The sequence below is a fragment of the Diprion similis genome, chromosome 8 (genome assembly GCF_021155765.1).
Source record: "Diprion similis isolate iyDipSimi1 chromosome 8, iyDipSimi1.1, whole genome shotgun sequence".
Classification (NCBI taxonomy): domain Eukaryota; kingdom Metazoa; phylum Arthropoda; class Insecta; order Hymenoptera; family Diprionidae; genus Diprion; species Diprion similis.
Genome location: NC_060112.1, coordinates 3,994,906 through 4,283,263, shown reverse-complemented (window position 1 = coordinate 4,283,263; position 288,358 = coordinate 3,994,906). Strand labels below are relative to the sequence as shown.

The 288,358-nt window shown below is 37.1% G+C and overlaps 17 protein-coding genes across 27 annotated transcripts; 9 read left to right on the top strand and 8 right to left on the bottom strand.

The window, feature by feature from the left end:
* The first annotated feature begins 1,344 nt into the window (after positions 1-1,344).
* On the top strand, positions 1,345-14,224 carry LOC124408727 (trypsin-like). Of its 2 annotated transcripts, XM_046885867.1 has the most exons (7): positions 1,345-2,017; positions 6,963-7,057; positions 7,161-7,320; positions 7,431-7,544; positions 8,542-8,691; positions 9,121-9,402; positions 14,096-14,224. In XM_046885867.1, the coding sequence occupies exons 1-6, from the start codon at positions 1,685-1,687 to the stop codon at positions 9,394-9,396; spliced, it is 1,128 nt and encodes a 375-aa protein (XP_046741823.1). In that variant the 5' UTR covers positions 1,345-1,684; the 3' UTR covers positions 9,397-9,402; positions 14,096-14,224. The 2 variants fall into 2 exon arrangements, with proteins under 2 accessions (XP_046741823.1, XP_046741822.1); XM_046885866.1 differs by lacking the exon at positions 14,096-14,224 and having other exon boundaries at positions 9,121-9,752.
* On the bottom strand, positions 13,050-18,889 carry LOC124408726 (sperm-associated antigen 1-like). The gene is made up of 10 exons (XM_046885864.1): positions 18,332-18,889; positions 17,768-18,047; positions 17,327-17,540; positions 16,836-16,997; positions 16,422-16,549; positions 16,194-16,297; positions 14,870-15,551; positions 14,355-14,478; positions 14,101-14,274; positions 13,050-13,307 (listed from the first exon to the last, which is right to left on the bottom strand). The coding sequence occupies exons 1-10, from the start codon at positions 18,487-18,489 to the stop codon at positions 13,225-13,227; spliced, it is 2,109 nt and encodes a 702-aa protein (XP_046741820.1). The 5' UTR covers positions 18,490-18,889; the 3' UTR covers positions 13,050-13,224.
* A 428-nt stretch (positions 18,890-19,317) lies between these two features.
* Positions 19,318-22,783, bottom strand: LOC124408723 (E3 ubiquitin-protein ligase RAD18-like). Of its 3 annotated transcripts, none has more exons than XM_046885862.1 (7): positions 22,653-22,777; positions 22,338-22,413; positions 21,722-22,226; positions 21,263-21,527; positions 20,997-21,057; positions 20,147-20,920; positions 19,318-20,017 (listed from the first exon to the last, which is right to left on the bottom strand). In XM_046885862.1, exons 1-7 carry the CDS (start codon positions 22,701-22,703, stop codon positions 19,641-19,643), a joined length of 2,109 nt encoding a protein of 702 aa, XP_046741818.1. In that variant the 5' UTR covers positions 22,704-22,777; the 3' UTR covers positions 19,318-19,640. The 3 variants fall into 3 exon arrangements, with proteins under 3 accessions (XP_046741818.1, XP_046741817.1, XP_046741819.1); XM_046885861.1 differs by having other exon boundaries at positions 19,319-20,017; positions 22,338-22,416; positions 22,653-22,783; XM_046885863.1 differs by having other exon boundaries at positions 19,829-19,991; positions 20,146-20,920; positions 22,338-22,416; positions 22,653-22,783.
* A 34,675-nt stretch (positions 22,784-57,458) lies between these two features.
* LOC124409987 (39S ribosomal protein L39, mitochondrial) lies at positions 57,459-58,814 on the bottom strand. The gene has a single exon (XM_046888042.1). The coding sequence runs from the start codon at positions 58,498-58,500 to the stop codon at positions 57,514-57,516; it is 987 nt and encodes a 328-aa protein (XP_046743998.1). The 5' UTR covers positions 58,501-58,814; the 3' UTR covers positions 57,459-57,513.
* A 349-nt stretch (positions 58,815-59,163) lies between these two features.
* On the top strand, positions 59,164-61,970 carry LOC124409986 (solute carrier family 25 member 46-like). Its single transcript, XM_046888041.1, has 5 exons — positions 59,164-59,548; positions 59,679-59,961; positions 60,040-60,096; positions 60,198-60,474; positions 60,558-61,970. Exons 1-5 carry the CDS (start codon positions 59,383-59,385, stop codon positions 60,966-60,968), a joined length of 1,194 nt encoding a protein of 397 aa, XP_046743997.1. The 5' UTR covers positions 59,164-59,382; the 3' UTR covers positions 60,969-61,970.
* A 747-nt stretch (positions 61,971-62,717) lies between these two features.
* On the bottom strand, positions 62,718-67,784 carry LOC124409985 (ATP-dependent Clp protease ATP-binding subunit clpX-like, mitochondrial). Of its 8 annotated transcripts, none has more exons than XM_046888035.1 (7): positions 67,672-67,784; positions 66,959-67,098; positions 66,515-66,742; positions 66,244-66,392; positions 65,735-65,924; positions 64,288-65,192; positions 62,718-64,115 (listed from the first exon to the last, which is right to left on the bottom strand). In XM_046888035.1, the coding sequence occupies exons 2-7, from the start codon at positions 67,026-67,028 to the stop codon at positions 63,861-63,863; spliced, it is 1,797 nt and encodes a 598-aa protein (XP_046743991.1). In that variant the 5' UTR covers positions 67,029-67,098; positions 67,672-67,784; the 3' UTR covers positions 62,718-63,860. The 8 variants fall into 8 exon arrangements, with proteins under 8 accessions (XP_046743991.1, XP_046743994.1, XP_046743995.1 ...); XM_046888038.1 differs by having other exon boundaries at positions 66,959-67,095; positions 67,672-67,780; XM_046888039.1 differs by having other exon boundaries at positions 66,959-67,083; positions 67,618-67,773.
* A 474-nt stretch (positions 67,785-68,258) lies between these two features.
* LOC124409344 (serum response factor-binding protein 1) lies at positions 68,259-70,035 on the top strand. Its single transcript, XM_046886903.1, has 2 exons — positions 68,259-68,413; positions 68,676-70,035. The coding sequence occupies exons 1-2, from the start codon at positions 68,387-68,389 to the stop codon at positions 69,933-69,935; spliced, it is 1,287 nt and encodes a 428-aa protein (XP_046742859.1). The 5' UTR covers positions 68,259-68,386; the 3' UTR covers positions 69,936-70,035.
* Positions 70,036-71,096: 1,061 nt separating this feature from the next.
* LOC124410093 (elongation factor-like GTPase 1) lies at positions 71,097-158,968 on the bottom strand. The gene is made up of 5 exons (XM_046888239.1): positions 155,826-158,968; positions 154,844-154,966; positions 154,322-154,470; positions 80,610-80,797; positions 71,097-72,146 (listed from the first exon to the last, which is right to left on the bottom strand). Exons 1-5 carry the CDS (start codon positions 158,312-158,314, stop codon positions 71,958-71,960), a joined length of 3,138 nt encoding a protein of 1,045 aa, XP_046744195.1. The 5' UTR covers positions 158,315-158,968; the 3' UTR covers positions 71,097-71,957.
* On the top strand, positions 88,453-102,328 carry LOC124410096 (protein giant-lens). Its single transcript, XM_046888243.1, has 4 exons — positions 88,453-89,327; positions 100,804-101,024; positions 101,411-101,582; positions 102,031-102,328. The coding sequence occupies exons 1-4, from the start codon at positions 89,043-89,045 to the stop codon at positions 102,271-102,273; spliced, it is 921 nt and encodes a 306-aa protein (XP_046744199.1). The 5' UTR covers positions 88,453-89,042; the 3' UTR covers positions 102,274-102,328.
* Positions 123,872-151,114, top strand: LOC124410095. The gene is made up of 5 exons (XM_046888242.1): positions 123,872-124,362; positions 141,693-141,950; positions 149,454-149,604; positions 149,782-149,904; positions 150,921-151,114. Exons 1-5 carry the CDS (start codon positions 123,919-123,921, stop codon positions 151,010-151,012), a joined length of 1,068 nt encoding a protein of 355 aa, XP_046744198.1. The 5' UTR covers positions 123,872-123,918; the 3' UTR covers positions 151,013-151,114.
* A 3,851-nt stretch (positions 158,969-162,819) lies between the features above and the next one.
* LOC124410098 lies at positions 162,820-165,646 on the top strand. The gene is made up of 3 exons (XM_046888245.1): positions 162,820-163,113; positions 164,118-164,174; positions 165,338-165,646. The coding sequence occupies exons 1-3, from the start codon at positions 163,072-163,074 to the stop codon at positions 165,518-165,520; spliced, it is 282 nt and encodes a 93-aa protein (XP_046744201.1). The 5' UTR covers positions 162,820-163,071; the 3' UTR covers positions 165,521-165,646.
* On the top strand, positions 165,496-179,012 carry LOC124410094 (lysosomal alpha-glucosidase-like). The gene is made up of 11 exons (XM_046888241.1): positions 165,496-165,520; positions 169,540-169,609; positions 170,597-170,908; positions 172,002-172,286; positions 172,621-172,943; positions 173,734-174,135; positions 174,207-174,491; positions 174,551-174,852; positions 175,792-176,060; positions 176,325-176,506; positions 178,518-179,012. Exons 2-11 carry the CDS (start codon positions 169,543-169,545, stop codon positions 178,845-178,847), a joined length of 2,757 nt encoding a protein of 918 aa, XP_046744197.1. The 5' UTR covers positions 165,496-165,520; positions 169,540-169,542; the 3' UTR covers positions 178,848-179,012.
* Positions 179,013-187,736: 8,724 nt separating this feature from the next.
* LOC124410097 (adipokinetic hormone/corazonin-related peptide receptor variant I-like) lies at positions 187,737-200,336 on the top strand. Its single transcript, XM_046888244.1, has 6 exons — positions 187,737-187,949; positions 195,536-195,657; positions 196,466-196,571; positions 198,841-199,048; positions 199,473-199,665; positions 200,075-200,336. Exons 1-6 carry the CDS (start codon positions 187,890-187,892, stop codon positions 200,289-200,291), a joined length of 906 nt encoding a protein of 301 aa, XP_046744200.1. The 5' UTR covers positions 187,737-187,889; the 3' UTR covers positions 200,292-200,336.
* Positions 200,337-249,178: 48,842 nt separating this feature from the next.
* On the bottom strand, positions 249,179-255,220 carry LOC124409173 (very-long-chain 3-oxoacyl-CoA reductase-like). The gene is made up of 4 exons (XM_046886597.1): positions 254,811-255,220; positions 251,834-252,376; positions 250,008-250,351; positions 249,179-249,597 (listed from the first exon to the last, which is right to left on the bottom strand). Exons 2-4 carry the CDS (start codon positions 252,206-252,208, stop codon positions 249,327-249,329), a joined length of 990 nt encoding a protein of 329 aa, XP_046742553.1. The 5' UTR covers positions 252,209-252,376; positions 254,811-255,220; the 3' UTR covers positions 249,179-249,326.
* A 5,589-nt stretch (positions 255,221-260,809) lies between these two features.
* On the bottom strand, positions 260,810-264,914 carry LOC124408851 (trichohyalin-like). Its single transcript, XM_046886100.1, has 4 exons — positions 264,556-264,914; positions 264,317-264,489; positions 263,110-263,307; positions 260,810-262,706 (listed from the first exon to the last, which is right to left on the bottom strand). Exons 1-4 carry the CDS (start codon positions 264,727-264,729, stop codon positions 260,975-260,977), a joined length of 2,277 nt encoding a protein of 758 aa, XP_046742056.1. The 5' UTR covers positions 264,730-264,914; the 3' UTR covers positions 260,810-260,974.
* Positions 264,915-265,125: 211 nt separating this feature from the next.
* LOC124408852 (migration and invasion enhancer 1) lies at positions 265,126-267,187 on the top strand. Its single transcript, XM_046886101.1, has 3 exons — positions 265,126-265,269; positions 265,897-265,994; positions 266,085-267,187. The coding sequence occupies exons 1-3, from the start codon at positions 265,238-265,240 to the stop codon at positions 266,246-266,248; spliced, it is 294 nt and encodes a 97-aa protein (XP_046742057.1). The 5' UTR covers positions 265,126-265,237; the 3' UTR covers positions 266,249-267,187.
* LOC124408850 (molybdenum cofactor sulfurase 2) lies at positions 266,338-273,167 on the bottom strand. Its single transcript, XM_046886099.1, has 7 exons — positions 272,739-273,167; positions 271,053-271,209; positions 270,021-270,686; positions 267,479-268,473; positions 266,995-267,186; positions 266,700-266,917; positions 266,338-266,624 (listed from the first exon to the last, which is right to left on the bottom strand). The coding sequence occupies exons 1-7, from the start codon at positions 272,827-272,829 to the stop codon at positions 266,424-266,426; spliced, it is 2,520 nt and encodes an 839-aa protein (XP_046742055.1). The 5' UTR covers positions 272,830-273,167; the 3' UTR covers positions 266,338-266,423.
* Positions 273,168-288,358: the final 15,191 nt, after the last annotated feature.

Below are 288,358 nucleotides of genomic sequence, written 5' to 3'. Positions count from 1 at the left end.
CGTATAGATCTATATATATGTACGAATGTGGCGTGTAATACGTATGGAATGGACATTATCTGCGATCAGGAGCTCGGCCGGTAGGTTTTGACGTGTGTGCTAGGCTTAGGTGAGGTCGGTATATCCCGTAGACATTATCTACAAAAGAGCTAGTGATTCGCCGGCCGCAGCCGGGGGAACCTGTGCAGCACGCGACGCGACGACGACGATCTCTTTCGATCACCTCCGTCTGCGCAGGTTTTTAAAAAAAAAAACCATATCAAAGTTCGTCGTCTTTCATTCCGATAGTAGTTACTTATTTATTTATTTATTTTTTTTATTCTCTGTCACTGAAAAACGTGTAAAATTATACAAATTGGAAATCGTAGGAAAGGTTGGAAAAGCAGCAATATAGGGGAAATAAAAGAAAATATAACTACGAATCACAAGTGACATTTTTTTCTTTCTAATAACAAAGATAATAATAATTAGTAAGAGTAATTACTAGTTGAACAAAACTTATGAAGATAAGAAAATTGTCGAGGTTTTTCCTTTTTTTCTAATGCATCTAATAAACTTTTTCGCGCTGCCTTCGTAATATAAGCTTTTACAATATTAATGATTCACCGTGTGTTCTACTGATATTTTCAGTATAAGGAAAATCAAACGGCGTGCGGTCTTCGTCGATGTGAAAGAACTTGACCGATTTTTTACGGTTCATTTTGTTTAAACTCCCACGGAAGCTGTATCAATTCGTATAGAACTACTGTGGGACGAAGAAGGTGATATTTTCCGTAGCTTTGACTCGCCGGACAACAAGCTCACACCCTTTTCACAGGACACGCATATTTGACATAAAAAAATCCCATTCCAGCAGAAAGCTCCAACCAACCCCTATACAACGGTGCAACAAGCATACATATGTACAGATCGACTCGCGGTGAGCGAATTCGAATGCGAATGGTTTTGAAGGAAGTTGGTTTAATACTGATGCAGCTTGGTAATTACACGCGTGTGCAAAGGTGACGTGACGTGATTATGAAGGAGAAATAGATTTCAAGGTGAAATTCTCCGTGCAACAAGTGTGGCGTCGAGATTATATGAATGCAGTGCAGCAATTGCAAATAAATTCCACAGTATTGTGAAAAGGAAACGCCAAGGAAGGAAAAAAGAATATAAGAATCAGTGGTGAACAGAAACAGGAAAATAAATAGAATATACATTAACATAACCTGCGTTAATAATTAGCCGCGTTGCATGATGGTTTGGATATTTTGAGGAACACTAAGTGACAACTGGTTCCAGCCCTTGAATAGCAAACGAACAGGCGTGTTGAGGAAGGGGAAAAAGGAAAGTGGAAATTGAGTGTGACCGAAGAATGAAGGAAGAGTTCGATATCGAGTAACGTCAAAGAAAAGGGAGCAACAGAAGACCAGGACGAGGAGCTGAGCGATAATTCATTCACATCCCGGTTAATGGTATAGCCTCGAGAAATTACAAGCCCAATTACACCGTCACGACAGACGAAGAAGCGATTTCAAGGCAATCGCGTGCCACATGTGTCGAAAGAAAAACACAAGATTCTCCGATAAGGCGTTGAAAAGATCGGAAAAAGTGCGATCGCGGTGACGATATCGGCTTCGGTTAGGTCCAAGGTAGAAATTGGACGGAAAAACAGCACCAGCAGCAGGAACGAGACGGGGTCATGAACAGCAACTTGAACAACAGTAACGAACACAGCTACTTTTGCCTCGTGGCGATTTACGCGATACACGTGGTCGTGCTCCACCTGTATTCGCCCACCGATCTGCCCATGGACAAACACAGCCCTCCGGCTCGGCTCCAACCCATGGCAAGGTGGAGGGCGCGAACCACCCTCGGCGAGAGTCGGCGGAACTTCACTGGATCCGTTATCCACGAATCGGAACTTCCGCTCGCCGATCATAATTCGGATGCTAACGAGACTTTTCAGGGTCGAATTCCAACCCATCGGGTCATCGACGGGGTTCGGGCCACCGTTGGACAATTTCCACATCAGGTAAGATAATGGACGAGTAATTCAGCCTCGTAAACCGAGAAATAATTTCATTACGAGTATGGGAGTAAACGCTTCTCGAGTCAGGCATACACTGTAAAAAAACCTGTAAAATCGCTTAAGGTCACGAGGTCATGTAGTTACTTGAAGGCTTGGAAGTCACTCGAAATAGTAGAGTTAGGTGTACACTTTAAAAGACATTCTGTAAAGTCAGTTGAAGTCACCTAAAGTAATGAAGTCATGTGGTCACTTGAAGGCATGCGAAGTCACGTGAAGTCACTAATTGAAGTCACCCGCAGTCTTGAGGTCAGGTGTTGTACACCTAACTTCAGGAATGGTTTACTCCTGGATTACGAGATAGTCAGACGTTGGGTATTTGTGGAAATCCATTATCCGTGCAATACGTTTTTTCTTATGCCTAATTTAGTCGATTTGTGAAAGAAAACTTCAATCCAAGTACGCCAAAAGAGGTTACCAAAGAAGAAGTTGACATTTATTGATCGGAAAAATCAATTTAACTATATGGCAAATTAACAGGAATTAATTAAGAAAAAATGGTGAAAGCATTCTCGAAATAAATTATAAACACGAAAAAACCGTCTGAGAATGATTGTGAATAAGAATAAAATAACGTTTCTAATATTTAATAAAAATTAATCTTATTATATATAATTTTAACCTGCAATTTTCTTTTCTAAATTCCCATCAAAGCGGTCTGAATATTCTTCCAGTATAAAAGTCAATTCAATCAATTTCAGTTTCACTTTCCAAACTGTGACCTTAACTTTTTATTGCTTGATTACTTCTTTCACTGAACCGTTACGTTCTTAATATCGTTACAAATACGTGCGTAAATATCGATCAATGAAATTGCAAGAAAATGTGATAAAAATAATAACTCAGTATATAGGTGATTATAAGTATCCATACCCTGTATCACAATTATTCGGTAACTACAGCCTTGAGTTACCTGTCAAGCTTAACTGTGTGTTCGTCCAGTTGAATAAAACCTTGGCATTGCTTTAGCGTTGAACCAAATTCTAATTATGATAGCAATACAGTGAGAAAAAGGTTTGATACATATACGAAAAAAATTAATCGAACATCCCTAGCGGGTACAGTTACTCACGACATTTAATTTCAATATCGAACCCGGAATAGAATTATTGTTTAAACTACACTTAAAATTGCTCATCGGTTTCATTGTGGTGCGAAATGAAAAAAAAAGATTTTTATCGCCTTTGGTTTCTTGCACGTTTTCTGGTCGGGTTAGGTTTACAGATCAGCTGTGTCATTCGGTAATAAGTGTTATTACGCAAACATTTATATAGTTCCGACTGGTGTGTATGACTGAGGTTTGGTCCGATTATTCCGTTGCATCTCCTCGGCACGTTGAGCAAGCACGATTGTTCGATTCAGTTATTTTTAGATACAACGGTTGCAAGGTGAATTAGTTGCATACGATGCATAGTTTTGCCGTTGTGAATGAAAACAGTCGCTTGAAACTTTTTTAACTTTCGAATGAACACTTTCGTACTTTGACTTTCTTAACTTTAACTTTCGTACTGAATTGTTGGGGAGAATTTTACGTCGAAAGGTTTTAAAACTGATAATGAGTGTGTCATTAATAATCTGAACTGAGTAGATTTTACTTAAAAAAGCACTCACATTAACTCACAGAAAAGATGACATCATTGCATTACACATACATGGTAATAAAATTGACGTATTGCGGAAATTTTTTTCTAACAAAACCTGTACAAAATTGAGAGAAATCATTTTGCAACGACTTTAATGTTACCACAAATTAATATTGTGATTGAATGATTTGCAGTAACGACCTTGGTTTTGTATTTCTTATGGCTTGTCGCTAATTGTGAAGATTTCATACGTTTATGACAGTTTTTGTTTCTGATTACACGCATTCTACGATTTTTAACATATCATTTATGAGCTAAACGTAAAAATATACTTTAAATAAACAAAAAAGTAAAGTGATATAAACGTGAATACACGCGAATCAAATTGAAATCGTAATATAAAATGATAGTGTTTTCCCTAGATTTTACTTTACTTGAATTCTATTTATTCGACTTTGCAATTTTTTATATTTTTCCCCGTTAGAGAGTAATTGGTTTAATGGCGTTTTCAACTTTTTTGCTGGAGGGGTCTTTCACATTTTTCATTCTTACCATTTGTTTCCACGATTGCTGCACTTTATACAAACTCCAGTTTACTTGTGCAGCAGCACAATCAGCGTAACTTGACGTTCGAAGCAATCGAACCGGTGCCTTCCCCTCGATAAGATTTTGGTTTCATTCAATTTTCGCACTTCTACCGCGGTTATCGCAACAACCTAAACATTTCGAATACATTGTTTTTCGTCATTGTAATTTATACAAGGTGAGTGATATCGTACTTTTGTTCGACGTTTCACAAGCCTATGAGGCATGTTATCATTGTCAGGAGATTGGGATTATTCGTGTAAGCTGCCGCAGGTCAACCGCTCGTACACAATAATCTCTCGAATGAATGATTCAATCGAGCCGTTACAATGAGAAACATTGAATTTGTTATATTTGATGGAAAATCATAGTCAAATAGGTATCTTTACAATAACGGTTTGTGTATTGTTAAAGCAACACGAAAATCTGATACAAGCAACTATGTAACTCGATTATAGTTATCAACATTAAATTTCCTAATTATTCTAACATTAAATATGTTTCTTCAGTTGACTACATTTTTCAACCAAATAAGGCAAAAATTTATTTATTACTCCGCCGATAACAAATTACTGTATACTGTATTTTGTTGGTTGCAGCAGGAAAACTAATTCTCCATTTTGCACCTTGAACTATATTTTTCGATTAATGTTTATGCTGAAAAATGATTATAGCTCAAGATTGACGTAGTAAGCACAGCTAGAAAATCCGTTCCCTTCAGCAATCTGAGGATGACGTGATATATGTGCACTAATTGCAAATGTTTGCAGAACGATATGTAAGTGAATCATCAGGTACTTCCTTCGCAAATGAGTTTCCATATAAGATAGACTTCTATTTGAGGAAATCAATAACAACTATCAGCCTTGATCTACTTTTTCATTCTTGTGTTATTTCAATCAATCAGATTTTTATGGTTCATCCATTCTGTATTCCATGAAGTTTTTTTGTGAATCTGACACAGGTCCACATTTATCTAGAATTATTTAGGCACGTTTTCAGGAACGCCAAAAACGTGGTTACGTAATTCCACGATTTATGTCCATGCGTGTCACAATATGCATGTGTGGCACGAGACATTACGCTATAGTTTACACTTGCATTTGAATGACCAAGAATTTCGTGTATGATTCAACTGTGATATAGACAAGAACGTATATTATGAAAAAAATTCTAGTCTGACGGAGAATGTTATGAGTACATTCATATTACATACAAGGCTTAAAATCGTTTGTTCGTATTAGTATTTGCGCATACGAATATACGCAATTTAATTCGTACGCCTCATTGTTAGTATCAATGAAGTGGATTAAATGGGGAGAAAAGAAAGAAGAAAGGAAGCCAAATCGGTGACTAGAAAAATAAATTTTCCATCCTATAACCGATATAAATTGTACGTGCAGGGTTGAATCGTTTATCGACGTGGTTTGTGCGCTCTGTTATCGTTCGATGATAAGCAAAGATATATATCAACCTGATAAGCGAAAGTCTAACGAACAGAATTGCGTAAGTACGGAATCTGCAGTTCGATACTACGGGGGAAATTGCGTCATGGGATATTCTAGTTAATGTTTTTCCCTCGCCTATAGATATCATTGTATGCAGTGTAAGCCGCGATCAACGCTGGCCGATATTCGAAATCGTTTCGATATAAACGTGCACTTAAAATATACTTACATTTCCATCAAATACTTTGATTTCTTTTCATGTTTCAGACGTCGGAATGTCCGAGATATTTCTAATTTTATAATATACAGCTGCTTGTCATATATTTAATCGTTATTAAACTCAGCTCAAAACTCTCTGGCCAATTTTTACAAAATTATCGTCCACAATCATGCGTGTTCTACACCTCAAAAATATTAACGAATAAATTTCAAACTTCCTTCGATGATTCTTCGAAGGCTTAACAAAAGAGTTTCAAAAAGCATAGAATATACATATGCGTGTCAAAAAATTTATCAAATACCTTTCTGGCTCAATGTATTCAAAATCTTCTTGAGTGGTTTCTCAGAGAGACTGAAATTTATCTAAGCTTCCATCAAGATTATGTTATAATCACACGAATTTTCAGTAGATTTGAAAAATGTGACAAACAAATTTGTCATTGCGATATTCTGAAGCCTTGAGAAGGTAAAAAATTACTTAAATTTGAAAGAAATCTCAGAATTACGAGGTATTTCAAAAAGTGCTGTTACTTCTGGGGGCAAATAGTTGGCACGTGAATTGGAACATTTGTAAAACAGCAACTGGGATGTTGTTTCAGTAAGTTCCTATGCCAAATCCATCCCAAGTACCTACTTGTCATTTTTTTTCAAACAAACACATTTCTGTTTAGTATTAAATTTAGCAAGAAGTTATATATATTATTCTGAATTCATTCATAGCAACATTTCTTCCAATAATTGCACTGCCACCAAAAACAGTTAGATAATTTTCCGGGTTATATTAAATCCGAATCCTCAATGATGAAAACTTAAAAAAGTCTGGTGAACCTGAAATCGCATGCTTTATTTTTCAAGCACATGACGTAGGGAGAGAAACGAGATTGCGGATGTAGTGAATATATTTTTCTCCGAGTTACTCGTTCTTTAAGACAGTCAAGACTGCAATGTGTTCACGGCGAGCGTGTGGACTAGTATAAAACCATCCTGAACTAGATTATCTAAATCCGTGCTGTATTAATAACTTGGATCCACATATATACGTGTGCATATTTCTAGGTCTCTCTCAGGCGGTCGAAAACTGGAGTCCACTTTTGCGGTGGCAGCATCATCGATGAAGAATGGATCGTCACTGCCGCCCACTGTCTGTACAGGTTGGTAATTTTTCCAGCTAATCATGCCGCTTACCAAAAGGAAGTTCATCGTTTCCACATTGATCCTCGAAGCCACTGTACCGACCATTACCTCTTATTCCAGCAACAGGAAACTCATAGCGGCTTCCACCATCAAGGTTTTCGCCGGTGACCTGTTGCTCAACGAGCCGTCTTCCACATCCCAGACGAGAACTGTCAGGAAAATTGTAGTGCACCAGGATTTCGATGTCAATACGCTCAGGAACGACATTGCGCTGCTAAAGGTACTGTCCTGGCGTTGATTCAAGCGGATACCAGCCGCAAGACCTTCTGCTTTCCATGCTGTAAGTGTAGGGCCCATATTGATAACTGATCCAGGCTTTCTTACATGCAGCTCCGGTCTAAGCTGACCCTGGACGATGAAGCTGTTGCTGCAAAGGCGCTTAGGAATGAAACCGTCGCTGATGGAACACCCTGCCAAGTTTCTGGATGGGGCGTTGCTAAATACGTAAGTAATTTGAGGTCTGGTTGGATTTTTTTATCCCCAAGGTGACCACTGTCATTTGTCGGCTTTGAAACGGTCACTCACCTTGTATCATTTTTACTAATGATCATAGTGTCATTATATTACAACGATCACAAAACCAGTGAATCAAGTATTACAAACTCGTCTGATCTGTTAGATCCTTAAAAATTGACGATAGTTGGACAGAATGACGATATGACCGTATGCCAAAACATCTGATCTCTCGGTCTACATGACATATTCCCATATTTTAGAAGCTGATCTAATTCATATTACCAGTATCTTCACTCATTGGGATGTAAGTCACTGTACTATATGTCGTATGAATGGAGGAACTAATTGTGACGAATGTTTCAGTGATTGTGTTGAAATCTAAGGAACTTAACCGGTAAATTTTTCATTAAAATTTTCTTCGTTCATACGATGAGGATTTTTATTTAAAGACTTAAACGACCCAGCGGTTGACATCATTCCAGTTCAGCTTCGCAAGTTGGAACCTCATTGAACTGACTTACTATTGTGCGCGTTGTCAACGCGTCATTAAATGACTATGAGGTGTTTATAGCGATCAGTGATCATGAGCTAAGAAGTTTAGGAGATAAATCTTTTCTCTTACACCCAGCTTCGTCCAGAATTTGTTGTAATATATGTATATTCAGTATTTAATTTAGACAAGTAGATGCTTTCGTAACAAAAAAAAAACGTTTCGAATTGTTTGTTGCTGGGTAACTACTCTGTACGGTCGCGTGACTTCTTGCTGCGCGTACGTAGAATGTATGATAGTCGTCAAATTGATCTGACCCTTGAAACTAGAACGAGTTGTCACTCTGGGCGTTTCAATATAGTCATATATTTTTGTCACCGAACAATAGCTGATGTCACTCACCGTGTGCAACAAATGACGACTGCAGAGAGTGCAATAGGATCGAGAAATAAAGTGACTAACAATGAATTTATCACTTTTCATCTCATGTTGCAGAAAAATGCCGCACTCAGTAACGAGCTACTCTACGTAGACATACCCGTCGTCGATAGAACACTGTGCAGAGAACTGATGGTCAACTTTTCCGACATTCCTCAAGTGATGATCTGCGCCGGATACATCGAAGGCGGGTTTGACAGCTGTCAGGTAATTCGACGAATCATTATAGATCCATGCGATCTAGTCCCAATTGATGCAATCACTTGGAATTCGTCAAGACTTTATTGATTTACCATTTATTCTGGCAAAGTTTCTTCCTTTTTAATCATCCTTTATGATGATTCAGATTCTTAGCCGTATCGAGACAATGTTAAATCATCAGTTTATTGTTTCGTAAAAATTTTATCACAGAAGAAACGTTCAAATTGATCTTCGGATGTTCAAAATCTCTCATATGCAAGTACTTTTGCACTCTATTGTCCCTTAGTAGATTAACGCACTGAGAGAAGTTGATGCAATTTCATTCGATCTCTGTGCGATTGTAATCAAAACAGGTTTGCAACTTGCCAAGGGGCAACTTGACATTAGCCCCTTGGTAAATTATAAGTAAAATTCAAGAGATACAAAATATTCCAGGGTGACTCGGGTGGCGGAATGATATGCGACGACATGTTGACGGGGGTCGTGTCATGGGGAAAGGAGTGTGGACTCGCCAATTTCCCGGGAATCTACACGAACGTCTACGTCTTCAGCGACTGGATCGTTGAGACCATAGTGACCAGCACCTCCTCTCCAACCTCGGCTAACAATAAGGGCTGGAGTCCAGCAGCTTGGGGTGTCTTTCTCGGGTGCCTGGTGTTCCTCTTTACCTACACGGACCGTGAGAGAGTCGAGAGTGAACCGCCGTCCTAGGAACGGATAGGACAACGGGCGATCCATGGAACAGTCACGGCAAGAACGTTGATTTACTTGTCCGACGAGAGCCGTTCACAACTTGACTTGAATGTACAATTTACTTTATGTAAGATGATATACTTGTAAGGCATCGTTCAAGAATCTGCAAGTACAATCAGCCTGCATTACCGACAGCGCAAAGAACGTTCAATTGTCTATAAATAGCTGCCAACGGTTTTGGGCAGTCAATCGTTCGAGCACATTTTGGGATCAATGAAATTGACCGTATGCCATACAGTCTGCGGATATTCCAACCGCGCAACGTGCACTTAACCAAATTTACTTGTATATACCTAAGCCAAAAGATTCGAATTTATGCTATAGAAAGAGCACGAGAGTGAAGATTTCGAAAATTCCTCCTTGTACGAACAGCCCTCCTTTCATTGACCTCTTTCAACCACAAACGTGTCTTTCATTATGTCAATATTTGGGATCCGATGTAGAATGGAAGTGAACTCGTGTTGAGTTAGGTTAGGTCAGGGTTTCATGTTATTTACGCCGAAACGAAGGGGCGTAAGCCTCGTGCAAGCTAGTAAGCCTTTATTTCGTCATTTCGCATCGAGTCGGCGCGTAAAACGCAACAAGCGTCAAGCTTTATTTTTAAATACGAACATCCAGAATTTCGTATACCCTACCAGCAGATCGCGTTCTCCAATATACATTGGTTCCCATCATACTGCTCTAGTCTCTTATGTAATACGATAACGAATGATCACACGGTGAAAAAATAATCGTAGTGTTTTTTTACCCGTAAAGCACAATCCGATCTCATCATTACGGATATGTAATAGCATTGCCAATTCAATATACTTATTGTTAGTGTGATAATCATGCGCGTTTGATCGAAAAACGAGGAAACGTAAAGAAACATAACTTACTAGCTACAATTTGTTAAAACACATTTATATGCATACGCATATGTATGTTGTTGTTGTTGATGTTGTTGTTGTTGTTATTATTAATATTATCATTGTTATATTATCATCATTTTTCATTTATAATATGTGAAATGTTTTATTTTTATACAGATCAAAATTAAAATACTGTACAAAAGTTAATTGTAAACACGTTTATTGTAAATATATTGCACAAAAACACATATACACAATAATTATTCATTTATTAAGAATATTTTACTATACATATTAGGTATCATTGTACGGAAACAAACAATTATATTATAATATGTTATTTGTACTTGATTCAGCTTTAAAGTTATCGTATTTTTTCATTTTGCTTCGTTTCCTTTTGTTACTCGCGGAAAGAATCATAATTTTATTTGGAGACAGGTTTTGTCGGCAGTATATTATCCCTTTATTTAATGTATTTTTATCGCCGATACATAAAATCTTATTTAAGGCGCCGCTGACCTGACTTGAAAATATCAAATCGTGACGTCATAAATGCGTGCAGCGCCTCTGAACGTTGAACGGTGAACTAAGGCCGCTGATTTCATTGGCTTGTTCTGTTAGATCCAACCAATGATGTCAATTACAGATCGAGACATACTTCTTGTGGACCATGAACGTGCTGCTGTCACATGAAAAACGCCGTTACGAATCGTGCCATATTTACAATAAAATAACTGACAGTATAAGTTTTCCCGAATAAAGTGAGTGCTTTTGTACGTGGCTAACTGTCTGGCGAGAGTGAAAGAAATTGTGAAACAGTGCAATCAGTGAATATTCAACATGCGGTAGCTCCGATCGGCCATGTTTGCTTTGGCGTGATTTTATTCACTTCATTATTCTTTATTATAAACATTATCAGCGATTTGCATGACCAGTGACTGAGTTAGCCACGTACACTTTTATTCAAGCTTCAATTTAAAAATTTCCCGAGTAAGATTCGTGCTTCCGTTCTCGCAGGATTCGTAATGGCGTTTTCCCCGCTTCTGACGTCACGAAATATATATATGACATGCCAGATCAGCGGGGCCTTAAAAGGAGGGAAAAAAAGTATAGTTGGACAAAAATGTCGAGCCAGTACGGCTTGATTTCATAAAGTATAATTAGTATTATCCGATGTAGGTGACGTTATTAACTAATTTTTCTTCTGTGTCACAAAACTAAAATTATTCTCAGTATTCTCAGTATTCTCACAAGTCTCAGGTTGCAATCAGAATGTCAAACCCATCGTAATGCGATGACAAATCGACGAAGGTCGTATGCATATTTTATACTTTTATGAATCGCGTGTGCAGACTGAAAATAAACGATATCGACGCCTGTGCACTAAGCAAAATTATCATTGGGTTTATCAATGTGTGAGTGATGGATCAGCCGGAGTCACGTTAACAGGATAATTGTCAATCCTTACGCGTGATTTTTATGCATTAGGGTGGTCCTTGTTTCGGGTGTTGACGAATCTTTGCTGCCCCACCCCCCAAATCAACTTCAAATAATTCGAAAACAATTGCCTAATTTTTTCAGATTTCTACCTCAACTCTAGGATAGTTCGCTTTGTGATCGAAATTTATTATGTAAATAACATAGGAAAAAATTGTTTCTTTGGTATATATTTTCTTGCAAGAGTAATAATATTTTAAAAAATCTGTAACTGCGAGTTTTTACTGGGCATTAGTGCTACTATCTGTAAAAAAATTTACATCATGATACTAGCAAATTTAGACGAATTGCATTTCCTTTAAATAAAAAGAAGTTCAGATTTCGATGGAGTGCAATTCGTCGAGATTGCGTGGTACGATTATGTGAATTTTTTACCAAACAGTAGCACTAATGCCAACTAAAACCTCACAGTCAAAAATTTTTTCAACATCATTACTTTTACAATAAAATATATACTGAGAAATAGAGTTTTTCTCATGTTGTTTCCACAAGAAACTTCCACCACAAAACGGAATACCTTAGAGTTGAGGTAAAGATCTGAAAAAAATAGGTAATTGTTTTTTAATTATTTGAAGTTGATTTGGGGGATGGGGTGGCAAAAATTTGTCAACACTTTTGCTGGAAACCCTGTTTAAATCGTTTATTGGAGAATTTAATTGAATCTACGTTATAACTGTTTTTCATAATAATATTTTATTGATCATAAGTACAGAAAGTCAATTATTGAAATATATGTATACATTAAATGCTATGAATACAACAGTAACTCAATTTCGTCTTCAGTGTATGGTGCGTTCCGAGCCAACTCGAGTGGCGACTAACCTTGATCCACTCGGATTTGATTCTTTTTTTAAACCATTCTGCTAATTCGAAAACACGTACACTTTTCTCAACACTTTCAGTTTTTAGACCGAAGAGAAAAAAATACCTTCTTGGTACATAACGACTACAATATATAGAGGCTTTTCGAAGTGAAATTATTTTTTTCACTATACGTTAAGCCAATTTTCAGTTTAATTCAGAGAGCCCCAGGAATTTTCAAAATCTGAAGTGTTCGAAAGCTTGTACCGATAAAAGTGTTTAGCAAAATGATTAATTTCATCATTCAAAATATTGAAAAAAAAAACATTATTTACTAACTATTTATTTGTATAAAAAAATCGTAGTTTCCAAGAGTATCTACTAATTTTATTGCATCTTGAGGATTTTTTTTCATTCTTAATTACTAGGAATTATGAATAGTAATAACAATTTGAGAAGAAAAAACTAAAAGGAAATGCGAGCGCCTTCAGAGTTGGAATAATGACAAAAATAAATTAAAAAATCGGGGATCAGACCCAAGATGGTCAGGGTTGGAACGTCGACGAGTTGGCTCGAAAGTACTACACGATCTACACGTGGGCACACCTACCTATTTGTATTTATATACTTGGGCAATTCATACGTTATAGGCGTGACGCAATTCTGCGGCAGCCGAAGGCGAGTTATGTTCCTCGACGAAGTCGAACATCTTGAGGAGAACTGTAAAATTGATGAAACATAAAATCTCCATAGTTCAGAAAAAAAATATGTCGCAAATAACTTCCGATACATCTACAGGGTTATCTAATCAATTAGTCAACCGCTATAACGGTAAAATATTGCAGTCGTGCAACGAAAACTTTGATATAGATATAGAATTTTATCAGGTAATTGGGAAATCGTAGTACCCGGAAAATCACCGGCTATTCGTAGGTATTTTGCCCTGGAGGAACAAAAAAATTAAAAAATTCTAATCTCAGTCCGGAGTTTATTATTTCCCAAGAAGATTTACAATCTAATCAAACAAGTATAGTATCAGACTAAACACAAGAATGATAAAAGAAAAAAGAAATCGCATACAAGGTATAGTTGCTTTAGTTTGACTTGACCGATAAAGTTTAATGGGTTTAAAATAAAATTTCAAGTCGATAAATTTTGAGTACAACGCCCAATTGTTCAGGTAAGTTGGTTAACCAAAAAACGTACGTGATGGTATTGTTGCATTTAGAAAATTCGTTCGTCAAGACAATCGACCTCCATTATCCACATTGAGAAAAAAATAGCTAAGACGTGAATCTAATCTTTGAAAATTTGGTCAACAAGTGAGCGTTCCTGATTTGAATCTACGGTATTATATTTTCCGCGCGCTGATGATAGATTATTTTTATAAAGTGTGTCCTTAATCATTGTACCTTTTTTTCTTTCCGCTTTTTTACTGAACTGTACACCCGATGCTGTATCCTTAATTTAATCAATTTATTTATACATATTTTTTCATTTTCTGTCAGGGTACCTTTTTTGTCGACCGAGTCCATGAAGGATTGTACAATGGAAAACCGGCTCAGCTTAGTTAAGGCGTTTAGATACCGGCAAACCAAGAGAACGTCCTTACGATCCTTGCAGAAATGTCTCTCAAGGCATCGCAACAAAATGGTGAACATACCTCCGTCTAGTTTATTTCCGATGACTGGGGAAAACGGTAGGAGAATGCTGATTGGTTGTTGAAAAATCAATGATAATTCGAATTACAAACTATTTTTGACTCACCGGCATTAAAGTCCTCCGGCGCTAAGGATCGCAAAAGTTTCGCGTGGAGCGACAAGTCAACATCGGTTTTCAGCGATTGCCATACACGGAGAAATTCGTACGGCGATTCGATCGAGTCGAGGTCCTGGAATTGATAACAATATTCGGTTGAAGAACTATTCAAGAAAAAAACCTCGGTTGCGGAAACTGAGGAAATTCGTGTATCGTTTTATGCAATGGGTAAAAGCTTGGTTGTCAACAGTTCACTGAAATCACATCATTCTACCAAATTTTGATAGCTGAATGCATAAAATTTTTCCAATTTTTACGAATTATGATTCATATTATTCGATAATTCTGATTCCGCGGGAAACTGGAAAAACAGTGTTATATGACAATTTGACAAATACTTAATGTACGACTATGTCATGATAAAATTAATTAAAAGCATTAATTTTTGGTTAGCCAACTTAAAAATTAATTTGAAAAATCAAGTTCCTATAAAACTAATTATAACAATGCGATCTCTAACCAACCTTCATCGCAACTTTCTGCTCCTTGGAAATGGGTTTCTCGTATTTACTAGCAACCTCGACTTTCTTGTGAGTCATGGTGTCAGGGGACAGAATTTTTACCCTCGGTTTTTGGATTTCCTGTAGTTTTTTATCTGTGAGCTTATCTCTGTTCTTCTGCGTTTGTAACTTCTTCACTTTTTCATCCCCATCTTTCGTCACTGTTTTTTCACCGTTTTCCTTACTTTCCTTACTTTCCTTCTTAGTCAGCTTAGAGATCGCTGGTGGCCGGCTGTACGTCGATTCGTACTCGTTATGACCGGACACTTCCTCGATCATCAACTTCGACGATTCTGCATCTGCACAGCCCGTTTTTACCCCGGAAAAATCAACCTTCCGATTTTCCCAAACGGATCTAGCGGCCATTGGCCGCGAAGCCGGCGTTCTGCGAGGCGGCGGCAAACAATAGCTGCTTTTGTAGTGCGGGGGCGGTTTTGGACTCTGCGAAAAACCCGGTGCTCTGTCGCAGAAACAAATCTCAGACTGTACGGCGTTCGAACTCGGATAGGAATCCTTTTTTTCTTGGGCTAAATCGTCAGCGTCTTTTACCGTCGATCGCTCCTTAATGACGTTATTCAATTCGTCTGTTTTAACTGCTTCCGTCTCAGAAATGACTGCCGGAATAATTTCTTCTTCGATTTTCATTCTATCGCAGATTCAGAATTGAATAAAATTTGATACAGGATTTACTTGTGGAATGAGAATATGATATATCCAAGAATTTAATTTTTTGTTTGAACAGTTTTCGATAAGTAATTTACCGTTGAAACTCCGCTGTCCCTTTTTGATTTTATTTTGCATGCAACTAACGCTACTAGGTCACTGGAGGTGAATTTCACTCCAAACATTTCTCAAACTCCTCGTAGCGTCTCTCAGTCGTGGAAACGGGCCTCTTGGCCCCATTCTTCATACGAAATGAAGGCCTTTTTTCACATTTTTGGCACTTTCTTTGACTTTGGCAACACTTTACGATGTTAAAACAGTCAATTTTGATTATGAAAACTGAGAGAGCTCTTTCTGCAATCCTTAAGCAAAACCTAGATATATTTTTGGGAATTTTTAGAACTCCTTTTCGAAGCAAAATATCACGTTTGGGATGAATTCCACCCCGTCTGACCGTTATGCAATTTTAACAAGATGTGACCTGTTAGGGTTAAATTTATTTTATATGCATTTCAAGTCCCACGTGGGATAGTAGTGAGTATTTTCAAACTAGAAATATCTACCAAGTCGCAACTATTCAAATAAATATGCATTTTGGATTTGCTTTTTTTTTACTTAGTATTACCTTACTTTCTTGGAATCGGATGGTTTCCTCAATCTGTTAACAGCTGCTATGGCTAGTTTGTTGTTTGGTTCGAGTTGTAAGATCGTCTGATAATCCATGAGCGCCTGATTTTTTATGTGAGACAAAATTGCTGTGTGAGAGAATTGCACTTTTCCTATTGTTCATTGTTTTCTTCTACATATCAGTCATGAATTAATTAACTGTACGTAATAGCCTGATTGTGCTCACCTGTGAATTTTTTTCCAGATGTTCCAGAGCCAGTGCTCGCCTCATCAAAGCCGTTACGTTGTGGTACTCCATGCTCGACACGATGTTGCAATCGTTAACAGCCTCCTGATATCGACCCAGCTTGATATCTGCACAAAAGAAGGTCTACAAGTGTAAAATTTGATTTAAAAGTTTATCATACAAATTTCGTTGGCGAAATTCCCTAAGTCGTCACACATTTTATGGTTTTTATCCCACTCGAAATGTACCCTCCAAATCGTCCGAATTATTATATTTTTTCAAGTTTTATCAATTTTTTATTAATTTTTATTGCTTAAAAATTTCTTGGATCGAGTCAATCGTTCAAAAATATTTTTATTCAAATTCTCAATTCTTGAAGGAACAATCATTCTTGTTATTGAAAAAATCGCCTACTTGTTATTGCCCGGTTGTTGTACGCGTTCACACTCGGGTTGATGGTGATGCTAGAATTGTAACGTATCAAAGCCTCCTCGTAATCGCCAACCCTGTATGCCTCGTTTCCCATATTCTTCTCGTGCTCAGCCAGCACGCCCAGTTCCGTCGCCGTCAACGATACTGGAAAATAAATAGGTTCTATGCTAATTAGTTTCCAAATGAACATGACTGAAGCAACATGGCGTTGCACTTGGTTAACAGCTGCCCGTTTTGGCTGGCCGTGTATTTTGTAAGAACATTAATGCACAAAATGGTTCGCGCAAGCTGTCAGACTTCCAATTTGTCACGGTCAGTAAATATAGAATAATTTCTGCGATAAAAAATGACTTTCATAACTAAATACGACCCGGTTTGAATACCGCTCTTCCTGGGATAAAATGGCGTTAATAAGCTGGTTCTCGATAATTCTACGACACTTGAACTCAGTTTGAATATTGATAATATCTCACATTTATTCACTATCGATTCCTTTGAAAATTTCTTGGCCTCCTCATGTTTTTCCCTCTGTCTCTGTTGCGCGTTTTTTGCCTCTACCTGCATCCTTTCATCCTGTAAGTCGATGCGGTCAATTTCGGCATCGGCGTCGAATTTGTCCCACCCTGCGTAATCGCAAGAGGCAATCGACTTCGGTTTACCCCGTTTCGCTCCGCTCTGCGAGTTTCTCTGGAAGACACATAATCGCAAAATTTACATGGTGATATTGATACTTTTTCGCAAAGAGGGTCATCATGGTGAAAATATTCTCTGCAAATCATCACAACTTTTACAAAGCATCAAACTTATCCGATATTTTCTTTCATTTTTCAAGTCCTTATTTTTGCATAGAATTAGATACTTTACGGATTCATGCTCGGAAATTTGCAGAAAAGATTTTCGACAGGGTGTCGTACTTTCGCTGATCCCGTTTCCGGCACCTGCCGGATTTCCGGCTGTGGGAGCAGCGGTGTCGCCGTAAACGCTTTTCCCTCATCAAGGTCCTTTTCTCTGCCCTGCATCTCGCTCATCCATCTCGCCATGTCGTCGTCGATCAGTCTGCGGTCCTCGGGATCCAACATCGCCCGAGTTACGACCGGTTCTTCGACCCGAAGCACGCGGCTTTTGGGGCTGATCTTAGCCAGACATTCTTCGGCGCGGTTTATTAAGTCCGGAAATATTCCCTCCTCGCCAGATCTTCGGGGTCACGATTAACGACAGAATGATTATCTGTTTTTGGCATGTAGGCTCGGATTCAACTGTTTTGACGAAAAAAAATAATTCGCCGGACCAACAAATTTTAGTGTTACTATCCCTACAATTCGAGACAACACGAGAAATTTTTTATAAATACTAGAATTTGACAAGTTTAACTATTGAGGATCCCACTTGGCAATACTTGCAAAATTTATGCTCTATAACACTAAAATTCATTGGTCCAGCGATTGTTTTTTCTTCTCTGTCTATATTGAAATTTGTACCTCAGGATCAAAACAATTCGTTCGAGCTCCTTGACGTTTGAGCAGCCGGTTACGTACTCGTAAGATAGATGCTCTACCGGGATGTCATACTTCTGTAACAGCGATCTCTTCTCCTCGGGTTTGACCACAGTCACGAGGTCCACCTCTTCTTTTCCCATTATTTCAACACCGTCGTTTTCTGCGCTAAACTGCGCCAAGATTTCCGCGTTTACTCGATTTCTACCGCTTTTGATTACCCCGCGTTTCTATGACTACCCCGAACTTGTTTATCGCTCGTGCACGATGTTCGGACACGTTTGTTCGATAGCCAGCAGCAATTCCCGGGAAGAAATGAGTATATCTAGTTATATCCAAATTTTATCTCTATCTAGTCTCATCTATATAACTACCTGTATGGATGGATACTTGAACCTTGCCACTCAGCGCCAGCAAATAGGCAACCGAAATCGCATCTGCATCCCAACATATTTAAAATACAGTTCCGGTTGCCTATCTGCAAGCGCTGAGCGATCAGATTCATAGAACCCTTCAGATATATATATTCAATAAAGTAATTAATTCCAGTATAATTATACCAACTCCAAAGGTAATTTTTTCAGACAATTTTTAAATCTCTGAATTTTTAATAATATGACTAATAGATTCAATTAAGATCTACAAATTACACCAATCATTTCGAGTACGCGTATCATAGGACATTGTGCATATATACCTGCTTGCATTCCGATATTTCCGTCTTCCTTATTGTCGGTCGACTTTTTTTCGAGCTGTAACTTATACACAGGCCTATGTTAAAGGTCCTGTGACGCGCATACTCGAAATTACCAAAATTTGGATCCAATTAGATCTATTGACTTTTTTCTGAATTCACATATCGCAGTGATTCGGAAGAGGAATTGGATTTAACTAGGACGCTTGGAATTCGGAATAGTTTATTTCATTTAATAACGCCATATATAGCTGGTCACAAAATCTGAGTGGTGATCGGATTTAACTATAAAATAAAGTCTTTATCATGTAATATATTTTACGTTATATCGACTTCATACGACGAAATAAGAAATTAGCGAAATACCATGTTGCTCTAGTTCGCGGCCACATTTTTTAGGAAATTGTAACCAGTTAGCATATATGTAAGTAAATCTTTCAGAAAGAATGAATAGGTCAGTCGAATATCGAAGTAACCAATTTAATTCCGTTATTTTACAGTCCTTTTACTTATTTACTTGAATTTGAATACCTTATCTTGATTATAAATATATTACTATAAACACACGTCACACAAACTAGACATCCTATCTTTTAAACTTCACCGGTTAGTTCGTTTTCGCAGCGATCTTTTTGGAGCAATTGCCAACTGATCGACCGTGTTCTCAGTTTTAGAATCTGCACTCGTTGGAATGGGAACATCCAACGTGTCACTAACGTCATCAACAACGTTGGATCGTTGTTCATCAAGCACTTTCTTTCGTTTGCCTTTCTTCTCGAGTATCTTAGGAACTTTTGAAACAGTAGCATACGAAATCTGGCTTCTTTTTCTAGATGACCGTCGAACGACTTCGACCTCAGTTTTTTCCGAATTTTCTTTGTCCATCTTTGAGCTACTCAGATTTCCGCCGTCGTAGCTCGGCTCGCCGACATCCAGAATCACGTCTCGCGTTTTTGTAATATCGCTATCAAAGCTTCCTGCGAAACAGATTCTCAATAAATTTTACCAGGATACAAAAATGGGATTGAAAGTTGAAGAAGTGCGAGAATTCAAGACGTCATTTTTTTAGATCATTTAACCGTGTAAATTTTCTCCTGCCTACGCACCGTTATCAGTTTCTGGCGATACTCCCTTCTGAATTTTTGCAGAAGACCTTTGTCTCGTGGTCTCCACATCGGTTTCAGAATCCGTTTCAGATTGGCCTCCGATACCAGTCTTTGTTCTCTTCCACTGTTTGTGCGATTTTCGAATAAACTTCTTCGATCTGATCATTGCACTTCTGTGTTCATCATTGCAATTGTCGCTGAGGTTGTCCTCGGTGCTAGCATCAAAAATGTCGCTTTTCGACCCACCGCCTTCTTTGATTATCGTCGTTGGTATCAAGTTGTTCTCGTTGCGGCTCGACTGAAATACTGGTGAGCCACTGATCCAGGACGGATTTGACGAGACAATAGCACATGAATTTTCAGACGCTGAATGTCTCTTCCAGTCCGGATCTACCGGGGTTTGGAGTTTCCTTTCTGGCAACAATGAGCTTTCGACTTTAACAGGAGAATTCTGACTGTCCGACGATACTTCCAACGCTAAGAACCGCATCGGATCATCCCGTGAATAATGCTGTAACGGGTACGATATGTTCGAGTCTGAATCAGACCGAAGATATTGACTCAAATCTATGCTCGACGAGTTTGGCTCGTATTTTTCGTTGCTTTCACTAAACAGACTCTGGCTAGTAGTCGTCAACGGAGTCGATGACGTCGTCGCCATACTCTCCTCGTCTAACTGCCGACTGAATAACGACCTTCCCTTTTTCTTTTGCGACTTTTCACGTCTGTTTATAGACTGTATCAGTTTTTGATAGTCATCCTTGTTTTTATTCACTGAAATTTAGTATGCAGTTAGATGTAAAAACCAATAAGAAAATAAAAATAAAACCCAGGATCAAATTAAACGTACGATATTGCTTCTGCGCTTCTTCAATTGAGCTTGGGTCTGACTTCCGATCGATGTTCAGCAACTGCAAGGTCCAAAAAATTTCAATTAGATACTAAAAGTAGACCATCAAATAGCTGAACAAGGTTATTTCTTTTGTTGCTCAAAATTGAGATAAAAAAATAACTTGAATTGTTCTTTTACACAGAAAAATATTGGCACATAGATTATATTTCACAAAATCTTCATGCTCCATGGAAAATTGATATAATAAACTTAGATTCAAGTACAGATCCAGAAGAGTTCATCCGCTGCACACTTTTTTCAGCGTCTTCTTCTTCCTCACATTGTCTGACGATCTCGGGAAGAGATTTAGGAACAATTTTGTCTCTCTCTGCATTGTAGAGTGTGGAAAATTTCTGCAATCTCTTCTCTAGCACTTTACGCACTCCCGAAGTTGATAAACCATATTCCTTCAACAGCTTGCGGAGTTGAGTATCCTTCAGTATATTCATAACATATTTTGGCATTGGCTCTAAGGTGTTCTGACGAGATCTAGAACAACGTGCTAAATAATGAAAATCCAGAACCATGCATAAGGATATCAGTACTTGACATTGAAAACAAGAAAAAATACAATAATGGTCAGTTGACTTTCAATGAGAAAAATATTTCAATGATTTATGTTCACTTTCTGGGATCCCAGGCTAAATGGTCAGTCTTAATTAATCAACGGAGATGCTACGTACTGTCTCGGGGGAGACATGGATCCTTGCCTCTTCAAACAGTCGTCCAAATGCCTATTGATTTTTGTTGCCAATATATCTATGCTGCAGATAGGGCAAAGCACCCTCTCAGCGCTTGTTTCGGCTTTACTTTTGTCCGCACTTTTTGGTACGAAGAGAGAAGATATCTTTGGCGTATTTTCGCTCGTGCTTGTAGCGATATTTTTTTTGGGTGTCTCCATGAGCTGAGCCTCATCCCTTACTCTTATAGAAAACAACTTTTTTGGAGTTTCAACCGGCTTGTTAGTAGCAACTGGTTTCCCACAGGGTAACGAAGGTGGATGTGTTTGATTTATGTTGATCTTAACCCCATCGATACAGCTGATGAGCTTTACTTTCAGAGATGAATAGCACTCCATGAATTCATCTAATATCCTATTTGGGTGCAAATCTTTTTCGTACACATTCTCGAAACATACCGGACATTGAGTTTTGTAATGCAAGAATTTTCTTATGCATATCGAACAATCTGAAAGATGAACAGAATTGTAAAAACAGACAGTCAAAATAATAGGACAGACTAAAAAGCAAATCAGCAACAAAAATCATAGGCAAAATCAATTGCTAGAAAATATCTTACAATTGTGAGAGCATGGGGTAACAACCGAAGTCTCGATGTACTCGTAGCAAATCCTACAGTGCAGGAGCTCGTCGATCCTCTGCGAAGATTATGAAAATGTAAATTTTTCATTAGATCGAATAGCATAGGTTATTATTAACTTAGAATCGAGTCACTTTATTTATTTCAGCTTGAAGCTTGATTCAATTTTCTGAATTTTGTTTACAGATTTCTAAGACCCACCTCAGGTTGAGTTAGATGTATAGCCAAGCAGATTAGTAAGCCATAACAAAAGACGAATACATCGTACAAATTTGAAAATTGTGTATAACGTACCGTTAGTTCTATATACTCCGATGGCCAAGCAACATCCGGAGATTGTCCCATGGCAAATATGTAGATATAATGCACATGTAACAAGATATATAATTTGAGGTTATATGGAGACTGCAGTGTTTACTCTGATTTAAAAAGCGACAATAGCTTGGAGCGCGGTTTCAGTATTTACCGTTCTCCATGCGCCTGGTACGTTGCATCTGCAATACGACTGGGCTTGCCTGCGCCTGATTAGAGGCAATTTACGGTACACGACTGACATGGAAATTGCCTGCAACATGCGATGAGCGATATATGTTAACCTCAGACATAGTGGTAATGCAATTTATTCATTCACGCTAAAATGATTCATAAAGTGTGGTGCTGGCTATACCCCGTTGGGATGGGTCCCACTTGTGTAAACTTGTTCTTGTAAACGGCTTTATTTGGTTTTATCGTTTATTATTATTTCTTGTACTACACATTTTTAATTCCTCTTATACTAGGGTGTACACGTGTATACTTGTAAATAGCAATACTTGTGTAATTGTGTATACACGCACATACTCGAATCACCCAAAAACATCTCAGCTGGTACAAAAATCTTGCGCCAAGTACGTTGATGTGGAAACCAACTAATGTTAGTTTGCAACTTATAAACTATCAAAATGACACTATAAATTCAAATAACTACGAGCAGCGATGCCCGTACTTCTTGGAAGTTTTCAAACAAGAATCCGTACTGCCAAGTATGAAACTTCTTTGCAAAAATGAAAAATCAACACGAAAATTAAAGAATTAAGGTCCGAATGAAAAATTAGTAGTTAGTTGGACTAAACAAGCCTTTGCGTAAAAATACATTCAGAAATGAATCAAATTATATCGTTTCTGTTTCACGTATGTAGCAATATGTAGCATGTCTTAATGAGCTTTACTTATAGAATGTTTTTGTACAATTGAAGGTATGTACGAGTACCTGTTCGTATGTTCTGATTATTTCATCAACTGTTGATTCGACGATGTTCTACGTTTTTTTTTTTTTTGCTTTTTCAAGATCCAATTGGTCATCGAAAGGCTCTGCGGATCAATTATGCCTTGCAAGAACTCGACAACCATGATAGTGATTACGGAATTGAATTAAATTGCAATACTTAACATCAGAGTACTATGTAGAGATACTACGTCCGAAAAAATATTTGTTATTGAAATGTCTGCAGAGTCAGAATAAACATGTGAATGACTATGAATTCAGATACTCATCAGTTTCCGGTCCCTTCCGCATGCGTACCTAAATTTCCGAAAAATTCTGAATTAGTAATGGAGTAATGAAAGCGTGGATGATATAAGCCATTACTGATCATTTTGGAGACGCCCAACCCCTACTCGCAAAAACTATCAAAGTTCCTGATCTTGAACAACCAGCTCAACATTGACCACTTAAATCTTTCTGCAAGGCGTGCGTTTGGACAATCCTTCTATTATGATTTCGATACATTTCATCGGCACGACAAATAATCAGTAGAAAATTGTTTTTGTGTTACTTTGACTACTCAGATGTTTCCGTAATACCAGAAGTAGTTTGACTCTGGAATTTGTCTGCTATTTCAACTATGACTGAGAGTAGCATGTTAGAGGGCGATCGTATGCTTGCTCAAGCAAGCAAACGTGCACGCACGCACACGCCATCAAAATGAAATTAATCGATTACTGAATCTCTGTCTTTAAGCTACCTTTTTGGCTCGAATGAGTTCCTGATAACAGAAGTCAGTTCATCGCTGAAATTTATGTAAAATAGCTGATATCAACGATGCAGAATTAGAATTGCACGCGACCAATTTCTTCGTCATAGTTACGTTGACATAGTAGGAGATTGTTTGATTCCAGCAATAATCAACATTGTCGGAATTTTCGTCAAATATCCAAAGGGGAGAGCATAACTTCTTTTTGTAGGTCTCAATTCTTTCGTCTGATGTGACCCGCGAAAACTCGAAAGAAAACATCAAAAATGGCGGAGGACCTACAGCAGAAAAATGACGACGCAAGGATCAGCAGTAGAAGAGTGAAGAGATTGCGTCTTTCGTTTTTTGGCTGCAACTTTTGATCCGTAGCCCGCAGCGCAATCGGACTGCGGTCAATCGATTTCTGTCGCAATATGACGTCAAAATAGTGCCCTGAAGAATTAATTGCAGCACTTTTCAAAGTCGTTAGAATTTTCGCCAAAAATCCGAAGGGGTTAGCCTTACTTTTTTTTGCGATTTTTGGAGCCGAAAACTTCTGGTCGCCGGATTGATTTGTATCACCGTTTCTTGGCTAATTGGAACCCCAGGAACTCAACAAACACGTTGAAGAAAGCGTAGGACCAACAGCAGAGAAATGACGATGAAAATCTGCAGTTTTTTGGCTGTAACTTTTGATCCGTTACTCGCAGCGTATTGGGACTGCGATCAATCGATTTCTCTTGCAAAATTACGTCGGAATAGTGCCCTAAAGAATTAATTGCAGCACTTTTCAAAGTGGTCAAAATTTTCGCCAAAAATCCGAAGGGGTTAGCCTTACTTTTTTTGCGATTTTTGAAGCCGAAAATTTCTGGACTCCGAATTGATTTGTTTGACTGTTTCTCGGCTAATTGGAACCCCTGGAACTCAACAAACACATTGGAAAAAGGGTAGGACCAACTGCAGAGAAATGACGATGAAAATCTGCAGTTTTTTGGCTGTAACTTTTGATCCGTTACTCGCAGCGTATTGGGACTGCGATCAATCGATTTCTCTTGCAAAATTACGTCGGAATAGTGCCTTAAAGAATTAATTGCAGCACTTTCCAAAGTCGTCGAAATTTTCGCCAAAAATCCAAAGGGGTTAGCCTTACTTTTTTTGCGATTTTTGGAGCCGAAAAATTCTGGACTCCGAATTGATTTGTATGACCGTTTCTTGGCTAATTGGAACCCCAGGAACTCAACAAACACATTGAAAAAAGGGTAGGACCAACTGCAGAGAAATGACGATGAAAATCTGCAGTTTTCTGGCTGTAACTTTTGACTCGTTACTCGCAGCGTATTGGGACTGCGATCAATCGATTTCTCTCGCAAAATTACGTCGGAATAGTGCCCTAAAGAATTAATTGCAGCACTTTCCAAAGTAGTCGAAATTTTCGCCAATAATCCAAAGGGGTTAGCCTTACTTTTTTTGCGATTTTTGGAGCCGAAAATTTCTGGACTCCGAATTGATTTGTATGACCGTTTCTTGGCTAATTGGAACCCCAGGAACTCAACAAACACATTAAAAAAAGGGTAGGACCAACTGCAGAGAAATGACGATGAAAATCTGCAGTTTTTTGGCTGTAACTTTTGACTCGTTACTCGCAGCGTATTGGGACTGCGATCAATCGATTTCTCGTGCAAAATTACGTCGGAATAGTGCCCTAAAGAATTAATTGCAGCACTTTTCAAAGTAGTCGAAATTTTCTCCAAAAATCCAAAGGGGTTAGCCTTACTTTTTTTGCGATTTTTGGAGCCGAAAATTTCTGGACTCCGAATTGATTTGTATGACCGTTTCTTGGCTAATTGGAACCCCAGGAACTCAACAAACACATTAAAAAAAGGGTAGGACCAACTGCAGAGAAATGACGATGAAAATCTGCAGTTTTTTGGCTGTAACTTTTGATCCGTTACTCGCAGCGTATTGGGACTGCGATCATTCGATTTCTCTTGCAAAATTACGTCGGAATAGTGCCCTGAAGAAATAATTGCAGCACTTTTCAAAGTAGTCGAAATTTTCGCTAAAAATCTAAAGGGGTTAGCCTTACTTTTTTTTGCGATTTTTGGAGCCGAAAATTTCTGGACTCCGAATTGATTTGTATGACTGTTTCTCGGCTAATTGGAACCCCTGAAACTCAACAAACACATTGAAAAAAGGGTAGGACCAACTGCAGAGAAATGACGATGAAAATCTGCAGTTTTTTGGCTGTAACTTTCGATCCGTTACTCGCAGCGTATTGAGACTGCGATCAATCGATTTCTCTTGCAAAATTACGTCGGAATGGTGCCCTGAAGAAATAATTGCAGCACTTTTCAAAGTGGTCGAAATATTCGCCAAAAATCCAAAGGGGTTAGCCTTACTTTTTTTTGCGATTTTTGGAGCCGAAAATGTCTGGACTCCGAATTGATTTGTATGACTGTTTCTCGGCTAATTGGAACCCCTGGAACTCAACAAACACATTGAAAAAAGGGGAGGACCAACTGCAGAGAAATGACGATGAAAATCTGCAGTTTTTTGGCTGTAACTTTCGATCCGTTACTCGCAGCGTATTGGGACTGCGATCAATCGATTTCTCTTGCAAAATTACGTCGGAATAGTGCCTTAAAGAATTAATTGCAGCACTTTTCAAAGTAGTCGAAATTTTCGCCAAAAATCCAAAGGGCCTTACTTTTTTTGCGATTTTTGGAGCCGAAAATTTCTGGACTCCGAATTGATTTGTATGACCGTTTCTCGGCTAATTGGAACCCCTGGAACTCAACAAACACATTGAAAAAAGGGTAGGACCAACTGCAGAGAAATGACGATGAAAATCTGCAGTTTTTTGGCTGTAACTTTTGACTCGTTACTCGCAGCGTATTGGGACTGCGATCGATCGATTTCTCTTGCAAAATTACGTCGGAATAGTGCCCTAAAGAATTAATTGCAGCACTTTTCAAAGTAGTCGAAATTTTCGCCAAAAATCCAAAGGGGTTAGCCTTACTTTTTTTGCGATTTTTGGAGTCGAAAATTTCTGGACTCCGAATTGATTTGTATGACCGTTTCTTGGCTAATTGGAACCCCAGGAACTCAACAAACACATTAAAAAAAGGGTAGGACGAACTGCAGAGAAATGACGATGAAAATCTGCAGTTTTTTGGCTGTAACTTTTGACTCGTTACTCGCAGCGTATTGGGACTGCGATCAATCGATTTCTCTTGCGAAATTACGTCGGAATGGTGCCCTAAAAAATCAATTGCAGCACTTTATAAAGTAGTCGAAATTTTTGCCAAAAATCCAAAGGGGTTAGCCTTACTTTTTTTGCGATTTTTGGAGCCGAAAATTTCTGGACTCCGAATCGATTTGTATGACCGTTTCTCGGCTAATTGGAACCCCAGGAACTCAACAAACACATTTAAAAAAGGGTAGGACCAAGTGCAGAGAAATGACGATGAAAATCTGCAGTTTTTTGGCTGTAACTTTTGACTCGTTACTCGCAGCGTATTCGGACTGCGATCAATCGATTTCTCTTGCAAAATTACGTCGGAATAGTGCCCCAAAGAATTAATTGCAGCACTTTTCAAAGTAGTCGAAATTTTCGCCAAAAATCCAAAGGGGTTAGCCTTACTTTTTTTGCGATTTTTGGAGCCGAAAATTTCTCGACTCCGAATTGATTTGTATGACCGTTTCTCGGCTAATTGGAACCCCTGGAACTCAACAAACACATTGAAAAAAGGGTAGGACCAACTGCAGAGAAATGACGATGAAAATCTGCAGTTTTTTGGCTGTAACTTTTGACTCGTTACTCGCAGCGTATTGGGACTGCGATCAATCGATTTCTCTTGCAAAATTACACCGGAATGGTGCCCTAAAGAATTAATTGCAGCACTTTTCAAAGTAGTCGAAATTTTCGCCAAAAATCCAAAGGGGTTAGCCTTACTTTTTTTGCGATTTTTGGAGCCGAAAATTTCTCGACTCCGAATTGATTTGTATGACCGTTTCTCGGCTAATTGGAACCCCTGGAACTCAACAAACACATTGAAAAAAGGGTAGGACCAACTGCAGAGAAATGACGATGAAAATCTGCAGTTTTTTGGCTGTTACTTTTGATCCGTTACTCGCAGCGTATTGGGACTGCGATCAATCGATTTCTCTTGCAAAATTACGTCGGAATAGTGCCTTAAAGAATTAATTGCAGCACTTTCCAAAGTCGTCGAAATTTTCGCCAAAAATCCAAAGGGGTTAGCCTTACTTTTTTTGCGATTTTTGGAGCCGAAAATTTCTGGACTCCGAATTGATTTGTATGACCGTTTCTTGGCTAATTGGAACCCCAGGAACTCAACAAACACATTGAAAAAAGGGTAGGACCAACTGCAGAGAAATGACGATGAAAATCTGCAGTTTTTTGGCTGTAACTTTCGATCCGTTACTCGCAGCGTATTGGGACTGCGATCAATCGATTTCTCTTGCAAAATTACGTCGGAATAGTGCCCTGAAGAAATAATTGCAGCACTTTTCAAAGTGGTCAGAATTTTCGCCTAAAATCCAAAGGGGTTAGCCTTACTTTTTTTGCGATTTTTGGAGCCGAAAATTTCTGGACTCCGAATTGATTTGTATGACCGTTTCTCGGCTAATTGGAACCTCTGGAACTCAACAAACACATTGAAAAAAGGGTAGGACCAACCGCAGAGAGATGACGATGAAAATCTGCAGTTTTTTGGCTGTAACTTTTGACTCGTTACTCGCAGCGTATTGGGACTGCGATCAATCGATTTCTCTTGCAAAATTACGTCGGAATAGTGCCTAAAAGAATTAATTGCAGCACTTTTCAAAGTAGTCGAAATTTTCGCCAAAAATCCAAAGGGGTTAGCCTTACTTTTTTTGCGATTTTTGGAGCCGAAAATTTCTGGACTCCGAATTGATTTGTATGACCGTTTCTTGGCTAATTGGAACCCCAGGAACTCAACAAACACATTAAGAAAAGGGTAGGACCAACTGCAGAGAAATGACGATGAAAATCTGCCGTTTTTTGGCTGTAACTTTTGATCCGTTACTCGCAGCGTATTGGGACTGCGATCAATCGATTTCTCTTGCAAAATTACGTCGGAATAGTGCCCTAAAGGAATAATTGCAGCACTTTTCAAAGTGGTCAAAATTTTCGCCAAAAATCCAAAGGGGTTAGCCTTACTTTTTTTGCGATTTTTGGAGCCGAAAATTTCTGGACTCCGAATTGATTTGTATGACTGTTTCTCGGCTAATTGGAACCCCTGGAACTCAACAAACACATTGAAAAAAGGGTAGGACCAACTGCAGAGAAATGACGATGAAAATCTGCAGTTTTTTGGCTGTAACTTTTGATCCGTTACTCGCAGCGTATTGGGACTGCGATCAATCGATTTCTCTTGCAAAATTACGTCGGAATAGTGCCCTAAAGAATTAATTGCAGCACTTTTCAAAGTAGTCGAAATTTTCGCCAAAAATCCAAAGGGGTGAGCCTTACTTTTTTTGCGATTTTTGGAGCCGAAAATTTCTGGACTCCGAATTGATTTGTATGACCGTTTCTTGGCTAATTGGAACCCAAGGAACTCAACAAACACATTAAAAAAAGGGTAGGACCAACTGCAGAGAAATGACGATGAAAATCTGCAGTTTTTTGGCTGTAACTTTTGATCCGTTACTCGCAGCGTATTGGGACTGCGATCAATCGATTTCTCTTGCAAAATTACGTCGGAATAGTGCCCTGAAGAAATAATTGCAGCACTTTTCAAAGTGGTCAGAATTTTCGCCTAAAATCCAAAGGGGTTAGCCTTACTTTTTTTGCGATTTTTGGAGCCGAAAATTTCTGGACTCCGAATTGATTTGTATGACCGTTTCTTGGCTAATTGGAACCCCAGGAACTCAACAAACACATTAAAAAAAGGGTAGGACCAACTACAGAGAAATGACGATGAAAATCTGCAGTTTTTTGGCTGTAACTTTTGACTCGTTACTCGCAGCGTATTGGGACTGCGATCAATCGATTTCTCTTGCAAAATTACACCGGAATGGTGCCCTAAAGAATTAATTGCAGCACGTTTCAAAGTAGTCGAAATTTTCGCCAAAAATCCAAAGGGGTTAGCCTTACTTTTTTTGCGATTTTTGGAGCCGAAAATTTCTCGTCTCCGAATTGATTTGTATGACCGTTTCTCGGCTAATTGGAACCCCTGGAACTCAACAAACACATTGAAAAAAGGGTAGGACCAACTGCAGAGAAATGACGATGAAAATCTGCAGTTTTTTGGCTGTTACTTTTGATCCGTTACTCGCAGCGTATTGGGACTGCGATCAATCGTTTTCTCTTGCAAAATTACGTCGGAATAGTGCCTTAAAGAATTAATTGCAGCACTTTCCAAAGTCGTCGAAATTTTCGCCAAAAATCCAAAGGGGTTAGCCTTACTTTTTTTGCGATTTTTAGAGCCGAAAATTTCTGGACTCCGAATTGATTTGTATGACCGTTTCTTGGCTAATTGGAACCCCAGGAACTCAACAAACACATTAAAAAAAGGGTAGGACCAACTGCAGAGAAATGACGATAAAAATCTGCAGTTTTTTGGCTGTAACTTTTGACTCGTTACTCGCAGCGTATTGGGACTGCGATCAATCGATTTCTCTTGCAAAATTACGTCGGAATAGTGCCCTAAAGAATTAATTGCAGCACTTTTCAAAGTAGTCGAAATTTCTGCCAAAAATCCAAAGGGGTTAGCCTTACTTTTTTTGCGATTTTTGGAGCCGAAAATTTCTGGACTCCGAATTGATTTGTATGACCGTTTCTTGGCTAATTGGAACCCCAGGAACTCAACAAACACATTAAAAAAAGGGTAGGACCAACTGCAGAGAAATGACGATGAAAATCTGCAGTTTTTTGGCTGTAACTTTTGATCCGTTACTCGCAGCGTATTGGGACTGCGATCAATCGATTTCTCTTGCAAAATTACGTCGGAATAGTGCCCTGAAGAAATAATTGCAGCACTTTTCAAAGTGGTCAAAATTTTCGCCTGAAATCCAAAGGGAATAGCCTTACTTTTTTTGCGATTTTTAAAGCCGAAAATTTCTGGACTCCGAATTTATTTGTATGACCCTTTCTTGGCTAATTGGAACCCCAGGAACTCAACAAACACATTAAAAAAAGGGTAGGACCAACTACAGAGAAATGACGATGAAAATCTGCAGTTTTTTGGCTGTAACTTTTGACTCGTTACTCGCAGCGTATTGGGACTGCGATCAATCGATTTCTCTTGCAAAATTACACCGGAATGGTGCCCTAAAGAATTAATTGCAGCACTTTTCAAAGTAGTCGAAATTTTCGCCAAAAATCCAAAGGGGTTAGCCTTACTTTTTTTGCGATTTTTGGAGCCGAAAATTTCTCGACTCCGAATTGATTTGTATGACCGTTTCTCGGCTAATTGGAACCCCTGGAACTCAACAAACACATTGAAAAAAGGGTAGGACCAACTGCAGAGAAATGACGATGAAAATCTGCAGTTTTTTGGCTGTAACTTTTGATCCGTTACTCGCGGCGTATTGGGACTGCGATCAATCGATTTCTCTTGCAAAATTACGTCGGAATAGTGCCCTGAAGAAATAATTGCAGCACTTTTCAACGTGGTCAAAATTTCCGCCAAAAATCCAAAGGGGTTAGCCTTACTTTTTTTGCGATTTTGGAGCCGAAAATTTCTGGACTCCGCATTGATTTGTATGACCGTTTCTTGGCTTATTGGAACCCCAGGAACATAACAAACACATTAAAATAAGCGTAGGACCAACTGCAGAGAAATGACGATGAAAATCTGCAGTTCTTTGGCTGTAACTTTTGACTCGTTACTCGCAGCGTATTGGGACTGCGATCAATCGATTTCTCTTGCAAAATTACGTCGGAATAGTGCCCTCAAGAATTAATTGCAGCACTTTCTAAAGTAGTCGAAATTTTCGCCAATAATCCAAAGGGGTTAGCCTTACTTTTTTTGCGATTTTTGGAGCCGAAAATTTCTGGACTCCGAATTGATTTGTATGACCGTTTCTTGGCTAATTGGAACCCCAGGAACTCAACAAACACATTAAGAAAAGGGTAGGACCAACTGCAGAGAAATGACGATGAAAATCTGCAGTTTTTTGGCTGTAACTTTTGATCCGTTACTCGCAGCGTATTGGGACTGCGATCAATCGATTTCTCTTGCAAAATTACGTCGGAATAGTGCCCTGAAGGAATAATTGCAGCACTTTTCAAAGTGGTCAAAATTTTCGCCAAAAATCCAAAGGGGTTAGCCTCACTTTTTTTGCGATTTTTGGAGCCGAAAATTTCTGGACTCCGAATTGATTTGTATGACTGTTTCTCGGCTAATTGGAACCCCTGGAACTCAACAAACACATTGAAAAAAGGGTAGGACCAACTGCAGAGAAATGACGATGAAAATCTGCAGTTTTTTGGCTGTAACTTTTGACTCGTTACTCGCAGCGTATTGGGACTGCGATCAATCGATTTCTCTTGCGAAATTACACCGGAATGGTGCCCTAAAGAATTATTTGCAGCACTTTTCAAAGTAGTCGAAATTTTCGCCAAAAATCCAAAGGGGTTAGCCTTACTTTTTTTGCGATTTTTGGAGCCGAAAATTTCTCGACTCCGAATTGATTTGTATGACCGTTTCTCGGCTAATTGGAACCCCTGGAACTCAACAAACACATTGAAAAAAGGGTAGGACCAACTGCAGAGAAATGACGATGAAAATCTGCAGTTTTTTGGCTGTAACTTTTGATCCGTTACTCGCAGCGTATTGGGACTGCGATCAATCGATTTCTCTTGCAAAATTACGTCGGGAAAGTGCCCTGAAGAAATAATTGCAGCACTTTTCAAAGTGGTCAAAATTTTCGCCAAAAATCCAGAGGGGTTAGCCTTACTTTTTTGCGATTTTTGGAGCCGAAAATTTCTGGACTCCGAATTGATTTGTATGACCGTTTCTTGGCTAATTGGAACCCCAGGAACTCAACATACACATTAAAAAAAGCGTAGGACCAACTGCAGAGAAATGACGATGAAAATCTGCAGTTTTTTGGCTGTAACTTTTGACTTGTTACTCGCAGCGTATTGGGACTGCGATTAATCGATTTCTCTCGCAAAATTACGTCGGAATAGTGCCCTAAAGAATTAATTGCAGCACTTTCCAAAGTAGTCGAAATTTTCGCCAAAAATCCAAAGGGGTTAGCCTTACTTTTTTTGCGATTTTTGGAGCCGAAAATTTCTGGACTCCGCATTGATTTGTATGACCGTTTCTTGGCTTATTGGAACCCCAGGAACTCAACAAACACATTAAAAAAAGCGCAGGACCAACTGCAGAGAAATGACGATGAAAATCTGCAGTTTTTTGGCTGTAACTTTTGATCCGTTACTCGCAGCGTATTGGGACTGCGATCAATCGATTTCTCTTGCAAAATTACGTCGGAATGGTGCCTTAAAGAATTAATTGCAGCACTTTCCAGAGTCGTCGAGATTTTCACCAAAAATCCAAAGGGGTTAGCCTTACTTTTTTTGCGATTTTTGGAGCCGAAAATTTCTGGACTCCGAATTGATTTGTATGACCGTTTCTTGGCTAATTGGAACCCCAGGAACTCAACAAACACATTAAAAAAAGGGTAGGACCAACTGCAGAGAAATGACGATGAAAATCTGCAGTTTTTTGGCTGTAACTTTTGATCCGTTACTCGCAGCGTATTGGGACTGCGATCAATCGATTTCTCTTGCAAAATTACGTCGGAATAGTGCCCTGAAGAAATAATTGCAGCACTTTTCAAAGTGGTCAAAATTTTCGCCAAAAATCCAAAGGGGTTAGCCTTACTTTTTTGCGATTTTTGGAGCCGAAAATTTCTGGACTTCGAATTGATTTGTATGACTGTTTCTCGGCTAATTGGAACCCCTGGAACTCAACAAACACATTGAAAAAAGGGTAGGACCAACTGCAGAGAAATGACGATGAAAATCTGCAGTTTTTTGGCTGTAACTTTTGATCCGTTACTCGCAGCGTATTGGGACTGCGATCAATTGATTTCTCTTGCAAAATTACGTCGGAATAGTGCCCTGAAGAAATAATTGCAGCACTTTACAAAGTGGTCCAAATTTTCGCCAAAAATCCAAAGGGGTTAGCCTTACTTTTTTGCGATTTTTGGAGCCGAAAATTTCTGGACTCCGAATTGATTTGTATGACCGTTTCTTAGCTAATTGGAACCCCAGGAACTCAACATACACATTAAAAAAAGCGTAGGACCAACTGCAGAGAAATGACGATGAAAATCTGCAGTTTTTTGGCTGTAACTTTTGACTCGTTACTCGCAGCGTATTGGGACTGCGATCAATCGATTTCTCTCGCAAAATTACGTCGGAATAGTGCCCTAAAGAATTAATTGCAGCACTTTCCGAAGTAGTCGAAATTTTCGCCAAAAATCCAAAGGGGTTAGCCTCACTTTTTTTGCGATTTTTGGAGCCGAAAATTTCTGGACTCCGAATTGATTTGTATGACCGTTTCTTGGCTAATTGGAACCCCAGGAACTCAACAAACACATTAAAAAAAGCGTAGGACCAACTGCAGAGAAATGACGATGAAAATCTGCAGTTTTTTGGCTGTAACTTTTGACTCGTTACTCGCAGCGTATTGGGACTGCGATCAATCGATTTCTCTCGCAAAATTACTTCGGAATAGTGCCCTCAAGAAATAATTGCAGCATTTTCTAAAGTAGTCGAAATTTTCGCCAATAATCCAAAGGGGTTAGCCTTACTTTTTTTGCGATTTTTGGAGCCGAAAATTTCTGGACTCCGAATTGATTTGTATGACCGTTTCTTGGCTAATTGGAACCCCAGGAACTCAACAAACACATTAAAAAAAGGGTAGGACCAACTGCAGAGAAATGACGATGAAAATCTGCAGTTTTTTGGCTGTAACTTTTGATCCGTTACTCGCAGCGTATTGGGACTGCGATCAATCGATTTCTCTTGCAAAATTACGTCGGAATAGTGCCTCAAAGAATTAATTGCAGCACTTTTCAGAGTCGTCGAAATTTTTGCCAAAAATCCAAAGGGGTTAGCCTTACTTTTTTTGCGATTTTTGGAGCCGAAAATTTCTGGACTCCGAATTGATTTGTATGACCGTTTCTTGGCTAATTGGAACCCCAGGAACTCAACAAACACATTAAAAAAACGGTAGGACCAACTGCAGAGAAATGACGATGAAAATCTGCAGTTTTTTGGCTGTAACTTTTGATCCGTTACTCGCAGCGTATTGGGACTGCGATCAATCGATTTCTCTTGCAAAATTACGTCGGAATAGTGCCCTGAAGAAATAATTGCAGCACTTTTCAAAGTGGTCAAAATTTTCGCCAAAAATTCAAAGGGGTTAGCCTTACTTTTTTTGCGATTTTTGGAGCCGAAAATTTCTGGACGCCGAATTGATTTGTATGACCGTTTCTTGGCTAATTGGAACCCCAGGAACTCAACAAACACATTAAAAAAAGGGTAGGACCAACTGCAGAGAAATGACGATGAAAATCTGCAGTTTTTTGGCTGTAACTTTTGATCCGTTACTCGCAGCGTATTGGGACTGCGATCAATCGATTTCTCTTGCAAAATTACGTCGGAATAGTGCCCTGAAGAAATAATTGCAGCACTTTTCAAAGTAGTCGAAATTTTTGCCAAAAATCCAAAGGGGTTAGCCTTACTTTTTTTGCGATTTTTGGAGCCGAAAATTTCTGGACTCCGAATTGATTTGTATGACCGTTTCTTGGCTAATTGGAACCCCAGGAACTCAACAAACACATTAAAAAAAGCGTAGGACCAACTGCAGAGAAATGACGATGAAAATCTGCAGTTTTTTGGCTGTAACTTTTGACTCGTTACTCGCAGCGTATTGGGACTGCGATCAATCGATTTCTCTCGCAAAATTACGTCGGAATAGTGCCCTCAAGAAATAATTGCAGCACTTTCTGAAGTAGTCGAAATTTTCGCCAATAATCCAAAGGGGTAAGCCTTACTTTTTTTGCGATTTTTGGAGCCGAAAATTTCTGGACGCCGAATTGATTTGTATGACCGTTTCTTGGCTAATTGGAACCCCAGGAACTCAACATACACATTAAAAAAAGCGTAGGACCAACTGCAGAGAAATGACGATGAAAATCTGCAGTTTTTTGGCTGTAACTTTTGACTCGTTACTCGCAGCGTATTGGGACTGCGATTAATCGATTTCTCTCGCAAAATTACGTCGGAATAGTGCCCTAAAGAATTAATTGCAGCACTTTCCAAAGTAGTCGAAATTTTCGCCAAAAATCCAAAGGGGTTAGCCTTACTTTTTTTGCGATTTTTGGAGCCGAAAATTTCTGGACTCCGCATTGATTTGTATGACCGTTTCTTGGCTTATTGGAACCCCAGGAACTCAACAAACACATTAAAAAAAGCGCAGGACCAACTGCAGAGAAATGACGATGAAAATCTGCAGTTTTTTGCTGTAACTTTTGATCCGTTACTCGCAGCGTATTGGGACTGCGATCAATCGATTTCTCTTGCAAAATTACGTCGGAATGGTGCCTTAAAGAATTAATTGCAGCACTTTCCAGAGTCGTCGAGATTTTCGCCAAAAATCCAAAGGGGTTAGCCTTACTTTTTTTGCGATATTTGGAGCCGAAAATTTCTGGACTCCGAATTGATTTGTATGACCGTTTCTTGGCTAATTGGAACCCCAGGAACTCAACAAACACATTAAAAAAAGGGTAGGACCAACTGCAGAGAAATGACGATGAAAATCTGCAGTTTTTTGGCTGTAACTTTTGATCCGTTACTCGCAGCGTATTGGGACTGCGATCAATCGATTTCTCTTGCAAAATTACGTCGGAATAGTGCCCTGAAGAAATAATTGCAGCACTTTTCAAAGTGGTCAAAATTTTCGCCAAAAATCCAAAGGGGTTAGCCTTACTTTTTTTGCGATTTTTGGAGCCGAAAATTTCTGGACGCCGAATTGATTTGTATGACCGTTTCTTGGCTAATTGGAACCCCAGGAACTCAACAAACACATTAAAAAAAGGGTAGGACCAACTGCAGAGAAATGACGATGAAAATCTGCAGTTTTTTGGCTGTAACTTTTGATCCGTTACTCGCAGCGTATTGGGACTGCGATCAATCGATTTCTCTTGCAAAATTACGTCGGAATAGTGCCCTGAAGAAAAAATTGCAGCACTTTTCAAAGTAGTCGAAATTTTTGCCAAAAATCCAAAGGGGTTAGCCTTACTTTTTTTGCGATTTTTGGAGCCGAAAATTTCTGGACTCCGAATTGATTTGTATGACCGTTTCTTGGCTAATTGGAACCCCAGGAACTCAACAAACACATTAAAAAAAGGGTAGGACCAACTGCAGAGAAATGACGATGAAAATCTGCAGTTTTTTGGCTGTAACTTTTGATCCGTTACTCGCAGCGTATTGGGACTGCGATCAATCGATTTCTCTTGCAAAATTACGTCGGAATAGTGCCTTAAAGAATTAATTGCAGCACTTTCCAAAGTCGTCGAAATTTTCGCCAAAAATCCAAAGGGGTTAGCCTTACTTTTTTTGCGATTTTCGGAGCCGAAAATTTCTGGACTCCGAATTGATTTGTATGACCGTTTCTTGGCTAATTGGAACCCCAGGAACTCAACAAACACATTAAAAAAAGGGTAGGACCAACTGCAGAGAAATGACGATGAAAATCTGCAGTTTTTTGGCTGTAACTTTTGATCCGTTACTCGCAGCGTATTGGAACTGCGATCAATCGATTTCTCTTGCAAAATGACGTCGGAATAGTGCCCTGAAGAAATAATTGCAGCACTTTTCAAAGTGGTCGAAATTTTCGCTAACAATCCAAAGGGGTTAGCCTTACTTTTTTTGCGATTTTTGGAGCCGAAAATTTCTGGACTTCAAATTGATTTGTATGACTGTTTCTCGGCTAATTGGAACCCCTGGAACTCAACAAACACATTGAAAAAAGGGTAGGACCAACTGCAGAGAAATGACGATGAAAATCTGCAGTTTTTTGGCTGTAACTTTTGATCCGTTACTCGCAGCGTATTGGGACTGCGATCAATTGATTTCTCTTGCAAAATTACGTCGGAATAGTGCCCTGAAGAAATAATTGCAGCACTTTTCAAAGTGGTCAAAATTTTCGCCAAAAATCCAAAGGGTTTAGCCTTACTTTTTTGCGATTTTTGGAGCCGAAAATTTCTGGACTCCGAATTGATTTGTATGACCGTTTCTTGGCTAATTGGAACCCCAGGAACTCAACAAACACATGAAAAAAAGCGTAGGACTAACTGCAGAGAAATGACGATGAAAATCTGCAGTATTTTGGCTGTAACTTTTGACTCGTTACTCGCAGCGTATTGGGACTGCGATCAATCGATTTCTCTCGCAAAATTACGTCGGAATAGTGCCCTGATGAATTAATTGCAGCACTTTCCAAAGTAGTCGAAATTTTCGCCAAAAATCCAAAGGGGTTAGCCTTACTTTTTTTGCGATTTTTGGAGCCGAAAATTTCTAGACTCCGAATTGATTTGTATGACCGTTTCTTGGCTAATTGGAACCCCAGGAACTCAACAAACACATTAAAAAAAGCGTAGGACCAACTGCAGAGAAATGACGATGAAAATCTGCAGTTTTTTGGCTGTAACTTTTGATCCGTTACTCGCAGCGTATTGGGACTGCGATCAATCGATTTCTCTTGCAAAATTACGTCGTAATAGTGCCCTGAAGAAATAATTGCAGCACTTTTTAAAGTGGTCAAAATTTTCGCCAAAAATCCAAAGGGGTTAGCCTTACTTTTTTTGCGATTTTTGGAGCCGAAAATTTCTGGACGCCGAATTGATTTGTATGACCGTTTCTTGGCTAATTGGAACCCCAGGAACTCAACAAACACATTAAAAAAAGGGTAGGACCAACTGCAGAGAAATGACGATGAAAATCTGCAGTTTTTTGGCTGTAACTTTTGATCCGTTACTCGCAGCGTATTGGGACTGCGATCAATCGATTTCTCTTGCAAAATTACGTCGGAATAGTGCCCTGAAGAAATAATTGCAGCACTTTTCAAAGTAGTCGAAATTTTTGCCAAAAATCCAAAGGGGTTAGCCTTACTTTTTTTTCGATTTTTGGAGCCGAAAATTTCTGGACTCCGAATTGATTTGTATGACCGTTTCTTGGCTAATTGGAACCCCAGGAACTCAACAAACACATTAAAAAAAGGGAAGGACCAACTGCAGAGAAATGACGATGAAAATCTGCACTTTTTTGGCTGTAACTTTTGATCCGTTACTCGCAGCGTATTGGGACTGCGATCAATCGATTTCTCTTGCAAAATTACGTCGGAATAGTGCCTTAAAGAATTAATTGCAGCACTTTCCAAAGTCGTCGAAATTTTCGCCAAAAATCCAAAGGGGTTAGCCTTACTTTTTTTGCGATTTTTGGAGCCGAAAATTTCTGGACTCCGAATTGATTTGTATGACCGTTTCTTGGCTAATTGGAACCCCAGGAACTCAACAAACACATTAAAAAAAGGGTAGGACCAACTGCAGAGAAATGACGATGAAAATCTGCAGTTTTTTGGCTGTAACTTTTGATCCGTTACTCGCAGCGTATTGGGACTGCGATCAATCGATTTCTCTTGCAAAATTACGTCGGAATAGTGCCCTGAAGAAATAATTGCAGCACTTTTCAAAGTGGTCAAAATTTTCGCCAAAAATCCAAAGGGGTTAGCCTTACTTTTTTTGCGATTTTTGGAGCCGAAAATTTCTGGACTCCGAATTGATTTGTATGACTGTTTCTCGGCTAATTGGAACCCCTAGAACTCAACAAACACATTGAAAAAAGGGTAGGACCAACTGCAGAGAAATGACGATGAAAATCTGCAGTTTTTTGGCTGTAACTTTTGATCCGTTACTCGCAGCGTATTGGGACTGCGATCAATCGATTTCTCTTGCAAAATTACGTCGGAATAGTGCCCTGAAGAAATAATTGCAGCACTTTTCAAAGTGGTCAAAATTTTCGCCAAAAATCCAAAGGGTTTAGCCTTACTTTTTTGCGATTTTTGGAGCCGAAAATTTCTGGACTCCGAATTGATTTGTATGACCGTTTCTTGGCTAATTGGAACCCCAGGAACTCAACAAACACATGAAAAAAAGCGTAGGACTAACTGCAGAGAAATGACGATGAAAATCTGCAGTATTTTGGCTGTAACTTTTGACTCGTTACTCGCAGCGTATTGGGACTGCGATCAATCGATTTCTCTCGCAAAATTACGTCGGAATAGTGCCCTAATGAATTAATTGCAGCACTTTCCAAAGTAGTCGAAATTTTCGCCAAAAATCCAAAGGGGTTAGCCTTACTTTTTTTGCGATTTTTGGAGCCGAAAATTTCTAGACTCCGAATTGATTTGTATGACCGTTTCTTGGCTAATTGGAACCCCAGGAACTCAACAAACACATTAAAAAAAGCGTAGGACCAACTGCAGAGAAATGACGATGAAAATCTGCAGTTTTTTGGCTGTAACTTTTGACTCGTTACTCGCAGCGTATTGGGACTGCGATCGATCGATTTCTCTTGCAAAATTACGTCGGAATAGTGCCCTAAAGAATTAATTGCAGCACTTTTCAAAGTAGTCGAAATTTTTGCCAAAAATCCAAAGGGGTTAGCCTTACTTTTTTTGCGATTTTTGAAGCCGAAAATTTCTGGACTCCGAATTGATTTGTATGACCGTTTCTTGGCTAATTGGAACCCCAGGAACTCAACAAACACATTAAAAAAAGGGTAGGACCAACTGCAGAGAAATGACGATGAAAATCTGCAGTTTTTTGGCTGTAACTTTTGACTCGTTACTCGCAGCGTATTGGGACTGCGATCAATCGATTTCTCTTGCAAAATTACGTCGAAATAGTGCCCTGAAGAATCAATTGCAGCACTTTTCAAAGTAGTCGAAATTTTTGCCAAAAATCCAAAGGGGTTAGCCTTACTTTTTTTGCGATTTTTGGAGCCGAAAATTTCTGGACTCCGAATTGATTTGTATGACCGTTTCTTGGCTAATTGGAACCCCTGGAACTCAACAAACACATTGAAAAAAGGGTAGGACCAACTGCAGAGAAATGACGATGAAAATCTGCAGTTTTTTGGCTGTAACTTTTGATCCGTTACTCGCGGCGTATTGGGACTGCGATCAATCGATTTCCCTTGCAAAATTACGTCGGAATAGTGCCCTGGAGAAATAATTGCAGCACTTTTCAAAGTGGTCAAAATTTCCGCCAAAAATCCAGAGGGGTTAGCCTTACTTTTTTTGCGATTTTTGGAGCCGAAAATTTCTGGACTCCGAATTGATTTGTATGACTGTTTCTCGGCTAATTGGAACCCCTGGAACTCAACAAACACATTGAAAAAAGGGTAGGACCAACTGCAGAGAAATGACGATGAAAATCTGCAGTTTTTTTGGCTGTAACTTTTGATCCGTTACTCGCAGCGTATTGGGACTGCGATCAATCGATTTCTCTTGCAAAATTACGTCGGAATGGTGCCTAAAAGAATTAATTGCAGCACTTTTCAAAGTCGTCGAAATTTTCGCCAAAAATCCAAAGGGGTTAGCCTTACTTTTTTTGCGATTTTTGGAGCCGAAAATTTCTAGACTCCGAATTGATTTGTATGACCGTTTCTTGGCTAATTGGAACCCCAGGAACTCAACAAACACATTAAAAAAAGCGTAGGACCAACTGCAGAGAAATGACGATGAAAATCTGCAGTTTTTTGGCTGTAACTTTTGACTCGTTACTCGCAGCGTATTGGGACTGCGATCGATCGATTTCTCTTGCAAAATTACGTCGGAATAGTGCCCTAAAGAATTAATTGCAGCACTTTTCAAAGTAGTCGAAATTTTTGCCAAAAATCCAAAGGGGTTAGCCTTACTTTTTTTGCGATTTTTGGAGCCGAAAATTTCTGGACTCCGAATTGATTTGTATGACCGTTTCTTGGCTAATTGGAACCCCAGGAACTCAACAAACACATTAAAAAAAGGGTAGGACCAACTGCAGAGAAATGACGATGAAAATCTGCAGTTTTTTGGCTGTAACTTTTGACTCGTTACTCGCAGCGTATTGGGACTGCGATCAATCGATTTCTCTTGCAAAATTACGTCGAAATAGTGCCCTGAAGAATCAATTGCAGCACTTTTCAAAGTAGTCGAAATTTTTGCCAAAAATCCAAAGGGGTTAGCCTTACTTTTTTTGCGATTTTTGGAGCCGAAAATTTCTGGACTCCGAATTGATTTGTATGACCGTTTCTTGGCTAATTGGAACCCCTGGAACTCAACAAACACATTGAAAAAAGGGTAGGACCAACTGCAGAGAAATGACGATGAAAATCTGCAGTTTTTTGGCTGTAACTTTTGATCCGTTACTCGCGGCGTATTGGGACTGCGATCAATCGATTTCCCTTGCAAAATTACGTCGGAATAGTGCCCTGGAGAAATAATTGCAGCACTTTTCAAAGTGGTCAAAATTTCCGCCAAAAATCCAGAGGGGTTAGCCTTACTTTTTTTGCGATTTTTGGAGCCGAAAATTTCTGGACTCCGAATTGATTTGTATGACTGTTTCTCGGCTAATTGGAACCCCTGGAACTCAACAAACACATTGAAAAAAGGGTAGGACCAACTGCAGAGAAATGACGATGAAAATCTGCAGTTTTTTTGGCTGTAACTTTTGATCCGTTACTCGCAGCGTATTGGGACTGCGATCAATCGATTTCTCTTGCAAAATTACGTCGGAATGGTGCCTAAAGGAATTAATTGCAGCACTTTTCAAAGTCGTCGAAATTTTCGCCAAAAATCCAAAGGGGTTAGCCTTACTTTTTTTGCGATTTTTGGAGCCGAAAATTTCTGGACTCCGAATTGATTTGTATGACCGTTTCTTGGCTAATTGGAACCCCAGGAACTCAACAACCACATTAAAAAAAGGGTAGGACCAACTGCAGAGAAATGACGATGAAAATCTGCAGTTTTTTGGCTGTAACTTTTGACTCGTTACTCGCAGCGTATTGGGACTGCGATCAATCGATTTCTCTTGCAAAATTACGTCGGAATAGTGCCCTAAAGAATTGATTGCAGCACTTTTCAAAGTAGTCGAAATTTTCGCCAAAAATCCAAAGGGGTTAGCCTTACTTTTTTTGCGATTTTTGTAGCCGAAAATTTCTGGACTCCGAATTGATTTGTATGACCGTTTCTCGGCTAATTGGAACCCCAGGAACTCAACAAACACATTAAAAAAAGGGTAGGACCAACTGCAGAGGAATGACGATGAAAATCTGCAGTTTTTTGGCTGTAACTTTTGACTCGTTACTCGCAGCGTATTGGGACTGCGATCAATCGATTTCTCTTGCAAAATTACGTCGAAATAGTGCCCTAAAGAATTGATTGCAGCACTTTTCAAAGTAGTCGAAATTTTTGCCAAAAATCCAAAGGGGTTAGCCTTACTTTTTTTGCGATTTTTGGAGCCGAAAATTTCTGGACTCCGAATTGATTTGTATGACCGTTTCTTGGCTAATTGGAACCCCAGGAACTCAACAAACACATCAAAAAAAGGGTAGGACCAACTGCAGAGAAATGACGATGAAAATCTGCAGTTTTTTGGCTGTAACTTTTGATCCGTTACTCGCAGCGTATTGGGACTGCGATCAATCGATTTCTCTTGCAAAATTACGTCGGAATAGTGCCCTGAAGAAATAATTGCAGCACTTTTCAAAGTGGTCAAAATTTTCGCCAAAAATCCAAAGGGGTTAGCCTTACTTTTTTTGCGATTTTTGGAGCCGAAAATTTCTGGACTCCGAATTGATTTGTATGACCGTTTCTTGGCTGATTGGAACCCCAGGAACTCAACAAACACATTAAAAAAAGGGTAGGACCAACTGCAGAGAAATGACGATGAAAATCTGCAGTTTTTTGGCTGTAACTTTTGATCCGTTACTCGCAGCGTATTGGGACTGCGATCAATCGATTTCTCTTGCAAAATGACGTCGGAATAGTGCCTCAAAGAATTATTTGCAGCACTTTCCAAAGTCGTCGAAATTTTCGCCAAAAATCCAAAGGGGTTAGCCTTACTTTTTTTGCGATTCTTGGAGCCGAAAATTTCTGGACTTCGAATTGATTTGTATGACCGTTTCTTGGCTAATTGGAACCCCAGGAACTCAACAAACACATTAAAAAAAGGGTAGGACCAATTGCAGAGAAATGACGATGAAAATCTGCAGTTTTTTGGCTGTAACTTTTGATCCGTTACTCGCAGCGTATTGGGACTGCGATCAATCGATTTCTCTTGCAAAATTACGTCGGAATAGTGCCCTAAAGAATTAATTGCAGCACTTTTCAGAGTAGTCGAAATTTTTGCCAAAAATCCAAAGGGGTTAGCCTTCCTTTTTTTGCGATTTTTGGAGCCGAAAATTTCTGGACTCCGAATTGATTTGTATGACCGTTTCTTGGCTAATTGGAACCCCAGGAACTCAACAAACACATTAAAAAAAGGGTAGGACCAACTGCAGAGAAATGACGATGAAAATCTGCAGTTTTTTGGCTGTAACTTTTGATCCGTTACTCGCAGCGTATTGGGACTGCGATCAATCGATTTCTCTTGCAAAATTACGTCGGAATAGTGCCCTGAAGAAATAATTGCAGCACTTTTCAAAGTGGTCAAAATTTTCGCTAAAAATCCAAAGGGGTTAGCCTTACTTTTTTTGCGATATTTGGAGCCGAAAATTTCTGGACTCCGAATTGATTTGTATGACTGTTTCTCGGCTAATTGGAACCCCTGGAACTCAACAAACACATTGAAAAAAGGGTAGGACCAACTGCAGAGAAATGACGATGAAAATCTGCAGTTTTTTGGCTGTAACTTTTGACTCGTTACTAGCAGCGTATTGGGACTGCGATCAATCGATTTCTCTTGCAAAATTACGTCGGAATAGTGCCCTAAAGAATTAATTGCAGCACTTTTCAAAGTAGTCGAAATTTTTGCCAAAAATCCAAAGGGGTTAGCCTTACTTTTTTTGCGATTTTTGGAGCCGAAAATTTTTGGACGCCGAATTGATTTGTATGACCGTTTCTTGGCTAATTGGAACCCCAGGAACTCAACAAACACATTAAAAAAAGGGTAGGACCAACTGCAGAGAAATGACGATGAAAATCTGCAGTTTTTTGGCTGTAACTTTTGATCCGTTACTCGCAGCGTATTGGGACTGCGATCAATCGATTTCTCTTGCAAAATTACGTCGGAATAGTGCCCTGAAGAAATAATTGCAGCACTTTTCAAAGTGGTCAAAATTTTCGCTAAAAATCCAAAGGGGTTAGCCTTACTTGTTTTGCGATTTCTGGAGCCGAAAATTTCTGGACTCCGAATTGATTTGTATGACCGTTTCTTGGCTAATTGGAACCCCAGGAACTCAACAAACACATCAAAAAAAGGGTAGGACCAACTGCAGAGAAATGACGATGAAAATCTGCAGTTTTTTGGCTGTAACTTTTGATCCGTTACTCGCAGCGTATTGGGACTGCGATCAATTGATTTCTCTTGCAAAATTACGTCGGAATAGTGCCCTGAAGAAATAAATGCAGCACTTTTCAAAGTGGTCAAAATTTTCGCCAAAAATCCAAAGGGGTTAGCCTTACTTTTTTGCGATTTTTGGAGCCGAAAATTTCTGGACTCCGAATTGATTTGTATGACCGTTTCTTGGCTAATTGGAACCCCAGGAACTCAACAAACACATTAAAAAAAGCGTAGGACCAACTGCAGAGAAATGACGATGAAAATCTGCAGTTTTTTGGCTGTAACTTTTGACTCGTTACTCGCAGCGTATTGGGACTGCGATCAATCGATTTCTTTCGCAAAATTACGTCGGAATGGTGCCCTAAAGAATTAATTGCAGCACTTTTCGAAGTAGTCGAAATTTTCGCCAAAAATCCAAAGGGGTTAGCCTTACTTTTTTTGCGATTTTTGGAGCCGAAAATTTCTGGACTCCGAATTGATTTGTATGACCGTTTCTTGGCTAATTGGAACCCCAGGAACTCAACAAACACATTAAAAAAAGCGTAGGACCAACTGCAGAGAAATGACGATGAAAATCTGCAGTTTTTTGGCTGTAACTTTTGACTCGTTACTCGCAGCGTATTGGGACTGCGATCAATCGATTTCTCTCGCAAAATTACGTCGAAATAGTGCCCTCAAGAAATAATTGCAGCACTTTCTAAAGTAGTCGAAATTTTCGCCAATAATCCAAAGGGGTTAGCCTTACTTTTTTTGCGATTTTTGGAGCCGAAAATTTCTGGACTCCGAATTGATTTGTATGACCGTTTCTTGGCTAATTGGAACCCCAGGAACTCAACAAACACATTAAAAAAACGGTAGGACCAACTGCAGAGAAATGACGATGAAAATCTGCAGTTTTTTGGCTGTAACTTTTGATCCGTTACTCGCAGCGTATTGGGACTGCGATCAATCGATTTCTCTTGCAAAATTACGTCGGAATAGTGCCCTGAAGAAATAATTGCAGCACTTTTCAAAGTGGTCAAAATTTTCGCCAAAAATCCAAAGGGGTTAGCCTTACTTTTTTTGCGATTTTTGGAGCCGAAAATTTCTGGACGCCGAATTGATTTGTATGACCGTTTCTTGGCTAATTGGAACCCCTGGAACTCAACAAACACATTGAAAAAAGGGTAGGACCAACTGCAGAGAAATGACGATGAAAATCTGCAGTTTTTTTGGCTGTAACTTTTGATCCGTTACTCGCAGCGTATTGGGACTGCGATCAATCGATTTCTCTTGCAAAATTACGTCGGAATGGTGCCTAAAAGAATTAATTGCAGCACTTTTCAAAGTCGTCGAAATTTTCGCCAAAAATCCAAAGGGGTTAGCCTTACTTTTTTTGCGATTTTTGGAGCCGAAAATTTCTGGACTCCGAATTGATTTGTATGACCGTTTCTTGGCTAATTGGAACCCCAGGAACTCAACAAACACATTAAAAAAAGCGTAGGACCAACTGCAGAGAAATGACGATGAAAATCTGCAGTTTTTTGGCTGTAACTTTTGATCCGTTACTCGCAGCGTATTGGGACTGCGATCAATCGATTTCTCTTGCAAAATTACGTCGTAATAGTGCCCTGAAGAAATAATTGCAGCACTTTTTAAAGTGGTCAAAATTTTCGCCAAAAATCCAAAGGGGTTAGCCTTACTTTTTTTGCGATTTTTGGAGCCGAAAATTTCTGGACGCCGAATTGATTTGTATGACCGTTTCTTGGCTAATTGGAACCCCAGGAACTCAACAAACACATTAAAAAAAGGGTAGGACCAGCTGCAGAGAAATGACGATGAAAATCTGCAGTTTTTTGGCTGTAACTTTTGATCCGTTACTCGCAGCGTATTGGGACTGCGATCAATCGATTTCTCTTGCAAAATTACGTCGGAATAGTGCCCTGAAGAAATAATTGCAGCACTTTTCAAAGTAGTCGAAATTTTTGCCAAAAATCCAAAGGGGTTAGCCTTACTTTTTTTTCGATTTTTGGAGCCGAAAATTTCTGGACTCCGAATTGATTTGTATGACCGTTTCTTGGCTAATTGGAACCCCAGGAACTCAACAAACACATTAAAAAAAGGGAAGGACCAACTGCAGAGAAATGACGATGAAAATCTGCACTTTTTTGGCTGTAACTTTTGATCCGTTACTCGCAGCGTATTGGGACTGCGATCAATCGATTTCTCTTGCAAAATTACGTCGGAATAGTGCCTTAAAGAATTAATTGCAGCACTTTCCAAAGTCGTCGAAATTTTCGCCAAAAATCCAAAGGGGTTAGCCTTACTTTTTTTGCGATTTTTGGAGCCGAAAATTTCTGGACTCCGAATTGATTTGTATGACCGTTTCTTGGCTAATTGGAACCCCAGGAACTCAACAAACACATTAAAAAAAGGGTAGGACCAACTGCAGAGAAATGACGATGAAAATCTGCAGTTTTTTGGCTGTAACTTTTGATCCGTTACTCGCAGCGTATTGGGACTGCGATCAATCGATTTCTCTTGCAAAATTACGTCGGAATAGTGCCCTAAAGAATTAATTGCAGCACTTTTCAAAGTAGTCGAAATTTTTGCCAAAAATCCAAAGGGGTTAGCCTTACTTTTTTTGCGATTTTTGGAGCCGAAAATTTTTGGACGCCGAATTGATTTGTATGACCGTTTCTTGGCTAATTGGAACCCCAGGAACTCAACAAACACATTAAAAAAAGGGTAGGACCAACTGCAGAGAAATGACGATGAAAATCTGCAGTTTTTTGGCTGTAACTTTTGATCCGTTACTCGCAGCGTATTGGGACTGCGATCAATCGATTTCTCTTGCAAAATTACGTCGGAATAGTGCCCTGAAGAAATAATTGCAGCACTTTTCAAAGTGGTCAAAATTTTCGCTAAAAATCCAAAGGGGTTAGCCTTACTTTTTTTGCGATTATTGGAGCCGAAAATTTCTGGACTCCGAATTGATTTGTATGACCGTTTCTTGGCTAATTGGAACCCCAGGAACTCAACAAACACATCAAAAAAAGGGTAGGACCAACTGCAGAGAAATGACGATGAAAATCTGCAGTTTTTTGGCTGTAACTTTTGATCCGTTACTCGCAGCGTATTGGGACTGCGATCAATTGATTTCTCTTGCAAAATTACGTCGGAATAGTGCCCTGAAGAAATAAATGCAGCACTTTTCAAAGTGGTCAAAATTTTCGCCAAAAATCCAAAGGGGTTAGCCTTACTTTTTTGCGATTTTTGGAGCCGAAAATTTCTGGACTCCGAATTGATTTGTATGACCGTTTCTTGGCTAATTGGAACCCCAGGAACTCAACAAACACATTAAAAAAAGCGTAGGACCAACTGCAGAGAAATGACGATGAAAATCTGCAGTTTTTTGGCTGTAACTTTTGACTCGTTACTCGCAGCGTATTGGGACTGCGATCAATCGATTTCTTTCGCAAAATTACGTCGGAATGGTGCCCTAAAGAATTAATTGCAGCACTTTTCGAAGTAGTCGAAATTTTCGCCAAAAATCCAAAGGGGTTAGCCTTACTTTTTTTGCGATTTTTGGAGCCGAAAATTTCTGGACTCCGAATTGATTTGTATGACCGTTTCTTGGCTAATTGGAACCCCAGGAACTCAACAAACACATTAAAAAAAGCGTAGGACCAACTGCAGAGAAATGACGATGAAAATCTGCAGTTTTTTGGCTGTAACTTTTGACTCGTTACTCGCAGCGTATTGGGACTGCGATCAATCGATTTCTCTCGCAAAATTACGTCGAAATAGTGCCCTCAAGAAATAATTGCAGCACTTTCTAAAGTAGTCGAAATTTTCGCCAATAATCCAAAGGGGTTAGCCTTACTTTTTTTGCGATTTTTGGAGCCGAAAATTTCTGGACTCCGAATTGATTTGTATGACCGTTTCTTGGCTAATTGGAACCCCAGGAACTCAACAAACACATTAAAAAAACGGTAGGACCAACTGCAGAGAAATGACGATGAAAATCTGCAGTTTTTTGGCTGTAACTTTTGATCCGTTACTCGCAGCGTATTGGGACTGCGATCAATCGATTTCTCTTGCAAAATTACGTCGGAATAGTGCCCTGAAGAAATAATTGCAGCACTTTTCAAAGTGGTCAAAATTTTCGCCAAAAATCCAAAGGGGTTAGCCTTACTTTTTTTGCGATTTTTGGAGCCGAAAATTTCTGGACGCCGAATTGATTTGTATGACCGTTTCTTGGCTAATTGGAACCCCTGGAACTCAACAAACACATTGAAAAAAGGGTAGGACCAACTGCAGAGAAATGACGATGAAAATCTGCAGTTTTTTTGGCTGTAACTTTTGATCCGTTACTCGCAGCGTATTGGGACTGCGATCAATCGATTTCTCTTGCAAAATTACGTCGGAATGGTGCCTAAAAGAATTAATTGCAGCACTTTTCAAAGTCGTCGAAATTTTCGCCAAAAATCCAAAGGGGTTAGCCTTACTTTTTTTGCGATTTTTGGAGCCGAAAATTTCTGGACTCCGAATTGATTTGTATGACCGTTTCTTGGCTAATTGGAACCCCAGGAACTCAACAAACACATTAAAAAAAGCGTAGGACCAACTGCAGAGAAATGACGATGAAAATCTGCAGTTTTTTGGCTGTAACTTTTGATCCGTTACTCGCAGCGTATTGGGACTGCGATCAATCGATTTCTCTTGCAAAATTACGTCGTAATAGTGCCCTGAAGAAATAATTGCAGCACTTTTTAAAGTGGTCAAAATTTTCGCCAAAAATCCAAAGGGGTTAGCCTTACTTTTTTTGCGATTTTTGGAGCCGAAAATTTCTGGACGCCGAATTGATTTGTATGACCGTTTCTTGGCTAATTGGAACCCCAGGAACTCAACAAACACATTAAAAAAAGGGTAGGACCAGCTGCAGAGAAATGACGATGAAAATCTGCAGTTTTTTGGCTGTAACTTTTGATCCGTTACTCGCAGCGTATTGGGACTGCGATCAATCGATTTCTCTTGCAAAATTACGTCGGAATAGTGCCCTGAAGAAATAATTGCAGCACTTTTCAAAGTAGTCGAAATTTTTGCCAAAAATCCAAAGGGGTTAGCCTTACTTTTTTTTCGATTTTTGGAGCCGAAAATTTCTGGACTCCGAATTGATTTGTATGACCGTTTCTTGGCTAATTGGAACCCCAGGAACTCAACAAACACATTAAAAAAAGGGAAGGACCAACTGCAGAGAAATGACGATGAAAATCTGCACTTTTTTGGCTGTAACTTTTGATCCGTTACTCGCAGCGTATTGGGACTGCGATCAATCGATTTCTCTTGCAAAATTACGTCGGAATAGTGCCTTAAAGAATTAATTGCAGCACTTTCCAAAGTCGTCGAAATTTTCGCCAAAAATCCAAAGGGGTTAGCCTTACTTTTTTTGCGATTTTTGGAGCCGAAAATTTCTGGACTCCGAATTGATTTGTATGACCGTTTCTTGGCTAATTGGAACCCCAGGAACTCAACAAACACATTAAAAAAAGGGTAGGACCAACTGCAGAGAAATGACGATGAAAATCTGCAGTTTTTTGGCTGTAACTTTTGATCCGTTACTCGCAGCGTATTGGGACTGCGATCAATCGATTTCTCTTGCAAAATTACGTCGGAATAGTGCCCTGAAGAAATAATTGCAGCACTTTTCAAAGTGGTCAAAATTTTCGCCAAAAATCCAAAGGGGTTAGCCTTACTTTTTTTGCGATTTTTGGAGCCGAAAATTTCTGGACTCCGAATTGATTTGTATGACTGTTTCTCGGCTAATTGGAACCCCTGGAACTCAACAAACACATTGAAAAAAGGGTAGGACCAACTGCAGAGAAATGACGATGAAAATCTGCAGTTTTTTGGCTGTAACTTTTGACTCGTTACTAGCAGCGTATTGGGACTGCGATCAATCGATTTCTCTTGCAAAATTACGTCGGAATAGTGCCCTAAAGAATTAATTGCAGCACTTTTCAAAGTAGTCGAAATTTTTGCCAAAAATCCAAAGGGGTTAGCCTTACTTTTTTTGCGATTTTTGGAGCCGAAAATTTTTGGACGCCGAATTGATTTGTATGACCGTTTCTTGGCTAATTGGAACCCCAGGAACTCAACAAACACATTAAAAAAAGGGTAGGACCAACTGCAGAGAAATGACGATGAAAATCTGCAGTTTTTTGGCTGTAACTTTTGATCCGTTACTCGCAGCGTATTGGGACTGCGATCAATCGATTTCTCTTGCAAAATTACGTCGGAATAGTGCCCTGAAGAAATAATTGCAGCACTTTTCAAAGTGGTCAAAATTTTCGCTAAAAATCCAAAGGGGTTAGCCTTACTTTTTTTGCGATTTTTGGAGCCGAAAATTTCTGGACTCCGAATTGATTTGTATGACCGTTTCTTGGCTAATTGGAACCCCAGGAACTCAACAAACACATCAAAAAAAGGGTAGGACCAACTGCAGAGAAATGACGATGAAAATCTGCAGTTTTTTGGCTGTAACTTTTGATCCGTTACTCGCAGCGTATTGGGACTGCGATCAATTGATTTCTCTTGCAAAATTACGTCGGAATAGTGCCCTGAAGAAATAAATGCAGCACTTTTCAAAGTGGTCAAAATTTTCGCCAAAAATCCAAAGGGGTTAGCCTTACTTTTTTGCGATTTTTGGAGCCGAAAATTTCTGGACTCCGAATTGATTTGTATGACCGTTTCTTGGCTAATTGGAACCCCAGGAACTCAACATACACATTAAAAAAAGCGTAGGACCAACTGCAGAGAAATGACGATGAAAATCTGCAGTTTTTTGGCTGTAACTTTTGACTCGTTACTCGCAGCGAATTGGGACTGCGATCAATCGATTTCTCTCGCAAAATTACGTCGGAATAGTGCCCTAAAGAATTAATTGCAGCACTTTCCGAAGTAGTCGAAATTTTCGCCAAAAATCCAAAGGGGTTAGCCTTACTTTTTTTGCGATTTTTAGAGCCGAAAATTTCTGGACTCCGAATTGATTTGTATGACCGTTTCTCGGCTAATTGGAACCCCATGAACTCAACAAACACATTAAAAAAAGGGTAGGACTAACTGCAGAGGAATGACGATGAAAATCTGCAGTTTTTTGGCTGTAACTTTTGACTCGTTACTCGCAGCGTATTGGGACTGCGATCAATCGATTTCTCTTGCAAAATTACGTCGGAATAGTGCCCTAAAGAATTGATTGCAGCACTTTTCAAAGTAGTCGAAATTTTTGCCAAAAATCCAAAGGGGTTAGCCTTACTTTTTTTGCGATTTTTGGAGCCGAAAATTTCTGGACTCCGAATTGATTTGTATGACCGTTTCTTGGCTAATTGGAACCCCAGGAACTCAACAAACACATCAAAAAAAGGGTAGGACCAACTGCAGAGAAATGACGATGAAAATCTGCAGTTTTTTGGCTGTAACTTTTGATCCGATACTCGCAGCGTATTGGGACTGCGATCAATCGATTTCTCTTGCAAAATTACGTCGGAATAGTGCCCTGAAGAAATAATTGCAGCACTTTTCAAAGTGGTCAAAATTTTCGCCAAAAATCCAAAGGGGTTAGCCTTACTTTTTTTGCGATTTTTGGAGCCGAAAATTTCTGGACTCCGAATTGATTTGTATGACTGTTTCTCGGCTAATTGGAACCCCTGGAACACAACAAACACATTGAAAAAAGGGTAGGACCAACTGCAGAGAAATGACGATGAAAATCTGCAGTTTTTTGGCTGTTACTTTTGATCCGTTACTCGCAGCGTATTGGGACTGCGATCAATCGATTTCTCTTGCAAAATTACGTCGGAATAGTGCCCTGAAGAAATAATTGCAGCACTTTTTAAAGTGGTCAAAATTTTCGCCAAAAATCCAAAGGGGTTAGCCTTACTTTTTTTTGCGATTTTTGGAGCCGAAAATTTCTGGACTCCGAATTGATTTGTATGACCGTTTCTTGGCTGATTGGAACCCCAGGAACTCAACAAACACATTAAAAAAAGGGTAGGACCAACTGCAGAGAAATGACGATGAAAATCTGCAGTTTTTTGGCTGTAACTTTTGATCCGTTACTCGCAGCGTATTGGGACTGCGATCAATCGATTTCTCTTGCAAAATGACGTCGGAATAGTGCCTCAAAGAATTAATTGCAGCACTTTCCAAAGTCGTCGAAATTTTCGCCAAAAATCCAAAGGGGTTAGCCTTACTTTTTTTGCGATTCTTGGAGCCGAAAATTTCTGGACTTCGAATTGATTTGTATGACCGTTTCTTGGCTAATTGGAACCCCAGGAACTCAACAAACACATTAAAAAAAGGGTAGGACCAACTGCAGAGAAATGACGATGAAAATCTGCAGTTTTTTGGCTGTAACTTTTGATCCGTTACTCGCAGCGTATTGGGACTGCGATCAATCGATTTCTCTTGCAAAATTACTTCGGAATAGTGCCCTAAAGAATTAATTGCAGCACTTTTCAAAGTAGTCGAAATTTTTGCCAAAAATCCAAAGGGGTTAGCCTTCCTTTTTTTGCGATTTTTGGAGCCGAAAATTTCTGGACTCCGAATTGATTTGTATGACCGTTCTTCGGCTAATTGGAACCCCAGGAACTCAACAAACACATTAAAAAAAGGGTAGGACCAACTGCAGAGAAATGACGATGAAAATCTGCAGTTTTTTGGCTGTAACTTTTGATCCGTTACTCGCAGCGTGTTGGGACTGCGATCAATCGATTTCTCTTGCAAAATTACGTCGGAATAGTGCCCTGAAGAAATAATTGCAGCACTTTTCAAAGTGGTCAAAATTTTCGCTAAAAATCCAAAGGGGTTAGCCTTACTTTTTTTGCGATTTTTGGAGCCGAAAATTTCTGGACTCCGAATTGATTTGTATGACTGTTTCTCGGCTAATTGGAACCCCTGGAACTCAACAAACACATTGAAAAAAGGGTAGGACCAACTGCAGAGAAATGACGATGAAAATCTGCAGTTTTTTGGCTGTAACTTTTGATCCGTTACTCGCAGCGTATTGGGACTGCGATCAATCGATTTCTCTTGCAAAATTACGTCGGAATAGTGCCTTAAAGATCTAATTGCAGCACTTTTCAAAGTCGTCGAAATTTTCGCCAAAAATTCAAAGGGGTTAGCCTTACTTTTTTTGCGATTTTTGGAGCCGAAAATTTCTCGACTCCGAATTGATTTGTATGACCGTTTCTCGGCTAATTGGAACCCCTGGAACTCAACAAACACATTGAAAAAAGGGTAGGACCAACCGCAGAGAAATGACGATGAAAATCTGCAGTTTTTTGGCTGTAACTTTTGATCCGTTACTCGCAGCGTATTGGGACTGCGATCAATCGATTTCACTTGCAAAATTACGTCGGAATAGTGCCCTAAAGAATCAATTGCAGCACTTTTCAAAGTCGTCGAAATTTTCGCAAAAAATCCAAAGGAGTTATCCTTACTTTTTTTGCAGTTTTTGGAGCCTAAAATTTCTGGTCTCTGAATTGATTTGTATGACCGTTTTTAGGCTGAATGGAACCCCAGGAACTCAAAAAACACATTAAAAAAAGCGTATGACCAACAGCAGAGAAGTGACCATGAAAATCTGCAGTTTTTTGCTGTAACTTTTGATCAGTTGCTCGCAGCGTATTGGGACTGCGCCCAATCGATTTCTCTTGCAAAATTACGTCCGAATAGTGCCCGAAAGAATTTATTGCAACACTTTTCAGAGTCGTCGAAATCTTTGCAGAAAATCCAAAGGGGTTAGCCTCATTTTTCTGGTCATTTTTGCAGCTGAGAATTTTTCGTCTCGGAATCGATTTTGTGACCCTTTCCTGATTTATTGGACGCTCAGGAACTCAGAAAACACAACAAAAAAAGCATTGGACCAGCAGCAGAAAAATTGAGAAAATGCGCCCATTCATTTTTGGCTGTGACTTCTGATTTGTTACTCGCACTGTATTGGGTCTGCGCTTGATCGATTTCTTTCGCATAATTACGTGGTAATAGTGCCTCAACGAATCAATCGCAGCACTCCCCATAGTCGTCGAAATTTTCGCCAAAAACCCAAAGGGGTTAGCCCTGGAATTTTTTCCGGCCGAAAAATCTTCCGTCTCGGAAACGATTCATGTGACGCTTTTTCCAATAATTAGACGCTCAGTAACTCAGAAGACACATCAAAAGTGCGTTGCGTCTCGCATGATCAGTTATAAGTGGCACGATATACTTAGCTCGTTCGATTTTTGCCAGCTAACTACTTCCGATACACGGAATAATCAATGCTACTTACCATGCTTCATGTACATAAAGTTTCGATCTTCGATCTATTCAAATACTTATCATGGAATCTCGGTATCACCACAGAATTACCTTTTCGACCGAAGTTTATTGATCGGAATCCCAGGTAAATCTCGCTTCTACTTGAGGGCTGAGGTACTTCGAAACAAAGGATTTCGATGACAAACGTCGCGTTGCACAAGTTCCGATGGTAGAAAGCTACACAACATTAATTGCAAGAGATTTACCATCTTTCGAACTCTTACTTCGAAGTGACCAATATTCATTTGCAGTGGCATTGGTATTATACTATAATATTGCAGAAAGACTAGATTTCAAATCCTGAAAAAGTACAAACTTCAAATCTTACTAAAGCGAAAATATAAAACTACTTTCGATGCACTATAAAGTTGCACAAAAAATTCTGTGGTCAGATTCTACAATGATGTTCAAAAGGGCCACGCACTGCGAAATCACTAGCGATTCCCATGTGATTTCCGATTATCAAAGATAGGTTGAACGCGACTAATCTCCCAGTGATTCCTAAACGTTCAAAGCTTTTTGACATCTTACTGATTTCCACATAATTTTCAGTGTTGAAATGTAGCTTGAATTCCAGTGATTTTCAATGATTTTCAATCAATACCTCAACTGAATGGACCCTAGAGAATGTTTCTTGATCCTGCAACTGGTCATCCATAATTTAAGAAACTATAGCTAAACTATTCTACCATGAGATCCTTGTTACGCTAATGAATTTCATTTTGGATTCATTATTTCTATACATATATGTACTCCGTTAAGGCTGCTAGCAATTCATTTGACATGAAAATAGATTACATAAAACAGATCACTTATATACATCTCACACATATATTGTTTCGTATTACTCATGCATTATTGAACTTTAACCAGAATTTTCTATATTCATCTCTGAAATTGGTTTCTCTTTACTTCTGTATATTAGAAAATCTCAGAATTTCCTTTCCGTTTTTATCTTCTGTTTTGTTGCAAATTTATCATTCTGTAACCACATCGTTGAGGTACAAGCATATTAGTATTGATGATAAAACATAGAATGATTGTTATATACAAACTGGAGTAAATGGGTAATCTAATTTAAGTAGGAGAATGGGCAAATTCAATGAGTTTGATTCTGAAAGAATTGATAGCGGAACCTTCATACCAGAAACAACATTTCGAGAAATCGGTTCTTTCTTTATTTACATTCTTTAAATTACATGACATCTATGGAACTAATTAACAGCAGCAGCAATTTGTTCCTCCGAATCTTCGATAATTTTGGTAGGAACCCAAACGGAATTGTTCAACTTTCTGGCACGTTCCTCCAAAATTCCATATGCAAAATGATTCAGAAGAATTCCAGCGGGAAGTGCGATTCCCTGGAATCTGTACAAGGTTCCGTACTCGTCGGTGGACATTTTGTGGACAGAAGCGACGGTGCACCTACCCACGATCCCAGTGTTGCCGATCATAGGTCCTTTGCTAATGTCAATGTGATCGCCAATGCGATAGAGAGTGATGCTGTCCTCACTGTGCCTTGCAATATTTGGTATCTGTTCACTCTTGTAGGGATTATCCTGGAACATTTCGAGCGCTATACTTTCCCCGACGACCAGACGCTCAAATGGTAATTTCTTCTGACTAAGTTTTATATACAGAGCGGACAAGGACTGCAGCTCTGCGACTGTTGGCTTCCAGTCTTCGAAGCCGAGGGAAATGTCGTGCACAAAACTACCCGACCTGATGTTTGGTATCGGGAAACTATGAAGGTGGACGCTGATACTGTCCTTGAATGCAGTTTCAGCTACGGCACCCATCATCAGTGAACAGGACCGCCAGAAGGCTTTGTTCACAACATGCGTTTCCGGTGACGACATCGTAATGAACTTCAACTCGCACTCGGAGTTGATTGGCCTGTGCATGTCCCAGGGGGTCCCGTTGACTTCGGCGAGGGCGGCGACCTTCGTCATGCCCTCCGAAATGTGCCTAGCGCAATCGAAGGGTGTGGATAAATCCTTGTTCATTATGAGCGTGATGTCGTCTGACGGTCCAGAGTACTTAACCTCTATTTTCTCGACGCGACCCACCGCGGCCCTCTGACGCTTCGCCTCGCTGTCGAATAACTCGTTTCGCTTTTTCTTCGCCTCCGATTTGGTCAGCGTGCTCAGGCACCGTCTCATTATCGGTACCTGCAGTCGTAAACTGGTCCAATTTATCATCTTGTGGCTTGTAGTAGATTTTCGATTTTGAGGTTAGCACGAGCCAGACAATTGCTATCAGCTTTTACCGCTGGCCACCGGTGCTTCGATTATAAAGCTACCGTTTTTTATCAATGAAACCGCACATTAACGACACGGTCTGGAATCCTCTGGACGAACGACGCTGTCTGATGCTTGGCTCTCAGACACTTGTTTTTTTTCAATACCACAGTTCTTTCTCTTCACTGCAAGCTTTTCGTTTGTTAATTCGTTTCAATAATTCGTATCACTATTCTTCGTGCGCACATGCAACTTGCATCACGGCATTCTTCAGTCAACAATCACGGATAGAGCGCACTGACACAACTTTACGCTCTCACGCGCATGATTTGTCGAGCCTGAAGCAGTGCTGCCAAGTGCCACCTAAAATGTAAAGCTTCATATCACGAAATACAATGCTCCAACAATGTTTAACAGACCATTCTACATTAGTTTGAACTCTCGCCAACCGCTTAAATCAAAGAGACAAACTGTACTGCATTAAAAAAAAATTCAACTTCATTTTTAATTCTCTTGTCAAAAACTGTAATATCTGCAGTTACCAACAATTGGTAATGTCGCGAGGAATACACCCTCGATAAGGGGGGTAGTTCTTCTTTCGTGATGTTAATTTAAGCAGGTGGCAAAACTGACGATTACAGCTGATCGAGAGAGGTTCTACGATTGGCAAACGCAACACAAGCGCAAGAGAAAGCGAGAGATGAGCTCACCATTTGTATGTATGTAGTGTGAGACAGAAAGGTAAAACTTCGAATGCTCGTCACCGGGGCAGAAGAAGGGTTGTATCGTATTTCGGAGATAGCTGTCGATTTCGGTGGCTGAGGGTGATAGCTGGTGGACAGAATGGCGGGACTCGAGGGGTACGAAAGACATTACGGAACTCGTCAGATCGAGCCGTGGGAGGTCGGTGCTGCGTTCCCGAGCAAATATCACGGGCGGGAGGTTATACGTCCCCTAGACGTCCCCGTGGTTCACCCCCTCGCAGAAGACAGTCCGCCCCCAGAAGACGGTGAGACACCTCTTTCGCTCACATCGCACTTTTTTCGCGAGTGGTAATGTCGCACGATATCGCTCGCTTGCACTCTTCAGTCTTTGAGTCGAGTGTAAAAATCGTTTCGTTCACATAAATGTCATTTCAGATCTGACCGTAAAAAGATACGTCGGATTGGGCTGCGGTCTTGCAAGCCTGATTACAGAGAATCTACTGATACACCCCTTCATTGTACTTCGAAGACAGTGCCAAGTGAACCCTAGCGCTATCAAGTACCATTTAGTTCCGATAACTTTGGTGCCTGTCATCATACGGCTCCATCAAACCCAGGGCTTGAACACTCTCTGGAAAGGAATTGGCTCCGCACTTCTTGTTAGGGGTTTGACTCTCGCTGTCGAAGACCTCGTGTCTAAAATCACACCCTGGCCCAAGTGAGTTTACTGTAAACAAGTTCCTTTATTTGATGTTGAATCTTTCTAAATTGTAGCGTTATACTTTTCATATTACAGGGAGATTACTTGCAATAGTTCTTTGAGGTCTTTTGGACAGCATTTACTCCTCAAGTGGTAATTACATAATTAGATATTGTTTTTGTTGTGTGATTCTGTGATGAAAGTCACCAGTGTCATTGTATCTTCTTCGTTTCATTGATTGATGACTCTTGTAGTGTGTCGATTGGGATAGTAACACCGTTCTACTCTGCGTCATTAGTAGAAACAGTTCAATCAGAAATTGCTTCCGAACGTCCAGGAATCTTGGATGTATTCAGAGACGGAGCTATCAGGCTACTTGAAGTAGGAAATAAAGGAAGATTGATTCCAATTTATGCTCTTTTACCACCAACGATTGCCTATGGAGTGACGAAGTACCTTTTCACTCTAATTGTGAGAGGAGTCACCAGCCGAATAATGCACGTTAGACACAAGCATAGTCAACAACTGAGGGTTTGCATTTTGTACATTTCTTTTACTAAAACAGGTTCAACGAAAATTCTAATAAATTAAAAATATTCAAAATTCATTTTCAGGGTGCTTACAGCAGAGATTTGGTCTCTGAATCAGTGGTTCAAGACATAGAACTTCACTCTATACTCGTATCTATGTGTGCAGCTGACATAATTTTTTACCCTCTGGAGACGGTGATTCACCGATTACACTTGCAGGGCACAAGAACTATAATAGATAACCTTGATACGGGACGAAGCGTTACACCGTTGCTGACAGGATATAGTGGAGCCATTGACTGTTATCGAACGATTATATCTACAGAGGGTCCTTTCGGATTGTACAAAGGGTTCGGTGCACTGATCCTGCAATTCGCAGCTCATGTATTAGTTATACGAGCAACTAAATGGATACTCACCGAATTGACTGGGGTAATGAGGCCAAAAGTAAAACCCATAAAACCACCACCACTCAATTACTACAACGATATGTGAGCCGGATATTTTTCTTTGAGATTTTGAACAAGTTTATAGTAATATAACTTTGTATGAAACATTTTACTAGTAAGAATTTTTCTCCCGTTGTTATTTATTTATTTTATTTTACTTTGCAACGACTAAAATTGTTAGCAAGGATCATATTACGTTTGTAATCGTTCATAAGTTGTCGGTTGAATTAATTATCAACGATTACCAACGAGTATACCGTATACCACGTACTAACAAATAAGTTAGTTCCTTCGAGTCAAGTGATAATGACGTAAACATATTATGTGCATGTAGATATACATTGACATGTGAGTGTGGCGCGTGGTTATCAATTATTCAAAAATCCTATTTATTAAAAACCCTACGACATATAATTGTATACAATGATCGATTTGATAAATAACTATGAATTTTTCATCGAATGTATGAAACGTGATTTATTTTGAAATTTAATCAGAGGTTCATTTTTTTTATCACTGGATAACCAGCCGGGAAGAAATCATTCTATCGCAGTTTTCTGTAAAAATTAGTTGAACGCTTGCGCTAGAACTACAACTCCAGACATCGAAGTGACTCAAATCGTGTCTATTCAGTAAATCGTAGGCTGTATTTTAAAGTTTGTAGTGGACACACAAGTAAATTATTCTGGCAACTTTGTCTCTTACATATCTATTAAAATACTCTTGGCCAAGGTTAATAGATTATGTAGATTCTTTGAAATAGGAAAGTGTTTAGGCTAGTAATATATTGAAACCGCGGAAATATTCTGTTAATAATTAAATCGTCCATAAATCGATAGATTGCTGGTTGTAGGGACTTGAATATTTTACAACGGTTTTGTAAATATTTCGAAATAACGTGTATAGAATTTTATCGTAGCTAGGTCGTGATTACGCGTAGAGCAACATTTAGTCGTCGTGATTACAAAGTAGAAAGTGCATATGCGGAATAATTATAGCATAATTAAAAATCTATCACATAAAATAAAACGTTGATGATAAATACTTATTTAATTCTTGGTTTATTATAAATATACCCTTGTACAATATAAATTGGCTTTAATGTAATATGCTATCTCTTCCAACATGTTCATTCTGAGTGCCATATGGTCCTGACCATGTTACTTGTTCGACTAAGAGAATTCGAAATCTACATAAATTCTTATGTAACATTTATCATTTATCATCATAAGCGAAATAAATTGCGAGGGTTGAATATTTAGATTAAGCCACGCGATTCTTCTTTGCCAACAGCTTCAACGTAGAACAAGGTTTTGTTCTTTGATGAGCTTTTACCCCAACTTCAATTTTTAAGTATTACCTCAATAGTCATTGATTCTGAATCCCTGAATCCTATGGCTTTCAATGAGGGACATGTGGTGCAGCTTCTCAATGTATCCTAGACGAATATATTTCATTTATTTACACGAACAATGCGTGACCCTCTGTATATAAAGAAGAACCGTTTGATTAATTTGAGTCAATGTGTAGCCAATAAATTTGAATGCCACTAAACTGTACACAGAGTTTTTATCACTACTCTTTTCTTTCTTTTTTTCCGTTCCTCTCTCTTTTTCGTTTGAACTAAGGATAAGCTATCACTATGTACAATATATTACAAAAAATCTTTATCATCACATCTCTATGAACGGTCATTATGACAGTAGTTGAACTCGTAGATTGAAATTGAATTTCTATCCGTAAAGGTACACAGATGTTTGCGATCCACAGTTTTGTAACTGTGTAGAGAAAATTCTTTTTTTTACCATAAGTAACTTATATTTTAATAATCTGTTAAAAACACTGAACTTTATACGTGCATTACAATTCTGGTATTAGTTCTTTTTTGATTTGATCACATAGGCGAATATGTAGTATGAAAATCAATCGCACCTGATACGCAGTATTTGGTTGTCAAAAAAAAAAAAAACACGTAAAAACCGAAATGAGAACTTTACTTCGTAAATAAACGGAGTTTGTACTCGTACTAAGTTTCAAAGCTTTTAATTATTTCTACCGTCCTCCATCTCCGAGAACCTCCGTCACGAGAATACAGTGCGTACGCTTACATCATAGCGAATTTTGAATGTGCTCACGGTGGTCGACAGTTATAATACGAGGTGGCCCAGGACTGTCGTCCCATAAGCTACTAATATCTTTCTTGAAAAATCTGCGCTTGAAACATTTTTCACTCTCGATAGGAAATTTGTCGTTTGCGAATTACAACCGTTCGAAATTGCCGAATCAGATTGCATCTGATGGCTTAGGGCAGCTGTCGAGTGCATGACGATCGGCTAGCCCTGTTCTCGTTATGTTTTGAGCCGTCAGATGCTACTAGATTGGCCAATTTGAAACGACTGTAATTCGAGACTGAAGAATTTCGTATGAGTTTTAAAAAGGTTTCACTCGTAGATTTGTACGAGGAATACATTGGTAGTCTACGGGGCGATAGTCCTGGGACACCCTGTATATTATATACTATGTAGATGATATTGACTGTGTAGATGAAAAAAAAATACGTTTAACAATAGTATCGCTTTATTTCCGTTAATGTCATACGCATTCCTGCATAAATTTAATTAACTAAAATTTTTTAATTTGTTTACCTATTAGATTAAAATTCTGATACCTTTCTCGAAACAAAAGAAAAAAGTATTGTACTTTTGACAATTCATCAATCTACCCGCCGCGATTCTCAATCTAAACGAATTTAATATAAACAAAAATTATAAATTATTCACGGTTTATATTTAGATTCCCGCACCAGTATCCTTACATGGATAAAACATACGTACGCACTAATGAAAAATTCACGTGCAATATTTTCTGATCGTGTTTGTATCCGTATTACAGAAACTCGTACGTGAGAATCCTAGGTAAACTGTGTTTTACTCTTGGGTTAATTCTGAACGTGCTGTGCTTGTGGTAGTTCATCTTCATTAGTTTCACCACGACGCATGTATTGCGGTTTATCATCACCGCGAACACAGGCATCCGTAACGTGGACAGACAGTACGTCGCTTCCCGGAACTTCAAACATTGGTTCCAACAACAAGGATTCCATTATCGCCCTCAAACCTCGAGCCCCCGTTTTCCTTTCCATAGCAAGGTCCGCGATAGAAGCCAGTGCATCAGGCGAAAAAGTGAGATCCACCTGATAAATTACAACATTACATACCGTAATACGTGATTAAGTCCATTTAACGTACTAATTTCTTCTCGTTGCGGTAATGATCTATTCATTATGCAATGTTATATCGATTGACTTAATATTAAATAGGTAATAATATTAGCAAAGTTATTGTCAAGTATATTTATGCGTTTACCTTGTCCATAGAGAAAAGCATTTGGTACTGAGGTACCATCGCGTTCTTTGGTTCGGTGAGGATTCTTACAAGCATATCTCTGTTGAGGGTATGGAAAGGAACAAGAACTGGAAAGCGTCCAACAAACTCTGGTATCATACCAAAGTCGATAAGATCTCTAGCTTCAACTTGTCTGAGCAGAACGTCTTTCTCTTTATTGTCATCTTCGGTCGAAGGAGACATATTTGCAACGTCGGCAAGACTCGCTGCTCTGCGTCCTGGACTTTCGGACGACGGTGTAGCACCAAAGCCCAAGTATTTTTCGTTTTTCCGACGCGATACGAGCCTGTCAAGTCCGTTGTACGCCCCCGATGCGACAAATAATATATTTGTCGTATCCACCTGAAGAGTATCTCCTCTCAGTTTTCTAGAGCTGTTTTTCTCCGGAACATTGACAATCGTTCCCTCCAACATCTTCAGCATGCCCTGCTGCACACCTTCCCCTCCGACATCTCTGAGTTGATGAATACCAGGAACAGCTCCGATCTTGTCGACTTCGTCGAGGAAAACAATGCCCATTTGTGCTCGATCGACAACATAGTTTGCATCCTGAAGAAGCTTTGCAATAACGCTTTCTATGTCTTCTCCAACGTAACCGGCTTGGGTTAGCGTGGTGCAGTCACAGATGGCGAAGGGAACGTCAAGGCATTGAGCAATTGTCTGGGCTAACAGGGTCTTTCCTGAACCAGTTGGTCCCAGCAGGAGTATATTACTTTTCTCCAATTTCAATTGATGCTGTTTGCTGTCTAGGATGTCCGACCCAGTATTCGACTGGCTGCCGGATGATTTTTGCTGATCGGCACCTGGAGCAACGTGCTGGAATCCTACCCCAAGTGAGTTTCCTATACTCGATATATGAAGAAGGTCTGCAAAACAAAAATATGCAACTTCATAAAGTTCATGTTCATTTCTCTTATGCAGTCAGCGCCAGTGGCAGAACATTTCTCTCAGATCAGTGAGAAGAGCTGTTTGGTGGTTTCACAATATGCACTCTGTTGCAAATGCTCAGCAATTTTAGAATAGCAAGTATCGAGGTGACTTGATTGACCATTTTGTGAAAAAATTAAATGAACCTTAGAAAAATTACTTGATCAATGCTGAACCATCATCTTTTAATAATATGAACCCGGGGACTTCACGTTGACTTATAACTTACACCTCAGTGTATTTGAATATTCTTATTTGCTCAAAGAAGCGATTTCATTCCATAATGCCTAAGGCATTCAACTTGGAATCAAAATTCCACCTCAAATTAGATGAAAGAATACCACTGTTAGATTGAAACGTGAATCTTGACGTATGCACAGACGATTTATTGGAAAGTTTTTACTATTTTCGGAAAGGAAAAAACACAAAACTAACACTAAGATACACCTACTTAAAGGGTTACTTTGCAATTAATAATTACGTGGTTTGAGACCTCTATGTGTAAACGGGTGATTGGATTCTTGCGTCGCTGCCTGGGTAGTACTGACTGGGGTTGCATTCTGCATCGGCAGATTGTTATGTATCCGTTTATAGTGGTTGTACACAGCAACACTGAGAACCTTTTTTGCATATTCTTGACCAATGACATGCTTGTTCAAGTACTCGAATATCTAGAATAAATAAAACGCCTATAACAGTTCATGAATGTTTGATAAAGAGTATAATTAAGATTTAAATCTACTCGACCAACTAGCAAATTTTGTGTCGTCATCCCTATAAAGCATTATTATAAGTTTATACATCAAGGTAGCTTGCCACTTGGCTAAGATTCAATAAGTTATTCCTAGACTGTACGTAGAGCTACTATAATGACATCTCAATAACAACATAAACATTCCGAAACAAACGAGATTTATAAATAGCTGCATATAAACACTGGTTGATAATCGAATTAAATAAAACATCCAAAGATATCAAACAAATGCAAACCTTCTTGGGTGGTGGTGGTGGTTTCCTATAAAATCCTTGCTTTGGCTCTTCAGGCCTCAATGCCTCTTTCAGAGTTCTTTTGGAGTCAATTTCAGACAGAACAACAAAGAAATGATGACACTTTTCACATTTTACAAACCTCGTTGATGCTGAAAGGAGCAATTACCTCATTACTCATAACACGTCATTCCTTTTAAAAATATTACGCTGTGCAGCTGCTCTGCCAAGCCTTGAATAAGCAGGTAATACACAAATAAATGTCCGTACTTACAGACAAATGTTTCAACATGAGTACAAGGATCTCCGCACTTTGGGCAGGTGAGAGTATTCTTTTTTCCTCCGCCAGTTCCGCTAGTCCCGTTGTTTGCCGATGTTCCCGAGGGAGGATTGCTACTTTCAGTATCTTTACTCGGCGGCGGTGGACTATCACTTGGTGATTTGGCAAGAGGACTAGTCGTGACTATCGACCTGATAGTGACGACTCTAACAATTTTGTGTACTGTGGAAAGTATCAACTAAGAATCAACGATGTATTTATGGTACTCAGGAACTTTGAGACATGGTGAACACTTTATTGGATGTTAGTCACTGCTCTTGCTTACCAGATTGACAAATGTCAAACGGCAAGCAATGATGTGTCATTACCAAAAGGATATCAAAGGAAACAGTACAATAGATGTTTTAGGATAATTAGATTTAGGAAGCGATAACTTACGATGATTGGTCATGTGGTTGGAAGAAGCTAAGCGACCAGCACTGACCAAACAACATCGAACGCAGCTCATCCTGGTGGTAACCTCTTCTTGGAGGGAGGCGTTTTAACAGGGAGATGGATTCTTGCTAAGATTTCAGCCGCTGTAAAATCGATTTCTTAGAATTTCAAGATTTGATAAATTTTGAAGACGGACGATGCGAGTTAGTAATTGATGAACGCGAGTTCAAGGATGAATTGCATGTTTGACTCTTATTTGCATTCTTTCATCTGTATTTTAATTTGTGTTATTAATTTTTATTTCGGGAGGTTTGATCAAGCAAAGATTATGACTGATAACGGAAGTTCAATGAAAGAAAAAAAAGGAAGAAATACGAAAGAAAACAAAAACACGACGATAGGTTGGCAGAGTTTCTGACGCGAGTGTTGCAACATTTGGCATAAGATAAGAGTGAAGCAAAAATGTGAATTTATAACCCAAGGTACTGCCACTGACAGAGGGAAACATACGTATAAATGCACCGCAGACAAGTAGCGAAATAAGAAAAACAATCGCAATTTTGCAGTGACGGAAAAAAATGAGTCAAGGTCAGCGTGTAGCCAGGTGGCAAAATATTATTGACGCGTCAATTATTGGTTAAAATTTGTTCACTAGAACTTACTAACTGTCAACAACGAGTCACTTTCAGTACGGAGTAAATAGAAATACAATTCACCTTGCGGATCGTAACATGCAATGCAAGATGTGGAAATCTCAAAAGGCCTCCAACTACGTGACACATAGAGAAACTACCGCGACATCTTTCGGAAAAACTGGGATACCGACTGACTTGTTATCACCTCTATGGTTCAACCACAACATACTCAACTCCCGCCAAATCACGAAGCATCAAACGCATCTAGATTGTCATCGGATAGCTGATTCCAACCCAATTGGAATTCCAAATAACTGAATTTCATTCAAGAAAATCGTATGTTACAAAAATTGAGTTTCAACTTACCGACACCAACGATTAGAGCAAACCAATACGCGATCTGATTGGCAATACGGCTGACTGACATACCGACAATGATGTTTGCCATTTTATATTTCATGGTTTCAGAAAGAGACGGTGAATCTTTGTTATCGACGGGATACCACAGCAACGTCTTCGCTTTGCTAGTAGAAAGAGATAGCACTTCACTCCGAGCTCTCTCTCGCCAGAACACCACTTTCGTAGTGAGCGTTCCAGTATTACTATATTTTGAGTTGGTAATACTTTGCCGATCGATTCTCGTACCAAATGTTAAATAGAAACGAGACAATTGCAGATCGAGATTCGATTCAGGGATCTTCGCATCGGATGTTTAATAAACACGTGGTCAAGTGTCAGATTCTATGTTTATGCTCAAATTTCATCGAGATTCCATTTGCTAACCTTTATCTTTGTAATGTCGAAAATTGAAATAAATAACGAGGTAAGTTATGTTTATGTCAGCATACATTGAATTTCTAATTCATCCTGTTAGAAGCTTTTAGGTTAACATTCGCCAGCAAACTATAGAAATCATTCAAAAAGTGTAAAACTTGCTTTTGGGAATACAGAAAATCCGTTTAAACCCAGATTGTCAATGCAGTTTTTTACAGTTGCATCAATTATAATCGATGCCATTCATTTGTTAAAAAACTTTCCTCGTGCTTAGGTGAGGTTAGGTTGACTATTCAATTCTAATTTTATAGATCGTGCTGATGAGGCACTGCGTGCGTCGAGCCCGTCTGCATATCGTACGGAAATTGATCAGACAAGCAGGAATGTTGCGTTCGAAGAAAGGAGACGATAAACAGCTGGAGAAGTATAAACGGAAGGCTGACAAACTGTGCAATGAAGTTGCTGCGCTTAAAAAATTAGCTGAGGATGAGGTGACTAAATTTGCCATAACGAATAGTCGAAGCATGGGGGAGATACTGTCAGACCAAAAATCTGGGCCAGAAATTTGCATAATGGTCAGATTAGCGAATAACAAAATTATCGCTGACAGAGTGATAAAATTCAAAGAGAAGTTTCCAAATTATGAGGATCACTTGGGACCAGGAAAACGAAAGCTGTATAAGATGCAACGAAAGGCAGGTAAAACGGCTCAGAAACAAGCTGACAGGCAAGCTGACGGGATCGCTGTGCCAATTTTGGCGCAAAGTGACACGGAAAGTCACAATTCAAATGACAGTGCGGACGATGAAGCGGAGTTTGTGCAAACGGGATTGGAAACGGTTGATCCTTTACCAGAAAAGACTGAAGGTAACGAGGTCCAGCAGGCACAAAACGAAACTGCGGATTCTGATTTTGTGGAAAAAGTTGTAAAAAAAGATGAGAAACAATCGAGACCAGTTAAACCAAAGAAAAATGACCGAAAAGTAAAATCGTCCAAGGAGGATAAATTGCGAGGAATATCTGTAACCAGTAGAGAAGCAACGGTAAAAAGTTTTACCGAATTTTTAGAAGGCAATGACGCTGAAGAATTTTCTCCCGTCATTGAAGATGGGGAGCCGGAGTCAACGGCGGATAAAATTGTCCTTGAGAAAGAGGTGGATTCATTTTTTATGACCGAAAACGGGGAGGATGAATACCTGAGCGTTGTGGTCCCCAAGTCGAAGGTAATGGAGGATGAGAATGAAGATGAAAACGCGAGCTTTTCCGGAGGTCGTAAGTGGAATAATTTCGGCGGAAACACGAGAGAGTCGAACGCAGCTAGAAACGGTAGATTCTTCGACAAGATTGGCGGAAGTGAGAAGAGAAAACCGGATAGAAGTAGCGGGTTCAAGGGACACGAAAATCGACAGGATAACAGCGATGCGAGAAAAAGGACAAAAGTCGGTTTTCACGGCGGCGAAAATAAGGCGACCGCCGAAAATATGCATCCGTCTTGGGCGGCAAAGAAAAAGCAGCAGGAGATATTAAAGCTCGGTTTCCAAGGGAAGAAAATCGTCTTCGATGATGCTTGATGCGCCCGGAACCAAAATTAGTATTTATTTCCGCCGTATGAATTGGCCTTGGATCTTGTACAGAAGCAGTAAAATACAATTTATCACACAGGCACATGTACTCGCATTTTTTACTCGTACCCTACTATACCCGAAAATAACATTACCTAATGCCGTCCATGAATATCTTGACAGCTACGAAGTCCCCGAAACTTGTATGGCTTTCAGATTTTGAGAGTAGGAAATTTTTCAGCGTACATTTGGATGATGTAGCGAGCGAAATCTCAGTAGCGTTTGTAATTTCATATGCGAATTTTTCTAGAGGAGTTAATTGCTAAGATAAATCCGCGGTGTAGACTAACTTGGCTAGCATGACAATGAAATTAGCTGTAACACTGAAACCAATCACTAGTCAACTCTGCTCATATCAAAAAATGACCGTTTAATTGTTTTAATAGATACGATACCTTGAGGTTGAGCTGGGATAAAAAATTAGGACTGAAGCATAATGCACGTACGAGTGAATTTACGTCGCTAAATTGTCAGGTTTCGGGTCTCTCAACCAGGTTAAAATGATGACTAAACTATTCTCACTGTATTATTTTACTTGGTGAGAAATAATACACGACACTGTCGAGCGCTTGAAATGAGCAAAGTTCAAATGGAATTGCAAGCCTGTCAGAGTGTCGGCCATATTGGTATTGTGTCAGCGTTTTGATATTTTACAAATATTTTTTTCGCGTAACTTTAGCAGACCTTTGCAGCTGATTGACGTTCCATAGCGATAAAGTTGTGAAAGTCACGTCTAGTCTTCGATGAATAAATTTACGTAATTCGCTAGCTGTATGATGTGTGTAAGATAGATTGAAAAAAATTATCCTCTTAATTCGCATACTGAGTCTTCGAATACGAGTATTTTACCTGCCCTACACTGTATTTCTCGATAATTCCAACGACACGTTATTTGATTGATTTGAAAGTAATATGTATTATTACAGGTTTAGGATCTAATAAACTCCTGTATTCACTTTAAAATCCATATACGTACAGATTGCAAAATGTGTTGATTACACGGATAGACTGGAAACATAAAAAAAAAATTAAAAACGATTCAACATTATGATTTATTGTAAAAATTTTTGCGAAAATACGACATGTTATCATATAACATTATAGTACCGACTATGATTAATAACATATTTCCATATAAACCTCATAAAAATTTTTGTCAATTTCCGTTTTGTGTGTGTTCACGAATTAAATTTGTATACTTTAGCAATACCCTGCGTCAGATACGCGTAATAGTTATCATGATTATGTACATAAGTGAATAATATACACGTGTATATCACTGCATACATAACATAAACATATTGACGCTATAAAATCAATGAAAAATAAATTGCAAAACAAAACCAAAAACGAAACAAAATAAAAGAACGGCAATGGTCCGCAGAAGAAAAGCAGGGAACGAAAACGTAACAAAATATAAGGAATAAATAGTGGCTGTATGGTTACCAAACCGAGGGCCATTAAATAAAAGAAAAAGAAATAAAAATTCACCGAAAAATTTACTCCATGAAAATTAAATCCTGCCATCTTCTATAAGGTCTGCTGCAGTTATACCTAGCAGCCTATACGAGTTTACCTAAATGATAAATCACAGGGTTTGGTATACATGTGCAACATAAATTTAACGAATTTTGAAAGCAATGAATAATTCTTGCCGGGGGCGGAACCGAACGGAACGATCAGGAGTCGAGCGAAGCTTTTACGACCGTAGCTGAGATTTCGGGTGTGCCTATTACGCGCTGAAGATCCATAAAAGGATCTGAATAATGGAAAATGGTTTGTATACATATTGATGGGAGCTGGGATCAGTGTGTTTTATACAAAGTGAAGAAGCCATCGGTCGACGCCACCGTCGAGAAGTGAGCAGCTTGTGTATTTCTGTATATAACACACACACATATATATATATATATACATAAATAAGGGAGTAGGAAATCCTGGAGAAGAACGGTACGTTCAAGAAAGGGTATATTATTTATTCTTCGAAAGAGTCCGCTGCTTCTCGCCGTGTGTAACTAGCTGGGAGTCGACCGGAAGTCCTTTCCTACGTCGGACGAGGTCCATGTACCGCTTGGCTCGGTTACCGCTGTCTGGTTTCTCGCCAAAGTGGAGGTACTCCTCTTCCGTCGACGGCACCCAGTACGGATCTTGCTCGATCACCTGCGACAAGAACTTGCCCGGTTATCCTCTACCTGCCTACGCCCCATTATCCTAAAACGGGGTAACTAGATATCTGGATGTTTGCTCGATCACTTCTCGCTCACAAAAAACAAACAATCAGGAACGACAAACATTTGTCTCGGGAGGATAATAGCCGGAAATTCGAGCCATCGAACGCGGCGGTCTCGATAAACTTCAGGGATAAATACAGATGATATGTACACAAAGAATTACTTTGCACACTCGTTCGGTTACCATTTTTTAAAAATCATATTTTAGACAAAAGCTATTTACTCTGGAATATAAGGTTTTTAAGTTATACATATTAATAGACAATCAACGATTTATTCGGAATTTTATTTTTTTAAATTTTGGTAATATAATGATGAATTTGTTCGAGATAGATTAAAACGACTTGTATACGGTGTTCAAAAGCCACTAAAAATAATTAGAGGGGCTGGTCATGCCCCACGTTACCCCACACGCATTTGAAAAAATGTTGTTGCAATTGTTCGAAGAGATAGAATAATTCTAAAGAAAGTTTCTTTTCAGATCAGATAACAGACAACAAAATCGTGCGCACAGATCGTAGATTACTCGTATAAATACCTATAAGTTGTAAAAAAGTATGAAATTTAGTTACATTTATTGGAATATTGAAGAATGTGATGAAGAATAATGAGATTGAAAATCTGTTATCTGTGATTACGCAAGTTTCGTTAATATAATTACGGTAAAAAACAAATATGTGGAAGGATTTCGAGATGAAAATATTTCGCACACTTGTTTTATGATGAGCCAATTAAACGTTTTCAAACGTTATTATACTGTACCAAATGATGATATGAAAAGGATCTATGAAGTATTTTTGTGACATGTGATAACAATTTTTTTTCGATGTAGTGCCTAGTAGTACATATTCTTTACAACTTTAGCGATAATTTGATGTTTCTGCAACAATAATGTGTTCAACTGAAAAAAATATAGTCAACCAAACGACAAGCAATAAACATAATATTAAGAATGATAACAAGACTAAATAGTAACTAATCGTACCAAATTTTCTTACAATGATAAGAATAATGAAAAGTTATCGTAACGGTAATAGCTTATTTCAACTACAATTTCCTATACCAACAATATTATGTAACCCATACAATAACAAAATAAAATTTTCTTCAGTGATGGTGAAATGGACATTTTATTACATCTGTATATTACATTCCTTGCCCACAAAATACACGAGGTTTATACGTGGGCATTATAGATATACATACATATATATAATTATACACATGGCCAGAGCTACCAGAATCCTTTCCATCCGCCTCTCGCATACATTCGTATCTACAGAGGAGGAGTCTGGACAAAACTTTCCCGCGCGCGGTAAGCTCTTGCGTAAGTCGGTAGCACTCTGAATTAGTGAGTCCCCCACCCGGGCCTTCCACTTCTCACCCCTCCGCCGCCGCCGCCGCCTCCGGAACCTCAGCCACCCTCCGGCCGTTTACAGCCCAAACTTTCCTCCGTCACGTATATATATATATATATATATATATGTATATATAAAACGCGTAGTGTATGTATATACATATACAATAAAGATATAGGTATAGGATCCTCGACCAATCCCGACGGTTAATTCTTCGTTTGTGTTCCGTTGTGTGTCTCCCCTCCCGCCGAAAATCCGGCGCCTCATCGAGCTCCTCTTCTCTTCTTTTCTTTCCTCTTCTCTCACCTTCCTGCACCTTGTTGCCCCCGTATAAGCCGTACACATATGCGTACATGTATATATACGAACACACATCTTCCTCTATCCGCTCCCAATCCTTCCTCCAGGTTGTCTGCTTTTTTTTTTTCCTCTTCACTTCTGTCTCTCTCTACCCCGCCGCATTTACCCCAAGAAATTTTTTTCTTCTCCGTCATCTTCTTCTTCTTCTTCATCTTTTTCGCGTTCTTCTTCTTATTCTTAACCTTTTCTCTGCGCTCGGTCGTATTGAAATTTATAAGATGTGGACACCTGGCCTGCACGGGCTCCGTCGAGTAGGACGGACCCTGCAGGGACGATGTGATATTGACCCGAGCCCAGGTCTCGGTCTTGATCAAACTTCCGACAATATTTTTACAATCGGACAATATATATATATATACATACATACATATATACACGCATATATATATATATATAAATATATATATAAATATATACCTAATGCATATAACGCGGGAGCAGATGGTAGCCAAGCGGTTTTTGTTTCAGCCAGATTTGTTTTCGTGCTTCTTAGCGAGGTGCTCGTTGGTCGCGTCGTTGTTATTGTGGCTTCGGAGGGATCTTCTCGCCGAGATATCTCTCATACCCTCCTTGTTCGGTTGAGGAGGCATCTTAACACCGTCGTAACCTGTTGCGTATACTGGGTTCAACGCTATAAGTTCGCCCCCTTCGTCGCCCTCGATAGCTTTTCTTCGTCGTTCTTATATATCCTGCGTCCGAACATAACCTCTTTGTATTGCATCCACGCCCCTCTACCGCTACACTAGATCTGTATTCTAAATGCCTCTGTTAAATGATATAAGATACACGTTTCGATAGCTGGACCTCTTTCCAGCTATCTTCTTATATACATAGATCTATCTATTTACTTCTGTATCTTCCATGTCTCGCCCTCCTTCTTACGGGTATACTTTTTTCTTTACGGAATTCGGGCGGGACGCAGGTATGCGAGGTGGTACACGTATACACACATGTGATTACAGGTATTCGGGGTTAACAGGCGAAGCGGATGAACGATTCAACAGCATTATTCAAGATCAGCTATACTACTATGCTCACAATATCCATTGTTTACCTTTCGCCACCTGTACGGCATACCGACACGTTTCTGTACGCTCGTTAATAAGTGAAACGATAAGTAAACTATCCTTGCCGCCATTTAATTCGGAAAAAAAATTTTGTTAGAAACTATTGAGCGAGGGAAATGTTTATACAGCTGTAATAAAATTGCAAGGGTATCAACGGCGGCCATGTTAATTTCCTGTAAGCGTTTTCATTCCCAAATTTAACGATGTTTCTGAATTTTATTGTTCTTTCTAGTACGACAGAGTTGGAAAATATCACTCTAGTGTTAAAAATTCCGGATTTAGAGTAAAATCTACTTGCACGATTGTACGTAAATACTTTGAAACACTTGTGTGATTGCATTTCCAACTTAAAAGCTAACCTCATTTGTTCGTCATAGTCATCAATATTTCATCCAGATCAAAATGTTGATCCGTCTCTGTGGATCCAGTTACTACAATGAGGTTATATAACTTCACATAAAGTTTAATTATAAGGAGAATGGCATGCGGAGACAATGAGACTGTTAATTTATGGTTAATTGGGCAAAGAGGATAACGTGCAGGCCGAGGAGAAGGAGAACGGGAAAGCCACGCGCTTGTAGAAAATCAGACAATAGAAAAGGGTCTCGGGAGAATCTGGCTGGAACGGGGGTTTATAAAATCAAAGCGGTCGTTGGTTTTTCCATGGATCGCGTGGTAATCTTCCGGTCGTCATAGCAGCATCGTTCTTCTATACTAGGAATATAATAGGTATATAGGCATGGTCTTTTTCTCGCCTGTACCATATATCTATACTGGTGCACAGCACAGACCTATACAGACGTAATGTTGTTTTCTTTTAATTTTTATACCATTATACCTATATACTTATTCTGCAACCATGTGGCCATTAAGGCCAATCCATAGAAGAACTATCCTCCATTGTATATGTACATCTATATATAAAAGAGGTAGACGTTTAAGAGTTTCTCATGCAGACCAAACTTCCCGATTTCATCCATCGTCAATTACTTATTCGTTCGGTAGTTACTTTTTACACGAAATTCCTTCTTATTATTTATTCTTCATTTTCTTCTTCTATCCTCAACCATCTCATATTTTATTTATAAATATATTCGTTTATTTTGCTAAATTTCCTAGCTTTCACTGGTCGTCCAATATTTAACCAAATTATCAGGTTCTAACATGGCGTCGAAAGGTAGCACTTCAATCATTTGACCGTTTTGGATGAATTAAGTGAATATTTAGACACGAAAAACTTCGTGGAATTTGATAGGCTATTTAATTGTCGCATTAATTTGATCCACTATAAAATGTAGAACAGAAAATGACCGTGGAAGACGACGAAAATAGTTGTGTGATAGGTATAGCTGTTGTAGAATACAAGCTTAACCTGTCCTCTGTGACTAATACTGCGGGATGGGTGTTCGATACGGATGCTGGGCACAGTGGCGCGTGATGAAAGATGTAAAGAATTACAGAAGATCGATCTAGGAAGCGCACGTTCCGTATAAAACACGTCTGCAGATATGTACATATATAAATACAGTGCTTTTCAGTCGAGATCGAACAAGTCGGTCGTAATTTTCTTATTTTTTTATTTTCTTTGATAATTTTCACTCCACCCATTTGCAGCGTATACTACAGTCTATTCAACATCGAATGTTGCAGAATTCATTTTGAAAAATTTCTTGGGTATCCAATTCTATTTGACGCGGCTTGTGAATTTTTGAGCTTTAGGTTATTATTGTCAATTTATTTTGGAACAAAAAAATGTCAGTTTGTTTAAGATTATTTGATGAAGATTCGGCCTGTGGGAATGTTATTATAATATCCAACGTGTATGAACGGGGATAATAAATTTCACCCGTGAAGAAGTTGTAACTGATAGTTTTTATAGAATACATTTTGCAAGCAGTTGAGCTTTTATTTCGTTCCGTTGAAGTAATATAGAATAAATAGAAGTGATCAAAAATGGTCCTTATAAATAAATCTAATATGATTGAGTTAAGATTCAACATTATCCGCTACTAGATGGCGTCTCTCAATAAAAATGAAATAACGGTAAGTAACGAATGGGAAAATAAAAAGTTCTAAATAAAATGAAATTAGAATTGTATAATCGACTTCAGGTTTGATGCCTGATTTTAATATCACGCACGAATTTTAGGACCAAGATGTCGACTGAATTGCGGTGAAAGTCTCGTTCGATTATTTCGAAACTTTCCGACACTTGTAAGATAATAAGTCCGTATATAATAAGATATTGAGAATTATTTTTCACAGATGAAATGAAACAGCGTAGGGAAGCTAAATAATATAATTGATTGATTTGAAAATAATAAACAATTGAGATGAAGTACGAAATAAGAGGACGACATTCGCAATAACGCTATAGGCTATATACAGAAAGCGGTAAACGCATTAAGAGGAAAGAGAGAAGTATAAGAAAAGAGGGGGACAGGGAGAGGAAGAAGGGAGGGAGTAAAAAAGCCGTGGAAGAGCTACAGGAAACCCGTAGACAAAACACGAATGGACGTTGCTGATGGTCGTGCGTCGCGTCGTGTCCGTGCCGAGGCTCGAGGCTCTTCTTCTCGCTTTGGTGCCTCTACACAGGTTTTCTTATTTCCGTCTCCGCTTGGCTTCATTCATTAATCCATTGTTGTTTACAAGAAGCCCTCCGCACTGCTAACTACCGCGATTCTGCTTAATTCTCAACGATTCTCATCCATCTTTATGTCTGTATATCCCAGTATCGCGGTCTTCTTTAAGATTCTTCAACATTATAGCTGTGTGACGATATTGTGGTACAGGCGATTCCGCTATCCTACTTGACAACGCGCAACGTTCAATTTTCAATATAAGTACTTTTTGCCAGAACTATGATAAAGCTTGGAGTTCGCGTTCAATTGTAAGAGTAAACTTTGATGTATCTGACTTGAAAACGTCGAAGGCATCTGGAATGCAGCCTAGTGGAAACGTGAACGATTACGACAAATATGAGCTGTCTCAGTTACACTTTGTGGACTTCAAGACTTATCTCGCACTGAGAAAGATTCTTTTTTTTTTTCACTAAGTTCTGAATTTCGACACAAAGTTAAAGTATCGTCAGATTTTACGATGATCTCATCATTCCAGAATTTCCATACCACCTGAATCCCCGTTTCTTGGTTTCTTTCCATCTTTCTCATTCATAGGAATGCTCATTATTCGGAATAAGAATGTCAAATTATTCAGTTTATCCGGTATGGTACATGGAATCCAGACAGAATTCGTTAACCATTTAAAAGTAAAAAGAAGAAGAAGAAGAATATCAGATAACACAATCATCAAGGGTAAACAGGCACACGCATATAGAACCGAGCGAAGATCTTCTTCTTGGGAAATTAATAGGTAAGGCTGTCGTTCGGTCTAATCTCTCCTAGTCTCTCCGTATAAGATCCGAGGTGGGTATAAATACATAGGGAGGAGGTTATACATGGGTATTTACCTCGCACATGGGCGTTCGTAGAATAACAGACGATTAATTTTTGGGTACCTACAAATGAGAATTAAGTGGGAGGTCCCGGTCGGCAGGTATAAGGTATATAATGTACCTACTGTACCCTGCACTTCAGCGCCTTCCCCAATATCCATTCCGGTTGGAATACCTGTAGTCCTGCAGTGGCGATCGATTCTCCGTGTTCTCGGTGGAGTTATCAGGGCCTTATGGTCACCCGGAGGCGTCTCCTTTGCGATTTCTCACTTCTCTCTGGGTCCCTTCGCTTCTGTAGCATTATTCCCCGACTCGGAAGAAAGAGGCAGAAGATCTCGGCACAGAAAGATTGCCGGGTGCGATTAGCCTGTGGCGAAGTGTCGACCGGGCCCCGGACGTGTAAGTTGGGCCCCTCCGGCCAAGTACAGTCGAATAGACACAGGCCATTCAGGGCCCCATTGAACGAGGCTGGAAGAGGCTTGCGGTATTGTTGACCCGTCACAGGTTGATTGTCTCCATTGTTACCGGGACAATGGGCCCGCGGGGGCCTGAAACTTACACTTCGATTTGGCTCGAGAGGACCGGGCCCTGATTTCATTTACCTACATTTCAGCTCTGGGAGAAGTCGACTCGAGAAAGATCCATTTTCGGTCAGTAGGCATGGCACCTACCGAGTTCCAGGGCTCATTCAAACCCTGTCATGCCTCAGCCACGACCCCCGCAGGGTTTTCCGAAAACATTTGAGGCCCGCAGAATTTCACCGGAACCATTTCCAGTCCGAGGCTTATTATTATAAATTGCCTTCGAATTGCATGCGCTCTGTAATATTTCGCGTGTAGATCGAGTCTGCATCGTTGAAGAGAAATGTACTATTCTGTTATTAGGTTGCTTATAGATTATAATGGGTATTTATATTTCCTATAAATTGTTTATAGGAAAATTGGTATAGTTAGAATAACGTGTAAATGTTGCTAAAGTTACAAGAAAATATGGTACCAGTTACTATTTAGTGTGATTACAGTTGATGATACTACAATTTATAGTAATTATTGCAACGTTGATTTGTTTGTTTAGGTTACTACACCTTTTCAGTTCCACGAGGCATTCACAACATAACTTTGTAATTGCTTAACCAGCATCAAATTATCTCAATAGGCACATGCAAATATAGTACGAATGATTATGTTCAAAATAAATAGTGTCACATTCTAGAATTTTTGGTTATAAGTAAAAAACTTATTTTCATTGTGCATCGAGAAGTATATTTTGGGAATATTCACAGGATGTAAGGATTGTATAGCAGCCAAATCCCCTTGAAAATTTCCACTTGATGTCACTATTTCACCGCCAAAAGTTTACCGCTGGTAAATCGTTATCCATCCAATCGCGATCCATGATTTCTAATACGTACTTAGATGACATAAATTTATCAAGGCTCCAATTTCCTTTGCAGAAAGCAATAGCACCTAAACGTGTGTAGGATTTAATTCGACCTTGCACCTCTCCAACAAGTCGTATATTAAAAAAAAAAAAATTAATAATCAAATTAATAAACCGCTTTCTAAATTATTTAAAAAAAAACTAATATAATCGATAAAAGAATCTGGAAAAAAGTTGGCGTGTATTTTAAATTATATTGAATTAATTTCAAATTCTTACTCTGACTTGATATTCGGGAAGAAATCCTTCAAATTCGCGAGGCACGCAAGTTTTGCATTTTGGCGACTTCATTGGCTTTTTAGGCTATTTTTTTTTATCTTAAAAACAAAGCAGACGATCTTAGAATCGATTGATAAACTGTTGCCTGCTTCGGTAGTGTATGCTAATATTTTTCTCACCCTTCATTTTGAAGCACCCGAAACAATGCGAAACAATTAATGTTGAAATATGAATCGCCGCTCAAACGATTTCAACAATATTTTCTTGGTGTTTAACACTTTTTTTTTAAATCAAATTAAGAAAAGAAAGTTTTTATGCAACGCTATATTACGTACATATTATTCCATCATGAATTCGTAAAGAATAAAACTATGTTTGCAAAGACTCGTCGATGTAAAAAATGAAGATAAAATATCTTTTGCATATACAAACCGAAATAAGGCAAATTTCTGCTTTCATTTCCATTTTGTCTCGTTATATTTGTAACTACATACCTCCCAATGACTGAAAACCAGCTGCGGACTGGCGAGGCCGGAAGTCTGTGTTCGGAGCTCTCGAGCCAGATGAAAGCTCTCCGGTACGGGCAACGTAGCAAGAACGCGAAACTGACCACCAAAACCTGAGACACTATCCGCAGCCACAACTCGTCCCTGCCTTCGTCCAAAAACTGCGTACAGCTTGCCTGAATAACACACAGAAATGAAAATATGATTAGAAAATTTGTATAATATGATAAAAGAATAATCTAATCAGATTTTATATAGATATTTAAAATTGTTAAAAATAATAATTTCTTTCAGATACAGTAGAGGCTCAAAGATTAACCGCTTGTGCAACCACGATTATTATGGCTAGTAAACAAGCTTCTACTGTACACCTTAAGATGCTGGGATTAACGTTGAATTTTTCTGCAGCAACTAAATCGAACTTTCTGCAATATTTTAGTGTTTCAACAAATGATTAAATTTGCAAAACAGTAAATTAACCGAACACGAAACTATTTTCCGGTATAATTATATACTGAGGCAAAGGAGATAAAGAGGAAAAAGTTAGGAGGCCGGAAGAAGCAAATCTCCCGAACGATGAAGAAAACATTTCGTTTCTTTACGGGTTATTCTATATGCGTTAACTGGTATAAAGATTTCACGGTCTGATGAAGAGACAAAGGGCAAACTCATTGTCAGTGAGTTCCGTTCGGGTATTTTTGCCGATGTACGAGAGTAATGGAAGCCATCTCAGAGACTATCGAGATTTAGACTAATAGCTGAGTGGTCCAAACGGTCGAGGTCTCTTCACAAAATTGATTGAAACGATACTCTAATTGCGACACAGACCAGTTTTTTTTTTTTTACTATACGGTAATTTTTAAATTATGGAAAGTCATCTTATTACGCCTATAAATAAAATTGTCCGGCGTACCTATTTTTTTCGAAAGTGAGTTTTGTTTCTTTAATCGCAAGATAACAAGATTTTTTATTTTCGCTTTAGACGGAGTGAAAATTTATTTATTAAATCTTGCTATTAATTTTTTAACTTAGCACTCTTACATCATTTTCAACTTTTCAATTTTTCGTATTCATCGATTGAAGCAGGTATGTAACAATATTTTTCAAAATACTAAACCAAATCAGAAAGAAATCATTAGGTCCAGGAAGTACATTTCTGTTTTCCAAATTTCCTTGATAACCAATCACCCTTTATTAACTAAATTATAAAATTCTTGGTTAGAACAACTTCTTTATATCGTCTGAAAAAAATTACGTTTACACCAAAAAAAAAAAAAAAACTACCTGTATTTTTGAAAAAACACGAAATTTCATATAATTCACTGTTTTTGCCGGCTATTTCAAATTTCCCCGATAATAACTAATTGTAAGTATCGTAATCATTGTTTAGAAAGAATCCTTAATGGTATCAAAAATTTTCGGCCCGTATATGATCCCTGAATTCCAGCTCTACCCAATCCCCGAAAGTTAGAGACTGCAAAAACGGTATAACCGTGAGTCCCAAAAATAGGGGAACGAAACGAAACGTAACGTAACGTAACATCGAGATATGTATAGGCAGCTATAATGTGTCCTACCGTATAAATACAACGGAAAGAGCATCATATCGTTATAGGAATAGGGGGGGAAGGGGGGGGGGGGCTCTGAAGATCAGCAGACGGCATTGCAGAGAACGAGCGGCTAGTACGGAGGTAGACAGACCGCGCGTTCGGGTTTCCGGTCGCGCCCCTAGGGCACCTGCGCGCACCTGCGTCCCCCTGCCGCCGAGGATACGGAGGCCACGTCGACGCCCCCCCCCCCCCCGCCCTCTTCGCCCTTCACTACGCTTCGTCCGGCGTAGATATGGTCCAGCGATGAGAGAGCAGGCGATTGTTGCCGAAGCGGGCAGCGAGATGACACCAGTTTTTAGATGTATATGTATATATGTATAGAGGCGCACCGATGTGGGCGATGGGAGAAGAAGAATAATTTAATTTTATTTCTAAATTTTTTTCCGTATAAATTTATCTCTAAAAAGCGAAAAACTGTATTTTTTTTTTCCTACTCAATAACGTGCCAATTTATTGTATGGAATTTTTTTTTTTTTTTTAATTGAAAAATTGAGGATTAAGTGACCGACTGCGCATGCGCGAGATAGGCAATTGAATTCTATTGGTCGGTGTGATTGTATCGCGGCAATGTTTCCGTCTGCGAGACAGTGGAGCCAACTTGACTTGGAAGGTGGATTGAAATTACATTTTTACGATGACTTGTAGTAGTCATTGGTCGGTTGACAATGAGAGTTTGGCAAGCCTCTCGAATCATGACGTCCACTATTAGAGATCTGCTTAACCTCAAAAAGTCGATCACCTGCAGTTGACGGCTGAAGCTTGAGGTGGCCAAACTGCGTAAAAAACTGACAAAGCTCGCACATTCCCGATCACAGGATTAATCTGCCAACTTTCAGTATTTTCTCTCGGTGTAGAGTAATTCGGATGGAAAAAAAAACGTTAAATGAAACACGATCTAGTAATATTAAAGAAAAATGTAAATGTGACTTGTAACGCATGGCAGGAGTAAAATTTTCGAGGAAAATTGCGAGTGTATTCTGATCATGTGGGAAGACGAAATCAATGATTGGTCACGCATGCGTAAAGGGAAATTTGCTTAATTTTGAATAATATGTACACAGAGATTGAGAGAAATGCAGTTTAAAAATTTTCAGGAAACCCGTCAAATTCTTGTTTGATATTAATTCGATCTTTCGATTTTTTTTCATGTATTTAAAACTACCCAAACATGACAAAGGAAATGTTGAGTAAGTAGACTTTTTCGTATTGAGAGTCAGATGAGCGTAACTTTATCTAACAACAAGAAAAATAATTATTAGAACAACATTCTGAACTGTTACAATTCGATCAAACCCAATTTACGTGAACTAAAAACCACTTCTTCAGACATTATAAATATGATTGCCATATTTCGTACTTGACTAAAAAAGTATCAATTTTTTGTTCACAATACATTGAATCCTCCACTACTGCGTTCCGAAAGTAATCGATCATTCTTTCAATCGTCGAAAGGATGATTCGCTCGGTCATATTCGGAATGAAGTTCTTCCAAAGTCCGGTTCCTTAATTGCGAAGCGTATTTATGCACCGAGAGCGGAAAGCGAGGAAGAGGACCAAGTCACTAACGACATGATCAAACGGCAGGGGCGACCCGAGGGGGAAAAGGTGTCAGTCCGTACCTCATCGAAAGCGGTGAGCACTCGGTTGACAGCCCCTGGTTCATTGATGGGGACTCGACTCCATTCACCGCCTTCTCTCCGGCACGCGGTTCGCCCCCGCCATCATCCGCCGGCGGTTATTACAGCTGGAAACGCGTTCGCCGTTCGCTTATGAATTATTATAGGATGCGGAAAGTACGGGTGAATAAGCGTGCTCCGATCATGAGGCGATTAGCAGCGGAAGCCATTTTTCTTTCTCAATTTTAATATTTTCACAAGATTTTTGACCTAGCAGATTTTCTATTCGGTTATATAGATTGCATGAATTTTGTCGAATACTATCTGCCAATCTACTTGTTCAAAGTTTCTAATCACAGGACTCTGATCGGACGATTCGAAGGTTAGGTTCGATATATTTTAAAGACCTTAATGGATTTCGAAAAATTTTACGCGGCACTTTGTGATATACTTCAATATATGTCAACTTGATTATACCGCACGACTTGAAAGACTTCGCATGGACTTCATATGTTATAGCTGTACTTTATGGGGTTTCCAAGTGAAACTTTCTGAATAGCTCGGAGATTTCAATTAAGGTTTCATGCATGGAATTTTAGAGGATTCAAAGAATGCCAGGGAATACTTGATAAGATTTCACGGGGTTTTGTATGACTTCGAGAAATTTCACAAGAATTTATAAATCCCTTCGCACGCCGCTTCGGAAGATCTTAATAATAGAAGATTTCGTAATATTTCAATGTACACCATGAGATATTTCAACAGAGATTTCATAAGACTTCATGTGATTTCACAAGTCAGACTTGAATCTCACTCCATCCGCCATACTCGATATTATATTAAGAATGTATGGGACGTACAGTCGGATCAAAAATATGTCGAAACAAAAAAATTACACTTTAGTTTTACAAAATGCAACTGAAGCTAGTCAAGTTGAAGAAAGAAAAGATTCCAAATACTGAATTGCAACTACGAACATAATTGTTTAACTAATAACATCAAAAAAATCACATTATTCCACTATTCGTTCACCGAAAAGATTACGCACTTTATCCGATTCTAATGAAAAATCAGATCCGTGATAGATTTTTTTTCAGCTCGTCAGTCAATCAGATACGTACAATTGTTATAATTCACAGATGAAAAACTTATTATTCAGTAAGAAGTAGATTATTGTTGTCCAAAATCGAATTCAGTTGGTTCGTGCGGTGAATTCGTTTGCAAAGAAAACGAGTTATTATTCAATGAAATCGGATTAGTAATACAGATTTCCTGTATCAAAAAGACTTTTTCAGTCAGATGGATTCAATGAGATTTGTTCAATTTTTATTCTGTCACATGTTTGTCCCAACGCTTTTTCGACTTCACTGTCTCATGCATCATGAGAATGAAATATTTGAAATCCACTTCTCTTCTTCACGTCCAAATTCCTCCATAGGCGTTTCTGCCAAAGTGCTTTTTATTTTTTTTTTCATTTTTTCATTTTTTTTTTTTTTTTTTATTCCCAAGACAAGCCACGCCGTAAAGAGAAAAATTCAAATAAGAACAAGCTGCTCGACGACCAGTTGAAGTCAGGAGAAGGCCGCGCAACTTATACCGTGTGCGGTTGAAACCCACGCGATATCCTCTCTCCTCTCCGCTCTCCGCTCTCCGCCCTCTCTCTCTCTCGTTCTCTCCCTGTGCGATCACCGCGAAACCACATTTGAAAACATACCGCAAACACCATAGTCTCTCCCACTACAGGCGGAGAGTACCACGCGATGTTTCCACAGGCGACAACATCTCCTCGGCTAATTGCACCGGCTAACGAGTTTTCAGAACTGACATAGCTGTACTGATGCTGATGCTGCACGGCAAGTATATGTATAGTAGAGAATACCAACGTGACACTGATGTATTTCTTTGAAAAAATTGATTTTTGTAGGTACGTTTAATATATATTGAAAAAAAAATTATTCAGAGTCGAAATTCAAGTTTCATTTTTGATTATATATTCTTGTTACACAAGCAAGAATTGAAAAGCTTGAATTTTAAAATGATCGTTCACTGCGTTTAAGTAGTCATCGGAAGTTTATAACTATTCGGTATTCACGTATGTTATACAGTAAAACGCGAATTCACGAAAGGCGTTGTTGGATGGATTTCTTTCCAACAGTTACTCGATTCACAAAATTTTTCCACATAAATTTTCAGTCATTATATCGAAGTTAACGTATGGATTTCAGTTCTTGCAGCGACTCTTAGAATTAAATTGCAAAGCCTGAACTCAGTCTCATTATAAATTTCTATAATAAACAAGGTATGTCAAACCTACACGCAGCGTAGGTATTGAGTGTGCTTGCACTGCACGCACGAGCGGCAAATCCGCAAAAGAAACAACCTACGTAAAGATCAGTTTTTGCAATCGATATACCTAGATCAAGCTGATCAAGGAGCTAAGGGAACGCTGGAGGCTGCGGGCGGAATCTGCAAGGTCTCTCTTGCAGCTGGACCAATCAGCTAGAGCGCCCGATCGCGACGAATCGCTCTCACCATATGACGATGAAACTCATGCTGCTATGTGTTCTCGGTCTAGATTCGTGAATAAGTTTCACCGGAAGACGGGGAAATTAGATGCTATAGCGATTTTTTCAAATTCGATCATTTTCAATGGGCATCGGTTGTATGCAACATTACAGGATCAATTTCTGTTTATGATTCGATCGGTTATTCGACAAGTATTAATTATTTCATTTAATGAAACGACAATCAATCTTCATCAAAATCTTTCGTTGGAATGTTTTTCTTTGTTTGAAATTCTGGATAGGCAGCGTAAATACCTTAAATATGCCAACTTGGGCTCATATCCCTCACAATCAGCTGTTCAGGGTGGAATTTGACATTGTTTGGTATTGAAAATCAGCAGAGAAGGATAACACCTTCACCGATGTGCATGTATATATATTTACAACACCTTTTCCGATGTTTTTTTTGTACCAACAGACATGGAACAATGTTGAGTCCGAAAAACGAAACTTTTGTGGTTAACGTGGTGTAAAAATGTACGAAACCGTACTTTTCTATTTGAAACCAAAAATTTTTACTTATTCAAAATTTACATCGATCAAGCTTGATCGTGGGTTCAAGTTTTCATTTATTCCGAGTTCTGATAATATAAACTAATATACTTGAGTGGAATATTTGACCTCAAGTTTACGATTAATATCCTTTTTTTCTTGGCTAACCAAATTTCATTTACTCTTCAAGAGCTTAAGATTAGAGCTTTCAATCAAGCTTGGTATATCAAAATTTGCGGCACACACGTTTTTCTAGATTTCATAAATCAGTAAATAAATTGGTATGAAACTTTCCTGACAAATTCCACAAAATTTCTTGATTATAATTCCAAAATTATACATTGTCAGAGAAATGCGGTGTGAACTTCTTTGGACTATTTGGATTATTGTTTGGTGTGAACCGAACATCTGATATTAAATTCCTGTATACACCACAAAAATCTATAGTCGTTCACACCGGCTAATTTTCATCGAATTTCACACCACCATGTTTCACAGTGTATATTGGATATGACACAATATTTGTCTAACTGATTCACAGAGTATTAGTGACTGACAACGATTCCAAAGGTGCGGGTCAAGGTTTCGAAAGGTCGCAATTCTGAACGGGCTAAATTCCAAATGTTCAAAACTCTAACCTCAGTCACCAGCCTTCACATGTGTCGTAAAGCGTCTAACGCACATGCCAAGTATTCAAGTGTTCACCGCATACGTGACAGTTGGTAACGTTTCGAAATTGCAACCATTCGATGTAATGGTCGATCAGACCATTTTGACCATTGGAAATTATAACCTGCATCAGAATTTAAATTCATTAATGTTCTTGGAGTGAAGTTACGCTTCAAATTCGATGAAAAATGATACAAATCGGCAAAAGCGAAGAACGAGTGTCTACCAACCGAGTTCCGGTGGATCACAGTGACACTGGATTACGACGAGGGGGTACCTCGGGGGTACGGGCGGATGGTTGACAGGGGTGGTATGACGGTTGAGCAGCCTCGGAGAGATCTAGAGAGATCTATGGAGAGGAATAGAGAAAAAGAGAGAGGGGGAGTGAGTGGAGGATAGAAAGACGACGAGGAGAAGGTAGGGAGGAGGTCGAGGAGGTCGAGGAGGGGGGCACCCATTCATGCTTCGCCTCTTGCCTCCAGCTTAAGAGTCCAGTTCACGACGGCATACCTAAAGCATACCTTCGCGGGCCCAGTGGGCGCCATTCCTCTCCCGACACTCTCTTCTGCCGCTCGCGCACTCACCCACGAGTAGTAATTCCTTATTCTTGCGATCTCGTAGTACTCGAGAATCCACAGGTCTCGCATGCCGACTCCAAACGGTGTGAGTCGAGCATAGAGTTCCCGCAACGACATCGCACGCTTGGCAAGCTGTGAATATACTCCAGGACTTACCACCACCTGTCAAGGAGAACCTGTGAAAGTTGTTAAAACAGTGCGATAGATAAAGAAAGGCGGTTTTGGATAGTCGAAAACATTGAGACCATAGACAAGTCTGATACCGATGTCGATCAATCTCGACTCTCTACTTTGGCAACGTATAACTTGTCGTAATACACGTACACTGTGTGTGCTTATACCGTTCCAAACGAATCTGGAACCGAAGTAAACGCGGTGAATTTGTAATTGACCAAACTGTCATGAACCATTGGATCGGTACCGGAGATTCTTGCCAGTTTGACAATATTCGCATCTCGGTGGTTACATAGAGTGTATTCGATTCGTAAGAACGATACTAACCGTTTGAGGTGAGTCTGGAAAAGTAGACATTATCTTTTCCTTGTCGAGGATAACGAGTGCGTGCTTCCTTTCTCGATCGTGATCGTTTACGAACGAGGGCGTATCCCTCGGCTCCCTCGACGCTTGTTTTCCAGACTCTGGATGTTATGTGATACAGGGACACATACTTATATTATCACATACGTAGAAAGGAGTGACAGGCATGCGCATTGCCAACTGACGCACGTGTGTTGTTAATTAACAATAATGAATGGGATCATCAGTCGGCACCCCATGCAGTGTACGTGAGACGCGTTTAATCGTCGGTATCATAGCCGTAGTTACGAGTGTACTGCGACAATTCCACTGAGAGCGTAAACAGAAACGCGACATTGTTGTTCCCGATTCATTCATGAGCATGTCGTTAAATTTCGCGATGGCATCCTATGGCATCAGAATTCACTCGATTGTAGCCACAGCACTGCTCGTTGGATTGACGAATAGCAGTCTGCTCGGTGTACAAATGGACGAGACGACTGGAGAAGAATTCTTGAACGAATATCTGTCCCTCGACGAGAGCAGGTACTTGGCCGAACTCCAAGAGTTCCAGGACACTGCGATCGAGATTGACCTCATCGACGGAAAGAGGCATCGGCATCCTCACCAGGATCAACCCAGGGTTCTTTATCAAATTGGGGTGAGTAGTTAACGTTGGAAAATGAGGGTAAAGTCATTTTTAGTCCAACTGTCAACATTCCTTGGGATAGGTAACGAAAGTTTGACTTCCTTCTTGTAGAGTCGTTAATAGTAGACCACAAAACAAAACCGTAATGAGACAATTTCGCAAACTATTAAAACGAAGCTTAATAATTTTACCGGGAAATATCGCGTCATTTGTTAATTGCAATATAAGTGTCTCATACATGATGAGATCACCGGTGAGGGTCTTTAATAATTTCCAGAAAAAAGTGATAAAGAAGTATGAAATGGGCGCGAAGAAAAAAAGTGTGGTAAAAACCGAGGAGGGAAATGAAATCGCGTAGAGTGGCAGCATGCAGGTAGTATATACACATGTGTGTGGTTACACAGCTACCCTATAACCTACCCTCCTGTGCACCCAGAAGTCTGCAGGTATATTTACACAATGTTCAAAGTCAAACATCAGCGAGCTTATCTGAAAGTAAACTCTTTAACCGTCAGTCCTAGGAGTTCTTCCTCCTGACGGTGGACCGTATATATATATACCCACTACCCAAGTAAATGCTGTACGTACTTATATACCATGCCATGCCATACCTATCTTGCGACGAGAGAGACACTTGGGCAGTGATTCAGTCAACAGGAAGTTGAAACCAGATACGAACTTTGTATACACTAATACTCGTCCGTGGTACAAGTCACACACGTATTAGCCCATAATACCTACTATGCGACTGTAATATCGTTTATGTTTACCCATTGATATAATATACGTCTACCTTCGGTTGCGTAACGCTCGACCTCACGGAAGTGAGTTTAATGCGTCGTGCACGCGTGTGTAGTTATACATACGTGAACCACAAGCTGTTTCACCTAATCGCTAATGACGAATGTGTATCTCGCGTGAAAGCATCTTTTGGTTAGGTTTTGTCTTAGAACCTAGGCAAGGTCCCGAACGTTTGCCCCGCAGCTAAAGAACCGGACGATAACTTTACAGCCATTGAAATGGAATTGTTTTGATGTTTGGCAGGTGTTGAGAGTCCATTTCTGATATTCGTTTCACTTATTGTTAAACACGAACCAGATCCTATACCCCGATGTACAGATAACACGTTCTCGGCTGCTATATTGTACCATATTACATAACAGCATGTACTTTAATCCCGCCAACAAGTTGACAAACAGAATGATCGGGATTGATGACGATTTCAAACTTCATGGACCAGTTTCACGTCAAATGACTTCAACTAGATTTCGCAAAAGGAGAGGCAAAATTTCTGCGAACTGTCGTTTGGTGTAATCGTCAGAATTCTTGTAATTAGAGTAGTTTAAAATCGATTTCACGCATGATATCACGATCACGTATTTATCATAACGAGTGTTACAGGTTACGAGTATAATTTCTATATCCAATAGTTGTGGCACACGGCCGAACGACGATCAGACTAACAATGAGCACGCTTTGAGATAGAAAAAGGGTTGACAGATCTGTGAAACGTAGATGGAATTCAAAGAGGAAAACAGAGAGACGCGTGCACTTGTGTGTGCGCGTTATAAAGTAGACGTATAATCTTCATGCACGTGGTGCAAAGCGCGCGTGATGAACTGGAATGATCGAGGCCGAAGGGACGGAGCGTATGGTCGTATATAAAATGGAGATAAAAGGTAGAAGAAAAAGAGAAAAATGGGTGGAAGCAAAACGAGATAGTTTGACGGAGGAATAAAATGAAAATAACACACCGAGTGGCTGTGCAGGCAACTCGAGTGGCGCCCACGAGACGGTGGAACCTGTTGCGGAGTTGACGTCGTTCGGACGTACGGACCTGGACCAGGTCTCGGCGTTTCATTCATAAGGCCAGCAAGTCTTGGTGTTGCGATCACGTCCGTTTTTTCTACACACGCACACACGCACACACGCGCGCGCACGCATTTCTTATAACCGTGTATAATATACGTGTACAGTTTGAACCGATCATCGAGCGATGATGTGTGTCATTTTTCCTTGTGTGTAATGAATTATCATGACGGTGATGTCGCATGGGTACAGTTTCACGATCCCATGATCGTCGCATCGATTTATAAGTTTTTATAAACACTTTTCTTCTTTGTATTATTCGGATTCTTCTTCAAATTGATTTCCGCCGAAATAATTGCGTCCAATTATCATCTGGGATGAATTTATCCCGCGTAAATTGGTAAATTATGAAGAAAAAGAACAAAAAAAAACAGACACACTGATAGTGTAGTGTCAGGTTATTATATATAATCTTCATCTAGTGATTTGTAAAGATTTTTAATATGAGGTACTATACGCGAGACGACATTTCGTAATCAGTTTTCACTAAACTCTCGGACTCCACTCGAAAGATAGAAGAACCGGTAAAAATAACAGCGATCTCTGGATTTCATTCACAATTTTTATTTTCATCCGGTAGCCGCTTCGTCTAATTTCTTTTCGTCGTTAAACTATTAATTGAAATTACCGATTACCTATTAGGGAAACCGACTCGAGAAACATATCGATTATTCTCAAGTACATATATACTAATTAATTTAGTGATTAGCATCTTCATTAACTGAGAATGACGATTTTTTAATGACTATACCGATTGAGGAATTCATCTTACGACATATTGGTCAGGAATACCGATACATAAGTGAAAATGCTGACAATTCTCAAGACAGTTAATTTGTTGGCTGGAAATATTGATTGATCGAAGTATCGATTTTTTCAAAAATTACCGATTAACCGATCAACCGAAAATGATCGTTAAAACGACGAATCGAAAGGTCGATATTCATGATTAACAATCGGTATCGGTATCACCGATTAATTGTATTAATCGTTAAATAAAAATATCAATTTCATCGGTAAGAAGAACACAAAATTTGTCGAACTATCATTCAAACTGTCCAATTACTTATATGTAAAATGTATGAAAAGAAGTGAAAAAAAAAGAGAGGATACAAAAAAAAAAAAAAAAAAAAAAAAAAAATACAGTCTGAGACCCGGAATTATGCTGCGTTGGAAAAATGAGGTCGTCGAGTAGGGATAAGGAGGAGGTGGACATCCTTAGTAAGTAGACAAGACGCAAAGCCGTCAACCCTCCTCTACCAGTCATCATCTGTTGGGACGAACGAGCGAAGTGTGCAGCCGGGGCGCGCTGCGCAACAAACACAGAAGCATTACGCCATGCACGTTATACAAAAAGAGTGAGAGAGAGAAAAAGACATACGCACGACTGCCAGGTGTCATGTTCTTCTCGGTTTGGCTGCGGTCGAAAAAAGAAGAAGGAGCAGAAGAAGAAGAAGAAGAAGAGATGGAAGAACAGGAGGAGAGAAGAGTCGGGGAACCGGGAGACGCGTGGGAACTTCCGGATGGCTCATGGAGGCCACTTCCGGTCCCCCATTATTCCCTTTTAGTTTCAACCCCTGCCTTCGCACAGTGCAGGTTAGAGAGGCGTACCGCGGGAAAACGACCCCATTCGGCATGACCCTCCTCCTCCTACCCCATGTCTCATCCCTCTTCTCCGTATACGATTCTTGGGCATTCATTCATCGGGCTGCTGCCTGCGCAGCCGCCTTATTCCGTCGTAAAAGTCATTCATGAGACGAAATCTGGGTCAATCCGTAAACACCGAACAACGTCGTTCCCGCTTCCATGCTGCAGCTATTGAATGGCCGCGTGTGTTCGTTCGTTCAGCTCATGCCGCCGATCAAAACCTACTGTTAGATAGATATAGATACACGTACCGACTACCGTAGGTATGTACATACACCGAGGGAATCGGGCATATATGCGTCTATACGCCGTTTGTCGTTGCGTGGGCTGCTTAGAATCTCGCGCGCGCGGCGCGGCGCACCCGAGAACGGTGTTTTTTTTTTTTTTTTTTTTTTTTTTTTCTGTCTTTGATTGAAAATATTTCTCCAATTTTCATTTTTCATTTTTCATTTTTCATTCTTCATTATTCCTTTTCCACCGTTTTATATTCTACTCGCAATGCTATGGGAGAAAATTTACGTTCTCCTGATGATGGATGAAATAGTTAAATAAATATTGTATTATATTCACAATTTCTTGATATCAGTCTTGTTGAGTGATTCAGAGAAAATATCAGTTCGAACAAATTTCTTCAGAGTGAATATAATGTGGATTTTATCATATGCTTGTAAATAATTACCTTTTCTAATAATTAATATATCTTTTTTAATAAACGTTACATTCTTGTTCTAATATTTATTAAACGGAAAGTTGACATTGAAAATAGATTTGTCACCTTTCGATATTGATTAAAAAATCGTATAACATTGTTCTAGAAAAATAGTCACACATGTACCGATATTTTATACAATAATATTAGTCACCGAAAATATTTTCAATTATTCGCTTAAGACGGTAAAAAATAAACGTATACATACATTACAGCTGAGTTGAACATTGATTTTTTACTCAATCGTAAAAAGCCAACGCAGTGTTGCAAGAATTCTGTATATAGTATATGGGTCTCTGATCCAAGAGCGAGAAGGAGAGAAACAGAAAGAGCGAGAGAGGAGAGACAAAGAGTAAGAGAGGTTTACCTTGCGCAGCTCTTTTCTATGCATGAATACATACCGCGCATTATAATAATATGTGAAGTACCCACGCAGATATAATACCCAGTGAACGTCTTTCGATTCTACGTTCTTAAATTGCGTAGCCAGATTTTTTCTTTTAGTAAATCAAACTATTCGTTTGTCATTAATTGATTTATTAATCGAACCAACATTTTATAAAAATTTATCACGATGAAAATCATAATTCCAAGGTTCGGCGGCGAACTTTTTGTAGGTGTGATAAGTGGAATTATTATTATTATTGTCAAAATTCATTGCCACAAAATATTCCCTCCACTGTCAATTTTATATTTTTATAACAGAATGAAGTTTCGCCTCGCAGGTACACTGATTTCATCTTCGAATTTAATCTGCAGTATACATCTATGTTTTATAATTTTTTTACGAGTATCGGGTTAATTAGGATGATTAAATACGTCGCAATATAATATCGTTCGTTTCGCCGAACAATTAGAAAAGTGACTTAGTATGTGCAAAAAAGATAAAAGAATAATAAAACGTGTAAATTATCGTCGATCCTACATCGATCCGACACAACGTACGGCGACTGGTGTAATATGTCAAATGAGATGATGTACAATGCAGCGTATAATTGCGATAGTGAGTGAATTGCTATTACATCGCCGAATATATTATAATGCGTGCGCGTAGAACCGTTTAATAATTGATTGAGAGAGAACGGCGAGGTTCGTTTGACATGAACTTAATACTTGTACGCATCGCTGTGTACGCATATGATTATACGTCAATGTGTGTGTATATATATGTGTATATATCAACGTGTAAGCGGATGAGACAGGACGTCGGCGATTGCCTCATTCGCCGGATTGATTAGCTCTGAATAGAGCCATTACCAACTGGAAATCACCGCTGCTCCTTTCGCAGTCATTCACATGCCTCGTACACTGATATATACATGTATATATGTGTATATATATATAAACGTAACGTACATACATTATGCATAGATATTATACACATATTGTATATAAGTGCATACGCAGCATCCTCAAACTTTGAAAATAGAATTATTCGATGAGATGGTTTGAGAAATGTTTGATAACCGAGTTTGTTTGAAACAAACAAATTTATGGTGATCGAGAAAGTTCTGTTATAGTTCTTGTTGTTGTTTGATATGTTATTGACTTTTTACTAAATACATTCACCGTATAATTTGATATAAGTTATAATTTCATTGGGATTAATTGACTAAAAGATTTTTTTTTTTCTTCTCTCTCTCACTAAATGAATTTCTTCGTGTGGCTTTATATTCTGATAATTAATTTCAATGCTTATTATAGATACTAGAATTGTACCTTATCTAATCGAAAATAAAAATATTTAACACCGTGTACAAGATATTTCAAATTTTTTTTCTTCGATTTTAAGCAATTATCTTAGAAAACTCTTTATCGCAAGACATTCTTAGGCAGAAATTGAAATAATTCTATGAAAAAAAAAAAGAGGGATATGTTGAAAATATATCGTTCAACTTATGCGAAAACATTCTTCTGATCAATTTTTCAACCACTTGCAAACGATTTTTAAGCTTGATTGTACAGGCTGTAATTAATGATTATTATTAAATGGAATGTAATTCGTTATAAAAAAAAAATTTCTTCAACATTACTTTTCCTAAAATTTATACCAATTCTCACTGCTGCACAAATTATATTACACAATATCATACATCAAGTCGTCAAGTATCTTATATACATAATACCCAACGTAATTGTAGCACATATGCGAATATATGTATAATGGGAGTAATTGAGTTAACGCTACTGTCCGCAATTTTAAATTATACCATTATACATATATATGTCTGAACGTGCAGATGCGTTGTATTTAGTGTTATTACGAGTTTGAGGGCAAGCGTTTAGGTTGTTATTACACAACAGTGTAATCCCGCATTATATGCAAAATCAACAATTAAGCGTTCTCACACGTTACATTATTTTTACATTACATTACATTACTGCAAACGAAATTTTTTCTTTTTTTTTTTTTTCTTTTTTTTTTTTTTAACATAATACACAATTTATAAGATTTTTGTGAAAAAAATATGTGTCAATGAGAAATTGAAAGTATGACATATACTTTGACCAATAATTCGAAAAGTGTGTAATAAAGCGCCCAATACATATAGTTGATTTTTCGCACGCGAAATTACTCTCACCGTTTGCAAATTGCATACCTTTTCAATGGTATTAATTTTTACACAATAGTTGATATTAGAGGATCAAGCCGTTTAAAAGGATACTTTGATTTCACATTGTATAATAGCGTATCACGCGTTTTCACAACCATTGTGCGTCAGCTCGTTATACGAGGATTTTTCGCTCCATTCTCCAGCGATTAACTGAACGGCGTCAAAAGCTTGCTGCATGGGTAGAAACGTCGATTAGCCGCTATAATGATCGGTTAAATTTTTTGTCCTTTGTTCCCGTCTCTTTTGTATTACGTATATAAATTTTCAACAATTTTCTTATTAGTCTTTGGTTTCTTTATTGGTTCGTTTTTCTTTTTTCCATATGGAATTAGCTGCTGCATTCTTTTCGCATCTTTTATCATCTTATTTTAATTAATAATTAACATCGGTAACAACGTCGAACAATTATAAACATTTCACCGATACCCGAAACACACAAAAAAATAATAATAATAATAATAATAATATAGTTATAATACGAAGATACGCATGTAAAATTAATTGTAAAAATAAGTTTGAAAAAGAGAAACGGGAGAAAGAAGAAAATGAGAAATATATATTTCGAAACAGATGAGGAGGAGGGGGAAATAAAAAAAAAAAAAAAAAAAAAATACGCCACGTGGCCTTTCATTCACGGTATAAAACGAGTAAGACCAAACGGGAGAAGGTGAAGGAATATAAAAAAGGAAGGAAAGAAAGAAAGAAAGAAAGAAGGAGGGAAAGAAAAAAACAGGAAATAAAAAGGAGCGAGATTTAGGGTCGAGAGGGGTGTTACTTCGGCTACCTGCTCTTCGCCTCTCTTCTCTTCTCCCATTCCGCATCCATCTTATACGTCAGAGTAAATCCGGTAGCCAAGTTTTACCCCCCCCCCCCCAACCCCCCCCCCCCCCCCCCCCCCTCCCTACGCACCAACGCACACAAACTAATATCCCGGATCTTGTTTGTTTTTGTCTTTTATCGTTGATGCTGATGCTGCTGCAGGTGTGCCTAAAGCAACGCGCACGCACCCTAGCATGTAATACAATACATGTATGAGTGTGTGTGTGTGAATATATATATATATATATTTTACATATAAATAAAAGTTATAATAGATATCAACGTAGAGGGAAGGAAAAAGGAGAAAAGAAGACGGGGTGGCATCCCCCTTGCCGCCCTCATCGTATAACCGCGGCCACAATTTTTTCAACTTTTCCGGTTACAGGATTTTCCTCTCTTTTCGTGTTTTTTTTTTGTTTTTTGTTTTTTATTACCCACTTATTTCTTCTTCCTATGTAAAATACCTCTTCCGCATGCCTCGACGTCGAGCTGATTATGACTGAGTAGTGCACTCGGTCGGATTGCGAAAGAAAATATACTTAGCCGGTACGTTTATGATTTAAGTAACGAAGACTTTGCAATATTACAAAGTTATATTATTATTACTGTTTTAGTTAGTCGCGAGAAAAATTAATGTCTCGTACAAATAACAAAATTCGGGGTTAACTATGGGTACCTGTGGTGTGATAATTTGGACTTGTTCTTCGTCTTTTTTTAAACTGAGATTACACTAAAAAACAATTTTTTCATACTCTTTGGATATATTGTTTTTCGTACCTTTTGGGCTATTTTTTTGATCAATTAACGGAGAACTTTGATTCGCGAGTAAATGTATTGATCACGGAGTACATTTGTGACTTCAACAATTAAGATATTATTTTATAGTATGTTTGCTATCTGAATAAATTATGCAACATTTTTGTTCCTTTTTGTTTTTTTCTCATTTTTCTCAAATAGAGAAATATATTTTACCCATCGCGCTTGACTTCGACAAGATAAGAAATTTCCCAGTTGACATATATTGATAAAAATTAAAAATTAGTAACTAAAAAATAAGGACATTAAAACAAGAAAAATAAATAAATAAATAAAATGAAAATAAAGACGTTTCACTCAAATTCGTACAAACGTTATAGAAAACGTTTTTCCTCGGTTGTTGGAAATTGCCCAACTATATAAATTGGAAAAACTTGCGAGCAATAAATTAATGCACGTGTGATGTTATGACGTCGATACGGTAGAAACCGCGTGGATGGACGCACGTGGGTCGAAGTACACGATGAGAGAGGGCGGAAACACCTTACTCGATCTGATCAGTGTAACACGTTGCCTCATAAGCAGCATTTGACGTGTTTTGCGTTGTTTACACATACAGACATTCCGTTAAGCGCGCAGTATATGGTCAGGTAGGCTGGCAGGCAGGCAGGTAGACAAATATACAGATGAATAGATGAATAGATAAACAGATAAATAGATAGATAGATAGATAGATAGATAGATAGGTGGGTAGATAAGTACTTTGCAGCTGTTACGTGTTTGCGGTGAGCCACTTCTTTGCCTTTTCTTTTTCTTTTTTTCTTTCAACTTTGTTTCATATTATTTTCCGAATTGCCAAGCAATTATTATCGGCACGTACTATAAGGCGTTCCATGCCAAATCTATCTACAAACGTTTTGCTTCTATGTTTGATCTTCGTGTTTATTCTATATAATTTTCTTTTCAAAATTTGGTTTATAAAAATAATATGTGTGAAATTTCTCACTCGAGGAGGTTAGTCAGTCAAACATCGATGCTATTGAAAATGACAAAGATAAAAAATATTGGAATTATAAAAGAAAAAAAGCTATTCGATATCAATGTTTCATTGCAAATCGCTGCAAGATAGTTAAAAATCTATTAGATCGTTCGATTTCACGCTTCTTCTAAAAAGTCCCTTAGCAGATTTTCTTTTCTGACAATATTTACTTTAATATTCAACGACGCCGATATAATAATAAAAAAATAAAATATTTCAGCGAATCTGTATAAAGAATACAGTCTCATGAATAAAATGAGCTATATCATAGTGATCGATATCTAATTTCAAGCTTTTGTTTATAATCCGAATATTCCATCTATTAACACTTTCAAAAAGATGATATATAATACAAGAATATAACAAATAGCGAATGCATAAGCATCTCGAAACGAATTTCATAAAAATTATCAATATTCCGCCAACCGATATATCGCTTAGAAAAAATTCCCAATCGAACAACAATCGCAACACAAAGGAATAAAAAATCCGTGAGCGTTTAGGGGCTGTTGAAACGAGTCGAAAAATACATCCTACGTTCAACCGGTGTTGATCAGTCGAACGTTGGCAGGGAATGGCCTATGCACAGACGGTATAATGAGGCATCTACACACATACATAGATGGAGGTATACCTATAGGGTACGGGTAGAATAAACCAAGGTTCTACAACGCGGAGGAGCCCACAAGGAGCCGTTGGGCTACAGCAAAGAGGTGGTTATTGGACCGGAAGCTGGGCGCCCGGGAGGCACGCCGAGCAAAAACACCTCACTGGACCACTCCGACAGGCTGCCTCCTTCCCCGCCTCACTTCAGGTCTTCCGCTCCGATCTCCGCTGCTCCCTCTCTCTTTTTTTTTCTCCCTCAGCCTCCCGCTCTTCGCACGAAGAGCACAGGTTACAGTGCTGGCATTACGGCTGTAACGTAGGTGTACAATAGGTGCATGCCCCCCCCCCCCTGACCCTTCCCTTTCCCAGAACCACCCGAGCTGAGGGAAACGCGGAATCGACCATATAGCCATATAAAACGGTCTCATTATTTGAGAAACGGTGAAAACACTCGGCTGATCTTAATACCTGAGGAGAGATTTCGGTGAAACTTTCGACGGATGTGACGAAAGAGATGGGAAGAAGAAGAAGAAGAAGAAGAAGAAGAAGAAGGAGAAATTAACAAAATAATACTAAAAATGTTACAAGGAAGAAGAAATTCTAGCAAACGATATTTAATCTTTTACAAAATAATCAAGTTTAATGCGCAACTTTCGAATCGTTTGACTTGTTCAGATCGAATTTGAAAATTTCGAAAATATATAGTCATTCAATGATGAGAATTTTTTGAATTTCGCCGATGTCTATCCTCTTGAGAAAAGCTGTACAGTAAATTTCAAAAAATCGCCACCGTTCAAAATCGATTCACTTGCACATACAAAGTTTACATTACATCGAAAAATATGTCGAAAAGATTGAGTTCAATCCGTTTTTCCGATATGATTTAAATACCTGGATCTTCATCGCGTGAAGGTGGTAAATTGGAAAAAAAAAAAAAAATAAGACAAAATTATTCGCAAATTAATGACTATTTTCTTATCGATAATTTGAATAATTGATTACAACTGTTAAGGTGTCTTCTTTTTGTTTTCAAACCCTAGGCTCAAAACGTGAGGTATGGTTCATCGAAGAATTATGAAACGTCGTAAAAATTTGTTTCTTGCAAACACTATAAAGATAAAAGACTATTGAAATCCATAAATAAGTTAAAATCTGTCAAAATCCAGAAATGTTGCTAAAAAAAATTCTAGAAGATAAGCACAGAAGGGCGTAACCGCCAAATTGTTTTTTATTTTTTTTTATTTTACCTCCCCCCCCCAAAAAAAAAGAAAAAAATACACGCCCTTGTAGTTTTCCCATTAGAAAAAAAAAAAAAAAAAAAAAAAAAAAAAAAAATTATTACGATTCAGAGAGTTTCTCGTATATTATTGTATGAATTTCTTTTCGTTTCGTTATTCACTAATCTCCCTTCTCCTTTTTGAAATACAGGAAAGCGAACAGGAGCTCCCCGAGTGTTCGGACAGGAGCGAAGTCTGCAGTAAGGTAGATTTATACGGGGCACCATGGGTGGAAAGACAGTGTCGATGCCCCGGAGGAAGATCCTGTCCCAGCAGTCTTCACGCCGACGACGGACACACGATAGTCGACAAAACGCGACAGTACAAACTTTGCGAGCCGGTAAAGCGGTTGCCGATTTGTCGCTACTTCAAGTGAGTTTTTTTTTTCCCTTTTTTTTTTTCTTCAACCATCTTTCTATAATCTGCAATATCGATTTTTCCTCTCATAACGTTAAAATGAAATAATATTTTCTTTATTCTTTCGTATCTTAAATACATAACAGAAATTTGTCAAAATATAAATGAAAAATTTTCTCGACGACGTACGATTATTTCATATAATTTTTATTCGGGAAGTTGAAAAATAGAAAAACAAGAAGAGAAATCAGAAGAAAAAAAAACAGAAAAAGAAAAAGATTTATATCAACGAAAACTCGTAATACCGAAATTTTCAAAATCGTCAAAGAAATTCAAATAAACGAGTATAGAAAAAAAAAAAAAAAAAAAAAAACTCATTTTCATAATTTTTTCCTTCGCAGGGACGTTACGTGGACTTTGGCCCCGGGTGGAGGTCCCGGAAACGCGACTGTCCAACGAGTGCATTGCCGATGTCGCCCAGGCAGCGTTCCCTACCTGGTTAGAAGACAGCAGCACCTTTCACCCGAGGGAAATCCAGGATTCATATACGCCTTCGCGTGCTCTCCGCAAAGCGTGAGTAACTTTTTGCACGTTTTTCGCAAAATTTTATTTAAAAAAAAAAACCAAACGAAACAAGAAGAAGAAGAAGAAGAACAAAAAAAAAAAAAAAAAACCAGAGAAACACGGAACGGATTTTTTGATCTTGCTTTATCTATACACACTTTTGATCAAAATAAATCAATTTCCGCAAGCATTAATAGACTGTAGTCGAAATAATTTTATTTGTTCATTAGAAAGTGTTTTTTCTTTTTCCCTTTTCTTTTCTTTTTAGAAAAAATTTATCGGTGTGATTATTATAACTAAAATTTCGCTTAAACTTATTAACATTTCGCGATTGTAAATCTTCGCCTGAGAAGACACGTCCGCGGCGTGATAGAAACACAGTAACGTCTACATGTAATAAAAACATATACTCGTAATACTGATACAATAATAATCCGTCTTATCTATTGACACACAGAGATTACGTTGCCAGCACAAAGAGCCCTGCCGGCTTTTCACCGTCCGGAAAAGACGGAGTTCCCAGCTCGAGGAAGTCAACGCATCGCCATTATGCCAATGTCCGAAGGGCCACCGATGCCCAAGACGTCATACCGACCCGGGATCATTGCCGGCACGCTCGTACTCCGGTGTTTTAGAAATAAAGACGTACAGCGGTTACTGCGTGCCTTCCCACCACTCCGAGCCCGTTTACACCCTCTAAACGTCAAATTTTCATCCACGTTCTTTTCTTTTCTTTTCTTTTCTTTCGTTTTGTTATATTCTATTCTATTTTCTTTTTATGTATGTTATTATTATTTTTTTTCTTTTCTTTTTTTTTTTTTTTTTTTTCTAATATATATTATTTTTATTTATAAACCTTCTCGAATATATATCGTCAGTCGTTGTTCATACATGAATTATATGTATATTACGTAGCGTATAATGAATATATGTTATATGAAAGAGCAGTAAGAGAGAGAGAGAGAGAGAGAGGGGGGGGGGGAGTAGATATATATATATTTTATTTTTTTTTTTGACTTTTTTTATCAATCATTCTATTCTAAATCTTCATCTTTCTCCCCCTCTTTCTTTTTTATTCTTATACTCTTACAATTTCACATTCCCAATATAATTCTGACCTGCTGAAATTACCTGAAAATCTAATATAGTATGTTAATCATAGTGTTGGTGTAGTATATTATGTAAACATAAGCGCACCGTACAGCACGGTGACCTATAATTATCGCCCCACATAGGCTTCATCAATGTCTGTTACTCGTGAAAATCTACGACTGAAACACGTTTCTTACAGAGCGATGGCTCAAGGCTCATGGCTACCGAGCACATCGCGATCAGTTACTAACGATCGGTCAGCTCTGTTCTCGTTCCATTCTCAGCGATCAGATTCTACCGGATTGGCCAATTTCGATCAAACGATAAATTTTCTATTGAAAAATCAAAGGCGTTTGGTTACAGTTGCAGATTTTTACAAGGCACACATTGGTATAGCCAATGGGGTAATAGTAGTACTGGGTCACCCTGTATATATAGGTATAATATAAAATGTGTAACAGAGCCTTGTAAAGGTTGGGATAAAATAACGACACATAATGTATAAATAATAAGGTAAAGAGAAACAGAGAGGGAGAGAAACGGAGAAACAAAATATCATATAATATAATATATGTATATAATATTATATATATATATATATATATATATATTAGACTCTATCAAAAAAATTTATTAATTTTTTTATTTTGAAAAATATACTGAAAATATTGTTTAGGATACTGAAAAAAGGCGCCTGTTAGAATGGGAGCTCTTAATTTTAATACTAAGAAGTGCCTCATCGCGATTTTCTACTTTCCATAAGAATAACGTGGCAAAAATGGTTCTGGCTCCTTGCGATTTTTATAACTAGATAACAACGCGTCGTACAGAAAATTCATAAACATGTTTTTGTAGGAAATTGAACGTTCTACAAAAAAGGTCTTTGGTCATTTTACGATAAGTCTACTCCTTCAAAAGTTATTTGAGGTCAAACATCAGCAAAGGACCTCAAATAACTTTTGAAGGAGTAGACTTATCGTAAAATGACCAGAGACCTTTTTTGTAGAACGTTCAATTTCCTACAAAAACATGTTTATGAATTTTCTGTACGACGCGTCGTTATCTAGTTATAAAAATCGCAAGGAGCCAGAACCATTTTTGCCACGTTATTCTTATGGAAAGTAGAAAATCGCGATGAGGCACTTCTTAGTATTAAAATTAAGAGCTCCCATTCTAACAGGCGCCTTTTTTCGGTATCCTAAACAATATTTTCAGTATATTTTTCAAAAAAAAAAAAAAAAATAGTAAATTTTTTTGATACAGTCTAATGTATATACACACACACACGCGGGAAAGGCACATTTTATTGAAGTGCGCATTTCATCAAACGAGGTGCAGACGATTTTTTCGTCTCAAAAAAATATCGTTTCAGTGTTATTTAATTTGTTGTTGTTGTTGTTTTTTTTTTTTTTTTTTTAATTCTTCATTCGATTTTTCTCCCCCTTAGTATGTAGATGTACTGTATATATCAGGAATATATAACCGACAATATGTATCGGGGATGAAGTATGGGTTTTAAAATCGTCGAATCAGAGAAATCAAAGACGAACGTAAAAGAAAATCATTAAAATAAGTCATCAATCTGTACAGTTCGAACCGATTCAAAGCTTTGACATAATCGCATTATTATTATACGTAATATATAAATTGCATGTATAATATATACAGATACCTATAATATACCTATATAGGTATAGAATGTATAATAAAACTTGGAGCTGCAGTGCGCCTCTCTTATCTTCGAAACTCGCGAGAAGAAAGTTTGAAAAATAAAACAGAAAAGACGCAAAAAATACAATAAAACAAAACAAAAAAAAAAAAAAAAAAAATTATTGGAAAAAATTGAAAAAAAAAAAACTTGTTACTTGTACATAGAATGTATAGACAGACCGTTAACCGATTAATTATTTTTCATCTATTTTATAATAATTATTGCAAATATCTATATTATATTGCGCAGTTATTGTATAATAATAACAACTATTATTAGCATCATTAAAATCATGTGTTATAACGATAATTATTATTCTCTTTTTACCATCTATTGTTACGTAATATATTATTATTATTATTAATAATATTATTATCATCATCATCATCATCATCATCATTATTATTGTTATATTGCGATATTATATGCATATTTATTAAGAACACTGTCTATCATTATTATCATTATCACTATCCAGATTTAGATGTTATGTAATATAAATCGTAGTTGTTACGGTTAATAGTGATGATCGTTATTATTAAGATTATTAAGTAATATCAATCCTAATTATCCCCGTTGTTATTGATAATACTGTTGTTATTATTATTATTATTATCATTGCTATTATCAGTATCAGTATCGTTATAGTTATTATTATCATCACTATGATTATGATTATTACTGTAGTCACTGCAGTTATTTTATTATTATTATTATTATTACTGTTATTATTATGCGACACGATTCACTATTATAATATATAACATAATAAAATATACATATATACACCTTCCACCTGTACCTTTATCTATATAATATGCATATAAATTGAAAACAATTTATTTTCGGGCACATTTTTCAAATTCTCTTCAAAAAATGATTTCGCGATTAGAATAATCGGAATCTGTTTATTTCCCGTATAAAAATGTGCAGTTTAAGTCTAATTCAAACTGCATGTTTGAAAATGATACACACACATATATATATATATATATATATTATATGTCCGACATGGATGATAGGGACGTCTCAAGAGGTCAAGGACGTTGTATTTATACAATAACGTGTCTTTCCTCTGGTAAAAACCGGATGAGGAAAGAACCGGCGTACAGTATGCGTGTGTAATCTATGAAACCACACGCGTGCACTACAGCTCACGGTTATTAAGTTACACGGATATTAGAGTCGCGGTATTATTGTCACGGCGGACGCGGATCTTCCTGCGGCTTAAGCCGAACTTGTACGTACAATAAGCTGTCAAGGTATACATCATACAAAGGAGAAGGAGAAGGAGAAACAGAGAGGAAGATAGGCGAGAAGATGAAATTAGAAATCCTTTGAAAACATCGATAATATCGGGAATCTTTATTGCCGATATCTGAATAAATAATCCGGAAAAACTGAATCCTGCTCATTGGCACGTAATATACTTCTTCCTATATGTATATAGGAATGTTATATAGTGCATGCATGTATGAAATTGACGTGTACATTATGCTTAAAAATTCGACGAGTTTCTTAAACTGAACTTAAGGCGATTTTTGTTTTCTTTTTTTCTTTTTTCATAATTATCTAGGGACCAAATATCGAATAATGAGTAATGAGAGTGTTTATTTGTTCAGATCTTTGATGTGTCTAGAAAAATTGCAACTCGTTGGACAAATTGTTTTCAATATATTCAGCCCGGCATTGGATTCAATTTGAAATAGGCGCATCGATACATATTTTTCTCATATCCATTTTGATATGCATCAAAATAAATGCAATTAGTTCTAAATATCTAAAGATCGATAGTACAAGATTACAAGTGTCGAAAAATTGTATTTTAAACTTTTTTTCTTCACCTAAGCGAGAAAACTGCTTTTTGAAATTTTTTGATGTAGCAGGTTTACGATTACAATAGATTAGCCTCCCGTAATCTTAGATTGAGTGAGAAGAATCGATTGAAAAGAAAAACATATATGGGGCAATCCGTGTCAACTCAACCAGGTTCTGACACCCATATTTTTGTTTTTTCCCGAAATCTTTTGTGGGTATAGCAGGACCTCAAAAAGTCTTAATATAATTTTTATGTGGTTCCTGAAAAATCTCCTAATATCAATGACTCTCGAAAGTAATGGAAAACGCCCTTATTATAAATTCTGAAAAAAATTACGCAATAGCACTGCATTTTATACCGATTATTTGGGTGGAAGACCCATAATAAACGATCGCCGTCTGGTTGTCTACAAAATTCTTTATCCGACCGAATGAAATATAATTTTTTTATATCAATTATTAAGAAAACAATAACGTTTTTCGACACTTTGGTCGAATGAAGAATGTTCCAAGTGAATAAAATTTGGCATTTTTAATATTTTTTTTTCTTTTTTTTTCAGATTGTACAATCAGGACATTTTTCACAATTTTCGAAAGTCATTGCTAGTCGTAAATTTTTCAGAAAGCCCTTCTACGTCCACGAAAAATTTCTAGCAAAAGCCAAAAATATGAAGGTATCAAGTTGACATGGAATGCCCTACATATTTTACAAGGTTTGAAATGATTTTAGGTATTACAAATGCAAAGTACGATTTCAACTTGTTTACTCGATCGGTAATCCTCCGATACAGTTGAGAGGTGTATCAGGCAAATGGCAACGCGTATCTATATGCCGGGTTGCCAGGCGCACGGAGATTTTGTTGGTGAATTAGTTTATCTCTGTTCGAAACGGACTGAAGCTAATTAAACTGCTATTTTAATTAACATAATTATCCAACGATGTAGAAAATGAAATATTATTGGTGTTTGCTGTACGAAGCCAGGCATTCGGTGGCGAAATTTGGTAAATTTAATCGTTTGATAAATTTGCAAAATTGTTAGTATTTATAAAGAAAAAACCAAGATTCAAAAAAATTATATGAAATTCAAATATATTCAATTCGGAATGAAAAAGAAACGTGTTTGAGGGAAGTAAATTTTGTAGAGAATGGCGAATTATTTGAGAAATATTCATTTTTCAGAACAACTGGTAAACAACTGAGGTTGTTTCGCAGAAATTCGACGCTATAATTCTAATCTACAAAATATGACGGAGCAGTATTATTGTTATTGTTAGTATTATTGTCATTATGAAGTTTCAACGACTAATTAATCTCAAACACAAAACTTTACCTAACAAAGTTCGTGCATAGAAATTTCGCTAGTTTAATTTATGCCACTTTTGCATTCAATTCCGCTCATCTGTCTTCGCTTTTATATTTTTATGTTGCATAAAACGGTAATTTTGAAAAATACTGAAAAGTGCCATAATGCGGAGTCTTCGATGCTCAATGCATAAATATTTTTCGTTATTGGATTCGATTGAGAGCGAATTAAGATTTTTTTCGCAATAAAACCTATATTTTTTATATCAATAAAAAGAACGTTAATGCTTTATTAGCAACATCATCTTTTCAACCTCTGTGAACCCTGAATCTTTTGTGTGCCAAATTTTTTCTTTCAACCCATTTTCGGTGTCACTATCGATATGGTTTAGCATGCGAGCGCAAAATTCAACACCCAACCCCATTAAAATGTTGAAGACTTTCGAATTCAAGACTGCTTCATACACGTTTTCCATAATTACAATTGTCAAATAAATATTTCATGTGTCGTAAAATTAAAGTCTTTCAATGGATTGATTACACAGGCCCATAAAAAAGATAGTATCTTGTGCTCGAGTCGCGGCCCATCCTTTTCGACCTGCCCAACACGATTCTGAGGTGAAAACTAGCGGTCTATGAATTAATTTTATATCAAGTTCAAAACGGAAGGAACGAGACTTTGATCAATCTATATACCTAGTATTGTGGAAAGTACACCCCACATAAGCCTGATGCCCTCTGACTAGCTTGATGAGCTAGACAAACAATTGGCTAGTAGCTTTAAGAGTCGGGCCCCTTGTGCTAATGCACCCTGATACATGGAACACCATAATAGAGAGTGGACACAATATAGAGACCTGATCGAGTGTACTGCGGGATATGAAACACTTGCCAAGAAGCGCTCGTCCGCACTCGCTCACTGCCGAAACTTATCTGCCGAAATCTGCGCACGCGCAGCTCTCGGGGGTAAGTGGCACCCGCGCGCCCCCTGGTTCTTAGCGCTGAAACTATATTCTAACTAACTGCCCTGCGTCTTTAACCGCACAGATTGCCAAAGGTACGAACTGTCCTATTGGCCAAAAATGATAAATTCTCAATTTAAGATTTACGATAGAAATTCGTGACATAAAATGTATCGAATGTTTATAAAAAACAATTTTTCGGAATCCGGTCTATGGTCACAGAGTACAGTAAGCCAAAAAACTTGGGAATCGTACGAAAAACACTATAGCTTGATGTCATTTCGAAAGTTTCAATTACAAAACTTTATTTCAAATTGTTTATATCTTAGCTTGTGACATTAAAATTACGCAAGATTCTTTCGAAATTTTTTTTCTTTTCCGAAATTTTTATTCGCACTGTGAGTTCTGTTAATGCTTAACGACTCAAGAAGGGACTTGTTAGAAAGTTAGAAGAACGAGGCGTGAGCTTGCACTAGCAAAAGCGAAGCTGCGAGGAAAGTCTAGGCAGAATGATAAACGTCGACAGGTTGAAGATGAGACTGACGAGCAAAAACGTTCACAGTCATCCAAGAATGTTCATATACATGTGGAATCGAGTGAAGAGTTTTCCATTCCAGAGAGACAGGCGGTTGTAGATTTCCCTGTTCACCTAAGGGGCTAGACTTCGGGCAAAAGCTCTGCTTGCAGAAGCGGCAGATGCTCGCTTCCATCCAGCCTTACGGCGTTGTTACCTAATGTTTTGCTCAAGGTTTCGCCTGAGCAAGTATTTTTAGCAGTACAATATATATTTGGCGTAAAGTTCTTCTCTGTTTCATATTGAAAAATGAATGAATGTGATGAGAGCTGATCAAGGGACCTTCAATTAGTGAGGAGACCGATTTGTAGAAAAGAATTATAGCACGTGAAGGTGGTTACTAGGACATCGACCTATCAAAGTAGAGAGATACGCTTCTTAGCCACAATTCCAAAAAAATCTAATTCCTTGTGATTGATTTTTTTACAACAAACGCACAGATAAATAGAAACCTACAAAGTTGTACACTGAGGACGTCTATTTTCTGACCGTCAATTTTCTAATTCGTCAATTCTCCAAGCTTACTCAGAAGCTACAGGCAAAAAAAAATAGTTGAGAAAAAAACGAATAAAATGTAAATTTGTATTTACCAAATTTATATATAATCTGATTTTTTTCACCTTTTAATTAGTTGTTGTTTTTTTTTTTAGTTTCTAAACGAAAAGCTTGCCCACTTTCATCTTGGTCTCAAAATTTTCGTTTTTTAACAAAGAATTCAGAAAAAAATGTGAAGCTGTATGTTCGAAGATTGGGTTTTAGTATTTTTGGGAGTAGCAAAAATCCAACCCGTGGGACAAAAAATTAAAAACTCAAAGAATGATGTTTTTTTGTACACAGTAAACTCACCGATGGTGAGGGTCAAATGGAGGTTGGTTTGGGGTGGAATGCCTCATATATATACTCGCACCTGTTTTGTCGACTTCGAACGACACTCAAATGGGAACAATTGAAAGCGATCGATACAACGGTCATAAAGGCGGATTGAAAATTTTGTGAGACGAAGGGTGGACAAACAAGGTAAGAAAAAAAACAGCATTCTATAGAGATTTATTCATGGTTGAAAATCAGGTTCGCCTCGATTTTATGTCACCGTTTCAGGTTGAGTTACAAAATTATTAAAAAGTACGGTTTTGCAAATCTGTTTGATCTACTCAAGCTGGCAAGGATATAATCCCTAATCCGTATAATCAGATATGTATTCAGACTTCTCAGTATTTGATAAGTAGTTCTAGGTCGAAAACCTGTCAGTATTATGGTCAATTATAATTTCAATTGAAATTCGAAATCATTGATGATTTCTTTCTATTATTGAAGTTAGGACAAGTAGTGATATACCGGGTTATGTCTTCGATGTGCCCTATAGGACTGCCTAATTATAGGCAATTCAGGGTACACATACACTCGGAGCAGAGCTCCGACTTTCATATGTTTGAACCGCTTGGCTAAAAGCCGGTAACGCCATAGGCTAGCGCGCGGGTGACGTCACCCGGACGAAACTCGAAACGCTGCTCAGAGTGGACGTGCACCTTGTATTGCCTATAATTAGGCACCCTCATGGGTCGGTTGCATTTTCGAGGTATTTTTTCATGGGTCTTGATATTTGTAGAATCTGTAGCTGCTGTGCCGATCAAATCAAATTTAATTCTCTACTCGTGTGAACAGCAATAATTGAAAACACATGAATTCCGAATTTGGAGTGCGGGAAACCGTCCAGAAAGCGTTTTTTGAGATTGGAGAAAAGTGTCGAAGTATAAAAGAGGGTTCAATGGGTTTTAGTATACTTTTCATACGTAGCCGAGAACTGTATTGGGAAACAATAAATAACGAAATACAACCGAAGAAGAAAATTGAAACTTTTACGTGTCTCTTCCTGAACATTGAATAAGTAAATTCAAGGTGAATTGACGCAACGTGCACTCGAACTTCCTACTCGATAATGCATGTATCAGGAATTTATAATAACTAAAGTTTGGATGAAATTCCTCGGTAACAGAACGCTGCAAAATAGCTGAGTTACGTTGAGTAGAAAATGCGGTGTGAGTGATGGATAGCCGGTTTGAAACTGAAGAAGACATACAGTTGACTGTCCCCGATCATTCGCGTTCCCACAGGGAACAACCACACCGTCAGTCACCTTCTCCGATCACGCGTCGTCACCATCTGCGTTACATCGACTTCACTCTCCTCCGAGGCAAACAAGACGGACTTCGCGAGTACTCGGAGTGTATAGAAGATAAAGGAAAAAAAAAGGTAAAAGGGGAACAGTAATAGCCGAAGGATGAACGACCAAGGAAGATACGAAGAGATGCGCACCATTGGGCTAAAAGCAGCTGTTGTAGAATCAGTGAAGTATTATAGATAACAGCGGGGTCTTTCGGACGACATTTGAGCCAAAGATGGAAGGTCTTAAGGTTGGAGAAAAGCAAGTTTATTGATAGACTCTGTAGTAGATTGGGTAGAGATTATTGAGAGGTTATTTATTCGTTAAAATTGCAAGTCATTTTTATTCAAACTCATTCTGAAATTGCATAAATGCGTTTGAATTTCTTTGAAATCATCCAGAAGTTGCTTAAAATCAATTTAGAACCCCCTGGGACTGTTTAAAATATTTTAAAAATCTTTCGAAACTGTTTGAAATTAGTTTAAAACCGTTTCTTATGGCTTTAAAACCGCTTAAAACACTTTTAAATCGTTAGAAACATGTTGAAATTAGCTTGAATCGGTTTGAAATCATTTAGAACCACTTTGAAATCGTTTGTGATGATTTAAAAACTGCCTAATATTACTTTAAACCACAATGAAATGTTTTAAAACTCGTTGAAATTGGTTCTAAACCATTTGTCAACATTTTAAAACCGCTTGAAATTAATTTAGACTACTTTAAAATCGTTTGAATCACTTTCAAATTGCTTCGAAACGGTTCGTAATCATTTTTAAACCGCTACAAATCAGTGTGAAGCCGTTCGTAATAGTTTTTCACTTGATCTGTAAGTGAATAGTCTCTAGAATTCGATATCAGGACTACGCATTGAATTCCTGACCCACAGGAGTAAAATTCTGTGAATCAATATTCCGTCCAAAGCTGAGGTAAAACTACTTCTATAGTTCAAATTAAGCACTGTCTCAAATGATACAGATCAATCTTTTCTCTCCAAACGCTATACTGAACTTTTGAATAAAAACCAGTCGCGTTAAAAGAACAAGTGCAAACAATACTCTGCGGGAATGAAGGACTACGGAAAGGAAGAAACATGCGTACAAGGTCAATACGGGAAATGATAGGATTTGACGGTGCATATCAAATGGGGGTAATTGATGCCGGGCAGCCCGCCTATTTCCATTTAGTTTCCATGGGTATCGTACGATCTCGAGGGAAATCAACCGAGCATATAATGTCAAGTTGTGTGCACCGATGCTGGGCAACGGAGTTTTTATTTTTTCGAAGAGTGAGATGACTCGAGGATGCTTGGAACGGTCAGCTGACGCATAATTCCTCTCATAGCAAGGTGTGTAGTCAAGTGCATGACGCCCACGTCAACCGTAGAGAACGTCGAGGAGGGATATGATAATATCGGTATGAAATCTGTGCCACAGCAGATGTATGAAAGGTGAAGAACCACGAGCTGTCCAAAGAAGTGCACAACGTATCGTAAACTGCAATCGAGTTTCACCGGAACGTCGAATCGCAAACGGTTTTTGCTGTTCATTTACCGATCGCGTCATAACTCAGTTCAGATATATGAACACGAAATTGAACTAGCTTCCTAGATTTTCGCAATCAGTGTGTGTATAATATCGACGAGGAGTCATGTTCAGACATCCTCATCACACGCGACGCAGTATGTCCTATTGATATTCGGCCGACATATTTAATATTCCCTGAGTATAACGAGCACTGCGCGAGTTTCACAAACAGCTGCAATTTCACCCGATGATTTTTTTCGTATTCGGATCTTTTTCCTTCTCTTATTTCTTTACTGTCCCAATGACTTTGCTAGAGAGAATTCCGTTTGTTTAGAAAGTAGGAATTTAATGGGGGTAAAGTGATGTGGAGGGCGACGTATCACGTATGTATATATCGTTTAAAAAACAACTTGAAACCAGAAGTTCGCGACATACATCCCCTTCGAAACTGACCGGATGCTTAGAAAACATCTTTAAATACTTGCCTAAGTAACATGTACAAAATTCATATTTTATACTGTAACATAAGTACTATTATAATTTATTAAAGTTTAAAGGTGTCCGATGGGAGGTTTCCACCATACAAAGTGTCTGGCAATGGATTATGAGATTTCTAATAGTATCCCGTAGAACGTATAAAAAAAAATCACGCTTTATGCCACGATATTTTTGTGCAGCAATTTTGTGCCATCGCGTCTCAAGGTTCATTATAATAGCCAAAAATGCTTAATTGCAAAAATAGTCCCAAAGTTTCGTTCATAAAATTCAAAAGTATCCGACATTTTCAACGTCAGTTAATATCGTGCTACATTTATTTCACGGTCTTACCTATATCAGCAGGAATAATAAAAAGTATTATAATTATAGTAATAATAGTAATATCAAGGAATAAAAATATTTCGGAAAATAGCTGATGTCTTACATGTTTATTATACGTTTGCTGGCTCGAAAAAAGTGTATCTATCTTGATTAAATTCTTCTAAGTGAAATTCGAACGAACAAATTGCAGCTGATTCGTGTAAAATACGAGCATTGCAGAATATTATAAGTGGTAAAATTATGTATCTCGTATACCAATTATAAGATAAATCGAAAGATAATAACGAGGCTCTCGGCAAGACTCGCAAAATGAAGGGCACTAAAGGCACTAGAGTGTAGGAGAAAATTAGCTTCACGATTTTCATAGTTATAAGGCACGTTAATTAATTCCTTGTCTTTATTCATGAAACATCCGCATGATAATATTGTACTTTGGAGTTGGAAAATTCACTCGCCTGATAAACATTGTTTTACCTCGATTTCTTTCTTTTCTTTTTTCCTTATTAAGGGCTATTTTCTACTTCCCTAGATTCGTACAGAAGAGTCAAGTTTTCGTCAATATTTCATTGATAATTTTGCGAATCAACGTTTTAGAAAACAGAACTGATAATGATACAAAATAGATAAATAAATAAATAAGTAAAACCGACATGTTTGATTATTTTGCAGCTATTAATAATAATATTTTTTGTTTATTTCAATTTCTGATTGAAAAATTAGAATGAGAATTTTGCGAATTGACGATATTTTCAATTCATATAACGTTGCATCTCAGTATAAAATGTTTTTTTTTTTTTTTCAATTATTCACATTCACACATCGTCGGATGAAAAATTAGTTGAATCATTTTTTGACATTTACCAACCCTCGATATTTTCACGAAAACTAATAGGAGTATAGATAAATTTGTCACCCAAAGTTGTGCATTGATGCAAAAAAAATTTCAATTTATTTATCAAAATTTTCGAAAATCTTCTTCATGAATGGCAGAATTTCTTTCCTTCTTTTTTTTTTCTATTACAATTGAGCTACTGAACATTGAAACTTTATGTATAGAATTGTCTACTGATCGTTGTTTTGATTGAATAAAAAATAACGACAGTGCAATCGGATTAATCGAAAAAATATATCATCGGCATAAATAAACAATTTTCAAAATAATGACTTGAAAGAAAAAAAAAAAAAAAAAAAAATATTAAATGAAAAGCAAAAAAATGTTATCACAACGCGTCACCTATTCAATAGATGAAAGTTTCTTTCATCGAAAGGGAAAAAACGCCTGACTTTTCCATAGCCAAAAAACAAAAGACTGTTTTATCATTTGGTCTGCGGTCACAGTAGAGAACTTGGATCAAAGACACTGGAAGAAGATTCGACCCAGTTTGAAAATAGAGACTGGAGAAACAGAGATAATTGAGATTAAACCTCGACTATATGCATATATATATATAGAATAAACACATAGATCTTCACAAAAAGAGCGAGTAATTCGGGTGTTTGGGAACTGGGGCAATTTTCATGCTTAATACATTTCAAATCCTGCTCGAGTGAGCAGACTGATTATAATTCTCTTTGTGATTTAACGTTATGCGAAAATACCGAGGAGAAACTGTCGCTGCTTAGATCGATTCCTCGAACTTGATATTATCAGAGAAAAAAAAAAAAATTAATCACGATTTGATCCAGAAGCCAGCGAGGCAAAAGCCGGTAACACGACTCATTAAATTTTTTCAACTGAACGCAGTAGCTTTAATGACTTACTTCTGGTTTGTCTTTCATTTTCACCTACAAATAGGAAAAGTGAAATTTTCTGAAAATTGGAATGGGAGAAACTATTTGCCTCACCATATATTTTATTGTAAAAACAATAATGTTTTAAAAAATCTGTAACTGCGATGTTTTAATGGACATTAGTGCTACTGCAATATAAACAAATTGGACTTTCCCCGAAAAAACAAAAAAAATCAGATTTAAATGTGTTTTCAGTATCAACAACAAGAAATATACTTCAGTTTACCAATGAACAGAAAAAAAATAAAATAAACTAGTCCAATTATCTTACGATTTTATCGGTGATATAAACAATAAGAATTTTTTTCTGTTACACAAAGATCAGAACATATTGAATGAAAGTTGCGTAAGAAAGAAGCAATTGAAAAAAGGGGGAAAAAAAGCAACAGAAGAGAAAAAAATAACAAAGACGAAACTTACGTAATTTTCTTACGATTTTATCGGTGATATAAATAATATGAATTTTTTTCTGTTACACAAAGATCAGAACATATTGAATGAAAGTTGCGTAAGAAAGAAGGAATTGACAAAAAAAAAAAGGGGGGAAAAAAAAGCAACAGAAGAGTAAAAAATAAAAAAAAGACGAAAATTCCGTAAACCGATTAAAAATTCGGCGACAATGACGATATTCTGCCTGAAAAAAATCGTCACGATTTATCTATTCCAATTAGGAAATGTTACTGTAAATTGAATCGGTCATTTCTTTATTTTGCATCGATTATCTTTCGCAAGTTCTTTTCTCATTCTTAAAGTAAACCCTGAATCAGGTCATTTGTTTCTCATGATTTTCATATTGGCAAATTTCCGTCATCAAGGCTGGTTTATAATCGGTTAAAAGGTATAAGGTGAACGTTGTAGATTAAATAAAAATCTGAACGGTAAGTAGTAATAAAGAGCGAAACGCGATCAAGTCCAGCGGTCGTTCGTAGCCAACGAACCAGTGAGAAAAATTCTCAAAGTACCTGCCAAACAACGAAACGCTACTGTAAACGTACGAAGTAAACTGTACCAACCAACATCGCCGTTGCCACTGTGAGAAACGGTACAAGAAGATAGGTGTCACGGTTTAAACAACCTGACAAAATCGCGACGACGATCATCATGACCGAAGGAATGAATTCGTCATAGGTGTTACAGTATATTATAGCTATTCCGCTCTCTTTCTCTTTATCTCTCTGTACATAATTGTCTCGCAGATTTACCTTTAAAATAAACCGAAAAGCAAAATAATTTTCTCACCTATTTGAACGGTAGAAAATATTTTAGCATATTCAAAAAAAAAAAAAACTTTACTTAGGTACGTGAATAGTTGAACGTTTATGTATATATATTGTATATATTTATATTCTGAATGAAAACCGTGTCGAAAAAAATGTACAAAAGAAAAACAACAACAAACTGTGATTGAATTAGATCGATTTAAATAACATTCTCTTAGCGTATATAAATAAATTTGGAAACAACAAATATGTGTGTTGACTTTTTGTCGATTGGATTTCAAGGTATTCCCAGGATCTAAAACTTAGTTTTTCCTGAAATTTTCCAAGTTCTAGTAAGTTATTGTAAAGCTAAATCGTTCAGGTTACTAACTCTATAGTCGGTTAAAATTCAGTTCGAATTGAGGAAAAATATAACGTAAAAAAAAAAAAAAGTCAGTTCAAGCCAATTTGTTTTATCGATGAAAAGAAGTAAACGTGTTACCTCAAAAAATGATTTCTAATTCGCATGATAAAAAAGTGATAATTTTCAATCTTTTCCACAACCAAATTAAAAATCCCCTGACATTTCCAGATTTTTCAAATTTTCCAGGCGTGTGGCTACTCTGATTGAGCTGAGAAAGACAAGATTATAAAGATCATAATAATTTACGTATGTATAATTTTTTCAGCGCAGCGATCGTTTTTTTCCGTTAATAAATGAATATTTAAAAAAAAAAACGTCTAATACATTTATTTTCCTTTACAACAATATCCTCTAAGATAATGTAAAAAAAAATGTGCATTGAAATGATGCAAAAGGTCCAGATTTTTTGGAGGGACTGAACCTTTAATTTGTTGTTAGTAAATTAAAAAAATTGCCAGAAAAAATTTGAATTTTTTTTTTTTTTTTGTTTTTTCTTTCTAACCTTCCGTGCAGAATATCGATCGGAATGCATTATATATTGCATAGTAGTATTCAATGCAGCCGGATGATTTCCAGCTTTGCCTATGTAGAATTGCATGGATTCTAGGTCTAGGATGCAAAGCCGGGAGGAGCAGAGCTGCTAGGTGGTCAACGTGAGCGGGATCCTCGGTTTCTGGTTGGTTGGTAAGTGGGCCCAGCGGGGACTCATAGGCAGGGTCCGTCCTACGAGAGGCCGCAGTCGGAGTCGAAAACCCGGAGCCGTCATCTCGTTCGTTCATATCGAGTATAAATTTCTCACGATCATCGTTACATGACACGAATGATATTTACATGAAAATCGATAAATCGTCCGGCGCCGATCGTCCATGTTAATAATAACTGACCCTCGATTATATCGCGTCGATTTATTTGCAAAGCGAGATCATTGATCGCGGATATACGATTTAAAAAACCGAGAATTCGAAAAGTAAAAAGCGAAAAATAAAAACACAGTAAAACTAGATAAATAAAATAATTTATTACGCACAGTGTGAGGTGTTGGATCAGCGTAGAATTTACTCGCAGTTTTTTTTTACAGCTAATTGACGTAATACAGGTGAGCTTTTTATATTTTAGATAACCGTAAAATCAAAAAAAAAAAAATAAGTAAAAAAAAATCAGCAACGGTATTTAACAAGGAATTGATTTTTTTTTTGGTGTTGCATCGTATTACTATTGTTATTAACATTAATCACTTGCGATAAAAATCTTTATCTTTAAAATTTCATTCGTCAATATTATTCGTATGAATCTATTTTGTTATTATAGAATATCGCGAATAGGATATCAAAAAGAGACGCGGAGAGAGAGAGAGAGAGAGAGAGAGAGAGAAAAGGGAGAAACGAAAACGAGAAACTGATAACCAGCAGTTTGATTGACAATTTCAGTTAGATTACGTTTTCCTACAGCTCGTTTTTCTCCCACTAACCTTTGAAGTGAAAAGCTCATTTCACCCAGATATGAAGTCGATACCAATACCGCATTTTTTTTTTTTTTTTTTGTTTTTACTTTTGATTTTTTTTTTTTTTTTTGCAATTAACTCGATTCGCGCTTATTTACTTCTTTGCCATTTCAAGTAAAAGTTCAATCCTTCAATGCTCTTGATGTTCTACAAATTTGCATATCACGTGGTAATAACAGCGTATCAAATAGTAGCAAATAGATTAAATTTAATATATCAAACGCTGGATAAAATAATTTTTATTTTTATTTCGATAATATTTTTTGATGATATATTTCGTCAATTGAAAAAATAAAATCGAACTTTATACTATGCAATTAGACTTCAATTTTGACATAGTTTGTAGTTTCTTGTTGATAAGAATACGGAGTGTTTGCGTTAAAAAAAAATTGAATTTCGTCTCTTAAAATTCCCTTACAAATCTATTATATATATATATAATATATTTTATATTGCAAATTAGTACTATTTTTTTTTTGTTTTTTCTTTTCAAGCTCGCATTATATTCTCAAGTATTTCACGTTCCTCCATATTCAATAATTCTTCGACTTATTCTCTACTCGATAATTTTATCCGTAAAAATTCAACGAAACGTCGATCTTGACGTGATCATAATAAATAAATTGGGATGTGAAAAAAGAAGCATATAAAAATTCAAAAATAGAAAACACACACGGTAGACGTAAGTTTTCCGTTCATTTTACGGGCATCGATGCCGTTCCGCCGATTCTCTGCAACTGTGGATAGAAGTGTTGGCGGTTTACTGTTTTCTGAAAATCTGAATATAATCTCTGCAGGCACGGTCAATCGTTTATCTATACCTAATTCATAATCACTACTTATACGTGAAACGAGGTTAATTTATACAACAGATAATCAATTCAATAATTTGGCATATCAAACGACGTAAAATCCGAAAATGAATAATAAAAGGTAATAATTAACTTCTGCAGTAAAGTTTTGTTTGTAGCAATTCATTATCTGACAAAAAAAAAAAAAAAAAATTGTACTTAAGAAAAATTACTTATCAAAAAGAAAACTAAAATAATGAAATATTTAATGTTTCTCTCACCTATGAAGTGGATGACGAATTTTTTTTTCTTTTTAATTTAAGAAATTTGATTTTTATAAGAATTAACGTCGATGCAAAATATTGAATTTTCAATTTTTTATATTAAATAACTGTTTATTTTAACGACAATTTTAATACCAAAGAGGAAGGAAGGAAGGAAGAAAAAAAACAAAAAAAAAAAACTGACAATATCATCGAAATCTAATAACTCTGATATGAAGTATCATATTTTCCGACAAATATGATAAAAATTTCGGCAATTTTAAGAAAATCTGTTATAATAATAAAGAATCAGTTTTATTTTAGTTGCCATATAAAAGTTTTTACTCAGGCGGTTGGTTTTTCTAGGTTTAATATTTGGCGACAAAAACTGGAGAGTAGTGACGTTGATAGACTTTCAATGCTTGTATTTTACCGATTCCTTTTTTTTTTATTTTTTTTTTTAAATATATATATTAAATACATGAAATATTTCATGCGATACTAACCGTCAACTTTTTTCCTCCCCGTGTGTATTCTGTTATATATCAGTGGAGGTTGGTAAACGTAATAATAGATAACGGTTTGAGGATCCATGCATGCGTGAAGTTGCTCCCGCATCGATTGCAGCACGTACATTATTATAGGTAGGTATACAGAGATACGTACGGTGATTTCGTCGCGGCATTATACCTACCCGATCGCCTACAGCATCCGTTTTTCTTTTTTCATTCCCTTGTATTTCCCTCCTTTTTATTACGAACTAATTCGTGGATTATACAAGTTTTTCTATAAGTACACGTCGTTTAAGGAGACACGTCAGTGAAATTCTACACTTCTTCAATTTGCTTTAAAAATTGTAGTCGATAATTTTCACAAATATTTAATTTATAAATATTGTCAAATACCAATTATTAGGACAATTAGGTGGTAACTTGTCGGATTGCAATTTCGATGGTAACATTTGTTTTCAGCGTTGTTCTAATGGCTGTGGAATTTTTTCGAATTTTTACGATGAGAATTGTGACGCAAGTAACTTTTCGAAAAACATCACTTTTTCACGTTGTTTTAAATAATAACTAGACACATATGTGGATCGTAACTGATTTGAAACGAGTAAAAAGCACTTGTTTAATGGAGCTTTATTATGAGTTCAAGTTTCAAGCAAATCAAAAAAGTTTAGAGCTTCACTTACGTGTATTCTTAATTAAGTCACATCAAAAATTCAACTTGAGTTACTACGGTTCAACAGCTTTGTAAAATTTCTCTCGTTGTATGATTTCCGTTCTCCCGTCTATCGACACGTCATTTTTCACCAATCAACCTATGAATATCTCAACAACGACTTTTTGCACGTTCAATTTTCCAAAGTTTTCCAAGTTCGAGAAAATTTCAAAGGCAAAAAACCATGAATAGAAAACTACACAAAATCGATCCTAACTGTATTTCAATATTCTGACATTATGGTACAAAGATTGCTTGTTAAAATACGAATAATGCATTCTAAAATGAACGTGAAATAAAATAATAAACGCCTTATAACATTATTATGATACACCGGGAAAATTTCTAATTACGGTTATACTCGACGATATTAATTTCTCTGCCACAAGGGACAAATGAAAATAACTTTTTTGCCTAATTATACATTCTTTTTGGCTGTATAAAAACTCGTTTAATATTTTTTTGGAACTGTTGTATCAATTCGACGCATCGGCACGGCAAAGAAGTAGAAAAGCGTAGTATAGCGACAGCCATAATCACTTCGAACAGTAACTTGTACCATATTTTCTTGGATAACATTGAACACTATCAACAGTATTGTTAACCATTTGAAGCATAGATTTTTGCTGACGTCGCTGAAAATAAATCTGACGTCAGCATTTCAAAATTCAAGATGACGGATCGAATATTGCGGACTGAAAATATAAAAATTCATCCTATTCGCATATATTAAATCCACCATCTTGAATTTTGAAATTCTGACGTCGGATTCGTTTTCAGCGACCCCAAAAACCCGATATTACCAAGTTCCACTTTTCAAATTTCTTAAAACATTAACATTTGGACATTTTGGAAATCCAAATATGCAGAAAAAAAAAAAAAAAAAAAAATTATCACGATATATTATAACGAGGCTATATTTCGAAAATTTAAGTAAAATTTCTCAGGCAATGATAAAAAAAAATGAAATTTTCCTCAGTATCAGAATACGCGAATTTCGAGTAAGCATAGAAATTTCCGATCTTGTCGCTTGTCGTTAGACACAACGAATTTCCGTATGTAAAATATCGGAGGGAGATAAAACCTGTTATGGTGTATAAAACCTTTATCAGGGTAGACATCGACAAGCGGATCGAATATCGAGGACGCGATGCACTGCACCGTTTCTAGATTATCATATGTAGATCGTCAGTTCGGCCTAAGAGGTGCGGGTCTAACGGTATGGATGCTGTAAATTCAATCTTGCAGTCTAACAGGGTTTAATGTCAAGCTGTGCAGAGTGCTGAAGGTGCGTCGCGACGCGGAATTAGCCTTGGCGTATCAGCGTCAAGAGAAGAGAGATAATTGTTTACTCTAGCAGATTATATTGTAAACAATTTAGAGTGGTTCTTATTTCACTAATTTTCTTAAATAGATAATTTTAAAAATATATAAGGGAAAAAATTTCTGCAAACTTTGACCTTTCAATTGCTAGATTAACACGTGCTCCAAAGCTTGGAAAGTTTTAAGACTTTTAAAATCATAAAAAAAAACTATCCTCTAACTATTTTTTAGAAAATTTAATGCTATCGAAAGAAGTATTATCAAGTATTTTCGATAGTTAGAACTTAAAAACGGCTGAAACGATTTTTGTAAGTAACTAACCCGACTTTGTTTTATAAAATGTATAGATAAACTATTGAACTGAATAAATTTTTTGTGTTCGTTTTATTACACTGATAAAATCCTGCAATGGCAGGATAATAGCAATAGTGAAAAAATACCATACTGAGCAGTTTTCTTTTCAAAGAAGATTAGAATCGTTAATTATTATTAAAACGGGAATAAAAAATTGAAAAACCGCTCAAAGTTGAACCGTAAAAGCAATACGGTCAAGTTGGGAATGAAATACTTAAGAAAAAACGGGTTTATAGTATATAGTATTGAATTTTTCAAATTTCAAATTTTTTTTCGTCATTTTTAAAATTGATTATTGACGGATCAGAGTTTATCTAAGTTGTTTTATTCGTCGATAGCCATTCTCTACAAATCAATTCGAATGAATTTTTATTAGCATTAATATGTTATTATTTTCTTCTATTTTTTTAATTGAGATAAATCATTTGAGCTTATAAATTACGATCCATGATAATCTTGCACCGTGTACATAACAATCAAGTAATGAAATCTGTGTACAATTTGATTGAAATTCGGTAAATTTCAAGACCGAATTTTACTTTGCAATTAGGAAAGTTTTTTTTTTCAATTCAACTTCAATTCTCTGCTCGTGATAATTTTCGGAGAATTTTAACGTAAAAACGGCTGATTCAATAAGATCGAGAATTTCGGCAGAAGCAGAAATTAAAATTTAGCATATCTGCAGCAAATTAAATTTTTAATGAAATTTCTACGCCAAGTCCGTGCAGAATAATATCTGGAAATGGATAAAAAAAAATTAAGGTATAACAACAACAACAACAACAACAACAATCAAATGAAAGAGTGTAATGAAAATCAAGTCTCTTTCTCTCTCATTTTTCCTTGTCTTTTTTGTCTCTGTCTCACTCTCTCTCTCTCTCTCTGTTGTTGCAGTTTATTAAAGTAAAAAAGGTATTTGCAACGAGCTGTTTACTATCCTCGTGAGAAAATGTTGCAACAGCTTGTTTCTTCGCACGCAATAGATATTATATGTACAGCGCATATATATGAGGAAGTTGTTGTTTCTTCGTTTTTATATTTATTTTTCCAACGTTAAAGATAAGGATAAAAATGAGGAAAACATGATAAGAGAGTCAAATTTTGGATAATGTAATGTTTGATATAAATTTGATTAGTGACAAATGAATTCCGGGCGTTTATTGATAACCGATGATTTTTCGAAATATTGAAAAATTGTTTGAAGAAAAACGGTGAAAAAAATTTAATATATTCTTATTATTCGTATATTATGATTTCAGAATTGCAGAGGGTAAATATTCGAGGAAGAAAAATCTCTGTTATAAACAGTGCGCGAATAGGATGAAAATTGAGAATATTCACGGGCGAATAATGATATAAAATCAAATAATCAAAAACGATTTAAGAAAGATCGTAAGTAACATAAATTAGAGAAAGACGAAGAACAAAAAAACCAAGATAAAAGAAAAATACATATACAAAAATAAACCAGCGAAGTGTGATTGAGAAAGAAAAATTGGAAGACTGGAAGTGAAATGATGAAATCGATGAAATTTTTATCCTCACTTTTGATGGTTTACGGAGTGATCGGATTTCCGAATCAACAGCAGAGCCAAGAGCCTCTTGATGCTGCCGGAAACGGAGTCCAATTAAAACTCCAGGGGATGACAACCTCCTCACCGTCGCCTAACAACTACTCGGTGAAGTTTAATTCGACGAACAGCGTCATCGCGACACCCTCGACGGCGTCCGCGTCATCCTCATCGGTAAAGACGAAGTCTTTGTCGTCAACGACATCCCTGCCGGAAACTAAGAAGAAGGTCCACGTCTCAAAGAGCACCGAGCATCCGATTCCGGTGTCGATTGATCAGATCGGCGCTACGACAACTTCTTCCGGCGTTAAGGAGACTCGCGGATCGCTGATCGGGAAAATTAGACCCCAAATAAAACTTACAACTAATTATACCAGCGCCAGTGAGGTGAGAGAATTTCTTCTACTTTTTTTTTTTTTTTAATCGTAAAGTTTCTTTTATATTTCATATTTTTTTTATTTTTTTGTTTTTCGGTCATGGAATTTTTTTCATCCGAACACATTTCAAGTTTAGGTCGAAAAAATGGTTTTCGTGAGCAAAAAGTGAAAAATGAAATGGAAAAAAAAAAAATATATATGGAAGCGAACGATTCGTTTTTCCTATCTCGATGTGTAATTCGAGATATGGACAAAAATTGAATGCAATTTGCTCGATTTTGGTAACAGGTGAAGGTTTTTAAAGGATTTAAGCAACCTCTAACGAAACGAAGTGAAATAAAAGTCTTCGCCAAGTTTTAAAGGATTCCACTCGAGAGCACAAGTCAGAATTAAATTAGGTTTTCCGAATGACGTTTTGATTGAAAATTTTGGCAGAAAAAAAGCATCACTATTTTGCAGCTTTAGCTTAACTATGAAGGAGTTAAATTTGTAAAATATAAGTATAATAATAAATGTATTTTGCTTCATTGAATTTCATAAATTTTTCAAGGAATATTGCGTTGAATTGAATTTTTTCAGTGGAAATATGATAATTTTACTTATATTAGCGTAACTATATCTACTGTATTCAAAGTTTTTTAGAAGTTAGAAAATTGAAACGCATTCAACGTGAATTATAGTTTAAACGAAAATTTGATTGGCCTCGTTAATATCATTTGTATGATCGGTTTTGCTATTTTTCGACCGTGTCCTTAGAGTATCACATTTCAATTATCTTTTTTTCTCGACTGAAAAGTTAGAAGTGAATAAAAAAGTTCATGTAAAAGAGAAAAGTGGGCTGGGAAACCGAATGAGTCTGAACTAAATTGAAAACACTTTAAGCGACTCGAAGAAATTGTTTATTGCTTCTAAGAAGTTGCTTAGTAAACAATTTCACAAAATTGAAAACAGGTTTTTACGCATTTTGTCAAATTCATTCGTACAACTTTTGCAACCGCCATAAGATTACATAATATAGAATAAAATAAAATGATTGAACGAAACGAATAAGACTCTTAGCTTCTGAAAAAAATTATAATTTGTTGAAACGTAAGCGAGATAGATTTCTTCGATTGTTAATGAATTTTTTTCGAGTCAAATAAATCGCGAAATTTTTTTTGTAAAAAGAAAGAATGACGCGTCGAATGAATTTCCTTTGTTTTCAGTAAATAAAATTTGCAATAAATTTACTCTTACTTATTTTTTTTCGCTCTCGTTCTCGCGATCTCGAATTTCGTCTCACGTCTCTCTGGAATTTCTGAGATACGTGTAAAACGGTGGCAGTTGAATCGCGTGTTTATATAAAAGGTTTGCAGGCGTGATACGACACGTAATAGGAACAATGCAATATTGAACCTGTACAGTGAACGTGGAACGTGAAAGAAATGCGAGACGAAATCGTCCGGAATCTCAGCGCATCGAAAAGAGGCCAGAAATCGAATAAACTAAACTGAACTGATCGTAAATAAAGATGCGAAAAGATTGGACAGGAGAAAAGAGCGAATGCAATTTGAAATACGCGAGTTTTCGGTCGAAAGTTAAAAAATATATGAGGAATTCACTGAAAATAAATTATAATACAATGTCTGCAAATTTCTCAACAATTCGTGTATAATTAATTAAGCAAAAACGAATTCAAAACTCGCAGCAATTGACAAACAGACATTCGTAAGAAACAAAAATAACGTAAATCTTGTAGTTGTGTTTGGCGAATGTGAATTTTTTCTTGACTGCTCATTGAAAAGATAGAAGTTGTTTTTTTTCTCTTGCTTTTATCAAAAATCCGTTCTGAAATGCGCTGTATTTGTTCATAAAAATTTGAAAATTGGTACATTTTTGGTGTTTAAAAGGAAAAACAATTGGCAGATATAAAGTGATGACATAAACGAATTGATTGTTGATGATTTGTGAGTTTTTGTCATTTGAAAATTGCAATTTCTTAGTTTCTTCGTGTATATATTCAGAGAATCATTGTTTCGGAGATCGGTTGATCTCAGATTCACGTTTTTTTTTTATAAATTATACTACGAGATAGCCGTGCATCAGTTATTTACCAAATTGTTATATCCGTAAAGTGTGAAAGTTTTTTTAGAAGTACAAAAATGGAAAAATACTGCGGTTGTAAATGAAAACTTGAATATCAATGCTGTAATTCAGCAGAACAATCAGTTCTGTAAATCGACAAAGAAAAACTCGGTTGAAGTTACCAAATAATAATTAATCCATGGAAACATAATATTGTAAGGTTTTAGAATTTATTTAAAATTAACCAAACGTACGTGTCCAGCGTTTCAGAATTGCTTGATAATAACAAAGAAGAAAACCAAAAAAATAATAACTACTAAAGAATACATTAAACGACGCTTCGTTTGATTAAAAAAAGACAAAAAAAAAAAAAACTGCACCGTCATTGACCATAATCAGGAATTGATAAAATTGAATTAACTTCTAAAAAAAAAAAAAAAAAGAAAACCTATTTCCAGTAACTTGTCTAGAAAATTGCCTTGCCAACAGTCATCTATCGCGAAGTGAAATCAAACGAATCTACTAAATTCCCAGCGAATCTTGCGAAACTGGATTCTCCCGAAGACAATTCATAAAACAGGTGCATACATATATAGATACACATGCTTAGATGTATATAATAGAGGTGCACGAGTCTAAGTAGCTCTATAATCAAGGTTAATGGCATACAGAGTTCCCTTTATTAGAGCGGTCGGAAAGTTAAACGTCGAGGATCTGGATAAATATGAATTGCACATGTACCTACATCCATACATATATCCTGTCATCACGCGTTCCCTGTCTATATGTATATGTGCACCGTACAATTCATGTGGGTAAAAACCGTACTGCATATGAACCGGAACTACAATCCCATGCATCAGTCAGTGCAAAGAGCACAAACATTCGCAGGGTGTATAATTTTTAAAGTCACGGTCGTCGTTAAAGAAGAGAAAGATTTAAAGAAAGAAAGAAAGAAGGAAAGAAAAAAAAAAATTGAAGGAATTTACGAACGTAAAGAGAAACAAAAAGGAAAGAAAAAGATTTTAAAAAAATTTCGCACGGTCGACATTATTATTATCATTATGGTTGTCGTTGTTGCTGATGCTACTGAATTAATTGACACATTTTGCAGAAACTTTATTCTTCTTCGTGTAATTTGAAGATAAATAGTAAATCGCAATTATATATAGTTAAAATAAGATAGTAAATTTCGTAACGAGTCGAAAAACCTTATCCGTATGAGTTTTGAACCGTAATTTTTATCACGAAAGTCAAGAAATCGCTACGAAGTAACGATTTTGAGGTGAGAGTTTTGGAAACTTTTCCTTTTTCCGCACTAGACAAGTCAAATTGACGAAAAAAAATATTGAAAAACAAAAACCGGACAAATGCGAGTAGAACTCGCGCTCTGAGGGTTCCGTGCAAACTTAATTATTATTTTTTTTTTCTCTTTACGTGATGTAACTACAAATTAATTATTTATAGTCAGAAAGAATTTCTGTCGCATAAGTTTTTATTGTTATTTTATTTTTTATATACATATTAAAATATCGTAGTATTACGTAATCGTTATAAATTTTTCCGGAATATTAAGCTTTCCACTTTTTATTTCGTTTTATATAATCTTCTTTTCAATCTGCTTACACCGGGTATAATGACAAAGGATTGGCACTACAGACCTATTCTAAATTATCTTTTGTACAATATACGTTTATGTATAATCCCAGAACAATAAGTAAAACGAGGCAAAGTGGAGCGAGAGAAAAGTCCAAGAACTTTATTTAACAATATAGATAAGATATACGTTAATTAAATACTAAATGTGGAATTGTACAATCTTCTATTCATAATATATTTCATGGACCAAAAAGCGAGATAAGTTTACTTTCATGAATCGGAAGAAATTGTTTACGAATCCAGTTACACGGTGAAGCGATTTATCGATGGGAATTGAAATTTTTCAATAGAAAAATAATAAACTATATAAAAATGAATGCACCGAGCGAAACTTCAGATTTCTTGATATTCGTTTTTACTTTCCTCGACATTTATTTAAGAATTTATTCGATATTCCAGTCTAAAAAATCAAAACCTTTCTGAAGAATATGAAAAAAGAAAATCCACAACAAAATACATAGCTAAAAATACGTGTAAAAATAACTAACCAGTGGATAGACGTAACATGTTTTCAGTATTATCACGAATTTTGGAAAATTTGATCGGTCTTTCAAGCCTATAATATATATATATATATATATACATTATATTTATACTGGACCAAATTTCAGCGAGCCTCGTGTAAATGTAGGTGTTCATACGATAAGTATGTAAAATGAAATTGCACATAAAGTTCTAACGGAAGTGTGCAGTCCACCAAATCTAACCCAGCTCTTAACCTCGAACGGCAAGCATGTGGGTTAAACGTTATAACAGTCAGATTTCTTTGGCATTATCCTGTCATTCATTCGGATCTTTGTTCTCGCTGATTATATCACTTTCGCATCATTTCGCGTTTTTTATATCATGTTTAGTACAAAGCGAAAATACATACATATATAACGTTAAAGAAGAAACGGTACTTTGTTAAATATACCCACTGAAAGTGTACATTATATATTATTATTATTGTTATTATTATACGTTACGCCGTGGTTTTAGGCAATTAGTAGATGATCTTGAACGATAAAAATTTTCACCTGTGAACTTGCGAAAGCATTGTCAAGATCAGAAAGGCGCAGATGTGACCCCGTGAAAAAAAAAAAAAAAAACGTGGTTCTATACTCGGCGTACAATGAGATCAACACTCGCAATTCCTTTCTCTCGTCTTTCATGCTTTTTTTCTTCTCCCCCCCCCCTCCCCCCCCCGCGCGCCATTAATGGTTTCTTTCTCGGATTTTATCAGTTACCCACAATCGTAATTTATTCCTCTCGACCGTGAATAATATATCTCTCAACCAGATTTACGATAGATTACAAGGAAGTCTACGTTTAGTCGAGGTACTTTGTTTCCCATTAAATAACTCGCCTAAATTTTCCATGACCTCGTGACGATTTCGAGAGAGGGAATAAGAAGAAAAAAAAAAAAAAATAATAATAAAATAAATAAATTAACAAATGACCTTTTCGCAGAAGAATATAATAAGAATAAATAAATGAAAGATAGAATAGAATTATAATTTTAAGTATAGTGTAAAAAAATTTTTAAATTCTGGGTCATGTTCGGAAAATTTTAAGCAGCAGCCCTAATGTGTTTTTTTTTTTTTTTCCAAGAGTTTTAAATTACGTCCAAAGACGTATGTCGGCTTTGAAAAATCACAATTTCGCGAAATTTACTTGAAAAAAATGTGACCAACTTTTGGACTTGAAACAACAATATAAAAAATCGTAAGCCAAATCAAAAAAGTCGGGAGTTAGATGATGGTCAATTTCGCGCGGAATGCCCTATAAATATGTAATTGTTATACGTGTGTTGAGAGAGAGAGAGAGAAAGGAGAAGAAATTACAGCGAGGAAACGGTATTTAGGCAAAACGAGATTGTCGCGGGTTTATTACAATATGCGTTTACCTATTTACAGTACTCAAAACTCGATGAAAAGTCGCATCATGTTCGCCTTTCACAAAAGCCGTTCATAAAATAACCGAATTGTGTATACATATATATATAAATATATATTACATATAACGTAGGTGACATTGCCAAGATTCTTTACTCGCTCGAATCATCTAGTCGGAGAATTTCATCATGAATTTAAAATTAAAATGATGGTGAGAAGCTATCAAATGTACGTATTAACCGACATTGTCTTATTGTTAGTGAAAAATTTTTTTTTCTCCTTATCACATTGTTTGATTTAAAATATTAACGATATTTGAAATTAAATTCAATCCAAACAGGAAATTGGTAAATACTACATTTAATTTTTGTTATTCTGTGAAATTTTTCATGTAACTTGTTATTCAGATATGTTCTAAAAAAAAATTTCCGAAATTCTTTGCACAATTCTGTCCACTTACAATTTACCACAAGAAATTTTCATTCTTAACTTTAAAATAAATCTATGAATTTTAGCATTTTTCGAAAAAAGTCAAAGTTTAGTGCACAGAAACCAGTGGATCGAACTTGACGGGATAAATGATGAATCGACAATTTCGGGGTGAAAAACGTGAAAAAAAAAAGATTACAACAAAAAATAAAAACCAGTAGCAAAAAACGAAAAGAAATTTCTTTCCTAACGTAACGATTTTACTGCGTCTATTATTACTGAATCATATAAATAACCGAATTTATAGCGTTATAAAAATTTCACTGTAATAAAACCCTTGAGGGGTATTTTATATAGAGAGAAACTGAATGAGAAATTTGGAGAAGGTTTGTATCAGACATTAGGAGGCTTTTACAAATAAACTGTACGGTATGAGCGCAAGGTTAAATGTCGAGTGGAAGCCTGGGAATGCCAGTCGTAAGAACATTATTCAGTGTACTCGGCACTCGGTATTCTGGAGAAAAAACGGAAACGGAGCAGACGACAAGTCGCCAGTTGGAACCTTTCCAGTTTAACAATGGGAAGAAAGTTGGAGAGAATTTATTTACTTCAAATAAATATTTGTTTATTCACATTGTCTTGAACCTTTACGTTTGTCAAATTTTCTTCTTTTTTTTTTTTTGCATGTGGTCTTTTATATAAACAAGAAGCATTTTTTTTTCCAAATTCTCATTCAATATTTCTCAAGATTACTAACGATATAATTTTTTTCAATGTTTTGGTATACGAGTTCGAAGGAAGTGAATATTTTTCGAAAATTTTGTGCAATTTTTTCTTCTTCGTCTTTTTTATTTTTTTTTTTTTTTGGGGATCCGTATTCGTATAATATAAAATCTTTTTTAAAATATTACGCCCTTGACATAAATGAGAATAGAAATTTTCCGTCCAGTTTTTGTCAAATGTTCTGCATTATTGACAAGCATTTCGAGATTTTCAATTAGAACCCTGAAAAATCAGTTTTTCGCTATTGATGAAGATTTTGTAGATAAAAGTTTAAGCTACACAAATTTTTGGAAATTATTTGGAAACGGTCCAAAATCCTTTGCACTATTTTCAAGTTTTACAAAATCACAATCTGCAGAATCAATTACAAAAATATGTTAATATTTCTTTTTCTGAATTTCATTAAATTTGTTGAGAAGGTATTTGAAGTCTTTCTAAATCATTTGATATGATTGAAAAATTTGATTAAATCGTTTAAAATTGGTCAAATTTCATTGAATCTTATTTTGCAATTTTTCAAAACTTGATTTAAAATTTTCTAAAATCTTTTTAAATCCATATTGTTCAATACAATAATAAGTAGCGTCTAAGTCTTTAGTTTGATACCAAGATTGATTGATCATTGGTTCATTTCTTGATTGAAGTTGAACATGACTTCGATTGATAATTCGATAATTCGCTAATTTCTCTCTTTCTTTCTCATCTACATATTTATACAATATACAATTCTATTTCCAAAATACCGCATAAACAGAATACTACATACTTATTATAGTCTGCGCAGTAACTTTAGAGTTTAATTTATAATTGTTAAGCCGCAAAAAAACTTGGTAAACCGATTCGTGAGCAAAAGCTGCTTAGCTAAAAATATTTCTATTTATAATTTGTAAGCGTGTCTTTTTTCATTGCAAAACATTTCCTAAGTTTTTTCTCTTCGTCAAGGAAAAGTGTAAAAAATCTCGTACCTGAGACTTAAATGTAAGTAATCAAGCTGGATTAGAGCAATTAAACAGTAAAAAGGCAGAGAGCTTCAGGACTAAAGAACGGTGTTACTGTTATTTTGCTCTCTCGTTTTTGCAACAAAAACAGAAGTTCGGAAAAATATATTACATCAGAGATTCCACAGTAGTTAATTTTAATAGTCCGATGGTATTGAGCTTATCTCATATCTCATTTTATTTCCAGTACTCGCACGTCAAAAAATGGAAAGATAAATAAGTGAGATAGAGATGAATATTGATTCTACGTTTAGCCAGTAATCGATAATACGCGATAAAATTAAAGGGTTATAGACCTGTCGACGTCACGATGGACGAATACACATATTTGCGCGGAAGTTATTCAATTTTTACCGTTACTGCAAAATTTGGCGCGAAATTGAATAGCCTGCTAAAATGTTACGTACGCATAATAAGGCAGGGATAATTGACAAGAGCCGTCTAATTTCATTTGTAGTACATTTCGTTCGTGCATATATACGGGGCATTCCGTGGCAAATAACGCAGTCTGGGACAATATTTTTACATGACAGTTTCCATTCAAAACTCCATTGAAAAATTGGGAAAAAAAACTGTATGAAACCCGTATTTAACAAAACATGATCTAAAGCGTTTCGAAAACTTTGTTTTTGCACACACAATAAAATTGAGATTTATTTTCTGATTGAAAACGATGATTTGAAAAAACAAAATAAGATTAAAATTCCAGTTTTTTCCAGTGTTTTCACAGAGATTTCGTTATGTATTTAAACTCATGTTTCCCACAAAAGTAAAAATAACGAATCGGACTTCCACTCCCATTTTCATTTCAAATTTATCCTTTTTCATCCCCATTACAGCTTTATGCAATTAAAATATCTATACACTGTAAAAATTTTGATTCTATACAATTATCAGGAAATTCAACGGTAAAAATATCGCTGAAATTACAAAAAATATAATCCAAGTAATTGTTTTGTGTAATAATTACAGTATATCTAATGCTGCGCTTTCTGGTTAAATCTAGAAAACTGTAATTTGCATTGTTTACCCAGAGCTATATTTTCCAGTTACAATAAAAACTGAAAATATTCAAGCATCTCACAGTAACCAGAAGCAAAAATTTCTTTCTCAGTTTCTCGCCTTCGTTCTCCTTCGAAACTCACCTATATTATAGACTTTAAAACGAGGTTATGGCCTACCGGTATGTGAATACAGTGTGAATTTCTAACGACAGAACGGTCCGTCGTCTGCTATAGTTTAATGCGCAAGCGCTAAAATCCGAGAGCAAAAGCAGTTTTTCGCCAGGGTGACGAACCGTCATAAATTTGAACACGATGAAGGTACATAATCTCAAAAATTTTGACAGCTGTCGGTGTTGAGCACAACTGCCACTGAAAACTATCAAAATTTTTGAGGTTACGTTCATGACGGTTGGTTGCCCTGGCAAATGACTGCTATCGGGTTGCAGGCGCATGCTTATTAAATTGTAGCAGACGACGGACTACTCTATCGTTAGCAATTCACACTGTATGTACGGAGGCTAACAAGGTGCCTATTATCGTCGCGTTCATCCATAGCATGCAGGCTCGGTTTCATTACCGACAGCGCATCGGATTCTGCATCTCTTTTTCCAACCTGCACAGCGTATTCCTCATCGATCGATAAAAAAGACCCGTTCGAATTACGACTTTTTTTTGCCCCGCCGAGGAGCGTGCTTCGCGATAATCCAATTTTAAGGGAGTAAAAGTACTGTAGCTTGATATTGACAGAATATTTTTCTTTTTCACCCTTTTTTTTTATATTCTTTTTCTTTTTCACGGAATGCAGAAAACCACGTAGAAATAACTCAATCGATTAGACGATCGCGGTCTGACCGTGAGAAATCAGATTTTATAGGGTATATTCGATTGCCAGGGGTAGATTTGACGCTGCAGCTTGGACGAGAAAAATTTAAAAACACTCGGTTGTAGTAATCACTTGGAATTCGGAAAAAACCGTCTTTCTTGTAATCTTTATTTTATTCATGTATTTGTTTATTTAGTATTGTTTCTTTTTTCAATTAGTCACGACGTGTCGAAAATAGACACCGAGGAAATCGCTTTTGAAACAGTAATTTCCAAAAGAAAAAACCGGCAAAACTAACCTTTGATGATATAAAAAAACTGCCTGTTAAACGATCAAATTAGTGTAAATATAATTAATTATCCTCTTCAAAAGTAAGGAAGAAAAGAAAAAATTGAAAATTGAATAACGATGGCGGATGGAAAAACGGTGAAATAAATTAAGAGTCCGTCCGATAGTTCGAAAAACGATGACGCAACTATGAACGATAATCAGATCCTAGATGGCAAACGCGTTTCAATTAGTACCTGCCGATTGTCGTCTCTTTACTTTATAGTCTCTTTAGTTTTTGCTAAACGGGCGAATATGTTTAGGAAAATTCGTTGTCAAGGTTATATCACGTTAAGGATGTACTGGCGATACATTGTCAACCAAAAGTGAGTCTGGTCGACAATATTGAATGCTTTAGGATAAGATAAAAATCGGGATAAAATGAACCAAAATGAAGGCGATAAGAAAATAAAATTTCAATAATAATAATGCCTAAAATTTATCAATAAATTGTTTAAACAAAACGTTGTTCAAAAAATGTCTAGGGAATATTTTTTTTTTTCAATGGCCATGTGAAATGAATTCGTTGATTTTTCTGACCACATATGAATTTTTAAAAGAATTTTCACATTATCTTGAAATTTCCGTTTTCGAAAATTCGTAAAGGCTGTATTTACGAAACTCTTCGTTCAACGCCCGGAAATTTTTTAACCGTAATGTACAACGTTTTTACGAAAACTGTATAAAAAATTCACGATTTTTCCTCCATTTTACAAGAAGAAATTTTAATTTTCGAAAACTGAAATTTCAAAATAACTAGATAATTCTTTAAAAATTCACATATGTTCAGAAAAATCAACGAATTCATTTCACATTACAAAATGAGAACAAAAAAAAAAAAAGAATATCCCCTGATGAAAAATTTTGTTAAACAATGTTTTGTTTCAACAATTTATCGATAACTTTTGGGCATTATTACAATTACTATTTTTATTATGAAAATTTAATTCTCTTATCGCCTTTATTCTGGATGATTTTTTTCCGATTTTCATCTTACGACGAGATTCGCTTTTGGTCGAGAATGTAGAGCCAAGTACATCGTTAATAATCTCGTCTACAGGCTGACGATGGTATGAATTGGCTCGATATCATTATCAGGATTCCGCGAATACCGTAAAGTTGAAACAGTGGCAGCATATAATAATACACAAGCCGGATAACCAACCGGCAACAAATCCAGTTCGAGAGAAGAGGATCTTCTCCTCGACATAGAGCTTGCGCAGCGTTTGTTAGCGGTAAATCGGCTTCGTATATATACATAACCACGATCAACCGCAGATAGCTGCTGATGCTGTTGCTGTTGCTGCTGCTGAACGAGAGAAATAACGGACTTTCCACTGCTTTTGCATACCTTTTTGCCTTTTTTTTTTTTTTTTTGAGTCTATGTGCTGTGTAGATATTTTCCTACCACCTGCATTGTGATTCATATTATACACATTCGCATGTATATTGTATGTACGTCAAGGTTTATATCGATTTATTGTGTGAATTTCTCATAAGGACATTTGCAATTCAAGAATCTTTAAAAGTTTTTTCAGTCTCGTTATTACAGTTTACCTGTAGAGTTATAGAAAATTTTGTACTTTTGCTTTTGATGAAGATACGGAAATCGTTGATTAGACCATAACTGGTACATACCTTGATTAATTTATTCATCCGAATTTAGGATTTATACGAGTGTAAATAATCATATATACTGTCAAGACTTTGTATGCTCGAATTAATTTGCAAACTGTACGCGATGAATTTATATATCATCGTATCGTTATTGTCAAAGTTTTTTTAGGGATCTGCGGGGCGTATAATCACGTCAGAAATGTAACAAAACGTTGCTTAAAAATTATGACTGAAGATAATAAAGATGAAATTGTAGCAAAAAGTTGCTTAGTAATTAACAATGAAAAATTATTCTAGTATTTTTTTACCCCAAAAATATTTGTACAGTTCGTTCAAATCCAATGAAAAACGGCATTTTATCTATAAATGAATTCCCTCATAAATTTACAGGTGATAAACTAATATTTATTACCATTACCGCGCTATTGAAAAACAAAAGAAAAACTTTTATGACGTCACTGTACGGCAATTTAATAATTATCCAACTCGATTGAATACTCAATTAACCCAATTAGTGCTTTGAACGAATCAGGGAAGATTGAACTGAATCGATTTGTCAGTAAAAAATTAATTGGTTGACATAAAAGTGTCGGATTTAACTCACGCCTCATTGGAATCAGTGTAGGTAGACAGGAAATACGATTTTCACGATTTCAGATTCTTTATTTTGGTTTCGCGAAATTAACATTCTCAATATTATATTTCCTTTCGAAAGCAAACGACGATAGGATCATCTTGTAACTTAGTTAATAGAAAGCGTTTATATATTTGAAAGTGGATTCAATAATAAAGTAATTGAATCCAACATCTACGCATGAGATTGAAGAATTTAGTGAATATATACAAATTTATGACAATCAGTTCGAATCTGTATTATACTTATAAAATAAGTCAGGCTCAAGAATTTTCAATTTAAATAAAATCTGCCATAATTTATAGTTAAAAAACATGCCAATGGGCACTATGAAAACGTAAACATGAGTGAATAAAATTCATGACCAGCCTTTGAATTCGTTGTTGGAATTTCTCAAGTGCCTCGAAGTGACGTAAACGAATTCCGTGACATTATGAGTCGAAATTCCGCAGGGTTAAAGCCTCATTCCATTCGTTACAAAGAAAAAGAACATTCTGATTTTAGTCATCATTCTATATACAAAGGTCGGTCTGAACTTTGTCAATTCAGACGTCTGAGCCCCTTTTGCCACCCTTTCGATCCTTACAGCAGCAAATTACGACGTGAAGATTTTACTGTACCCTGTAATTTGTACCCAGCTAATTTGGTAACCAGGGACACTCGAGGTTGTAATACAAGCCCTGAAGCGATAGGAGTTGATTAATACAAACGAGTCACTTGCACTGCCTCACATACTGAACAGGCTAACAACACGTGTTCAAACGACGCCGCAACGCGATGCCAATTATCACGTCGCTACGGATATGAGCTACCGCATGTGAATGTCACAAAAGCGTCGATGGAGCTCGGAGGATGCGATCTGCTCGTGAAGAACGGTGTCATCGAGGCTGCGGTTGATTTGTTTTTTTGCAAGTGGTTCGATGGTAAGTTTTCGTGAAGCGAAAACGGTCCTTCACTGCAAAAGCCGCAAGTATAATGATAATTCGATATTGTATTCATGATTACCCGAGAAGATATAATTTTCCGGATAGCAATAATCCTCTTCTGAATTCTCACTCCCCCGCACTCCACCATCCAGAGAGTGGAAATGTTATTATCGTCGGGATCCGCGAGCGGGGTTTTTCAACAGGAAGCCCTTTTACTCGTTACTACTCATCTTCGTCTTTCTTCATCCTCGTCGTCGTCGTCTTCGTTTACGGGCTCGTGATAAAAATGACCGAGCAAAGCACTCGAGTGAAGAGTCACGCTTCATTTATCGAGACGATGCTTCGAGGCTCGCGACTTCAACGTGCGGTTCTGCATCAGTTTCTGCATGCAATGCAGCCTGCAGGCTTTACCGTCGTACCGAAATTAAATACAACGATAGCCAGTGTCGATCGTATACTGTGTCCTTATGAACGGGTTTTCCATCACGAACCAGGAACTGAATATCTCCGTTCAAGTTTTTACCTCACGCGAAATACGGATTTGTCAATATTGCCGGCTTTGTTTTACCTAACTGTTTCGGACTGATTGAATTAGTATGAAGCGTAAAGAAACGGCAATTAGATACTTTTCTAAAACCCATCAAAAAGTTAACGAATTCCGTCAAGGACTCTGAATCGTAGTAATCCTAGCTGTACGTGTAGTCATGATTAACGGCACGCAGTCTTAGTTAGATCTCATTTATCTACCGTAATTCATGTGACACTTACGTTGTTTAATGCGTTCATTGACGTCCCTTTCTCTCAAGTAAAATTCAAGTTCCGTAAAATGGCAAACTGTCAAGTGCAACACTGTCCACTGACCATGACTATTGACTGTATCGAATGGTAGAAAACGGTTAGAAAACTATTTGATAACGAAAATTGAATGACGAGATAACCATTCAGATATTGAGACATTAAGGAAAACGGAGAAAAGAGTGTCGAAGAACACAATAAAAATTTGCATACGCTATATAAAAAAGAATTGATGTTGCGTGGCAATATGGCGATTATAAAAATGCTGAACTTAAAAATTCTATCGCGGATGGTGAAAGTTCAGCGGGACAGAAGGTGATTCGTGACGCTACATAATGGGAAAAGGATAAAATTTTTATTGGTCTCTGATTATTATCGACGAGCAATGATCGTTTCCCGCACCTCTCGATAAATGTAGGTACTTTAAAATCATAATTTAGACAAGTATACAAACGATATAATTGATTCATGCTCGCTCAATTGCGCCAACGGTAGGATATAAGATCGATTAAGAATCACGGTCATCCGGTCACTGCTTATATTTCGTATTATAATGGGACATAAAAACCGCATTACTCTCACGATAGGATTAGGTTTTTAACTTTTATTAATACTGTTCTCTTTTCTCTTTCTCCTTGAAAGCTTTTTATCGTTCTCAACTTCGAGCATCCTTTCGTATCGATTCACGAGTGCGTATCTACATATGCTTTCAATCCAGGTAAATAGTGAAACTATAATAAGAGAATGCCAAACACGGTGTCTTTCCATATCTGGGTCGATTCCTCATATATGGGTCAACCGTTGCGGTGCTTCCACGATGCATACGGAATATTGTAATATGAACCTGGACGAAGCGAAAGCAATCATGCATTATCTATAGCGTATTTCTCTCTCAACACTGCAGTGAGTCGCAAAAGAAAAACAAACAAAAAAACACATAGCACTGGAAAATAGCAGTTTCCTTATCTGATGACCATCAAGTATAAGTGATTGGAGTATATGAGGAACCTCTGAATGATCTGTAGATTCTATTCGTTCTTAGACAGAAACTCACCTAATAAAGTTTTATCTCGTCACGGACTGACGGCGGGGCAGCTGTAATACCAAGAAATCGTCGTAACGACTAGAGAAGAATCGTGCTATTAAAGCGACTTTATGATAGCGAAATTACAGGCCAAACGCCGAGTAACCATTTCCGATTAGACGTCAAGGTGGTTGGGAGAAAAACAAATTTCGCGAGTATGATTCTCACGACGAAAAGGTAGTCTATTGGAGTATCAAGTTCAGGTTTATGGTTTTGGAGGACCGTACGGGGATGATATATATATACCGAGTGTGTTTTTCTTATGCATGAACTGTTGCGAAAGAAAACAGCGCGATGGATAGAGTAGATGCAGGAAGAAGAAAAAAGAAAAAAGATGAGTGTTAATACAGCGGAGAGGTTAAGAGGCGGTAAATTGAGGTTCAAGCCACGAAATGCCGGTTAATAGATTTGTGAAACTTGTTAATACAGAGCGGGTAGATACACAATGCATACACACACAGTGACGTGAACGTGCGGCGGTCAAGCGCGCGTGTGGCCTTTCGACATGCTCCACTTCTTATTACGCTCAAGCAGTGGCATCGCGGTATGCAAAAAGGTGGGTGAAAAACCTGGAGGATAAAAACGAACCGTAGGAAAAATGGGAGATGGAGGGCAGACAGGCTAGAGAATGGGAGAGTCAGAACCAAAGAAGAAGAAGACGAAGAAGAAGGAGAGGAAGAGGAAGAGGAAGAGGGACTGATCAGCAATGTACCTTGTACGACATTGCGCTGCGTGTGGTGTCGTGGACAATGAGAAGCAGGCTCGCGGTTGCGTGATGATGATGATGATGATGATGATGATGATGATGATGATAATGATGCGTGATATGAAAGAGCCATGCTCTCGAAGCGCGGTACAAAAATTGACGCACAAAGTACCAGCTTTGCCGTCAGCACTGTAGGTACATACATCGAGCGAATTGAAGAGGCTGCATTTTGCACATTTTTGCGCGCCTCAGCCATGCCCGATGAAATCGCTCGGACACGCGTCATTGGACCGGCACAATTTGACACGAATTCAGCTGAGCGAATCCTGTACCACGCATTCCGTGTGCACTTTTTAAAATCATCAGGATGGGAATTTTCGCACGGTTTTTAGAACTAGATTTCGGGACTTTGCTAGCATGTCTTGCATGCCGTTTTAGAATTGTGACAGAATTCGGTAGCTTTCGGAAATTATCGTTTTGGCTTCATGTTATGCGCATCGATCAGTTCGATAAACGATCATAATGTGAAGGGACTTCATAAATTCCATATCACAACATGAGAGATGTCAATATTTCATGTGGATTGATTTGGTAGATTTCAAATTATCTCCTGTGATTTTTTCAAAAGTTTTCAATCATTTTTAATGATTTCCTGAGGTTACCGAAAATTTCGCACGTCGTTTACGTCATGAGATTTCAGTTAACATTGCACCTTCGAACAACCGAAACGTTTGGAATTTAATATTGTCTGTGAATTTTTAAGACTTTCAGCTCATCTTATTTCTTAACTATCTACAACAGGTATTGAGAATGAAATTTCAACCTTTGGTGGAAAAATTCTATACTTCAAGTATCCTAAAGATTTCGAATATTTATCCACAGCTGAACAATTGTCGTAAAATTTCAACGACTTTTTCTGACTTTCTCCAATATAGTAAAAGCTTCTCGAAGACGTCTGTATTAAAATATGAAATTTAAGTTGGGAATTCCAGTAGGTTTTTCTAAATAATTCAGAAATTAAATTTCTTCAATGTGTGTTGGAAAATCTGTTTTATCTCTTATCAAAGACTGCTAGACAGTTACAGTTTCGACAGTTTAAGCAACATTTGAGAATTTCTCTATGAACTCAATTTAATCCGTTTATCACGTGAGACGCGAACAGTTTCAACAAAAAAGGTTGATTTTTTTTGTTGCTTTGGTTACTCCATATATTAAAACAAATCTGAACAAAACATGTTGAGAAATTTCTTTAAAAATTCCAGATGATCCTGTTGTTCTCAAAAAGTGCACAGAGAGAATAACGTGACGAATGAACGTTCGACTTCCTCAAAAAACAAAAAAAAAATCATATTTCAACCATTATAATGGTGCCGATAAGATTTTCGATAACTTAAATCATTATCTTTAGCTCAAATGAAATTCTTCGTCAATTTTCACTAACATATTATACTTTCCTCGTAATACAGACACCCTGTAACTTGTTCTGCAATATATTTTGCAAATCGATTGAAAAAATCGGCAGAACCAAAGCCGATTCGTTTCGCCAACGTTGATTCCAGCCAATCAAATTGCGCGATTTGCACGATCTGATAGTATTAATTGGTTTGATTTCAGACCGGCGTGAGACTCCCGGAAGGAGCTAGTGCTGCGGCACTGGCAAAGCCTACGAAGTATCACTACTATCCACACAATCAGCACATATATCTATTGCCCGAGTGCGCTGTGCAGCAAGTTTGCAACGCGGTATACGTGCGGCTTAACTTTACTCAGCCTCTCTGCGCCTGTCCTGGACGTTACAGAGATCCGTGCAGCGCTTCGCTCGACAGCGACGACCACCACACCACGGAACTGGTCACCGACCCTCGTACCAAGGTCAGTTCTTATTCAACATCATATCGGATGCTGTGTGCAGTCTTACGACGCGAAGCTCACATATGCTCTTCCACTGCGAGTCATATTCCTTCATGCTCGATGGAACGTTTATTATGTGATGAAAGCTTTCGGAAAGAAACGATTCTTGATGAGATGACACCTTGAGTTCATTTCCATTTTTTGTATCGTTGGAATTGAAGGAAATAATGGTACAAGTAACTTTTTTGGGCAGATTATAGTCGTAGAGTTTCACTTCGACAAGACCTTGATGTGGATTCATTTTGGTACAACAGTATTAAACCAAAATCATATAAAAGCCTCAAAGTCAAAATTAGGTACTTGAAACACGTAAATCAAGTCGTATAAAGTCAATCGGATTACTTGCAATTAAACTAATGGAAAGCGTCTCAGTTTTTTAGATGAAAATCGATGTTTTATAGGGTTAAGTAATTTACGGTTGTAACCGACCTCTGATACTATCTAGTCTTCTAATCCTAGCTTTGTCGTTCGGACTGTTTTTGGAGACAAAGTTCTAACAATTCAAACTTCCAGCGTGTATTTAATTGGAAAATTTTCACAAAAGTTAAGTGTATTCGAAAGAAAAAAACAACGAGCGGGAGTGACTGACGGCGAATTAACCTCTGCATTGATTTTTAAGTAAAAAAACTTTCATTTTCCAAAATCCAAAAATCATTCGAAGTAACCTTCGCTTCCGTGAAAATTTTTTATCAGTTTACAACAGTAAATATTTTCGAAGTTACTACACGATATCACAAAATAAACATTTTTCTTTCTTCATTGCGGATGATTTTTCGTAAATTTCTTTATTCAACTTCTCAATACCATAAAAATTTGTTATCCAATAGAGAAAGTAGGAGAAATTCGATAAACAATCATGAAATTCGATTCTATGTCTGTTTCAATCATTCTTGAATTCCAGCTATACAGAAATTCAATTGCACGTCAGCTATCAGAGATATTTTCACACTCTAAATATCTTGTAAAAGCTCAAGTATCCACGATTTAAACTCCGTCAAGATTATTGGAAGAAAAGTTGAAACATAACGCAGATCGTTTAGAATGAAAAGTTACAAAAAAAAAAAAAGAAGGAATTCTAAAAACGAACCACAGATGTGTATTATTTATAATTTTTCTCAATTAAAAAATCAAAAAAATCTATCCACCATAATAAAAAGCACAATAAAGTACGTAAAAGAAAATTGAAACTATATAAACGTAGAAATAGAAGAAAAAATATAATCTAAACGAGTGAAAATAGGGAAAAATTAGCGAAAAAGATAAATCGAGATAAGATAATACGATGAAAGATTTCTCAAGTCTGCATAAGATATCGCATGCTGTCCCCGAAGTCAGGTAGGATCGTAAATCAGATATATTATCTAGGGATGTGGAGCAGGCGGATATGGGCCACGAGCCTGTTTCTAAAAATCTGTGCAACCAAAAAAGAAGTTTGCCGGTCACGAGCAAGCGAGAGCATTAGGCCAACATCTGGTGCATAACATCGGGGCTACTGCAGAGGCAAATAGGAAATTACGGGACGCGGAATTATCGCGAGCATAGACGGCGTTGGTCGTGCATTTCCTTTTGTCATTGGTGAGCGATTTTTTCACCCCGCTATGCGCTACTCGCAGTGTGTAAGTCTCTCCTGCAATTACCTCCGCCTCCTGATTACCTTCACTCGACTAACTACCCGTAGAGGTAGAGATATAGGTATAGGACACCTAGACGATTCCCGGATAGGATGCATCCCGGATCGCCCCCTGCTGCAGGCTGCATCGCGTTCACCGTATACTTGCACGCCAGCGATTTGTGGGGTAAAATGCGAGATGAGTATCTAGGAACCGGTTTTTCCCCCGATCATAGACCGCGCGAACTTAGAGATGAAAGGCAACAAACAAACAGCGGAAACGCGTGCGTATCGTAGACACGCCGGCCGTTAGAGAAAATTTTATAATATATGTATACTGGACTGTATCAAAAAAATTGACAATTTTTTATTTATTTTTTTTGAAAAATATACTGAAAATACTGTTCAGGATACCGAAAAAAGACGCCTGTTAAAATGGGAGCTCTTAATTTTAATACTAAGAAGTGCCTCATCGCGATTTTCTACTTTCCGTAAGAATAACATGGCAAAAATGGTTCTTGCTCCTTGCGATTTTTATAACTAGATAACGACGCGTCGTACAGAAAATTCATAAACATGTTTTTGTAGGAAATTGAACGTTCTACAAAAAAAGTCTCTTGTCATTTTACGATAAATCTACTCCTTCAAAAGTTATTTGAGGTCCTTCGCTGATATTTGACCTCAAATAACTTTTGAAGGAGTAGACTTATCGTAAAATGACAAGAGACTTTTTTTGTAGAACGTTCAATTTCCTACAAAAACATGTTTATGAATTTTCTGTACGACGCGTCGTTATCTAGTTATAAAAATCGCAAGGACCAAGAACCATTTTTGCCATGTTATTCTTATGGAAAGTAGAAAATCGCGATGAGGCGCTTCTTAGTATTAAAATTGAGAGCTCCCATTTTAACAACGCGCTTTTTTTAGTTATCCTGAACAATATTTTCGGTATGTTTTGCAAAAAGAAAAAAATAGTCAATTTTTTGATACAGTCTAATGTGTACTATATGGCATGCGGTCGGAAATTAGAATTGTCACTAGACTATTTGAAATTTGGGACGAATCTTTTTTTCCTCGTTAAACGATCCACGAGCGTAATTTTTTTGCCATGCAGAATATTTTACCGAAGTATCAAATTTTTAGCACACGTCTGTCTCGAAGCATGTGACATTTTTCGTTTGAATAACTGTTAAAAATAAAAACGCACCTTTCCAGATTATTTGTAAAATTTTTCAAAATAATCGTTAGTGGGTACGTATAGTCAGTTTTATAATGGATACAATAGTGCAAATAATAAAATAATCTAAGCATTTTTTTACATTGCAGCACCGGAAACCAGGTTCAAAATCAAAATCAGGATTTTTTGCACCTTTTGTTTGAAATTGTAGACCAAAGCCTAAACTAAGTTACCAGTTTTGAACTTTTTTTTGTCGGTCGAAGTTCACCCAATTAATTAATTCATGTAAAAAAAAAATATATATATACATACGTATATAGACCAAGTTTCTAGACGCCGTTATATTTATATACGTGTCTTCCGTTTATTATAAAAAGTTTGAAAATTGATTAATTAAAAATTACTTCAATCTCCTTATTACAGGTAATTAAAACCGTTTGCTAATTTCTATTCTGAGGGAATTAGAAGAGAAGAAAAAGAAACATTATTCCATAAGATTGTCGACCAAAAAGTCCTGCAAGATCTAAATTCTTTATCAATTTTGCTTTATTGAAGCAGAATACTTCAGATCCAGATTTAGAAAAATATCCATCACATTCAATAAGTGGATTTGGTACATAAAAATGTAAGAACGTAATTGCACAGTTTGTGCATAATTCAATGGTATCACAAAATTGCAGAGACATCAGCAGAAAATATATTAGAAGTAAAAAAAAAAAAAAAAAATCTTTCAAATAACGAGACGAAAAAGAAAAAAAAAAAGAAAAAAAAGTCCCCGCAACGTGGCAGAAAATTTCTCGAGCTCTTTTACCCGCGAATATTTTCGCATTTAATATGACACGCTTATATGGAAATCTTTATCCTACGTATACTGCCATTAGAAATGCGATACAGGCTAAGGAAGCAGAAAAAAGTATATATATATATATATATATAAGTAAGTAAGTAAGTATGTGTAGAAGCAAGAAACCCGCGTGCGCGCGTTCGCTTTCATCCGGTGTGACAACATCGATTCAAAGAAATACCGAGATAGTTGGACTTCCGTAAGTTGACTGCAGTAGCGGCAAAAATATGGGTTTTAGAACAACATGATTGAAAAACGAAAACTATTATAAGTCGATCTGAACGTAGGAAATATGTTGAAATTCTAGAGAAAAAGATTTCCTTTTCACCGATATTTAGCAGATAATAATAATTAATTGATTTGAAAAGAAATATTTGTTTGTTGTATTATGAGATATTTTTAGCAGTCAAATATCTTGTTTAAAGTACTCTTTGAATAATTCTTTTCTTTCTGTTTTTATTTTCCAGCTAATGAAAAACCACAGCGTAGGTTAATTGAGTAAGAAAAATCCAATATGAAAATAATTTTGCAACGTGGCATGTTATTGTTTTTTTACCTTACGTCGATTGTTATTTTATTTATATATATTTCATGTCTTTTTTAAATATCCCAGGATTTTCTAGAATTTAGAAAATCCAAGTTTTTTTCACCCATAATTTTGAGACTACTCTACAAATGATTAATATTTTTTCAAATACTCATATCTGCTGTGTGTCGCAGTCACGTGCAAATTAACCGATCATCTAAAGTCTGAAGATGACAAAAAAGTAAGATTCGAATTGACAAAACGAGAATTGCCACAATAGCGTCAATGTTACAACAAACAAAGAATAAAAACGGGTGAGAGTCAAGACTTCGATTGGTCGATAAATCAAAATTTCAAACATGCAAAAATAAAATAACGAAAGACGAAATTGTCCGAAGTCTTGATTTTCGAAAGTCTACTAATCAGTTAAACTTTAAAAAATCAAGCTTCTGAACAATTCATCCTTCGTTATTCTATCTTCACATGATTAAAATCTCGATATAACGGCCATTCGAAATATTGTCCTTTCCAAAAAAACAAGGAAATTTTTTTTCCCCCCAATTCTAAGTGTCAAGTTGTTTAATACGATATTTCCTACGAGTTTTCCTCTACTGCCTATAAAAAAAAACCCTGAATCTTCGTGTGCAACGACCTGATAACGGATGACGAAGAGCTGAAAATAATGATAATAACACGACTAGCAAGAACAATCCGAACGATTCAAAGTCTGGAATTAGTCGGTTGATTAATTTCGATTGAGGACTGTGTCTGTACATATATATATATATACACACACAGACAATATACATATATACGTATTGTTACTCGTTGGAATTACAGTGTCGAGTGATTGTTGTTAACGGGCGTAAAACCAGAAAGTTGGAAGGTTTACGGTCAAGTTAACGGTAAAACTCTTGAGTCCCCTGAGCCGAAAGGAGGAGAGGAGGGATGGAATATCGTTTTAAATTAATCCTCGTCCATTTGGCATTATGCAAACCGTTCGACGAGAGGATGTCATTAACGCCAGTTATTTCCTGCGTACCTAGATGCAGGCAGAAAATAAACTTGTGAACGAATTGTTTTCGAATGGATAATCATTTTGGGACCTTATCTTTATCACCCTGAGGTGTAATGAAAAAATGCATTGAATTGTACCTCCTGTGATTTTTTTTTTAAACATTTTTATACGTCATCTCTTCGAAATTAAAGAAAGTTTAGGCAAATTGGTCTCGTACAGAATGTGTTTTTCTTTCTTTGTTGTTGTTTTTTGAACCATGGAATCTTGACAGAGAAATTAAAACGAAAACATTATTTCTTTGATTTATTATCGATGATTCGATCGAAATTTAGAAGAATGTAAGTTTCTTTTTTTTACTAATCTTCAGCACGAAAGATTATGAAAAATCATAAGTTAAGGAATACTGACTAATTTTTATTGACTAGGACTCCCTTTGTTTTATCAAAGATTCTCTAAAAAGGCGTCTGAATCGAATTTTCAATAGTTCGAATTTGTGGAAGAAATCATGTGCAGATGTGTTAATTATAACGATCGCATTTTTGTACGTTTTCTTTTTGATTTTGTTTTCAATTATTCACGAGAAATCATTGAAGAGGATTCTGCATTTACGATTGGAACATAAAATCCTATCAATTAAAATTGGACAAGCACAAAAAAATTTTTATGATATACATGAGGATTTCCAAAATTTTTTCCGAATATTTTAAGAACTCTTGAAGATCTCCAATAAAACTCTCTCAATGTTTATAAGTAAAAAAGCTGATGAAATGAAAGTCAATATTTCTTGTTAATTTTATTTCCTAGATATTCGTTTATAAATATCAGAATATACGGTTTATTGATTTTGGATCGTTCAATTTTACTCTACGATGCTTTATTTTATTCAGATCACTGTATTCTGCAAATTGTGAAACAGTGTTTCTTTCATTACGTTGGCATCATTGAATACTTGATTTTATAACATTGCAAAAAATGTGCAATATTGATTAGGCTACTGAAGAAAAAAGAAAAACTCTCTCTGTGAGTTTTCAGAAAACACTCGTCTGAACAAAGCGAGCCATCGTCAAGTAAGATCGAACCAGTCTACTAGACTTTGAACAACTTTGAACAACTTCTTGAATAAATTCAAAAGTTTTATATTTTCGCATTTTAAAATAGATCTTCATAGCTTACGGTTACAATCTTTATACGTAATAAAAATCCCCTTATTTTTATAAATAATCGATGTACGACTGTCTCGTGATTAAATTAATGGGAGCCAATAAGCCAAAGGGCTCTTCAAAGAAGCTCAAACTCTTGGTGAAACTTCCCAAGTGCTTGAAAATGGCAAAAATTGTCGACACAGCTCGTTCATACCGAGTAAGTTCACAGATCTGGATTAGAGATGCGGAGATGCCGAGGTATCTCATACCCATATGGGATGCGAGAAAGAGACCGATGGGCATGTGCAACCACGAAGGCCATCCCTTCTCTCTCTCTCTTTCTCTCTCCTAGGTTCTCTCGCAAATCGGATATACCTATATTATCATTCGTTGTTGCCGTAGCTTTGCAGTCGGGAACCGGTTACGGCGTTTTATATACATGCCTACTATACTGTAACCAAGAACCGTATTTTCAATGGCTAAAATACCGGAAACCAGGTCGGACATTCCCATTCCGTTCTGTACTAGCTTAGTACGCTGACCACCATGTACATGTGGATTTATTACACCTGTATAACTCCTCTTTCCGTACCGTTTTATCGCAACACTGGAGAAAAAACAGATAGAGATGTAAAACGTGACTAAAAGGGGTTGAACGCTGATCAGTTTGTTTGTACAACAGATTTCAAGGTTTAGAGGATTTCAAACGGTGTCAGAAATTTATGGCTTTAAGGATTTCATACGACTTAAAAAAATTTCAGGGATTATATCAAACTTGCCAAGATTTCAGCATATTATTTTACAAAATTTCCTGCAAACGGTTTAACAGATTCCGAAGGATTTAACAAAGTTCCACGAGTGATGTACGCAAGATTTTACGGGAGGTTAATACGTGGATAGTTGCAGTAATTTTGCGACGTGAGAATTTCACTTTTCAAAAAGCAACATCCCTAGCTTGGAGTCCGTAAGCACCAAGAGTCTCGCATTGTTTGATCTCAAAACGAGACAATTTCTGTAAAATAAAGCTGTATCAAATGAAATTTCTCTTCTGCCTATATGAGACTAAATGACATGTTTTTCAAAACTCGATTTCAACTAAGAGCAAAGAAAATGGTCGATTATTTTTGCTACAATTTTTTGTGTTTCAGGCATTAACGCTTGTAAAGACGTGTGAGCCGGTGGCTGATATGAGAGAATGCAGAGCACCGAAAGACTGGTCTCTCCTCGCGTTGCAAAACGTGAGAACAGGAAAATCCCATTACCTCGTGATATGTCGGTGCCCAGACACCAATATCCTGGGTAAGTTTCGTCATTTCACATCTACAATCGCTTTATTCAAACCCTCGAAGCATGGGTCGATGGTCGACGTCTGTTACCGTAACACGTAAACCTGTGGTTATTATATTCCTTTCCAATAATTTTCGTTGGTATCCGTTTACCGATTGTTTGACAACGTCCTTGTTTTATGTCGAGAAGAAGGTCCTATGAGCCACGACCAGCCAATGTACGCGAGTGTTCCTGGCATCCGAGTATACGGCATGATGTGCGTCCAGGGAAATCGCCGAGGTCGTCCGTTGCGCTACACCCGCAGTTTACTGGGTAGGTAACTTTTAATTCAACTCGTTAGTAGACGCAAGAGGATTTCACAAAAATTAAATAAACCAATTAATTAATTGAGGGATTCAACCAAAGAATGATCATCAGAATGCAGGTCAGATTCACCATATAAAAAAAAAAAAAAGATAAAACAGAACTTACAGGAAATGGTAATCATTTACTTTTCCAGTAATCTTAAAGGGGCAGACAATGTCAAGCCACCGATTATTAAGCTTCACCATTTTTAATTCGACTGGAAATTTTTTCAGTGAGATAGTCTATAGGATCTCTAAAGGCCAAAGTTTTTTGATTTTTCATAGCACCTCTCAAGCACCACTAGTTTGCTTTTCGTTTTTTATTTTTCAACTCTAGAAAAAAATTACGATCATAATTTGAAACATCATTTTTATTATGGGATCATATTTTTCCATTTTTTAAAACGACCTTGAATTTCAAACGTATCAAGAATTTAAAAATAATGCTCAAAGATTTTCTTTCACACTCCGATTGTTCTAAGGCAAGTAATATGACGAAGTCTTTTTTTTTTTATCAAAGCACGGAGATTTCTGATATATCAAAAATTTTCGAAATGCTCTATAGAGTGAATAAAAAATAACACCGTCATGAAACTGTCCTTAAAATTACAAGATATCATATTTTTGAAAAATTATTTTAAAATTCATAGAAGATTGAAAATTACAAACTGATAGTAAAAAAAAAAAATAGAAGAAAGGCATCATTTCGTTACGGAAAAGGGATTTTAAAGTGATCGGGCTGAAAGATACAATTTTTTTTTAAATCTTACAGTTTTTTAAAAAGGAACGAACAGTAAATTTTTCTGATTACATTACAGAAAAAAAGACAAAAACGGGAGTGTCTTGGGGTTTTAATATCGTCTGAAAAATTTCAAGTTAATCAAAAAGTGAGCGATTTATCTTGGAATGGCCTATAACCCGCTGTGCAATAAAGCTTCTCAAAAACACATTATCCAACGTCGAAACCTTTTATGTCTGTTACAGACCTCACGACAATGGAGGACGATACTGTCTCAAAGCCACTATTTCCATGGCACAAAGTTTCCGAGCTAATGAAAGCTGCCTTGGAAGGCTGATGATGGCCGCCGCAAAGAACATACTACAGCGCATACAGCCATATATTATATAATAATATGAGGCCCTTTGCTCGGTGGAAATTAGATAACGGTTTAAATTACCACGTTCAATTTCTTATTTTTATTTTTATTTTTTTTTTGTATTTTCTACTACACGCAGACCGCGTGTTTAGACTAAAGAAAATCTTGCGGCGAGACAAGAAAGAGCAAGTTAAAGCGGTACCGTATATAATTTATTTGTTGTTGTTTTTTTTTTTTTTTTTTTTTTTTATATTACACTCTTTTCCTTTCATCGTTCACGCAAATATTTATACACGTATACATATATAATTCACGTTATTTATTGCGTCTCGTATGTAATGTCATATAATTATATATAATTATATCAAGAAGGTAGTTTTTAGTACAAGTATTAGTTATACATATATATAGGCGTGACATGGAGCGGAAAGGCGACGTCTCAGCGCAGCCACTATAAGAAAAAAAAAAAAACAAAGAAAGAAAAAAACAAAAGAAACAACCGACACGGGACAACAACCCTTTCTCCTCCACACCCTTACCCAGATTAATTATGCTAATTATTCATTAGCCGCGTAATTGACCGGGGATAATATTTTAAAACGTTATGTTTTATGGACGGCCATCTTTAAGGTTAGCGCAGGGTCGCTGTGGCTCGCAGCATGGAAGCAATTTATGGCTGCAAGAAGGCATTGCGAAAGTTCGAGATATAGGGTCACTGATCGCAGATACATAGGTACTGCAGCATAACTGCAGAGCCTTAACGATCCCGCGAGAACAAAGCGCCTCGATATTCTCATCGGACATGCTCCTGATGCATATTATGGCCTAGGTACGGAAATGTTACTTGTTTAAGCTTTTGCTGCAAGGATTGCATTCGCTCGAGTTACAAATGTTACAATGCGCACGATCATCTGCGCCGAAAATAACTGAAACTCGATCACGTGATTGAATACTTGGCGCGAGACTCAAAACTGATGATACACATGGATAAAGTAATATTTCCAATGTGCAGAGGAAATGATTTGAAGAAAATTCTACAAACCATCAACCATTTGAGAAAATATTCTGTAATTGGAAAGTTGAAAAGAATCGCGATTTATGACGTTTTTCATCAGATTTTTAAGTTTTCCGTTCATTTTTCCCGATAACCAGATCTCTAGAGATGTTTAAAAAATTTTGTTCAATCGATCTCGGGAGATTCTTATGGTAAATAAAATCAGAATGAGCGTAAAACCATTATAATTGGTTCAAAAGCACCAGACTCCGGTAATTTTAAAAGTCTTCTTTTTCTTTTTTTTTTCCTAACTTTTTATTGAGAGGGTCTGGCTGATCCACCTCAATCTATGTGGTATTCCTGTTGCGGATGTTCATTATACACATAATATTTATTATCATCATGAACTCACTCATCTGTCAAGCATAATTATAGCAATGACGATGTTTAAACGAATATTTTTTCTATTACCTAGTGTTAGCAATTATCGTACTTTAACGTCTATGAATTTATGTATCCTGGTAGCTGTAACTTGTAGCTCTGATAACACATTTGATAAACAAAAAAAAAAAAACATTGGTTCAAGAGTATATTTGTCATATTTGTAAATAAAACGACAATGATCCGATAAAGTTTTCTCGTTCTTTAAACCAACCATATTTGACTCACAGAAAAGGTGAAATACAAAGCTTCTGATGTAAAGTTTCATCTCATTGGCATTCACACGATAAACAATTTCATGTGTATCTAACAATTATTCTACGTACTTTCCATTTGATTTGAAATAATCTGTTTAAGCCTGAATAAACAAGATTTTAATATTGAAATTTCAATTTTCATCAATGAAAACAAAGTTTCCAGGCATAAACTTACTTTATCTGACGTTATTAGCCGTAGTATGTGCGATTTGCACGATGTAAAGGAAAATCGAAGCTAGTTTTACATAGCAGATTATATTTCAAAAGTGTATGCATAACTTCCAGGTCAAGTAAATTAAAAACTGCTACAAGAAGACGCATTATGATATTTTACCTTCGGTTGATTCGACTCTTTTTTAGTTATTGCTTGTCGAATTTCACACGTATCAAATAGCTCAAACAATTTCGTCATAATTCCTTTTTGCTGAAAATCAGTCGTGCGACATGCATGCAGTCATTAAAATATCTTATCTCATTCGCAGACATTTATAATTTTCCAATTCCACCCGAGCCGCAGCCAACGCATGCGAGGCAACATGTTCAACGACGCATTTGCTGTGCATTTCGATACTCCTATTCTGACAGTATCCGATAATCTACAAGTAATCAAAAAGCATCAGATTCGCTAAAAAATCATATCGATACTTAGAGTACAATCAATTCCATCTCAACTACTTGCTATTGTATTGGTTGAATATGTTGCCTTACAGGCGTTGGCCGAGGCTCGTGGGGAATTAGAGAATTATAAACGCCTGGAATGTGACAAAATATTTCAACGACAGCGTGCATGTCATATGACTGATTGGCAACAAAAAAGAATAATGACGAAATTCTTTGAGCTATTTGATGAGTGTAAAATTTGATAAGCAACAATTAAAAATAAGTCAAAGCATCCTAAGGCAAAATATTGTAACGTGTTGCCTTGTGGCTGTTTTTAATTTACTTTGTCTCGAAATTATGCATACACTTTCAAAAAACAATGCGCAACATTATATTTGGCTTACATTTGCTTTTAAATAGCGCACATCGTACTTACTGGGTCTACTAACGTCAAATAAAATTAGTTTATGGTTTGAAACTTTGTTCTTATTGTCGAACACAATCTTGTACTTTTAGGTCTAAGCAGATCATATTTCAAACCCAGTAGAAAGCATAAAAAATAATTGTGAAATGACATATAAAATTATATATCGATTAAAGGAATGCTGTGAAGAAGGAATGCTAAGGAAACACTTCTAGAAGTCTCAGAAAAATTCGTCATCCGGAGGACCAATACTCTCTGCGTTAGTTCGCAAGTTCACTAATCTTGTGAATCAATTCAAAACAATCAGCTTCCTCCAATTTCAGGTCAACAGTTCAAACAATTCATGCATAAGAAGTAATAATGCCCAAAACATTGCCTAGGTATTACAGAACCAAGGAATTCACGGAGTTGTTTTTCCTCTGGATTATTTCATCAAGTTTTTTCCCTTAGACAAAGATTCTTTAATAATTCTCCCATTTTCTACGTCAACTTTTTTGGACCTGATCACTTTTGTAGACTTCAGTGAAAGGCCTGCTTCTTGTAATGCACAAAAATTTTGATTCTCAACTCACCAAGAACGTCCGAGTTGACCAGGACACTGCAAGAATACATCGGGGTGACCAGTCGAGGTCTGCGCAGGCTGAGCGCTCGTCTGCAGGCTTCCTTGCAGGCTGACATAAGCTGACCTCCCAAGTGACCCTGACTTTGGCTGCCACCGTCGCTTTAAATAATATCAGAAATTGAGAATTTTTAGAAGAGAATCCGTTTTGTTCAAGAAATAAGAATCGTATCAACAGTCTGAACAAATTCGTTTATTTTTGAAACTTAGTATTAACGCTGAGTTGAGTTTTTTATCAAGTTTGATCGATCGAAACTTCAGGTTCACAGAGATGAGCAGTTCATAGACAGCTACTTTCCCTGGATATTTTTTTAATTAGAAAGCTCAAGAGCTTAGAGATTTGTGTGAAATTCTATAGAGTTTCATCGGAAGGTTGAAATCGCTCAATTTTTTCTGCACACTAATTATAGTTTCGTTTTATCACGTTTTCAAAATTTTCTATCTGTTCTGTTGTACCAAATAACTGAAAACTTACCCAGACGCGGTGTCGTGAAGCTCCCATTTTTTAAGCACGAAACATACGCCCATCATTGGTTCTTCGCAAAGCGGTCCAGCAAGCGTGGCTAGTTGAAAGCCGTTTACAATGCTGCTGTCATACCTGTTCCCAGACAGTAGTTTAAATTACTGTATAAGGATTTGAATCTGAGAAGTATTTTAAACTTATTTATCTAAGAACGAGCCGGTGGAATACCAACGAGATACAATAGTGAGAAAAATTGACTTCAAGTAGAAAGCGACAATCAAATATCAGTCTGCATGAGACGAGTCACTAAAAATCTGTCCCCTGTACAGTCTAGTCGCAAACGAATTCATAATCAAAGTTGAAAGTTGTACATATTTGAATTCATATTGAAATGGAAACAAAGAAAGTAATATGTAATTGAGTTTCTTTGTAATTACACGAAACCAAAGTAATTGTTGATTAAATGTGTAATTGATTCAAAAATGTGTGTAATCGAAAACTTGATTGAAATGGTACAATTAGAATCAGGGTAAGTACGGCGTGATTATTCTGTATCGCTGTTTGATTCTAAATTGAAAAATTATCACCAGATTGAAGTTAGTAATGTTAACGTAATAGAACATTCAGAAAGAGAAAAATCACTATTTAGTAATTTTAGAACTACTTTGAAGATGCTAGGTTTCCAATAAACGAATATGGTTTGCTTTATAATAGTTGAAGTTAGTAACGTTATTGTAACAATATGCATATTTAACTGTAGAAAAATCGTTGTTTCAAAACATTGTTATTTTTGAGAATAAAGTGCACTGTAAAATATAACAAAACAGTATTATATTCTGCTGATTTGACTACTACACTTTAGAGTCGTTCTAAAATTGCAAAACAATGATTACTTTCACACCAATGTTGCATTACGTTAACTTCACCATTACAAGGACGCTGCCAACTGCAATATTTATAAATATTGTAATTGAAACAATCACTGGTAACTTACGCGGCTCTAGGATCATTAGATTTAGCCTGTCGTTCCCAGAATGGCTTCCTCTCATAATTGCTTTCATTGACGAGCATATTTGGCCCACATTTCCTTGGTCCGAAGCACCAAACCTTACCGAGGTCCAGTTCCTCTTCACCCTCTTGAAACGCGAGGTTAAGCTCAGCTTTGAAAGAATCGACGGCTTTCTGGGTTCGCTCAGGAAGAACCAAGGATTCGGCGGAGGAGTTACCGTCCTCGACCTCCTTGCCGAGTCTCTCGACATGTCGATCCAGCAGCTTGATGAGATCGACATATTTCTCCAACGTCTTAGTCACCGCGTCCGGAAGCGGCCTCGCGTCAATTTCAAAGCTGCACTGCCTATTGGCGGTCCAAGACTCAAGACTGCACTCCTGTTCTTTTTTTTCTATCACCTCATTGGTCATGTCGACCTTGGGCGGAGGGACGACGGTCTCCCTAAGCGGAACTATCGGCTCTGAAACGTTCACCTCAACCTTGGCATAGCGCAGTTTAAGGTCCTCGAGACATCTCTCAAGGTGGACTTCGCCCGCCGTGTTCAAAACTATTTCACCGGTCTCCTGAATGTGAACAACAGCGCAAGCATCCGCTTGGTTGAGCAGTTTCAGACCCTTCATCAGCTTCTGGAGGTCATTAGGATGCTTCGGCTCCAGGGCCACCCTCAGAATCGGATCCGTTAATGATGTCAGCTCGGCGAAAGACGGACAAGCTATCGTGGAGGACAGAGTCGCAGTCTTGAGAACATGGTCTTCTAAATTTCCGATTCCCACCACGTTACCGGCCGTCACACTCTCCAATGGCTCCAATTCTCGCCCCATTAAAAGGTACAGCCGATCAATCTTTGCTCGAGTCGCGTGCCAGCCAGGCTTGAGGTCTTTCAACACAGTGCTCTGATCGATCTCTTCTCCACTCTTGAGACGTTCCAGGGCCAATGCAGGGTTGTGTTTTGGCCCAAGAACAAAAACCTCGCTACCTTTACTCAGTGTGCCTGAATAAACTCTGGCAAAAGCAACTAAAGCATCTTCGGATATTTCCTCCGCTGGTTTTTGTACGTCATCCAAGCCCAAAGTCTCAGTTTTTTCCGTTACAGCAGCGATTGTGGACTTTTGCTGCTCCAGCTGAGCGGTGTGTCGCTGCCTGGCGATTTCCCTCCTCTGGGCAAGCTCCTCCTGCGTCAGAGGCTTAGACTTGTTTTCAGGTAAGGTCTTTCTGTCCACTGGAAACATCTTTGATATAAACACTATCACAGGTGCATTTGGCGAGCTGTCGCAAGCCAGGAAGGCATCCTTCAGCAGCTGCGTCTCCTTTGGAAGCGCGGAGAAATCAGTATTCCCGCTCATGAGTCGCTCAATCTTTTCATTAGTGAGATTCTTGGGCGAGGGAACATTGGCGCAGGTGATATCGAGACAGGCTTTCGCCAGAGGTAGCCACTGAGAACAGATCGCCTGTAGCTGAGCCTTGGAGTCGGTGTGCCTGAGGTCCCGAGTGGTGAGTTTTATGTGGAGCTTATCGACCATGGATGTCATTTTGTCCTTGTCTTTGCGGATGACGACGGTGTCATAGAGAGCCCAGATATTCTCCAGGATGAGTTGAACGAAGAGCGGTTTCTTAGCTTTCTCTTGTGCCCCTTTCATTATACGCTTGGTCTTACTGTTTATATAAAAATCCCCCCAAAGTGTCTTCAGCAGTACGTTTTTGCTGAATCCTAGCTTCTCTGAAAACATATCGGCAAACTCCTTCAAACCAAATCCCCAGCCGTCAACAGCGCTGGCAAATAAAACATTCCCACGTTCCGGCGAAAAGTATAAATTGGAATCGTCCGCCTCCTCTAATGCCGACTGCCAATCGGCCAGGTCTCTCTCGTTCAGGTTGCGGCTCTCGCTGCTGACCGCTTCCTCCTTCTCCTCTCGCTCCATCACGTCGCTCGCAAACAGTTCGCCCATCACCGCGTTCACTTGCTCCAATACCTGCATCAGGTGAACGTAGGCATCTAGAGGCGTCAGTTTCACCTCCGTTATCAACCTATCTATCTTGTTAAAGACGAGAATGGGCTTCAGCCCTTCGATGTAGGCTATTGAAAGGGCGCTGCGAGTCTGTGGACAGACACCCTCTATCACGTCGACCACTACTATTGCCCCGTCGCAGAGCCTCACCGCGGTCGATACTTCAGAAGCGAAATCCACATGACCGGGGGAGTCTATCAAATTGACGATGAACTCATTTTCGTTTTGAGTGTGATAGAGAGCGATGGAGCTAGACTTCATCGTTATGCCGCGCTGCTGCTCGTCCGTTCTGCTGTCAAGGTATCGTAGCTTGCCTGCAAGCTTATTAGATATTATTCCATTACTTGCTACAAGAGAGTCGGCCAGAGTTGTTTTGCCGTGGTCGACATGCGCCAGGATACAGATGTTGCGGACATTATCGGGGTCACGCTGCAGCATAAAGAGCTTCTCAGAACTGACGAGCCTCATTTTTGAACTCTAATTTAATCCTAGGGTGTGATTAGCGTAGGCTAACTAAGGTTAGGATGGGTCTGGAATTAATCTAAATTGGTAAGGAGTTGGGAGAAATTTAAAGTTAGGTTAGGTTTAGGTTAGAATTCTACGGAACACAAACGGTGAACCAGACTATTGTTCGATCAAAATATCAACGTATAGTTCCTGTTGTTATTCGTAGCTACCGTCGTATAGCCGAAATAATAAAAATCGTCACTCGGGGCGCGAGCACGTTGCGAGAAAAGCATCGCGAACTGTGAGGTTAGAAGCGGCAACTTTAGCGCGAAAATGTTGGCAAAATCACGTTTCGTTCATGCCAAACACTTTTTACACGCTCTGACACCAGTTTTCTTACCGAAATGTCGATTATTAGATTTAGGAGCACACGAAAACGGGACTGACACTTGTGCGACGGTTCAAATCTGTCGAGGTTAGGTTCGATCAAACTCTAGAATTCGCAAGTTCTGCATCGGAGACAGACTCGGGCTCTTCACAGATTGACGACTTCGATTTCGCGGATATGCTAATACCGAAAACCCGGTGAATCACTCGCTGGTTAAACCGAATCGCGACGTATTTTAGCTTGGCCTCAAATTTCACCGTTCGACGCCGGCCATGACACTTCGTCTACAGGTAAGCCTTGAATGACTTGAATGGAAATTTCGAACGCGTGAATAACAGCTGACAATCGCTGAGCGTCGACGAATCGAGACGCCGAGAGTGTTTCAATCGATACTGACTCTCGTCCGACTTTCGTTTGTTTGAATTTTGGCGGTAACCAACGCTGTTCAAATTGTGTCTGAAATGTGGAATCTGACTGATTCTTTATTTGCAATTTCCAGCTAACAATAAGTAACTAGGGTACGAAAAATATCGCTTGGATGTATAGAAGCTTCGCATCGTTTCTTACATAAAACTTGAAAATACCCCTGGTTGTAAAAATTTATCTGAGAAATGTTGCTGGTAAAAACACTTATAGGATGATGTTTTGAAATTTCTGGAAAAACGTAACACCTCCGTTCTGCTATTTGTGTCGTTCATTAATCTGGTTTAAGTCCTCTTTGTTCACCGGATATTCAAAGCAAATATACGCTGCAGAAATACATAATATATAAAGTTTCCTGTATACATATACTCTTTCATATCATATGAAGAAATAAATCTGCTTGAAGAAACAGGAAAATTTCAGGGAGTTGAGACAAGCTCTTAGTCACGTAGAGAAATTATATTGTTCTATTATTGTGTAAAAAAAGTTTGCGATTCTTTGAAAATCTGTGTGAAGTAATTAAACTTTTTTGTTTGAAACTGCAGTAAGTTGGTGATTTCAAAGAGATATAATTTCTCTAAATATTGGAACAAATCTATAACACAAGATAACAAAACATTGTTCTAAATTTTGTTAATATCATTTTTCGTTCTCGAGTTATGTGTATATTTAAAGTGATTTTGTAACCGAAGAACAAATCGAGATGGATGGTTCATAAAATCCGGAATATTTATTCTGATAGTCAGAATAAACGAACATTTTGATTATAAAAGCTTGTGTTATTCCACGTGCAAAGCTCCATATGGAATAATTTATTCACCAACTTCTTCACCATTGTTCTAAAAGTCTCTGAAAATTCAGGTCACAGAGGAAAGATAATTTTCCACACGTGTGGAAAATACTTGTGCATAAATAATAGTTCCGAGTTCCGAAAAGAAAAAATCTGCGGTACTATATTGTGGTTAAAGGTAATTGTCGATGGAAGTTTCTTCGTGATGTCATTCAACATTGGCTAAATGTGTTTTATACTTAGCTGATAAATTTATATTTATTTATTCATTCATTATTAATAACTAAATGAATATTTGGAAGACGATTTAGTCCTGCCGAAACTTGAGCTAAAAAAGTCAAACCATTCAAAGTTGCTATTTTTTACAATTTACTCAACCGTATCGTTGGAGCATGAAGATAGAAGCGATATTGATCATGCAAAGTGTATCGAAATTGTAAAATGAAACCCTGGTATAATTCGTTCACCATTTATCAAGCAGAAAAAAATGTATGCATTGTCATCAGACTAAATTGTTTCGTTACTCTATCCCTTCTATATATGTATGTCATACATTTTCTCATCATAATTTTTCTGAAGATAAAGTGATATGACAAATAATTTAGTTTCTGTATAACGAGAGGAGCTTTTTAAAAAGAATTGTAAATCTGGTGTGTTTAATAAAAAATAATTTATTATGCAAATATTTTCTTTAATTCATACTATTGCGATTCACATTTTACAATTAAGTAAGGCAAGAAGCTCCTTGTTCGCAACGTAGTGCAATTGCGTTGTCTCAAGATTATATTCATTTTAATAATCAACATTTGAAGAATGTGTAATTAACTATGCTCCAGGAAAATTTTTCAGATTCCTACAAATTTACTAAAAAATGCAGTAAAATTTCTTATCATGTTTCGGATAATATAGTTGTGTTATTAATGATCCTATTAAGCAGGTAACTTTCAAAGATAATTAGCTAAGAATTTCACAAGAATTTCCAAAGGAATATTGAAATATCAGGAAGTAAAATATGATAATTCCAAACTTTCAAGAAAAAAACTTTGAAAGTCCCCTCAAGTATTCCAGCTTCGATAGGAACTCAGACAAATCTCGGGCATCGTGAGAAACTTGGAATACATAAGATTACAGATATTTTCACGGAATTCCCGAATGAATCCGGATCAATGTTTCGTACACTGCAGACGAAATTGAATATTTTTCAAAATTCTTCTGGGAGGTGAATAGGTGATACCCAAAGCATCTGCAAAGTGGTTTTCAATATCGTGAAAAACTGAACGAAGGATCAGACTTGTTATTATATTTCTCACATAAATTTCAATCCCATGCAGGTAATTCATGTCACATCGATCACTCAAATCGACTCACCAGTTTTCATAAGCATGACGTATGTTCAAAAGTTTTTTAACTGTTACACAAAGTTTTGGCAAAGATGAAAAAAAACCAAGAGTGAATAAAAACTTACTTGTTTACAAGTGAATACCGTTATTTTTTTTACTGCTTTGCTTCATACTTCATCAATCAACTAACATCTATAGTACAATGCTCGTTTTTTTTCTTCAGAGTCAGTAAATATTGCATAAATATTGTTAGAATAATTGAAGCTGTTGGAATTCCCAAATTTTCACGGGATTCTAATAATATTCACTTGGAATAAAATATTACGCGACTTTCTATCAATAGACTATAAAAACATTTGAATTAAACGAATCGCTTCATTGATTTTACTGAGTTTATTAAATTTATTGGAATATTATTAGTGTAAGTACTTACTTGCATACACATGTAGATTCACTATTGTATTATTTCTCTATTCTTATTTAAACAGTCGAAATTTGTAATTAGAAATTTAATTTTCGTCTATGATTTTTACTACCTATTTGGTTTTTCATCATCTAATTTCTAGGAAATAGGAAAATTTCTAAACGATATAGCATCATTCGATTATTATGGATCGTTTGTTTCCAAATGCTTACAGAATAAAATTACTGGAAAATTTCATTCCAAATATTGTAATTTTATTTTCAAAATTAGAATAAAATCAGCACCACAAAGTAATATTTTCGAATTAATTTCCATAAACAAAGTATTGCATCTTCAAAAAATCCTTGACCACATTTCGTCACGCTTTAGATTTTTATTTCCTGAAATTCCTATCTCTATATCGCTACACTCCGAAATCAATATCAACGTGTTACAGCGAATTCTTTTCTCACAAAACGCAATAGAGAATGAATAAATGCCTCATCAAATTGTGCAACCACGTTTCAAATTAACCACGCTTTTATCGGATTAATCGGATCGTACCAAACGATTATTCCGTGTGACAGGACGACATAACAATCAAATATCCGGACAATATCGCGGCGATCTTTGCGAAAATAATGTTAAATAAATATACAGACACGTGATTCAAGGTGCGATGCAAAACTGCATCAACACGCCAGGCTATTATCCACTTATTTCAGGATGTATCGGAAGCGCAATACAGTCGAATCAGGAAAGTGAAACGGATTTTCTAACGTTGCATTAGATAAAAATTTTGTCGTTTGAAGAAATTTCAACTGAAACACTGAATTAACATTGTATTACCATAATATCGATGAAATTTTATTTTCGCAACTCAACTGAGTTTGAGTTCATTAATTTAGTTGGAAAATAAAGTTGACTTTAAATCACCTGACCTGAATTGTTTATTTAATTTAGCATCCTGGTGAATTTCAGACAAAATCATCGTCAGAAGTTCTGTCAAGCGAAATAGCGTCGAAAAACAAAATATCAGACAGAAAATCTGCCGCTTCTAAAATATAGTTACAAGTAAAAAAAAAAAAAAAAACGCGTGACTTTTCTAGTCGTGAAATTTCAATCGATTCAATCGACTTCAATTCAACGCACGTTTCGACCCTCGATTGTATCGCGAATTTTCCCTCCGCTAAATTTTTTCCTCGACTGTACTCTCGACGGATCCTCAAAGTTCCACTCCATCAAGACGTTACGTGACATGCACACAGATTACGGTTGCATAATCCGACGATTATAATATCCGACTCGCAGATATATGTCTAGATTAATTAAATCCGAATACCTCCGTATGGGGTTTGCTTCGCGGATTATATATAAAGAGAGAAACGATCACTCAGTCAACTGCACACCCTACGTCATCTGAACCCCGTCAACATGTTCAAGCTGATAGTTCTCTTCGCATTCCTGGCAGTTGTGGTGAGCAAAGAAAAAACAAATAATTATGATACTGACATAATAAAAAATTAACAATATTTCAACGAAAAACAGACTCTTTATTTTTTTTATCAACCAAATTTTTTCACCCCTAATTCCAGTTCCGATGCAACAAAGAAAATCCTTCAAAATTCATCCTGATTTATTGTTAGTCGCAGCGGTGCTTTCGCGATGTCTTCTTAAAATTGATAGCCAATATCCTATTCTCTAAGCATCATGGATATCCTCCTTCGCATTTCCCCTCACATATTGCTTTCTGTTACCACGAGGAAGTACGTCGTGTTTCAATATCAGATTGCTCGTGCTTTCTACTGGTTTTCGCCCACGCACAAACACGTGGCGAGAACGAATGATTGGGTATTTCATTTCGAATCAGTATCATCATGTTTTCGCCCCGAATGGCAAAAAAAATCGCTGTACACAGCAATGAATATATATATATATATACCTCCGAAAAGGTATGTATTTTAAATTCAATTTTGAATGGTTTTTCTTCGAAATGAAAATTTCCCATCGAAACGTTACGGGGAATAATTTTTTTGTCTTCTTTTCATGAATCGTTGAAAGGTTCGATTTCTGAAATCGACTTTTTAAAAACAGTTTCAAGATATATTCTTTCACGAGGATTCTCTTCTGGCTATTTACCTAGAACTTTTCGGCGAGAGTGAAGAAAAGACTGCTTCACGTGAACGATTTTATTCTCATAAAAAGACATGTAATGAAAAACAACAGCGGATCTCCGTTCGTATTCAATATTGTTTTACAATTTCACTACGGAAAGATAAAATCTACCATAAATAATCAATTTTTCAATAAAAACGTACGCGCTTTTTTGTTTCTATCGATATAACTACACACACACACATACAAAAATAATCAGGATTAAATTTTATATTGACAGTGACTCAAAATTAAAAAAGATTCATGCGTGTAAGCGTTTCATTTTATTCCTACTTATTTTACTACATTTCCTTGAAATTTTTTAGATGGCGCAAGATCCTCCGGGACAGCGGAAACCGCCAGCACAGCCGTTGGCAAGAAGGGCAAGTAGTAAAACCTGACCCGAAATAAAAATGCCCGGAAATTCCGGGCACAGCCCTTATTTGGATTTGGATGATATTCCTTTCATTTGATTGGGCTTTTCTTGACTTAGAAATATTTTTATTTTGTATATAATCAGCCAGTAGTTTTCAAGTTATTCGAACAAAAACATCGAAAAAATAAATAAGTGATGATATCTCGAGAAAGAGAATCAACGAATTTTGATGATTTTGGTTTCAATCCATGCAGTTTTTCCTGGCTCAGAAACAACTAAATTTTGGGATTTTATCAGTTGAGTAATTCTCGAGTTGCTTGTACCAACGAGAATTTCTCAAGCAGTTCCCATCGTGGTCAGTCAAATTAACCACTTGTTCTATAGACATAACACCGTTATGAGATAAATTCTCGTAGGAAAGCTGCAAGTAATTACGGGATACCCTGTACTGGGAATGAGGTTTGATTAATTTCTGACAACGTGATGTAAAATGTATCTTAAGTGGGCGAGCTTATTCCCTTACCCATGCGAACAGTGTTGCCTACCAAATTCCCAGCATTCCAACCTCGTTTACCACGAGTTCTAGGGTTTTCGAACACGGGTTCTCATTTTCACATGTAAGGGAGTCTATAAATTCAGGTTTACTGTAATTACTAGCCTGATTAGAGCCGTCGAACTCAAAACATTGGATTAAGTTTCAGAGTATAAACAATTCTCGGTAGTCGGAAGGTCGAAGGGTTGAAGTTCTGATTGATGATTCTCTTTCTCAATGCAAATAGTTAAAAATCGTCGAAAATCGGAGTAATCAAATTTTTAAAGCCTAAAACTCCGAATCGCACTATTAATTTGATGAATTCTCGTTTATCTGCAATAATCGCGCGTCAGGTGCCAAGAAAATTCACTCCTGATAATCCTGGGATTTTCGAAAGTCAGATTAAGAGTTTAAAATTTTCGAAAGTCAGATTTTTAAGTTTAAAATTGTAATTCTATGCTCTCTATTGGTTTGTCACTTTATACTTCTGGGTCTACTGCCCAAGTATAATAAAATTTGTTCTATTCTAATATTGACACAAAATTTTTATACCAAGCACAGTTAAAGCAGAGAAACTGGTTCAACAAAAATCAAATTCTGAATTTCGATAACCCTCCAATTGGCTCCTCATTTTTCAGGTTGCTCGTCAAGCAGGACCCCCAATGCCGCCAATGCCGCCGATGCCAGGTGGTTCAGGCCAGGTTCCACCAAGTTCCGGAAGCTCTGATGTGACGAAGCTGGTTGACCCGTCGACTTGGATAAATAAAGGAAAAGAAATGATGTCCCAGGTGGGCAGCGGAAGACGTCGCAGAAACGTTTAGGTAGGTGGTTGCAAATTACAAGCCTTTTATTGTAGCAAGTGGTAAAATTAATTCACAATCTAGGAGGATCGAGGAGGTTCTTTGTCGAAAAATCGACACTTTTTTTAAACAATTTTCTTGCGAGGTCATAGCGGTGAATTGAGTGTTTGTAATATTGTCATGTTTGAAAGCTACGAAAATTTGTTTAAGAATACAAAAATTTAAAGTACTGGAATTATAGACAAAAACTTGGAGGCCTAAAATCGCATTAACGTTAAATATAGCAATACTTTTTGAGAAAAATGTCAGAATCTCAATTCAAAAGAGAATTTGGTCCGTAAAAATTCTTCAATATTTTTACTTCACGCTACGTTTGGAAAAACAAGTTCTTGCGTTCAAGTATTATAGAGTAATCGAAACGAAATTTTTTCATATTTACTCATACGCTTATCAATCATTGCATTTACCTCTGGAATATCCGGAAACACGAAAGGTTAGCTTTCCTTAATTTGAATGAAGATGAATTATTGTGTCCACAGGAAATCGGGAACATTCCTCCTCGTAGTAATTGATGCGCGAGACTCGACGAGACGAGCTATTTCATACTTGAGGAAGTTGAAGACGCAAAGATGAATGAAAGCAAAAGAATCATTATTTTATCACAACTTCTCGCATCTACGCATCGATAATTATATTTATACAGTATCTCTGTGAAAATAAATACAATGTGAAATATGAATATGTACGCACTTTGGCTTGTTGTTAATTATTTATTAGCTTCTTTGTTGAATAAATGATTACAGTAATAAATAATCATACCTGTAACTTCAAAATGGTTGTCTGGTGAAATATGTTTTAACGATTTGGATATTGACACTGAATTAAATTACACGATTATACAAATGTACAACAGAAAAGATACCTTCTTTTCAAACCTGTCCAATTGAAAAATCCTAGCGACAAACCAAGCTGATTCATAGAAAAGACGTGAGAAAGAAATTAATAATAACAACACCAACAACAACAACAATAATAATAATAAGAGGCAGATTGGAGAAGAAATAAAGAGCCAATCAAGTCCCAGACATTTGATTTTCTTCATTTCTTACTTTAGCCAGTTTTACTTTGGTTTACAAAAAACGACAAAAAACATTGTCTGGGTTTTCTAATTTAACCGCTCCTTTTTTTCTATGCACTTGACGAAAAAATCTGACTACACGACGGTACAAACAACGCCACAAACAACTTCGTAGTTTATTATTATACTCGTAGAGATAATTAATTGACCATTGAGGGCTGTAGCGTGTATTAAACTGTTCTCTACGGATGTAATTTTATCGTTCCGATTTATCAGTGAGGTCACATCGGACTCGATATTCGCGGTTTTATCTATTGGGCGATAAAGATTCCTTATCCGAATGAATCTGAAGTTTGACGAGGAGAGAATCAAAGCGTTGCTCAGGCTGCTCGCGAATTAAAAATATTTGCCTGACATCTGCTGACAGAGAAATAACGCTAAATAAAAGTATATATAGGAGAAAAGTGAACGACAAGTGATTCAATTTTTTCGAAATAATTTTTGTGAATTGGAACCTGAAAAGTTTGGATTACAATTCGCTGGTAGTTGAGGGAAGCTTTGATAGACGGTTTTCGATTAGCCGCCTGAAAACAACTCACAAAGGTGAGTTTTAAGATCGGTACGAAATTTTTTGGCCGAATAAACTCCGTCCGGGAGTAAAAAAATTCGTCCCGAATCATCGCAATATGGCGGGATGATCGTGAGTTTGCACTTTTTTTTACCTCAAGCAGGTTATAGGCAGAGAATGAAAATGGAGTCGAGGTAGTTGAGATTGCTTGCAGAATTTTTTTGTAGCCTCGGGCTGAATAAAATGAGGGACTCTTATTGCAGCACGTTTCCTTTGTCGTTGAGCTATTGCGTTTTGGGATTACGTTGAGGTTTTTTGACCTTGCAATTTATACTCGAGAGTTAAAAAGAATTCATTAGCAGGTATATTCCATAGAATCCACATTTCGCGGTTTGTTTTTTAATTCTTATTTTCTCTTTTTCTCACAATCAGCTTCTATTCGCTTTTAATTAATTGCAAAAAAGGACAACGTACGAATAAATTATTATCACTGCTATCATCACATTCGGTCGACTTCGTTGTTTAATTACCATCTGTAAACGAAAAATTTCATTGATCTGATTTTTTCGAAGTTGTCAAAATTATTTAAGGATGCACCGAATCAATTATCTTTCATATTATGGTATCGAGAAGGATTTAATTCTAAGCCTGTAAATTTCCAACAGAGAAAGTTCAATTATTAATCATGTTTTACAGAAATTTTAGTGTTGCATCGTTTTTGAAATTCCAAATACGCATGGTTGGTTAAATTGTAATAAATTATAGCTTGTTCTGGTGAATGGATTTTATCTATGAATCGCGCGAAATAAATATCGATGATTACAAAAATGCTGTACGCACTCATATATGTGCAAGGATCGACTTAAAATTGGAAAAGATATACGATTTCGACATTGAAATATTGCAGGATTTCAATAAATCAATGAGCTAATTATACGTCTAACAGCAAATTGAATATACGACTAAAATTCGTTGTGAAATTAACATCATTAGTATAAACTCTGTTTTTTCATTAGAATTACTTGAAGCGAGTCGGTCACGTTCTCTATTATTTACACGAAAAATTGCCAACAGTTTCGTATAATTTGTTGAAGATTTTTTATCAAAAGTGAGATTTTTTTTAGAATTTCAAATATTTCACTTTACTCTGAGTAAAAAACCAAATAAAAAAAATTTAATTCGGTGCTACAGTGTAAATTGAGTTATTTTGAAACTGTTTTCATTCGTTTTTATCCACTGAAGCCAATTCTGATTTAATTGACAAATCACTTTATCTCATCCACTCGGACAAATGTATATAAAGTAAATTCCTATGAATGCTACATTTACTCTACTCATCTGGAAATATAAAAAAATTACTGTTTTACAAGTTTTTAAAATGGGGCTTTTCCCAAACACAGTTACTTAATCGAGTACATTTTATTTCACAGTTCTGAAATCATGTATATCGTACTGTAATTTGAAAAAACTTGTAATTTGTATCATCGTTCACGATAGCTGATGAATTCCAACTTCATTACACAGCTAGCAGCCACGCGTTTCGATTTCGCAACCGTATAAATGACTCTTTCGTTACCATTTCCAAGCTTATGCAATCATGAAAAACAGCTTTGATATTTTTTTGCGACAGTCTTGCTGATTGGAGTGATTTTAATTGGCACTATTTTTTTTATTTCTAGTTCACCGAAGACGTTTCTTATACACAAACTTTTTCTTTCCACAATAATATGACAACCGCGTTATAAACTTTGAAAAAATAAATGTCGATAGCTCTCATTGATTTTATAATCGGAAAGATCAGATTTTTCGCACAGAAAAATGTGTAACAGATTATTTTTGACCGGTAAGAATCTCAGGATAAAGGTTCACGTCAAAAACGAGACATAAACTGTTCACATTTGAACTATTACTGTCAGAAAATGAAGGAAACTAATCTGAGAATGATTAAGCGAGCGTGTTTGAAGCCAATAGTTCCCTACATATCAATCCTACAATCACGAATATTTGTCAATGAGTCAATGAGACGCAAAACGCTTGATGGACGATCGATGGTAAACGGATATTCAGGATCAGCCTGCAGAGTGTGTCCGGAAATTAATTTCAAAGGTGAAAACCGAGTCACAGCTCCTCTAGTTTCATTGGCAAATTGATTTCTGGGGCTAATAAATGATGTGTTTGCACACTCGCCGAAATTTGTCAGTTCTGTTTACCGAAGAGTCCTGAAAGATTTTCACTCCTTACAGTAACCGAAAAAAAAAGTTCATACTGCAAAATGAAAATGAGTTTTTACTGAGATGTAACCATAAAATCCAGCACACGTTGTATTTTTATATATGGGGATATGGAATTGGGAGGAATGAAGATTTATTTACATCTCGATTACTGTGTTCGCAGAATATGAATCGAATTCTGGAGAGTGAATCCGTCAAGGAGCTGAACGAACTTCTCCTGGGCAATCCAAATGGTAATTACTTGCTAATTTCTACAAAACAAATAATATAGCTTTGTTCCGCATTTTTTTTTTTTCCACTTCATTTTGTAATATTCGTTTTTCCTGCATTTGGCACATCAAGGCATGATTTGCATTTTATAAATTATTATCATTGGCAAAAGCCTCGCGTGTTTCTCATTCCAAATTCAAACATGTCCTCGTCAATAATTTAGGCTTGCAGAGTTGTTAAAAAAAAAAAAAAAAACTGTTACCTTAACTTATCCAAGTTTTCACGACAAGTTTTTCTTTTTTTCTTTTTTTTTTCAAGAAATTTTTTATTCAAGTAATCTAAATTGTCTCAGATATTCACTGTTCTCTCAGGAACTTTATCACTTGGGGGTTTTATAACTGATGCATTCCAATTCATTTTTTCACGTGCAATACTATCTTTTTTACAATCACGAGTTTTAATGACGTGCCTTCGTAAGAGATACATTTGAAACTCAGCTTGATTATCACGAATGAGTTGAGAACAAGTCTGTTCCTGTTAATAATAATTCGTATGCGTGGCTGATCTCGTCATTTGTTTCTTCGAATGTCTTAGAATAATAAAAATGAAAAAAAAAAAACTACTTCTTTATTAATTTTCTAATGTGTAAATTCTTTTCACTCACGAGTGTTTTTTCTGGGGTGAGGGGAGGGGGGGGGGGGTTTAAAATAGAGCAACGTACTTTACGAACTAGCCCCTTGATGTACAAAAATATCTGATTGGACTGCAGTAGCGTATATGCCAAAAGTGAAATCAAGTGAAAAGTACTTGCAAATACTTTACTTCGAACTTTCCTTCATCAACTCACAAACACAATTACAGTTCCTATCTTTTTTCCCGAAGTTTGATAAAATTTCATTGATCAAGAAGAGCAAGAATGGCTAAATACGTTTTCTCCTTATCTCGCTGAGCGCGGTAAGTAAGAATAAACCCTCGCCAATATACCTCCGGATACACGTAATGTCTTCTAGTGAAACTCCGGGACCGGATCCTCCTGTCGCCTTATACGAAATTCCTGCTGCCTTCGCTGGTTATAGCGTTTGTCCTTCCCGTCACCGTATATGCAATAATGGTGAGCGGATACGTGGTGGATTCTTCGTTCAGCGTATCCACGTGCAACATAAGAACGGAGTATTACGTTGATTGTCTGCCGGGAAAATCGAGCCCGACGGAATCGGATTGCATGGAAGTATTGTGCTGCTGGAATGACACCCTGGGCTTCTGTTACCATTACGTACCCGCACAGCATGGCTACACTCCCTCAGGCGGTGTTTACTATCAGGGTAACTTCTTCGAGAATAAATACAACCGACGGACCCGGAGCCGGTCAATTTTTTCACCGAGGTTGCAAAAAACTGCGTTAAAGATTGAGAATTTTTTTCACTCCATAACTTTTAGTCTAGGTGATGTTAACGGCAGAAACGTTCGGTGATCGGAAGAAACTTTTGCCCATTTTGGATTGATTGGATTACACAAAAGGTTGAAGACTTTTTAAAATCGGATAATTTGATTAAAGGGTGCATATGAAAGAATGGTAATCGGACGAAGGTATAAGCAAAAACGTGTCAAGGGGGAAACGTGGTGATCATGAAGTAAAAAATTGAGAAGTGTCAGCGAAACTAATCGAGTTACATCGAAGAGAAAACGGTCACGTGGTACAAAAACTGAGTTTGAAATTGTAGACTTTGACTGTAAACACGTGACATATCTTAGAGCGTGCCTCAAAAAAGAATGTTTGTCTTTTTTCCAATCTTCCACTTCATGAAAACTGAATGTAAATGATAATTTTTGTACATCATGAATAGAACTGTACCTACATGGTAGCATTTGATAACTTATTCAGTTTTCTTTACATTAGTGCAAAATGAAACATTTTAAGCAAATGCAAACGAATGCAGTGGAAATTCAATTCTGTATTAAAAGAAAACTAGACTAACTTTGATTTTCGTAACATAAAACACAATTTCTTGAGAATTGAGTTTGAATCTGTTACGACTTATGCCTCAATATTTTTTCGCTTGGTAATTGCAATCAGCGATATATGATACGTTGCTATTGCAAAAATCGCAAAAGTGATTTAAAATATTTTTTTAGAATCTAATTGTAACCAATCGACAGCTGTATTGGATCCGCTGTTTCAAATTCAGTAAATTCGATCTATCATTTCTAATCGACGATCTAAAAATGAACCTTAACGATTTAACCGAGCAAATCACAATAAATTTCGTGTTCAGTTTGCTATGCCTATCAAAAAATATTTTCTCAATTTTTAACGGTCTTGCAATTTCGGTAGAAAAAATTGGTTCGCTGTCCTACCGACTGAGCTTTCCTCTGCATTGTTTGGAAACAGGTAAGGTAATCGTTCCTGTTAAACAGGAGTGACCTTGGTCCCCAGGGAAACCAACAGCCCACTGGGAAGCGTGAACGCTGAAGAAGTCTTCGTGGACGTAAGTGCAGTCGACAGCAATCACATCGAGATAACCTTATCAACGAGCTCGCAGAGTTCGAGCAACGGTAGGAGACGCAGGAGAGTCGAACCGCCCCTTCATCGGTGGGGAGGAAACGGGGAAGAGATGATTGGCGAGGAGGACGAACTCTCGCGAAATTTGCTGAACTTTTTACCCAGAGATCGGCGGCGAAGAACCGTCGAGATCGAATTGGGTGGGTATGAGAATCTGCGTGGGGAGGAAAATGTCGAAGGATAACAAAACGGAAGATCAATATAATTTTATAAATATATACTGACCTCAAGTTTTTCACAGTCAAAAAACGAAGGGCTTCTTTTTTATGGTACTTTGAATTCGTGATACCTAAAATTGTGTCATATCCTCGATCAAACTGCGGTCAAAACACAGTCTGAGTAGCCGAACTCATTGAATTTACTTTTTGCTAGGGCATGAGAATCCAACTACTTTTGAGCTTGTACAGCAAAAAATGACGGAACTTTGTACAGTCGCGTAGTTGATGGATTCCTGATACTGTTTTGATTTTGCAGACGGATCTTCGAACCTCAACGCCTACGTCCATTACCCCGAGTTCTCCATTACCGTCGCCAGGGATGATTTTACCCTAGACGAAACCAGCTCCATTTTCTCCACCGCCTTGGGCCCTCTTATTCTGACAGAAAGCTACTGGGAATGGACTCTCTACCTGAGCAATGGCGCTCTTTACGGCCTTGATGATCTAGAATTGAATGGGACCACTAATTCCATTTATAACAACCAAAATGGATCGATTACTCCCACTTTTCTAGCCATCAACCCCACGGGAGAAGCAGCTGCGTATTACATTGATTACAAAGGACCGTTGGAAGTTCAGGTACTGACAATGAGAGGCTCTTTCAATGCCCGTAACAGCTTCCTCGTGGTTTGTCCGAAATTGCTTTCGGTTATAGATAGGGTTGTTCTTAATTGTTCATTTATAATTACTTTGAATATCAGGGTATCAAAGGATTTCTAATTCTTCCGGTAAAATAGAAAAGATTTAAAAAAAAGATGATATGTGATTTCAAAACTTTCGCTAAATTCACAGAGATTTCACGGTATAGATGCTTGTAGAAAATTTCAGTGAATTCAGATACAGCAATTTCATTTTTGGGATAAAAAAAATGACAGCCAGATTTTCACAATCTGTTAAAGAAATCGTGACATGACTTTAAAAAATTTCCAGTAACTACTCGAAATCGTAAAGATTTTTCCACGTTGCTGGTCCGATGCAACCTATATCTATGGCTAATTTTCTTAAGCAAAACAATCCTTGGAATGGGAATGCAAAGAATTTGTGAAGAAAATGTTGACAAATTCATTTACGAATTCATGACACTTTTTCCAATCTCAATAATTGATCACAACTACTCGTATGGTTTTCTGTCTTTAAACCCCTCAATTCCAAAAAAAAGAATTGGTTCACCGCAGAATATGAGACATTGAAAGTGAAAATGAACTGTAAAAAACTGAAAAATAAAACAATTTCGAATTACGTTAAATTTTTAAAAGTCATCATGCTGGTCCCCTAAGGATATTGTCACCTATATTCTACTGTCTCCAAAGAATAGCGTCCGTGATATCTGAATATTCTTTGACCTTATTCTTTGATTGCATGCAACAAGGTTTTGAACACAACAAATCTGGTGATCCTGCGTGGTCTGGCCCTCCCGGAGAGCTTGGGAGTCCACGTCTTCGCTGGACCGACGCCGTTGGAGGCAGTGCAGCAGCTAACTTCAAGCCTGTTCTCAAACTCTTCATGGAGTATGCCACCGTTGTACAACTACGGTCTTCACGTCTGTCCAACCGAGACGCTGAGCTCAGTTGTGGATGCTGTTTCGAACCTGAACGAGACCATCGAGGTGCTGGCATCAGCTGGAGCCCCGTGGGATACTCACTGCATTCATGAGCGGCTGGTACCAACCTTGAACAGTGTCCTAGCCTCGAGCGACCTGGACGCTATCAGCGAGGCAACAAGTCTTTTGGAAGCCGAAGGACGCAGCTTCACTCCACACTTAAGTCCGATGGTAGGTTTCCCTGAAAACTATCAACTCAACGTGATTCGTCGATACTTTGACATCTTGACGTCCACTTCAAGGTCCTGGCTGACGAGGGGGCACTTCAATCATCACTGGAGGACGCAGCTCTGCTCCTGACAAACGGGACCATTAGTCACATAGGTCAGTACCAGGACGTGAGTGTGGTGTATCCAGACTGGACGAGCGATGGAGCGGCGACCATGATGGCCAGCTACCTCGTGGACTACTTGAACAACACTGGATCACCGGGAAGTCTGTGGCTGCGAGACGCCTGGCCGAAGGATGAGACGAACACGAGCCTACGAACGGAAGCAGACTTCTCGTCCTTCGATTACATGCCGGAAGTGGGTTTTGCGCTTCGCCTTTTTCTCCACCTCTGAAACTTATTTGACGAATTTTTCAGGCGATTGAGTATTCCATGAACAATTTCACCGTACCATTCGACCTTCAAACTGTTGCCGGTTTTTCACATTATGCTACTCACAACGGCTACTCCGAAGGCTTTCGTACCTTCGTCAAGTCATCGATACCAACTATCGAGTTTCTCGGACCCCCGGGCGAGGCTGCAAACACCTCTTGGTCTGGCCTAAGGAGGGCTGTTCGATCCGCCATCGGAGCCGGGTTGGGGGGGCATTTGCCACCCCCTGTGTACGTCTGTGGTACCGAATCATTTAATACTACCCTTCACGACCAGTTGTGTATAAGGTGAGCCGAAGTGATTAGGAGGATAATATAGAGACCATGCTTTGTATTTGGGACTCTGGGCCGTTTGTTTGGAATTTGTTCGGTCACGAAAGTAAATTTCAATGCAATCCATATAAGAAGAAATAGCTAACCAAAGAGTAAACGGTCTTTATTCAACAATATCATTCAATTGGGATGTTTTGGTACGATTATTATTAAAGCTGAACTCGCTTTGGATAAGTCTGACAAAGCAGTTTCCAACTTCTTTGAAGCGTCAACTTTCTTTCAGCAATAAAATCCTTGAAGTTCATTGATTTGAATAACAATTCTTCGTTACGTAAACAGGGAGTTGTTATAATGACGAGTTGTTATAATGACGAGTTTTTTTTTTTGTCTTTTTTTTCAGGTTGTTCGGGTTGCCAGATCTATTTAACACGGAAAAATACTTGAGTCAAAAGACATTAATTTATAATTGTTAGTAAATAATGAATTGAATTAATCCGATTAGAAGTGATCTTAGGTAACATCTAAATTTAAGTTATTAATTTAGATGTTCAAATTTTTTCTTCTAGTCAAAGGAAAATCCAAAAGTTTGAAAAATACTTGTTTGAAGATAAACAATGACGTGTGCAAAAATTGCGGGAAACATAGCATTCAAAGAGGGTTGAAATTAGAATTGTGGGAGTCTACGAGAAACTTCTGGCAAACTGAACCCTCAAATATTAACACCGAATATCTTCTGACAAATCTACACCCCCTCGATCTTATTTATCTTTCCGTCTGACCTCACCATCTCTCTACCCTCATCATTTCATACCTCTGCAAATAAACCTTGCAATATAGTACTTACGTATGTCGAGCCTCTCAAACGAGCCATAATTTAATCGAAAGCAGGCAGACCGTGGAATGCGATTCGGCGATGCTTAATACCTTGCCTAACTTCCTCGACTTTACCTCCAGGTGGTATCAGGCGGCCATTGCGTGGCCCCACGTCCTCGTCCTCCCCGACAGATTGCCAGGGGGTTCCTACCTCTCGGCCAGCGCTTCTCTGAACGTGATCAAGGCACTCAGGCTCAGGGCTTCGTTGGCGACTTATCAGCACACTATGGTGTCCAGTCACTTTCAACGCAGTTCTCCAGTCCTTGTGCCAATGTCGTTTTACTTTCCAGAGGACACGAGTACCACGCATAAATGGGACCAGTTCATGTGGGGAGAGGCGTTACTTATCGGTAGGTGGTACTGGAGTCTCTGTAAATTATGGTCTTGATAATTTTTTATGCCATTCTCGTTCGAAAAGCAATATGCATTCATTAATAAACATATACACATAGTTTTGAAGAACCAATAAAATTGAAGCTGCGATTGTCTTGACTCTCATACCTGTACAAATGGAACTAGCTAATCCTCCCATTGTCAGAGAAGGTGTAGCCTTTGGATTGCAACCCAAACCGAATCTAATTTGAGATGAACTGATGGGCGTTTCCTGTTTCCAGGACTGGTCACCCTACCGGGTGTCTCACAAGTCTCAATGAGGTTACCAGGAGATGTTTCTTGGAGGCATTTGCTCGGTGGCGCTGAAGCCGCGTCGGTCACTAACAGTACCGTATCCATTACCGCAGCCATGGGAGACCTGATCATCCTGGTTAGACCTGGATACGTCGTCGCCATCCACGAGGTGAAAATCCTACACCGAAATTGGTCAGGTTTTAGTTACTCACTCTTGAAAGGTTGACCCTACTTGATAATTCAAGTGCGCGCTTCACGAGGATTTTCAATCCACTTCAAGTCACGTCGAGAAAAAATTTCCAGTTGTGTTTACTTGTACAGTTCTCGACTGTTTTCAATTTTTATTATAACTGGAAAAAAAAAACTAAAAAATCTACTACGACTTAGACAGAGATTATTGGAGTTCTGGGTAACGGATTCTGCCGAGACTTCTGGGGATGTTTCTTTGACCCTAAAAGACGGGGCTTCAGATTTGGAATTCCATCTAATAGGCCTTCCTTCGCTCTATTTACAGTATTTCAGTTTATCGAAAATTCGCAAGAGGGAAGGGGTTTTAAAAAATCTATACATGACCTTATCTCGGGGGCGAGGTAAAAGTAATTCTTACGTAATATTTTGAAAGTTGGAATGTATATAAAAAAATCAATATACAAAAATCGCACAGAAAATTAAAGAGCAGTTTAAAAAATGACGAAAAAAATTTCTATGTAGACGTTCCACAAACTATAAGATCTATTTCTTAATTTTTAATATACAATTTCATTTATACATTGTTATTGTAAAAAATTTTATTTCATAATAAGTTTTAAAAATCGTAAATGTGTTCATATTTGCACACTTTGAAGCTTATAAATGAAAACTATAGGTAAAATCTTACGTAAGAAGTGGGAGGGGGGTAACCAAAAAATCTTATGTGATCTTACTTGGGGGTAGGGGAGGTTATAAATGGCTAAAATCGTACTTACGTAATTAATTAATGGCCCCTAATATGCTTTAATATGGCTCTGATGTAACAATTTATCCATTTATACCGGTATTTATAAGAAACTGTTATCGAACTTTCAAGAGAGGACAATGAGAAGAGAACAATGAAAATTAATTATTCTGACAAAAAATGATATAATACGTTTCATTCATCGCGGTATTCCAATCATTAATCTGCCACTGTAATCAATTTTAATCGTAGTGAAGAACGGCCCAATGAATGAAAGTAGACATCAGAAGTTCCATATTTTTGGGCAAAAAGACACCCTGACAAATTTCAGCAGAATCCATAAGCCGGTTTTTTGTTATTTTCTTTGGATATAGTCAGTCATGCTATACTTGCTAATTAAGACTATTGTATACATGAGGCATTCCAGCTGAGCTCGACCCATTTTTGACCTCATGTTTTCAGATTCAGTTCTTAATTTTTTCCGAAATTCTATCAGTCCACAAGAAGACTCTCAACTTTTTCAGATTTTTTATATCAAGCGGTTTCGAATTATGATTTCATTTTGAATCCCCTTTTTTAAAACATGACATATTTCCAGAGGACATAGAGCAAAAATGTAAGGTTTAACCATAAAATTTGATTGAAAGAAAATGCTCAGTTGAATTCAAAGTTTTATGTAAAAAAAAATAAAAATTTTGAAAAAATCTAAAACCTCCCGAAAGGTGATGTATTTATGAAGACTTAAATACGATTTCAAGCAGATTCAGGAGAGTCATTGGGATTCGAAACTCGACAATGTTTTGTGAAAGAATAAAAACCTGTCTTGGTATTTATACATATATGTACAATTACCAAACACAATTAAAAAAATAAAGAAAAGGTTATTCCTATTTATTTACATATATTACTAGATAAAATAAATGAGGATAACCTTCTTTAGGTAATCCGAGACGGGTTATTAATTCTTTCACGAAACTTATTGGTCGAGTTTCGAATTCCAATAACTCTCCCGAATCGACTTGAAATCGTTTTAACTCTTCAACGAAAAGCCGAGACATAATATTCCGGATATTGAATTGTTTGTAATGTTTGCTTAATCGGGTGTAAACAAACTCTCCTCGATATTGAATTCCGCGATAATTGCTGACTCTGTTCTGGCATCAATTGGGGCTTTAAAAGCAAATAATATCAATTTCAAACTGTTAATCGATGGTCTAATCTTAATTTGATTAATAAAATTTGTCAGAATGTGGGCAACACGACGCTGGTTACCATGGCGAGCAACCTCACCCTTGCGGTAAACTTGGATTGTGTAAACGAAGAGTGTTCAGCCAGCGGTGAGATTTGGTACGGAGTAGACGACGGCGAATATTTGAGTCTTGGGGTGAACAGCACTCACCTTGTGCTTGGAAATGTCAACAGCGTTCAAAATTATGCCTGCATTGCAGACGATAATTCAACAATGATACAGTCTACGTTTATAGAAACTGTGCGGCTACTTGGATACTCGTCTTACCAAGTTCAGACGGAATTATGCGACCTTCAGGACAATGAGTTCTCAATTAGCTTAGGGTAATTAGCGCATCATCCTCTTATTAGTGTATGTATCGCTCTGTAACTCTATAACGCGTTTCTGTTAATGAGCTGTCGCGTCGTCTGATCCATGACGTTCGTAAGTTTCGAAATGTATATACATATACATTGTCGTTGGAAAGTAATTATTTCAGGGGATTTGTGATGAAATTCAGAGATAAGTTCTGATTTGTGAAATCAAATTGAACAAGCAAGACGAATGTTTGACATTAAAAAATAGAATAGTGAATCTGTCCCTAGAAAGTTGTTGAAAAATAAACTTTTTATACTTGACTTTACTCTCATTTATTGCTTTCATGTTAATTAGAGACACTTCTGTCGTAATCAGACTTAATTAACGTCTGCTTCACTCTATTAGCATCTTCACCGTATCCTGAAGCAGGTTCAGGCCATGTGATATGCATGTTTGCTCGTGTATAACTCAGTTTATGCCGTAGAGAACTTCAATCTAATTGGATCAGGAGAAGTAGTCTAACCGGGGCGAAGACATTGAACAGTCAACAGCATGAATAAACATACAGAAATGATAGTGAATATATAATTATCATATAAACTTGATAAGTCAAATATCCTAAGTAGATTCCCAAAACGTTTACATTAGGTTACGTCAGTATCTCATTTCAAAATGTCTGGTAATATTTGGAAAGCTTGATTTGAAGTCAAGGAATTTTCAATCTGCGAAACATATTTTTATGATTAATAGATTTCACCGACTGCAATATATCACTGCAATTTTTTCGCCTATCCCCAATAATATAGGTTTAACCACAATCAAAACGGTGTCTTCCTTCCCCACCATTTTTCGCAACTAAAGTTTTTTTAATCTAATTCTTATACTTTGTATATTTTAACATAAAACATATGAAATAAATTTGAAATTTCCGTCAATTTATGTTCGATTATTTATTTCGCGAGTGAAAAAGAGAGTTAGAAAGGAAAAAGGGAGAGAAAATTTTGAAAAAATATTGAAAAAATGGCAAAAATTTGGTCAACGGCAAATTGAAGCTCAATTTTGACAGCTTTACACAAGCACATACAAAACAAGAATATATATATTTTTTTTTTTGAAAGCTGCGCTCTTTTACACAAAAATCATTTTTGAAATGGGGAAAAAATTTGAAAAAATTTGGGATACTTTTTTTTTATGAGGACTTTCAGCTGAAACAATTGCGAGAAGATCTGAGGAGGTGAGGCCGGATCCAGCGTCTAGAATGGATTGATTTGCTCGTATAATACCTGCTGAGGATGACGTATTACGTTACTTTATATTCGGATCACGATCGAGCACCTAAAAGAAATGTGTTCCGTTGAAAGATCCCGCAGATTAATCTGTAACAGGAATCTTGATGAAATTTCTAGCGAAAGCTGCGATCGCAATATTAATTGAATCTTTCTTTTGTCCATCGAAAAAAGCAGACTGATGTAAAAGCAGAGGGTGAAGCATGCCGATTTCTCACAAATTCTTGTTCTGGAAAAGTAAAGTAATTTCACATCATTCGTTTAACGGAGAATAGAATAGAAGAAAATAGTACACTGGGACAAGAACAAGCGTACGAGATTTATACACTTGCACACGTATATAGAAAGCATTCTGTTAAACTCCCCGTCAGTGCAGCAAACAGATAGGCAACCCAAGCTAACATATTTCAGGTCTGTATCTTCATTTACCAAGAGATATTCCTACCTAGTCGAAGGAGTCCGCGTCAGCAGCCAACAGCTTACATATTTTCAAAAATGAAAGTGATTGAAAATGAAGTAATGAAAAATGAAAAAAATCTCAATATCCGTAGCATAAAAGACATGCATTGAGATGTATAACACCGATTGTAGGACAGGTTTGTGAATTTTTTTATAAAAATGTAATCCTGGAAGTTCCAAAATCAGTCATCAGAAGAAACAAGAATTTTTTTTTAAATTTATTTCGAAAAATTATATGGGATAGCACTAATAAAACAGTTATGGCAGTTTGATTTTGAAAGCTGAATTTTCCTTACACGAATTTTTTTTTTTTAAACAAAATATTGTTAACGCAGCATGATTTTACATCCAACGTGTATAAGTATTCAGTAATAAATCGCGTGCCAAATGTTAAAAGGAGGTATAAAAAAAATTTTCTCTGCCATTCAACTTCGAATCGCTCAAAACGTAAAGATCTGTGAAAAAAAATTTTTTGATCTACTAACGCCAAAAGGGCGTTTGAAAAAAGATCCAAGTTTCGTTCTGAAACATAAAAAAAATTACTCTATAAATGAAATTACATCAAAATAAAAATGAGAAATAGGAAACTGAACTGGACGAAATTTTTTTTTCTTTTTTGAACAGTTTTTGAATAATAGAAAATTTGTTTCCTTCTCATTTGGCTATATTTTTAATTAGAATAAAAAAAAATTAACTTTTTTAGGTTTAGAATATGTTTACCAAGCGATTTGCAAAGAAGAAGGAAAAAAATCATTAAAATAAGAAATATTTACGTTCGACGAATATGAGAACGAAAACTTGTAAGATGTTGCAGATTTCAACAATTGTGGCGCAAAAACACACTCTTAACTCCTAAGTAACTCACTAAGCTGATATGACGTAATGGATAAAAATCGAAGAAAATACTTCTAAGATTGAAATCCAAGTAATGAAAAAAATCTAGAGTATTTTTTCACCAGAATGCTGACTCGCTGTTAACGAAACTAATTTCACCAGCAAGGTTTCACGTTCAAATTCCACTAAAGTTTCATTTCAATTTGACTATTTAACAAGCGACGCGTGAACTCTGCAGTCTCAACGGCTCAAATATTCAAGCGCTGTTTGTTTTATGAACGAAGCAGTGTGCTGTTGATCAAATAATAGATGTACTAATTACCAGACTTGGCATTTCGTTCCAGAAGAGGAAACAAAATCAGGTTGCTCTCGTGTTTAAAAATTTTACCTAATTCTTTCACGTTTTTACCTCACCGCGACGTTCACTTCTCCATCCACCATGAGATACAATTTAATCAATGAAGTCACCATAGGTATTACATATTTTTTCCGTTTCTATCGTCTTTGTCCAGAATGACGAGACATATCCGTTGCAATTGTATTGCCATCAAATTTTTGACTGAACATTATATGCAACTTTTCAACTCTCGAATACCTAGCCACTCCAAAATGCAGTTGACGAGATTTTGCTGTCTCAAAAATTCAATAAAACAGGCAATTCATAAACGACGCATACGAAATTCTCAAAGTTAAGTAAAAAAACCTTCAAATGAATTCCAGAAATCCTATAAAATTTTCCAAGAATATTTCGATAAAAATTAACAAGCACAAAGTTTTTTCTAAGTTTAACTTTGTGATGTATTTGAATGAAAAAAAAACTGGAATATTTTATCAACGAATAGACACATTTCAGTATTGGTTTCATTCAAATCCATAACGCTCATCATGAACTCACTTCGTTCGGTGCCCATCTTTGGGGGCCATTTTTACCTGTTTAAACCGTTTTTCCGCGGATAGAAAAAAATGTGTCTCTTAGTTTTCAATGTTCTACAACCCTACATATGAGTCTCAACGAAATCAGAGAGAGACACACCAAACCGATGTTCTTTATCAGTATAATTGTTATTATCATTATTGAATTATCCGTCGGTTGCAGAGTCGATAAATTCTCCTTATTTATAATCGATCATGAGCTTTGTGACGTGAATTGTTCAACTAGAAACTTTTCTCTGTTGCGCAACTCGGCGGCGTCGAGTCCCCATCGGATTCAACGACGAGTCAAGCTCACATCCCGTGACTCGCTGAGCTTGCGTACACGACGATTACACGAGCGGATCAAGTCCAGAGAGAGTTCAACCCGCCTCTGTTCAGTCATCTCACGCGTCTCTGACGTATAACGCAAGCAGCTGAAGAGCCGCCTTCGTCACCTGTCGGGAAAGCTTTTCAAAGTTTTGGCGGGTTTTGTTTGAATGGTTTGTCGAATTGCGGTGACAAGAACCTTCGGTACTTGAGAAAGCTTTGAAAAAAATCTGCCGAGTAGCTATCGCGGTGTAAATCTTAGTGGTGAAACCGGAGTATTGTAAGATATTGTCACACATTGTTGCAGAGTACGGTAAAAAAATTTCCAATGGAGAAACCGTGGTTTGTCAAATTTTATCTTACGACTCTCTCTCAGTGTGTAATTAAAGAAATTTCCATTTACTTTTGTTGCTTTGAACTGTTAGTTAGAAGATATTTTAATTTGTTACACATTGGGTCTGAATTTGGCGATTGTTAGTTTTTTTTTACCGTAATTGTTTGTTTTTTTTTTATTTGCAAAATAGTCTAGTATTAAATAGTAGAGCTCAAATTGAAAAATTTACGTTACACGTATTTTATATACATAAATATTTTTTCTCAGTATTGAGGAAGTTTCACAGTTTAAGGCGGGCTGGAATTTCATAGATCAATTGGTTGTGTGTCAATGATAACCGACAATTTATACTATATAGGTAATAGTGAAATAGACAATTAGTCGAAATTTTTCAGCACCGACAGACTATCTTAAATTTCAAGTTTGTCGTTTGTCTGATTTCAATAACTTCGGCACAGATACACCCGTTTTAAAACAAAACCGCGGCTTTCTGGGATTAACTATCTGAAACAAGAGGAAACAACAAATTCTAATATTAATATTGAAAAATGATCGGCTTATTTTTTCCGAATATTCAGAAAGTCTGTCAAATAAAATCCAAGTAAGGACAAGTCTGAAGTCTTTTGCGACACCTCAAAATTATATTTTGCTCATTTCATTAAAAATTGCTGATGATTAATAAACTGTAAAGAGTCTCAGAAAGCTGAAGCTGATTTTTTTCAAGTCCTTTCTTTCCTCATAACTTACATAATTAGCTGTGAAAAAGAAGGACTTTTTCACGACGATAAACGTTCGACGATTGAATTATAAATTCAAGTCGCACTTATCCCCTGATTATTCGTTTTATCCAGTGGATCAATGGGCATGGACTTGGCCACAGGATCACAAAGTTCCTAATTAGAGAAAAAGATCTGCTATCCCGACAAGGGATTTGTGAAAATAATCCCTTATACAGTTCCAGATTAAAATTTGATTGTGAATCTGCACAAAAATTATGTGCAAGTGTTGGAGGGGAAAACAAGCTTCCGTAATTTCATCACGATTGGAATTCTGATGGAATTTCGAAGCGCCTACGGAGAAAAACACGGACTTTGGTTTTTTTTTTACCTTGGTGATAAATTGGGGAAATATGTTGTTAAAATTCCACCAAAAACTTGACGATTCTATAATTTGTTTTTACGTACTTTTTTTAAACCTATATGTAGTAAAAAGTGTTTAAATAATATCTTTTCCGGTACATATTTTACAATTAGTATATAATGAAATTAGAATTTTCATTGACAGTATTCATTAAAACTTAAACACTTTAGTATTATGTTAAAAAAATTGCTTTCATCAGAATAGATCGTTGATTTGCTGTAAATTTTATTTTTATACTTAGTGTTCAATGAATATGCTCCGGTTGCAATTTTTAGAAACGTCATCTTTCATCTACATTTGACTCGTTCTCATTGTTATTTATTAAACATTCATAAAAAAAAAATTATTTAATCTGCTTGATCTGCCCGAATCAATGACTCAGGGAAATTGATCAAATTATAATACAAATCATCGGCCGACTGATAAAGTCATCAAAAATAATGTAAAGGATTATTTGCCGCAATGAAGCCGGGAGAAAACCCGTTAAAAAAATTCCAATCACGTTCTTAAAATAAAAAAACGGGAATTCTGTTAGGCAGCTAATAGCTCAATTGCTATAGAAACACCTTATCCTATTTAAAAACGCGATTGATCAACGAGATATTATTTGTATATTGCAGGCACATGCAAGGAGCCTATTCTAAAATATTGTGAACACATTCAAGAAATTTATTTTCTTTTACCTGAACGTGACACATTTTTTCAACTAGAAATCATAACCCAGAATTTCTAAATAACACACCCGGTATAGATTGACATGAATAATGAGATTCAAAAAATTTTTCAAACGTTTTTCTTTCTTTCAAGATGTCATCAAATTTTTGGTAACATATTCGATAGATTTTTATTTTCCGTTATTCCCTCTCAAATCTTTATATTTCTGCCTCAATAATTTGCTGAGGTTTAAGTAAGCACTCGTTTATGAAAATTCTTTGGAAAATCTGGAGAAAAACTTCTGTCTAAATGCATTAAAAGAAAGAAACAAACAAAGTGCCAATTAAAGACGGATTTTTTTGCTTATCGAGGTACGTAAATAACGAGGTGAATAAGTTTTACTACGAAGCAAGCGAGTAAGCACAAGTTTTGTTAGCGGTTATTGTGGGGGGTTGATGCGATTAATGAAATTGAAGCTTCAGACTCTTCAGATCGTTTCGAAAAAACGAAGGGTATACCTATTTGTATGTATGGTACTCCTCGATCAAATATTGCGGCTTTCACCGAATTCGTTTCATCATCAACAATAAAAAGTTTTTAATCCGTGAATTTTATACTGCACGTACGTGTAGTCAGAATTTTTATTCTATCGGGAAAAAATGACTGTCATCAGATTGTATGTGTGGCGTTTAAAAAAAATGGCGGTATAATTGATTGTATGTTCGTTTTACGCAATACCCTCGAGAAATTTTTGTTGGTGGGAAATTGAGATGTAAAATTAAATATACAAATAGTCACATAATTTTCTTTAGTGGAGATATTATTATTAAGTATTTATATACTTGCCATTCGGTTTTTATTTTCAACTTTGAAGGATGTCGCTGATCAATTACAAGCGAGACGAAAGACATGATTTATCGTACCGATGCCGCGATGCTACGTATTTCGATGAAACTATGTAGACATTCCTCCTCAAAACACACCATTAATTTTCATTTTTTTTATAACATTGCGTTTTCACGGTTATTTCAAAATGTCAACTTGAAACTTGGTATTGAAAAATGAAAAATTCTACTAGAAAAAACTACTCTAAGTTAGAAAAACTAGGTACAGGTTTTGTTGTTTAAGAGATTAGTTCTACCACCTTTTTTCACCGTTTGTAAGAAAATCGTAATACAGCATTTTAAGTCATCCTTATGAAATTGGTATTTTATAGTACAATGCGATTGAAGGGTTTCATATAAAGATAAATTTCTCAAAAAGAAAAAAAAAAAAAGATAAAATAATATAGTCAGAAAAGCCATGTAAATGGATTTTTCCGAAAGTTTTCTGAAAACTTGTACATGATGCGTATAGATTTTGATCTGCTGATTCAGAATATCAACTTCGTACTTACGAATCGAATCATGATTTTTTGTTATTCATATATATACGAAGAGACACTTTTCTCAGAATGACTCTTTATGAAAATAAATATTTTTATTAGTTTGAAAAGAGTAATAATGTAAATTCATGTTTACTTCGTTGGTATGAAGATGAAGACTTTGAAAACTTTGTGACAAGCTTAGAAAAAATGTCTAGAATTTCTTCAAAACTGTCGTTTCGAAGTTTTTAGGTAACGTGAAAGATCCTGATTTATAAAAATACTGTCAAAAAAAAAAAAAAAAAAAGTTAAACAGCTATAAAAACTGAGCGCGTAATGTGAGTCTGAAAGTTAACTTTATACTGGATTAGCGCGAGTTTTTACATTATTTTATGGGAGATAGTTTCTAATATAATCATGATATTATTCCTAAATTTTACGTTCTCAAACACCAAAATTCACGGAAAAAAATCAGGCAACAAAAAAAACAAAAAAAAAAAAGCCTTTTTATTCAACTGTGTAGCATTTTTTTGATAAGCTTTAGTAATTAAAACAAAAACGGATTTTTCATCTAAATAATACTTTTGTAAGTCATATATGAAAATGTCGCTAAAATAAATAATTAGATCCAATTTAAAAAAAATTACGCTTACTCCTGACGTCGTTAATATCAAATCTGACTAAAACTATTCACACGTCGAGGACGACGAATCCACTCTAGTCCAGTTTAATAAAATCCTTGCATATGGGTAGTTTCATTTCATTTAACCTGTAGATTACACCTATTTTCCATTAAATACGGGTTCTTCTAAATCTGCTGAATGCGACGTAGTATGTATATCGTATGAACGTCGCTTTATACTACATTCATGACTAATTTCACGAACATTTACACTCCAACGAAAGAACTTTTAGGAAAAACCGCAGACATGTGTTATAATGGATCCTGAAACTTTTAGAAGTTTTGTAATTTCGGTTTCAAAAGCAGCCACAGTTATTGCTGAATTGAAAATAATTGCCAGTAGGGGTGTACTATTTGTAATTGAATCAAATAAAATTGGACATTCGATTTATCGAATAATTCTTTTCGTTACGATTTTCTCGTTTCATTTTGTTTCATCTCATTCAACAGGAATGTAATGTATTTATATTAGGTGAAATTTTTTCAATTCGCGTCAAGTTTATATGTGAAAAACAGTTTGAAAAATAGAAAAAAGATTTACTTCAGCCTGTGAAAAATTCTTAAAATAAAACTTACAATATGGAATATATTTTCAATTTCGTACAGTGATTTAGTTTCTGTGGTTCCGAAGAAAGCAACAAGAAAAACCGACTTTTCACATGACGAAAAATATTTTTGCTTTTTCTTCTTGCAGCTCGACTGCCACAGATTCGTAGTTACGGTACTTTTCCGCCAAGCAATTAGTTTTGAAAAACAAATTATTTAAAAAAACCAAGATTTCAAGATTCGCACGCTCTTAATTATTAACATTTCACTACATCGCTACAAGGTATAAAATTTATATTTAATTAAATTTAAATATTTCAGCATTTCTGGTTGTGAACCCAACGTAACTAATGACAGTCAGGATCGCGACTTGGACTCAGAGGTCGTCACTTTTCCACCACAGTTGAGATTCACGGAGCAATCACTGAGCGTGGTTATCGTATACTGCTTATTATTCGTAATAGCTGCGGTGGGAAATTTGACTGTATTCATCACTCTGTCGCGTGGGAGGCACCGGAAGTCAAGGATATCTCTAATGATATCGCACCTGGCAGTTGCCGACCTCCTCGTTACGTTTCTTATGATACCGCTTGAGGTAAGTGGCTCAATTCCGTATTCACAATACAGCTAATTTCGTTTGATAAAAAAAATTTCGTGGCATGTGAAAAATTAAATAAATAAATTATTCATTTTATATTACCATTTCACTTGGTGTTTATCGAATTGTTATATCCTTAAGCCACGAAGATCTCTTTGTAAATACAAAAACAAAAAGTACTAAAGTGAAAAACAAGAGCCTGAATATCAGCGCTTCATCTTAAAGTGATTCAAAATGCAGGACAAAAATCTAGTAGAATCGTTCGTTCTCATTGTACGATAGCTCATTTCATTCAGAACACTGGTTTCTACAAAATCATAAACAATTTTCGTTTATCGTGTTGGTATCCTCGAATAATCAAATTCACCGTTTAAATTATTTTATTTAAATGTTTAATTTAAATTTGCTGACGGACGATGAAATGAAATATAATAGATTATCGAACATTTCGAAGCGATCTAAAATATCATTTTATCATCATGCATAATTGCCATTGTCTTGCTTGTCTCGTCGATTGATTTTCTCTGCTCATATACTTGGTTTAAAATGTTTAGAAAACACCGTTTTATTCCTAGCCCACCCTGAGAAGAATTCTATTGTTCACGGCAATCCTATTTCCTTTTGGTTCTTAATCCACTATTGTTCAAAGCAATTGTTCACTAAAGACGGATTGTCTCGATACCCTGATTTCTGTTCACATTTGAACGATCAAAATATAAGTGGATAAAAAACTCTTCTTTCACCACTTCTTCTTTGTTTATAAAATAGAAAACTTGAATAAATTACACGCAAAAATCTTTCTATTCAAATAATTGAATTGGTTGAATAATCAATGATCGCAGATTATTCGAAAGAGTTAATTATTCAAATAGCCGATCGAGCTATTATTCAGAAAATCTTTGGTTCGAAAATATAGTTGAAATCGTGGGAAAACGGATGATCGAAGTCTCCGATTATTCTGTAGACCCTACAGCCATCATAGAAATTCACACCTCGACCAATGTGAAATCCAACACCGCATATAAATGAACTCAATTGACGACCGAAGGTTTGAGCCGCGCAACACACGACCCTATCGAAAAAACACTATTACTGGGGTTCAATTCTGTTATACGAAGCGATCGGTGCAGAATTCTTTAATGCTTTCAGATATTTTACAACGTGTATGTGGTAGAAGTAATATGATCTATAGAAATTCTTTGAATGTTATATAAAGAAGGGGAACAACTTGAACCCGAGAAGTTTTATAAACTCGTTTTCACACCGGTTTGTATACCTTTCAAACTTTGGAATGATGAACGCCAAAAAGTGACGCAAACGTGAATTAACAAAGTTCGTCTGATCGTGAAGATCTGACAAAAAAAGAACCGAATGAATCCTGATCGAATTCACACTTATTCCATTAAACAGTTTTACGAAATTATTTTCTGCCGTCAAAAATCTCCTCACTCTATATAGTACTTGATCCTATAAACCAGATCGGGGTAATTCTAACTCGAGGTATTATGTCGAGGATGTAGCAGGCTTTAGAGATCGAGGTATATACGCGCTGTGATTTAATCCACTTTGACGACCCCAATTTAAACAGCTTTCTCGTAGGAGTAATTATCCAGTTGATGGTGCGATAGTCATGATAATCCTAGAACGCCAGACTGAGGTGGATATCCACTCCGGACGAACCTTGAAAAATGAGGTTTTCGCTGATTTTCATGAATTAGTTCGTTTTTGAATGGATTTTTGACCAATTTAACATCGATGAAACTGATTTTGCAATGCGCCAAAAAACGAGAAGATTCATCTACTTACGAGATCCATTATTGGTCTGGGAACGATTTTCTACGAACATGAAACACGCGGGGTAAAAATTAACCCCAGTTTGTAGTATGCAGGTGAAAAAAATAAGTTCGTCGTTCTAGGGTTCTAGTTAAAATCGTAGACATATGTTGCATCTGCAAGCCCGCGTTATACGCCGGTGAGTTAATCGAGCAGGAAACGTTTAAATTGCATCTCAAGATGTCGTCGCCATGGCGACGTGCAACGCGGTCAAGTTAAGTTCGAAGCTTGGGGCAACCGCAAGAGTAGCAGAAGTGCCGATTTGATAAACGGGGTTCCCGAGAACTTGCGGGAAAGGATGAAATTATGATTACCCTGACTCTGGATGCTTTCAAGCTCGTGCATATTTACCAAGCTTTAAGCTCACGCTGCGTCGTTGGCTTGTGATCGTTATAAAATATGCTTAGGCTTCATTGCGGGTTGGAGTGCGGATTTAATTGTCCGGTAATAAGCCTGACACCCCTTTATGGCTTGACGTCACGTACGGCAGGTGTGAAAGCTTGCGAGAAAACGGAGGGTGGCGTGAAGGCCTTGCATGATCGATGTTGAAGTAGGCCAGCCGGGTGCGACGAAGGCAAGCAGGGAATAAAAAGAAGGCAATACAACGGAAGATGTGATATCGCTGTCTTGATTCACGTGCTTGCAAAGTGAGATGCATGTTACTGGATCCGAAGTGAAGTTTATAGATATATTAGTTCCTTGAGTTTGAATCGATACACTTTTAGTCTGTCCTGAAGGGGTTAGTGAGATGAAAATCAATCGACAGTCGCATATTGAGTGAGCTCTGATATTTTTCCTAATAGTAAACAGAAAAAGGCAGAAAATACTCGCGTCATAAAAAAAGTGCTAATGATTACCGATTTTTTTCATTTCAAATTGGTTTGAAACCGTGAGAAATATACTCATAATATATTCCTCACACGTCGTTCTATGACAGATTAATTTGTTAAAAAATCGTTTCCTTAAATCCCATCTACATATTTTTATCATCATGATGTTAATATCTTTAAATAATTCATTTTATAATATTGCATTGATTTTTATTTCGATCAACATACGTAGCGCAACGTGGCATTTTTAATGCCATTCACCTGTTTACCAATTACCTATAAGTAATCTTTGATATTGATAAAAAAAATAAATGGCGTTTGTGGTAATAACATGCTCAGCGAATTATTTTTGCAAAATAGTAAAAAAATAGGACTCTATCGTTTACCTACACATATCACCGCAGTCAAGATTATTGCAATGAGAATCCATAAATGCATTGTTGCAATAAAGATGGCCCATTACTTTGGTAGTGTTATTGCAATTTGAATCCATTACTCGTTACTCCGGTAATGGGTAATATAATCCGAACCCATTACTATAGTTACTTTGGTAATAATTAATAAAATTCAAATCAATCACTCATTATTTTAGCAAAGTTTACTGCAATTCGAATCCATTAATCAATACTTAGATAATTACCAATTATGTGATCATCCATTGTTAATTATTCAAGTAATTAGGAATCCTAGTTCCCAGAACACTGATCGATTCGGTCCATGCAAATTCTCGGTGGACAACGGGATCCCTATGCGGTCACATGAACACCACGACTAAAAAAGATGTGATCAATAATTCCTTCCAAAAAAATTTAAACAAAAATTTCAATCTCCTGCGACGAAAGTGTATGCGCAAGAAACTTTTGGGAACGGTACGCCGGAAATTTTCTGCCAAAAGTTCCTTGCGCATGCATTTCCATCGCAGGAGATTGAAATTTTTTTCAAGACACATACTATCATAATATAAATTTCGTTGAGACGAATTTTTGATCGCATCTTTTTTAGTCGTTTCAAAAATCGAAAACTCGACATTATCAAAATTTCATTCTAGTCCCCCTTAAAATTGACGGACTCCCCCCTCGTACCGCTTATGCTTAGAAACTGGTATCGGCTTACCGGTCTCGATCACTTCTCGTCTCTACCATGTCTGCAGCTCGACTGACGATCCTCAAAATCGGTGCGCTACCCCCGCTCTCCTCATTTCTACCCGATTGTAGCGCCGGACTGAAGTAGCTAATCTAGGAAACTTTTGACTGACAATCCTGGATCCGTTACTCTTATACATACTTTCAACGTAATTCAACTCAAATCTCTATTTATAGATACAACAACAGAAATATCTTTCTTTTTTGATCTTCACTAAAAATTATTAGCAATAACGTAATGATAACATTTTCTTTTTTTTTTTTTTTGTTTCATTATTAATACTGATGCGTGAAAAATATTCTTACGGCACGTGCTAAGTTGAATCCATACGAATTTGCGTAGCAACAAGATTCTTTATCATTAGAGTTTTTGATCAAAAACGACTTTTACGTGAGAGGGTTTTAGCCTCGTTTTCTTTTCTGAAATATCCTAGAAATTTCGGTAAAATTGAGCATGATACAAATTAGCTTAATCTTAGAACGACACAGAAGAATCCAGTATGTCTCACAAAATTTAACGATATTTGAAAACATCCCAGATCAACGTTAGACTTATCAATTTTTCGTTCATTTCGTTCGTAGTAATTTTTTTAAATTTCCCACAAGATCGAATACGGTACGTTTAGCAAAAGTTTTGCACAACGTAGCAGAATTTTTTTCTCGAATATCTCGAAAGCTGGACTAATCAAATTTTGGTTGATTGCAATTTTCCGGATAATCGTTGAAGTTACGAGACGCGGGTCGACGGCATGTTTTAGCACGTGTTTAAAACAACTAAGAAGTTTTTTTAGAAATATTATTTCAGAAAAGTGCCGATCTAATTTCACATAAGTAGATAGAAAAATTCTTTTTTGATAATATCGAAGGTGATTGAATTCGGATTGTCCAAACGGGTTTTCCCCAATCTGCAGGAGCACACTTCTGCAAGATTCACCTTGAACTGCATAATTGGAGGCAAATATTGGTAAAATCACCCTTAATTGTACGGATGAAGGCGGATTTCTATAAAATATGAGCTACATTACATCTATGCATTTGGATTTAACCTACGTTAAAATGCCCGTGAATCGCAGTATTTCTCGCTGTGCAACGCAAACTTTTTCAAACTTGTTGTTAGACCACGAAACGAGGGGGTGATTCGTATCGTAGTTTCTAAAGCAGCCAAGCAGCAGCAGCGAGAGAAATAAGTAAAGTCTTAACTAAATCTCATCTGCTCAATTGGATTGAACAGAGATTGAAGTTAATCGTCTTTCGCCCCCTTCTCTTCAATCACAATTACCTCGTCTGGTGCAATTTACTTTTTGTGCAACGAAATCGTCTAGTTGAAAATAAGGGGTGCAGCAAAACTTTCAGAAAGTGTGAAAAAAAAGGTTGAATTCGAACTTTTTATATCATGGCTTGATTTGAACGTCTTCGTATTTTCTCGACACCGCATTTTCACCAGCGTTTTTACATGAAAATGTAAAAGTGAAAAGCTTGAGAGTAAAAAGAGCGGGAGCAAAAAGCAGAAAAGCATAACTCACACCTTGGACGTATGGTGTATGAAATATATTCGAATATGAATAGATGATAGACGATTTAGGATTACAGACGTGTCTACACTCCAGGTGAATACCAGGCTTATGAATTATGTAACGGGTGACGGGAATAAACTCGCCATATCTATAGCTGAGAACCAGAAGACCGTAAGCCCACTACGTTTTTGACTTGCGGAATAAATCCACTTTTCTTAATTTTTGTTATGGTAGTAAAACCGTCGACAGTCGGCAGCAACTATGGATAACACCTTTTTCGTTCTTAGCCTTCGTATGATTGGCTTAATGCCAGTCATCAGCACATCTGAGTCGAAAAAATAGCTATCGAGAAATTCTCCAATTTAGCGAAAGAAAATAGCAATTTGAGAGCTAGGATCTCAAGCCTTGAGAATAATCTAGAAGGACTGAAGAGCATGGTAATATATAATATAACAGAAGCTGCGGATGTGAAGGAGAAGATATATGTATTATACAGTGATGAAAGTCCTCAAATGTTATTGACCTTGTCAAGTAAATGTGCAAGCTCGTCAAGGACAGAAATACGAGGCCTATGTGTATAAGAGAAGGATCCTAGAGAAAATAAAAACTATCGAGGATCCTGCTTCTTCCGTTGTGAATGGTCTTTCAAAGGAACAGCAAGAAGAGGGTAAGAAAAATTTCAAAGTGAAGCTAGAGCTGCGAGCTAAAGGTTTTAAAGTGATAATAAAAAATAAGAAATACGTAATCAATCAGGTATTGTACGCTACAAAGGAAGCTCTGGAGTTCATTGGTCAGGATAATGCTATTGATTGTGAAGGTAGAAAAGAGGATTGGATACCTCTAGCTCAGATGCCTTCCATTTCTCGCTAGCTAACAGCAAGAAGAGATCAAGACGAACCAAATGAAGCTCAAGAGTGACAAGAACGAGAATGGGAAATGAAAGAGAGGGAGAAAACCAAGTATTCCAGCATGATGCTTCTACAGCTGTGTAATGTCTTACGTCGATATTGAGAGAAAGGTTGATGTGGCTGAGAGGGAAGGACGATTACTCAACCCTTAGCAGCAGGGAGACAAAGGCAGCAGCTTGTCGCCTGATCTCCTGGAAGCCAAATGGAATCTAAAATATGAATGATATAAATCTCGGATTGCAAAATCCGATATCCCATGCATTTCGGAGACACGGTTGGGGGTACGCCTTCTCTTACAAGGAAAGGCCCCGAGCCCCCCCCCCCCCCCCCCCCTCCCCCGCGATTTCGTTTGTCAGGATAAGTTATTTTTAGAGATGTTATTCTTCATCGAAATCTAAGCGACATGTTTTTCTTTTATTGGCGGAAAAACGGTTTGAAGGACTGAAATCAACCCCCAAAGTTGGGGATCTCAGTGGTAGTTTCGCAGTTTCGCATATTTTCAGTTGACATATTTGAATGAGAGCAATTGGAGGATAATTCTTGTGGTGAATAATGAAAAATGTATCTTGTGCGACGGAGACGGGGTTATATGATGAAAAATTGTAGAGGTTGAAAGTCAAAAAATATTTATAATTAAAAAAAGTATTGCTCATATTTGAAAGCAATGAATTATATTTGAAAGAGTGGAAATACATAAGGGGTGAACTACCTCTATACGCGTGTAACTAAGGTCCCATTAATTAGAATTCTTATTTGCAAGAAATATTTACAGAGTTATAGATAAGAGCATAAAACAATATTTTTTCTCACATATTTGTTCAGAATATTCAAGAGTATGCTTCGTTAAATTGATGAGCGTGTCTGCAAAGAATGCAAATGAAAAGTATAATTGGTTTTCACAGATGGGTAATATTTTTTCAAATCAATTGGTCAACTAGAAATATGGAATAATGTGAGTGCAGAATTGTTGAATGAGAAGAAAATAAGTATAATATTAAACTACAGTGAGTGTCCGAGAAACATTGACTAATTAATATATCTTTTTTTATCTTCAAATTAATGGATTTAGAATTAACTGATTTTGGATAAAAGTATTGTTAATAAAATGATCGTAGCTCAAGTGAGATTAATGAGTACCTTATACCCTAAACTAACTGTCAAGGGTCAGTTGTTTAAATTTGATAAGAAATTCCGCCCTTTCTGTGGCGAAAAAATGTAATTGAGAAAGTTGCGCATCGACGCCAGATTGAAAATTGCTGCATTAGAACGCTGCTTGTTTACTTGGCTAAAATTTCCTCCACCGAGACCTTTCATCTCGAACATTTACGCCACCTTGAACATATCTTTGTATTCCAGGTGGGATGGCGTCTGACGGTTCAATGGGTCGCCGGAAACTTGGCCTGCAAGGTTTTCCTTTTCCTGCGAGCGTTCGGTCTCTATTTATCCAGCAACGTCCTGGTCTGCGTCTCGTTGGATAGGTCCGTGGATCAATATCCTCACCAAAATTATTTACTTTCGACCCTTGCCAAACATTCGCACTAAAAGGCATCGTAATTGCAGGACCTGGTAAAAATGTCCCATGGAATCCATCTCGTTTGTTCCAATTTCAGATGGGATTGTACAGGGATCCGGCGAATCCATAGGAATTTGGAATGGACCTTGATGAATTCTATGGATTCACTATAGAAATTTTCAATAGAGGGAGAAGGGGTTGCAATTTTTCATATGAAATTCGGAAACACTGTATTTTTGTGTGAAACCGATCGCGAGTTATGCCTGAAATATTTCCGAACATCCGCAACATCCTCTTGTGAAGACTTTTGCTCCACTGCTTAATTTTACAGCATGATATTTTTTATGGAAATTTGAATGGTGCCTACGTGTTTTTTCCTATCAACAGAGAAATGTGTTCAGAGGGTGAGGTTACACTTTGAAATGGGAATAATTAAGGAGTATCTTTCAAGCTTAACATATTTAAAATTGAGAAATTCAAATGGATCCAAATGTGAGATAATCTTGATAGTGCATGATGAGAAACCCGCATGAAAGTGAAAAATTTCATAGAATGCACTATACCCGTGGAAATACAGATGATTGCTCTAAGAACAAAACTATTGCTTATATTTTAATTGGATCAAAGTTAAATAAGGGATGAAATATCCCAACATATCTTTACACTACGATTAAAATTATTGGTATCGATCTGTAATTTATTTTCGTTCTCCTCATCGATCTAATGAACTCTGGATCTCGATCATCACCAACGATCAGTTTGTTTCACCGCAGGTATTTCGCGATCTTGCACCCTCTAAAGTTGAACGATGCCCGCCGTCGCGGGAAGATAATGCTGATTGTTGCATGGATCTGCAGCCTTCTCTACGCAGTGCCGCAGGTGTGTTTCTTGCTTTTGTGTTTTTATAATGATCATTCCGGAAAATTCTACGCATCTTCGTTACTTCTTAGTCTGTGCTTAAGATTGTATTTTTTATTGTTGGTCTTCGGTATATCGCATAATCACCGATTCTTCGCAACTGTAAGCAATCCGGGATAAAATTTTTGGATTTGTCTGCCTTTTTCACACGCCAATGCAACTATTGAAAAAACTATGCTGTGCAAAATTTTGACGTACAAGTTTAAATGATTTGGAGAAAATAAATATTTCATTTTTCCACGATCGACAAGATTTTTTGGCTTTGTATTATTTTTTAGCCCTGTCGATGATTAATAATAAAAAAAAATGCAAAAATCATTTTCGGCGTGAGAATGTCAAAGTTCGGAAAAAAAAAAAAAAAAAATTTGGTGTTCTTATGCACGAATAATTCTTACCCCTTAGAAATTTATTTTTTGATGAAACGATCGTATATTTTTACGTTTCACAGAAAGAGAATTCTTTTTTATTACTCGTGGAAGTTGTGTTTTTCTTTTAATAAAACTAGATTTCGTTAAGTAGGGTTGAAAAGGATGACCATCGGATGAAATTGACCATTTTTTTTTGCATTAGTTTTTTAATTCAGTACTTTGTTCTTAAAACATCAATTACGCCAAAACAGGATTGATTTTACAGTAACGATAGTTGCTTTTCACAGTTTTTGAGACATAAATTTCTAAGCATTCATTTTTCACGCAATTTGTGGATTCATTTTATTTCTTACATGTAACCGAGAGAATTTTTTCACGTGAAATTGAATGCAGTTTAGAAAAAAAAAAAAAAATAATCATTCAAGTCTATTTTGGGCAACACTTCTATTTCCCATTCTACAAGATTTAGTTCAACTACAAGAAAGACACGAACTTTCAAAAAAAAAAAAAAAAAAAAAAACACCCTTTTGTTTAATGAGACCACAAATGCATAGTTTTTACAACAAAAAGTGGATCATTCAGTGGTAAAAAATTCACTACTGAAAAAATTGACATTTTTGCCGTGAAAATTTATATTTTTTGCCGTCTAAAACGGTGTCTCTCCATTTTATCTATTATGAGTCACGTTAATTAATTTAAGCCCAAATTGCTTTACATATATGTATAAATAAAGAATACCTTGGGAGATAGAATAGTAAGTTAGAAATTAAAATAGAGTATGTAATAATGTGTAGGTTGAATAAGAGATGAATGCGGAATTCTGAACCCTAGACGATCGATACAAACAAGTTTAAAGCATTCGTCAGTTACAAGTGCTCGATGGACGGCTGATTGAGAGCGGATTGATGACCAACTCACCTAATAAATTTACGACAATGAAATTACATGAAATCGGGTTTGGCCAATTAACAAGGGACAAGAGAAAAATCAGACTCAAAGGGTTAACATTTTACGAATTATTGCTTTTTTTCATGTAAAATAAAATTTGAGAATAGCAAGAAAATCGAAAAATTGCTCCCGGATTGCCGAGTGAATACTGGCAGCCCAGGGATATAATACATAACGTGAATTCCTCTTGAGAGGATACCTCAGTAAGACTCCGAACTTGTTTATTTTACTTGAAATCTTACATATCAATTAAGTTTCACGAAACAAGAAAATTAGTTCGATTCAGAAGCTTCTAATGAATTTTTTATTGATAGTTTATATTAAATGTCGCAGAGGTGAAGGTTTTGAAAAAAGCTTCTAGGCTCACAATTCGTTTTATCAGAACTTTTAATTAATCCTGTTGGCACAAGGAATAAAAGATGCTTCCCAATTTGCAATTTCACGATTAATTATCAAATCCACAAGTACGGCATTTTTCTTATATTACGTTGCCATTATTTAATACCTAATTTTTCAATCTTACATACATGTTGATTTAGATCAACAAATGGTAATATCAAATTACATTTTCGGATAAAACAATCTGTTTCAGTGGATTCGCGAAGAATAGTTTTCTAAACAGAATGATTAGATTTTCAAAGAACTCATCAAGCTTACAAATACATGAATTTGAAAAATCTTCAATCCATGACAATGCGTCACAATAAAATCAACGATAGATATTCACTTTCGACTGGTGAATTTCATTAAAATTTTTCAGAATGAAGTTGAGATGAAAAAATTTTTCGTCTCTAATTTGGAAAAAGCATAACGATATACTATTTCACTGATTTTCAACACTTTTTTTTGTTAATTCTAGGTATGCAAAAAACAGAGCTTACCTATACTAGTTTTTAATTTCTATTTGATTGCAGAGTTTCATCTTTCACGTGTCATCTCACCCCGAGTATCCGAATTTTCAGCAGTGTGTGACGTTCGGATTTTTCATGAACCAGGCAGAGGAGATAGCCTACAATCTGTTCTGCGTAGTTGCCATGTATTTCGTACCTCTTTTAATAATCTGTTGTACTTACACCAAGATATTGTGCGAGATAAGTAACAAGAGCCGCGAGAGCAGACAAGGTTGGTACACCTTTCGCCATACTGTGTGTGGCTTTAGAGTAGATTAAATTATAATGTATGCAGCGGTACATGAATTATATTATGATTAGACGCAACTTGGAGAGTGGCTTGGGACAAAGGTGAACAGAATTGTAACAAGCAACTTCGTACTCAACACTGGTGAAATGTGGTCCTTCTGTAGGAAATTGATATTTATACATTAAACGAGTTTATAAAGTATTTAATTCGTAGCTAAATTAAGTAAAGACACATAAATTGCCATTGAAAACTCAAATTTTGACAAATGTATTGTTCCGATCAACCTCCCCCCCCCCCCCCCCCCAAAAAAAAAAAAGTTAGCGAAGCTGGATTATCCCTTTTGTCAGATATTTTTTCGCCGGGTGTTTAAATGGGATTATTTCATCGTCGGCTTAAAATTTTCCAGACACTAGGGAATCGGAAAGAAGACGAACCAAAACCAACAGAAGCACAAACAGTGCCGCTGGAGGGCGATTGACTTTGCGTAGATCGGACACAAGCACCATAGAAAGGGCGAGGAGCAAGACGCTGCGTATGACCATTACCATCGTATCGGTGTTCATTTTTTGTTGGACTCCGTACGTTGCGATGACCTTGTGGTGAGCGATAAGATTGACGATTTTAAAGCAGTTTCTTACAACGAATCGAATTACTTGAGCCAAATCATGATTAACTATTAAAACAGAAGTAAAATCGATTTTTTACCACCTATTACCTGCCATTTCTTTCACTCGCATTGTCTTCTTTTTCTTACCAATTTGAACGAAAGCACTATCAGTACCGATCAAGGATGTAAAAGGATATACTCGACATATTTTTTAGACAAGGAAAATCGTTCATTCAAAAACCAAAAATCATCGTAATACGAAAAAATAATTTTCTTCTCAATTCCAATAAAGGATTCAATTTGAGAAAGGAATGTCCTTACTGCACGGATTTAGAGATATTTAATCTCACTAACCAACATCCGTATCCTGAATTCAGCTGACATTTTTATCCTGTTCGCAGGTACATGTTCGATAGGGAGAGCGCGATGAGAGTCGACACTTGGCTCCAGGATGCTCTTTTTATCATGGCCGTGGGAAATTCCTGTGCCAATCCCCTGGTCTATGGAAGTTACGCCGTCAATTTCCGGCAGGAATGTTCAAGGTGTTTTTGCCTCTGTTCAAACTCCCCGGAAGCAAACCTTGACGTCAGATTAGTCTGTCGAAGCACGGGAAAATGAAAAAACACTGCCGTGTAGAGAGCGGTTGCCCTGACGCTCTCTAACGAAAGAGAGATGCATTTCTGATTGGAGAAAAAAAAAAAAGGAACAGGGAAGCATAACAAAAACTATCAAGTTGCCCAACCTAGTGATAATTTCCAAAACGGACCTACGGGAAGTTATTATGAATCCTCTTCGATTTGCGGTCGTTTTTGAACTTCTCAACACGTCCCAAGTGAATTTATGACCAATCATTGTTAATTCCCGCACGTATGGATTTAAGGATTTCTCGACAGAGTCCAAAGTTGACTTTTCAGTGAAGCTGAAGCTTAATAAATAATGAATTCAATTTTGTTATGTGCTAACGATCAATGGAAAAATTGTTCACTGTTACATCGTGTATATATAGTGTCTATAGGGTAAAAGTCACGATTACCTAACAGAATTACGTGACTAATGACTGATCCTGTTCCTGTATTATAATATTGGCGGGTCATTATTTTTCTAGAGATGTGATGCTCAATGCCCTATTTTGTTGTGTGCAGACGATCAGTGGAAAAACTGTTTATAGTTATATGTACATATATATGTAGTGTCTATATGGTAACAATCACGATTACCTAACATAATTGTGTGTTTTAATGACTGATCTTGTTCCCGTATTATAATATTGGCTCGTCATTATTATTCTACATACGTGGTGCTCGCAGTGAGAAACGATTCGTTTTTAATGCGTGTATAATGTTAAGCGTCTTTGATGAATATCGTGCCAAAAATCATGAGTGGTTGATTGTTTACGATGAATAGCCTACTTGTTAAATTAATTATAAAGGCTTAGACGCGTTCATTTCATAGTTGGTGGGAGGATCCCCAGGTGTGAATGAATTTGGGGTTTATAATCAAACCGACCAAAAATCACAAAAGCAAATTGACTTCTTTTCGATCCAATGATCCAAAGATCCAATGTCCGCCGAATTTAGCCAGGAAGTGATTATAGCCATCAAATTCAAGCATTGGGTTAAGTCTGTGGGCCAAAAATTCAAAAGATTAATTTCCCGGATTCGTTACTGCAGTTTGACGATGAAATCTTTTTACAATATATAATATACATTATATATTATATTATTCTTTGTTAGTTAAATAAACGAACTCTCTAGTATCATATTCTGATGATAAAAGCGGAACATTTTATGAGGATAGATCGTGACCCTTGTGTTGTTTTTTCATCGCAGCTTACCTGTATTTTGAAAACCGGAAGTAGGTAATGATATAAAAGCGATGAACGAAATCATTCTCATAGACTATGCCGTCATTCTGTCAGATTTCTCCCTTAACTCGATTCTCTTATTTATGTTGGTAGCTTTTTAACACATTTAATATTCATATCAATCTTTTACTCAGTCATCAAAGACCTGAAAGTATTTGTGTCAATAATATCTTCCGTAAGATGATTATGAGTGCGTCAACGATTTTTCGACCTTTTATATTTAGTTGTAATAAGAATGTTGTGTACATATAATGTTGATTATGTATGATAAATAAATTGAATGTACATACATCATGCGTTTCAAGATAGCCAAACTAAATCTTCAAACGGAATTTAATACTAAGGATATCGAAACATTGATTAATACTGTGGATATAAGAAATGTAATCTTGATTTCGAAAACCGTTACACGATTTCATAGATTTCAAGAAAATTCGAAACGAATGAGAACCATTTCACGTTTCAAGTTCAACAGTTTCCGAGTAACGTATTTCGAAATATTATAGAGTTCAACGTGTTTTCCAAATACTTTATCGAAATGTAAATATTCCACAGTATTCAAAGTAATTTCTACAATATTCCAACCACGTGAGGAATATTTTCAAAATTTTACACCTTTCAAGTGCTGTGAAAAGATCTCCCTGACAATTGTGTATCAACATTCGACCGATGCTCAGTTTCTGGGCAGTCAACTATTGACCGTCAGTCGGTTAAGAAGTCGAAAGATTTCCAGTTACCGACGGTGTAAGTAATTGAAACTGAGCTAGCTCTCGGTATTTAGTGTAGATCTTTCGTGACAGTCCGAGGTCAGAGTGGGTGGTGTGCCAGTCGGTAATCTTAGCAATCGGACATTATTTGCCGGTAAGAACGGATGTAAACAGTTCTTTCGTCGGTAATTTAACATTTTCGATCTTTGTATAACGGTGTATAACGGCGTGTGATATAAATGGACAAGCATTGACGTCGGTATGTCAGTCGACCAGGCCGGCATTGCAGGAATCATACTTATTGGCTATTCTTCGAACGTCGGTAATTTGTCGTTCAAATTTTTTTCCCACGTTGACTTCTATAAACTTGGCTCAGTTAACTAGAATTAAATAGCTACCTACCTAATAGTAGTTGAAGAATTGCAGGTAGTGAGCCTGATGAAAAGACTTAAACAATGTAAATTTTTTTTTAAAATTATTATGGTGTTAGGTTTGACACTATTTTTATACCCCCCGTAGTCCCAAAAAGTTCACTTCATTTATGGTGTTAATAAGCAGTGTTACAAGCTGGGTGTTGATTCGGTAATAGCAGCAAACACCGATTCAACATCAAGCTTTTGACACTGATTATTAAGCCTTCATTAGGTCCGTAAGCTTTCGTGGGAGCCATTAAGCGTGTGGGGTCTTTGGAGACCCTGACGAAGTTGAACGACTCATGGCTGCAAAATAAATGACGGAAACAGGCAACAGCTTTTGGTAAGCACCGAAAATGACAGGATCGGAAAATTTTTTTGTAGCAGCGAAGAAAAAATATACAGATCTGGGGTCTCTTTGACCCCCACTCGATTAATGAAGAGTTAACACCGCAAACGGAGCGGACTTCTCGGGCTGATGTAGATTGAGACTGAACTAAATTTCTGTGATCAGAATGGGACCACCTCTAAGGTGTCAAATTAATACTTGACTGAATATCTATTGTCACCAATGATAGTTTGACAATGTGCAAGAGACCACAGAGGTGACGTAGGAACACCGAAATTAGTTGTTTTATTTGAAATTAAAAAATTCACCTCAATATTTTCGTAATAATGGATTTTTAATTCAATTTCCAATTGTTGAACACATTGTTGTTGCAGCGTGTAAAAAAGTTATAACTTTGCAGACGAGGAATCCAAGTAGAGGCCTTGTTACGTTCCACGGATGACCATAGATGGTTGGTTGGAATCTTGAGTAGTTGAAAAAAGCCGTTTTAACCGTTTTGTCAGGGCTATTAGATCCTTGATTCGTATTTGTTGCAGGAGGAAACTAAACTTATGCACGTTATTATACTATATGGTATCGTAATTCTCCCGTTAAACATTATTAAAAATATTCTTTCAAGTCAACTAAAGTATTTTACAGTCAATTTTGCATGACTTAATCACGATTAAAAGATCATCCTTAAGCTTCGAGTTGATTACATGGATTACATTTAAAACCTGGTCGATACTTTATTCAAACTTTTAGAATCATGAGTACTTATCTGAGAAGAGTTTACGTACATTGCAACGCACGCAAGTTTGACATTAAATTTGTTTTTTTTTTAATAGGTGCCTTATTCCTACACCAGTTCTTTGTTGAGGGTTTAATTTTTATTTTTATTTTATTCCGATTCACTTATGCTAAATATTTCTTATAACTGTCATTTTTTTATCGTTCTTGTGATTGAAAATGTGACCGATTTTTAATAAGTGCAGTGTAACTTGGGTGAATTTTTACATGTCACGTGTTTCGATACGTCATTTGTGGTTGCGAATACATTCTTATAAATTGTCGATGCAAGATTTTCTCGTCGATTAGACAAGAAAGCTGGGAAACGGAATAACCGCTGATGTCGAATTCACGTTATTAATTTTTACCCCATCCCATCGTAGCTCCTTCCTGCGTCGTTCATCGGTACGGCAACCTGTTGATTCGTTTAATGATTAGCTACAGACGAGTGGCACTTTGTTATCAAGTGTATTTCGAGTGCTTGACGTTACAGCCTTTACAAGCAATTTCGTCAAATTCGGAATTGGTAGCAGCTGATCGCCTCACCGATTGTGAAAGAAAATTTTCATTTTTTCATGAGGGCTGTGAGAAATGATCACAGAATGGTTTCAAATGTTATTCAAGTAACTGAAAAATAAACCGCACAAGACACTTTTCATTGCAATGAGAATTGTCAGTTCATTTTCTGCTTGCTAAATTTTTACATTGGTTGCAGGAAACGTTGCCTGTTTGATAAGGATTTTGAAATAAACCGAAAAATATTGGGATACCAGAGTGTATGAAAAGATATTTAATTTCGAAGTTAAAAATTTACATTACGTTGCATGATTTTTGTACAATTTTCATAAAAATTGAAAGGGTTAAGCTTTTCAGGCCATCAAATAGTTTTTTTTAATGAGTTTACTAGAATAAATAACTAAATGATTCAGTATTCTGAAACAACTTTGTATAGTTTAAAATGTCTACTTCTATGAATATTAGCTATAAGTGCATCAAATTTCCTTGAGGTATTTTTTTGAAGTACAGTGCTATTTAACCGACCTTACAAAAAGAGGAGGATTCCAATTCGTCACGTATGTTCTTCTATATATCTTTTCGCGCATAATTTCCTCAACACATGCACCGATTTAGATGATTCATATTTTATTTGCAAGTCTTTGCAATTTCGAGATGTGGCCCAATTTTTTGTTGTATGCAAAAGATCAAATTACGAAACGAGGGGGTGATTCATACCGTAGATTAGAAAGCAGCAGTGATAAGGAACTAGTGGGATGCAAAAAAAATTATCGTCTTAAAAATAGGTAAGATCGAATTGTCGCATTCGTAGTCCTCGATAACTCATTGTCAGTCTAGTTCGTAAGTTGTTACTTGTTCGAATAAGAAGATCGATCGGGACAAATTAACATGCGAGGAACAATTTCGACGTGGGAAATGATATTGAAAAAGGTGCGAATACAAGTAAAGGAAAAAACAATAAACCGATTGGGTAATACGTCTTGGAATGAATTATATCCAAACAAGTACCAGCGAATTGTCATAAATTAAGAGCGAAAAAAATGTTGCAAAATTCTGAAAATTACAAAAATTTACGAAATCACTGTTACAAGTATTTTATAATCGGAAAGCAAGAGATAGTAAAAAAAATTGTGCCGCATCTTCATCGAATAATTGAATTTTTATGGATTATGGATAAAAAATGATTTTGTAAATTACGAACTACAGTAATTTCTCATAATGATGATCAATGGCGCGATAAGTTAAAAAAAAATCGCATGTCACTTCACCTGGCTTGTTCTCTGTTTTACAGCTAATTAACAACGTCACGCTGAAGCCGCGAAAGTGGTTGAATATTGACAAATAACACAAATTCCGATCACTTATCCAAATCCATATGATCATTCGGAGAGATAAAACAGTTCCAATTCGAGTTTCTTTCTTCTATCGTGTAAAACTCATTGTCAGCAACTCGACACTTTGCAAAATGACTAATTGGGAAAGGACCGTGTTTACAAGTAAACAGTTCTACCAGTTCGTTGCTAGAAGTGACGGCCAAAGAGTTTAAATTAGATTGAATTAGATTCAATCAAATCAAATCAAAATGTAGGAAATTGAAAATTGAAGATATGAGAAACGAAATTTTTTGATCCACATTGCAGAAACTAATCTTTAGAGCAAATCGGGATAAGCGAACTTGTAGCACTGTTCACTCGTAGGACTGATACTTGCAGAAACGATACCCTCTCCATCAATTCAGAGAAACCGCATTTTCTAATTTACAAAATAATTATTTAATGTTTATCGTAATATTTCTTATTCACAATTAACACACTCATCGTTGATACATTGAACAGGTTTATTCATTTTCTTATTCACTGGTTGGTAAAGATGAACGAATGAATGAATTTTTCTCTGAATTATTCACAATGAACCCTTGAGCATTGAAAGTATATCTTCATTGTTTCGTTGTTTTTAACGAAGAATTATCGCCACGTTTTAAGTCGTAGTTGCTCGATATTTTCCACTAGGGTTTACCGATTAGTTTCAACTTGTCTTCGATTGTGATACCAACAGTTTTAAACATTACTCGAGGCTCCTAATGTTTAACTGATCCTTCAAACGTCGAGCGACCGACTGGCTATAATTGCTACAGCAATGTTGGCTATCCGTTTCCACCCGATCAATACAGACGTTGCTGTGGCGAATTGAGAGACAAAGCTCAACTATAATATAATTATTATTATTTTGTTTCTAACATACACATTAGGGTGTCCGTTATTTCCCGAATTGGTTTTATTTGCTGCCACCCCCTAAAGTTTTCAATTTATTTTCAATTTGCAAAAAACTTGAAAAAAAAACCATAAACCTTGTTTTAATATTAATTGTAATGTATTGATTACGATATTTAAACTGTTAAGCTTTTTCCAGATTATTTCTAGAACGTTACTTTATAAATTTAATGATTATATAAAAAAAAAATTATAGTTAATAGAGATTATATAAAAAGAAAATTATAATTAATTAAGCTGATTATTTTTATTTAGTCAATTATTTGATCAAGTTATTTACGTCGTCACTTCCCCATAACGTCTGACGAGATGTGTATTTATGAAAAATCGCTATTCCGCACTTTTAGGATTTTCCGAAATTATAACAAAAAAAAAAGAACAATCATTTTGCGGAAAGCAAACTTCTTCAAAGTTAATCCAAAATTGCACAATAATGAATATGTCTACGATTTTTTTTTTTTTTTTTTTTTAACCATCAGGTATTGGCCAATATTCCTCCGATATTTCGTTACGTTAACGTTCCGTCGTTCCGAACTTCACCTCGAAACGTCTGGTAATCGACTGCCAGTTTGACCATGGCCTTGGCCATCCAACTCCCAGTGCCACAGGCGCGCCTGTGTGCAAAATCCACGCCTACTCATAATATATAATACGAAATATATTCTTGTACCTGGAGCAATCCATCCCACTTCGACCTGAAGTCTGATCCTTGACCTCAGGAATTCGGCCCGCGATTTTTTATATGATTGTCTTCCCATTCAAAAGCACCAGTTTTTTTTTTTTTGCAAATTTTTTCGGCACGGTTTGAGTTTCCTACAATTTTTTAAGATGGTTTTATTTATCGACACAATTTAAGAAACTTAGAAAAAAAATCTTAAAAACCGGGCATCGAATATAAAAGTTTTTAAGCCTAGAGCCGAAAAGGGGAGATTTTTTCTTCTCAGAGTTTTCAAGCTTATTCCGAAAAAAGCCGTTACAAAAATTAAAAACCGTAGTCATTGTACTATGGATTTTTTCTGAAACATTTTCATATGCTACATCGGATATTTGAAATTTTTGCAGATTTTTTTAAAGAGTTTTTTTTTTCTATTTTTTCTTTATTTTGCTAATAAAGATTTTTGCAATCGCGATCAATAAATAAGAAAACCTAATTTGCGATAATAAAAAAAAAAAAAATGCTCAAAAATTCGGTGTGGTGTATGAAAATGTTTCAACAACCATCTGTAGTAAAATGTGTCTCGCTTCTAATTTCTTAACGTTTTTTTTTTCGGTAAAAGCTTGAAAACAGTAAGAAGTAAAAATTGAAAATTTTGATACCTGACGGTTTATTTTCCAGATTTTTAAATTGTGTCGATTAATAAAATCATTATAAAAAATTGTACAAACATCAGCAAATGACCTCAAATAACTTTTGAAGGAGTAGACTTATCGTAAAATGACAAGAGACCTTTTTTGTAGAACGTTCAATTTCCTACAAAAACGTGTTTATGAATTTTCTGTACGACGCGTCGTTATCTAGTTATAAAAATCGCAAGGAGCAAGAACCATTTTTGCAATGTTATTCTTATGGAAAGTAGAAAATCGCGATGAGGCACCTCTAAATATCAATATTAAAATCTGAAATTTTTATGGTATTTCTTTTTCGTCATCTTGAACAATATTTTCAGTATACCATTGAAAAAAAAATAGTCAATTTTTTTGATACAGTCTAATGAATATGAATATGATTGCAAGTCTCGCACGAAAAGCCAAACACCCTGGATTTTTGTCACATTCGCTCGTTACCCTCATGTCTATTGAGAGTCGTTGTTACATGAAAATGATCAGCGATTCCAGCATGAGAGAAAGATTGAAGAAAATATTAAATCTATATCGCATAAAGAAACAGAATAAAGGAAGTCACGTCATGTCGATACCAACATCAGGCTGCTGGGACGTTGCTTACGTACTTTATTTTAATTTCTTCTTCGAAGTTCTTCGATTCCAAACAACAGCACCATCGCGAGCTATTTTCTATTATCTTATAGGTCAGGTGACGTCAAAGGTTCAGTGGGTCATCGGAAAATTCTGTCTCTATTTATCCGTTCAGATGTCCTCGTCTGTGTCTTGTTGGACAGGTCAGTGGATCGATATTGTCACCGGAACTACTACATTCTGGTTCTTTACCGCCATTTACGGTGGAACAAATGATGGATGTGGCTGGACGATATTCCATTTTCTATATTTGGGGCATTCCGTGCCAAATCAATGGATTATGCCCCTTGAGTACTGTTTCAGTAAGGTATTTATAAGCAAAGTTGTGACACAGTCCAAGTTGAAGTATCGCCTCGTTCTCATTACATCGTCAGGAATTGGCAGAAATTCCAAGTCTCGTAGGAGAGGATTAAATAACTGAAAGACGATAGAGACGATCAAAGGCTATCGTATTTCGACTAAAGAACAGTGCAAAGAACAATATACTCGAATGAGGATGAGACGATACTCGATTTACACGAGTGGCTGAAGCTGCACCTGCATTGGCTGCTCCAATCGTTGCAGGTATCGAATTCCCAACTTTCTCGGGCAATTACTCAGATCGGAAGTCCTTCTAAGACCTCTCCGATGCCAAAAGAGATCGCTACTTTTTTTAAATTGCCAGATCCAGGGCATAGCTTCCGCGGGACGTCAGTACCTTTACTTGTTGCTACAGGAGCTTACATCGCAATATTGAACAGGAATGGTGGCTGGCAATCAAAGAATGTAGCAGAAGGCAAAGTGGAATCGTTTATAAGCAGTAAAAGACTGAGGAGTGCTTTATAAGTCTCTTATATGTCCGAATATCCAAATTCAGGTTCTAAGATCTGGAGGACGTAACAATTAAATTTATATTAAAAATAATAGAATTCTTATTTCTTGTAGATAATTTTGAAAAAAAAATTTCCGAAGTCATGACAATCAACGTTAAATATTATTTGGAAATAGTTAAATTTACGTTAAAACCAATAAAATTCTATTTTTCGGAAAATCATTTCTACGCGTATTTTGTTACTTTGTTATTTTTCGTTTTTTTTTTTTGTGTGTCTCTCGTTCCGGTCCACCGACAAACTACACTCGTGCGAGAATCACTTACTTCACGCACTTGTAATGTACTATTTCGATGTTTTACAGATGCGAAACGCACCTGAAGGGGAAGCTCTTAGCCTGGTCCCATCAGTATCACTCCAATTAGCCACTTTTTATATTTTTTTTTCAAATTTTCTTACAGAATTTCTTTCGGGTCGTACCCACAATCCCTGTATCAATAAAACCTCTCTAAAAATTCTTGAGTAATTCTCCAAAGTCTAATTTTTCACGCTGACCATTTTGAGATTCGTCTCACAGCGACATCGTATTTTTCTATTTTCTGGATCCCTCCACCCAGTTTTCGCCTTTCATTAGAGCGTGGTTACATAGCCTGTGGCTTAGCCAGCTACGCTTCGGCGAGCACTGAACTCCTCTCAATCAATTCCCGATTTCATCGCGTTTATCCATCCACTCTGGCGTGTCTCTTCTGTGACCCCAACCTCCCTCCGTTTATGATGGCTCATGTAAGCCACTAATTGTAAGCCGCAAGTAATTGGTCCTCCGTTCCTCCGCTAAACATGGCTATCGTAAACCGCGCATGTTTGCTCCGTACCGAATTCTCTACTGTTTATTAGAACATAGTGAGCTACAAACTAGGTCCCGTCGACGATATGATCAACCCTAAAACGATGAAGATAAATAAATTTTTAGGCATTCGTAAGTTGGTGAAAATTTTCAAAACTTTCAATATTTGTAAATTGCGGGTTATTCTATTGGAATGATTAAAAAATATTTGGGGTCTGAAGATACTGTTAAACCTGGACCAATTTTTTGTAAACAAAACGCGAACATGACGATGGTTGAGATTGGTTTTTGTGGCATAGAATGCCTTATCCTCACTGGAAACAAAGATTGGTACGATTCTGTGACGTTTCATCTGAAACTGTGGAACACTGCGGGAAGATTATACTTATTGTTAGTCGCATTTTGCGCGTTTGATTTTAGCTCTTTAGATTTCAGATTTGCATTTTCAAATTTTCTTAGTAAGGCATTTTTATATTTTCATTTAATTATGTTTGACAAAAATTTTCGATCATCTGCGTAAAGTTGTAGAAATAACGAACACGATCATTTTCGATTTTTGCCCGTATTAGAGTTTTAGAATATTCCTTTGAGTAGGTAACAAATGTATTACGCGGTGTATTGTCGAAAGAAGTTAGACTTTATTCCGAATTTGTGTTAACTTCAGATTATTTAAAAGTTACTCCTGCCACTGCTCTTTGAAATTCTTATCTCGGATCTACAAATCCACTCTAAGATTCCGCACGAAATTAATCTTGTCTGTCTTCAAATAATCTATTCTGTCTTTTTTCATTTTTAGGTAATTGTCGACTATGATTATTGTTGAAACTATAGACGAGCCATGACGAATAGGTTGAATTCGTCACCCAAGGCAGTGCGATATTTTACGTAAGCCACTCTAAATATACGTCGATTGCTGGTCGAACGCATGAAATTGCGATCCTAGTTTCGTGAACCCCGGGGTGAAATAAGGGTTGAATCCATGGCTCGACGTTTGGATCCGTAGTGCGGACTTCTTTTCAATCTTTACTATAGATCAGATAATTTACGTGAGATAATCACGTTAAATGAAGATTTGTTCGGGGAAATCATTAGCTTCATTTCGTTCCAGTCAATTATTTGATTTGATGAAGTTTTAACGGCGTTACGCAGATAGTAAAAATTTGGATGCTTTATTAATTATTATTAGACTTGCTTCTACTGCCAAAAAACATTTCAACGAAATTTCAACGTCAATTCATTACAAATTCAATCGATAATTTTAATTATCGTCGATTCCACTATAAGAATACGTGTAAAATAAGCGAACACATATTTGCTTAAATCTCGTAAACAATCCCATGAATCGATAAAAAAATTATAAACCCGTGATTGAATTGAATGAATCTATTGAATTTCCAAGTTTCATCGGAAACTGATTGTTAATTCTCGAATGGTTCCAACTCCCTTAATTCACGAACTTACCAAAAGTATGGAAACGTTGGTGGGGATCAATGTTTCTTTGCAAATAGCAAAATTTATAACTTTTTGGATAAATAAATTTCTAGTAATAAGAGATGGAATTTTACGTGGTGCTGATAAATTCTGCACCGGTAGAGAAAATTTTTCGTATAATAACTGAATATATTGGGTCAATGGTGAATTAGTCGAGTAAACTATACCTGGCTTGTTAATCAAATAAAAGTTTGTTGGAATGCGATTTAATAGGTCAAAGTTATCAGTTAATACAAATTTAATATAGCCTAATTGAATGCAGGTTACACTGCAGCATATGTACATGCGGTCGAGCAATTTGACTGTCATCCGGAAATTATTTAATCCTAATTTCAACTGTAAATTATTTCCTCGAAAGCCCTTGGCCGTTTGATACGGGCCTTCGTGGTTGCACATCCGTGAAATTCCACGGTTGAAGCAGTGCATCAAATTGACCCTCAATGGATTCCAAAAAGCTGTTACATGCAAACCATGTCTTCTGAGATCCACCAACGACATATAAAACATACTTTGAACATTCAAGAATAAGAATCCGTCGTCATTTTTGAAAGAAGAAATGTCGTAATGGTTAGTTAGCCAAAAAATTGAATCAGAGTAAAAGGCTTTATGTTTGGTGAGTAGTCCCCTTTAGCATTGAAATATATTTTTATTTATCACATTTGTAAATGGTATGAGGTTGAATCTGCTATTTTTGTGCGTTTCTTTTTCCGTAAACTACGCAAAACCCTCTGAAACGTAAAGATGCTTAGATTTGGAAAGGATGTTTAAAACTTTTTTTTTCTCAAAAAATAATATCTGACGTAACGGTATAATATCATAATAATATCCAAAAATTTATTTTTCTCCGCAAGCGTTTTGAAAACCGTTAAAACGTAAGGATTCGTCAATTTTGGGAAAGTCGATTAAAACTTTTGATTTTCTCAAACAACAACATCGGACGTAACGGTACTAGCAAGTATAGCAAGTATACAGGCAGATGCAACCTTGCACCATTAGTGAAGGTAATTTCATAAAGTTCGCGGTGAAAGGGCATAACTGACAGCACCTACGGCCTTTTACCGTTAATTGAACCATTTTTCAATTTAAACGTTTTACAATGCATCCTCATTTTCTTCCCGTATGTACAAAGAAGAAAAAATACGTTTTTTTACCTTTACGCGTGGTAAAAGGTCGTATGATGGCGCATACGTCCTTACAGGGGCCTGCTGGACGTATAAACGGATCGGTGCAATAACCAACGGGCTGCTACCATAACCTAATGAATTAGAAAAATAGATAACAAAAAAAAAAAAAAAAATGACCTGTTCAGCATCACCTATTGAGTGCTGCAAAAGTTTTGCAGAATTTTGCAAAACATGATAACGAAGCTGGTTCTTTTACTTTCAAATGTGACCTCGAATATTTATTTACGCTGTTTTTTTGCCGAGATTTTTGACTTGTTGTCCCGACTGAAAATTCATAAATTCGAAAATTGATCCCGAACTTATGGATGGTGCTGCATGTATTTCTTGATGCGTAAATGCAAGGCTTGCTAGGTTCTTGGCTTATTGGATTGCTGGGCTTTTGGGATTATTAATTATCGGGTATTGGGTTATTCGGCCGCTATAGATCGATATTAGGGCATTACAACCATTAACCTGTTAATGTAATTATTCTTAACCGGAATGAAGAACGGCCCAATGGATGTAACGACGCATCAGAAGCTCAATATTTCGGGGCAAAGAAATACCCTTAAAACTTTCGGTAAAATTCGTGACACACGTGACGGAAGTCTGACGTTCTCCTTGTTAATCATAGTTCGATGCATGTTCGTTCGAATTAGCAGATGTCTTCGTTTTGGTTGAAAAAATCTTTCATCTCCGTGTGATTGTGAAAGAAATTTTATTTTATTATAGTTGGTAGCAAATGATAGTAAAGGGGGTATCTATTTTGGGCTGGATTTCGGTTGGCTATTATTTATTTACGGAAAATCAATATTCTCCACAATAATTGATCGCTCGTACAAAGACAAAATTCCGAAACATGATTCAACTGAGATGAACGCGGAGTTTTCCTCTCTTGGTTGAGCTTTCGCAATAAAATTAAGTTGTCACTTACCTTAAGTCGATCTGGATTGTCTCGGACAGTACAAGCAGCTCTGCGTGTCCAGCGGAGACTGAATAAGGAAAAAGTCACGAAATTGTCACCATCTTTTCTAAAATCACACCGTTTAAAAACTCTGTGACACTATTTACGCACTATTGCTCTGGCAGCAGCAACTAAATTATCATCTCTGGCTGAATGAACGAAATGTTTTCTTTTAGAAGCTTACTAGCACTTCGGAATAGATCTTTATTCGCCGCACTTTCAAACTGTTTTTGTACTTTAGCATGTTCTGTTTTAATCTTGACTCGATGGGATTCTATTGCTGAAGAATAATATTCTCTAAAGTGAGTTTCCCGTTTAATTGCTTTGAGTTTCCGAAATTTAACCCTCCTACCTGCTCTCCCTCCCTTTCTTAGGTGTTTAGAGATCCTGTTCTAGTAGCATCTGTAGTAGTGTTTTGTGGAAGGTTTCAAGAGAAATAAGGATAATTCATCAAGGCCAAATAGGGCCCCGGTGGACCAACGAATCATACAAATTCTATTGCGAAATAATGGCAGAGTATAGAAAAGAATTTACTAATGCCAGACAAGGCGCAGGTGGATATACTAAAATGAGTAAGTACGAAGATAGTTCAGTAGATTCGCCAGTTAGATTTACTCCCGTTGAAGCTAATTAATTTGGTCAACTCACAATATGGATTAAACACAATGATTAAGTTTATTCGAATTTAGTTGAGTCGAAATTATAATTATTGAATATTGGTGTTTAGAGAGATAGCGTTAGATACTGGATTATTGACGTAGGATCCACGAATTAGTGTTAAAGGACAGGAGATACTGAATCGGGATGATGATTAAAAATATTCGATGATTAACGAACAAAAGATACGCTTCATTAGCGCACACGACACGAACCGTATCCCTATAGATCAGGGAGACAACTAAGGCTTACACAGGCGAGAGAATTCACAGATAATACACAGATATGACTTTGCGACAGTAGAGGGTAAGTGAAACACACGGCTGATCTGTTTCGAGTAGCGATACGTAAACATTGCGCGCGAGTGTGAGTGCATGTGTGAGGACGCCTTTAAATAGCGAGTGAAATGAGATTTGAACTGCCAGATTGCCACTTTGCCCAAACAATTACTATCAAAATGACGATATTCAAATCAAAAGAGAAGTATGAAATTTTTTTCAATTCATTTCACTTGTCTTGATTCTAAGAGATTTTGTCAACCACTCAGTTCGAACGATGATATTGACTGCCGCGATTAGAGGCTTTTGAACAACTGCTCTGTTTGAAGATTTTCCATGAACTGCCCTGTTTCTGCATACTGCAACGCTCTTCCAAGATCATTTTTCAGCGTGCAGTTTTCGAACGTGCTTCCTAATCGGTTCCCTCCGTTTTTATGGGAAGAGGAGCAACACGGAAGATTTACGGATGCGAGATGATATCTTGGGCCTTCTTGTTCGCCCTCAACTACCTCTGATCTCTGGGCCCAGTGTACTGAAATCGTTACGCCCACCTTTGCCTTTCTACCTGATCTGGTTTGTAAACAAACTGTCGTTGGACGCGGACAATTTTCGCTCAGGTGCTGGTGAGATGAACAGCCAAAGTCATAAACAGCATTGTACAAGGGAAAATGGTGTGACCGTTAGCTTGCAATATTGCAAGGACACCACTCGTTCTCTGATGTGGTCCTTGTGGTATGGACGTGTGCGTAAGGCTGTTGGGCTTGGACTGTTATTAATATTGTTTGACCATAAGAGGGGGACTTTAGTATCACTGTAACCACTGCATCAGCTAAACTCTTTTAAAATGTGGTTATTTTCACCCTCTTTTACGAAGCTCTCGAATCATATCAGTAATACTGCTATTATCACGAGCTACCGCAGTGCTACGTTGAATGTTATATAATGAGATTATTTATTTATACAAGAATTCACAAACGGATAATTAGTGTTTAGTAAGTATTGTGAGTTGCCTATATGACACGCATGAAGTAGCTTCCAACAATCCTTAATATGTTAATCCTCACCATAATATCATTATTACTTTCAAGGATAAAATATAGTAACTACTTCCGGTTACTCATTTCATAAAATGTGGTAAATACGAATATACTTTCTCAAGAGTGTATCAATAGCTGTTTTACTCGGTTAGGTCAAAAACGACAAGCTTAAGGGCTGCTCAGTAACCATGACTACTGAAAATAAAGAATATTTTTACCGTAACGGAATAGAGGATGCATTGCGCAGTAGGTCAACATGGAGCCTGCATCGCAGTGGCTGACGCGTAGGGCTGATATCCTGGAAATCGCTGCGTTTGCGTACCACGTGAGTATGGGAGCACATAGAGGTAGGAAACTGAAACGGATTTCCCTTCAATCACGTCGTGCATCTCTACCGCGAGCAACGCTGACGGACGGATACACTTGTTGAAACGGCGCGAATCGTGTGGCGGGAAAATTTCTAAAGTTTTGGCGCGTTTACTTTAAACGTGGATCCAGCTGCGCTCGCAGTTTGCTCATACAATTGTAAAAACATCAACCAACGGGACTTGAGAGACTTTTCCGTGATACTTTCGTCGATAAATCGACTACTTTGTCGTTTTTACGAGCCCTAATGCTTAAAACTTCCAATTCTACGCAGCAGTGCTTGTAAAAATTATACAAAATAGGATTTGCGGCACGCGCGTATATGCAGTAGGCACTTCTTGACTCGCTTTCGGCTGTCGCGGCACTTTACACTCGTCAAGAAATCACTATTTTCATCCGACGGCGGGACCTGCTGATATCATTGCAATCGAGTACCAGTACAACGTGCGAAACAACTTTCCAATGGAGGGACAACGGTTCGTATCAAATAATCTTATGTGTACGCATGTAATTTTAGGATGTTACATTTGCAAATGTCACTTTGATTTAGAATTGGAGCAATTCGTTGTGCTAAGCTGCTGACTATTTCATTCGTTACCTTACATTTGAATTATGAGATCGCTAGATCCAACCATTTTTGTTCCAAATTAGTAGCCAATCAAACAGTGCGTAGAGCCTACCAATCGAACACGTCACACGTCAAAGACGTGGTTCAATAATCGTCGTAATCGACCGTTCCGTTTTCTATGTTGAAACACTGACATGGATCAAGTTACGTTCGAATTGGATAAATCTTGGACTTTATTTCAGCGGTAAACGATAATTGATTCTGCATTTTACGGTAAAATCGTCAAATTTCGATGGCTCGTGATTAATAACCCGGACTAATCAGTTTCAAAATGCTGAACGTCATACTGAGCTTCCGTAAATATTTTTTCTCCTGTGCCCAAGTACCTGCTGTCCATAGCAATAAAATTGTTTTTTATTAAGGTTCCCTCTTACGTACTGGAATACTGACTCATATCAGACATTAAGTGCCATCCGTCACAGAAAAACGCACTTTATAAATTTTTATTTTTATCTTTCTTCGTAAGTAATCTAACATGTTGAAAAAACTGCGTGACACGAGGAGCGTGAAAATTATATGTTTTTACAAACTTTTCAATGTTACGGTTTAAGGGATTTTTTTTTAATTTGTCAAATGCTCGTTTCGAATCGGTTGCAGATAATTCAGGCTAATTCTTCCGTGTCAGACGTTTTCTGAATGAAGATTGGTGAGTGCACTTCGGTGGAGTGCTTATAGAAACTGGTATTGGAAAAATTGAAACAAAATTTGGTCTAAACCGTTGCATTGAAATTTTTTTAACCATGCTTCCTGTTCAGTTTTAAGCTTTTAATGTAATTTGATGTTTCACTCGAACTCGTTGGTTAAAAAAAATATATATAATCTCTCCTCTCTATCTAATAAAAAAGTCATGTACCGCATATAGCGCAACAGGTAATAAAGATTATAATAACAATAGTATACGCATGAAGTTGGCGGTGGGGTGAGATACCGAAAACAAAACAAAAAGCATCTAGCAAACAAAACTTCCTATGTTCATAACAAGATGTGCGCTGAGAAGTTCGAACGTGAAGTATTTTCAAATAAACTCATTTAGTAATAAAGTTGCTGTTGCTATGAAGTTAGTGTCAAGCGATTGACAGCTGTTATCGGCTGTTTATGACAGTCTTTGACAAATATATTTATAGTTATCTGTTTCTGACACACAAAAAATAAAAATGCGAACGAGAATTATCAAGATGATTCCCGATGGGAATTGTCTTTTTTGCGCGCTGGCGTATTGTGTACACGGCACTCAAGATCGACACGCAGAGCTGAGACTGAGTATCGTTGCAAATATAGTTCATAATTGGTCTACATTTACGGGTTTCATTACAGGTAATGAGTTAAACGGTGCCGTGATTAGGTCACCTGGTGATTACAAATCAGACATGAATAAAAATGGAATTTACAGGGTAGAAGCAGAATTAGCTGCAGCTGCGGATATTTTTAAGATATGTTTAATCGTCTATCGCGGAGAACAAATTCATCCACGCTAAATCGGATCACAAGATAAAAGACAATTCAAAACCAAAATAAAATTCAGATAGTAAGTAATAAGTATCAAAAGTGACAAGAAAATGATAGTATAAATCTAAATATATCACCAAACAGTCAAAAGGACAGCCAGGATTTACGTTGGTAATGGAGAAAGGAGGAGTTTCAATAAGGAATTTAGGACCAATAGTTGATATTATTACTAACCCACGAACGCCTCGATACTTCAACTTTTAAATTTAAGTTTCGATAATATAGATGAAATACAATTTTGAACATCCGCTGCGGTTTGTTCTCGTTCGCGGTTAGAACAATATTGTATTTTAGTATTATTAATTATTAATATTATACCTCCTGCTTCTCGCTACCAATAATTTTCATAAATTCACTGGACACTAATATCATAATTTTACAAACCCTTTTTGCCGTTTTATCAGTTACAAAAGTTTCTCCGAATACGACGAGCTACATTTCCAGTGATCTGCATTCACGGGACGCAAGGTTTATCGCATTCGAAGTATAAATTCTATGAAAGCCTGTCTGTAAAAAACATTACTGAAAATTTCTGATACCAAAAACTTGGTGACGACCATTTTTACTGATTCATCAACCATGTTTGGAAAATTTTTCCGCGATATAAATCAGACAGTTTGCGCTATACAGGAAAAAGTTCTGCATAGAATATTTACAAATTTTATTATCCACGAGAAAGCTTCCAACTGTTTTGTCGTGGATTGCACGCTTGACTAGATACTGAATGAAACGGGTTTCCCAGGATGGAGACTCAAACCCAACACCACCCACTCCGCCAACTTGAATGTATACTCAGAAGACATCCCCGAACATTTTCCGACGATAATATCAATTCTGTACATAGAAAATGGCAGAAAAAAAATACCCAGTTTCTGTACTATAAGAATGACTTTTGCGCGCGCGTTTCTCGCTTTTTGTCGGAGTCTGGCGGCTTAAATTGTTCGACTCAACATTTTTGCGTCTCATTTTACGCACATCATCCTGAGGAGTAGATCTAAAGAATAATTTTCCTCCAAGCCCTCTGTCCGTGAGACTACTTCTGAATCAACTAACAATAATGCTTAAGTCAACTAATGGTGTAGCAATTTTCAATCTATAAATGAGACGCCTCTTTTCATTGTCAGCTCTTCGTCTGAGGGTTAGTTGATACTGTTACGCCCCAACGTACCTTTTTAAAAATTCTATTTTAATTAAAACAATCAAGCAATTTCCTCTAGCCGCTTGAGCGACAGGCCCAAGCAATCACGTTTTTCTCATCTATTAAGGTTTTATGGGACGTATGTTCGCAACCAAAACTTAGTCTCGGTGAGAATATTGAAGACTTCGCGATGAGATAGAAATTTGACAGAAAACACTTATGACTAAGCTGATAAGATAATTCGTTTTGAATAATAATAATGCCAAAAAGTTGTTATTAAATTATTTAAACAAAAATTTTGTGTAACAAATCTCTAGTGAAATATTTTTCACATACATTTCGCATAAAATGAATTCATTGAATTTTCTGAATAACTATGAATTTTTTTTGAAATTTTCAGTGATTGAGAAAAACGAGTTTTCAAAAATTTTTTAACGCTCTATTTACGAAACTATTCTTTCCATGTCCCTAAAACCTTACTACGCATTAAAATTGATGCCCATAGCTGCAAATGATATTTTTCGGATATTCCGAGAGGGCCTCTCTTGTTTTTAGCTCAGCCTCGTAACATAATTTTGGTGATTTTAATCGATTACTGGTTTCAATGCAAGAGTTATAGATTTATTCATGGAAATACAAGCATACGATCTTTGTCGTAGGTCGAGTGAAATACTAACACACACAGAATTTATAATCGGATTTGTGCATGTGTTTCCACAAATCGACTATTATAACTTGATAAACCCTATATTTAGTACAAGTTGCATTCAATCTGTAAAGAGAGATACTATTGTGATAAATGGACCAGCCTTAGGATATATGTATATTTCTAGGTATCTACTATATGTATACGTATCAAATCTAGTTCATGTAGTACAACACTTCGTACAACACAAAACACACCACACAAATACTACATGTGTTTAAATTCTCACACCTAAACCATTATATTTTCTCATCTCGTTTAATTTCATTAACTTCTTATCACACATTTCGTCCACTAATCGTTTGGAGAATACACTTTATCTTTCGCAAAATTAATTCGCATCAAATAATTTATTTTCAACGATCACTCATCCCACATTATTAGTATAAATTAGCTCCAACCATTTGAACATTTCTCACAGCACTGTATAGGACTATTATTTGTAATCAGTAACTACCACCGCTCTTCCGCGTCTCACCCCCACGTAACAATATTGTTACAAAGTGTAAAATCACCCGTTTTACCCCCCTTTCTAATGATCTAGTAGTCGGCTAGTGACGCAAGAAAACTAAGCTTTCTAATGTCATAAAATGAATAGGGTTGCTGTATCAACCACTATTATTGTAAAAACAGTCCTGTTTCAGACTTTAAACTAGAAACACGCAATTTGCCATTAAAAGCATTTTTCTCCCAACATTTTATTTTTCGCCCTTTATTGATTCCGCTAATCAAGCTCACGAACCCACTTTTATTTGAAACGTGAGTCCGTTTCAATATTATAGAACAGCGTCGAAGTCCAATGGTGCGATTAGACCGAAGTTTTGTCAGAATAAATCACAAAAATTCATGAATTTCTGTTTCGAGTGAGGTTTAAATGAAGAAAAACAGCCATTGTGGAATTCGTTTGAAAATGCGAATAATAAAATTTTTCAAGTGGATACAATTTTCCGTTCGGAAGCGGTACTTCGAATCCAATTAATTACTTGTTATGAAATTCGGGCTCACTACAGCTTGATCATAGTCAATAAATAGACGAGGTATTCATTCTGTTTTACAATTCCGCGAACGCTCAATTACTAGAGAATATAAATTGGAAATAATTCCTCTGTTGAATTCAATATCAGGGATTGTAGTGGACAGACAGTATAGAGCCCTAACCACATTCCATGTATTTGATCGATAATTATTGTAATTCCAGTAACATGGGACTATAAGGAAACTAGACCAGGTGATAGTAAAAGTTTAACAAACTAATTCTAATTATTTAGCGATTTTTTTAAATTGGCGATTGCCAAACCAAATTTACCCGATTACGTGAGCATAAACTTAGGCTTCGCAAGAGTAACTACCAGCTCTGCGTCTAGCCTCATATACAGAGCTCTACAGTTCATTAAACAATTTCAAAATGATGCAATAATTGTGACAATTTTTATATTTCTACTCAGCTCTGAGCCTGTGACTATGAAACAAATGAACATCGTTTTTATTCATTATATTATACAGATTGAATCAGTGTGCAAAAAATGATATTAGCATTGTGATCAGATATGTAGTTTATATTGTCTCAAAACAGTTCTTTTCTTGAAATTTTATAAATTTTTGCTGAGATTCATATCGCTGACTTTGCTTGTTCGAAGATTTATGAGCCTCGTGTACCGGAAGATCGATTACAATTGACAAAATATGCTTTGTTAGTCCGACTTTGTCCACCTGACTATGTACGAAACACCAAGCTACGTGTCTCGCTTCATGTACTTGAAGCTTCGATCTATCGAACTTATTTTCAGAGTTTTAAGGTACCTAAGTTTCCGTAATTGTTCGAATATTTATCATGGAATCGCGATATCAACACCGAAGTGCGTTTTTGATTAAAATTTATCAGTCGGAATTTCAGGTAAGTCTCTTTTCTAAATCAGACATTATGAAATAAAAAATTTGGATAACAAACGTCACCTAGCATAAGACCTGATCTTCGAAAGCTACAAAAAATCAAGATTAAACGTTTGAGAATTACCTTTATTTACATAGAAATCAACATGTATAAAACTTTGCCGTTAAATTGTTATCACAACAATTTTGCCGAAGGACTCGACTTCAAATTCTGAATGTGTGAAAATTTCAAATCTTCCTTTAGCGATATTATAAAACTACTTTTCATGAATCATAAAGTTGTACGAGGAAATCTGTGGACAGAATCTACGATGATGATCGAAGGGGCTACTCGCTTGAAATCATCAACGATTCGCAAATAATCTTCAAGTGTTTCTTAAATGGTTAAAGATAATTTCCAAGTGATAGTTTGAGTAATTATCTGCCAACCTTAAAGCTTGCATTCTGCAGTAGAAAAAAAAATTTCAAACCCTATGCTGATAAATAAAGGAATATAAACTGAAGATAACAGACTTGGGACTAGCTCACACAGAATACAATACAGTGCAATGCTTTTTGTGATTTCCGGCAACTAACAACCGTGCATATTTCCTTTGAAAAAAATCCAAAATTTTTTTCGTGAAACACGTGTTCCATTTCTTTACACGTAGATTTCATTTAGAAGTTAAAAAAAAAATCGGAATCATTGATTATAATTCTTAGCGAAAAACGTTCGGTTAGACTTGGAATGAGAGACGTAGTCGAAGTATCAAACTGTTGTTTTAAAAAATTATATTCCCCTCATTTGAAAAGCTTTAATGAATTAAAAAAAAAAAAATAAGTAAATGAATAAATTATCCATCGGTAAAAGGTTTCTATCAAAGAGCACTAAGTTATGCTCAGTCGGTGAAACAGTTTGAATTAGACCGCCTTTCATATAACTACTCCCGGAGATTGATTATGTAATTTCATTTTTCACATTTCCCACAATCCGAGCATCTTATTGGTTGAAGAGACTTTGCAAACCAAATAGAATGCTGGGATGGTGGGAAATGTGAAAAATCAAATTACACAATCTCGACCCTGCGATATAACATTCTAGCGTTTCCGGTTCCGAAGCCAACGCCACGAGTGACGAAGAGTACCGCAACTTGGCGGCAGAGAACGTGATTTTTCCTCCACAGTTGAGGTTTACGGAACACTCACTGTACATGAAGATTTTCTGCTGCTTCGTGCTATTTCTGGTGGCTGTCGTGGGAAATTTGACCATCTTAGTTAATCTGTCGCGCAGAAGTCGCCAAAATTCGGCGGTATCTCTAATGATGGCGCATCTGGCATCCGCCGACCTTCTCGTTACCGTCTTCATGACACCGCTTGAGGTAAGTGCATACATGAACACCGTTTAACCCCTCACTTGAAAAAGAGGCTCATTCGCGTCGCCGCCGATGGCAGAAAATGTTGATGTAAAACAATTCTGTGAAGAATATTTCACGAGGAATAATGAAAAGAAGTGAAAAAAAAATTTTCGGTATGTTTTTTTTTTACCATTAGTAGGGTGAGTCAGTTCACTCCGACTCGAAACGTGAAAATTTTGATGCGTGACACAGGATTTTTCAGATTTTTGAATCTAGTCGGTCAATATTCTCGTCTTTCAAAATTGTAGACAATTCAAATCGATTCAAGTCAAGTCAGAACAATCGTACAAATCGTGCGTCAAATCAGAGAGTTTAAGGGTCAGCCCCAGGTCCATTTGGCACGGAATGCCCCATGTATAAAATAAGCATTTTGTGGTATGACTTTCATTCGTACTCTACTTCGTTGTCCAGGACATCTATTCCTCTCGAAGAGCGTCTAACTTATTTTAACCTTCGGCTGCAACAGTCACTTTCAACGTTGTTACTGGACATAAATATGCTGGACGAAAAAGTGTCTGGACAAAGAAATGGGGTGCAAATGGGCATCATTCGATGAAATATCCGGCCACTCTGGAATCAGGGTTGGTGGTAATTAATAACTTCGCTAATTATGCGGTCAGAGCAGCAACGCGATTCGCACAGCACCATGCAGGACATTTTCAGAAATTGACGGATACAGTTTTTGACACAAAGTAATTAACGCACAACATAGTTTGCGCTTCGATCGCTTTGACATACGTCCGGAGCAACAGATTCGTTTGAAATTTGCCTCGAATACATACCCGAAGTGCGAAACGTCAGCTGCACTCGAGCACGAACTTTCACACCCGAGTTACATTTATAATTGGTTCTTCGCTTAAAATGAGCTTTCAGAATAATATAATAAACGGAAATGTTCTTCGCGTTACTGATTAATTCAAGGATATTATACCCGGAATAGTAATACCTCAAATAATTTATCTAAAAATAAAATTTTTATTTCGTTAGACCGTTGGATCATCAGATTTTATTTTACAGACTTTTGTTGCGCAGTGATCAGATCTAACAATAAGAAGAGCGGGTAGAAATGAAAAGTAACTTGGGATTTTCTGTCGATACACACTTACCCCATGATAATCATATAAAAATTCCGTCATATTCACACAGTTCTTGAATTGACACGTCCTCCCAGATTGATATCAGCTTCATCCTTCTTTCAATAAGCCAATCAATGAGCGGCCGCAAAAAGTCACGCTTAGGCAAGCAGCGCACGCATGAATTTTACAATGCATGTGAGCTTTGAATTAACACAGAGAGCTTGGCTCTTCGCAAGAAAAAAAGAAGGAAGATGAAGTCGAGAAAACAGAATTACGGAAGCTAGATGTCGATTACAATTTACTTCACGGAGCTCGTTTATCTTTAACAATTACACCACCGTAAACAAATCTCTGAATTCCAGGGAGGATTGCGTCTGGCTGTTCAGTGGTTGGAGGGTAACTTGGCCTGCAAGATTTTCCTTTTCCTGCGAGCTTTCGGTCTTTATTTATCGAATAACGTCCTGGTCAGCGTCTCTTTGGACAGGTCAGTGGATCGATATTCCCCTCTGCAGGAATATTTTTTCCCGGTTTTTCCTGCCCCGTTGCCAGATTAGAAGGTCGATATTTGCGACATAGAAATAATTAACTCGAGAACATTAAAGGAACGTTTTACATACTCATATTTTGCGACATATTGAGCAAAGGAATATCTCGGTTGTAGTATTTCAGTAGTATTTTTTCATGTGCTGATTCGACTGTTTAATGCGTGAAGATAACGTTAAAAAAAACTTTCACTACCGTAAAATAAGGGATGCAACTGCCGAGGGTGAAAACATTGCATGTATTATCGTATATCGAAAGTGGATATTGTTCAACTGGTTTCATAAAGAAATTTCACGTTATTATTACAAAACCCAAACGAACTCGAAAATTCTTTGTAGATACTAACGATCAGCTTACTTCACCACAGGTACTTCGCGATTTTACACCCTCTAAAGAATTACGACGCCCGTCGTCGCGGGAAGATGATGCTGTGTGTTGCGTGGTTCTGCAGCTTCTTCTCTGCACTGCCGCAGGTTCGTTTTTCACGTTTTTAATCTATTCTTCGAATTTATTCAGGTATATTACATATCACGCGATCATTCAACGAAAATTTATGGCGCTCATTAGGGTGGCTCTTATTTAGGGTGGTGACGAATTTTTTCCGGCTCACTTGCCAAATCAAATTTAAATAATGCAAACCAATTGGCTCATTTTTTCATATTTTTATCTCAAATCTAACCCGTGCCACCAACAGGATAGATTACCCCATTTAAATGATACACGTCTTTCGGGCACATTCTCAGGATATGTTTTATTGTAAGAGTAATAACGATGAACAAGATCCGTAACTGCGAGGTTTTAGTGGGCATTAGCGCTACTATCGGAGAAAAAATTCACACCATCACACGTTGCAATCTAGACGAATTGCACACCCTCAAAATCTCATTTTTTTTCCAATATAGAGGAAGTGCAATTCGTCTATACTGTCTGATATGACGTACGAATGCATATTGACTCATGTGTAAACTCTGTTTCGATTCGATCATTTTCCACCTTTGTCATCATTCGCTTCGCACTTAGGTTCTCCTCATTTATTACCGTCACCTACCCAAGTGAAATACAAACGAAAAACCGGTCAATGTTATTAATTATTTTTAATAAAGTTTTTTTTTTTTTTTGTTAGATTTTGATAAATTCGAGCAACGCCTCAATCACATTGTAGGATCCAAGTACACACGTATCTGACAGGAAAACGGCGAATGAAATAAACCGGGGCAGGGGTGTTTCCACTTATTTTTAGAAACGCGTTTAAACAATATACCGTATCCTGCCAATTAAAAATTTTTCTTTTCCGTATCTGAAACGTAAACAGTAGATAACTGTACTCGGTGTTCTTTTCCACTGCACCCCAGCTTTTCATCTTCCACATTTCACCTCATCCGGAGGACACGACACTGCCAAAGTGTATCACCTTCATCAAGCCGGTGGGGGCGATCACCTACAACGCCATGTGCCTTGTTTTGATGTATGCCGCACCACTATTGATCCTCTTTTTCACTCAGATCACAATATTACGCGAGATTGAAGACCAGATTTACGCGAGCGCACAAGGTTGGTAAACCTTTTACGATCTTGTTGTGCCTGCATGCGTGTATGGGTGGCATCGGAACATGCATGCAGTGGTGCACGACATTGAATTATTGTTATAAGCATAATCGTGGAGGGCTGCTTTGAACAACGTAAAATTTAGTTTAAATAAATACTATTGAGAAACGGTTTCATGTATATAGTTTTTTTCTTTGGTTGAAGTACACTGCGAATTTATTTCCGATATTACGCTACTTGAAGTCAAACTTGATCGAAAATGAAATTAATTTTGGCACAATTTTCTTTGACCTTGTGCAAAAAAAATTTTTACGTTCATTTGGTTAAGAATTTTAGAATACGCACAATAAAGCAGAAAAACGATATCTACATCATACAATATTAATAATTAATCAGTAATGAGTTGAATGTCGCGAGTCAAAAGACACGGAAAACCTCGCCAATTAGCGTTGTCCTATCCATGGGGTGTGATAAAATTCCTTCTCAGAAGACGAAGAAAGAAACGGAGAGACGAGAATGAACGGCAACTACCACGCGAATCGAAATTCCGCGCAGCTTCGTCGTTTATGAAATTAGATGGATCCACCAGAAGTCAAAACGATCTGTTTCGAATTGCGGATAGCGCAATATATATCGACGGAGCATAAAAGGACTGGCACTGTCATGTCACGTGCCTCCTACACAATAACGAAAGTTCGAAAGGTCATTGGATGACACCCAAATCTCGAAAATGAATAATAAATTTGCAAGTCATGAGCGTTTCAAACTATCATCAACAACAGGAAAAACATAACAAACAAGACACTTTGTCGTTAAAAAAGCAATTTACTGATTTGTATTAGTCACTTGCACTGTGATTTTGCACTGCTGCGAAGTCAAAGAAAATTCGTCAGACTTTTCAAATTCAAAATTTTCAGATAAGCTTTTAGAGGCAGATTTAGAGGTTAGAGTGCCGACAAAGTGAACAAATCGTATTTTATAGTACGCTTGCGTGAATGGCGCATTCGAGGAGCACAAGACCGATATTCGACCTCACGACACCGACATGCCGATGGGCCTACACTTGTCGCATCCGCCATCATTCGAAGACATCATCTCGGAAGATCAATGGGCACATTGGAACAGGCAACCTTACGCGAATCCTTGTTCGCGTAACTGTTTGGAATTTTTTTACTGCATGCAATTCGACTCCATCAGTTCATTATAATTAACGTAGAGTCATGCACACAAAAAGAAGAAAAAAAGAGCCAAATTCGTATGATTAATCGCATTTCAAGCGCATCATAGTATTGGAAGTCGTGGTTGTATTCTAACTAATTTCAATTGCGTGAGTGTGTGAGTATGTGAATATTTCATAGGTTTATGTGTTACTTTTTTTCACGTTCCAAGAGAGAAAATTTCTATGGATATCACTATACACGGATATCGTGAATGGTCACCTCAACTTAATAAAACGCTTTACCCTTGATGTGAAATTTGTACAGTTTTATCTCGCGAGCATGAATGAGAGAATTTTTCGTGGTATTTGGCGCTCGTTATGTTTACACATGGGAAAGTGTCGTACTTCTAATCAACTTATACTTTGGAACCACTCAAGTTGTGTTTAGTAGTTATCATCCGTATTCCATATCAAATCTATTTCCCTTAGCCATCCCGATTTTTTGGATGTTTTAGATTTTTCTTCATCAAGCATTTTCCCGAGACACTCGTCCGAAAAATCGAATTTTTTCAGATCCACCAGCACACGATTTATCTTTTCAATACTTACTTGAATTTTGCGAAGAAGCGACAAAAATCCAAAGAGGTCAGAAACAAATGGCATTTTTCGTATGCAGGTTGTCCGATATGCAGTTTTTGAAATAAGAATCAACTTTATTGGATTCTAAATCGAGCCCCTAAAAGGCTTAGATGGTTAAATTTAAAAGTCATCCTGTATGATTCCGCGGTTAAAACGGACATCATACAAGACCAAGGCATACGCAGAACTAGTTTTTATTTGTTTGTACGAAATCGAAGAGGTTTATTATTCAAGACCCATATATCTTTAGTAACTTAAACTATAAGGTACGCGTCATCATTGTTTCCTTGAAATTTTGTTTATTGAAAATAAGTTATGGCAATTTGAAAACCCGATCCGACGTACAAAACTCTCCCATACTTGCACGCTCAGATTTTTCAATTTCGTTGATTGCTATTGTGTAAACACGATTTCTTGTTCACGATCGTTCTTAAGTTAATTAACAAATGCACTTTGCAACTTTTAAAATCTTGTAGATTAGCGTAACTGTGAAATTTCTTACACGGAGGGAAAATTTGAAATTATTTACGTCGATACACTTTGACTGTATTTACTTCAATCACATCGACGCTTCAGACATCGACGATCGCCGCGTCGTTCTTCAACAGATCGGAGTGAATTCTGCACCAGCTGCCAACTCGGCGAATCGTCAGAATTCACTCCAATCTGTCGAAGTACTTCGCTTTTATTATTCACCTATTTTCCCTCAATCATCTACTTCTATTGCCTCGAGAAGAAGGTAACGTTATTTATTCCAAAGTACCTAACGTGGAACACTTCAAATTTCCTCTTCGTGTAGATGCTGGCGAATCAGAAATGGAGAACGGCAAGAAGACCACTCTCCGAAAATCCACAATGGGCTCCATGAAGCAGGCGAAGCGCAAAACGTTGCGTATGACCGCCGCCATGTTGCTCATATTCACCACCTGTTGGGGACCCTACATCGTAGCATTCTTCTGGTGAGCGACACGACTTGCGTTTTCCATGCAGTTTTTGTTGCGAACAAGAGGATATAAGAACATTTCGTTGAAAATTCCTGAGAAAACACGTTCAAAGTGACGCTGGTTATGTCTTATTTTTCCAAATTTTTCAATTTTATTAAAGCACGTTCTGTTTTCCGCGTTCCTAGGATTACAGTGAAAACTCACCATCTGAAATCCAACGAATAGGTGTAGAACACGATTGACGATTCCCTTCGGGACTTCGAATAACATTATTTTGTTTTGAATACGAGAGAACGGTTTAGCTCGATGAATTGATATCCTTATTTCACGTGTACCGTACGATTAGACACAACTGACGAGATCACGAAGGATGTTCGCCCGATTCCATTTATGACCACTACTCATATCTTTCATCAGCAAATCTTCAACGGGCTTGACTTTTGAGATGCCGATGCATCTCTTTTTCCTACAAGTCTAATTTAGCTGGGATTATTATTTTGTTCGCAGGTCCATATTGAACGGAGAGATTTTCGGACGGATGCAACCGTGGCATTTTGATACACTATTTTTCGTAGCAGCACTGCCACCGTGCCTGAATCCTTCCTTGTATACACGGAGAGAAATCAATTAGAGGAATAAATCCTTTACGAAATTCAAGTAGAAGTAGAAAATAGAAAATTGTCTTTAGTTATTAGAAATTATCTTTTGCATTTATTATCAATAAGAACGTCGTGAATTAGAGAAATAAATGTTTTACGATGTTTAGTACTGCCCGAGGTACTGCCGACAATACCCAATATACAATAATACAATACGAAGGAAGATTATAAACTAAAGTTAAAAATATTTAAATAGATGGATTGAATAATAGAAAATATATTATAAATGAACTGATTATATTATGATGTATGATGTATTATGATGAATAAATATAATGGAAATGCATATCATGAATTCGAACCTCTATCTTCCAACGGCGATTTGATCTGCCGAAGAAGTCCACGATGGCTTGATAACTCAGCAATTTTGGCACACGCCAAATTTCAGGAAGGATACAGGATTTCAGGGCATCTCAAGTGTCCTTGCACGGCACGGGATATCGGGTAGTTTCAAAGGATTTTACCAGATTTTCAAACATGACATAGAATTTTGAGTAATTCACGGGATTCGGGGAAGATTTCTGATTATTTTAACAAACTTCAGAGTCAAGTCTCTTCATCCATTCATGCGGGTTTCGCCTTTCTGGAAGTATTGTGGCGAAAATGGGCATTGATCATAGTTGGCCATTTTGTTGGGCGTGGATGGTTCCGCCCTACCTTCCCCTAGAAGTTGTGCGTGAATTCCGAAGGCTAAGGACCAAAAGGGTATAAATTTAAAAAACTGAGGGCTACTGCCATAATTGGTGCGTTTCCCCAACTTGAACATAGAATTTCGGTAAGTCAAAAGCCAAGCAGCCTTTAGCCAGAAAGACGTATAACCATTTCCGCGTCAAGAGGAGTGAAGTAAAGTAGAGTCCAAATTGTCTCCTGAAAAGCGTGAGAAAAAAAATTATGAACGCAGTCGTATGAAGACGTCAGAAAACGAAACTTTCGAAATCTCTCAAAAAGTATTTACGTTTCATTTGAAAAGTATGATTTTTTTGCTGAATCAAATTAAAACAATGAAAAAAAACATAAGAAATCAGGATTTTCCAGCTCATAAGAACACTCTGCCGATCCGTGGGAAATAAAGTACTTACACAATTTGAGTTCTGTTTCTTTCATGGTTCCTAATTCTTGAAAAAGAATCGATATGTTTGTAGCCGAGAATGCAGTTTTGAGCTAACAGCGCCATAACTTTGATTCCTTTAAACTCGAAGCTGAGTTTTCTGACGTTCTGAAAAACTGATGATTTTTTTTCGGAAATGAATTCAGCAACGAATTCGTAACACCGAAACTGAATTTGGCCTGACAATGAAATTTATTTACGTTTTACACACTAACAAATGAGTATTTCCTCAAATTTACAGTGAAAAAATGTGGTTCTCGAAAGATTTGAAATACCAAGATAATTTTGATTTGTTTTATCAACAACTTTTTTGATTGAAACTTTGGTTTGAAACTTCCTATCTGGAGATAATCAACGGCCATCATTTTAAATCCACCTTGAAAGTCGTCGCGTCGTGAATCTGATTATTTACTTTACCATTCCTGCCTCACATCTAATTTTTCGATTATCTCATTCAGTTTTTTATCCTAATTATTATCATTCGTTACATGAGTTTCCGTAAAAAAAGATAGTTGGACCGCTCAACGACCGAGTGTGAGCAAATATTTTGAAACGTAACCGGAAATATGTAAATTATATCAATAAAACGTTCCAGATTGTGAATTGTTTGGTGTTTAAGAGACTTAATTCGTTCTAAATGAACCGAGGATTAGTTGACCATAAATTTTTCTCAAACTTTAATCGCGAGTAGTATTGAGAGAAACTTGATACACGACATGTCCTTGCCTCTGAAAACATTTCTCGTATCCTTAAGATGCAGAAGGATAATAAACTGTACTACGCGACTCTGAAGTAAATACAGATTATATGTAGAAGTATTTTTCCGAGGATCGCGGGCTACAGATCTCGGTGCATACTAGAACGTAATTCTTTTCTTCAATTTGAAATCTTGTGCAGAGGAGTTTTATCCGGTGTACGATTCAATCGTTTGGATGAATTGTGAAAATAAATTCCACCCTGGAAGCCGGCGATACACTACGTGAGAGTGCAGACCGATATCACTGACCCTAGATGGAAATAAGATCTCGAGACGACGTCGCCATGACGATCCGTCTCCGCCTCGAAGTGAAAATATCCCGGGGATTATAGGAATTCCAATATTGCCGATTTAACCGTCCCTGATTCCTACAAGGTAGATAGGAAAATAGTATATAGCCTTAAATGCGATTATCATTACTTCAATTTACACGGGGTGCTAAGTTTCACCTTTGAGATTATTGCATGCTTACATATTATTCATGAAGCTCGTTATCGTTACACGAGACATTTAATTATCCCTTTACAAAGCAGCCTAGGAGTAGGTATGTATATAATAATCCGTTGACAAATTTGGTATTTAGGGATTACTTGAAAACTGGCGACGAAGTAATCTGTGACGCGAAGGTCGCTCGTGTTCGTGCCGACATTATGCCTCTGCGTGAATTTTAGGCTCGTGGCTTTGAGGCTCGATATTTCTATCGACAAAAAGATGAAGCAACGGTTGAAAAAATTTTCAAAGGTCTGGAATCTTCTGCGTTGGTTGATTCATTATTAATCATTACTGAAAAAAATAGTAACGTCTGTTATTACGGCTAAGGTTTTGAAAACCGTGTCTCTTCCGAGTCTGTCGTCACGTGTTATAAAGTTTGATTCGTCGGTATCCCGTTGGGCAACGACGATAAGAAGGAATTTTCAAAAATTTACGAACAGCTCTGAATGTTGAAAGTTAAAGGTACTGCGCGATGAAGAAAAAGGTATTTATTTGAGTGAGTGAGGTGGAATTTCGGGAAAAGAATGAATTAACGATCTTTACGATCTTTAATTACTTATCTTAGATCAAATCAGATTATTTTAGATGTTTTTTACACGAAATCTACGGTGAAAATGCCGTGGAGTCATAAGGGGGTCATTAATACTTGCAAAGTTCGGGGCGATCGGTTTTTCTGGATCGTTCAAATCTCAGATTACAATAATTATGATAACGTAGAGAGCACCTGCTCCGAAATCCGACTTTTGGCGTTGTTATCTAACAAGCAACGAGGAGTTAAATTTTACCTACGTTTATTGGCTTCAAAGAGAAAAACAAACTCGCTTTACAACCTGTCTGCATTAATAATCCATCTGCTCTCAGAATTCTCGACGTCATACAAATTTCTCTTATTATTATTAAAGATTAAATAATAATAATTCCAGGATGCATTTGAAAATCTTTCGAGTTTGATTTCACTCCCGGATGTGAGTTATTTTAGTGAAACTGCGTGATGTAACGAAACACAATAAAATCATCAACCTTCTAGCATCAATATTTCAAGGAGAAATTCGGGTTTTCACTGTACTAAAAATTTTTCATCGTGATAAAATAAGTCACCTTGTACAATATCAATGTTAAAATTAATATCTCAAATTGCATACATCCTTTGTTACAGTGAAGTCGTCATTTTTGACAAGTGCTCTAAAATACGGTTATATTTCATTGGATTTTCCAAATTTTTTTCAATTTCACAGACTGGAGGCTTCAAAAATAGTGAATTAAATCATATCTCAGACAGGATTTGTGAATACAGCTCAACAATCAATGAGGTTGTGTCTCTTGACTGGTACTTGCTGCCAAAAAATTTCGCGATAAATTTAAAATCACCATTTCTGATCTTCATCGATACCTTCTGGAATACGTCATACATTTCATCGGTATACCGAATTTCTGACGGGCCAGGGCGCCTCCTACCGTATACAAACGCCAGACACTTGTTGCTCCAATCGCGTCGAGAGTTTATTCGGATCGTAGCCGATAAAACGGCAGTGGAATGGAAAAAGCAACGATTGCGGGAATCACGTCAATCGAACTGAACAAACGTTGACATGTCCGTCTGCCCACGTTTCCTTGGCCATTATTCATAGAATGGTACGATTGGAAATGATTATTCTTGTTATAAATGGTTTGTTTTATTTATTGTTTTTTTTTTCACTTAATTATCTTCGTTTTTTGAAAATTCGTAAAGTGTGTCAAAATTCAATCAGTTCCCGGCTTAACTCCGTACGATCCCTGCTTTGGCGGGAGATTTGAAATCACCTTACGCGCCGCTCATTTATCCTGCGAGGAAATAATCTGAAACAACAAATTTTCAATCCTTTGTCCGTGTGTGTACGGTTGCTGCGTCAACCAGAATTATTGTTTAAACAGTCAGTCTCGAGACTTGAAAACGAGAACTCTTATTCAAAATATGTCCACTTTTCCATATACTTTATACTTTGCTGTGAGATTTCTTTGGTTCGACGTTTGCTTATTACGTGGTCCTTTTATTTTGATGTTCGAACCTCAGACGTAGTTCTCGGATGAAAATCTCAGCTTCCGCACTCCTGTTGTCTCCGTTTTTCATCTCCTGGCTTGAAGTTGACTGCAGTTTGAGCGGGAAAGAAGACACGGAGCGGAAATCGAATATGCTATAAGAAAATAGTATGAGAAGCATTGCTTCTCACTATCAACGTCAGGCTGCAGCAACGCCGGTTGTGCACTTCGTTTTCATTTCCTCCATGAGGTTATTTTGAATGAAAAAATTAATTTTCGCATTGTATCGCTTTCAGGTTGAGAATGTTCAATCCTTGTCAACATTTCAGCTTTAATTAATTTTAATGTTAAGGGTGGCCAGATACAGTTTCAGTGGCCAAAATGAAAACTGGTCGGATTAAATCGATCCCTTCACTGGTTGTTACAAAAATAGACGGAAAGTTATAACTAGTAGAAAATTATACTAAAACGAAAAACAGAAACGTCTGTATATTCATGGTATAACAAGATATTGTCGCGTCGTTTTTAGTGTGATTGTAACTATGCACTTAGAAATAAATTTCTGCTCTGGGAATCAATTTGTACACGCATTGTGTAAAAAAAATTTTCTGATGGACATGAAGTCGGGTTCCAAGTACCAAAATGAATCAAATGATTTTTTTGAGATTTAAAAAATATTGAATTGAATAAAGTATACTTGTAAATACGAAATTTCGATTTTAATTCAGTAGATTCAATGAAATAGTACTTTCTTCTTTATATTATCAAAATATTCAAGCAGCTTCTGGTAGATTCAATTAAATTGCTTTGTTCAGTTTACTGAATTTATTTGCTGGATAAGGATTACTTAAATTTATACAACCATCATAGTTATTGAGTTATTGATTACCGCAATGAAATAATATGCAGCTCCGTAAATCTACGAAATGTTTTGCTGAAGTAGTAAAATACTCTCTGAGACGCGTCAGAAATTCTTTCTCTGAAGAAAAGTACGACGATCAGTTGTTAGGAGGGGATTCAGTCGTTAATAATCTTCAGTCTAAAATAGTAGAATTTAATTTTTTAGTTTCTGCGGCACAACCTTTAAGCGGGTCACATATTAATCCCAAAATTAATTTACGGTGACGAAATTTCGGTCGTGAAAACCATTCACCATGGTTAAAACCAAATGTTTTTCTAATATGACTGTAGTTGTCATTGTCTACTACTGCCAATAAAGTCTTAGAGCGGTGTTAACTTGAAAAAATTCACGTGGTTAAAGGTGTTCGGATAGATGTGAAAAAAAAAAAAAAAATTTCACCTATGAATAATTTAAAGGTCGTAGAATAACGCTTAGTGTGTATGAGGATTAGACTCTGCAAACAATTCCTTTTTTCAATATTTTTCAAACGAAGAATCATGTTTTTTCGAATTTTTATTGCTGAAGTCACTGCATTTTGAATAATAAAAATAAACTGTTGAATGCTGGACGGGAAATTTGTTTTATTATTCCTGATCGAAATCAAAAAATTCATTCCATAGCATTCAGCCAGTCGAGTACAAGTATCACTATTGAACCAACATCAAATTAGTGTCAGTTTAATCGAGGGAAATACATAGAAGAAAAACGATAAAATGAACGAGCTTTTCCGACCACAACTGCTAATCCAATTTACGTTTCGTATCGAAAACTGCGTTATGCAGTACGATAAAAAATTAAAAAACCGCAGGACTGCATAGTAACGGGTGGGCATAAACAGTTAAATGGCCACACAATAAAATAGTCACAACGTCCATTTTCCAAAGACACGAAAATAAATAATACAATTCTTGTGCAATTTCGAAATTCGGAAGGTTGAAATATAGAAAAATTAGAAAGTCGTGACGTAAAATACAGAATACCCAAGTGGAGAATTATTAGCATTCTGACGATTCTATTTTTCAGCTTGATGTATTCATAGTTCTTCTGTCAGTTAGATATTTTCACTTTTCACACGTTGACATTTATATATTCGTTGACTTTAATGTGATAGGTACGTTGCATTCCTACGTTATGAAATTCTACGAATGAGATTATGCAGCTAGTTATGTATTTAGCGTAGGATTCGTCTAGATTGCAATGTATGATGATGTGAATTAGACGAATCCCCTCCCCGATTTGTTTAATTCGCCGTTTTCCTGTCAGATACGTATGTACTTGGATCCTACAATGTGATTGAGGCGTTGCTCGAATTTATCAAAATCTAACAAAAAAAAAAAAAAAAAAAACTTTATTAAAAATAATTAATAACATTGACCGGTTTTTCGTTTGTATTTCACTTGGGTAGGTGACGGTAATAAATGAGGAGAACCTAAGTGCGAAGCGAATGATGACAAAGGTGGAAAATGATCGAATCGAAACAGAGTTTACACATGAGTCAATATGCATTCGTACGTCATATCAGACAGTATAGACGAATTGCACTTCCTCTATATTGGAAAAAAATGAGATTTTGAGGGTGTGCAATTCGTCTAGATTGCAACGTGTGATGGTGTGAATTTTTTCTCCGATAGTAGCGCTAATGCCCACTAAAACCTCGCAGTTACGGATCTTGTTCATCGTTATTACTCTTACAACAAAACATATCCTGAGAATGTGCCCGAAAGACGTGTATCATTTAAATGGGGTAATCTATCCTGTTGGTGGCACGGGTTAGATTTGAGATAAAAATATGAAAAAAATGAGCCAATTGGTTTCCTGACACGACACGAACGCTAGTTTCGTCCAATTTTTGGCATATCCCGAAATTGCCGCTGAAACCAAAATTCTTAGCTGAAACTGGCCAAAACCGAAACCGAAACCGAAACTTCGGTCGGCCTTTTATGGTGTTTATATGTATATTTCCATCAATCTTTATTCTATGTATTTTATAAATGTAAGTCGCGTAACACAATTCTTGTGTCTATGACAATCCTTGACCCCCACCCGTTGCAAGGATCGCACGCGCCTCGGGCTCATATCTCACGGATCGGTGAGTTTGCGTAGACGATAAACACGAAAGGGGATGAAAACCAGTGAAATTGAACCGATGTCTCTCATTCATCTCGTACATCTCTGCTGCACGACGTTGTCAGGCAAAGAGATTCCCCTCGAACTTCGTGAACCCAGTGGCGGCTAAGTGTTTAAACTTTTGGCGGGTTTTTTTCGATCATCGACGTTCGGTAGTTGAGAGAACTGTTCAACCCCTGCGCCGCAGTTACTCTTGTGTGATTTTTAGGGCAAACGCGAAATCTTTTGGATCGTTGGAATCGTGTACGAGCTCGATCGGTCCAAGAATTTTCAATGGAAGAAAAAAGGTTAGTTGAAACTATAATCGCATGCGTATACACTGTGTATGGGGTATTCCACGTCAAACTAACGGATGATCGACCTGACACCCTGGGATATATCCAATGTGTTTCTTGGTCTGTTTCGGTCAAAAATGATACTACTAATTTTTCGAAATTGTTCCGCAATTTTGTGTAAATATGGCAACCCGAAATATCCTTGATATGAAGATGGACATTTTTTGAATAAGTAAATTTTTTTGTAAAATCAGAGACTTGATTTCGTCACGATTCGAAAATGGGATGAAAATTAGATGAATGCTTTTTTTAATTTATGTTTTTCATTGAAAAAAAAATTCTTTTCCTGGAATTAATTTTTAATGATGGTTTTTTGTAGTAAGAAATGAAATGAAAAGAAACTTCGTCTTGGGAAAATTTGATTTAATTTTTTTTTTTAAGAATATGAAACTACGTATATCTAAGTATGAAAGAGAAATGTTCATTGACGGCATTTTAATAATGATTTGGAAAATGGTCAATATGCTTTCAATGTTTTTAAACCAACGCTATTCGTTTTTTCCTAGTTACGGAGAAAATTGAAGCATAAGTAATGAAGTCACGCGATAGTTGCTAGAAAAATATTGACCCGATAAAAAACATCTGGACAAACCTTGAAGAATGAAAAAAATAATTCAACACATTAGCTTTCGTGTTAATGATCTATAGGCGTGTGGGTCGAAAGTGTGCTACGTCAATGAGAATTGCACAAATTGTTCTCACTTTTATTTTAAACATCTGTATAAGATTTGAAAGCGACCGTCCGAATCATACCGGACGCATTTCATTTTCAATTTTTGGCGATTTTTCATTGAACCTAACAGTTTCGCATAAGAATCAATGTAAAATCACAAAGAATTATGAGTAAACTAAATCCGATATGAATGGATATAATCATTTACGTTGAAGCTGCAAATGAACCGCAAAGGATTCTACAAGTGACTTCCTGTTTTCTGTTGACGAATGATTGGCTCACACCAAATCTTAGCCTTCTAACTCGATTTTGCTCGAAGTTGTCGTAAAAAACATGAGGTTCAGATTTTTGACGTTCAATCCACCATTTTCACTCCAGAAATTATGAAAAAAATCACCATTCTGGCAAACATCTGTACACATGTTGAAAAAATTTTCCAAATTTTTCGGCACCAAATTCCAGCTTCTAAAAATTTTCGAACGGTTCGATTGCTGATTTCCAGTGAATTTTAGAAAGTGACCACCTTCTATTCTTGGCAGCTTGAACGTCTGGTTTTTTATAAATTTCTGTAATGTTTTCAGATCTTTTCTAAGGGTGCGTCATTGTTAAAAAAATTAAAAACCGATACTTATACTAATTTATACTATTTGGGTTCTGACGTACTCTTAAATGTAGGTCGAAAACTTTTGATATTCTCCTGAAAACCTAAAAACCTGACTACAATATTCACCTACAGACCTTGAATTTTTTCGAGGCCTTTCTGTGCGCTGGGTCCATGGAACCTGGCTTACAGAAAATTTGTCATTTTCAACCAAGCAACAATGAAAACCTTACAAGTGAATTGTGCGGTAATTAATGTTCACATGGTTTAATGTATACTATTGACGTGAATTTTACATTAACAATACTACGCTAATACTGATATGCATGTAAACGCGATTCATGCGTAGGCGTAATTTCCTCTCCGGGAACGTACGATTGAAGGGAGGAGCAATTAGTGCTTGGCTTCGTTTTTTGACTTCGCTGCAGAAACTCGTGTGAGATTGAACTTTCTTTTATTTTCATCTCACACTTATTATTTTACTCAATAGCAATGCTCACATAATTCTTATGTATACGTATGTATGTATTGTATTTGTATCGTGTTCCGTTTCCCATGTAAGGCCTCTTTTTTACCAAAATTGTGAAAAAATCATTTCTCACATCGCCTTCGCCATCGAATTCCGCTAAATTATCCGGAGGGTGAGTTATACGAATGTAAATTCAAATGTAAACAGTCATCGGAACTCCCCACAAGATTAAATCATAACCTCACATGTATTCAAACAGTTAGAGAAATTGAGAAATGAAAGTTTACAAAGTTTTCAAATTCTTAAAGCAGAGAACAATTTCTTTCCAATTCCAAAAATTTTTCTGCGGAGTTTATGTTTGTCAATCAACATCGCGAAAATAATTTCTCTCGTGTGGTGGTAAAAAAAAAAAAAGAAAAAAAAAAACGGCACACTTCACGCTTGTGAGAAATCACTCACTTTCCACACTTGTACTTTTCGAACGAGGCTACAAGGAAAAAAGATAAATGCGGAAAAACCAAGATCGCGTATTATTGATAAATTAACGAAGTATTTTATACCGATTGTATCAAATTTATTAGACACCCCTGATCAACAATTTTCACCCAACTTTAGCACGTAGTTTTGAGAGTATTAAACAATTCCAAAATTTGTCATTGTTTCAGCATTTCCGGATGTGATTCCAGCCTGACTACCGACGAGAACTGCGATTTGACGTCCGAGAACGAACCGTTCCCTCTCCGGCTGAGTTTCACTTCTATCTACTGCCTGATGTTCGGCATAGCCGCGGTGGGAAATTTAACCGTCTTCATCGCTTTATCACGAAGAAGGCACCAAACGTCTCGGATATCTCTGATGATGCGGCATCTGACCGTCGCTGACCTTCTTGTTACCATTCTCACTATGCCGTTTGAAGCAAGTGCCTTACTTCCGTTTTCACGTTTCAATACAGTTTTCCGACAAGAACGGTGTACGAACGGACCTTAAATCTCGGAAACATGAGTCGGAAACAGAATATAAAGTACATAAATCATAAGCACTGTTTGCTAGGTTCATATAATTCGAAAATTTAGCTTGTTCAGAATACACAGCTCGTTTCCGGTGAATGCCTCCGTTATAAGTTTGAAAAAGAACTCGACTTATGGTCCAAAGTATATTTGCATTGGATTCAGGGTTTACTCGTACAGCGGTTGTGTAAATACTTTTTTTTGAATTTCTCTACCACGGCTTTTGATTTCGAAAAATTATACCACATCGAGCGAATCTTTGTTATCCAGGTCTCATGGCTTCTGGCAGATCAGTGGATGTCCGAAAACTTGGCCTGCAACTTCTTCTTGTTCCTGCAGGCCTATGGTCTCTACTTATCGAGAAACATCGTGATCTGTGTCTCGTTGGACGGGTCAGTAAATGAATGCTATTTTTTTAACACTTGCTTGGATAGTTCGATTTCCGAAGTCCTTCGAATTTTTCTCAGAAATTCTCTGCACTAATGATCAATTCATTACACAGCAGGTATTTAGCGATTTATCACCCTCGAAACACGAGCGACGCCCTTCGTCGCGGCAGGATAATGCTGAGTTTGGCTTGGATCTCCTGCCTTATCTACGCACTGCCGCAGGTGCGCTTATTACGTTTTTACTTTGTTATTAAAATGATTTATAACGATACAGGAATTTGCATGCCATAAAATGTTGACTAATGTGGTGCGCTTGGCGACACCACATTTAGTCCGAGTCGAAACATTTTGTTTTATTTGTTAAGTTTAAAATTCACGATAGAGTCATGTGGGGCAAGAGTGCGCATTTTTTTTTTTTTTTAATTATCGTAAAATGATAATGTTTGCATGAAATAAATTGTAAAAAATTTCTTTATTTAAAGACTTTATGAATTTATCAATTATATAACTTGAAATAAAGTTTACCTAATGGTAATTTTAGAAAATAATTAAAATAAAACTTAGTCAGAATGCGTACACTTACCCCATGTAACGATATTAATTGTTATTGAGTTTTTTGTGTTAAAATTATAAATACGTTAAGCCAAATCAACAATAATTAACAAAATATATGTATAAATAAAAGAATAAATAAGTAGAAATAAAAAGGACAGTGACGCGATGTAAAAGGCAATAGCCAATCAATTGAATATATTGTAAAAAAGATAAAAAAAAATATATGTATAAATAAAAAAAAATCATTCGCACACACACATAAAAATAATGTAAAACAACACTTAATGAAACATAAATAATTTAGAAGAATGACACAGATTTCACAGAACAATCTCTCTTTTGTTGTGACTTATCTTTTTCGTCTAGTCTCTGTCTTCAGTCGTCGAGTCGGTCCGTGGCATTTTATGAAATAATATAGAGCCCAACAGGGTCGGCTCTATGTTTAAGTGTGTGTATATATTAACTTAATATTTAAAATACTGAAGATTGTAGGAGATAAGTTTGCTTGGTCAAGTTCACGTGTCGTATCTTGTTTAGACCACGTCTGTGGGCCGACTGACAATAGGCAGTGAATCCCAACGTATCGCACACATACACCTCAAAACCAGTCTTATATACCACACCCAGGTTCTTATACCTTCCACTGAAATCGCGCCCAACCATCGACGAGTCTGGCGCTCTGATATTCGAATCTCACACCCAATGTCGGGGTATAAGTGCGCAGCACTGCAGGTAAGTGTACGCACTTATAATAACTGAAACGGTAGCTTGTTAAATATAGTTAAACTATATTTAATGATATAAATATCATTTTTTATCAACATTTACCATTATTTATTTTATGTTTAATATTCATGTATTAAATATGTACTTTCACAAATACTATCTATCTCAATTTATGTAGAGAATAAATCTTGAAGTAATTAACATTTTTGTAACGAGGTAAATTAACACCTGATTATTTTTATCGAATTATAATAAAATCTTAGTTATCAGTTGAACATATATCACATATAAAACTACCTGTTTGATAATGAGTGCACTGTTCATGTCACCAGCTATGACATGAGCTACATTGGATCCAATCTTCGATAGGTGGATCGCGCAAAAATAATCATTTTCTTTAGACTCTTTTTTTTGACTAGCCTTACTTTTAACAGTCTTATTTTTGGTAGTATCAATCTTCTTTGTTTTTTTTTTTAGAATTTTTGACAGTTTTACAAGCTTTTTCTTGTTTTAATTCTAAACGCCGCTTTTTTGTGGCTATCTTTTCTTCTTCTTCCTGACTCTTCTCTTCTAACTCTAATTTAAACGGGCTGTCAGTAGCAATTGTTGATTTTTTACCTTTTCTCCGTCTGAAAGATGCGTACTCTTACCCCACAACCTTATGCCCACACTTACCCCAAACTGCCTGTACAGAATTAGGTTAAAATTAAGCATTGTTGCGTCATTTTACCAAGTTTCCATGTGTAATTAATAAAACTAGATACATAACTGAGCATACTTAGATACAATCAATGCCAATTTCCGCAACATGAATATAAAAGTATTTTAATTGAAAATCAAGAAAAATCGTAAGAATTATAACCAAAAATTTCATTTACCAATATTACTGAATCTACGTAATCTTGTCAGACGAAACTCTAGTCTTTTGTCCAACGTCGTAGTGAGTACCGAAGACAGTCAATTTCCCTACTCTACTGCCAACGGTTTTATAAAAAAGCAACCTGCGCACACTTGCCCCACATGACTCTATCACACGTTTGTCTTTAATGAAAATTGTCTCTTGTCAGTACTCGAAATTTGTGATATCATTATTTCATTACATACGGATATTTTCATATCCTTATAGAGTACTGTGCCGTCTGTTTTGTCCTTAATTTTAATAATTTATTGATTAACGAGTCATACGCCAATTAAAATAATTCAAAGATCGCTGAAGCGTATGAAGTCAATTGCGAAGTCAAAGTCAAAAATATGTTTTTAATTAATCATTGACATTTTTTTTTTTCTACAAGACATGTTTCTACAATATATAACCTATTGTTCATGTGAATGGTTAAATCTTGATAACATCTGTACAAATCTCACTGTGCCAAATTTCTATCACCAAAATAATAAACAATTGTTTGTGATCAGTGAATATCGTGCCTTTATTTAATCCCCTAAATATAAATTAAACATTACATATTATATTGTAACTTTGTTGGACTTGAAGTATGGCTCCTCAAAAGAATCGCGCTGTCTATTCGAAGACTCAAGCGAGACTGGCTTACAATAATAGGAGATGACTTACTTATCGCAATTTTGTTTCATCTCGTAATACAATTATCACAGAGTACATTGATTTTCACCTCACGAACGTCAACCAAAGCTCTCAAGCTCTGAATGAAATAACAATTCGCAAGAGGGCTGACAATGAGCCAAATTTCATTGACATTACAGATATTTAAAGCAATCACAAATTGTTTTTTAATCAATTGACCGATTCACGGACATTTGGCCAGTATTCTGGGATAAAAATTTCGATTTCGTTGGAATTTTGATGTCCAATTTTTAATCTCCAATCCAAACTTCAAAGTCTCTGTACCCTCAACGTTCATCACGTCCATCACTCTTTCGAAATAGACCTTCGTCTCAGAATTTTTTGCACTGTCTGCCGTTGCAAAAAATATCAGTGGACATATTCTTTACGCAGAAAACTCTATCCTTTTTGAATATGAAATCTACCGTGATAAAGATTCTCAAGAAAAGGCTAAAAATACGTTTTTTTGGTATTCTAGTATCCTGAATTTTTTACTTTTCATCACCGTGCTTATTTTCATTTCAGTTTTTTTTTTACGTGATTGCAGAGTTTCATCATGCACACGTCGCCTGATCCCATGTATCTCAAGTTTCGTGCGTGCCAAAAGTTTGGAACTTACGTGGATCGCGCGGCAGAGATCGTCGACAAGGTGTACTGCGTTGCTGCGATACACTTTATACCCATAACAATCGTCTGCTATACGTGCACCAGGATATTGTGTAGGGTGGATAGAAATATTCGCCAAAACCCAGAAGGTTGGTGGATCTTTCGCTATCTTAGTTGTACCTGAATCGGTATGCGTTGGACGTTGGCTGATGAAACGAAATTCGAAAAATTCGAAAAGCTGCGTCGAAACGACATCAACTAGCTATTTCTACCTGACGCTGGAAGTTACTGCAGTTATTCCGAAAGGAATCAACCTTGGCACATTTCATTCTGCTTTTGTGTGTTTCCATTTGTCTTGAACAAACTCCATGTCAATTTTATTAAAGACTGGAAACCTGGTTTGACACAGATGACATGTTCGTACACAATATAAGCTGACACTGATTCCCCCGAATTCAGACACGCATTCAAGCGGAACTATTTTGGTATGAAATTCCTCAGAGATCGGGATACCAGAAGGTGATCAGACCAGCGACAACTTAATCAGTACGATACAGACTTCACGCCTGTCCAAGATAAGCACCGTAAGGCGAGCCAAAGATACAACTGCCCACGTGACCATGGCCATTGTGGTGGCGTCTATGATTTGTTGGACTCCCCATGCCGTGATGACGTTATGGTAAGCGTTCGATTTGTGTCTGTCATACTGTTTTCACGATCGTAAAATTGTTACGAATTATTCGTGCAGGTGTCATTTTTGTAGTTTATGATCCACTTTACTATCACAGAAATGCAAAAGGATCAGAAAATCGAAATATTAAGGGGGTATTCTGGTCTAGAAATTTGAAAAAATCAATTTTTTTCTCCATATTTTCAAAGTTAAGACCTTTAAGAATAAGCCTCTAAGAGGATTTTTGTAAATTCAAATTATTTTCGGAATTAGAGTTATTTTTACGACGCGCAAACTAAACCCGTCCGGCCGGAACGAATCTTCTCGAAACTATTTTTTTCGATACGGTTGACATGATATCTCAGGATCTGACGGACCGATTTTCTTGAAATTTAGTGGAAATGTTCTTTGTATATCCTTCTATGAATGAAAGCACGGATTGAAAAAAAAAATTGTTACTATTTTTAAAAAATTCGGAAAGGTCAAAAAAGAGGGGCATAAAAAAAATTTTTGCACGGAAAGACTTTTGACAAGAATCTAAATCATATCGACAAGGACGTACCTTTTTTGTAGCCCTCACTTTACCACTCTGTAACTTTTTGTATTTTTGATTTTTGTTTTTTATGAATTTTTTTTCTCCTTGTAATCTTGAAACATCAATAAAGGTATTGTACCTAATGAATTGCAAATTTTTTTTTCATTTCTTCTTTATCTGACTTAGAAAAATGCCTACAACTTAGACCTCTAGACCAGAATACCCCCTTAATTTCTTGGTTTTACTAGTTGAAAAACATGAATTCGTTTCGAATAGTGGAGAACGATTCCGTTCGAGGAATTTCACACAGTTTGGTACAAGACAAAGTTTCGTGAAATTTTCAAAAGCAGCACTTGAACAACTTGAGTACCTAATCGATGTATCCGTTTTATTCACGGATCAAATTCAGCTAATAGTGTTCCCTTATTTGTAGGTTCATGTTTGACAGAGAGAGTTCCCTTCGAGACGAGAAGTGGCTTCGGGAATGTTCATTTATGCTGGCGATGGGCAACTCGTGCCTGAATCCTATGATATGCGGAAGCTACATTTTTGATTTTCGAAGGGAACGAATGACGTGTTTTTACTCTCTCTCACGTGCTCCTGAAGACATTGAGGAATTTGAGTTAACTCCTCTGAGCGCGCAAAGATCAGACGCATCGGGTGAAGAACTGTTTGAGCTACGCTCGCCAATAAAAAAGGTGCGTTTTGAATGCGAAGACAATCAGACGACTAGCTTTATGCCTATTCAGTCATCTTATTTTGATAGAGAGAACTATATTTAAAGTGATAGGAAGTATATTGGACTTCTTCGTGAAAACATTTGAACGAAGATAGTGGTCGAATCATCGCCAGATCAGTCTGAAGCTTACACCAATAAATTGCGATATATCTTCGAAAAGGTATAATAACATCGATAGACGATTCAATGAGCGGTATAAAAAGTTCAATGGTTATTGGTGAAAACATTTAAAGATATAAAATGTCAAAACTTTATCAAAATGTATTAAGTCTAAAAGCAGAGAGTATTTAACAATTTAAAATTAACGAGAGACCAGTAAACTAACAAACGACGATTTATGCATATGATATTAATTAATGAAATTCAGACATTTTATTCCTATAATATTATATACCTACTTGAAGAGAGATGATTTATATTTACAATCTTATAATATAGACCTTTCGACTAATGATTTATGTACAGTATAAATAAATGTCGCATGAATAAATGAATTATGTATTACGTTTTTTTGCCATTGACTATAAAAATTGCCAAATTATTTGGCGTTAGTATAAGTATTAAGAACCCGAGACTTGAAGTGAACTTATTCGTTTTACAATGCAGAAAAGAACAGTTTACCTGCACCTTTTTATTTTTCATCATCTACGGTGTTATGAGAAGGGTTTTGGTTTGGGTCGAAAATGACTTTGCCTAATTGCAATTAATCTTTACGTTTCTGGACCTCTCGTATCCAAAAACGGGTTTAAAAAGTTGTCAGTCTGTCAGTCGGTCTGTCCCAATAGACTCCCACGATGAACTCGAAAACTGCTCGATAAAAAACTTTAAAAAAGTTTAAAGCTGACAGAATTTCACAACGAAATAATTCGCATGAAAGATTGCCATGTTCTGTTTTGTATGACGGCATATTTCCGCATTAAAACAATCCGGAAAAACAATTTTTTCACAATATTCTTCACTACCACGAAAAGGAAAGAGTCGATCGGACTGTCCGACAAACTTCCGCGATGATTTCGAAAACGGCCGAAAGGAAAATCTGACAATAACAGGACGTGACAGCCGAATGAAAAAGTTTGAAAGAATTGAAAGCATAAAAATAAAAATTTCCGAAAAATAAAAAAAATTTATAATTTTTTAACCCGCCTACCCCCATGTAAGAACATAAGATTTCTTGGACTCCCCCTCCCACTTCTTACGTAAGATTTTACCCATAGTTTTCATTTAAAAGCTTCAAATTGTGTAATTAATGAATGACCTCTAATTAAATGCTCAAGGCATGGGATTTCTAATTCCGAAAATATCGTCTCGATTAAATCCGACGAATTGAGCTGAACTTGCGGTCCGCTTACATAGGAGCGTGGGCTTGTTACAAAGGTAATGAGATAAGTTGTCAGCTGTTACGTTTATACCGAAAATCCAGTTCGATCCGATTTCGTCACCGCATCGCGTCCACGGTCTGATGTTCAGGTCTGCGCAGTTTTTACTATCATTTGATCGTAAAGTCCTCTAACGATTAGCTTCAAAGCATCTATTATCGACGTACCGCGTAGCACCTAAGATTAATCATCCGAATACAAAAGCCAAATTTCCCATCAAAGCTGATCGAAATACCGCATAAATTTTACCTTTCTGCATATGAATATATGTTGAGGAATGAGAGAAATTACATTAATCGAGGTGAGAAATAATTTTTTCGACAGAAAATATGAATTTTATATTTTTAATAAAAATGTGTAGCCGTTAACCTACCTTGATTTATCTATAGATCATTGTTAAATGTAATATTGTCACGTAAATAAGCCTTAAGGGACCTTAATCGACCATCTGATTAGGGATTAGACATCGTATTTGGGACCCTGACAGTTCTTTTTATAGTTTTGAGCGCAAAATGAGCCTTCGCAAAATTGTTGCGCTAGGAATTAGTGGCTTTAATTAAGCGAGATATGAAGGCTGAATAAATGATCGTTACGTTTTAGTGTTAAACAAAAGACAGAAAATATACTTTCTTTGCAGATATCACAGAACGATCTCTATAGTTCGACACGTAACGTCGCATCACACGTTGTCTCGCGTATGGCTCGCACTCAAGCACAACAACTACACGCAACAGGTTCTCCTATCCCGTACATGAAATATAGAATTCAGTTTCAGTGCGCATGGACAGTCAGTCACTCAGCAGACTAAGTTTGCCGTTTTCTCTCGGTATAAGCTTTGATGAAAAGCCACAAAGGGCCGCTTACTGTGGCCTTTTCTTAAGTCAGTGTCAAGCCATTAGTGTGATCAGCCCGTCACACTAATTATGAGAACATTCCAATCACCATTTCCACGGCCCGTATGATCTCTAAAATTGAACTAAGATTGTGCAAACCACATACCTGAATCATATGGAAAATCAGAAAGTGATTTGATAAACGGTTATTGGTCCCAGACAGCGTCTTTTTACTCCAGTGTATTTCCGACTGAGCCCAGAACACGTTAGGATGTATTATTCTTGGATATACACATGTGGGCATTAATTCAGAAACAGCTAATTTTTTTGTTCGAGTCGATTACGTTGGTAACGCAGATTCAACCTGCGGTTCTACTCTCAGCCGGCCGCTGCTTTAATAAGATCTTCCTAACTACTTTACCGACAAGGTTGAGTACCGACGGCCGGTCGGTATTGCAGGCCAGTAAAAGTCGGGGACCGACCGAACTTCGACGGAATATCTCATATATCACGTGTATTTAACCACTCTGAAGCTATGCTTGTACACTTACGAAAATTGTGACGTTCGGAGCTCATAATTTATTCATCAATGCAGATCAGATTCGAACCGGAAGTCACCTGTGCACCCACCGCGATCCTTGACCCTAGAATAAATGCCGCAAGTGTTGCCAATCCTAGATAGAAATGGCGCAAAGGGTGATTGAAAAGGTTCACGATCAACGATAACAATTTATTCTAGCCAACAATTGGCGTGAGAGAGTATGAAACAGAAACAAAATAAGCTATTATAAAAAGTCAGGATTTCTTTGCAGTGAGGAGAGGAAGAATCCTTAAGACTTTTCCTTCCTCCCCCCTTCCTTGATTAATCAGTCGTGGCTTGAGCGCGGTTTGGAATCGACTCGACGGTCTTCGGCTCGTCCTTGTCCTTTTTCCTCAGAGCGCGGTTCCTAATGTTCAACATCGTCCTCGCGATCAGCCAAATGGCCGCTTTTTCGCACACGCAACGAATCGCGTTGGTTGTCCCGACCAGCAAAGAGTGCGGAAAATAGCCCGTCGTTCGAGACTCGATGCCCACCGTCTTCAAGGACGACTCGACGAACTTTTCCGGCGATGGTGCCATCCAAGTCGACCTCCTGGATTAAAAAATAGAAAGTCAAATTAAAACGGCCTGATCGACCTTAGAAGCTCTACCAACGCACGTCATAAAATATGTATTTGGACCGGAAGAATGATGATAGCTTTTGTCCATTCTGTATACATATAGTAACAGAATTAATTGTTTCTTAACGTATTTCTACCGTCTTTCTGATATTTTCTGAAAATTTTGTATAACAATCTTCCAAACTGTTACAATTTCGATTGAGATTCAATGAACAAAGACAGAGCAAGTATTTCATACATTTTTGTGATAAATATTTGCGGCATAGTTGTCTTGACGGTATCCAAAACAAATTGCGCAAATTTAAACGAAGTCGTTTTAGACGTCAGGAAACCTTAACTTCAGGTCAAGCTACTTTAACTTTCTACGAGCTTCCGAGCTTACCTGATTTTCGACATTTTGGTGGCAACCGGACCCGGAAGAACGCATTGCACCGTGACACCACGTGGCGCAGCTTCGACCGCGAGATCGGCACTCAACTTGTCAACGTAAGATTTGCTCGCCGAATAGACGGACAAATAGGGATTTGGAATGGCCGCTGACATTGAACTGATGTTTATTATCACCCCCTTCCGGCGCTCCATCATCCCTGGAAGTATCGCTCGAGCCACCCCCGTCACTCCGGCAACATTGAGCTGCAGTATACGAGCGATTGTCTCTTCTGAGACATTCGTGAACACTTCCGGATGCTCGTAGCTCGTACCTGCGTTGTTCACTAAGACGCCAACCTTTGAATTCGATTCATTCGTTAGTGAGAAAAATGGCATTTCTTATAACGACGAGAGAAATTTATTAACAGCATGGGTATCGTTAGAATAAGAGTTTAAATTTCGTTGGAACTACAAGAAACTTCAGTTCAAGCAACCATTGAATGTATTTGTAATTATCGAACTACATTTTCTTTCTCGGTTATTGTACCATCAAATCTGTCCCTTGGTGACCAAAAAATTGAATACGGACGACTAAAAGTACACTGAATAGTAACCATAGTATCAGACCTTCTTACTATTAAAATAATGATCGAATGTTACTGCGACTATGGTAGATTCTAACCAAATATAGTGTATTTCAATGAACTCGAAAAGGTCCCTTGTGTTTTCTAGGATGCTTTTTTTCTCCTTTAAGACGTCTTTTCATCAAGTCATGCAGAACCAATTTTCTCGTGAATGTATTTTACTTTTGAAGCGAATGGGCGGCGGAACATTCAATACTACATGGTGTGCCGTTGGGTGGCAATATTTTTTCAACTCGCGCCTGAGAAATAGCTAAATAACAAGCTGAAAATCTTTAGAAAAAAATATATCCCTTGAATGAAATTTTGAGATTGCTCTCAAACATCGAAATTCTTCTATCCAAAAAATACGGACAAGATGTTATTTTTCTTCTTTCAAATTGTCACCACGCAACTAAATTTAATGATACCTACGTCATTAATTCTGAAAGCGTTAATTCTGTAGAGGTTTGAATTAAGTGCTTAATAGAATTACCGGTCATTCAAAATTCGTAGCTTCCATGGTTCGAAATTTATAGCATTAACTTCAAATTTGATTTTACGTAAAAATTCATCTTTAACCGTCTTCAGTGGCGAAACTATTGAGCTTAAAAATTCAGAGAACGTAGGCGATACAATTAAGAGCAAGTAAGAAGAAGTAAGAAAAGTAGGCTTATAGTTTTTTGTTTTTTTTTCTTCAATTCAATTATTCATTTTTTTATAGTCCAAAAAAAGGAAGGTTAAAGGTGAAACGTTCACCGTTTCGTTAGTAGAAAAATAAAAAAAAAAAAGAATCCATACGCAGCGAAAGAGACAAAATATACAAAAATATTGTGCCAGATTTGGTAAAAAAAAAAAATGGTCGTATCGTTTTCGACATATCCTAGGCACCGCAAGCCATGTCAGTACGAAACATGTTTTACACCGATCACTGTAACAACTCTACGAGTGGATAAATTTTAATTAAAAAATTACTGAATATACTTTAATACATAAACTTTGAAATAAAAAAAAAAATAAAAAAAACGGATGGAATCGAATAAACACTTTTTTAGTTAAAAATTCTCGAAATTCGCCTACTTTTCCAACCATCTACTCGGATGTACCCCTTTAAACATTCCGCATTGTGACCCTGCTGTTTTGTGACTTTTCTAAATTCTCACCTCAACCTCTGTTTCTCGTACCCAACCCAGATTAGCAGATTAGAAAGAATATGTACCTCGAGCTCCTCGACGCAGGTTGCGATTTTCGAATATACGGGCTGCCCCTGCGTCAGATCGGCCTCGAGGACTCGAGTCTCGATTCCAAATCGCTGTTTTATGTCGGCGGCGACCTGCTCCAGCTTGGGCAGTGACCTGGAGACCAAAAGTATGTCCAAGCCCTTGGCAGCCAGCGCCTCGGCGAAGGCTTTTCCCAGTCCGTCCGTCGCACCCGTCACGACGGCCCAACGACCTTGGGACGCGACGTCAAGTCCAAGGCCAAGTTGCGGGGCGATGAGCTTTTTCCAGGCGAGACCACTCGCCCTTATCAGGATCCTCAATCCCACCGCTGCTACCACAACAATCGTGATTTTCTCCCAGCAGGTCAACGCCATTTTTGGACTCGTTACGGGCTTTCAGTTACGTTTGACTCTATCCAGACTTCGAACCGTTGCTCGTGATCGTAAGGCTTTAACTGCCGCGGTCAGCACACGTTTTTATAACGATAAGCCGCTATCAGTCACGTGAACATCCGATTAGTATAATGACGTGCCGTCGTGGAACTGGGAAAAATTTCAAGCTGTAATTATCGTGACGATACTATCACGTATCGTCGTCAGCTAGTCGGACCTTCTGCACAGCGAAAATCGTTCAATTTTCGTGTTTTTCATTTCCTAATTTCTCCATTATATGGTCTGCAAAATTAGACTTGATTGAACATAAATTTAATGCACCGTTTTATGATGTTGAGTGACTCCTTTAAAAATCACAAAACACAATCTATTTTTTTAGACTTATAACGTTTAGCCTCTAAATTACGAATGGTATTTTCTTATTGATTACTTAAAAAAAAAATACTGAAAAAGTTATCCATACTTTCCTTAAACTGTGTCATTGTCATCTGAATACAGATGTTATGTTTGCATACGAAAAAGCAATTCAGGCTACACTCGTAATAAGAAATATTCACACCTTTAACTATTAACTCGAAGCGGATATTTTTTAATTACTTTCAAAAACGAATATATTTTTTATTTCTTTTTTACTGCAGACGAATAATTTTGTTATGTTACCTTTATTCGATCTTCAAAATATTTCTCATTCTGTCACAAAAATACACTTTTCGAAGAATAATAACGATTCTCTTGACTTTGGAGGTGAAATAATTTCTCTAAAATAACAAAATCATTTTTCACTTGAAAAAATACCTAATACTGTTTGCTTGATTCAACTAAGTGATATTTGATTTCCTCGAAGTTTAAGTACTTGAACCTTGGAAGTTGACTGAAATTAGTAATTTGTAATTCGATGTGATCGAAAAATATTCACCGAGTCGTTGTGAAAGAAATTCGTGTCAGTTGTACCGGATGTAATACTTTTATTTGTTTCACAATTCGAGCATCAGTTCATTTTATTATATTGTTTGATTCGTTATAGAAAAAAATTCATTTAGTTCAAGGAATTCGATTTGCTTCATAATTGGTAGTCATGTGATTTGTCGAGGAGGAATTTTCAGCTAAATCAAACCACAAATTTGTCGATTGAAACGCATTTATTGGATTCTAATGGGTCTCTCCTAACCGAATGACTGTTCAATTTTGATTGGCGGAGTGGAGTGCATAAGCATACTGAGGTGAATCTAATGAATAAGGAATCAGGTGCTTGTTCGTTGCATTATCTTATTTTTTCGTTGTTTTCAGTGTGTCATTCATATCTGGGGGATATCGGTGTCCAGTATAAGTGACTTGGTAAAAGTTTCTTTTTGAATTTCTTCTGCCCGCCTCAGCGGAGCGTAATCGCAAATACCTGTTCATAAGTTATTGAAAGTCTGTAGAAATTGATCGAATAAATCGGCAAATATCTGAGAATGGTTCTAAAGATAGTTCAACAAAAATCGAATAAACGGATCTGCAATTGTGAGTCACGAAGGTCAAGCAGAGTGTTGTTTTTTCAGAGAAAACTTAGTTGATAAAAATGAAATTGAACGGAAGTCATACATCGTAAGACTGGCGATTTGGTGCTTATAGCAATCTCATGAAATTTTAATCGACGCGTGCATTATGGGTAAAGCAGTAGACAATGGTAAAGAATAGATGGAGAGAAAAGTAGTATTTTATACTGTTAAGTGTGAACTACTCAACTGACGATCGGGCTTAAATTAAAGCGCCTTGAAACTTCGATAAAAACTTATTTCGACGAAGTTATCGGGTTGAAACTGCATCGTGAGACACTTTGAATAGCTGTTAATATGACAATAATGTCTCATTTAAAAATATTTTGTTCAACGGAATTACAAAACGATACAGCGAAAAATAACAATCCTTGAAAAATTGATGGGTAGCGAGAAGTAAAAAATAAAAAACCTAAGTTATCGCAAAAATTTGTAAATTTTCGCTTTTTTTCTACTCGACTTATTTTTATATAAACTTCTTGAAAGTGATTAAGAATATCGATTCATTTTCGCGTGGCACACTTTCGACACGTTAAAATAAGCTACTGACATCGCAAAGGAAAGAAAACTGAAATAGGTCACAACGGTTGAAAATATTCGAAAAGTGACTCACGTTCAATCCAAATGGAAAAAGTATTTAGTTTGATGCAAACTAATGAGAATAACAAAAAAAAAAAAAAAAATTCTGCTGACAGGATAAATTTACATTCGTTGCAGGAGTAGGAAGAAAAAAAACAATATTTAAAGTGATTAGAAATGAAATACAGATGTTGAAATCAAACCTGTGTTCAATTTTTACGCGTACTCACAAACTCCACTTTATTACCATCGTGTAAAAATTTTCAGAATCACTGTTAATTAAATTTTTAATCCAGGTAATGGAAATTTGTAACAGATTGAATTTTTTCGGGAAGATTGAATCAAGACCGTCGAAACAATTCTCACTGACTATGAATAGAAAAACACAGAAATTCTATTAAAATGCACCAACTTTCTCTGAGATTTTTTTTCACCAACCAATGATAACGTGACGAAGAATTTCTCACCTTTTGCTATATTTTTTGTGCGTATCTCGAGGCTTCCGAAAAGTCGAGAAACTGTACCGGGTGAAACGATAACGGTGATGCGACAAAGCTCGGACACCATGAGGATGAAAACGGCATCGACCCGTCGACGGTGCGCAGCGAGTTGCCTACAGAAACGCACTGCCGAAGCGCTTGCGCCGGCAATGTCACGGCTGCGCTTTTACCTTTTACTTCACTGACTCGGCGTCGCGACGCGTCGCGGAACTCCGTCCTTCCTTCCTTCTTTCTTTGGCCCACAATTATTCTAGGTCAGGGTCCATTTTCGCTGCAGCACTAGAGAACTTGATCTCGCGAATCCTCGCGACGACGATTTTTTCGAAGATCGTTTTGCTTCATATTCATTTTTTTACTCAATAATTCTCTTGACCCAAACTCTTGATCAAACCATGCAGGAATTTTGTTCACTACTTTCTCCTACGAGTGTCTTGTATTATTTTCTTCTCTGGCTATGAATTTATCCAACATCGATTTATGCACGCGTAGGTAATTAAATATTTTTATTCAACTTTGGGAAGCGCAATTTTCACATTTTCGACAATAATTCATACTTTAAATAACCGTATTCATCCCTTGGAGATTTTTTCATTTGCTAATTTATCCAACGTTAAAATCAACCCTTGACAAATGCTTCCAAAGTTATCGAACCACGACTATTTTCATACTGAACCATAGTAATATTTATGCAAGAGAAACGCGATAGATTATGAAACTTTAAACTTGAAAGATTCTTCCGTAAAATGTGTTAAAAAATGGAAGAAAATTGTTTATCTCGAGATTTTTTAGCCACTAAATTTTTAAGGGGGAAAAAAAAATTCAACATACAAAAAACAGGATAATGGCGTACCAACGCATCAAACACACTAGAAATTATCCCACATTGTGCTCAAGGAAGACCGCTCAAATTCGCTTGAGGCGTCGACTTTCCCCGTCTCGTAATCTTTGCACGTGCTGAACAGAAGTAGAAGATAAAAAAAAAAAATAAGAATAAGAATAAAAAAACGAAATCGAAATTATGCTGGTTTAGTATTCATCAATAACGCTCCTCACTTCGGCACACCAGCGTTAAAATACTTCACACACGCAAACACAGACGTAAAAACGGGTCTCTTCTAGTGCGTGAAAACAAGTCCCGTTTCACGGCACTCGACCGACTGAAGAAGTCTCGTGTTTCACGAGATTGTCCGTAAGAATTGGCGATAGTAGGTCAACATCGCGCTGGAAGCGCCGCGCCTAATACTTGTCAGCTGCGGCAGAGATCGGGATCATCTTCGTTGTGATCTAATTTCCGTTACGAGCCCCAGTTTAAGAAATATTAGCGGCTATTTTCCTTCACTTCGGAAAAACTATTCGCTTGTCAAAGATAAACATATTAATGTAAAACTTTAAGGTTTCGTTTTGGAAACGGAAATAAAAGAATGACACGATTTCAGGGTGAATATAGATTTTCATTTAATAATTTAACGTAACTTGTTGTTGGCTTGTGATGGAAATTTTTTTTTACTACGGGTTTATGTTTGACTAATATCGTACGCCTTTCTTCCAACAAGTTTAAAGTCAAAGAATTAAGGGGGGCGGAGGGGGGGGGGGGGGGGGGGAGTTAGGGTTTTAAAAGCCAAAAAAAGGCATATTTTCGTGATTTTTTGCGGTGATATAAGCAATATTGTTTAATTAAATTTATCTACAGATTGTGGTACAATTTCTGGAGTATGTTAGAAAAAATTTTCAATAAAAAATTTTGTTAAATACGCTTGTGACGGCAAATCTTCGGAAGCGCCTTGAAGAAGAGTTGTTTTGCGGTGAACATTATGACTCGTTACCGGATCATCTGAAAAAAAAAAAATCGATATGCACTTTAAGAGTGATATGTTTCCCCAGATAATCAGAAAGAGATTTTTTTCTATTTTTTTGCGGCATTTGGAAGTGAAAAACGTGATTTTAACAAAAAAAAATTCGGTTCATTTGTTATTAAAAAATCGAAAAAATGGGGCAAAAAAAAAAAAACTCTTCCTGATTACCTGGGAAAACAGATCACCTTTAAAATGAATATCGATTTTTTTGTTTCAGATGATCCGGTAACGAGTTATAATGTTCACCGCAAAGCAACTCTTTTTTCAAGGCACCTCCGGAGATTCGCCGTCACAGATGTATTTAGCAATATTTTTGATTGAGAAAATTTTTTTTCTAACATACTTCAGAAATTGTACCACAATACATGTAGGTAAATTGAATTAAATAATATTGCTTATATCACCGCAAAAAAAAAAAATCACGAAAATATGCCCCTTTTTCGCTTTTAAAACCCTAACCCCCCTCCCCTTTAACTTATTTGCGGGATTTTATGGTGGTTATTTTGAGGAATACGGAAACGCAAGAAGCTAGTCGCACGGCGGTAATTATGCGGCAAATTAGCCCCGAGTTTCTCTTCCTTTATACTTGCGGGCAGGATAAATTATAAGTAAAATCTTAAGTATTGGTAATCTCTCGTCTACGTGCGAAAACGGATGAATATTCGGGATGATTTGCATCCTGTTTGGCACGCTGGATGGACTCTCGTGTCTTATTTGAATTGGGTCAAAATTGCCGCAGTTAGAAACCGTGATTATTGAAGTATTCATTCAAGTAGTTCCTCCTATTTGTTTATCAATAAATCCACGCTTGGCTGGAATTTCAATTCGATTTAGACATCGGACAGCAAAGCGGGAAACTTCCTTCTTGCCGCGACCTACAAATTGGAGTCATCGAACTCAAGGAACCGATTCACTTTCGCCGAACTCGTCGCTCATGTTCAACGCATAGAGAAATTTCTAGCTATGGTTACGAGCTAACTATATATGTATGTATATACATATACACCGTTTTTGACGATCTTATTACCAGAAATTTAGTTCAGTTTGCTTTTTTGATCACAGTTATTCCTATGCAGATCTCTGAGAAATGAATTCTAAATTATGAAATATAGAAAATTATAATTTAGACAGTTGTCTTATGAATATTCATAATCGACAGAAAATGGAATGTGGAAAATTGTGAAATCGCCACTAAACTTGGAACAGCATGAATATCTAAACGTAATCTTCTGTAATTGGTAATTACAGACTTTAATATCTACTTTTAATTTCCAGTATTCCACACACGATAGTTGCACAACATTTTTGTTTTTTCTTCAAAATGATGAATTGTAACACTTCTTATGCTCGTTTCATGACTTTTTACACTCTGACTCTCGCCAGAACGGTGTTACAACGATTATCAAGACTTCCTCCAGCCTCTGTGTGTTTGTTTTTGTGAACGATTTTTGTACGTCAATCACATCATTTCTCAAAAATTCTTGAGCTAACAGCTAGTCGTTGCATTTTCGTAAGCTGATCGCTGATGCAGTAGCATTGCACCGTAACAGCACTTCGTCAAGTGTCAGCGAATTTTTTTCCCTGTAAAGAAAACTCGAATTTACGAGTAGACCACGAGGTAGATTTGACGATGCGTTGAATGTCAAAACCAGAGAGAGGTAAGTGTCTAATTACAATGACTGGCGGACGGTGGGCTGACGATGAACTTAATAACGTCGTTAAGGCCGATAATAATTGACGCTTTCGTAACAAGACCAGAACTTATACAGCACGTTTCATATTGCCACAAGATTGCAAGAAACTCGTTTTGCAAGATATGTGTTACAGTTAGTTTACAGCAATTGTATATATATATATATATATATTCAGATATATTTATATAGTCGCCTTCTTGGTTCGTCACGTTTTACAAAATCAATCGTCCTTCTAAAAAAATCTTTACTATTTATATCTACTTAAATCTGGGTGGCCGGAAGGACGCGACAAGATATCAATAATATCTGTTAAACTGGATAACAAAACAAATAACTTTTTTTTTACCGTTCATCGGAAAAGTTTTTTTCCTTTCATACCTTGGCACGAGTTAGTTGGAAAATTTCTGTGAAAAAATGTGAAACACACAATTTCTTAGGAAATTCTGTTTATATAAAAAAAGGGAAATGAAGATTTTCAGATATTTAATTGAATGAAGTTATCCTGACGATTTTTTGATACGTTTTGCTTTTCTTGTGTATCAACCTCTGCCGAGCTAATAAATAACAATAAATTGATTGAAAAATTATGATTATCGAACTTCATCCAACTATCATATACAAATTGTAAAAAATATACCTTTTAGGTAACAAAAAAATGTCCATTGCAACATTGCAATGTGACTGATAGACATTACGTAGATAATATTGTATTGTCATGTGATATTGCAGGCAAAGATATCCGCGACATTTCATCGGTACTAAAAATACGATACAAGGCTCTAAGCTCTGTACAATATTGCAGGAATATAAAATAGTGTATAGGGTGGTTTTCCAGTATGGGATTTCCATTTTATACCAGCAATTTTTTTCTTTCATACAGGCAGTCTGCATAACCAGCGGAAATATATCGTTCGCTGCACAGTGAGAGCTGCGGCAACTTTCTACTTCCACCTTTCTATACGCCGTTTAATGTTTATATACGTTAAATCGTAAGATTTCCAAGTTAATTGCTGTTTCGATTGTAAATGTCATAACGCTAAGCCTGCGGCTATAAGAATGAATCTTCGAACTTGATCGGAGCGAGGAATTTCAAAGGCGAAGACGTAGCTTTTAAAATCTGTGGAATTTGACCGACGTTTAAATATAACGAGATATTTTTTAAACCAAATTTCAGGGAACACTGTGGAAAAGTTTGTACCTTATCCGTTATACGTTGTAGATTGATTCACCCACTCGTTAGACTATAGGCAAAGGAATTTAGATATTTTCACAATAATGAAAAATAAATTCATAATAATAAATTCATGATAATCGTCTCAACGGCAATTGTGATTTTCGAGATTTTTGATGTTTTTCAGACAAATAATTGCTTATGTGAACGCATTCATGTGCGGAATGAACGTCAACTTTTCGTGGCAGTTACACATATTTGATGCCAGCTGACTATTAGTCCACGTTACTTGCTTTTTGGAGTATCGATTTTTCATATTCTGTTAAAACCAAAGTGACAATAAATATTTTGACCTAATCAATCTCCCAAAGCGCACCTTGTAAATAAAATAGCTTATCTCATTATTATCAGAAGCATATTCGTGTACAAAAGTTATTAAATTATATAAGCGGAATATTATCTGTGAACTGGGCAACTTTTTTGATACCACTCACAAACGATTTTTATATGACATTCGTGTGCAAAAAAAAAAATGGGAGTTTGGAATAACTCAATTTAAAAAACTGAAAAAGTTACAAGATCGGTTCTTCTTCAAAGTAATATTAGGAATTGAGGTACATAGAAAAAATATGGACATTTTTGTTAAAAAAATGGTTTTCGAAAACCCATGTTATTATCGAACCATTTTACTGAATGGCTCGTTTCAATTTTGAATTCCATCAAATTCTGTAGAGAGACGTATCAAAGAGGGTCGTGAAATAAATGTCCCGATACCACGTTACCCAAGATACTTCTCCAGTCAATTATTTATCTTCACAAATGTTTATTAATATCTTTTATATACCTTACAGCTTAACATCATCAATATTGTCATTATAGTTACAAAAGCTAATTACAACGAAGTTACAGTATCAAAAATTCAGTTTACCAGGCGATTTCCTTGAAGTTTCCTGCGCTTTAACAGCAGATAGGCAAACGAAGTCACATTCTAAGTCTGTTTGATGTGACTTCGGTTGCCTGTGTGCTGGTAAAGCGTCGGAGATCTTCAAGAGAATCACCCGGATTGCCTGAAATAGGATGTGAGTCCGAGTCCCAAATCGATGAACTAATCGAACAGACCATTACATAGAATATCGAAACTCCTAGAAGTCAAAACTCCAAACGTCCAAAAATTTCTAACGGTCAAAACTCCGAACCTAACCAAGCTCGAGACATGACGTGAAGCACTTTACTTTACTGCACGTGTGAAGATTGGTGAAGTTTGGACCTTTGCCGACTTAGAATTAACCGTTGGGGTTTCGACCATTCTGGTTTTGAACTATCCGGAATATCGACGTTCTATGTAACGGTATCTCTGAGTTTAAAAATTCGGAACTCTGACCTGTTACCCAGGCAAACGAACCAACTATGCATCTAGGTACTCAAATCAGTGTTGTCCACCTCCACCTCTTCTGCGTTACCGGGAATGCTTCCCTTTTGTCCGGCCTTAACGACGGGTCGGTCCGCTGTCATCATCCTGTTGTGGTGAGCCTGATGAACGGTCTCCAAATAGTACCGTCTCCATAACATTGCCTTGGTCTCAGTGTCGCTGGTCCAGCTCCGCCAGTCGCCACGGCTTATGGGGGCGGCAGATTTTGCCTCGGCTTCGTTGACCACTCGGTGGATCCATTTCGCCCAATCACCAGCTCTGTCGGCTACGCGGTCGAGCCATTTTCCCCAGTCCCTGATCTCGGTTGACTCAACCTCAGGGGGATGATGGCGGAGGAACTCAGCTTCGGAGCCGTGCAACGTGCTCTTCAGCCAGGCGGCCGCTTTGCCAGAAAAGACGTCGATCACGTCCTTCAGGTTCTCCGTGAGCGCGTCCGGGCTCTCGAGAGTCACAAGTTTTGACAGTTTCTCGTACAGCGCCCTCTGTATGCGGTTTTGAACTATGTCTGTCTCGTCGCCCTCTGGCGCCTCGGCTACCATGTCGAAGACCGCCTGGATCAGTCGGCCGAAGGTCACGAAGGGCAGTTCCGTCTTGAACAACTTGCCGTCGCCAATGCCATCGATGGCCTGCAGCAGCCCGACCTCTTTCAGCTTTTGCTCTTCCTCCGCCTCCTGCTGCTTCTTCTTCCGCTCCTCCTCGAGTTCTTTCCGCTTCTTCTCCTCCTCCTCCTCGGCCGCTTTCTTTCGTTTTCTTTCTTCCTCCTCGGCAGCTTCCTTCCGCTTCTTCTCCTCCTCCTCGGCGGCTGCTTTCCGCTTACGTTCCGCCTCCGCTTCTTCTTCCTCCTGCTGCTTCTTCTTCTTCTTCAGCCTTTCATCTTCTTCCTCTTGTTCTCTTCTTGCCTTCTCGGCTGCTTCTTGCAACTCCTTCTTCTTCCTTCTGTCCTCCTCCTCTTCGGCCGCGATTCTGGCCTTATCTTCTTCTTCTTTTTTCCTTCTCTTCTCCTCCTCCTCTTTCTCCTTCTCTTCCTGCTTTATTTTGGTCTCTGTTTCTAGCCTCTCCTTCTCTTCAGCTGCTTCTTTTTCTGCTACCATCACCTGCGCGCTGTTGTCTGTTGTGCCAACGGCTTTATCCATCTGTATGTCCTTCTTGTCTTCCTTGACATCTTTCCCCTTTTCCTGCTTCTCATCCTTCACCTTGTCTTCCGCTTCTGATTCTTCCTCTTCCTCCTCTTCCTCCTTCACCTCCCTCGTCATTGGCTTCTCCTCGTCCTTGTCATCGTCCATATCTTCTGCAGCTGCAGCTTTCTCTTCTTCAGCCCGAGCTTTTTCCTCCTCAAGTTCCTTTCTGTGCTCTTCGGCAACCTCAAAAAGCACGCCGGATATCCAGCAGGCGATTATATCAGCCAAAAACCTCATCTGCTGGGACTTTAAGTCCTCTTGTTCGCCCTGTGGCGTGTATTCCAGGACAAAACTAAGTCGACGGAGAATTACGCTCGCTATGTCCTCAAACTCCTCGACTGGAATTGGGCATTTCCATTTCAAGATACTCCTCACGAACCGCTCGGCCATCAAGTACTGGTGCATCACTGCCTCTCTGTCCAGCGGCGACTGACACTTAGAATTTTTCGGCTTTTCCCGGCATTTTTTTCGCAAACATTTACGCGCATTATTTTTATCTTTCTGACGTTCTTTTTCACGGAAATAATGTTCGGCTTGTCTATGAGAAAATCAAAAGGAAAAGTTTCATAAACAGGTTCAAGTCAGAATTTTCTGTTCACATATGAAAGCTTTTAAGTCCTTTTGAATTATTTCACGGTCATTAGCTAGTTTTTTTTTTCTGTAATTGTCTTGACTTTATTTGCACGCTATTTTATTTGTTACGAATGATTATCTTTCGTTCTATAACTTTCAACATTTTCATAACGATTAAAAAGAACCCTTAACATTAACATGTACAAAAAAATGTTCTCCTGATACATTTTTACACAAAAACTAACAATAGATATTCAACTGTCAAATGATTTTTTCCTGCAACACGATTCCAATAATTGGGAAATTCACGCGATAATATTCCACCAACAGTTTGTTATAATATTAAGACAAATTTCAGTAAACATTACTCGGGTGTGAGGCAGGAACTTCCTTCGACCGACTTGATCAAGCTGCTGATCATCTCAGGTGGCAAGCTCTCTCCTCGTTCTATCAGGGTGCCAACAACCAATCGCCTGGCCGGTTGAGCCAATTCGTTGATCCGATCCGAGATTGGGCGCAGTCTTCGTATAACGGTCTTCCCCAAACATTCCAACGGGCACTTCCGGCTAAAAAACAAACGTCAGATTCTCTGATCAAAATCGTGCCTACTATCGTAAGTTATGTTGGTTATGATTTATTCTTCATTGTACAGAAGTAGAGACCTTACAAGTATATTGAAAAAAAAGGTTAAGAGAAGAAAAATTAAAAAGCTATTACTGAAATCAGTAAAATTGAAATCAATTGAAACAATAATTAAACTTGGAAGAAAATTATTTGGAAAACCTGGATTGCTGGTAATTTTTGTATGATTATGAATTATTATATGTACATCGCTTGTCTCGTGTACAAAAGTATTACGTTGTCTCTCTGAATTTGAATCAGTGGAAACTTACTGATTCTTAATTATGAACAGATTATGGAAAAAAACCAGTGCACGTACAATTACGATTCAGTGACCTTTCACTAATTTTTAACTGACTTCTAGCGTATGTACACTGATATTTTCTAGTGGTATACTTGTAGGTAACTGATTCAAATTTGGAGAGTTTCGTCCAGCTGTAGTATTGAATTATGGATGATTTTGATCGTAATTACGATGAATTGAATTCTCCACAAACAGCCTGAGATCAACTTTTTACTTAGTTTCCAGATAAATCTCATTATAAGAACAATCTATGCAGAACTGTTAAAAGTCTCAATCAATAAACTCGTTATCTTGATTGGAAAATATTCTAAACTTTTCAGAATTCCATTCCAAAGGATTTGTGGATGAGAGATTTTCAAATGTAATTTAGTAAAATTGAGCAATAGATTTCACGTCATTTTTGGTTGAACGGAAAAATGATACGATGTTTTTCAAGGTCGAGTAACAACTAAAATGTCTCTTCGAATTTTTCGTCAAAGACATTTTTCTTCTCATATATCTTACGTATGAAATTTTCTTATCGAAATTCAGCTCGAATACTTTCATCCTCGCTGTTCAAACTCTGATTCAAACATCGTTTAACCCTACTGACGAAAAGATTTTGAAAACTAATGTATAAAGTCTGCAGATGTATTTCCAAATCATTTTACCTGGGGGTAGCCAACATGTCTACGTATTCCTTCTTCGACAGGCAATGTCGCGGGACGATTTCAAGTTTGGGAAAAGTGCAGGGTGGAGAATAAATCATGACAGCCATAGTCTTTTGGCTCTTCAAGCTTCTCGCCATTTTATTACGACAGCAATCAGCCTCGGATTTGACAAGCTGTTGTTGGGAATTGAAAAAATTCTTCTGCTTTACAAGCATAATTTTCAGTTCTAATTAACTTACAGTTGGTTTGCGAGCATGCTTTTCACAGCGGGATGACTTGTTGTTGATAGAATTCCTACTTTTTCCAGTGGCCTTTGGACTTCCCGTCGTTTCGTCTTTCCTTCCAGATTCTATGTCACCTGCAACCGGAGTCGCGTTTTTCACGTCATCGGGTTCGTCTTCGTTCTCCTCCATTTCTTCGTTATTCTTTGAATGTGATTTGGTTTGAATTCAGTTGCCAAAACGAGGGTTTTAATCGGTGCAGCAATTTCTTCAAAAATTTATTAAGAATTATAACGTCATATTTAAGATTATTACACGGATAATTTTACGTCAGTTGACCTCGTCCGAAACTTTTTTTCTACTGCTCTGAAGTTGTCGAGTTTCGTATTATTCAAACGATACGCAGTCAGTTGTTTCATCACTGGCATTTGTTTTTTCAAATGCGCGGCAAACTAGTGTCCTGTGAAGTTATCGTTTTGTGAAATTAAACCAGCTGCTACTCACATCTGGCGGATTATTCGACAACTTCGTGTCGGTAATGAGACTCACACCGTAATCGATGAGCTGCGTGAGTCTCACGAGACGTGTAAGGCAGCAAAATAGTTCATTTAAGTTCATTTTCATCATCATCCAAACAGAAAAGTCGACCGTGAAAGAGATAATAAACTATCTGCTAAAGACTCTGTAATATTATTGAAACATGTCCGACGTGAAGATAAATGTTGAGTATTGGTAAGTTGACCGCATTAAGTCTATCGCGATGTTGTTTGGTGTATATAAAAAAACCTAACCTAACTCGCTGATATAACCTAGCGTAAGATTCTTATCTACTCCGTATTTTTCTTAATTCAAGCGACGATACAATAAATTATTTGTAGCATATTTATATAATTCTACGCCGTTTTGTGTCGGTTTAACTTGATGCAGGACAAGTTTTGTCTCCTTTTTCGGCACCAAAAATCGTACGCAGAAGTAAGCATAGAAACAAGATCATTTCTACGGTCAGATCCAGAGGAAAGAGACCAATACGAATCATTTTTTTAGAAGTGGGATTACTTTAGCTTTCGGCCTTTTAGCAATAGTCCTAAAAAGTATGCGAAATCAATTACGTAAATATTAGTTCAGTTTTCTTCTTCGTTTTTCATTCAGAAGTTTGAATTGAGCTCGCTGCAAAATCGAGAGTAACTAAAGAGTCTTTCATTCAGAAATAATTTAGAAACGATCACGAGAATTCTAAAGATGTAACTCATCTAATTACTTCTGTATCTTTTGTTCAATGCAGCAAACAGTGGCTTAGTTTGCAAAACTAAATTACAATTGTGAATCAGTTGTTGATGAGAAATCTTCAAAAATCCACAGCGGTTCCTGCGGACATAGAAAGCAATTTTTAGAGATGGCAGATGCAATTCGTAAGGATGTTCCCACTGCGGAGGTGTCTGGAAGCGAAGGAAGACAAGGTGGGACAGATTTTAAATATTTTCAGTATGTATCATGCGTGTAAAATGAGAATTGCTTTATTTAATTTAACGTCCGTTCCTTTTATTCAGCTTCGTTCGAAGTCCAGGTGAACGGCGAGCTGGTATACTCCAAACTTCAGACCATGGCTTTTCCCGACTATGAGGCTGTCGCTGAACTCGCGAAGGAAGTTTCCCAGGGAGAACCAGTACGGAAAATCAAAAAGGAGCAACCCATAGACTGTGCCATATCTTAAAATAGCAATATCAGCGAAGTCAAAAGTGAGAGAGAGAGAAAGAGAGAGAGAAAGGATCGTGCAAAAAATGTGTGAGTTTTATTACTTATAAGTCCTTATTGTTATTTATATATATAAACATCTTAGAATATTATTACTGTATAAAGTTTCTGTCCTATTTTAATTTAATCTAACGTCAATCGTGGGTGTTGCATTGATAAGTAACCGGGTCACCGATTCTTATCACTTCGTTTTCACCACACGCTCTACTCAAGTAAATACCAAATCTCATTTTTCCATGAAATTCTTCCGCCAATGTTCTCAACGGTTCCACAGTTTTTTTCCCTGTGTTTTGATCGATACAGATCATCTGGCACCTCGTGCACTGGCCGTCGACCTGTTCACCAATTGTTGGTTACTCAAGTGCATGAGATTATTATTTGATTTACCAGGAATCTGAATTCATCCTCACCTGGAATATCGTCTTTCCGATTCTTATGCTCGTCCATTTCATCTCTTCGAAAGGTTCGCAGCCATCGACGACTATGTTGCCTCGGAATCTGTCCAAAATCGTGTCCTTATCGCACTCGGAATCTGGGGAAATTTTCTCCGCCAGCCATCGTATGCTCTCTTGGTTTATTAACAGGTACTGAGCTTGACTCGAGAAAGATATTTCCGGTCCATTTTTCACTGAAACGTTGCATAATTTAAAGCTTACCGATATAATTTACATATTATTTTTTTTTCTTCTCCGTTCATCTTTGTACCTTTCGCCTCACAGTCTTGTTTGACTAGTCTAAGCCCGGGACGACCCAAAGTTAAACTTAGCCATTCGGAAACGTCAGGTCCACAGTCTATTCCTTCCACTCTATGACCGCATATTTTACTTCGACAAACAGCCCCTGCAGGCCTTTGTTCGTTCGATGCAATCTTCAAAGGGACTTTTATCGAAGGCATGCCTGAAAATAGAAATTCCATGAATAGTGAAACACCGCGATATTCGATTGAATATAGTAACGTTTCAAAAGTATGAAATCCGATTTTGGATTGTCAATAAATTAAAATAAATATCCCAATTTCTAATCAGTTAAGGGTAATGCGAAAGTTCTATGAATTTCTATTCTATGAAAATTTTTCAATACTCTCTGAGAATATAAAGGATTACAGAATAAAGATGTCTACGTGACTGTTGAGAAATTGCTTTACTCGTTCACTTAAATCTTGTGTTGTTAATTTTTTTCAACAGCTTACCAGGATAGTTGAGTTCCAGAACATCATCGGCTCGCCTTATGATCGGTCTTATCAAGCAGAGTTTGACCTCCTGTTTCTGTGTCAAACAGACGCCCGAAGCCGTCGTGATCATCCATTCTCTGTCGTAATTCAATCCCCTGTCCCCAATGACCCACGATTCCCGGATTTCATAGGCTGCACAAGACTTGATTGGGTATATATAAAGTCTCCTCAGCCTGCACTTCGGCCTCTTTTCATCCCCGCCATCCTCTTCCTCTTCCCCATCTCCCTCCAGAACAATCCGATCATCCGTGGAAATCCCGTCGCCGTTTCTGATCACGTTCTCAAAATATCCTTCATCGAAATCGTGCTGATCAGAGCTTGGACGAATCGTCGCAAGATCACTAGTCGAAGAACCATCGCTATGCCTGATCCTGACTTTCATCCTGTGCGCCCTCCACCAGTCGGGAACTTTCTCGACTTCCGGTCCGTGCAGGAAGCACTTCTTCACCAGATCGATTAACGAGGTCACCTCCGACATGGACGACATGTAGCCGAAGGAGACCCTGACTCCGCCCGTCGGTTTACCGTTCACCAGGTCTCTCTCGTCCCCGCAGACGTGTCCGGCGCTGAAGTGTTCCTTGAGCTCCTCGTTCGAGAGCTTCAGATGCCTCTGGCAGGCTCCCGGGTTACAGAAGCATCCTGTTCTCACGTGGATCTTGTGAAGGTTGGCCATGTTCAGGAACTCGACGAAACCGACGGTCTCACCGTTCGGTCGAAGCAGATTGAAGGTCACGACGCCACCTTGGATCCTCGCGTCTTCGTAAGCTGTGTCTGAGTATAATTTCGCTATCGGTGATCCGTTCGAGTGGTGCATCAATAGTAAAGAATTGTGCAGGCACTTGGCGAGGCCGAATACGTGCTGGGATATTTTCTGCATAGGAATTTTGTCGAGGACATCGAAACCGTGTCGCAGTGACGCTATCGAGAGGAACGGCAGCGTCCCGTCCTCAAACCTGGAAACACAAAGGAAAACGTATCGTCGGTTTACTTTTTTGTTTTTCAAACAAGATAAATGTAGTCATGATACATGTTTATCTTTTTATTTAACGCCCAGAATTTTGGGTCATTAGTTATTACAATTTTTTTCGAAATTTAAAGCACCTACGATTTATAGTATATTTAGTTTGCGTAATTTTTACAACAGTTTTGCGTAACTGAAAGGGTGTCATTTAGTTTATTACCTTATACTATAGGTACACATGTTATGGAATAGTTTCCTTTCAGTGAGTATCCTCTCGATTCAATGGACTTCCGGTTAATTATTAGTAGATTTTCTATTGCATGTCACGGTGTTAACGATGGAACGAAAAATTCATCGGGTGGTAGTAGCTTCCGAAATTTTTTAATCGAGAGGTCTCTTTACTCGTCGAATTTTCGTCAACATCGTACAATTTTTGTCCCAAAAAGATATGGCAGATATTTTCCGAATCAAGATGAAATTTTAAAACAATTTATCGATCCTTCAAGATTCATCGATACGTTTGAATATTCATTTTGACTTAATGGTATCCTAAACATTCGAAATAGACTTGAATGCTCAGATCTTACACAAAAATTAACGTATACAGATAGTTTGAGAAATATATACATAAAAGTCCGCGTTTCGTCTTAGGTTTTAGTAACCGCAATTTCAAGATCGAAGCATTTTTGAAGAGTTATTGAGTTAATTCTTACCGAATTTCATCGAAAATTTTTATACATTATATAAACTAGACCGAAATTTAAAAAAATTCAAGGTTATTCTTCATTGTAATTTTCCTATCAAGTAATTTCATTCATCTCAATTGCCTTCGAGAAGAAGAGAATTCATACACTGAAAAATAAAGTTATAGAATTTATTAAATATTCATTGATTCAACAAAAAAACTTCTTTATCTTTATGTATAATTTTGCATTCATTATTCTGTTAGTAAAAATTGATTCAATTACACAATTAGTTATGTCACCATGCAGGTCAGTATGAAATGCATCAAATTTACAATTTTTGAAAGCTGTAGAATAATTATTTCATAACGAGATGAAGGATGATTTATTTGAAAAATTGTGCCCCCGGCGACATTCAGAATTTTTTAAAAATCACGAAATTCCACATAATTGGAACATTTCACAGACCTTGAAAATATTTCACGAGATTCCTTCGTTTTCTCTTATCCGTGATCTCACATTTATTTGCAACAAAATAGCCACCATTTGAAATTAAAATTCGATTAAAAAAGGTGTGAAACAAAATAAACTACTTAAAGACTGTTTTCAAGTATTTGACCTAAATTGGTCGTTCCATTTTTGAGATATCGATCGAAACCGTTAAAGCAATTGACAATTAAAATGCTACCTATTAAAGGATTATGCTAAAAAAAAAAAAAAAAAAAAAAAAAAAAATATGCAAACAAATCTGTATCCACATACTTTAGAACAAAAAAAAACTCCATCAGAATTGCATATATGATTGCTGTGATATAAATTCCCAAGATTTAACTAGTTTTAGAAAAATTGCAATCACCTTTCATGAAGAACGCGTCTTTTGGAGTGAAACCTGTCGGAGCTGAGGCTGATCTCTACGGTTCCACCGCCGTAGTAAACCTTCCTGAGAAGATTGGCCGACGAGTTCCTGACTAAAAGAGCTCCAAGTCCTGTCGGGTATCCAAAAATTTTGTAAAACGACAAGCAAACGAAGTCTGGTTTGTATTTGGCGAGGTCGAGATCGTTCGTGGCAACGTAGGAAGCAGCGTCGAGCATGGTGAACCACTTGGATCGTCGATCATCGACGAGATAATCGAGCGCGTTTTCCTCGGCGGTAATCTTCACCCATTCCAGCGGGTATTTCAACCCGGAGAAATTACATTGAGCGGGGAAAACGAAGAGGGAATTTAACTTCCGGGGTTCTACTTCCGGCTCTATCCTTCGACTCCTTTCGCCATGAAATATTTTAAAGGCCTCCTCGTGCCCCAGGCAGAAAACCTCGGCTCCTCTCTCCCCCAACACTTCCCTCATTCCCAAAACGGAAGTATGATTATCCTGCAGGTACACGAATCTTCCGCACCCACCTTGGATCTCATCGTGTTTAGAAAACGCGAAACTCTCGGACACAAGCTTCAGCGACGCTGTTGCGCTCGATGTGAATATCACGCTGTACTCGTCACTGCTCGTGTGAAAATGATCCAGGATTCTAAAACGGATATCGAAATTAGTATTATTATTATTACTTACAGAATTTAAGAATTTAGATTACATCAACTTTTTTACTTTTCTTTTCTTACTGTGATGTCCGTTAAAAAGTAATAATAAAATGTAAAAAAAAAAAAAAAAAAAAAAAAAAAAAAAAACGCATAGATCATAGGGCGAAAACATTTTCACATCCGTCCAGTCTGTCTTTCAGAAATATTTTTCTAAAAAAAATTAACAAAATGACTGTCTGAAAAATGTTCGCGAATGTTTTACGGAATAATCTGTAACGAGTTTATGTTTGGTGAACATTTTCACAAGGTGATAATTTTTTTCACGGTGACTTGAAATAAGTTTATGGAACGCGTACCTGAATCTGATCTGGTCAATAATATCCAGGGTCAGTTTGCTGGCGGATCCAAGTGAGTGTGGATTTCCATAAAGGGTGGAGGATAGATCGTCGGCGAAATTTTTGATTTGGGATTTGGAGTAGAGAGTAGCGCCGGCATGATCGAGGTAACAGTTGTCTGAAAATTAAAGAGGTTCTCAATTAATTTTAATTAAGGGGAGACGAGGGTCTGAGATACAAAAAAAAAAGCATATTTTTGTGATTTTTTTTACCCAGAGTACCTTATTTATTAATATTTTTAAACTTATTGTTCATTATTAAGCGTTATTGTAAGAATATTCTGCTACATTTTTATAAAAAAATATTGAAAATTTAGCCAGTGGTAGTGGTGAGAACCGAGTCATCTGAAATAAAAAAGTTTCCATGCGGTAGTCAGGATAACTCATGATCGCTTCGTCTGAAAATAAAAAACCAAAGAAATTTTTTTATTACATAAGTTTATCTTGAATTTGAACGAAGGAATTAACAAAATATTTATTTTTGAATTTTTGGTGAAGGTGCAATCAAAAAACTCTGATTTGCTCTTTTTGTTTAATTCAAAAATAGGTTGTAATTGAGAAAAAAAAAATAATCCTTCTTTTAGAAACCAGTATTTAGTATGTGAATGAAGCGTGCAAAGTTTAGGTGAAATCGGTCCGAAAGTTTTCGAAAAATTTTAACTACCGCATGGAAACTTTTTTTTTTTGAGGTGACTCGGTTCTCACCACTATCATTGGCTGAATTTGCAATATTTTTTTATAAAAATGTTGCTAGATATTCTTAGAATAATGCTTAATAATGTACAATAAGTTTTATAAATATAAATAAATAAGGTACTCTGTGAAAAAAATCTCAACAATATAAACAGATCGTCACTACACGGATGATTATAGCATGTATTATCGGGTTCGATTAGATTGCGTTGTTTGGAATTTATACTGCGTATCAACAAATGTATCCACGACCAAGTTAGATAACCTCGGATCAATCCATTCTGCTTTCGATTGCGGAAGACCGATTCTCGTGTAAATAAACCGACAACTTATCAATATATATTACAAACACATGATTATTTTAGAGATTACGCGACCACCAGCTGAGTTGATATCATACTTAACTGATGTCGCAGATAAAGTAAACTGTCTAAATTTTTTCTACGTTCAATTTCATTTCGAGCTTCTTCGTTGAGCAAAAATTTATACCTTTCATTAATTTTATTACGCGATTATAGTTGGTAAAAATAAAAGTAATTATCGAATTATTATATTCGTCAATTATACGCAAAAGCTGAGGTATCGATGCTTAGGTTGAAATTTTGAAAAAAATTAATAAATATATATTGTTTTGTGGTATTTTACTGACACTGACCACGATTAACAAATGGTCATATCCGATTGGCACTGAAAAACAAATTAAATCTGTTTTAGTAAGTTTATAGAAAGTCATCAAAGAGTAGAATTCAACGATTCTATTAGATTTTCAACCATTTCAAAGTGATTTGAAACGAATCATCGATATCTCAGGTTTTATTTTTAATTCTAGGATTTTTCTACCTCTGTAATTTGACAGAGATCTTCATATATCTTCTAATAAAATGATCAATAATTATCGCATTTTGGCCCAGCAACCTCCTTAATAAATTAAACCCAATTGGGAACAGCTGCCTACCTCTGAGCTGGTCGAATTCGGTCTTCAAATATTCTACGGTCTCCCGATCGTAAACTTGAGTGTAAAATTTTTTGGGATTTTCTTCAGCCATGTCTCTTGGATCGGTGCGAATGGTTGGACTGGAGGTCCAACTGGCATTCGTTGTTCGCGAATGTTGTTCTGACACTTGCCTGTTTTTTCCGTTGTTATATAAGGCAAACCGTGTCACTCGTTGTTTTGACGGTTGAGCGATCTTTCACCGGACGAAGTAATGATCGATGATAACGGTAATTACGATCACGAATCGTTGTTTCTTTCTTTCTTAGTTATACGGTTTTCTTCCTCCTCCTTTTTTTGTTGTGTATCTGTGTGACGAGCAATCAAAAACCAAAATTCTAAAAAAGTCGAAGAACTGTTTGCACTCATTTGACAGCACGATTATGCTTCTTGAGTGAGATTCTTCATCCTGAAATGCGGTTTGGCGTTGCTTTCTGCTACTGCTATTGCTGCTATTGTTGCTGCTGCTGCTGCACTGAACATTGTTTTAGTTCCCCGTAGGAATGCTGCAACCGACGCGTGCAGCATCGACGACAAACAACTTTTGCACAAATCCATCACGCGGTTATGCTGCATGTCGAAAGCCCCTTTGATAGCGATTTTTCGCTTATCTAATTCAGGTTCATATTTTTGTTTCTTCGTAATTTTTAAGCCACCCGGTTTATGGTTAAGCTATTATCGTTGTTGGAGTCAGTATCGTAAGCGTGTAAACATATATCAATTCAATATATTTTATCGATCACTTACTTGCCAGAGAAGAATAAACTTTAAGATATATATGTGTCAGCCGTGCGGTCCAATAAATAATTTCCAAACAGTTAACACGAGTTTGATAAAATAAAAAGCATATAAATAATGATAACATTTATTGATGAAGGGAAAAACATTATTAAAAAGTGTAAATTTTAGCGGAGAAAGTCATACAAAGATAATATTATTATGCTGCTAGTTTTTCATGAAAAATTCGAATTGTTTTTTTTTTTCTCTGTAATTTGTTCATAATTGTAAATTATAATGAATCATACGGATGATTTGAAGAGGTTTAAAAAAAGGTTGCAAGTAACATTTTTTCGAAAAAAATTCTGTTTAGTAAGTATGATATGCAAAGGCCAGGGTTTTATAGCGAAATTTTTTATTTTCTATTTTTTATTTTACTGAATAACTTCAGTCATTATACACTGACACAAAAACTTCGGCCACTTGAAATAGAAAAATAGAATTAAAAAGTGCATTGAGGAAAACGATCGATAAGAAAAAATAAATTCTATTCAACCACGAACCTATTTTGTATCGTGCAAATTTACTTAACACGCTAAATAGCAAATAATAAGCCATTTCATTTTAGCAAACAAATTGTTTGATATATAATCCATATTATTTAAATAATATTGACTACGTCTTCCCTATCTTTTCGTTCTTTGCTTAACTCTCCCATATTCCTTGTAAATCTGTCCTTCTATTCCCATTCTATTCCCAACTATTCTGAATTCTCGCGTTCACACTCGTTTTATCGGACACACATCTATCAGGGTGTCCAGTATTCATGGAAATTATAGAATCAGGGAATTCTCAGGGAATTTGATATCCCCTGGAAGAAATCTGGATATCTCAGGGAATTTCTTGTCGTATCTGGAATATAATAATTCTTATCCTAGGTTCATAAAAATTTAGCCATTTTTTTTTTTCAACTTTCAGGCTATGGTCTAAAATATTCTTGTTTGTTTGACTGTTGTATTTTTCATTTATTGTTTACATGAGAACAAACTGGATAAATGATGATTCTTGTTTCCAAAACCTGGAATTCTCAGAGAACTACGTTTTCACAAATAACTAGACACCCTGTCTATTCCAACTTTCGTTAAGTACACATCGATTTGAACTTTCATCACGTACACTTTAATCGCAAAGTACGTCTTATCGACTTCTGTTCCAACTTCCAGCCAACTCAACTTTCAATTTCAAACCCTAATTTCATTTATTTTAAAATTCTTTTCGTTCACACATTCACACTCCTCACTACTCCGATACGTCGTCTACACATTCGATCAAACCATCTGCACCTCATTTATTACATTATTTTCGAAAACTATGGATACAAAAAAATCTGCGAAATATTACAAGTCCGTGAGTGAGGGAATTTGAAATTACCGCACTTATCAGCTGGGCAGTATCGATTTGCTGCGCAAACCGTGATGTGGCGTTCTCTGATGATAAGGCTTTGAATTATTTCGTATCCAAGTTTCTCGACGAATTCATCACACTTCACATCACTTTGTTGCAACAATATTTTCAAAGTGAATAATGGAAATAAATATTATTAACCGACGATCAGCGCGTGACTATTTTCACCTATATTATTTATAATCGCATAATTATCAAACGCCTACTTGATTCTATACGAAATATATTATTGTTAGTGACGTAGATCAGTTACTGCATTAAATACCAGCGATAGATCAATCAGAAAAATCATCAACGTAAACGTGAAACGATCTCTACCGAAGTGCGAAATACGGAGACGAGCTAGCGACTACGGTTGTAGCTCGTCTGGAGAAACGAACCAAATTGCGTTGAGTTAAGTGAGGATGGAAATGCGGGGGAATTTTTCATGCTCGGGGAATATATTTACGAACTCTGTTCGATAGATAACCTTCCAAAGATTATCGCTCTACCCGAGCGTGCAGTGAACCGTGTAACAAGTCAAGACGAAGCAGTAACATCGTGTTGATATATCGTTTCTCACAACAGTTTTTAGTTTTAGTCATTTTTTCACTCTACTTGATAGTAATATTGTGTTTAAAATTAATGAAATCTTGAAGAATTTCAGCGAATTATCGAATTGATGTGCACGATCCTTGGTACTGATCCTTTATCAATTCAACACAATGTTTTGATGATTTTGAAATTTTGTTCGGTCGATCGGTTGTAAAAGTTAATATTCTGAAGCAGAATTTTATTTTCAATGGGTTTTTTTTTAATGCTTATTGTTATTAACAAATACTAACATCGTAATTATCTGAAATCGTAAACTCTGAGTTTAAACAAAGTCGTAGTATATGAAACCAATTTTGAAATGTGGGTAAGTAAATAAAATCAATCTTGCAACCAATGATTATTTAAATTCTTTTTAACGTTCCTGCAATTTCGGGATATTACTTTTTTTCAATCTTATCAATTGTTTCCATGCCAACTCAGTAAACGGTCGACCATGCCATTTTTTAATTTCGTCAAGGAGTTTTTCTGCGCTAGTACGACCCCTGAAAGGCTTTTGAAAAAAAAACTTTATTTTCCTAATCACTCATCTTTACTCCATGATTTTTTAAACCCATCTCCAAAGCATCCAAATTCTTTTTTATGAAACAAGAAAAAAAAAACTTGGTTTCCAAAATTAAACATTTTCTCGCAAGATTTGCAGCCAGACTTCGTTTTTTTCTATTTCCTTAAAAAAAATTCTTTTCTCTATTTTTTTTCTTAGAGAGCTAGTACACGTCGGTTATGCACTTATGTGCAACCGCTCCTAATGCAAGAAATTATAATAACATATAAAAACTCACGGCTTACATATAGGAACACGTATATCGATTAAACTCGTATCTTTTTTAGCATCCTTGGCTAGTTTGGAGTCGTGGTTGGTAGATGACAAGTAAAAAAATAGCGAGAAATAAAACTCGCGACTAACTATGTGGGCATAATGTTCAACCGCGTTGCGCCGCGGTAGCCGGGAAGCATTCATCCGTGCATGCTTGTGTGTACGTCGGGTAACGAGGCAGCGGAAAACGTGTGCAGGAGCTTCTGTTCATCGACGCGATGACGAGGCAATCTAAAAGCCTGAGTAAGGCGTACGTATAAAAATATAGTGCAAGCTGAATAATTCTGGAGTATTTCTAATTAAAAATCGATAAGGTAGCATTAAAATTAATATTTAGAAGCATGCGTACAGTGTGAAATGCAAATATCATGGATTGTAAAGTCGAATTTCTTGTAGATCAAGATCTTCGCTTTCCTGTTATTGTTACATCTGTACCAATCCAGATTTATTAAATTATCAGTAAATTAGAAAATTTTATATGTCGAAAAGGAACAATTTTTGTGCCTAGATCTTTTTTTTTATTAAAAATTATTACAAAATATTTTTCATGTGTTTCAAAAATTCACTTTCTAAGATCTAAAATTGTCTAAATCCTACGATATCCTCTTTTTAATTTCACGATTCATCGCAGTTTTAGTTCTCAAGTGATCCAAATTCCCGATTTCTTTTATACATGGGTTTCTGAAAAACCGTGTGCAAACGAAGAAATTACGAAACGTAAACTGAAAGCGTGAAACTGAGGTTAATTAAGTTGAAAGAGGTACAAACATTATTTCATCAGATTTTTATACACAGTACTTATCTACTTTTCTTTATCAATATATTGCGATATGTAACCAATTTCAATAATTATAGCTTATTTTCTTTTTGAATGGATTACCTACCAAACCCTGGAACTCAAATATTTATTGATCTCTTGAATTAACCGAGAAAACAAATAATGTAAAATAAATACAAGCGCAAATTCTCACATACCAATCCTTTATTTCAAAATATGTTCATCTTATTACTAATTAATATCACGTGATTTTCATAAATTTTTTATGAACTTTTTCACTTCGATCAAATGTATCTAACTAATGCAATATTTTTTTAATCCAACAAGGACGTAAACAATAATTTAGGATACTGAATGAAACAACATTTATCCGAATCAACAAAACATTTCCTTCGCCATGTTTGATCGTAATATTTGTTAAATCTAACTAATTTTTTCGTTCGACTTCATCCATAGAACTCAATTCCGTTATTCATTCCCAATATCTTTGAGACTTAAAACTTTTCCGTCCGAATTGTATACGTCTGATACATCTTTTATCAGATTGCGAATTTTCGCCACCTAGGCTGCATCTCTGCTCTGAGTCTAACCGACCTTTGCAAATAGTTGCGAGGTAGCCGGCGTGTTAGCTTCGGTCTTGTAAACAGCAAACGACGAAAGCTTGTCGCATGTTGAGGGAGCAGCGATGCGGAGAATTCGAGGGCCCGGACGCCCTTCTTTGCTTGTTCGCATGTTCACCTGCCAGCTCTTACACTCCACGTGTGCAAAGCTGTGCCCTCGACTTCTTCGAAGTAACTGCGCGAACTGTCCGACTAAATTTCTCCTTTTGTGAGAATATTTTGAGCATTCAAAAGAAGGACGATTCGCCATTAAAATTTATTCACTGCCATTATTGGATACGTTCTAAGTTTCGCAACACGATTTTGATGGATATAACGGATTTCAAATTATGCTCTTGCAGATTTTTTTTTGGCTTTGGAAATATGTATGATGTAAGAATATTACGGAAGCTCGATATAGTTTGAAAGCTTATAATAGTTGAAAGGAGCTTTCGCTATTCATCAAGTTTTTCAATTCTTCGTCGATTTCGAAAGTTGATTGGTTCATCACCCTTTGCAAAATGATGTTTCAAGTAATCTTCGTCTTTGTGTTTCGTATTATCATCTGGAGAATCTCAAGTAACAATTCGACGAGGAATGATCTCAAGTACAGTTTAAATCACGAAATTCTCCAAAGCTTCTCTCCCAAAAGTTGAGATGTACGAACAATTATAGATGAAATTTCTAGTACCTCCGACTAGATACTTTTGAGAATAACCATACGAAGAATATCAAATCAGTTAATTCATCTAATAAGAATAATAATATTTTTGACAAGCAAATAACGAAACTACTTCGTATTATCAGAGAAATACTCTAACGCTAGATTGCTGATAAGCTCCTACAAGCTGACAATTATTATCTCTGCCTACCAACATAATCGACCGAATAATTTTCGTTTTCAAAATCTGTTTCAAAGAATACTTCGACAACATTCAAAATTCGTTAATATTTTCATAGCCGCAGGTTCAGTTCTCTCAAGTATACACCGATCTAAAACGAAACAGTGCTAAGAGGTGACGGATCGTAAAAAAAAAAAAAAAAAAGAAAAAAAAAAAATCAGCAAACTCTTGTAAGTCCCGAGGGAAGCACTGGAAGCCCGGACCAGTGGATGGCGAGTGTGAAGCATACCTTGATGTTTCATCTGTCAAAGAGACGACGCATCGACTCTTCGGCAATGTGCTCGCAGCGGGTACCGAAGTGCCAGCTCTACGGCCGCTAGTAACGAAGATTATTTTCGGTATCTCGAGTACCAGGCATTGTTAGGCTGGCCTCTCCTATTTTGGCAATGATCGCGCATCCGGAGGCACAAGATCAGTCTCAACTTTACGATGCACTTTAACCTACGCGGAATCGATACCGCGACTTTCAAAGTCTCGCTTTCATTTTCGTTGCCCATTCGTTAGGACAGCTTTTACTATTTTTCACCCCGTTTCTGTGGTTCGACGATTTTTTTTTTCTTTTTTTTTTTCAGAATTGTTTACAACTTTTTTTACTGCTTTGACCAGATCAGTTTTCTGCCTTACCCGAATTTTCGTGCGTAATTAAAGGTCGTTGATAGAAATGTCCTAATTTTCTTTTCTTAGATCGACGAATCACGTCCTCAGCACGTTTGTTAGTTTTTAAACTATTCGAGACTTGATTTATCTTCAGGGTTTCCAATGGATTTTTATTGAATTTTGCTATTAATCTACGATCTGCGTTATTACTTCAAGACTCTTGGAAACCTCGGTTTTTTAAATCTGTGCATGTTATTTTGGAAAATGAAACGATTAGTTTCGCTTATTGAATTCCTAGTTCTTGACCATTCTTTTACCTATTTTCTTCTAGTTTCAATCGACCAGCGAATAGGTTTACAAATATAATGAAATTCGGTTGCGGTGAGTTTCTTGTCGAGAATTGATGGTGGAGGTGGAATAATTTTGAAAAAGTAAAGAATAAACGTTGCAACCACGAGGCAAAGTGGTGCTGAGTCTCTCGTGACGTACTCGCAGCAGGATCCTTTTAGAGAATTACGAAGTTATCGGTAAAGCTTAGTGCGCCGAAGACGACGACGTCTTCCAACCTTCACCCCTGCAGCGTTGTATTCAATAACGTCCAATAAATGTTCCCTTACACCCGCTCTTCGTACCCTCCATTAGCTGTTTCTCACAGCGTGTCGTATCTCGCCATCTTATTATGAGTGAGAAATTATTTCATTTTAGTTACGAGCGCCATTGCATATAAATTATCAGTTTCACAATCAGTACGAAAATTAGTTACCATGCCTTCTTTATTTTTTAAAATATGGGTGGATGGAGTAAAGTTTGTTAAGGATGATTAAATCCCAGCAATGACTGAGTGAAAAGTAATTTAAAATAAAGTAAAAAATATTGAAATAAGCTCCGGCAGCATTACTTCCGCTAATGAAGTGATGTGAACACGAGTGAAACACCATCTCTACTTTGTGGTAGAAATGATTTTGAGAAAATTCGAGTAATTCAAGCAGAGAATAAATCACAATTTTAAAAATGGGTTTATAATGACGAGATCCAGAATGATTAAATCTTGATGCTGTTAGACAATTTTAATGATCCTGCGCTTATTTTTCGTAGAGATCACTCGAAGAAAATTTTACAAATAGTTATCCCACAATTACATTTATGCCTTATGACTATATTGTAATGTAGTCCTTCTTAAAAGGAAAGTTTAGTAAGTAAAATGTGCATAAAACTTTCGATTCGAGTTAAAATCACCCAAGTTTAATATTTTTATTGCCAAAGTTCTTCTCAGATTGTTGATTTCGTTTCCGTTACTTGATTGAAGCGGTGTTTCAATTATATTTAACATTATTGTAGCAAATAATATTCCTAGAGATTCTTTGAACGATTTTTTTGCTTCCTAAATTTTTATTCAAACAGCGAGTCCCGTTCAATCTTAAAATATTGTCTCAACTGCCTCTTAATCTCGGGCATAAATTTCACTGGGAAACTAAATAACTTATGAAATAACTACCTGAAGTTAGTATCAATGAAGAATAACGTTAAGACTAGTGAACCCCTGCCCTAATCCACGTTACAATTTTCAGTAACTGGGATAATCTTCGCAAAAACCCTTCACCCAAAGACACAGTAACAAAATTTGGAAAGGTGACAAGTGTGACGGAAGAGTAGTCGCAGAGGATGGAAAAGGCGGGCACTCAAACACGTCTAGAACGGAACAAAGTACAAAGGAGTCAAGGAGAAAGCTGGAGTTGGGGTTGACGTTGGGATATTGCTGTTGGCGGTCATCCGTTCGTCCCGTAAATATCTCTTTGTCGTCATTACACGAGAGATGCACAAGCACAGAGGCATCGCGTCATCATCGGGTACTCACACCTTCGAAGCACAGGAATATCGCAGACACGTGGACTTGAATCCAAAAAGGTAACCATATTAATACGTTCATTGGCCTGGATGTCGATCGGCTAGCATCAAAGACCCGGAATCTCTCAACCGCAATGAAATTGCTAAGTGACTACGTATCGGGCCGTGTCCCTCCATTACGAGCTCTTTCGCACACTCGATAGTATCTCTACACATCGAGTCACAGAGCGTTTTGCTCTGGAAACACGGTAATCCAATCCTGGTTTTGGACTGATCGCGACAATCATTCGATTTCGAGATCCTCACTTTAACGCCTTTAGTATTTAAGATTTTTACTCATTCCTCTGTGATTTTTGGTCTTCCTAATTCCACGTCAATACTGTGTGGTCAGTGATTTGGAATCAAGTGTGCAGTACTTCAAATCACAATTTTCACAAAATATTAAAAATCTAACGATTTTCATCATTCTTATTACATTGAATTCCTCTCCAGTTTTCAAAGTCTGTGATTCTCGGATTTGATCTCCTACCAAAGAAAAATTCAGTGAAAAGAATACAGTTGAAATCTAAAACAGATACGGTTACTTTAGCAATCAAACAATCGAGCCAAAAAAGTTTGGCGAATCGTCGGCGTAGTTCCTTCAAACTTTGTTTTCGTCGAAATATTTCGGAGCGATTCAGACGCGTGACGTATCAATGTCACGTCCATCTACGTGATCAGAATACGTTTCGACATGATCCCGGAGTGATCAAGTGTGGATGAATATACAGCCTCACGAGCGCAACGGCAGGAGAGGAAGGAACCCGTCGGATAAACGAGGCGTACCGGCGTCGGCAGCGAGGATCAGGCTGGCAAATTGAATTGTGGCTGTACGTCAGACGCGACGTTCGAAACTCACGCGATGGCCGTAGGATGGTTCGGGAATCATCTCATCGACGTGTTGCCTATTCTATGATCAAAACCTGCTACTGCACCGGGAAATTTTTAAACGTCTATCAATTTCCAGGCACCGATCCATTTCCTGATCGCACAGTAACTTCTCCCCATGGTTATACCGAGAGGAAGTTACGAAACTAAACAGATTGAACATCGACTGCGCTTGCGCGAGTTTTTTTAGGTATTCATGCAAGCTAGCCATCTCCAGTTTCAGCTGTTAACATAGCTTTTAGAGGTTATGTAAGTGACGCAAATTTTTTTGTCCCACCTCAAGTAGCCAAACGACATATTTTCGACTACAATGTACGTCTAGTACGTCAAAACACATGAACGAGAATGTATAAAAATTTTGCCGTCTGGTATTTCGACGGTTATGTGTTTTTGTATTGTCAATGGTATTTTGTATTTTGGTGTTGTATAGTTGGCATTTTTGTACGTCACAAATTTTTTTAGCTCACAGTAAACAGATCTAAAATAATTGACCCAGCGATTCGGGAATGCTTGATAACGCGATTTCGAATAACTATTTTATATGGGAGGTTTTCAAGCAATTGGCTCCCCTGACATTGCAGACGCAAATATGGTTACGCTATGATCTCGCTGACCAATAGCGCGCAACCATTTTGCGCATGCGCAGCCGGTAACTTGGTCTGCTAACTTTCAAAGTTTCCTCTCGGTATGCAGGATACCCTCTCAGCGTTGAGAGCCGGTAGCCGGAAGTGCGATTGAGTCGAGGCCTCTTCGAGGAACGTTTGACAAGGCTGCGCCTCCAGAGAAGCGACCTTTGAATGGAGCTCGAAGCCCTGCAACGGGTAATGCTCAATGGGCGAAGGGGCTAAACCCGAAATCTTCTTCTTTCTTCTCAGCTACTGATCTTCTAGAAACTGGTTCGTGATCAGTTTATGACAAATGACGACGTGACAGCCACCAGCGATGGACGTTAATGGTTTGACTTGACCAGTTCAAACTGCATGTTAAGTAGAAAAAATAAAAACTTAGTGTTTGGCCGAAGTGTTTCACGAGTGGAACTTCACGCTAGCTAATGACGAAACTCTGTCGCAGTAAATCCAGGTCAGGTTCCTTCGATGCATCGCCAGATGAGTTTCACTTCATTTCCCAGCTCCTTTCGTTTTTTCCTTTCCAAGGATATAACCAACCAACCAGCACGGGAATTCGTTCTTCGCCATGAAGGAATTATCATCCGATTCTCTTCTCCGCGTTCTTGAAGGGTTCGAAACTGTTAAATCGACCCATCGACTCTTCGGAAGATAATCTGAAACACCTTCGTCGATAATTTGGTTTCCATTTGCGCCTTCTTTATCTCCTATCCCTCGCTTTTCTCTTTCACACGTTTCAAAGCGTTTTTGTTTCTTTTTCGAACAGATCCCGTGCAGTAGATAAACTTGATCCTGAAGTTTCTGATTTTTGTTTTCTACCCTAAGTCGTATTTGAGTAAACATGAATTTGTGCTTTTCCTCCGTTTTTTTGCTTCTTCAAGCATTCCTTCCGCCTCTTTCATCAGTCCTAGTTTATTATGCATTATAAGACAGACATTTTTGCCACGTCCATCCCTTCTTCCTCTTCTTCGACCGATTTCACCAACGTTCCTACGACGCCAATGATTTCGTTTACTATTCAAAAAAAAAAAAAAATTCACAAAATTTCAAAAGATCATAAATTATTATGAAAAATTCTAAACGCAGAAAAGAAGCAAAATACCGACTTCATATCGGTAAGGCCAAATCCAATGGCAAGAAGATAATTCACCTTCCAAACGCAAGGACTAAGGGCTTACCTTCCACTATTTGACCTCATTGTTTTCTCCTTCGCCACTGTGAATCGGTGAGTAGGATTGCACTGAAATAGCAGAATAGAGTGATTACGCACCCCGAAGTCGGATTGGTTCGTTAGGCTGGAGCTTCCGGTTCTCTCTCCCTGTCTCGGCAACTTGGTTCATGCTTTAGGAGCTAATTGACGTCGGCTCACCTGGTTTCGACGGTGTGCAGGATCACTGTTTGCTTTTGCCAGACGTACGCACACCACCCTTATGCGTGCAACTGTTTAACACACGCGTCGCACACTCACCACCCATATGATGTCTGCTTGGTTGTTCCGGATACGTCTTTCCCCTCGCTCTTGACGCCGTGCAGCATCACAAAGGAAACGGGAATATACGCGACTCCCTTGTTTCCCCGTCAACGACGACGGCGACGACGACGAGGACGCCGAGGACGTGGTACACTGAGAACGTGTTCACTGAGACCGGTTCAAGCGCTCGCATTATACGCGTAATGTAACCCCTTCGTGTATATCTTTCAGCCATCTTCTTCATCGCCTCTGGGGTTCAGACTTCAGAGAAGAAGGTCGACAACGTGCGTGCATTTTTTTATCGCGCGACAGATGCTCTTGCAATGTCACGCTGTCGAAATTGCCTGATGAATAATGAGTATTCGGGTAATCGGTAACGATTTAGCATGAAAATGATAGCTAATCATTACAGCACATCACTAATTTGCTCTAATAATAGTAAAAATATGCTGTGTTGTTTGCAGATCTTGAAACTTGATTCATCGTTTGACTTACTTGGGAGTTAGTTGGGTATTAGTTTGAGCATTTTTATGGTCTTGATTATAGTTTTGATAGTTTACCTTAAACTACAGTCCCGTACCATCATTGTCATGTTTTATCTTTAACGTAAGTTTTTTTTTTGTTTTGCTTTAACATGGAATGAATTATCAGCTCTCATCAGGATTTAATCGAATTGCAACGATAGCAGGACTTGGCCATTACAGTTAAACAGTAATAATTGAGTATTCGGTGGATTCCGTTGGATAATTGGGTCCGAAGAGAGAGGTATGCGATTGATAATGGATGTTGGCACCAGATATCACATTGAACTGTTGCATCCTGACGTCAACAGGCAACTCCCAGTGTCTAACTGCAGGTCGAAACCCATTATTGGAGAAACTGCGCATTACCCTAAATCCGGCGCTTGATGATCACTCGGAATCCTATTTGGATGACCCGATTCTTCAAAAGAAATAAATCTCACTCAACGGAAGAGCTGCTGCTACGAAGATGCCACGGTAAAATACCGTATCCTAGTATATTTGATTCAGTAAAAGTGACCAGAACCTCGCCACATAGCAGTTGGTCGCACAATATCTGGCTCTTGGAATTCCAATGATGAACTACCAGAAACGCGTAACGCGATATTGAATACTGATGGTATTCCAGTCATGGATACAATCACTCGACATGACGTTTCAGTCGCGAACTGTTTACAAATTCCAATAGCATACCGACAATGACGTTCAAAAATCTGATCAAGACTGTAATAAATGGTTTTACAAGTCAGTGCTAACGATTTTGTGAGCAATGGTTGTAATATCATGACGAGTTCACGAACGTTGGACTAGGTATCGTCACCTCCCTTCTCTTGAACAATTTCCAGTGCACAAGAATAAAAAAAAAGAAGGAAACTACAAAGGTGTGGAGCATTCAATTATTTTAACTAAAATAGGGAAAGCTTTGAATTTTTCAACAAGAACCATGCCATTCTAAATTTTCAAACCATTAAATCTCAAGTTCCTTTCAATCCGCGTGACCCGCGGATATCAAGAACTAATCTTCTATTCTGACCGTTTGGCGAAGCGTTGTCTTTCCACCGGTTCTATAAATAGTCCAAACTCCAATACCTACAGGTTTCAGATATATATAGAGGATACCTGTTTTCCCATCGATTTGAAGCGCGTGTTAGAATTCAAGGTACAGCGACATCTCGGTTGAGCCGGTAGGGGAATTTTATTTATAACTCAGATATCTTGCTTCAAATAACAACACCGGGGCAATAATAGTCATAATAATAAGCAGTCGACGATGTTCACGTAGAAACGGATGGCTAGAGCCGAAAGCGATGCCTCCATTTATCTGGTTTCCTTTTTTTATCCACTCTATCGGTCTCTTGTTCTATCCGCCATCCGAGGAAAGCTCGCGAGGACTCTCGGCCAATCCGGAAACGGGTTATTACTACCCGCTTCGATCTGTCCGTCTTTTAATTCGCTTTCAATGGACAGGCCGAACGCCGATGGCCCTCTGCCAGCCAGACACAATCCATACTATAAATACTGCTATATACCGCTCTCCGAACTGTCCTCTTCCTTCTCAGTCTCCAACTCTTCTTGTTTTTCTTGTTCCCCTGTCATGACTCTCTCTCTCTCTCTGGCTGACTGTTTTTCTGCTGTCTCTCTTATTCGTCTTCGTCTTCTTCTTCTTCTTCTTCTTCTTCTTCTTATTTCATTCTTCTTTCATTTCGTTCTTGGTCTTGAGCAGCACCAACGAAATGCTGCACACGGAAAAAAGTCAGATCATGAAAACCGTGAAACTGGGACTTGATCTTCGATATCTGACGACAGTCGACATCTAGCTGGTCTAGCTATTGAAAAACATGTCTCCTTCAACATTTTTCCAATTCAGTAGAAAATTCAATAAAATATTAAGGAATAATAAGATCAAGGTTCAAAGAGTGTCGTCGAAGTCAACTGTCATGAGTTGAACCTAAATTTCTGGCAAACGGTTGAAAATTAAAAATTCACATAGAAAAAGTGAATTTTCTGATTCCTTATTGAGAAACATCATGTTGTCGTTCTATTTTTAACTGGAAAATTTTTAATCGTCTATAATGGTTTTACGTAAAACAGTTTTGCGATTTACTAAAAACTCTGTGAAAAAAATTATCTTGCAACGAAATTTGTTATAAGAAATTCATTCACAGTAAAATAAGCCCCGATTCATGGGAATTGAACGATCGATCGTTATGTCTTAGGATCTTACAGAATGATGCTGTAATGTACTTACACTAAATTCATTGACAATCAGGCTTTGATCATAATCAGGAAATAAATCATAAGGTTGTCATTCTAAATTTTAAATTCTAGGGCAAACAATCCAACCTTAAATAATGCGAATGATATACTCGGTTAAAAGCATGCTTCCTCCCTTTAATAACGAAACTTGACACTTGCAAGGCAAAAACTTCTTCGATATTGCTCCAACACGTACTCAGACCACAATTAAAATGTTCGACATCAGTCAGATGCCTCCTACCTCCTCCTTAACCTGCAGTGATTTTCCAAGCCTGATTCGTCAGAGGTCGTCAAAGTAACCAATTCAACCTCCCGCGAGTATGTTCCGATCTCACCGTCATCTGGCGGCTATTCGTTATAGCATTGGTACGAGTCTATTACAATCGTTAACGGCGTATCGACGAAACAGCAAGTCCTCGAAGAAGCTGTCGACACGTCCGTCCGCACTTGACACACACACACACACAAATGCAAGTTTATACTCACGCGATCTCTGAGGATTGACATAAATCGAATAGAAAATGTGGGATTTGCCACTCGAGAAACGCGGCGGGTTAATTTCATCGACACCAAAACCAGCAGCGCGATAAAACTTCAACACCAACAGAAATTAGTTCGAACAACGCGGTTGAGCGAGGGCGCAAGGTAGGTATACATTATACCCACAAACCACTGCAATAATCAATGCGTCGAGTGCTGTCAGCTACTTTAAACGAGCCGTCAAGAGAGGGGTGAGAGGGAGAGAGAGAGAGAGAGAAAGAGAGAAACCCTGCAGCGGAAAGTTCTCGACTCTCAGCCCTCGAGCCGGTGGCTGTAGGCGTATCTGGGGGTATCATCGAGCACGCAGAGGCGAGAGGAGGCGGAATTGATTTTTGAGCTCCACCAGGATTTTGCTTTATTTTCTGCGGCCTTTTTTTCGCGGCACATCTTTTTTCCGCAAAGTACGCGTATACCTTGTACCCTGTACCGTGTCAACGAGTCACGAAACAACCCTGACAAAAGCCTCATTGTCCGAGGTTCCGTTACGCCGGTAAGAACTTGTTGTATAGTCCCAAGAAGAGGTCGGGGCCGTCGTTGGGGAGTGCTGCGTCATCTTAAGGAAATCACCTTTCTTTGCGTTTTATTTATTTATTATTATTATTATTCGTCATCTCATTTTGCTTCGGCTTCTCGGTTAGGGTGTTTTCATTCTTCTTTTCTCTCACCTTTTTCAGATTTATTTTTCGCTGTATACAGCAATTTCTACCTAATTGCCGGATTCTTTGTACAGAGATGGATCGCTTTACTTCTTTTCTGAAATATTCTGCGGGTTTGTTCGTTTTTATTATTTTTCAGCCATGCTTTTCTCAAACTTCTCCTAAAACTGAAAAAAAAAAAAAACTCACGCTCAAAAGTGAAATCAGATTATTTATTACGGCGATCGAAAATCTATCAATGAGATTTTACAATCCGCCGATGTTTATCGCAGCGTCA

What these genes read in the sequence shown, in the direction of transcription:
- LOC124409173 (XM_046886597.1), bottom strand. Translation starts at nt 252,208, where the DNA reads ATGGCGTTGACCTGCTGGGAGAAAATCACGATTGTTGTGGTAGCAGCG. An exon ending in CCTGCGTCGAGGAGCTCGAG is followed by an intron (nt 250,352 to 251,833) that starts GTACATATTCTT and finishes TCGAATTCAAAG; the next exon opens with GTTGGCGTCTTAGTGAACAA. An exon ending in ACCAAAATGTCGAAAATCAG is followed by an intron (nt 249,598 to 250,007) that starts GTAAGCTCGGAA and finishes TTTTTAATCCAG; the next exon opens with GAGGTCGACTTGGATGGCAC.
- LOC124410095 (XM_046888242.1), top strand. Translation starts at nt 123,919, where the DNA reads ATGATGAAATCGATGAAATTTTTATCCTCACTTTTGATGGTTTACGGA. An exon ending in CCCAGACACCAATATCCTGG is followed by an intron (nt 149,605 to 149,781) that starts GTAAGTTTCGTC and finishes TATGTCGAGAAG; the next exon opens with AAGGTCCTATGAGCCACGAC. An exon ending in CTACACCCGCAGTTTACTGG is followed by an intron (nt 149,905 to 150,920) that starts GTAGGTAACTTT and finishes TGTCTGTTACAG; the next exon opens with ACCTCACGACAATGGAGGAC.
- LOC124410097 (XM_046888244.1), top strand. Translation starts at nt 187,890, where the DNA reads ATGATATCGCACCTGGCAGTTGCCGACCTCCTCGTTACGTTTCTTATG. An exon ending in GAGCCGCGAGAGCAGACAAG is followed by an intron (nt 199,049 to 199,472) that starts GTTGGTACACCT and finishes AAAATTTTCCAG; the next exon opens with ACACTAGGGAATCGGAAAGA. An exon ending in TACGTTGCGATGACCTTGTG is followed by an intron (nt 199,666 to 200,074) that starts GTGAGCGATAAG and finishes TCCTGTTCGCAG; the next exon opens with GTACATGTTCGATAGGGAGA.
- LOC124410093 (XM_046888239.1), bottom strand. Translation starts at nt 158,314, where the DNA reads ATGAGGCTCGTCAGTTCTGAGAAGCTCTTTATGCTGCAGCGTGACCCC. An exon ending in TCTAATGATCCTAGAGCCGC is followed by an intron (nt 154,967 to 155,825) that starts GTAAGTTACCAG and finishes GTCTGGGAACAG; the next exon opens with GTATGACAGCAGCATTGTAA. An exon ending in GGTCAACTCGGACGTTCTTG is followed by an intron (nt 80,798 to 154,321) that starts GTGAGTTGAGAA and finishes TGTGTTATTCAG; the next exon opens with GCAAGCTGTACGCAGTTTTT.
- LOC124408726 (XM_046885864.1), bottom strand. Translation starts at nt 18,489, where the DNA reads ATGGGAAAAGAAGAGGTGGACCTCGTGACTGTGGTCAAACCCGAGGAG. An exon ending in CGAATTGTTTTGATCCTGAG is followed by an intron (nt 18,048 to 18,331) that starts GTACAAATTTCA and finishes GTGACCCCGAAG; the next exon opens with ATCTGGCGAGGAGGGAATAT. An exon ending in GCCGGAGGACTTTAATGCCG is followed by an intron (nt 14,275 to 14,354) that starts GTGAGTCAAAAA and finishes CGTTTTCCCCAG; the next exon opens with TCATCGGAAATAAACTAGAC.
- LOC124410098 (XM_046888245.1), top strand. Translation starts at nt 163,072, where the DNA reads ATGTTCAAGCTGATAGTTCTCTTCGCATTCCTGGCAGTTGTG. An exon ending in TCGCATTCCTGGCAGTTGTG is followed by an intron (nt 163,114 to 164,117) that starts GTGAGCAAAGAA and finishes GAAATTTTTTAG; the next exon opens with ATGGCGCAAGATCCTCCGGG. An exon ending in CACAGCCGTTGGCAAGAAGG is followed by an intron (nt 164,175 to 165,337) that starts GCAAGTAGTAAA and finishes CTCATTTTTCAG; the next exon opens with GTTGCTCGTCAAGCAGGACC.
- LOC124410096 (XM_046888243.1), top strand. Translation starts at nt 89,043, where the DNA reads ATGAGCATGTCGTTAAATTTCGCGATGGCATCCTATGGCATCAGAATT. An exon ending in CCGATTTGTCGCTACTTCAA is followed by an intron (nt 101,025 to 101,410) that starts GTGAGTTTTTTT and finishes TTTCCTTCGCAG; the next exon opens with GGACGTTACGTGGACTTTGG. An exon ending in TCGCGTGCTCTCCGCAAAGC is followed by an intron (nt 101,583 to 102,030) that starts GTGAGTAACTTT and finishes ATTGACACACAG; the next exon opens with AGATTACGTTGCCAGCACAA.
- LOC124409344 (XM_046886903.1), top strand. Translation starts at nt 68,387, where the DNA reads ATGTCGAAAATTGAAATAAATAACGAG. An exon ending in AAATTGAAATAAATAACGAG is followed by an intron (nt 68,414 to 68,675) that starts GTAAGTTATGTT and finishes CTAATTTTATAG; the next exon opens with ATCGTGCTGATGAGGCACTG.
- LOC124409987 (XM_046888042.1), bottom strand. Translation starts at nt 58,500, where the DNA reads ATGATAAATTGGACCAGTTTACGACTGCAGGTACCGATAATGAGACGG.
- LOC124408850 (XM_046886099.1), bottom strand. Translation starts at nt 272,829, where the DNA reads ATGGCTGAAGAAAATCCCAAAAAATTTTACACTCAAGTTTACGATCGG. An exon ending in ATTGACCAGATCAGATTCAG is followed by an intron (nt 270,687 to 271,052) that starts GTACGCGTTCCA and finishes TATCCGTTTTAG; the next exon opens with AATCCTGGATCATTTTCACA. An exon ending in TCGGAAAGACGATATTCCAG is followed by an intron (nt 266,625 to 266,699) that starts GTGAGGATGAAT and finishes ATTGGTGAACAG; the next exon opens with GTCGACGGCCAGTGCACGAG.
- LOC124408851 (XM_046886100.1), bottom strand. Translation starts at nt 264,729, where the DNA reads ATGGAGGAGAACGAAGACGAACCCGATGACGTGAAAAACGCGACTCCG. An exon ending in AGCATGCTCGCAAACCAACT is followed by an intron (nt 264,490 to 264,555) that starts GTAAGTTAATTA and finishes TCCCAACAACAG; the next exon opens with CTTGTCAAATCCGAGGCTGA. An exon ending in AGTTCCTGCCTCACACCCGA is followed by an intron (nt 262,707 to 263,109) that starts GTAATGTTTACT and finishes ATTTTCTCATAG; the next exon opens with ACAAGCCGAACATTATTTCC.
- LOC124408852 (XM_046886101.1), top strand. Translation starts at nt 265,238, where the DNA reads ATGTCCGACGTGAAGATAAATGTTGAGTATTG. An exon ending in AAGATAAATGTTGAGTATTG is followed by an intron (nt 265,270 to 265,896) that starts GTAAGTTGACCG and finishes AAAAATCCACAG; the next exon opens with CGGTTCCTGCGGACATAGAA. An exon ending in TGGAAGCGAAGGAAGACAAG is followed by an intron (nt 265,995 to 266,084) that starts GTGGGACAGATT and finishes CCTTTTATTCAG; the next exon opens with CTTCGTTCGAAGTCCAGGTG.
- LOC124409986 (XM_046888041.1), top strand. Translation starts at nt 59,383, where the DNA reads ATGGCGGGACTCGAGGGGTACGAAAGACATTACGGAACTCGTCAGATC. An exon ending in AAAATCACACCCTGGCCCAA is followed by an intron (nt 59,962 to 60,039) that starts GTGAGTTTACTG and finishes TTCATATTACAG; the next exon opens with GGAGATTACTTGCAATAGTT. An exon ending in AGCATAGTCAACAACTGAGG is followed by an intron (nt 60,475 to 60,557) that starts GTTTGCATTTTG and finishes ATTCATTTTCAG; the next exon opens with GGTGCTTACAGCAGAGATTT.
- LOC124408723 (XM_046885861.1), bottom strand. Translation starts at nt 22,703, where the DNA reads ATGGGACAATCTCCGGATGTTGCTTGGCCATCGGAGTATATAGAACTA. An exon ending in TACCCCATGCTCTCACAATT is followed by an intron (nt 22,227 to 22,337) that starts GTAAGATATTTT and finishes TTCATCTTTCAG; the next exon opens with ATTGTTCGATATGCATAAGA. An exon ending in ATCGCCAGAAACTGATAACG is followed by an intron (nt 20,018 to 20,146) that starts GTGCGTAGGCAG and finishes TCTGTTTCGCAG; the next exon opens with GAAGCTTTGATAGCGATATT.
- LOC124408727 (XM_046885867.1), top strand. Translation starts at nt 1,685, where the DNA reads ATGAACAGCAACTTGAACAACAGTAACGAACACAGCTACTTTTGCCTC. An exon ending in GCCGCCCACTGTCTGTACAG is followed by an intron (nt 7,058 to 7,160) that starts GTTGGTAATTTT and finishes CTCTTATTCCAG; the next exon opens with CAACAGGAAACTCATAGCGG. An exon ending in GCGGGTTTGACAGCTGTCAG is followed by an intron (nt 8,692 to 9,120) that starts GTAATTCGACGA and finishes AAAATATTCCAG; the next exon opens with GGTGACTCGGGTGGCGGAAT.
- LOC124410094 (XM_046888241.1), top strand. Translation starts at nt 169,543, where the DNA reads ATGAATCGAATTCTGGAGAGTGAATCCGTCAAGGAGCTGAACGAACTT. An exon ending in AGGCGGTGTTTACTATCAGG is followed by an intron (nt 170,909 to 172,001) that starts GTAACTTCTTCG and finishes CCTGTTAAACAG; the next exon opens with GAGTGACCTTGGTCCCCAGG. An exon ending in AACCGTCGAGATCGAATTGG is followed by an intron (nt 172,287 to 172,620) that starts GTGGGTATGAGA and finishes TTGATTTTGCAG; the next exon opens with ACGGATCTTCGAACCTCAAC.
- LOC124409985 (XM_046888035.1), bottom strand. Translation starts at nt 67,028, where the DNA reads ATGAGCTGCGTTCGATGTTGTTTGGTCAGTGCTGGTCGCTTAGCTTCT. An exon ending in CACCACCACCACCCAAGAAG is followed by an intron (nt 65,925 to 66,243) that starts GTTTGCATTTGT and finishes TATTTATTCTAG; the next exon opens with ATATTCGAGTACTTGAACAA. An exon ending in ACATAGAGGTCTCAAACCAC is followed by an intron (nt 65,193 to 65,734) that starts GTAATTATTAAT and finishes TTTGTTTTGCAG; the next exon opens with ACCTTCTTCATATATCGAGT.